At 38.1% G+C, this 269,836-nt stretch overlaps 2 protein-coding genes across 2 annotated transcripts; one reads left to right on the top strand and one right to left on the bottom strand.

Annotated features, from left to right (window-relative positions):
• Positions 1-43,241: 43,241 nt before the first annotated feature.
• Positions 43,242-242,821, top strand: CACNA1D (calcium voltage-gated channel subunit alpha1 D; the record flags this gene model as incomplete). Its single annotated transcript, XM_082004726.1, has 50 exons — positions 43,242-44,047; positions 46,217-46,535; positions 49,080-49,185; positions 116,007-116,146; positions 120,014-120,156; positions 122,757-122,909; positions 123,871-124,067; positions 137,288-137,391; positions 148,012-148,181; positions 151,381-151,458; positions 157,211-157,298; positions 157,988-158,014; positions 163,476-163,636; positions 164,228-164,453; positions 164,597-164,804; positions 166,690-166,810; positions 167,825-167,939; positions 168,641-168,710; positions 169,311-169,380; positions 170,147-170,291; positions 172,091-172,220; positions 175,199-175,258; positions 179,577-179,683; positions 180,786-180,873; positions 181,383-181,490; positions 181,661-181,713; positions 181,971-182,117; positions 182,826-183,027; positions 184,214-184,372; positions 185,711-185,821; positions 188,875-188,904; positions 191,372-191,455; positions 202,234-202,272; positions 202,692-202,820; positions 203,566-203,631; positions 205,434-205,525; positions 206,751-206,910; positions 208,160-208,287; positions 208,403-208,499; positions 210,143-210,245; positions 211,374-211,475; positions 217,094-217,224; positions 230,776-230,892; positions 232,406-232,773; positions 233,072-233,098; positions 234,027-234,176; positions 236,377-236,540; positions 240,328-240,449; positions 241,223-241,543; positions 242,528-242,821. The coding sequence occupies exons 1-50, from the start codon at positions 44,011-44,013 to the stop codon at positions 242,819-242,821; spliced, it is 6,567 nt and encodes a 2,188-aa protein (XP_081860852.1). The 5' UTR covers positions 43,242-44,010.
• Positions 242,822-249,289: 6,468 nt separating this feature from the next.
• Positions 249,290-258,516, bottom strand: CHDH (choline dehydrogenase; the record flags this gene model as incomplete). Its single annotated transcript, XM_082004621.1, has 7 exons — positions 249,290-249,708; positions 250,286-250,388; positions 251,180-251,322; positions 252,416-252,550; positions 253,183-253,312; positions 257,168-257,319; positions 257,763-258,516. The coding sequence occupies 7 exons, from the start codon at positions 258,514-258,516 to the stop codon at positions 249,290-249,292; spliced, it is 1,836 nt and encodes a 611-aa protein (XP_081860747.1).
• Between the last annotated feature and the right edge of the window lie 11,320 nt (positions 258,517-269,836).

Here is a 269,836-nt window from a genome sequence, read left to right as displayed (position 1 = left end):
TGTGTTGAAAACCAGCTTCATGGGGTTCAACCTGACAGACGGCAGCCAGGCCATGGCATGTCCCCCAGTGCTGCTGGGCATTGGCAGAGCGGGGGTAGGCCGCTGCCGTGGCTGTGCCTCCACCAGCTGCAAGGTTTGGCCACGCTCCTCTGCTGGAGCTGGCACAGCTGAGTGACAGCCTCCACACTCTCATGCTGCCAAGTGTCCAAAGACACTGACCATGGCCGTACCCTGCCGAGGAGAGATGTGCTCCCGCCCTGCCACCTCCCCTCTGTTTCAGCTGGCTGTTCACCATCCAGGCGGTTTCTGTCAGACATGTTGTCGCTCAGGTTCAGCTCACACAATGCTGTGAGGAAAGAACTTCAGTCCTTTGTTGAAGACAGGATACTATTAGCCACCCTACCCAGCTCCGTTCCCTGTACTTCAGTCCCCTTGAGCACGTTGTATGAGATTTTCAGTTGATTTCTTCTGAGCTGTCTCTCCACATCTGGACATGTCATGAAGAGAAATAGCTTCTTCGTTTCAATGGAGCAGATTAAGCTAAAGACCTGTGTATTGTTTACACTGTAAGAGGTCATTGTTGTTGTTATTTATTTACTGACATTAGTAATACAAAGGCTTCTGAATTTACTGCAGGGTGGCATATGAAGTGCAATGAGCTGGGTCACAGGCTGGAGGAATTATCTTCCAGTACTTTGGCGGTGATGCTGTTTGTTCACACGTTCGTCATTATCTGATACCTGAATATTTCACAGTCTGCAGTGGGATATGGAACTTTCAATATTTTTAAAGAATTTTAGAATTAAGTACTTTATTTTGCTCAGGTACAGTAAACATATCCACTGTCCTGCGTAGTACAGTTTGCTGGAATAAGAACAAGATAACATGCAGTGCACTGAGCTTTACTCCTGCAATTTGTTTAATCATTAGTGGATTTTAGGAAGAAAAAAGTGTAGAATATTTATTAGGACCAAGTAATGAATAAATTCCAAGAAAAGATCATTGCGATTCGACTATCTTTGTAGCATTTTGGGCAATCTGACAGGAAAAGGTAGGATTGTAAATTTCTAAACAAAACCATGTTTGTGGCAAGCCTCTGGACCTTCTGAGAATCTAAAGAATTTCCTCTAAGCTCTGTATTACCACAGGTCATGTTCTTCTCGATTGCAGGTGGCCATACTTCTGATTTTAATACAGCTTTACAGTATAATCCACTCCCACAATGGCAGACATTTAATGCACAAGCTATAAGGAAGGATCCAGCAATTATATCATTCCATAAAGAGTCTTTCTGACAAGCAGTGGAAATATCAAGTTCCAGTATAATATAATTTTTAAAATTATAAAAGTAAAGCTTTTTGGAGAGAACATTAGTTTACTGTTTTGATGTCAAGCAGTTCTAGTATAAAGACATTTCTTTAAAAAAATGTAATCTGGACACAAAAATCCTGTGTACTTCATCCCAGTAACTCACCCCTGAATCCCAAGTCAGAAACATCAGTTAAAAAAAAAAATTAAAGAAATCATACAGAATGCCTTAGCGCTCCATAAATCTTCCATCGCCTTCTAATGATTCTACCACAGGAAAGCCCAATCGAATTCATAAAATTTGGGGTTTTCACTGGTTCTGTTAATAAAGTACATAAAATGGTTTCCATCAAGGGCAAACAATGACACTTACTATGATGTCAAAAATACTTTGATGTAAAATGTTGAGTTATTATTCAGTAACACTATATTGGGAAAAGATAGTATGAGGAAGATAAAAAGAGACAATCAACATTCTAAGGGCTCAAATGAAACAGAAAGAAAATGACAAAAACTTTTTTAAGAACTGCTTTTAAATTGCATCTTAAATATCTGCACCAAACTGCTCCTCGCTGCAAGATCACTGTAAAGCAAAGGTTTCTTTCAAAGGAAAAAACTTATTGGCAAAGGACAGCCGTCTGCTGTGTGAGATCTTCTCAAGTGGGAAAACTTCTTGGCTTCATGTTGAATTAAAAGTGAAACATGAGGAACATTGATAAAAAAAGAGAAGCAATGGTTTCTGGTTATGGATTGTTTTCCTCCTTCGTCTGCTAATTCCAGTTCTGCATTTTAGTGAATTTATTCTCCCTGCCCTTCTTCACTGTTGTTGCCTTGGAATAAAATATTTTATATCAGAAATGAGTCATATGGCCTGCCATCTGCTTCCTCAACCTTGAAGTACACCAAAGTGTATAGTATACTTAGACTCAAGCTGTGACCTCAGTGTAAACTGAAATGTTAGTTGTATCCATTCAGGCTTGTTCTGTGATTATTGTATATTACAAATCTCTTTGTCCTCCCTTGAAGCTGTGCAGCAGTTACGGCTGAGGAAGTGTTGATCTATCATTCCCTCTTCCCAATTCTTGCACTGAACCAGGCGGAAGTGGGATGCTGTACATAATGCCCTTTTGATGCTTTCTCTCTGTGTGGGACAGATTCCATTTTGTGTTTCAACAAGTGAAGAGAACATTATGTTCTATATTTCAGTTATTCGTCTGAGTTTTTACACGACAGGGTATGGTGATTTATCACCCTAAGTACTATTATCTACTTGATATATCACAGAATCACAGAATCATTAAGGTTGGAAAAGACCTTTAAGATCATCAAGTCCGACCATCAACCCAACACCACTATGCCCACTAATATGTTAATATTAAGGTAGGTGAAATAATAAAGACCCTCTTTTACACTTTCAGTTGCTTGTGACAGCATGGCTGGGTCTCTCCATTGCTGTCTGCTCTGCTGGTTGCAGTCATGTTACACAAACTCTTTTTCTGGCCCCTGTTTTTCACACAGCAGACTACTTATGTATTCCCAAAGCTTATTTGGACTGCCGTCACTCCTTGCAGACTTCACGCAGAAAAAGTCTTCTGCAGTCTGCAGTCCCTTTGTTTTTCCCTTGTTAGCTGAATATTATCAGGGAAGAATATATTGCTGCTGTTCAGATGATAGAGGAATGCAGTAAGCATTCCCAGTCAGTGCATTTTCTGTTATTATTAGAAGTTGAATTAGGGTCCAGTGGAGTCCAGCAAATCTGAGTGACTCATAGAGCTCATATTCTGTCTTTGCTGTTCTCCACTTGAAACAAGTTGCCAGAAGTTTCTGGTTTCATGAGATATTTTGCAAGTGGCATGCTTTTTATTGGTTTGCTTACAGGTGTTTTTCCTTGAATTGTAATAGCAGGCAATTCTTGGGCTATTGATTAGTAATTGCATTCTTATCTATACCTTAAATTTCAGTGATAATAGCTGTAATTCTACAGACTGTTTATTCGGGCTTAGTCCTAGCTAGGGCAAGTTGTCCTGATGATAACTTCCTTAATCAATAATTTAAGGAACTTTTATTTTGCATTTTGATTCTCTGAGCAGGCCTGCAAATGTTTAGCCTGTCTTTTTTATGAGACACACAAATTTTGCTGTTATTTTAAAGTGGTTAAAACAACAATGTGTGTGGGGGTGCTAGAATTTTGCAAGGGTTGCTATTTTCTTTCACAGGAGACGTTACTTGAACAATTTTATGTGCTTATTATTTATTACAGTGTCTACTTCAGTTGTATTCTTTGCTCTACTGTGAATGCATATTTGATCTTTGCTACCAGTGAGGCTGACAGTTCCTGATATTCAGTCTCCTTACTATACCTCACTGTACAAATAGTTCTACCTGTGGTGATTCCCCAAGCTGATAAAGGATAACTGAAAACGGCTACAGTTGGAGATTATGTAAAATCTCTTTGGAAACGAGATTTGTAAAAATCTCACCTTTTGAGGATTAGCACAGAAATGGCCTTGCGTGCTGCTCAACAGCAGTTTATACCATATTTATGTACATTAAAAAAGTTATCTTTCCTGGCAATTATGCTGCTTTTTAGGAGTGCCGAGTGAATCACAAGCCTTTCATAGGTCTTCCAACTTGCAGTGTGCTCTTCCTGCACTAATGCTGCATCCACAGGTACCTTATTGCATATTCATGGTGATAGATATTTATTTTCCACCTTTAGAGGAAAGTTTTCTGAATTGTTATACATTACAGTGCTATATAAGGCAGCAAAGTTTTTCCTTTTCACCTGAGAGTTTTTAAAATTTGTATACTCTGCAGTATCTGTTGGTCACCAAATCAGTTTCTTTTTTCTTCTCCTGGCTACAAAACTAAACTTGTTAAAATACTTGCAATATTGAAATATGAATTTAACTATAAACTACTTAGGTCTCATTTTGTCACGCAATAGATGCAGTCATGATTCTGTAACAGGAATGGATGACTTTTTATTTTTTCTTTCTTTTTTTCTCCTTGTATAACTGGCAAAATGTTCTAGAAAATATGAAGCAGGAAGCATTAAAAGTAACAGTGAATTACTGAAATAATGTAATTTAGCAAAGTACAAGTAAAATGACATAATAAACCCATTTAGCTGTCTGTGTGTTCACAGCCATTTTGGACACGAGTATTACCAGCAGTTATGATCCTTCTTAAGAGATGCTAAAAAAACATCGAACAAAGAAAAGGCATTAAATTACACTTCCAGTTCAATAAAATGAAGAGAATGAAAATACTCAATTCGATTTATACAGTAAAGCTGTTCCCACAACAACCATGCAAGAGGTTGAAATAGGTCACAGGCAGCCCTCCTTACATTGCTCAAGAACATTAGAAGGATTAATCATTTATGGATTATCTCCTAGAAACAATGATCTGGCGCAGACAGGTAATCCAATCTCCTCTATCTTTCTAACCTGGTTTGCCATTTCACAGGGGATTGTGGAAGGGTGGCAATTTTTTCTAGCAAGACGTTGCCTGCCAGCTTGAAACACGTAAATTGCTGGAATTTGCATCAAAATATGACAGCTCTTCTCTGACAAAGGTAGGTAGTGAAATTAGTCAGGTAAAACTAACTTTTTTTAACTAGAGCACAGAGATTTGGCTCAGAAATTTTATCATGTTCACCCTGAGTTATAATCTGTCACTGAACGGAGTAAAGAAAGAAGTTTATAATTGACATAAATCAGAACTAGAGAGAAAACGTTATTCTTGGGACTCTGCATTTTGCATAAATATCCAGTAATGTGTTCTTCCTGACTAAACTTGTCCAAAAATTTAAATACAACTTATTTTTGAATACAAGCCTTTCGGTGATCGCAGCCTCTGTAAGTACGCTAGATGTAGGTATACAGCCTGACTTTTATTGATTTCTATACTTAATGTAATATATAGGGCTTCAAACATGTATCTTTAGCCAATTTTGTCATATTTTATCTGACAGTAGATAACAAGACCTGCTGCTGAATATATTAGAACTGTACTAATTTCATTACTGAAAATGAACACTATTGCAAATCTCCATTGTGGCAAATTAGCAACTGGACAAAATATTGCAGTAGCAAAGGTGCACCATCAGAGATTCTGTATTGCTTATTTCATTTTGCATGTAGTTTCTGTTTTATTGGTATAATAACATTAGGAGAAACAATATGCAATTACTATCCACAAGGCAGAGTAGCCTGTTCTGCTAAGTCTCCTTATACAGCTTATAGACAGCACAGATTAAAAAATGGCAATTAAATTAGCAAGGTTCTGCTCTGTACAGAATTGAGAAGTACATCAGGAAAAATTGTGTATCATAGTAGATACCTTGAGCTTTGAGAAAGCTACCTAAGTAGAACTATGTCAGTTTTTAACTTGGCCAATTTTTAATTACTGAGTTATCTATCTTAAATATAGAGTGTCAGTTTTATGGCATTATTGTGTGCTTATATTTTTGTTTTCTTCTAAGAATCGTGTTGTACCCTTTAAGGTTCCTGAGCCACTTTCGATGCCTCTCTGTGTCTAGCCCTTTAAATATCGAGATATCACATAAATTTTAAAATGTGGGTTTATATGCTTCTTTATCTCTGAAGCCTTACTGCAAAACAGCAAGTCAGAACTCCTTTTTAATATTTCTAGCTGGTCCTCTTGTAAAATATGCACATATTGGAGCAATCACCTTTAAAATAGGTTAGATAAATTTTTTATGACCAAATATGTATTTTTCAGTAGGCTCTTCTTCATGTGGTACAGTACTAATAAAGAAGATGCAACACAATTCTGAGAGTAAATAGCTTCTAGAGCTTTTCAGACACGACTAGGAAGAAATAGAATGTAAAGCAGGCAGGTGATTTTGGCTGCTTTTGATGCTTCTTAGGTTGTCCGGTGTCAGAGGATGGGAACCGGTAGGCCAGCATTCATTTCATAGGTTATTAAACCACGTCAGCTCTCTGTACCTTTGTTTTCCCAGACAGAAAATGAGTACAATGTCTTTGCTCATCATTATAAATTTAATTGAAATACTTTCTTGAAGAGTTTTCTCAGCAGTAGGCGTTATGATGATATTTCGCTCCTCCGGGGAAGGGCTGGTGGATTGCTGCTCTGTCACACGACCTGCTTTGAAGGTGAGGGCGGCAGCTGCGCGGGGTGCTGGCACCCTAATGCTGCGGCCATGGCAAAGGAGCAGGTTCAGGAGCGCCGCTGTGCTCTGGCAGGGTGGGTTACCTCAGCCCCCCCGCTGACACCCGCTCTCATCTGCCGACTGGCAGTTGGGCCGCAAACTGGAAGGCACACACGTGCGGGCAGAGACCTAAGGCACAGCGCCGGTCAGTGCTTAGTGTGAGCGCAGGTATCTCTTGGTCGTTGCTTTGTCGGCTTTCTCGAGGATGCATCATGTCTGAGAGTGTTCAGTGACATAACCACGTGGATTTAATGTGTGTTGTGTGCTGAATTCCGTCCCTAACAGTTGCAGTCAAGACCCGTAACGTGTTTTTGCTTTGAACCGAAACTCTGAGGCAGACCCACCCAGTGGGTAAGGAAGGCAGGCCACGAAACATGGGCAGGAGTCACCATATTGGCAAAAAGGGAAGCTCGATTACGTCGTGACTAAGTAAATAAACTGGATGATATCCTAACCTCTTACTTGGCTTCTTTTCACCAACGAAGTCCTGGCTGATGGAGAATTCCTTTGCTGTAGTCACTCAGAAGAGAGCCATAAGCTGTCTGCTGAAGATCCTCCGGGGAGCCCTGTGGTCAGGCTGTGTGAGGTATGGCACAGGAAGGGCGTTTCAGGGGGAAGGCGTTACGACGCAACGCTGTGGAAACGGGCACCAAACTAGCACGGAGCTTAGCGTAAGGAACTGCGGTAGTTCAGGCAGGCCTTAAGGGCTGTGGTGAAAGTGCAATTGCAGCCTTTAATTTTGGGACCTCACGTCCCTTGGCTCTTGTGTTAGAAAATAAGTGATCTGATAGTAGTGAGTTATTTAAGAACAAAAGCAGCAGCATCTTATTTAATTAGTTTCGAATGGGTTGTGTGCGGTTATGTGCGTAAAGCGAAATGGCAGTCAACTAGCAAAATATTTTCTACAAAATTCTCTGTACAGGTTTACTGAATTTTCATTTTGAAAATGATTGTAACTGTAGAGATTAATCTACAAATTAGATTGCTTACTTTCGCACGTTTTCGAAGGCAAAAGACCTAACTAATGTGTTGTGTGTTGAAACCATCCGCTGCGTTCGTACAGTAATTTTTCCCTGGTGGTACTTCACGATAAAATTACTTTTGCATATGGAATTAGTGTACTGAGGTGATGAATCCAAAGAGCTTCTGTAGGGGTGATACATTTTGTCAGGTAAGGGTTGAAGAGCTGATAAGCATCTCTCCAACAGATTGTAATAATCACAAATAATTATTTAAACACCTCTACGAGTACCAGTTTACATGACAGGCTCTAACAAGTTTTCACAAAACTCTCACGGTCAATACAAGACTATTTCTCATTTTCAAAATTATAACCCCTTCTAAAGTCTATATAAGTTAGGGGGTTTTCCAAACAATGAAATTTAACAGACTTTAAGAGCTGCAGTGTGGACAAGGCATGTATGCAAAAACAGCCGAAGGACCACCTCTCCTCTCGCTTTTTCCATCTGGCGTGATGCCTTCCGGAGTCCAGCCGAGCTCTGCAGCCCTGGAGGTCTAAACCCCGTGCTGGTACAGCGCTAGCTAGGTACCCAGTGCCTAGCTCCTCCTCCACCTGTGAGTGCGCTCCGTGGCTGATGACAGCTTGCGTAGAAATCGGTGATGGGTAGGTCAAACTTGCCATGCTTGCCTTTCCCCTATCCCTGTGTGCATGTGGGCACCTGACGTTGGTCAGACACAGCCCATTTTGAGGAGACCTGACACCTCCAAGACAAAACAGACCTGCCAGCCAAGAGAACTGAGTTCCAGAAGTGATTAACTGTCCTACAGGGCAGAAATGACCAGAGTCCACTCTTTTCCCTAATGGAAAATAATTCAAAACCAGTTACTGAAATACCTCTGTAAAACTTTTTTCCTCTGGGATAAAACTGGCATGCAGTATTTTTGCCCCTTTGGTTTAAGAAAAATGCTGATTAGCTCCATTTTCTAACAGACTTGTCACCTGAATGATTCAGGAGTGGTTATGTCTAGGAGGTAAGCTGAATACGGAGGGAGAGCTGTTGGTGTACCTGCGGTGTGTGGAGGGGGAGTGTGGGACCAGCCAAGGGGTTCGGCAGGCTGATCCTCCTGCTCTCTGCTTTAGCCTTCACTGGCAAGAGCGTCCGCAGCGGTGGAGCAGGGGAGCTCTGGCTGAAGGAAGGTCTTGGTGGGCAAAGGCGGCCGTGTCTTTGCACTGTATTTGTGTGGGAAGGGGACTGTTTGACTTTGGTAATGTCATGGGCATATATTTTTTGTAAGATCCTCCCATTAGAGTTCATTTTGGTTATTTTTCTTGGGTTCTTTTAGGCTCAGTCGTAAATTACAGCTGGAACGGGCAGCTGGCCAAGTAGGCTGTGTGGACTTTTGAGATTTAGCACTTCGGGGCCACCATGCGATTCATGAGCTTCTGTGACACGAGAGCTGGTCAATGCTGTTGGCTTACAAACAGCTGTGGGGAATGCTTAAGTGAAAGGAGCAATAATCTATTATTCTTGCTCCTTTAGAAAATCCCCCGCAATATTACTGTGTAATAGCAGGGGTTTTACATTTTTTAAACTTCAGATATTCCTTTTTTAGGCCCCGATCTACTTCATGGTGCTTGTTTAGCGGTCACACTTCTGCAAAGAGCTCTCCGTGTCTTAGTGGCACCGTGCCCACTGCTGAGGGGTTTGAAGGGTAGTAACTATTTGTTTGTTTTTAAACAATGAGAGGCCTTCTAAGTAAAATCCGCTGCAGGTGAAAGCTGGTAACTGGAAAATTGACCTTACCAGGGGAGCATGGCTGCCAGTATAAAGACACTTTGTCAAACACTTCAAGGAAAAAAAAAAGGTATAATACTGAAGGCAATTGTACAAATGTATTTTGTTTATTACTGTCATGTCAGCAGAACAGACAGACTTATTAAACTTACTGCAATTCCCATTAATTGTTTATAACCTTGACAAAAAATCAGAGTGCAAGGTAAAAATATTTTCTCTGATCTATCTACTTAAGTTGATTTTTCATTTATATCTCTAGTCAGAATTTAATTATTAATGTTTTCAAGCACATATTCTGGTATATGGGCTATTTGCAAACTGTTCACTGGGATTATTATTTAAGCTATCTCTTAATTGTAGTTTTCAATTAACTAAGCAATATTATGGTGGTTCTTGAAAGGCTCCCAAAGCCATCAAACATTCTCCAGAGGATATGCTAATGAGGCATATAATGGGACATCAAGGTGAATTTATTATTTTAATTTATACATGAAAAGATTCATTTTATACTTTTGTTACCCGTGTCTGATTAAAAATAATCTAATACTAGACAATGTTTACTCTTTAAATTTATTAAGAGAGAATATCTTGCTTATTTGTATGTAGCCAAAGGAACAGAGTAGCAGCAGGGCTTCTATTACCTTTGTATACTTCTATATACCTCTGTATACCTCTCTATACTTCTATATATTTCTATTACTTCTATATACTTCTAGCAAAATGGTAATAGACGAAAAAGGCACCTAAGATGTAGATCTGTAGGAAGATCCTCTGTTAGTTCATAGATTTCTGAGGCTTCTACAGTCTCTTTGGGGCCCAGGGTTTTTGTCATGTTTCATCTGGAATTGTCTTTTTTTGTACTTTCACCGAGCTTATGGAAGAGAGGAACTTTGCAAATCTCCGCAACTTATTTTTCTGATGGGAAACTTTGCAAGCAGACGTGTGGCAACTGGGGGCTTCACTCATCTGTGTAATCGGGGGGAGCTGTTACCAGCCTTACTCTGGATCTGAATGACCCAGACTGACCTCGGCGGTGGGCTGGTGAGGACTGCTGGCTGGGCTGACCCTTTCAGCAAGTCCACAGCCATGATGACTATGGTCAGCCCTGTGAATGCTCACTGGTGCTAACATCAGTGCTATTTAAGGGAGCATCTAAATTTGTTCTCTGACTAATGAGTAGCTGAGGTGTACGGCTATTTGAAAATGCTCATTTTGTGACCTTTGGCTTGCAGCCAGGACCTAACCTCTGGCTTGTATCTTGGTTTCTGACTCCGGCTCTTGACCTTTGGTATTTAGCCTGATTGCTGGTCTTTGGGTGCCAGATTGCTTCTTGTCCTAGGCTTGGATTCTGGTTTCAGATATTAGCTCTAACTGCTTATTGCAGCTTGGCACTTAAATCTTATTTGTGCTTTTGAAATTTTCCCCCTAGGTGACTAATTGTACTTCTTACATTTCTTTTTCAGCCTTTATGTAAATGACTCAAAACTCTTGTAATCAGAACAGCCCTATGTGGCTCGGTTCTAAATGCATCCTTTCTCTCATGGATCATTCAGCTGAGGATGCAGAGTTGTTTGCACATTCCTCCAGGAATCCTTGATTCCTACTCAGCCTGGGTAGTCACTTGGTTGCCTTTGTGCTCACAGTTACCTGTTAGGATGGCTGCTGGCCTCTGTGAAGGTGGGTGGGTGCCCATCAGCAGAGCCTCAGCCCCCGTGGCCATGGGAAGTCTGCTTTGCGGCTGGACATTCTGGAAAAAAGGGTGAGTGTGAGCCTGGTAAATCCCAGCATGCTGTTTGCTAGACATCTGTTGCTGAGACATCAACTTGTAAATTGGCTTATTTGAGCAAATGTGGCAGAATGAAAATCTCTCCATAAATTAGAATGAAATCCGTTAATTTCCTCCTAACGCTTGATATGAAACGAGAGCAAAATCGTATTTAAGGAAAATAAAAACAACCCCCAACATTCCTACAGTATTTTCAGTAAAAGCACCACAAAATTCTGTCAGTTTTGAAGGTCAGATGGCAAGCTTCATGTTCACAGTCGTGACTACATGCTCACGTGAGTTTGTTTCCCTGGCTTTTACAGGGACTGTTCGTGTGAATAACTCCTCCCGCAGAGCGAATAAAGGCATTTGCAATCTGGTCCCAGCTGGAAACTTATTTCTGAAGCCGGTTCGCTCCCTTTGTAAAGCACAGATTCTTTATTTTATCTTGGTTTGTATTTAGTTCCAATTATTTGAGATCTTTGGGTTGACTGCTACGCCATTCCAAATCGCTTCCCACTGGAAGAGATGTACATTTCAGAGCTCTTAATTCTTTCTGGACATGTGTTTGGAATAGAGATATTCTTTTTGTCTGGGAGGAGAAGGGTAATTGCTGCCTGCCTGGATATCGGTTAATTAGCAGTGCCCTCACCAGTGGACGCCTGGCTAAATTCACTCCTTTGCCAAGTAATTTATTAAATAACTACAAGACTGTCCGGGCAGCCCCAAGAGTATTTTATAACAAAGCACTAATTATTTGGTATATTTAATGGCAAAAGGGGATGTAAGGAAATACAGGGCATATATTCTCAGTTGCTTATGAACCTGCCTGTCACACCTTTCTCTCGGATCACAGAGCTCAGAGCGTTAGATCCAGTTGTTCCTCAAGTGAGGATGCGGCGTAATTTCGGAGGAGTTACTGACTATCCTTTTCTTCCACGGTTAATGCGGTCTTGGCCTGCTTGGGAAGGCAGCGTAGCGTTTCAAACAGGAATCGCTGTCACAGCCTTAGCAAGGCTGCTTAGATGGGGAGAATCAGCTCCGCCAAGGGCCGATGCTCGCGTGGCGGCTTGGGAAACGTACGGGGGAAACGCGCGATAAACCTTTTGCTCGGCTCCCCCGTCACGTCTTCCGCGGTCTGGCCGTCCATTAACGTGCCGCTGGCTCAGAGGGGGTGCGGGGGTCTGCCCACATCACTTGGCAGCTGTCAAGTGGATAAGACAAGCTTGCTGGGGAATGTACTAAGATGATTACAGGAAGGCGAAGTTAAATCGCATGCGTGTGCTGCACCGAGTGCCACGAGCAAAGGAGGCTTTATTCTGTGGGATGGGGACCAGATGGACTCGGTGGCTGTGCTTTCGGTTTCTGGGGAGAATTCAGTACATGCGGTCTGGAATCAACACCTCGTTTTGTCAGTTCAAGTCACACCAGCACACTCTCCTCCCCGCCGGCCCCTCCCAATAATAATTTTTGCTGCTGCTTTAGAAACAGAGAATCTACTGGTGAGTGCGAGCAGTTACGTGTTGTTTGCCAGCGCTTTATCTCCTGCTGAACACCCCCGGAGTCCAAAAGCCCAAGTTCTTTTCTCCTCTCTCCTGCAGGGTAGAGGCAGCTGTTACTTTGGAAAGAGAGGCTGTGTACCGCAGGCGTTCTTCTCAGCCATTCGAAAAGAGCACAAGCTCTCTGCTGATCTGATGCCTTATCAGATGATTTGCTGCTTGTAGATACCTAATATACCGCTGCATAAACTGTGAAAACGGAAGGTCAGTAGAGGCGATGGTTAGGTCTAACCCTGTTCTTTTAGGACCAATCCTTGCAGCGTATCTAAGGTATGTTAGTATGCCAAAGGTATGCGCAGGCGTTTCCTAGGTATTACTTAACGAGTAATACCAGTGGTCAGTTTTAACGCTGGGATATGCTAACTGGGGAGGAAGCACACTCCAGTTTTTCAGGTACTCCTTTCCAATACATCGTTCCTGCAAAACTGGACACACGCGTGTTAAAACATTATTCTACGCAGTATTGTAGGTCATCTGTTGCAGCCTTTCTGCAGGGAAAACAAGGATTAACTCTATATCTTAGTATCCTTGATAATTTAATGTGCTGGAGAAGATTAATTTGAAGAGAGCCCTTTTTGCAAAGCAGTAAGTAGACAAGCAAATGTAATAAAATTGGGGACCTAGCTTGGTAACTCTAGTTTAAATGTATATGACTGTATTCATGGTATGGTCCTGTAAAAAAATTGGAAAAACCCGTAGTCTATTTGTTAAAATAATTTAAATTTTAGTTTTATCTAAAAATTTTCTGCCACATTTTGAATTTGTGTGAAATCATGAAGCTTTGTTTTTAATGAAATGTGTATGATACAAAGAAAGAAACTATCATTTTAGGTATTCATATATAATAGGCAGAGGCATAAATAATAAGTTTTGATGTCTGTTAGTTCTTCACTGAGTAAACACCTGCCTGTTCTTGAGAGGTGTTTGTGGTAGGGCACTTTTGCTCTTGTTTCAGCCCACAGTCTTAGAATATTAAAGCCGTAAGTAGCACAGAAAAGAAATTTTTGCATAACGGAGGCAACTCACACCAAGGCCAAAATGTGTAAAGAACAAGGCTGAAACATTGCACCGTCCTCTTGTGAGAGATCAGGAGTCGTGGGTGTGGACAACACAGGCCAGGTCATCTTTGGGCTTTGGTGGGCTTGGCCTTGAGTCAGCTCAGAACAATTTTCATATGATTAGCAAAACTGAGCTAGTCTTACAAGTAAAGGAGAAGCAGGGCCTCATGGCCTTCTAAATAATTTTTTTTTTTAATTTAAAGACGTAGTTAGTTTTTAAGGAAGAAGGGGTTAGTAATGATACTTTAAAACAATGATAATTCCTTTTTAAAAAAAACCCTCTCCTTACTGAAATGTTATTAAAGGCTGTTTCAGATGTTTTTGTTTTAGTTAAATGGTTGAGTGGAATTAGGTAAAGAATTAGGCTGAGTCCAGAAAACTTTCAGATGGTGGTGCCAGTTTGCTCTTCATGAAGATTTTAAGGATTGCCATCAGAACGGTTACTGTTGCAGTGCTTGCACATCACTGACAGCTGGAGCTGCTGTCTTTTGTTTTTGCAAAACTAGCTCAAGTTTTATTTCATCTTGGTTTGTTTACGCGGACTTGATGCACACTTTCAAGTGTTTCAGCAGCATGTGTGAAGATCGTTACTTTGAGAGAAGCAATTTCCACGGATTCCTTATATTTGATGTCACATAAGACTTGCATCTTGCATTGTGGACTCTCTAGTTCAGTTTTATTTCTGACATTTTAGAAATCACACATATAACTTGTGAGATAAAGAAGTCATTGAAGCTGTCATTGTCCGTTGCACTCAGGCTTTGACTTTCCTTTGTATTTCCCATTGTTCATTAATAATGACATGCTGACTGATCTCACTCACACTTTATGATGTGCAGACACTCCATATGTATGACAAAGACCTGCCAAAGCCGAGGATGCTTTTCTTTTCTCCAGGGAATTGATTATCTTCAAAGTCCTGCCCCATATCTTTTTTTTTTTTTTTTCTTTTTTTGCAACAAGACCTTTGTGTCAAGGAGAGGGATCAAAGGTGCCTTTAAACTAGCCTGTTTCCTCAGCTGATGCATCAGCCTTAAGATGGTGTTTGTTTAGGATGTGCTGGAGGGTTGGATGTGAGAGGTTTTACAGCTGCACAACCTCCACTCTGATGGCAGAGGTTAAATTGCCTTTAACCTTCTCCAAGTGTATGCTAGCAAAGGATTGTTCTGGCTGCTGGTTTTTCACTGTAATTCCTATCTACTTCATGGATCTTACACTTACACTTAGAATCTAATGGCCTTCGGGAAGTAATGAATATAACTTTCTACTGGGAAAACAATTGCAAAACTATTGTGAAAAATTTCTTTTCTGACTCGTCCATTTGTGGACGAGTATTTGTATTTCACCCTGAATCAGAGGTACTTCCTCTGCTCTGTCACCCTCTATGTAGGAGCGGGTGTGGTGGGTCTATTCCTGGATTCTGCATGAAATTGGCTCCTTTTCCTCTTGCCACAAGTGGGCTCGGACAGGAGCGAAACAGTGGATGAAGCATCCACCATGAGGTCATTTCACTGCTGTTACACATTCCCATCTATCAGGCTTTCCACGGTACAATTTGGATGCATTGCAGGAAAAGCTAATAAGGCCTTTTGACGTGAGAGTTCCCACCTTGCAGAGCTATGGAGGAGTGACCCCCGCGGCCGTGCTGCCCTCGGACCCCTTTCTCTCCTTTGCGCCGTTTTGACACTGCACTGAGGCCAACCAAGTGGAAGTTCCCACGCCACTTCCAGCCTGGGCAGTATTGCAGAGCATACTCGCCCTTGCCCAGGCTTCATGCTTGAAAGTCTTCTATACACCCAGGATCTCATGGGGGTTTGGGTTTGAAGAGTAGTACTGTAAGGGGTACCGAGTAATTTGACACATGTTTCTGACTGGCCGGTAGGTCATTTAAGGCTTTGAAACGAACTATGTAAAAAAAGATGATGTGGGAGCTGTGTTTGGGCTAAAAGCAACTTTTAGGTCTCTCTAGCAGTTCACGAGAATGAGGCTTGTAAAAAACCCAAGTATTTATTCATACCTTTTCAAGAGTGATACTGTAATTCCTTTTTCTGTTAATATAAAATATTGACTTGAGAGAATGCCCAGTGCATTAGCTTTTAAACACCTTTAAACTTCATAGTCCCTGAATTTGGTATAGGCATTACATTAGTAGCAGCTGTTTCTAGTCTCTTTTTTCCCTCCCTCCCTGAATATGGATCACAGACACAGGATGTACGATTTGTAAACTGTGTGCAAGTGCAGACATGTTCCTAAAAGTCAGGGCGGCTTCAGGTAGTTCTTTTTAATTTTACTGCTTCTTTGAATGCTGATAACATAAAAAATTTCCAATAAGCTCTTGAAAAAAGAATTTTTACTGTTGGAAAATACGTAATTCAAAATGTCTTCTAGTGATATGAAAGAACTTGATATCAAGAACATTCAAAACATTTTAAAAATAAAATTGCATACTCCATTTCAACGTTTCCATTTTTCATTTGGATCTTTTTTCACACTCAAACTTTTAGACGTACAGACTATGGTATTTCAATAGTACTGTAAAAATATAAAAATATGTCAACAGGCCCTGGTTGATATTTCCAAATTAAAAGACAGTGGAAAGCACATTTTATTAAACATTTTGGGGTTTCAATATTTTTTACCCACTTAGGATGAAAACAAATTTTGAAATGCCTGGATTTCCCAAAGCATAGACAGCTTACTACTCTAACTAAAAGGGTTTTTGCCACAGAGCTCCCTAGTCTAGGCTCCATATCATTATTACACAAGGCAGTGTCCTTCCTCTTGCAGTCTTGACTATTAAAGCATGAGATCTGTCAGATGAGAAAAAATGTGTAGCACGTAAGGACTGTGTATCAGTAACACATTGTTTAAAATCAAAGGAAATTTAGACCAAAAAAATGATGTTTCCTTTCACCTTCACACTAAATCAAAAAAACATTAATTAACGTTCAGAGACAGCAATAACTTCAGAAAATAATGTCTTTACCAGGATTTTTATCAGTCTTGGTCTCCAAATACACAGCACAGAACTGTTTTTACAGTTCCGAGGGATTATTTAAAGAAAAAAAGAAGTTACATCAAGATTTTTAGTCTCACTGAAGCCCGTGATCATTGGATTAGGTCCTTAGATCCGGTTATGCAAACATTTCTGTAACATTTTTAGACTGTAATGTTTGGACTGTTACTACAGAACGCTGCAGTGCTTTTCATAGCTTGACGTTTTCATACCTACACTTGAAGAGCTTGTAATTTCTTTTCCACCTGATACAACCTCTTCCCGTGTTAACATATACACTGGTATTTAAGAGTATCGCTCTCTCCTTTCTGTACTCGTTGAAATACGTGAGGCAGCTGCCTGCGGTCTGACAAGATGTGAGAAAGTTGCCGAGCCTCAGTGATCCTTAACTTGCACCAGAGCAGAAGTTATCCTCCGCACCTTATCTTGCAGTTATTTCCTGTTTACCTGCGGGTAAGAACAGTTTTTTTAATCCACTGTCTTTGCTCCTCACGCCTAGTGGGTGGATGAATCTGGCCACCCATCTAATGCTGCCTTGAGGGCTTTCAACCTCTTTTCTCTTCTTCGTACTTTTTATAATCTTTATCCTTATATAGCTTTATCCTTGTATAAGCGCAAAGTCTAAGGTCCTTGCACAGGAATGCTTAACCCCACTTAAGAACCTTGCTTCAGGTGTTCCCTGGGGCTTCAGCGACACAGAAAGGCTGTGCTAGACTTTGCAGAGGAGGCCTGGAGGCAGAGGACTAGGAGACACTTGGTTTTGGTTCGGCTCTATCTTCAGATACAAGACGAAGACAATACTCATCATTCTGGGGTCCTGTTAGAAGGAAACGAGGACCTCAGGTTTAAAAAGACCAGACTCTTCTCCTGTTAATTCTTCATGCTGCACTGGCTTTTTACCTAAACTTTCCAAAAATGTATCTCACTACTAACTGCGCGGTATTAAACAGAGGGAGCAGATTGATCTAAAAAGAGTGAATAACAGACGCCTTGTATCAGAACCACTGAAAGATCGCACACTGGCAAAAGCGGAACGTGGTCCCTCAGCCACTGTTCATTCATTCTGCCCTCCTGTGCCATCTGTTACGCCGGCACAGTGACGCGCTAAATCATGGCGTCTCAGAAGCGTCAGCATTTTGCACAAAGGAAGCAGACTGGGAGTGCCAGGAAGATAGTTTTGAATGTGTGACCTTTGTCTTAGGCAAACAGCATGCCCTTCCCTGGCAACACAGGCAAGCAGGGGAGCGGAGTTCCACCTCTCCTCTGTGATAGATGACAGTAAATTTTATATTATAGCACGCATGCATGTCCTGATAAACTTATGACAGAACTGTGGTTCTTAAGCAACAGCATTGTTAATTACTACAGTGGAAAAAATTTCTTTGTCACCAAATTAAACTGATGTTGCATGGACATGTGTTTGTTTCAATATTGCTTTTAATTCCCTGTTTCTTACAACCATCAGAGCTCTCATATGATGAGCACAATACATTTTTTCCATGTTCAGCAGTTGCACTGCTTTAAGAATAAGGCACTAGACTTTCTCAAACACTTGAACATGAACAGCTACCCTTCTTCAAGAGCTGCTGAGAGAATATCACAGTCCAAACCTTCACTAATTTCTGAAGTGAAGGAAGATGCTACTCTAGCAAAGTCAATGGGATTAGGTGACCTATGTAATTGTTATCTTAAGGTCTTTGTTATAACTAATTCTGAACATGGGAACTAAGCACTTTTTTTTTTAACTTACTAGAATTCTTCAAATCCTCATTAAAATCTACTGAGATAATAATAGCAATCATAGGTTTCATAGATAGTACTGTTCGTTTCTAAGTGCTTTTTAAAGATAAGAAGCATCTTCATTGATGCTGAAACCAAGTTAAATGTGCTAAGTCCCACCGCACCTACTGACAAAGATGGGGAGGGAATAAGCCATCCAGTGCACCAGGTCTGTGTAACAGTAACTGCATCGCTGTTCATGCCGTTTTCTATGAAAGTAATCAAACTTGTTAAAAACTTTTAATAACTAATACTATGGTTCTACACACACTTTAACCTAACATTAGCTAACTCTGTTACTGCAAGAAGTGGTCCTAAACCTCTCTGACCTTGTCCATGAGCTGATCCATAGGAACAGAGGTTCTCACAGGTTGGAAGAGAGCTTGGGAGGTCACCCAGGCCAGCCTCCTGCTCAAAGCAGGCATCAGTACCGATATCAGATGAGGTTGCTCAGGGCTTTGTCCAAGATAAAGCCGGCCCACCATCATAGCTTGGTTTTAATCCAACTCAGTTCTTTACTCTGGGTCATTCTGCATCTATATGGGTACCGGTATTTCGGCTGATGAAGGAGCTGAGGTCAAGTGAGATAATTTCTGTCAATGGCAGTACTAATTCATGCTACCCTACAATGTAAAGCTTACTGTTGGAGTATAAGAGATATTTTTATGCTATGCTCAGTCCTGCTTTCTTGTATTTGGACATTTGTTAGAGCAATAGTCTCAATGCTGAAAGGGGGAAGGGAGAAAGGCTACTCTACACTGTTTGAGAGAAATATGTTATGGTAGGGGCACTTTCCACTCCCCAAATCAGTCCAAGCAGACATATTTTCCTACATTCCCTGAGTGAAGTTGAAGTCTGATATCAACTGCCCAGATATAATATTTGTGTGTGGTCTGCCTCTTCTTTCTAGCTTATTTATTTCTGTTGTACTACAGCATAAATTTAACTTAAATTACCATATTAATACTTAGCCTTCTGGATCTTTTAAGCCATTCATAGTAGTTTCATAACAACATATCTCACTGAGTTTTCAGTGCAATTCCCTCTCTATCACACCATCTTAATGAGAGAAGGGATAGTTCTCCTAGCTTAACTTCTTGCATCATGCTTTGTAAGATACTGCTTGTTCTTGACATGTGAAGGTATCTTAGGATGCCATCCTTGAAGCCTTTGCTTTCCTTTTCACTGCGTTCTTATTGTGTCTGTCTGTGCTTTAAGTTTTATGCTCTGCCGAATTTTAGCCTGGAGTGACAGCAGAGAAATGAGCATTATAATGAAAGTGCTGACAAACCCCTAGCTGTAATGACGTGAATGGCGCAGCTATCGTTTGAGTTTGCTGTGTTCTTTAGTTTAAATCTTTAATGCTATTTTCTCTTTTTATCCTGTGTTGAGCAGTGGGATTACTCAAGTGGTTTATGGCTTAGAAGTTGTGCAGTTAAGAGAGTTGTTCAGTGGAGTAGAAGGACTCCTCTCTCGGGGCTATCTTCTTCATTTTAGAGGTGTGGAAAAGTTTAAGGTTTGAGGAAGGAAAAACACTGTTAGCAAGATGTTCGCTACTGCATTGCCATTCCAGCACTGCCATCAACTTTGCCCCCTGTGACCGCTCGCTCTAATGACACCCTATTTTATATACTTCTGACTGAGGTCAGCGACTGAGGTCAGGCGGAAGAAACAGGGCAGTTTGTATTGTTAAGGGGGAAAAAGCGAAGCCTTAAGAGTGATAAAATTTTGCTCACGGTAGAGAAGTATTAGTTGATGATGTAGCCATTAATATTTTAGACTGTAAGTCACTTAAAACAGCATGTCTGCCCTTCTGTGTGTGTGGATGCTGTCCAAAACATTTCTGACATTACCACAGCACAAATAATGCATGGACTAGATATGAATCCATACTGAAGTGCCCACGCCCTGTCTGCATGTACCGAACATGGCAGCAATGGAAGTAATGATCCTGTGGAGTTTCCCATTGGTTTCAGTGGAAGCAGAAAAAAAATTTCAAGAGGCTTTTGGATTAGATCTCTAGCTTTTCTAAAATGGCAGAAGTCCTTTCATCTTGAATATGCCCCGCAGTTTTATACTAGACAAGAATTTGGCGCTGAGAAATGCCTCTGGATGATATCTGCCCGATTCCAGTTGGATGCAATTACTCCGCAGGTGAACGTGCAGCTCTTGCATGTGACCAGGTAATGCTAAAGAAGAAGGGAACTGTAATCGCTTTAGCTCCATCATATAGCCTCCCATGGTGACTGAGATTAACACTGTATTAATTTGAACAAAATAAATACGGTATGCATATATTAAAAAAGAGAAAACAAGATGTGTGTGCAGAGGGATGTTAACATCCTATGGACATCAACTGACATGAGCCTCATGAAGCTCAGTCCCATTTCCCCATAGGGGAAATCAAATCCTCATCTTTGCACATGGAGAAAACTTGGCTGGGCAAGGCTATGAGCAACTGGCTCTCAGTTGGTCCTGCTCTGAGCAGGGGATTGGACCAGGTGACCTTCAGAGGTCCTTTCCAGCCAATATCGTTCTACAAATCTAGTCTATTAAAAGGAAGATTAGTAGTGAAATCATTGTTCTTTGTGTTATGAATCTGACTAAACTGCTGAACCAGTGGGTGCTTAGACCTACCTAGAGGGGCATCAATAGCTCTGGCAGGATCACTGAAGGAAGACCCTTCAGGTGTGTTATACCAGCAACAGATCAGCTCATTGCTGTCAGCAAAGTTAGGGTACCAACTTCCATTTGATCTCCCGTGCTTCCTTGTCATGATGAGATCTGTATTTCTCTGATTATTTATTATGACCTTTGAATCAAAATGCTTATGCCTCAAGTATTCACCTGCTTTGTCTGAAATCATCCCACATTTCCTTTGCTTTACGGTGTGGAAATCATGTTAATTCACAGAGAAAAGATTACTGTGCATCGTACCTGCCTTTGCTCTCATTTTCTTTTCTGCTTTTCACATATGACAGCATTATCTTGCAGGCCTTGCACCCACTTCTCAGGTTCTCTGGGGTATGATTTGGAGTGTTCCTGGAACCGTGTTACCCAGATGTGGCTGCCCCGGGGAACACTGCTGCAAGCTGCTTTCCACATGAGACGGCACCAACTCTTCAGATCATTGTCCCTCTTTAACTCCCCTTGGTCTTTCAAGATGTCACTGCCTAAAGAAGGCACGCAGACACACTGTCTATACAACGGGTGCAACACTTGGTTTCTTGAGCTGACAGCTACCACCAGTTATTCATTAATAGTCTTTCGAGGGACAACGCTAATAAGAGTGAGAACAGCAGCAGTGGGGGTGATATCATGCTCCTCTGAGTCAGGTTTGATTAAGGAAGGTAAAAAATTATCAGAAGAAGCTTCTGAGAATCAGAATTGCAAAATAGGTGATAACAGCCTTCTCCGGATTATGTCTGACTCTTCAGCTAAAAGAGTTTTCTGTATTTCTGGGATCTTCATTGACAATATTCTGCTGGTCATAAAGCATATGAGCACAAGAAAATTTATGGGAAAAGATACAAGGAACCTGCTTGCTTTATTTTGCTTTACCATCATTGTACTCCAGAGCAGATCACAGCAGATGAAGGAAAGTCAGAACTTTTGGAGTTTTATTCTTACCCCAGACCTGTAATTGCAACAAAACATGTTTCATCTCTCATTGCCTCATCTTAACCTCCATGTAAAATGTGGATTTTTGATTTATATTAAAAAGAAGGATTAGAAGATTGATCCGTTCATCTTTGTAAAGTATTTTGAAATATTTAGAAGCCCTGTGAGTCCAACGGTTCGCTGGTTAGGAGACTGCTGTGCTGGGTGACAATGGTAATAAAATCCAGATACGTTTTTTGTGAGTGCTTTTTTGGACCCTTCTTTTGCAGTGTGACATAAAGTGTTAATAAAGAAACCTTGGCAGAAAATGCAGTTACACAACACCTCCAGAACAGATACGTGATGATCTCACTAACTCCTGGGCTGGGAATATAGGTACAGGAGACAGATACACCTATTTTCTTGAGTGTACAACCAAAGTTATGCAATGATTAGTAAGACTTGAGTGTTAAGCATTATTCTGATTTCATTATGGTTGCTCTTGTAGACACAGACATAAGCTGACGTATAAAAAATACTGATTTGTTGAGTTTTTAGTAAACTTGTGAGAGAACTTCCAAAAACACAAGTGTAACTATAAGTTTAATAAATTCTAGACTTTTTGTCCTTCGTACCGCTTTTCCACATAGCTTATGTGAAGTCCAATGAGTCAAGTCAAGACGAAAGCTTTAGAAAACCAGTTACATATATTCTGCCCAAAAAGCCTCACAGTTTTTCATCCCTGAACACGGAGGCAATATTTGACACTAGGACCTGCTGGTATATATGGCAACATGCAAACCCATGTTGGCTGACACTGACACTATACGTGGCTTAGCCAGACAGCCGTAGAAAGAAGTGCCCTGCAAAGACACAGACAGGTATGTGGGTGTGCTGTCAGCCACCTCTGCCCGACAGCTTGTTTTGGCAGCCTCCTTTTCACTGGATGCTAAGAGAAAACTAGAATTTCCTTTTCAGAGGGACTATGGCAGAGACCTGTGGGAGACAACAGTTACTTCAGCTGCCTCCCTATCTTGGGGCTCACTCACCAACTTTGATTAAGTGCTGCTAAAACTTGTCCTAACTAGTGTAGCTTGTTTCCCCTTTCCCCACTGAACCGTATGTATTATGTCACCAGCAAGACTGCGTTCTGTTCTGAGAATTACTTTCCTGCAGATTTCCCTATGGAGAGCTAGCCTCTGTCTTGCGGGGAGAAAATAGTGTGTAGACGTCTGACACATTACATTTTCTTCTATATGTGCTCTTCGTTCATGGACAGCAAGAGGCTAAAAATTGTCAAGGATATTTGTTGCTTGTCACTTTTTTGTGCATGAACATACACATACAGTCTTATGCAGAGACACGGAAACTTTGAATTTTAAAACAGTAAGAAAAGGTTTTATATCCTTGTTTATCCTCCAGGCAGTGTGCTCTCACTTCTCTTTTGATGCTGATGGGAAAGAGGCTTATTAATGGGCTGGTTCAATAGACTTGTTAAAAGATTTTCTTTATAATAAAGGAAAAAAACCCCTCTCTGAAATTCCATCACTGAATGAAATTACATCACTGATTTAGTCTTTATTTTCCAAATGACTAAGCATCTCATTTTTATACAGAATAAAAATTCTTGTCAAAAAAATTGGTCACCGTTCAGATGTTTTCTAACAAGACGTCAGCTGCATCATTAGTATGGTTTTCCCCTCTAAGCTGAGCTTCAGCTTATATGAGAAAGAAGTGATATGCCAAGCTCCGCATTCTTCCTCCCTCTCCGATCTGCATATCGCGCTCCTTTGCTGTGGTACGTTAATTATCTTGTGACCCAGCCATTCACAAATTAGCGCTCTCGTCATCGCTATGGAGAGCACAGAATTACAAACTTCAGTGATCTTGAAGGTCAGCCCACTCCATTTCCTCACGGGTACGAGAATGTTCTGTGATACCGAGAATCCACATATGCCTCCCCGCTCACACAACCCCGTGTGTGAGGACTAGGAGCGAAGGAGAGAAGCAAGAAAGATGTGCTTGTGAAGGAGTGGGGAAAACCAGCGGCACTGAGTTTCCAGATTATCCTGGTGGCATACTGGGACATAGTGGAAGCTGGGACAACCACCACTGAGGTACTTAGGTACTTATTTTCCTCTCCCTGAAGAGTTTGAGACTCTTCTGTCTCCACAGTGAAGACCTGGTAGCCTTCTGTTCAGAAGTATTTCTTCTAAGGAAGAGCCATCCTGTCCTTTTCCCTACAGATTTCAGTGTGGAAGGACAGAAAAAGGTTTCCTGTTGTTCAGAATATTTAATTTCAACAAATATATATTTGATATGTGCAAAACAAGCTACGTATTTGTTCTGTATATCTTGAAATGAAATACATGAATGTTAACCCACATGTTCTAAAGTTAAATACAGTTGTATGGCAAATTTTGTTTTCAGGATTTTTTTCTGGTGCATCAGTCTCATACAAATTCTATTCGCTTTGGTTTTAAACCCAACCTTGCTTACCTTTTTTTTCCTGCACAAAGCCTTGCAACATTGTGAGAGCTGGTGTGTCTACAGACACGCTCCCTTCCCGGACCGAGTAGTCAGATGAAGGTAATTTAGTAATCTGATAGAGGTAAATCTTCACACAACTATTTGTCTTCTGAAATATAAACCCTCTAGTTTTTGTGTTTAGAAGGTCATTAATAAATTATTTGTTGACCTTGTCTGCTCTTACAACTCTCAGAACCACAGTTGTACTACGCACTGTGCGCAGCGTGCAAAAGAGTTTGGAACTCTGTGTTGCGTTCACACAAAGGGTATGTAATTTTTGGCTCAAGTTTAAAGGAATAAACCCACATAATTTTCCTAATGCTGCCGTACTTTAATATAAAAGGCTTAGTGTTTTATGTTTGAGAAAATGCAAAAGCTTAAACTCTCATTATATCTTTTACACCCATTTTGTAGCATACTGATGGAAAGCCTCACAGAACACGACTGTGTTCAGCTTCATGCTCCTGGGCCATAAGAGTGAAAATGTGTTCTGACAATGCCATTCAGGCTATACAACTAGCCGACCTGCAAACATCTGTTGACAAATATCTGTTTTGTTTCCACAGAACTTCGATTTACTGTTCTGTGTTAATGGGTGGACATACAAACATATTCCATAAGTAGCCAACGGAAAAAAGATTATTTTATACATTAATTTCTTGCACCCAATGGACCTTTCAGTGCCATTTTTATAGTGATGGGTTGCGGTCACTCTGCGGCTGAAGTGAGCCAGTTAGTCTCCTAGAAGATACAGTTCTTTGAGTCTAGCATTTTCTTGATTATGAACATCAGCTTTATTCAGGTCAGGCAATAATTTCATCAGCTGAGCTCAAAAAATATCTCGGGGAGCATTTTGAGGCATTCCTCTAAGGCAGTTAAGAAGTTTCATTCTCATGACTGCTGCACAGCTTTGCACATTGTATTTCCACTTCAGACTAATGTGCAGGGTGAGCCTGAAGTCAAATGTCCACTGGGTTTTTAAGCTTAGTTCTTAACCCAGTTTAGAATGAGGATAAATGAAAGTGGTCAATTCTGCAACTGGCTTCACTGGTGTCAGAGCTAATCCTAAGTTTCTGCATGAGCTCCTAGTTGAGATGAAACCTGGTAGGGACTGTACTAAGCGAGAACATTTAGTTTCTTCAATAAAGCCTTCTCTTCATGGGCATGAAGCATGTGAACATTTTCACAGAACCAAATGGAAGAAATAATTTTCTTGTGATAACTAAGCATCAATAACTGAAATGCAAATTGTACCTGCTGTTGTGAATGCAATTTGAGGAATGACTTAACAAAGAGCCAGAATGACTAGACAGGAGTTGAGGGGCAGGAAAAATAGAGAAATAGTTAACTAACATTTATGAAACCATTTCATTGCTAACAAAAGTTCATTCGTCTATGTGCCTTTAGCTGGGAGACATGTTTCTGTTGAGATTTGGCTACACCATAATCTGTGTTATTTTCTTCCTCATTGTCCTTTACACTCAGTAATGTCAAATACACATAAACTGAATGAGAATCTTGTTTATTGTGAGAAAGGATAGAAAAAGAGGAGGGAAAATATAGACCGCATCTATTTTAACAATACTCTAAAATTATTAGATACTCATGATAGATACTAATTAACAGCTGATGGAGAATCTAAACCTTGCAATTTTGAGTTGATTCCCAGATTTAAAGAACTGCAGTGAATGAGAAACCACTGATGATTTACCTAGATTACAGCAATTACAAATTGCTTGGTGGAGCATTCCCGTCTTTGAAAAAAGTGAAAAATTCAGCCACAACAATTCAGAAATTGAAGGGATAATGGACTGACCAGCCCTATTTTGGCATCCACTTCATTAACCCTACTCACACTGATCGACTTGGAGAAAGGAATGTTCATTGTGTGTAAAATTGCCAGAAAGAGACTCTTAAAGAACTAAAGCAATAGTTCAGTAAAATTTTATTCTTTCTGTACATATTTAACCGCTTTCTGTCTAAGCCCATTTCTAAGCTTTTATTACTTCAGTTTTTCAGTACTAAATAACATTTATGAAGAAATGATGGGAAGTTCGATAGTTGCTTCTTTTTCCAGATTTTTAATGGATTTGTGCAGGGAAAAAGCTTTTTCTAAAAGATGCCTTCAGGGAAATGTCTTTTACTTTCTCTGCAAATGTATAAAATGTGAGTTTGGAAATGGGAGTAGGCAGTAGCAGATGACGTACCATTGCTGCTGTTTTGGGAACTGGAAAAAGACGTGATCACAAAGCGACAATTTGGAACTCTGCCTTTTGGAAGTCTAAACACTATATTCTTCTGGCTGTTGTAGTTTCAGGAGTAGAGGGAATTAAAGGCATGGCACAGTTACATATGACGAAGCTGTTTCTTCTAGTCAGTTTTGTACTCAATATGTGCTTGTAATTTTGGTAAAAATTACATCTGAATCTTACTTTAAGAAAAGCATAATATCTATAATACATAGTGTGTGATCTTTTTAAAACCAATTTAACTTAGCTCAGCATAAGGGTGCACAGACGTATTAGTTTGTATCTTCAGCGCTGTGAGAGAAGTGGCCAACTTAAGCACGTGATAGTAGAACCTCCCAGCCCACCGTCACATGATATCTTTCCCTCTCTTTCAATGCATTTTTTAATTGTAAATCCTGCTACCTGTGAATCGCTGGTGCAGGCAGCCTCCAGCAAAGCCATTAGCCACAGCTTTAGCCGCAGGCACCTGCAAAAATCCCGTTCATATCCTGACTTCCAGAGCTGGGAAAAAATTACTTCCGAGGCACCTGCCCCAAATGAATTAGACAATCATCTAGTAGTAAATTTAGAAGAACTTTAAAGAAAATCTTTTAAAAAAAAGGAGACAAAGAGTAAATACAGTGCAATGCAGTATAGATGCTCTATAAATAAATCATGCATGACTAAAGTACAAACTTGCAAACCTACCAATGTCAAATAGGGTTTTGTAGCAGGCTGCCAGCCTGTCAGGAAGGAAAGCTTATCCAACTGAAGAATCGGAGAGAAAGCTCTGAAGAAGGTCTACGCCTTCTAGATGGAAACCTCTCCAACAATGGTAATTCAACATGAGAGAAACACCATCTCACAGCAAAGCTCTTACTATCTTTTCACAAATGTAAAGTTACTTTAACCTAACAGGGCACGCAGAGACATGCATTTTGTCATTCGCAGTCAGGTTGATTTATGCTAACACTGCTAATTCTTTTGCTTCTTGCCTCTCATGCTTTGTAGCTGTTCTACTTTCTGGTAGCTTAGCTGAATGAAACATCGTCTGAGATCTGTGCTTCCTGTAGTTCCTTGCACTGTGTGCTTCAACACACGTTTAAATTACTTTCAATAATTTCTTACGCTGTCTTATATGCTTGTCTTTCTTAATGGGTAACTGTTGTTATACTGAAGTTTCACAGACTGAGACAAATATTTGATTGCTTAGCTGAAATGGAAGGATTAAATGTAAAGGTGAAAAGTTTCATTGCATCTTTCTAGGAGGAGCTCTGGTCAAGAGTTGACTTCCTTGTTTCCCTAGAAATTTTTGAGTACTTTCTGTAAAATCTTATAAAGTCCAGGATTTGTGCTTTCTGGAAGATAAATATGTCTGCTTGTAATGAAACATAAGGTTTCTGTTGAGATAGTGATGCATTAATGTAATGCAAAGGAAGGTCTATCAAACTTCTATTGCATTTCCTATAGTGATCTATAAGAAACCTAATTCTCATTTTCCTCCATGAATTCATGACATTACTGAGTTTATTTATTTTTTGAAACTCAAAACACAATTCATGTTCAGTATAAAGAAGAAATTTCAGTGCCTCATAGAAAAATGCCACAACCCCACCAACCCACTAACAGTCTTTCCTGTTTTCAGTAATAGCTTTTGAATGTGTGGGGATATATGAACCATTAATTTGTGCCTTGGAAAGGTGTTGAAAGAATGATCTTCACTTACCAGTGATTCTGCATGACAGTATATAAAGTATAGAGCTGTAGATTTTAAAACCATAAGAGACCATTGTGACTGTCTATTTTGATCTATGCAATTTTATGAATGAATCATTGTATCCCATCCAACAGCTACAAGAAAGAGAACTGAGCTTTTAGAAAAATATCCAACTTTGATTTGAAGATTTTCAGTGATGCAAAGTCCTTTGCAGGCCCAGGGTATACGCCTTCTTCCTAAGATACATCAGACAGTTTTAATACATTATATGCCACACTGTTGTTATCATCCTGTTTTAGTAAGCAAAAGGACAGGTCAAATACCATAGAGAAGTCTAAATATGATACATTAATGAAGTTGTTTTATCAAAACGTCTCAGTCTCAAAACAAGTGGCAAGGTGGTTTAAGGAGTTATTTTCCATTGCCCTGTGTCGACTTGCATGAATTATATTACCGTCCTTTAATTTTTTGTTACTTAAAAATTCCAGTGCTGGCTTTTCTATTATTTTGCCCAGGATCACTGTCAGGCTGACAAACCTATAATTATCTTGGTCCTTCCGTTTACTGTGTTCGGATTTGGCACAATTTATCTTTTTTTCTGTCAAGCTGAATTTTAGTATTGAATTCTGCTTCCAGGCTAGGAAATTGTCCTCGGAATTTTTAAAAATAACAATTGACACTGTATTGTTCACCTCATGAGACCACCAGCATATGTCACTGAGATATAAGACTGTTTTCTAAATAATTAAGCTTTATATCTTAAAAAACCTAACACCTGTAGGAGTGGAGGACAAGTTAAAATATGATACTTTTGTTTTTAAGAATTAACTTTGCTGGAGTAAGAGTTTGAATACTTGTTCTCTTGAAGTGTTTAATTCAGTGGTCTCTGAGCACTGGACGACTTTGCAGTGCTGGAATTTCTGCAAACAGAAGTGCAAGTTGTAATACTTGCAAGTTGATAGGTTGTAATACTACTTACAAATTTATAATACTTTAGAGGTCAAATGATGACAAGTTAAAACAGAGAAGGACCATCTTGCTATTTATTAAGTAGTTCACAAGAGCAAATTAATCTTCAGAAGTCAAGATCATCATGGGTTGATTATGAATTCAGGATGGTCCTTCAAGAGAGCATTCCTGTTTACCAAAGTAGTGCACTAATTTTTAAACATCAAAGAAGTAAAAGACACTTGAGGGCTTTTCTGGAATGGCCACATTCATTCTTTCTTTATTGCAGACACACAAACAAAATCAAATGTTAGTTTTCAGTAGTGCTTAAAGTAACTACACCATCATGGATAGTGAATAAAGTCTTTACATTACTAAAGGTCTGTAAAAGGAAAAGGAAAAAAAATTGTTTAGGAAACTTCTTAACATTAAAATGCTAGTCTCTTAGATTTCTCTGTAGACTTCCAGAGATTTACTACTTTAATACTTGTATGTCCCATACTAGATAGTAGATGATGATTAAAACTAAGCTCTAATGTTTCTCCTGGCTGCAACTTCATTGACAAAATACTGTGATTTGAAGGCTGTTTTGCCATTAAAAAGTATCACACTATTCAATACAATGTACTTTCCTGAAGATTTGGTGGTTTATCTTTACAAATTTGATTCTATGTATGTCCATTTTATTTCAGTGCCCATTTTAATGGGTTTAAATTATTGTAAGTTACTTCAACAGTATTACAATTTTTTCACAATTTTACTCTATTGTAGAGTAAAAAAGTATTTAACTTTTATTTAACTTTTCCTTCTCCTTCTCCATGAAAGATAACTTAATATTAAGATGTTCCATTTTCGTCTCTTTAGATAATACATTTTTCCATGGTTTATTTTATTTACAACTGGTTTTAGTAGTGTTTCTATTGCAAACCATGGAATCAATGTATATTTCATAGTGTGTAGTATCTATTGTGACAAATCTTATGCTAACAGATTCTTTGATATAAATAAGACAATTAAAATTATGGATCTGAATTCTGCCTGCTTGTACACTGATTTGATTGCATTGTCACCGGCTTGCTACTAACATCAGTGAGTTTTCTTCCATTTAATCTTCATGACATTGCTGGAATAGCTTCTGCAGCAAAAAGTTAAGTCCTAATGCTATTGAAATCAAGAGTCCCTCTTATTTCAGTAAGTCCATGATTTTATCCTAAATGCATAACCGTTTGCACTGGTGAGGCCGCAGCTTGAATCCTGTGTTCAGTTTTGGGCCCCTCACTACAAGAAGGATGTTGAGGTGCTGGAGCGTGCCCAGAGAAGGGCAACGAAGCTGGTGAGGGGGCTGGAGCTCAACTCCTATGAGGAGCGGCTGAGGGAACTGGGGTTGTTCAGTCTGGAGAAGAGGAGGCTGAGGGGAGACCTTATCGCTCTCTACAACTACCTGAAAGTGGGTTGTGGTGAGGTGGGTGTTGGTCTCTTCTCCCAAGTAACTAGTGATAGGACAAGAGGAAATGGTCTCAAGTTGCACCAGGGGAGGTTTAGATTAGATATTAGGAAAAATTTCTTCACTGACAGAGTGGTCAAGCATTGGAACAGGCTGCCCAGGGAGGTGGTGGAGTCACCATCACTGGAAGTGTTCAGAAAATGTGTGGACATGGCGCTTCAGGACATGGCTTAGGGGACATGGTGGTGTTGGGTTAGCAGTTGGACTTGATGATCTTGAAGGTCTTTTCCAACCTTAATGATTCTGTGATTCTGTGATGTTGATAAAATCAATATAAAACAATGAAGGCTACTGTTTTGGGGTGCCCATAAACAATCAGATTGATTGTAATTAAAATTCAGTCTAATACAGACAATTAGTGTTGTGCTTACGTGGGATGCAGGCCTACTGAAACCTTATTCTTCGGTTTCATAAGCATATACATAAAGCTTCGTGCTGGCTGTCATTGCAAGGGTGAATTTTGACCTGATGGAATAGATGTCTTCAAATGGCGTTTTGCCTGCTTGCTCCAGCAAAACACTTGGCTCCAAGTTCTGCGTTGCCTGTGGTTGCTCTGTAAAGCAATTAGCTAACTAGCCTTGTTCTTAACGCTATGCTGACATCAGCAATGATGGTGGTGGCCAAAGAGTTTTGGCATGAATCTCTTTAATGTAATGTCATCAAATAGAGCATCCATAGTAGTTTCAGTACAGCTTGAGACACGGGATAGTGTAGGCTGTTAGGGAAAGGTCAGTAAGTAGGTTAGAAGCACATCCGCAGACGTTTAAATTAAGCAGCATTCAATGACATAAAGGCGAAAAAACCACAAGGTTGTTTGAATGTGCATTTAGAAGGACCGGTATCTACAGAGAAAAAGAAATGCAAGTTGCACAGTTGTGAGTTTATTTAGTGTGCAAAATCTGGGCAGAAGTGTTCTGAATCTTATGAAGAGAATAGCTGGATAAAATGTAGTTTGCAGACTATTTTGGCAGTTCTTAGGCTTCAGACATCAGTTCAATAACCTCTTCACAGCAGAAAATGTGTTAATTAATCAAAGAAATTAAACAGTGTTACCGACTGCTCGGGTGCAGAGAAGCCAAGGCGGCACTAGCTTCTCTCTTTTTCTGTGATTGACTAAATTACTTGATACAAAAGGTTTAATCGAACTAACTTTAAGTTCCAACAAAATGTTATTCTTTAATATTGTCTCATAATAACTTTTGAATCTAAGAGGATCAGTGAGTTCCTTCTAAATCTGAGGCCAGTGACTAGATGCAGGATGGGCCTGCTGACCTTTTATACAGAGACCTGGTAGAATATAAGGTAAATACCCTAGTGTTAAGGTCTTCCAGCTTTGGGGTTATTTTACAGTGCTGAAATAGGGCTCAGGACTGATCGTGAAATACCCGTTCTTTCAGATCTGCCATCAGGTTTTAACTGAATCAATCTTAAGGTTTCCCTGGCATTGTGAATACGGGTGCGGCTGCTCTCCTATGGTTCTGCCTAAGTAGTGAGACACCAGTTTCTGTGGAAAAACAGGGACAGAAACTGGGGGGAAGTTGCAGACTATTGCCTCAGATTGACTTCGCTTCAAAGTAATAGAAAACGAAGTTGCAAACGTACTATGTTCGCAAAGGTTGTCCCATTGTGGATCGCTATGGAACGCTTTCTATTTCTTCCTAATGCTACACATGGTCACTGCGCTCATGCTTGAACGTTGGTAGGATCTCTCTGGCCACTCAGGTTATAATGAGTCATCTTTGCTTTCCTAACTCTTTCCGATTTGGTTTCTGAAGGCTGGAGTAACATTCACTTATTTTTGTGTTCATCTTGAGCTCTTTCTGCAAAATCACTATTAAAGGGTGACTGTTGTTTGAAGTTTTCTTTCAAGTACGTTTTTCACAAATAATCTAGCCTCACAGATTCTCTGTGTTATTGGTTATTCTAGATGGTACGGAGGTTAGTTCTTATTTTATTGCTCTTATAATCTTATTTTTACAGTATCCTCCTCTGGAAGTTGTGTTCTTTCTTCTGGCAGTTCACTTTACTGCATGGATATTGAATGTGCATTTTACATTTCTAGATTTATCTTTTTGTTTTGTAAGTCCTCTCGTGCACAGGTTCTGTTAACAGCTCCGTAGCTAATTCTTTGTTGATTTTCACATCACTTAAATAGTTTGAGATCCTGTATTGTTTTTCTTCTCTTTCTGAGCAATCTTCTCACTTTGTCAATTCTGGCAGCCTTAAACAGTGCTGTTGTTGGGTTTGGGGTTTTTTTACAGTCTTTCAGTTTCAGTTCCTAATTCTCTTAATCCTCTTCAGATTTCATGCTCTTATATATGTCATACACCCTTTATTTTTCTGCAAGAGCTCTTCTGGCATTCTTAGTTATCCACATCAGTCTTATCCTTCTTTTATGCCTAGAATAGCCCATCTTGCTCATGCTCTCACAATCCCTTGACCTTCCTCCCTTGCCCCGACTCCTGTTTTGTTCATTATTCAGCACGGGATGTGGCTGGATTGAAAGAAACACCAGATCTCATGGAAGTCAATGATATTGAAGTGTCTGCCTATTTAGGGGAAACATTGATGTTTAGCTTCAGTGGTTCTGAGTCAGCCTTTGCCCCCAGGCCACTGCTGCATTGCTGGCTCATTTGAACAGCGGAGAAAGTGGTGCTTGGTGATGCAACAGGCACAGCCTGAATAGCCACAGATTTTGCTTGCCAAAAGGTAAATCTGTATGTAAGCAGGATGCTTAGACAGAGGCAGAAAACAAACTTAAATTGCTGCGTTTGTCGGATAATGTGCTGAATTTCTAGGAAGCCAAAAAAAGTCCTCCTGTAGAGTGTATCAGCTAATGCACTATGCACCCATGGCATGTGGTTTTACGGTGGGCACCTGGGCATCAGAGGCAAGATCAAACCTGTTTTCTATACACATACTCCTACCCCAGACCTTCACATTTGAATATAATTTAAGTAGTGTTTCTGATGAAGTGATAACATTGAAATATTATATCTGAAAACAGAATTAGAATTGAAGGATGGAGAAAAAGAATATTTCACATGGATTTACAGTGTAGACTATCTGACAAAAATCCAGCCTACAGAATAAGCATTCCTGTCTATTTTTATATAGCTCGATTCCCCATGTTTTCTAAGTAATTTAACAGCTTATTATTCTAAAAAATAGATTCACAACAACCCTTCCTTGAAGTCCCTATTACATTTACACTCTCCGTTGTTCTGAAGCTGTGCCTCCAGGCATCTCGGCACCATGCCTCACTGCTGTCACGGAGGAACATTTTAATGCCTCTTTATAATAAGCTACTCCCGATCTAGAGTGAGTGTTCCTGTGGGTGTGTAAGTTGTGTGTACCTCAGTACCCACCTGCAGCGCGTTTACAGGTGAGATCTACAGTTCAGGAATACGGGCAGCAGGAAAGTCAGCATTAACTGCCTTTTTTTGCGTCAGACACTAAAAGTAGTGAAAGATCTGCAATCTTTTATTTTCTTGTTGTCAAAACTGCTTGAAATATTTGAGATCTTTTTTCTCCTTTCTACTTTGAAAGAAAACATTCAACTACAATTTGTTCTTCAGTGAGAAGTGCTTGGTGGAGAGATGGCACTGACGGAAGGAGGTACTCTGCAGATGTCTCTACATTCTGGCAATCCAGGACTACATCTAGGGCCGAGTCTAATATGTGACATACATTAATTCACCTTGGAGACTCTTCAAGTATATGCCTGACTTCAAGATGCTAAGAAACTGTATCATTAGCCAGGGATCTCCTTGGCAAAGGTCACAATCATTTGTATTTCCATTGAGAACACCATGTACTGAGGGCTAAAGCAGTTCTGAGGTTCCTCTGAGACATCAAAACTTCAAAAATAGTGATGGTCGAGACAAAGTCTTTGCTAGAATTTTTTAAATAACTGTGTTTGCCTCTTTCAACTTTGTTTAAACCTTGAATTTTTTTATCAAAATTGTGTTGGAATTTGTAAGAGACTGTGTAACATACCAGGTAGAGCTGTAACATGCCCATGTTGTATGACTTTAGAATAGGATTTTGTATGCATAGGGCACTGAAATGCATTTTATATAGCTAGGTACCTATGTTAGCTATATTAGCTCTCAGGGGGCATACTAAACATCCTTTCTCTCTCATCAAGTGTTGTTTTACCCACTGTATAGTGCAAAAAGTAGGTCAAAATGTGCTACAGCTGAGCAGAGCCCTTAAACCTAAATCAACTTAATCTAAATTGAACTTCTAACTGAAATTCACCATTCGGTTTGTTTACAATTTTCTAAACTCAGTACGAGACAAGAGGAATCTGTATCTTTAGAGAATTAAAATACGCCCATAAATAAGCTCAGTTACTGGCCTTTGTACAGAACAAAACAAAAAACCCCCATACACGAGATCGGCTAGAAGCTGAAAATAAATTTTGAGATTGTACTCTATGTTGTTGTCTGTTTGTTTTGTTTTATTTTGTTTTTTAAACTGTGTGTTTATATGGAACAGCAAACACAGATTATGCCTTAGCAATTTTTATGGGTTCGGCATCTGTCCCTTTGCTTTTATTCACATATTTTCATAGCCATAATCTCTAGTTTCTTATTTGATGATGCAAACCTTTCAGATGCAAAAAAGGATAAAAATCTTGGCGAGTCTAGTGAGAGTCATTTTCAGGAATAATCCTTTTATTTGACAGGAAATACAGACCCCAGGCAAAAAAAAAAAAAAAAAAACCCAACATGCGTATTAAATGACTGAAGATATTATTGTCCAGTGCTTTCATAGCTAGGTTTCTGCATAAAGAAATGCTTGGAGAATTGCTCTACAATAGCAAACTGGAAAAGCCCCAAGACATAATCTGCCTGAGCCTAAGTTTTATTTTGCGTGCATAATAGAGCTTTATTGTGTTTGAAATTGCAGAGTATGTTGACAGGTCTGTCAGCTACCTCAAGCAGATACCCATATTGGGATACCCCCCCTTCATCGGGAAATGACACCCTACATTGGGATGCCAGTTCCACGGTCATTGAAAGCAGCTTTACACGTAAGTTCAAAGCTGTAAGTGAACTGCGTCAACAAGCCAACTGTGTGAGGCAGGTGATTACAGAATATTGAGATTTGGCTGCACTCACTGATTTTCGATTAGTTTCAAGGGCATGCAGAAGAAAGCAAAAGTGTGACAGAATTTTTTAGTTGTTTTAGAAATATTAATGTGACGCAAAACTGGAATACTTCCATTAAATTAAACACATCATAGCACATCCTTATTTGACATGTTTGGGCAGTGGTGCCTCTGACGAAAACAAAACAACCCCCAAACCCTCTAAGTAACAAACCGTACCCCACAAACACCTTTTGATAATTGCACCTGCTAGTTGAAAAACAGAGAGAGTTCATTGTGTCCTAAAGCAATTTGGTTATTTGCAGCGGCTCTATTACTTATTGAAAGCTCCTCTGTTGCCGTGTCTACTACTAGCATGATCCCTCAGCGCTTTTCTATAGGGATTTGTTTCCCGAGTCTGTATAAGCTGGTCTTTGCGTTGTCAAGAGCTACACAGTGAAGTCTTATGATATGAAAGAATATTTACTTTGCTTCCTTATTTATGCTTTTGTCTTTTCAAACTCTCTGAATTCCAGTGAGAGCGCAGTTGGCGGAGATTTTAATTAACATGGTTCCGTGTTTTGTTGAATATCACCATAAAGCCAGGAAGAAAAATTGTTGCTGGGGCAGCAGTCTTGATGTCCTACAGCATTTACAGAGACAGGGGAAGGAATTTCTGAACAATATGCAACTCGTAGATGTGTTTATGTATCTATAAAACCAACGACTGAACATATGGACGAGATGTTCATATTAAAGCCAAAGATGGGATCTTTACATGACAGTCTCTGTTCTAACTAGTGAGGCACTTTAAAGGTGATTGCTGTATCATCTGCTGTTGAGAGTATACCACAATTTCTAAGATATTTAATAACTGTAGTCCTTTACTTCTGTGAGTAATGCAGCTTGTTGGATCTACTTGTAAGAATGTCAATTTTTAAAGAAAAAGGGCTTTAAAAGCTGGTTCCAGATCTGAAAACAGAGACTTGCGTTTTACCTCAGTAGCATTTTATACTTTTTTTCCCCATTCTCTAACGCAGTTACTGCGACTCCTCCATTCTATAGGCCTGTGATTTTCTTATTACCTGTGGTTCCTGTTTCAGCGTGCCGTGCCAACACCAACAAAGAGACACGACTATATTCTCTCCAGTAGGTACCAACTAGCACAGATAGAAAGCTTTATTTTTACCGTTGTTGTTAGCTCCTGCTTACTCTAAAACTTGTCCATGCCTACTGCTAGCCCTACTTACTGTGAAACAGGTACAGGCAAATCCTGCATGCCTGTGCTGCAATAGAATTTTGCCTTCCAACAGGACAAGTTTAGAATACATTTCGTGTCATATCCATTGCTGAATACATAAATTAAGTAATCGGATGAAAAGATAAATATAAATATTTACTGTCAGTTTCTTGCTGTAAGTGTAGGCTGTCTCGCACGCTATGCATTGCGCATTCCTGTAAAAGGAAGAAAGGATCATGTGAAACTGTGTCATGATGCAGCCCCAGAATGAAGTAGGACATTTCTTGACCTTGGTGCGCTCACCCGTGCAGCAGCTGTAGTCTTCTTCAGGAGCTACTTTTGACAAGGAATGTCTCTCAAAGTAATTTTAAAAATCTATTTGGGAAAGATTCTGCAGAGAAATTCGCTAAATTCATGTTTCCTATATCTGGCCAGTAAGAAACATTTTTTGAACCCCAGGTAATGTGTTTAGTAACTGGAGCAGAGACAAGTAAACTTGAGAATTTTATGTCGCTCTGTACTCTGCTATATGTTAAAAAACCATGAATTTTTACTTATTCCCTAATCTCCGTAAGTGTCAGTTTCCTAATATTTAATACAGAGCTAATGAGTTCTACTTGTTCTGGCAAAAATACTTCCAGATACCACAGCAGAACAACTTGGTTTAACAGTGCAAAGTAAGTTTACATTCGAAAGGGTACATTTGCGCTTTCATTCGAGAAATCAAAAGGGCTCCGTAGGAAGAGCAAGGACTCATGCCCGAAAGCGTGTTTTCACTTGGGCTGGGTTCCGCTCGGGCGCGGTGCTTGGGCAGCGCCGCGGGTGGCTCCCATGGGGTGCGGTGGGAGAAGCTCCCGGGGCTGGAATTCCCACCCGACGCCGTGGGACCCGGCCGCCCCCTCTCCCGCTGCCGCCCACGGTGCCCGCCGAGGGCTGGTGCTGCCTGGCTGTTGTCTCCTGCAGCCGCCGTGGGAGAGCCCACACACAAACGTGTTTGCTTCTCTCTAAAACCTGTGCGGTTTTTAGTAGTCTTCCAGCCTCCGGTGCGGGGTTTTGAAACTCCGTCACAAGCCACCGGCAGAATATCCTGTGAAGCTGGAGCGTGGCTTGTATTTATAAAAGTTATTTGTTTGCATGAGGCACATGTACTGATTCCGTGAGTCATCCGTCCGTTTTACCGTGACATTTTCAAGCACAATTATGTGTAGTGGAATTTTTTTGGTAGCTGGCTATGTTGCCCATCTGTGAAATCATCATTCTACTGAGCACTAAAAATAGACATGAAACTCTTCAGAGAAAATTTTGAATCTACTTAAATGACAGTTTGAAATGTGTTCCTGCAGTCAACAGTTTAAATATTTTCTATCCTAAATATGGATACTCTAAATTTAAGGTGATGTAGTCCTGCTGTCACCGCTTCAGTTCACCTCGTTAGCACAGTGACATAGCTGGAAATAATTTCTGGCCAGGAACCCAGCCTGGTGCCCACCAGAGCCAATTCTCCTGGGCCTCAGATGACCAGGACCGGCAGAGGCGTGTAAGAGTCCTGGAAGGTGGGGAACGCACAGCGTGGAAGGTATTTGTTAGTAAAAGCGGATCACTGGAGAAAAATGTGAAGACAATCCATGACTGTAGATCAGAGGGGAACAGGGAGAAGATGAAAAAGACGACTAGTGGGAAATGAAGCTTTGAGATGAAGAGCAATGGAATACCCGGTAACTTCTAAGTGGCTGTATTTTCAGTCACGTAATCAAGGCAAGTTAGTGAAAAGATAGGGTAAACACTGAAAATAGCGAAGAACTGTAGCTAGGAGAGGGAACTGCCTGAAGAATATAAACTGTCTTGCTGAGTAATAGCATCCTAATTGAAGCCACAGAAAGCCAAAGAATCTAATTAGTCAGGAAAACACATTTCATTACATTCTTAGTAATTTGTTTTGAAAAAATCCAACTGCATTTTAAATTTAAGAGACTTTCAGTATGTTCAGAGCAGATTACACTGTTTATACTTGCATACAGAGATAATGAAAAACATAGTTTCAGAGACATATACAAGAAAGCATGTAGTTCAAAACCGTGTTTGCAGTTGTCCCTTACTATCTGGGTACCATTGTATAAAGTTCTGCTCAGAGGATGGAAAAAAAAAATTAGGACTTCCGTTGAGTTGGTAAGCATTACTGGAGAGCATCACCCATTTCTTTAATCCACTGGCAATCTGAGACATACCTGAAGCTGCAGCTCAGCCAAACAAATGCAATGAGCACTGTCTGTGGACCCCGCTGCCTTCCCTCCTCTCCCTCCTTCTTCCTCCCTCACTCCCTCTCTCCCTGCCTGTTTCTGTACAAGTTTTCACAATGAGATTTTCTCCACAAAATGTACAGCTACATCTCCAGCTAGACTGAAGTAGTGTTACTCACCTCATTTACATTTAGCTTTCAAAAATCTGTATTTTTGGTGAGCTTATATGCAAATGATTACATGGTAAGACCTCAGTGTGGTAGGTTTCTTGTATCTTGAAGGTTTTTGTCAAACGCTAAATAGGAGAGATGAAAATCAAAATTGTGCTTAGCATTAGGATACTTTGTTTGCTTATGCAAATTAATTAAAAAAATACGCAAAATCATAAAAGATTATTCTTGCAGAGGGCAAATAAAAATTCAGTGTTATATCCTCTTGGAAGTTTTTTTACCTATTAAATCTTGAGCGTGGATAAGGTCAATAACATGGACAATTAAGCCTCCCTCATCATCTTTAGTGGATTAATGTATTTTAAAATCCATTTATGCACAGTTTTATCTATTTTTGAGATCCCAGTTAATGGGTTTTCAGAAGTATGCACTTTTTATAGTTGTCTATATAAACTACATTCATAATAACAAAGTGCTATTTTAAGTTCTTTAGAGAGTCACCATTACTTGTACTGACATCAGAAAGATGTTATTCACTGATCTGACATAAACAATATATGGACATATTTAAATTTAATCATGGTCTTTTTGAGATAAAAATTCGAATGACATCTTCACACTCAAACTGTAGCTCTACCATACCTCAGACGAGAAGAATGAAAATAGAAGTCTTTAGGCAAAAAGACAAAGAGGATGCACCTGAAAATGTATGCAAAATTAAAAGGAAATACTTGACATGGACGAGAATGAATCTTGCAAGTCCTTGTTTGCAACATAGCCATCTTTCATTAAAATATTCCTCCCATGTATGAGGATAGTAAAAGTTTAGTATATATTAGCATACTAATAACTTCAGCTGGACTATTAAAATTAATAATGGATTAACCTGCATGAGTGAGAATCCCCGCCTTGTGAAGGACTAGGCTAGCTCTGTTGCTTCCCATTTTTTATAAAATTACGTGTTTGTTACGTAAGTTGCTCCCACATGCGTTGCAGTTGGATTTGTTCTTTCTTCCCGCAATGAACTGCCGCCCAGTGTTGCTGTGCACCGCCCCACAGGTTCACAGCTGCTGAAGTTGTGGTTAAGCAGGCTTATCCCTCCGCACAGCACTCCTAAATTCTTCATGGGCTTCCGCTCCTGTGATGTCCATAAGAGGCTGCTGCTTTGGCTTCCTCTTGCTTTTAGAGAGAACAAATCCCTGACAAGCAATAAACGTTACTGAGGGGGAAATGATCGTAATCTAGTTGCAAATCTGCAATAAATGTATGATAATATTAAATGTATTTATTCCTCGCTCTACCATTCTTTAACATACAAAGGGAGCACACTGACTACGGTATAGCACGGAGCGTATGACAGATGAGGACATCCATGTTTCTTTTTTCTCTGAATATTGGTTGGTTCCATTCAAAATGTCATCACATTATGGTAGCTGGTACACATTCTAAACCATCCATATAATGCTGACCATTTCCTTCAGGAGTGACTAACTGATATCAAAGTGACATAAAAGTGAAGCAATCTTAGTGAAACAGTTAGACACAAGTTTCTAGAAGAAGAAGGGAAAACAGCTGTTTAGAGAAGAATTGATGGCTTCAGTAATTAGCACTTTTGTGACCAAACAGCATCAATGTTCTTGAATACTTTCTCAAAACTTTCTAAAAGGACTTACATTTCTTTTTCCACTATAATGTTGGTTTTGGAAAGATAGTATAGATAATTTGATCTAGCAATAAAGGGCCAGCTAGCTTTTGAAATATGCAGAACTATATGCTTACAGGTTTGGACCAGATGTGATTTTTTTTTTCTCTCTGTTTCATGGTTTTATTGGGACGCTCACAAAGTTTGGGTTTGGGGAGTATTTGGTAGCTTCCAGTACCTACTGCTACGGTCCGTTATAAGGACGGGGGGTTAGAAAATAGGCATTGCCAAGGCCACAATCCAGCAATTTCATGCAAACCCTTGCAAGGGAAGCAGCCCTTTTCTATGGGATGCTTTTTGCTTCTGTTACATGCAGGCCTTATTGGTTATGGATTTCTCAGTAGTGCCTTGGTGCTTAACTTCATAAGCCTCATTTAAAATAATGATTTAGGCACCTGAGTCTAGATTTGTAAAGATACCGAGTGCCTAAGCAGGTTAGGCACTAACTCCTGCTAAGCACGCGAGGTGCCAGCTTCCAGAGCCCGCAGTGGTTGTTAGGCAACTGGTCTCGATTTAGACACTTTTGAAAATGTACCAAGCATTTTTGACACCTAAATATCTGACTGTTGAGAAAAGAAGTTCCAGTGACTTTCATGGACATTTAAGGCAAGTGCCTAAGTACGTGGTAGACTGGTTTAACCTGGAAAAACATGCGCTGTAATGATAGAAACCTGTGGAGCGGGTGTGGTACCTCCCAGTTCCACCAAGCCGGCGGATGGACTCGCAGCTGCAGCAACGGGATCCCGCAGGTCAGGAGATGATGAAAAATGGAGTGCTGAAACTGAGGTCAAGAAGTGGCATTGGGGCTTTCTCTCTTTGAAAGACTTCTCTTTAAATCATCCCTGCTGTTAATGTGGGTTTTTTTTTTTTTAAATACTTTAACTTAGAAAGGTTAACAGCGAAAGGGATAGGCTCCACTCAGCAGAGAGCTGCTTGTGAAGCTGGAGGCTGGGCATTCTTCACCAGATCCCTGGAGAATATCAGCAGTGTTAAGGTTTTATTGCTCTCCTTCTAATTCCTGTCTGTAGTTGTTATTTATTATTCATTAGATGGAGGTAGTTGTGGGTGAAGGATGGTTAAAAGAGCGGATAGGGACACGAATAAGGAAGTGATAGAGGAAAGGGCTAGTAGAAGTAGTTTCACTGAAGTGTTTTCTTAACAAAATACCACCTTTGTCAAAGGTTCAAAACCATCAGGTTTGATCGTGACTTATTCAAAAAAATACCCTGAAGTACCCTTGAAAATAACATTGGAAAAACGTTCATTGCAGAGAAAACAAAACTTTAATTTTGAAGAATCAATTCTGGTTTTAATTTGTACGTCTGTAGTCCTTACTTTATTTCCCTAGTTACTTTTCGCAGTGGTTGAAACGCTGCCTGGCAGTAACTGAAGGCAGCTGTCCCCGGTTTTCCCCTTCGCAGTGCAGCTCGGGGCCGCTCCCGCCACCGGCCCCGGCCCCCAGGACTTCTGCGGTAGCTTCAAAGCCGGTGAAACGCAAACCTGAACCTCAACCAAAGTTTTCGGGTTCTGCAGCGAAAGGTAACGCCGGAAGCGAAATTTTCCAAAGTCAAATTTGTTCCAATTATTTATTGGGATGAACTTTGAGGATCTCCGGGCGCGCTTGGGGGCGGGGCGGCGCCGTTCCCACAGGTTAGGGCGGTGAGCGCGAGACCGGAGTACCGCGCGCGGCTTTCCCTGGAGGCGGGAGCAGCGCGAGCGCGCTGTGGGGGAACGGTGCCGGCGGGGGCGGACGGGGCCGGTGAGCCTGGAGTTGTCGGTAGCGAGGGACGCGGTCGCGGGCGTGCGCGGAGAAGGAGACGCTAAAGGCGCTGGCGTCCCGGGCGTTACACCGGTACCTGCCGAGCGGGGCAGCGCGACCCGGGCGGCAGGGGGCTGGGGGCGGGAGGGGCGCTGCGCGGACCCGGGCGGCCTGAGTGAGGGGACGGGGCCTCGGCCGGCACCTGGGGACGGTGCGGCTGAGGGGCGGGAACCTGGCGAGGCGGCGTGTGGGGCGGGAGCCCGGCCGGCGGGAGCGGCTGCGCGGTGGCGAAGGGGTTAAGGCGGTGGCGGCGGCTCTATTTGCGGCTGCCGGAGCTCCAGGCGATTAGAGAGCGGCTCCGCGCCCCCGCCCGGCCCGGCCGCCGGAGCGCGGCAGCAGCAGGTGGCGGCGGCGGCAGCAGCGAGGGAGTTAACCCTGTGGCGGCGGTGGCGGCAAGCAGCGGCAGGAGGGGGACTGAGGAGGAGCAGGCAGCAGCAGGAGGAGGGGGATTGAAGGAGCAGGCAGCAGCGGCAGGAGGGGACTGAGGAGCAGGCGGCGGCAGCAGCAGCCGGGTTGCTAGGGATGGAGAGATCCCGTGTCACCCGGATGTGAGTGTCATGTTGGCCCGAACTCTGAGGGATTTGGCAGCGGCGAAGCAGCAGCAGCAGGAGGAGCAGCCCCTCGCGCGTCGCTAGTCACTACCATGGGGGTCGGGTAGCGGGGAGCGCAGGGGGCAGCGCACACCTGGCTCGGGGTGGGGTGGGGGGCGTCTCTGCCCTTTCTTGGGGTGTGTGTTTTTTTTTTTTTTCCTCTCGCACACCGGAGAAAGTGACAATAATGCACCAGCAGCAGCAGCCGGAGCAGCACCCAGAAGGTAAGAGCCGGAGCGCCCACCAAGGGCAGCGGCATGCCCCCGGGGCTGAGGGGGGAGGGGGAGCGGGGGAGTATTTATGAGGGATTTGCGAGTCGGGGATTAGGGAAGGGGTAGGTTTGGGATGGGGAAGGCATGAGCGGCTGGGTTCCAGGAGGGACCGGGAAGGGCAGGGCATGAGGTGAAGGCGGGATAATAAGGTGCTGTCCTCGGCGTGTGACCACCATGGGAGCGGGTTTATGCGTGTATGTCTCGTGCCCCGAGGCCATGAATATCAGCTGTCCGCGCACGGGGCATGGTCTGCCTTTCCCTCTTACTTGTGTCACGGTGGATGGACCTGCCCGGCGGCGCGGCTCCGCCGGGCGGGCGGGCAGCGAGGGGTAAAGCAGGGCGGTGTGCGCGGCCCCTGCCCCGCCGGGGCGCACGGGGGCGAGGCCCAGGGCTCCTCAGCCTTCATCTCCCTCGCCGACAGGCTCCGGCGCTGCCACATCCCCCACTGTTGTTTTTAAATGATTTCTTCCCCCTGAAATGAGCAGCAAGTTTGTGGGTTTTGCCCCTGCCGGGGGGCAAGTGCTCCCTCGGGGAACGCAGGTGCCCGGGCTTTGTTTCCCCTTCCAGGTATTGATTTAAACTGACGATGGGTAGATAGGTGGGTGGGTGGTTTATTTGCGCCGCGCCACGTTTCATGGCATCCCAAAGGGCAGGCGGAAGGCGGGGGAGATGGCTGTGCCATTGCTTTTTTTATTTGGAGAGAGGAAGAAAAAAGGGGGGAGAAGGATGCTTTGGAAAAACGTTGGCGACGAAACCCCCACCTCTGCCCCCCGGGCACCCTGCTGCTGATGGGCCGCCCGCTCGCCGCTGGCCAGCGCTCGCCGCGCCCGTGACGGGTCCTCGCAGCGGGTCGGCCGCCTCCGTGGGCGACGCGCGTGGGCCCCGGAGTGACCCCCCCCCCACCACCCCCGCCGCCATCCCGGGGAGCCATCTTAGCGCTCCCGCGTCCCCTCGCCCCCGGCGCGCGCTGCCGCCCCTCGCGCAGGCAGGGGCGCGAGCGGAGCGGGGCGGCGGGAAGCGGCGGCTGAGGCCGGGCTCGTCCGCATCCACGCATGTTCGCGGCTCTCGCGTCTTTCTCGTTGTTTATTCCTGCCCCCCGTCTGGAAAAGGAGGGCTGTGCTTTCCGTGGCGCTCTGTCTGACGAGCTGCGATCGCTGCGGAGCTGTTTTCCTCTCCTGCCTGGGTATACCCGTTTCACAGCCATCCCGCCTGCCAGCCCTTACTCCCAGCACCAACATTGTGCCGTTCTTCCTTTTTTTTTTAATTTTTTTTTTTTTTTCCACCACCCAGGCATCTTCAAGTTTTGAATTTCACTCAGGAGTCTCTCCTTCCTACAGGTGCATGTAGGACTAGACTCCGCTCTAGTCAGAGAGCTCGCGAGGGAAGATCCTTGCGAGGAGGTGGTGTTTTGCTGCTTTTGCTGTGATCTGGATAAAGAGGACTTTATTAGTGTTTGGAAGATGCAGTTTATTTTGTAAATCCTTGTGAAAAAGCAAAACCAAACCCCATCCCTTTCCAGTGGTTTTTGTAATTTCTAGGGTGAAAGATACCAGTGCTTTGTGGCACGTTTATCAGCAGACAATATCGGGTTTTTCACTTGTGGGAGGCATCCAGGCATTTTTCTTTGAAAGTGCAGATTAAGGCAAGATTTAACTTACTAACAGGACTTCTTGCTCCTCTGTGTTGGCTATTAATTGAACAATGTGTGTGTCTTTTAAACAACAACTTTTTTGACTAAAGGGAAGCGAGAAAATAGTGAATGCTAAGGTTCTGCAGCAAAGCTGATCTTACGGAGTAGCTATGTTTTATTGGGTAAATATGGTGACAGAAAGGCTGTCATCCAGTTAGGAAAAAACACAGTAAGTGGAAGAATCAAAACATGAAGTGTTTGTATAGCAGTTGTCTTGACGCTTGGATTAAAGTTGAAGTTATAATACTGATTCCTGAGCATTTTTTGTTACTGTTCAATTGCATATATACGCATGCAGTTGTGCTTTGTAGTATATGTGATGGAACCATCACACTGCCAGGAGGTCTTAAAATAATCTTTTTGTCAGAAATATTGTGACACATTTTAGCATAAAAAATTGTAACCAAGTACTTTCTTTTTTTGTCCCACAGAGGTGAACTATGCAAGTAGCACCAGGATTCCTCTCCCTGGTGACGGACCAGCTTTTCAGTCAAACAGTTCAGCACCATCCAAGCAGACTGTTCTATCTTGGCAAGCTGCAATTGATGCTGCTAGACAAGCGAAGGCTGCCCAAAATATGAGTACCACCACAGCCCAGCCTGTAGGATCTCTGTCCCAAAGAAAACGTCAGCAATATGCCAAGAGCAAAAAACAGGGTAATACGTCTAATAGTCGGCCACCCCGGGCCCTTTTTTGTTTATCCCTCAACAACCCAATACGAAGAGCCTGCATTAGTCTAGTAGAATGGAAGTATCCTTTGATGCAGTTTAGTTTTTACGATCTGTTCCTTGCGTTTTCTGAATGTATCAAGGGGATTGTTTTACAGCATCTCTTACAGCATCACAGCTAACACATTAATTCACTTGGACGTGTGGGTAACTGTCATTAATGTTGATGGTAGGTAGTTTTGCTTAAATTGCTGTTAAAGATATCCTCTTAATTTGTGTCCTAATGACACAATATAATTTTACTGAAGTATGTAGTTCGAAGTCAGAGAAGAGCTCATAGCTGTTCGGGGGTTTTTTTTGTGGAGGAGATAGGGGAATACTTTCAGAACTCTTTGAAGTTACAAACTTACATTATATTCCAGCAAATTTCTGTATTGCATTTGTTGCCCTTCCAAATGAGGTTGAATGGATCGGAGTGCATCTAGCAGAGTTAATTGAGAGATGACCTAGGCTGTCAAATCTGTATCTTCCCTATTGCAATTTGGTGTATTGCCATTAGGGCAAATGAGTCAGATATAGAAATCTTTTAAAAAAGATTATTTTTTCCAAGTACTAAAAGTAGGGAAGACTTCTAGTTAAGCCAAGGACTCACTCTAATATATTTCAGACGCTTGTATGTACTTAATCTTCTGAACTCTTACAGCATATGTCTACCACCAAACGTACTTGGAAGTATGTACACCTGTAGGTAGGAAATTGGATATACTGGCCTGTAGTCATGATGACTTGTATGCTGGGAAGGATTGCTTTATCTTCAGTTCAGTGGTTGTGATGTGGAAGTATGTGGATTTCTTTGGCAGAACTGATAGCATGTTGATTTGGTATATTATTTAAATCTCAAGAAAAGGTTTGAAATAGAAAATTAGTTTTGTTGAGGTACGAGGAGAAAAATGTTTGCCTATTAGCCATGGCAACATCCCTGTAATGGGAAACAGCTGTTCAACAGTAGATTGCTGAAGTAAAACTCATTTTGTTACTTTAAACAGAACAGCCAACCTGGCGATAGGAACTGTTACTCGTTTATAGGGCTTGTTTTTTTTCAATTATTTGAACATAATTCAATTGCAAATGAAAAGATTCTGCTTTCATTTAAACTGGAAGAAGTCCAACTAATTTCAGTAAATTGGCCTCTCCTTGGCTAAGGTCAGTTAAATGAAATGACTGTGGATGTAGAGTGGAATAACTGAGGGCAGAATTTGTCCCAGTAGCACTACATCATAAACCAAGGTTGTCAATCTTGCGCTGGTATCTTCAGTCTGGAGAAGGCTGCATGTTAAGATGTGTGTTGTAACTTTATTTTGTATGTGATACAGCAGCTGTTGATGTTGATAGGTTTTGTGAACATAAACTCAGCCCTTGAGGTGACAAACTTTTTGTAGGGCAACAAACAAAGTTTAACAGATCTTGAGGGGCACATAGACTTTATAGGAGTTGTTGGTGTGTCGTGTCTGTCTGTCGTCGTGTCCCTCCATCCGTGTTGTGTGTCATGTCTGTGTCGTGTCTGTCCCCCCCCCCCCCCCCAAAATATTTTAAACTGACAAAAAAATGCTTTTGAGTGTATTCAGGATTCTTCCTTCAAGTATATTCAGGACTCTTCTCTCAGTCTGTTATGGGACTCTTATGGACGCATATCAGGAAGTTGTGCATTGAGTTGAGGAAAGGGTGTCAAAAATCATAGCTGAAGTCCAAAATGCTCCCTTTCCAAACTTTCACAAATAGGTTCATCTGGGTACCTTTGTGTTTGCAGTTACAAGAAAATAATGAAATATATTGAGGGGAAAAGGCAAATTAATGATCAACTGAAGGATGAACTTCGTAGGCATGAATTTTAAGAAATACTTTTCTTTCTGGAAGACAAAAGGTGTCTCCAGGCTTCAACTGCTGTCATGCAGATATGGTACAAGAAGCACAGCTGCAGTTCATGCTATTGTCAGTGTGAAAGCCTGTAGCCTCTCAGCATGCATGGCTGCCAAGCCATTCCCCAGTCTGCTCACCTAAACTTTCATCTGTCCTGGCCAAAGCAAAATTGTTCAGGAGTCCAGCTGTCAGAGACATGAAGGAGGGTTCAGAACTTTCCTGTGTCCATTGTACAGCTCTCATAGAGGACAACAGTTGTGGCTTGCTGGGAATCTTTCTCATATCCTAAAATGAACTAGGTGCCAAATTATTTTCCTCCTTTGGACAAACACATTTCTGTTAACGTTAATGAGATTTATGTGAGCATATGAGGACAGAAGAGCTCAATAAGTATTCCTTACCCATCATGATGACCCATGTACTGATTTAAGAGTGTATAATTATATTTATCTCTGGAATTTAATATAAAGTGCTCTGTGGCAGCAAAAGTAATAGTTTTCTCTTTGAAAAAGAGGAGGATGTTGAAAGATCATTGTGATGGAAAATAATATGGTATTGTGATACAACTAAAGGTGATGAAGTGTTTGCTACAATTATCAGTCAAAAGAATGCCTTAAAAGTAAGATTTGTTTTACAAGTGTTGATGCTGAAGGGAGACCTAGACTGAAAAGTACTCATAATTCATGAATTCCTTAACAAGATTTTCCAGACCATTTGACATATTTATACTACTGTCTATTTTTGCCAATTGTGTGGCCTTAGCTGTTTACATCCCATTCCCAGAAGATGACTCTAATTCAACTAATCATAATTTGGTAAGTACTCAAGTTTTTATTTTATGTTTGTTTGCTATACTTCTCAGTTGATGGTCATGATTAGCTGCTAGTATTTGAGACTATATTAAGCATAGATAACTTTACTAAAAAATAGAATTGGTATATAGTGATACTTTAAAATGCATATGGAATTGCTGTATTTTCAGTTTTAATATGCATTCCCTTATGTCATGCATTAAAATAAGATTTTTCAGCAGTGATATTATTTGGAGGGGAATGCACATTAATATTACGCTGCATGTCTACGTAAGTTTGTGTTGTATAACAATTTTAATTTGAATTTGTATCACTTATATTGATTAAATACATTCACTAGCTGTTACTGTGTTTCTGACACTTGTTTCAGTCCTTCTGAAGTTTTATTGCCTTTCCTAGTATATTTGTCTAGTCTGTTTTCAATTTTTAATGGTCTTATTTAGCTGTATATTTTACTAGATATTCTAGTTTTTAATGAGAGGATGGTGGGAAATTTTTCATTAATACATTTTTAAAGTGATAGGAACATCAATGTGAATTTTAAAAGCAGTCACTGCTGGTATAAGTGACCTTTCAGAAAGGGATGATACTGCAGTAAGTAGTGTATAGAGATATATTTCTTCGATTGAAAATAGTGTACTACTGTGCTTGAAAATATATAATGAAAACTAATTTTGTTTTAATTTTCTATTTTAATAAAACTTATAAAGGCTATCACACTCAAGGATAATATTGAATTACATTGCAATAATTTCATTGTTTATACTAAATACCATGTTGAGGTAGTGGGGGTCAGCAGTCCTGAGTATTCAAAATCTGCATGTGACTTCTTTTTGCGGGGGAGGGGAGGTTTGTTTGAGAAATAAAGAATTGGATACCAGTAAGTAGGTAATTTTTGATTATTTTACATGGAAAATTTAGGGTGATACGAGGTCTTCTAGTTATGAACGTGTTTGTGTAATTTGTGGTGTCTTAGCTTGTTTATTTTCCAAAAAATAATTATTCTGTGCATATGACCCATTTTATGTGTGTGGGTTTTTTATATTTTGTTTATCAAGATTAAGCAAATATGGACAATAACAAAAATGCTGGCAAAAGGCAGAATAATTCAGGTCAATGTAAAGAACGATTTATGCAGCTGTGTATCTAGCCAACCGATCTTTCTCTCTTCTTTCCCCCGCCCCAAGAAATTCAGGGCACAAATCTCCATAGCTGTCAATCCACCAGGAGATCTACTAATAACGAATTTCATAAAGCATTACATGAAAAGGGTAGAGCAGTTACTTCTGTCAAGAGGCTAATAATTTTGAAAGAAACGTTTTTAGCATTAGTTCTGTTAGGCTAACGTCTGGTATTTCTGACCTAATTCTACACTGCTCTAGTATTTAGAAAGAAATAGACATTTTTATCCCTGATGTTTTTTCTTCTTTTTATCTGGTGTGGCCATGTTAGTCTAAGCAAAAACACGTTACATTTTTTTTTTTAGTAAGAGATCCTTATCTCTTAAGTAGAAAGGGTCTTGAACACCCCCAATTATATGTATATAAAGTTTACTTGGACATTTCAATTCTCTCACATTCCCATTTACATTTGCATCCTGTTTATACTAATGTTGAGTAATTCCACTAAGTTTGCTCAAAGAACAGAATTTATCCTGACAACATGCTTTCAGGTGCTGGGACAGACTTAAGCCTGGTAAGGGAACACACAGGCACATCCTGTTTACCTGATCTAATAAAATAAAGAGTTCTGGAATGAGCAGCATTGGCTTTTCTTATGACTAAGGTTCTACATAATGAAGTACACTAACCAGTGATTTCATGTATCTTCCTCTGGTATTTCACTGACACTTTTCTTAGTGTAGACCCATTTCCTTTGAACTCTTGGTGTGGTTTCAAGCGTACTGTGAGGGAATATCATGAAGAGCTGCATTAGAAATCTTCAGGCTTGCTTGGGAACCTGCTTGAGCGTGCATTTCCTGATGCTTGAGATGAATGTATAGATATATATTTGAGAGAGGGCTGTCAGTTGTCTTATAGTGGAAGCAGAGATTATTCCGTTGAATGATGTTCAGTCCTTTTGTGATGCTGGTCTAAAAAACAGATCAAATCTCAAAAATAAATATTAAATCTTATGAATAGGCTTGGTAGCATTTTAGCCCCTGCCTGCAGACATATTTGTCTTCCATGAGCCCTACACTGCCAGTTTGATCTTGCTAGGGGACTGTACCCTGCTCTGGCTTTAATTCAAATTCAAAAGCTGAGGAGAATAAGATAATGTCCTCTTTCCTTTCAGCCCAGGTGTTTGGTCCTATCAACCCCACAGCCTCTTCTCCTCACTTTCCTCTCTCTGGACACAGGCACCCGTTGCCACTGTACTGGTACCATTTGGTGCCTTGGTGGGGAGAGACCAGAGTAACATGGTCTGCCTCTAGTGCCTTCAGTTGCTCATTATGTAAACCCCCAAAAGTTCAGCTTTATAAATTTCAGTTTGCATATGGATATTCTATCTGGGGCTTGGTTCTTAGGGAGTAAATCAATGTTGCTTCATGGAGTTGAGTAGATTAATAGATTTCCATCAGCTAGCTGAACTGGCTTATATATTTTTAATTTGTAAACAGAAAAATTAAATATTTATGCATGTAGATTTTTTTTTTCCTAATACAAAATATACATGATTTGTAATCAGCCGTGGAAAGAGGAAGCAATGGTACAAGGGGGCAAAAACCAGTGGAACACTGGTAAGTGGGAACTAGAAATGGAAACTTTTCCAGTTTTGCTTGGGATAGGGAGAAGACTGCATATATGAGAAGTTGAACAGTCCAAGTGTTCTGCAATGGCAGACTCGATCCAAGGGTGGACATGCAGAACAGGTATTCATTCCCCTTTGTGATGGGATGTTAGAAGACAGCTTCTGTATGATGGAATTTCCAAGATTTGTAAGAGAAATCTGAGATACGATTTTGGTCTGTCTTCACCTGTGACTGAGCCAGTGAAACACTGACCAAATGTCAACCACCTAACTGCTGGTTGAGCTGTGAGTGAGCCCTGTTCTCAATTTCTCATGAATGTTTCAATATGTGGTGTCTAATCAACACAGAGTCAGTTATACATTGCAGTAGTAATGGCAAAAGAAATTTTAGCACAAATTAACCAAAAATATAACAGACATTTTAAGAAAAAGGTTTTTGTCTTAAGAGAAATAGTAAATCAAATGTATGCATATTTTATGAGTGTTTTAAAAAACAGATGTATCTTGGGTACCTGTTAGGCTTGCATCTGAGTCAGTTTTTAATCATAAATATCTTAAGATAGATGTCTGTGAGAAGGTTCCACACCCTTGTTTTTGGAACAGTAGACTGTTAAAGAAAATTGACAGTGCAAGAGAAGCGTAAGGATGGGACAATTGTGTGTTTCTGCGTTGGTCACCCATCTTTGCTGAGATGCAAGTTATGATTATTGAAGTGTTTGTGATAGAGCCAGCAGCATACTATGAGATATGAGATACTTATGATAACTTCAGGAAACAAGAAGGGGTTTCTTCATGATATCAGTGACTAAATTAAGCAGATGGTAATCACGGATGTTGTAGGATAGGAATCCTTAATTATTGTTTTTTTATCTGTCTCTTCATCTCCTGAATAGACAAGCTTAGATTTCTGTTTTGTCTTTTTGCTGTTCTCCGAGAGTAGAGGGTGCACTACAGCTGTCTTGCACGGTGGATTCATGGTCATCCTTATTTTATCTCAAGAATAATGTGTTAGTACTGGGTGATACAAAACAATGCATTTCAAACAAAGCAGAAACGCAGAGTTAAATTCAGACCGGACTGTGCTTGACCACTTGCCAGTGTTGCAGTCTTGTGTCCTGTGGGACCGTTTATCTAATCCTTTGTCTGAAATACCTTGATGTGTGTCTCTGGTGTGTGCTGGGAGAGGCAGGAGGAAGGGATCTTCTCTTCTATACTTTGAACAGAGCAGCTTCTCTTGTGTATTTCTGTACTGCATAGATTGCAATACAGACTAATGAACTTTGAAACAGTTATTGAACTTAATCCTGAATTCTACTTGATAATTAGTCCCTAATCAGTTAACATTCTTTCACAAGTGGGCCCAGTTCTTCTGCAAGTAGATGGGTGAAACTATTACTGAAGCAAGTTTTTTTCCTCTTAGAGCACAATGTGGCCAGTGTACTGTAGGATGAAATCCTCATAAGCTCACTACTTCGTTCATGTATTAATGTAGTTTCTTTCATTTGCCTTCAGAAGTTTCAGGTGATCTGAACTTTCCATGCTTGATTCAGCAATTCTTCTGGCAGTGTTTCTTGTCTGAGCTTGATAAGAAGCAGCTTCTGGCAGGATGGGTTTCCTGTATATGTCTATTTTCTGTTTTTGTCTTTTTAATTTTTTTCCCCCCATCTGCGTTATGTTATTTCCCTTCATGTCTTTAATCTTTGTTAACTTCACACTCACTTCTTTCTTTCTTGTTATCTTTTGTCTCTGCCCTCTGGCTTCCCTCTGTGTTTACCCTTCTGTTTGTCCTCTTCCGCAGCATGCTTTGCTCTATCTCACTTTCCCACCTCAATTTTTTTCTTTTATCGCCCTGCTGTCCCATGTTTGGTTCTCCTGTGCTTTGCCTCCTACTGACTTTCCCATTGTTCTGACTAGCATTGGGCTTCTTTACAACATGCAGGCAGACTGGCACAGTAGAAGTCTGGATTTTGGCTGCGATCAAGGCATTTTTGGTTATTCTTTTTCTTTCCTTTTTTTTTTTTTTAAAATAAGTAAATGTGAACAATAAGAAGGCATCCACACTGAGTCTATGAAAACTAGACCCCGGAAGTTTGAGTGATCTGCTTTGGGTGTACTGCATTTTTTGTGACTAGACCCTGAAGGTTTCCACTGGTGAGACTCTTCTACTTGAGATGACAGTGTGTGCATTTTGGGAGACTTACTTGCATAAATTACAGAAAATTGGCAAGTGCAAGATCACCTGAGTAAAGGGCTTGACCCTAATGCATAGAGGGCTGGAACCTAATGGTAATTAAAGACAGTGCCTGTGGTAGCTGGATTCTTCACCCTTGTTTCTGACTACTATTGTCAGTGGGGAACCCTCTCACAAAGAGTGAGGTTCTGGATTAAAAGGTCTCTCCAGCCTGTGCTTACAGAGCAGGTTAGGTGATGGTCCTGAACACCTCTTCTTTCTCCCAGAAAGTTGGGATTGGAAGAGCCATAGCAGGCGGACACTGCTGCAGAAAGGTGTAATGGTTGTGTCCTATCTTCCAGGCAGATTTCCTCTGTAAGGAGATTTAGGTGGATCTTTCAGTGCCTCCAGCCAGTGTTGTCCCTGAACTGTTAGTTGTGCCTTCAATCTAGGGCACAGCAGGAGCCTAGTACTCTGACAAGAACTGGTTGAACTCTTGACTTGGAGGTGTCAGGCTTCCTATCCTTATCTCATTAGCAACCCCATGACTCATTAAGTTCTAAGGCCACATGGCTAATTAATCCATCCATTGAAAAGTTTTTTTTCTTACCTTGCACCCAGTTATCCTTTATACGTAGCTTGTCTGAAAATATTGTAGAATGTTATTAAGTCTAACCACATTTAGAATTATTTTTAATAAAGATTTTTGTTTAATTGCTAAATGTTCTGTGATGTATTTTAGGAATATTTCTGTATGTATCTACTGTCTTTGCTGTGTTTACTTGTTCAGTGGTCTTTTGAGGCCTGGGTGTCTCTCTCCAGGCTTAGAACATCTTCCAATCTAAATAACTTTTCGTTACTGTGTTTCTGATCTCTTTTTACTTTTGGATTCTTAGCTAATGCTCTCTCCTAATGTCTCTGCTAGCTGGTATAAAATCACTCAAGTAAACTTTTCAGGAAAGATGCAAGATAGTTTGGAATCTACTGAAAATACTTCATTTTGCATATGGGAAAACATGATGGAGACATTACAATGTTTTGTGTGTATTTAGCCAAGCTAACTACCACTAACTACTGGTACTAAAGGCACTAGATTAATTCTTTGTAAGGGAAGATGTCATTAGATTTAATTTGAAAAAAGGATTAAAAAATACTGGATCTGTTTGTAACTGATATATCAAAGGAATGTTTATGTTACATACTGATTCAAGTCAGTGAAATGTATTTATAGCTCTGTGTATGAATAGTCACGAGGGCCTGAGAGAAAGTCAGTAGCTTAATTTTGAAAAAACCCAAATATTAGGAGCTGTCCTTTTTCTTTTCATGTAGACTTAAAAATGAAGAGGCTTGAATTCCCTCCTCATCAGTTTTTGTGTCTATATGCATATGTAAATGCTCTAAGGGATAGTTTTGATAATTTTTTTCTGCTATTTTTAATGTGCATTGATTACCCTGGCATCTGTTTTCTCATTCAAAAAAACCATGAAGTAACTATTTAAATACTGGGACAGCCTGACTTATCTTTCTGAAAATTAATAGAAAGCTGTTAGGTTATTAGGTGAGACAGTATGCATCAGTAAGTAACTTTTGCACAACTGCAAGAATTCCTTAATAGATGACATTCCTGCAAGGGAATGACTAAAAAATATTATAGTGCTGTACTCAGCCCTATCTTCATATTTCAATTCTTTTATGTTACTGTCAGCCCAAAACTTCCAGTAGTATGTGGTAGCTAATCATCATGGATTGCTTTGACTTTTATCAGTGCAGATCATGTATTTATAAAACTTTTTTCCTTTGTGTTGTAATGCATACCTCTGCAAAATAGATGAAAATTGAGTTGGTAGTATTTATACCCACTTTGTCCTGCAGCCAGTTCCTAGGCCTATTCGAAGTCTGCTTTGCACTATACCAGTAGCGTGGAATAGCTCTTGAATTTCTTTTGGTAAATGTAACTGCATATGTCAAGTCCATCTCTAGTGGTGAATGAAACGGGAATTTTTATTTCACGCTCTGGCTTAGGAAAAGGGACATTCCTGAAAGAAAATGACAGAGATGACTGGCAACTTCCAACTGGTAGAAGGATCACTTGGGTTTGTAGGGGTTTGGAAATAACATAGACTAGTCCTTGTTCTTCTCTCTTTTGTTTTGTGTGCCCCAATGCGACTTAGGATTTAGCTACTTAAGCACAGATGAAAATGGGTGTTTGGAGTACAAGAGTATGAGAGAAAGGTCTGCAACTTAGTTTTACAGGTTTCAGTTAGTGACACTGCCAAAATAATTTCCCTTTTTTTAATGTAGGAGATATCTTCTCGGTTATCCAAACCAGAAGGCCTTACAAAAGATGTACTTAATCATTCCCATTTGAAAGGAGATGTTTTTTTCCATGTTCAAAGTTGCAAGCTTGTTCCTGTGGGGAATTCCTACTGAGGGCTTGTCTCCTTAAAAAGATTTGCTGGTAGTGCTTTACTGGCAAGCTGCCTAGGGAGATACAGCGTACACCAGAAAGAGTTCTTTTTCTATTATAGCCTAAAGTCAGTCTCCAAAGCAGAATAGTGCTGCACTGGTAAAGGCTTTTTCTCCCTGGCTTAATCGTCCTGTGAGAGCAATGATTTCCTGCCCTTCTTCTCCCTTAGTCCGTGCTTGGTAAAGGTATGACTGCAAGACTTTATAGACTGGTCACAATCAAAGTAAATCTGCGTACTTCCAAATACACAGAATAATCTTATTAGTTACTACATCAGTGGAATGGTCAGTGGGAAAGTAGTTAGATTTGACATTAAAATTGTTGTAATTCAAATCCAAAGTGAGCATTTAAGATGAGTGGGGGAAGCTTGTACTTTCCATACAAACTATTGTGGAATAGTGTTAAAGTTGATTTTTAAATGCTCTGAAAAAACCCCATGAACAAACCTAGGTTATAAAACCAGTTTACTGACTGTCTGTAAACCATGTGAATTACTAATTTCCTCCAATATTGAGTATGTACTTTTAACAAAATACTAATCTACAGTTTTATTCCTTGACACTAGCTGCTATGCTTAAAGGAAACCCTGAAAATTGTTTCTGAAGTTTTTACTCAAAAAAATGACCACATAAAATTGAGAATCCTTACATGTTGCCATGTATCAGTGCCATACCAAAAGTAGATTACCATAAATACTGCTTGGATTTACTTTATAAAACCTGTCTTAAAACTCTACGTTATGCAGAATACTGGTGTTCGCTTTCTTTTAAAAACATACTTCATATAAGAAGCATATTATGCATTGAGAACTGTGGGGTGGTTTTTTATATTGTCTGTGTGTGTGTGAGTGCTGTGTCTTGGAATACCACAGAGTTGGGATCCATCGCTCTTGAAAGTGCTGCCCAAGGCTTACTTAATTTGAACAGAAATGGAGAAGTCCTGGGTGCTTTTGAAAAATCGGTCCCTGGGTGCTTCACAAGACACATTTTAGTTGATCTTAACAGTTATATGAATTTTCTAATCTGATGATCTTTAATGACAAACTGTTTTCAGTAATGGTTAATTGAATGTGTGATTTGGTTTATCATTCATTTTGCAAGAATTCAGATTTGTTTATCCTGCTGTCATGCACCAAAACCTTTCTTTTGCTGGGCCATCTGGAAGGACAGGGCCTTGAAGAAAGGTTAAATGATTATATAATGATCATGGGAGAATGTTAATTAGGATGGATTTGCTTTTCAATGCTAGGGGTTTTTTTTGTTACTGTATAATCATCTGCAATAAAATTTTCATTTAATGAATTGCAAATACAATATTATCCCTCCCCCTTCAGAGGAGATTGAGAGCATGCCCTTAGTTTCTGCTTGTATAAAATTCACTTGGTAGCACCGATGAGCAGCCTACTGTTGTTCATGTTTTTTCATAGTAATTTTTATGAATAAAAGTGCTTTTAGAGTTCTCTTGAAGAATGCCTTGACTAAACAGAGTGTGATTCTTCTCAGAAACCTAGGTGCTTGACTTCAGCATTTGAAAACAAATGTTAGATAAAGACTTGAGATTTATGCTCAAACTTTAACTATGAAAATAATATTTTTCAATGAAATCAACACAGTTGACCAGGATACGTCATTTGCCTATTCAGTGTTAGTAGGGAGTATTGTTCTGGAATAACACTGTAGTGACTGATAGTAATAAAACTTTTAAATGATGAGGAGATTGATTTTCATGGATTTATTTATATAGTTATGAACCAAGATTTTTTTCCCCTTTTTTATTATTAAAAGGTATTATGTGAGTACATTTTCAGTTTTGTTGCATAGCTGAAAGTTTGGGCAGTGTCTAACTCCTCTGTTGCCATTACGTGATGTTTTTTGGTGGTCACTATTCATGTGGGTAGAGTGTTGCTTACAAGTTTGAAAGCTTGTAGAATTACTCCTTTTGATAATGTCATCATTAAGGATCTGAATCTTGCTACTTGTTACTGTGGTAAATCACAGAATATAAACTGTGATCAGTGTTGATCAGTATAGCAGAAAGGATGATGCTAGACAAAACTTGTAGAAGATCAGAATTTAATCTTCAAATTTATTTTTATTGCATGTTTTCTAAGAAACTAATATTTGATGTATCCTAATTGAGGAAAGTGGTTCAGATCAAAGGTTCATGTGGCCAATCGTTTTAGTTGTCGTCTTCTCATGTAATACAGAACAGGTGGTACGTTGAATTTTATCACACTTGACAGCTTAAATATGTCATACTGAACTACCAGGTTGTATTTCAGTAAAGTCCAGCAGCACAAAGCAGCCTACAGAGCCAGTTACATTTGTGTGGCACAAAGGTTGGAAAGCTCCTTGCAATGTAAGAACATAAACATAAGAAATGTTCATTAATAAGGTTCAGTAGTTTAATAATTATACTATTCTGGGTTGGCTGACAGTGGCTGCAGCAGTGCAGCAGCCTCCAGCAAGATCATATCTTATGCCACTCAGCTAATCGAAAAAATGCAGTCCTTCCAAGGTACTGAGTAGCAAACACCCCAAAGCTGTGTTATGTTTATCAGACATTTTGTTAGTGCGGTTTTCATTCTGATGGATTTATTATGATGACATTACTTTTTTTTTTTCAAATGCTCATCCAGAATCCCTTGAAACATATACCAATGATGTGTGGCATAAGTCAGTTACTCATAATGAAATTATATTTAAGTAATTATATGCTTATCCTCTTCCCCAAAACACTTACTAGTTCCGAGTTCAGGTAGCATTCATTGTTCAATAATTTATTTCTTGCTGTAGCAAGAAAGAAAACAACCTACCAAATTATTTTAATCAATGTGTTAAGTTCTGTATAAGGTCTCAAAATCTCTTGAAATTACTGACTTCAGACAAACTAAATTAAACAGAATTCTTTTTAAAAAAAAAAAAAAAAGGAACCATGTTTTAACCCAACTGTACCTAAGAGTATCACAGTATTAAATGATTCTTACTACAGTTTGTGCTTGGACTGCTAGAGCAAAGATGAATACTTCAGGTACAAAGTCTCTGTGACTGTCCCGCATTCGCAGTGCGAGGCAGCTAGCTCTGTCTCCTGTTGAAGTGCCAGCTGCCATAATTCGCGAGGCATAGCATAGAACAGAGTTTCTCTATATTCTAGTACCAAACTGAATGATACTTAAAAAGTTTTACATTTTGTCTTAATGCAGCTATCACATTTAATGGAAATTCCCTAAAACACGGTTTCAGCAGAGGCCATGTTATTTTACTGGCTAATGATTCAGTTTTATGTTTGCATTGCCATGAGTGTGTTGATGTAAGCCCATCTTAAGACCAGACATGCCTGCCATCTGTATTCTTAATACAATAAGAAGACCTTACCCTGAACTGTGAAACTTGCTGGAGGCTTTGCAAGCTTAACACCCATAGTTAATGCAGGCTGAGCATAGGTAGACTGAGCATGCACAGACCCAGTCTGTCAGCACAGATTAGATTTGTGACTTTTTAAAGGACTTTCTTCTGTAGTAAAAGGCTGTCAGCTGCTTCTCACATCTGTTTTCCCTAAGCACTGCATTTATCAGTGTGGATGAAAAATACATGGGCCACAGGTTGTGATGTAGCTAAGGTTGTTCTTCTAGGAGCTCCCTGTTAAAAAGTGAGGAAAAAAGGCCGAAAAAAAGAGAAGCTTTTGCAGTCACATGGTATACATATCTCTGAGCTCTGTAACTTCTGAGAACATCTGATTTCAATGGCAGAAACAAAGATTTCAAAGTTATTTTTATGTGTTTTTTGAGAACAGGAAGGGAGAAACTTTGTGTTCCCTCTCCCCCAAAGGCAGGCTGCAGCAGGAGCCTACATGCCATACCAAAGCTCATCAACAATGCCAGGCTGTAGGGAGATGAGGCTTTATTAATTTTCATGTTTACAGAACTGCTTATGTCCTCTAAGAGGAACCTCAATTATGCAGGTTAAGGAAATAAAATGGTTTGTTGCCATAGAGGAAAGGGTAAGAGAAGGTAGGTAAGATGCTAGCCATGAACTTCAGAAATGACCACTGAATTTTTTAGTTGTCTCCTAACTTCTTGTGTGTTCTTGGACAGGCTATTTATCTTATTAGTGTTTCAGTTTCCCACTTATAAAATAGCTTTCTGCTCTAGAAGGATATCAAAAAGAAAAGTAAGTTTGAGGCTGTGAAATGTTGAGATATGGTGATAGGGTTCACATGAACAGACATGAACAGTAGAATGAGATTTAGGGAGTTCTCTTAAATCAGTTTCTTATTTTGTCTTTATTTGGAAATGGTTTGGCTGACTTTCTGGTGAATCTTGTTGTCAGAGGCTATATTTTAAGTTTGAGAACGTAGAGTGTTTTGGCAGAAAATTTTGGTGAAGAAAAAGAGATTGGTACTGGCAATATAGGAACAGAAGGAACAGCCACTGTTCCCATAGCGATACAGCAAAAGCTGTTTACCTAAATGTCACTGCAGTAGGAAAGGAAATTTGGGGGAGTTAATGTTAGATGTCTCAGAAGACACAGTAAGCTTGCAGACAGTGCTTCATGTGTATCTGAAAATGCTCATGTTAAGCTTCTATTTGTTATATTAGTAACACAAGCACCCCTCAATGTTGGTTTGGTGGGAGGTTCAGTGACTTCTTGAACAGGTGATCTGTGAATGACACCAGGGCATTCAGCAGAAATTGCACATAGCAAAAGAAAGCATGGTATTTCGAGTGTTCACAAATATGCTCATGTGAACTGTCTGGCTGGTGGGGATGGTACCGCCAAAGGTGCGTTTTAGCATGACCAGGCAACACGTGCTTTGTTCTGTTCTAGTGAAAACAGGCTGAGGATTTACAGATGGTTTTGAGGCCTTGATATCACAGAATCACTAGGTTGGAAAGGACCTTTAAGATCATCAAGTCCAACCATTAATCCAGAACCACCATGTCCCCTAAACCATGTCCTGAAGCGCCACATCCACACGTTTTTTGAACACTTCCAGGGATGGCGACTCCACCACCTCCCTGGGCAGCCTGTTCCAATGCCTGACCACCCTCTCAGTGAAGAAATTTTTCCTAATATCCAATCTAAACCTCCCCTGGCGCAACTTGAGGCCATTTCCTCTTGTCCTATCACTAGTTACTTGGGAGAAGAGGCCAACACCCTCGTCGCCACAACCCCCTTTCAGGTAGTTGTAGAGAGCGATAAGGTCTCCCCTCAGCCTCCTCTTCTCCAGACTAAACAACCCCAGTTCCCTCAGCCGCTCCTCATAAGACATGTGCTCCAGACCCCTCACCAGCTTCGTTGCCCTTCTCTGGACACGCTCCAGCACCTCAACATCCTTCTTGTAGTGAGGGGCCCAAAACTGAACACAGTATTCAAGGTGCGGCCTCACCAGTGCCGAGTACAGGGGCACGATCACTTCCCTACTCCTGCTGGCCACACTATTCCTGATACGGGCCAGGACGCTGTTGGCCTTCTTGGCCACCTGGGCACACTGCCGGCTCATATTCAGCCGGCTGTCAACCAGCACCCCCAGGTCCCTTTCCGCCGGGCTGCTCTCCAGCCACTCCTCCCCAAGCCTGTAGCGTTGCATGGGGTTGTTGTGGCCAAAGTGCAGGACCCTGCACTTGGCCTTATTAAACCTCATACAGTTGGCCTCTGCCCATCGATCCAGCCTGTGCAGATCCCTCTGCAGAGCCCTCCTACCCTCCAGCAGATCCACACTCCCACTCAGCTTGGTGTCATCTGCAAACTTACTGAGGGAGCACTCAATTCCCTCATCCAGATCATCTATAAAGATATTGAACAAGACTGGTCCCAGAACCGAGCCCTGGGGAACACCACTCGTGACCGGCCGCCAGCCGGATTTAACGCCGTTCACCACAACTCTCTGGGCTCGGCCATCCAGCCAGTTCCTCACCCAGCGAAGAGTAAACCCGTCTAAGCCTCGAGCCGCCAGTTTCTCCAGGAGAATGCTGTGGGAGACGCTGTCAAAGGCTTTACTAAAGTCCAGGTAGACAACGTCCACTGCCTTTCCCTCATCCACTAGGTGGGTCACCTGGTCATAGAAGGAGATCAGGTTGGTCAAGCAGGACCTGCCTTTCATGAACCCATGCTGGCTGGGCATGTTCTGCAGATGCCCTGTGAGCACTCTCAAAACCAACCGCTCCATAATCTTCCCTGGAACAGAGGTCAGGCTGACAGGCCTGTAGTTCCCAGGATCCTCCTTCTGGCCTTTCTTGTAGACGGGTGTCACATTGGCAAGCCTCCAGTCTTCTGGGACCTCCCCTGTTAACCAGGACTGCTGATAAACGATGGAGAGTGGCTTGGCAAGCTCCTCTGCCAGCTCTCTCAGTACTCTCGGGTGGATCCCATCAGGCCCCATAGACTTGTGGGTGTCCAGGTGGCTTAGCATGTCCTTGACTGCTTCCTCCTGGATTATGAGGAGTACATTGTGCTCTCCATCCCCGTCTTCCAGCTCAGGGGGCTGAATATCCTGTGGATACCTGGAGTGGCTATTAAAGACTGAGGCGAAGAAGGCATTAAGTACCTCAGCCTTGTCCTCGTCCTTGGAGACAATGTTCCCCGCCATATCCAGTAGGGGATGGAGATTCTCCTTGCCTCTCTTTTTGTTGTTAATATATTTGTAAAAACATTTTTTATTATCCTTTACAACTGGGGCCAGACTGAGCTCTAGCTGGGCTTTTGCCTTTCTAATTTTGTCCCTGCTTGACCTAACGAGATCCTTGTACTCTTCATGAGTTGCCTTCCCCTTCTTCCAGAGGTGATAAACTCTTCTCTTTTCCCTGAGTCCCAGCAAAATCTCCCTGTTCAGCCAGGCCGGTCGCCTTCCCTGTCAGCTCTTCTTACGGCACATGGGGACCGCGTGCTCCTGCGCCTTTAAGGTTTCCTTCTTGGAAGGCTGTCCAGCCTTCCTGGACCCCTTTGTCCTTCAGGACTGTCTCCCAAGGGACTCTCTCAACCAGTGACCTGAACAGGCCAAAGTCTGCCCTCCGGAAGTCCATGATAGCAGTTTTGCTGAGTCCTCTCCTTACTTCACTCACAACTGAGAATTCTATCATGTCATGGTCGCTAAGCCCAAGACGGCCTCCGACCACCACATCTCCCACCAGTCCTTCCCTGTTCGTAAACAGCAGGTCCAGCAAGGCACCTCCCCTGGTGGGCTCACTCACCAGCTGCATCAGGAAGTTATCCTCCACACACTCCAGGAACCTCCTAGACTGTTTCCCCTCTGCCGTGTTATACTTCCAGCAGATGTCCGGTAGGTTGAAGTCCCCCACAAGAACAAGGGCCAGCGAATGCGAGACCTCCGCCAGTCGCTTATAGAATGTCTCATCCGTCTCTTCATCCTGGTTGGGTGGCCTGTAACAGACTCCCAGCAGGATGTCTGCCTCATTGGCCTTCCCCCTCATCCTTACCCACAAGCACTCTACTTGGTCTTCACAATCTTCGATTTCTATGCAATCAAAACACTCCCTAACATACAGAGCCATATGAGCCATATATGAGTGGGTGTTCAGTGAATGGAGGGTTTCCAGTGAAGGGCTAAGTAACATGGATTGTAAGCATGTTAGAATTGTCTTTCTTGCATTTAAACAAGTATAGAGGTAACAAAATACAAACGTGTTAACAGATAACCTTCAGGCAAATGGAGCACAATGATTAAGAAAATTAGATTTCTGGGCTGAGGTTACTGGAAGTATTTAAAGATGTGGATTAGAGCTCTGTGCTTAAGGGCTCCTTTAAAATAGTTGCTTTCTAATGGCTAGAGAAGTGATAAATTGTCAAGGATGCATCAATATCCTTCATACAACATTTATCAATCTAAAAGTATTTTTAAAGAATATGGCTACACATGTAAGAAAAGTAGATGTGTTATTTTGTAGCTAGGTTACTTTGTAAAAATGTACTTTGAAATGCCTGTTTTGCCTATTAAAGAGGGTATCTTTACGTTGAGGTGGTGATGTTGAAAAAGGCTTGACCCATGTGTCAGCCTCAAGTTGCAAGACCAATGCATTCTTTCTGGATAGCAAGATTCTGTGTTCAGAAATGTTACACTACATATTCCATCACTTAGTATAAAAGGATAGAATCACAGAATGGTTTGGGTTGGAAGGGACCTTAAAGTTATCTGGTTCCAACCCTGCCATGAGTGGGGATAACTTCTGCTAGATTAGGGTGCTCAAAGCCTTGTCCAACCTGGCCTTGAACACTTACAGAGAGGGGGCATAAACAATGATGTTATTTTCTTTGATGTCTGACTTAGAAGTATTTTATGGTTTTAGAGGTATTTCAGAATTTGCTTTTACAGAAGTACAAATCTTTTCACATTCTTACTCAAAAGTTTAATCTCTAATAAAGAACAAATTTTACATGTAGATATTTCAATATTTGGATTTGAGATCTTTGGAGTGCAGAATTTATTTATTTTTGTAAGGTGGATGTTTACACTCTTAGTTTTGTTTATAAATCAGTGAAGAGAAGAAACAAGCCTATATGCCCAAGTGCATGCCAGAAGATACAAATCATGTGAAGAGGATTTAGTTTCTAAGAAGAGATCACCAAACTTTTCTACCAAATGTGTAAACCACATTTTTGCTGAATGTGGAAGAAAAAGTTTAAACCCACAAAAATCTTCTTTAAATCTCCTTCAAACTATTAAAAATGCAAGTGAGTGTGGCCATTTTATACCAGAAACCTTTATTTTCTTATGACACTCTTGTTTCCAGTATGGCATTTTAAAGGGTTTGTGTTTGAGATATATAGCCTGTCCTATTATTAGACAATAATCTCAAAATAAGCTCCTGGCAAATGTGAAGGACAAATTAAGGTGCTAGAGGTCCAGGTGCTTGGACTGTTTTCCACTCAGTTGTTTACTCATTTCCTTTTTCCACTTTTTCTCATTCATTCATGAGAAGAAACCCATCAGTGGAGGCTCCAAGCTGATGCTTCCACCATAATAATGTACTTTTAATCTTGGCAAGTAGTGGAAGTCATGTGTTCTTCCGTGAACTAAATCTTGAAGGATATGAACTGATAAGTAACCTAATCAAGTATCAATGAACTAACTAACAGGATTTGGGCGTCTCTTCATAGTCATTGTTTGCACACTCATGGTTTGCATAATTTAGAGTATGGTGCTGATGCCTGCTCTTCACTAAACTATTAGGGAGGTTACTGACAACAGAGATACTTCAGTTTCCTGGGCAAGGGGCAGACATGTGGGCTCACATTTGGCTGGAGGAGGCATTTCCTCAACTGACAAGCAGCATTCAGTGTGCCAGACACTCCAACGTAGGGTCAACACTCGGCATGTAAGGTGACTGTGAAACATCAGCTGTTCCTGCATTGCACTATTTGTAACCCCTTCTGTGTATGTGAAGACAAGACAGGGAAATCCTAGGGTGTAAGAGCACAAGTTTTCCTGTCCTTACTCCTCTAAAGCCTTGGAAGAGTAATCATGAGCAAAAAGTCCATGAGTTTAAAGTCCATGGGTTTACTCTACACGGGGGCATTTCAGGACGCACCCTACAAAGCTGTGATTATGTATTTTAGCAAAGACTTGCAAAATTGCAAACGCTTCCTCACTTTTACTTGCTACTACTCCACTCATGAATAGTGCATGTTAAAGCCCTACTGGAATGAAAGAAATCCTTGAACTTGAATCTTTGAATTTAAATGTTACTATATTAATTTTAGTTTGTGGTGGAATATTTGTTTCTCTAAAAATGAAAAAAGAGTAACTATAGGCGTTTATCTTGACTTGGAAAGGGAAGTTAAAAGGGCTTATTCTGTTTTGAGATGTAATTATCTTTTGAAGAAGTCAAAGGTTCTGGACTTTTGTGTGTGTTGCAGATGAAGCTTCATTGCTTGAAAGTTTGAGTCCTGCATTTTGACAATCTAACAGCTTAGTAGTAATGGTGGTAGATGCTTCAGTGTGTCCAAAGAAGGGCAACGAAGCTGGTGAGGGGTCTGGAGAGCAAGTCTGATGAGGAACAGCTGAGGGAACTGGGGTTGTTCAGTTTGGAGAAGAGGAGGCTGAGGGGAGACCTTATCGCTCTCTACAACTACCTGTCGTGCTTTAGCCCCAGCCGGCAACTAAGCACCACGTAGCCACTCGCTCACTCCGCCATGGTGGGACAGGGGAGAGAATCGGAAGAGTAAAAGTGAGGAAGCTCATGGTTTGAGATAAAGACAGTTTAATAAGTAAAAGCCGCACACGCAAGCAAAGCAAAACAAGGAATTCATTCACCACTCCCCATGGGCAGGCAGGTGTTCAGCCATCTCCAGGGAAGCAGGGCTCCGTCATGCGTAATGGTTTCTTGGGAAGACAGACGCCATCACTCTGAACGTCCTTCCACCCCTTCCTCCTTCTTCGTCTCAGCTTTATATACTGAGCGTGACGTTATATGGTATGGAATATCTCTTTGGTCAGCTGTCCTGGCTGTGTCCCCTCCCAAATTCCCGTGTACCCCCAGCCTTCTTGCTAGCAGGCCAGTACGAGAAGCTGGACTGTCCTTGACTACTTAGCAGCAACTCAAAACATCAGCACATTATCAACATTTTCTCATCCCAAATCCAAAACATAGCCTTACACTAGCTTCTGTGAGGAAAATTGACTCTACCCTGGCTGAAACCAGGACACTACCTGAGCGGGGGTTGTGGTGAGGTGGGTGTTGGTCTCTTCTCCCAACTGACTAGTGATAGTATGAGAGGAAATGGCCTCAAGTTGTGCCAGGGGAGGTTTAGATTGGATATTAGGAAAAATTTCTTCACGGAGAGAGTGGTCAAGCATTGGAACAGGCTGCCCAGGGAGGTGGTGGAGTCACCATCTCTGGAAGTGTTCAAAAAACGTGTGGATGTGGCGCTTCAGGACATGGTTTAGGGGGCATGGTGGTGTTGGGTTAGCAGTTGAACTTAATGATCTTGAAGGTCCTTTCCAACCTTAGTGATTCTGTGTTTCACTAGAAATGGGTTTTATAGATTTGGTTGGTAGGTAAAAAAGAAATTTCATGAAGTATAATAAAATATTAAAGAATATTGTCATTCTATCTAAAAAACTGAGACTGAAATTTTTATTTTAAAATTATTTTTTATCCTTAAACTAAATATGAATCCGTCCTTTTGTGTCTCTCTGTGTATTAACTTGATTTAAATGATCGGGTGCTACCCTTAGACAACCTCAGTTGCAGAGTGAATGACCTTATGCCCCTTTTTGATGGCTGCTCATGTTTTAAATGAATGCATTTTACTTGCAGTTAAGATGTGTTAAACATGAACACTTAAAGTATAATGACTTAAGAAATGAGTGATAAACTGCTGTGGTCTTACCATCACATGAAAATACCTGACTCTCACGGAGCAGGCACGTTTTTGGCTTTCCGGTTGTAATTATTTAAATGTTAGAGCTCTTATAACTCTGAGTAGGATATACAGTCTGAAGGGATTGTACTCTTTTTTTTTTTTTAAGCTAAGCCCAGAGTGTGGATATTGTACATAGAACTTGCCTTGCTAAATAACTAGCTTCATAATTCAACTACTGTACTTGGTTTAAAATCAGAAGAAGCTTATCTAAGTTCAAGTTTGTTTTGTCATTTGTAGTGTTAAATCTATTATGGATACTTTACTGCATCTCGTTAACCCTTTCCTAAGGCTAAATACCAAAGGCTGTGCTCCCCAGAAGAAGACTAAGTATTCATTCACCTTGAAAACCTATAGATAAGTACATGTTACAGCAAAATTGTAAAAAAAAAAAAAAATTGAAGGGGAAAAATAAAATTTGATTAATTTTTGATAAATGTCATGGCTTCATGATGGAATTCACTCTGTCAGTAACTGTTAAGTTGACAAAAAATTTATGAGAATTGATTCCCTAATTTGTAAGTTAGTCATGTGTTACATGTATATTCGCTCTACCAAAATAGTTGGGTTCTGGCGCATTTTATTCTACAGCTTTTCCTAATAACAGTTTTTCTTCCCGTGCTAATAGATTTTTATAAATGGTGAGATTTCAATGATGAAAATAATAACACTTCAAAATATGTTAAAATTGGTGAATGGTTTCCCTCAACTTCAGTAATAGTTGGATGCTGCTATATTTTTTCCACTAAAGTGTTGATTACTTGATAATTTGATGCTATATCTATTCAGACATGCTGTGCATGAGTTAAGAAAAATATGACGTATTTTGCCTTGTAGTTGCTAGCTGTGGTTTTTGTGTAAGTGGTAACAAGCTGTAAAGATGTGTGCTCTATGGTTTGCAGTGATCTCCATTGCTGGGAATAACTAAGAAAAAAAAAATCAGACATGCTTAGAAATTCTTTGTTTGGAGGGCTAAATCTGTCTGTATTCTGCTGTCCTAATTGTGCATAGTTATTGGAGACCTTTTCAGCTTGGACAGACACAGATTTTCCAAAGGGCAGAATCAAGCACTCAGTTTTGTTTTTATTTTACAATACTGTATATATCTATCAGCCTAAAAGAGAACACTGTGTTTGTTTTGAGCTATAGGTTTATAGTCTGTGTACATTGTTTTTATGTAAATTTGACAAGTATTTGTGCCTCTAAGAAGGACTGGAGGTTATTTTTATTGATAATTTAAGCATCGTAATTAATTGGACGTTAAATGTCAAGATTTTTCTTTCAGTTTGGATGTACCCCAAAATTAACTTGGTCATGCTACAAGCAACTCTGTGTGTTAGCAAGATTTTTCCTTACTGTAGGAACAGCAAATTATAACAACTGTACTCGGTTACAGCATCAAGTCCCCAATCCTAGCTCTAACACTGACCGTTAGGTGTGTGTAGGGGATGAAATAAATGTGCAGTACTGGATCCTTATCTCGGAACTTTCTGAGGCGGGGGTAAGGTCTTTGTGTTTAATCGTTTTAGATGAGACAGTACACATCACAGTTAATAATTCAGTAGTTGCATGCAATACTTCCTTGAACCATTTTGAACATTTTCTGGTCATTGCACTTTCTTATTAATTGTTCTCAATTTTTTTCTAAAGATGTTTCAGCTGAGACAAATTTTTTTAACATGTTCCCCATAAAAAAACCCCTTCTGTTATGGAGCAATCTCCTGCTCACCTGCCTTTTTTTTGTTAATCTTTCCATTGCTCCTTTAACAAGCTATCTTATTCTTTTATGTCACTGTAGTCGATATTTTTGCTTGTTCTGCACCTGTAAGGAAGGTAAAATTTAAGAATGCAGTGATGGTTGCTGCAGGAGTATTCTTCAGAAATAATATTTTGAACGAGGACTGTTCATGACATGATGACATTTGGATTCCTTGGAAAGATGATCTGAGATGCAGTCACGTATAGTGTGTCATAATTCAATATTGTATCAGATCGATACTGACCCAGTGTTTACTCAGTAGTGATCTGGGTTACTAGAATATTCTCGTTTTGTTTTTCCTGCCTTTGAAGGCTTTCTGGTCTCATTTAGCATGCAATAGATACTGTTTATTCAGTAACAGATACTATTTATGGAGGAATAAACATATTTTCTGTTAAAATAAAGCAGATGTCTTTAAACTGTACTTAGTAGTATCTTGTCTGTTGTTATTAATCTAATGCTTATTTTGGCAAGCCTGAAGTTTGAAATGCAAAAGTAGTCGAAGTACTTCCTTTGTCAGCTGTCAAATAGAATCCAACAGCAAAGTTGATAGCGGTACTGGTCTGATTTCCCTCCTCAGCCACTCCCACAATTTAAGAGTTACTTTTTGCATACTGCAGCTACCCCCCAACATCTGATTTTTGTGTGTTTCTGAGATTCTAAATTGTAGCAGTATTTCTTCTGTAATGGAAGGGACAGTGAGAAAAGTGCATTTTGAGGAAGTAGCAGCCGTGTTCATAATATAGGTGCTGCTCTATACCACCAGCATATGCATGTGGAACTTGCTACATCATTTAGGGCTGTGTCAGCTATGCCTTTCAGCAGATTTCATACTGTCACAAGTTCCTCATTTTAATTGTATCATTTCACTGTAGCACTTCTGAGTAATTTTATTGGTAGAAGGTAAAGCCAGTAGGTCCTGGACAAATTATAGTAATGACTTTAGCTAAATCAGATTATGTCCAGATACTTAAGGATAGTTTCTGTGTATTATTAGTAATGATATTGCATTACATATACCTACATATAATGATGGTTCAGAATGCTGCTCCCGAGTATACCGTGCTTGCAGTATTTCTCATAGGGATGTTGCATTGTAATTTAGGGGAAAGGATAAGTCCTAATACTGCATAAAAGTAAGAAACAAAGATAAGCCGGGTAAACGATCTTAGAAAAATCCCTTTCCTTTATTTTATAGGAATGTTAAAGAAAAATTCCTGGCATTTCTAAATTCCTTGCTTGCCAGGAACATCTCTGGTTGCTTGCAGATAAAATAAATGGATCCTGGTTTATGTTCACTCGTTTGTAATTTAATGTACAATGTAGAAAGTCCTCAGTGTGTTAAGATCTTCCGAACTACTGTTTTGGAAATCTTCCACTTTTATTCAGGAAATTGTTATTGCTGAAGCTGATACTGTTTCACTAGAGCATCTGTGTGTGCGCGTGTGCATGCGCGTGAATACTGCAAGTTTCTGGGAATATACATATGATAGCACATCAGTCCAGAATGATTCCTCTGTATGAGAAAACAGAGCAGTTGATATGTGGAAATTTTTTTAACACAACTAGACCAGTTGAAATGGTCAGTCATTGTCCTACTTTCTTTTCGGGCTGGTAGAATAATCAGAATTTCTTTCCCCCTCATTTCTTTCCCTTGCCGTGATTGTTGAATGTAACTCAAACTTTAATTGGGAGATTGTTCTACTTCCTTGAAAAGAGCTCTCTCTTTAGCAAGTACTGCTGAACTGAAGTATGTGGTAGTCAGTACAGTAATGATGAAACTGTTACAGAAATTCCTTTTTCTATTAAGGTGCTTTTGGATCACTGATAATAGCTTCTAGGAGTTCTTAAAGAAGACTTTGTCTCTAAGTGGTACAGACTACTAAGCAAGGAGCCATCTGACAAGCAATTACATTGCTTTGTCTAAGGTCAGTTAGACTCTGAGGAATCCTGCAGATTATCAGTCATCTCAGGTGAGCTTTGTGCCTTTGTAAATTTACATCTTTTTATGGGTGTTAGACAGGATCTGAGTTAACTGCCTCTGTTCGGCGTACCCATGTGACATGGATACAGGACTTTCAGTTAATATTGGCATGCCACAGTTTAAAAGAAAGTTTCCACGCAGGATGCCTACAAATTTCAGCTGCCCTTGCTGCATACCCTGTTGGGGGTGTAGCTAGGAAAGCCTCCAAGCTGACCTGCCTATAGGGCACACGGGGGCAGCTGGTCGCAGTCTCCGCACCCTTCTGCACTGGCCACAGGCAGGCACTTGGGGTGGGATGAGCAAGTGGGAGCCTGGCAGCCTGTTCTTCTCCATCAGCGCTGCCTTCTGTCCTCGTGATGTTGTGGTAAGGCAAAGCTGGGCTCAGGTGCTAAATGGGCACTAAGGGAACTTCAGCCACTGTCTTGCTACGCTTGTGCTGGCAGTCTACAATGATGTAATTCCTGAGAACAATACAAATTTTGCAAAATAACCAACATGACTTATGCAGCCGGAAGTACTATTAATGATAGTATCTCATCTTGACCAGAAACTATGAAGTTACTAGGAAATGGGGAAATATGTTCTGGAGTGCATACATCATTTTCCAGTTTTTATAAACTAGTGTCTTTCATAGTACTTTTACATTTGTACTCTTGTGTTTTTGTGTTTTCTGTCATCCTCCAAAATGCGGGCTAGTGCATCTTTTGAGGTTGTTACTGTAATTCTTATGTAGTACAGCTTGCCATTTTTTTTTTAAAGTAGAAAGTTATTCTGTGCTGAAGGCTGATGTCTTGTAGTTATGAGAAGAGCCTTTTATTTTAGCTCATCAGTCAGCTGTAACTTTCATTTTTATCTTCAGATGTAGACAACAACTGGGAGAGGAATGCTCTGGGTTGCTTTCGTTGCTGATAAATACTTCAAAAATCATTAAAGAGCAGGCTTTTTCATGCTGAGGAAAAATCCTGCTTTGTTGTCTATCCTTACATGAAAATGTAGAAGATTTTGCGTGTCTCGTTAGCATTACCGTTATCTGTTACAAATCTGCTGACTAACTCTAGAAGAATAAGCCTGCAGTTTTTTAGCATTATTCTCAGCTATCATAATGTCATCCCTCATGAGCATCCCTTGCAAACAGCATCTTACACGGTGAACTTGCAGCTCAAACTCTGTGCCTTAATCCAGTTTTGTTTGGGAGGTGGAGAGGGGAAGAAATAGCAAAGTTGTTAGTAGACACTTTGCATGGAATTAGTATCAAGGTCATATGCAGTAAGAAATGCAGTGGATATAAAATTCAGTTACTTGAAATTATAGTCTAGAAGCTTTTTGCTTTGGACCAGAACACTTAAAATACTAGTTTGTGTCAAAACTGTGGCCCACACGAAGATTTTCTGGATAGCTTGTAAAGAAACATCGTTTCTATAGCCAGATGTCTATTTTGCAGTGGCAAAACCTACTAAATGCCCGGTTATACGAAGTCAAGATGCTTATGTGTAATCTGTGATTCTCTCTTTGTGTCTTCTTCTGAAAGGAGATTCCCAATACCACATTTAATCAAGACTAGTATTACAGAGTTCGCTTGCTTTATCAGTTGCTTTACGGAACAATTTTAGGCAAAAATGTACTGTGATATATTGAAATCATAATTTATTTTTCATATTTTAAACAGTGACAGCATAGAGAAGGATAAGGCAATAGTATATTTCATTTAACACACGGTTTAGGAGTTAACAAAGAGGAGCTCATGACTGGAAGTTCATAAAGCAAGTGCTTTTGTATTTTAGTCTTTATTTTAAAATTAATTATATGTTTGAGGATTAAAAAGGTCACTAGTAAATGCTTGTCTGAAAAATTCATTTACGTCTTAGCAGTATAATCTTCAATTTCCAAGCTGATTTCGGATATCTAGCTGTGATAAGAACGTGGTGTGGCACCTTTTAACAGTTGAAGTGTCAATGATCTGCAAGTTTTTCACTGGTTTTCAGTACCTGAGCCTGCAATTATGGTGGAAGAGAGGACAGAAGGCTAGTGGAATGTGGATACTTCGACTCGCAGCAGAGACAATACACAGGAATGATGTTGTATCATTTTATCTGTCTTGTAGTCAGAACGTTGCCAGAACTGAGGTGTGGTTGCTTTCTAATTATACTGTTGAATTTACTTTTGGAGTTTTTTTGGGATTTCAAGATTATGTAATTCTTTGATTTCAAGTGTCAAGCTGTACCGTGTAACGTGAATTTATATGCATGTGAGTTGTGGTCCTCAGTGCCTGTTCTACTTAGAAATGTGTATCATTTTTTAAAATGGTGAAGTCTCACACCATATTTGCTTTATAGTTATTCTATTTATAAATTCTCTTTTACTACCAGTAAACTGGCATATATAAGGGAGTTACAGGCTTCATTTCGTGAGGGGAGGAACCCCCCAAACCTTGCAAGGATAGAAACCATACAGAGATGTATTATAGACAACTGAGCATGGTGAACTTCCTTTATTGTAGCACTGATTTTTTTTTTTTTTTTTTTTTTCATTCTTTAAACATAAGCCTTTGACCTGAAATCAAATTAATGTTAAACTCATTTTAGAGTTTCTTGGAAAATGCAGACTTTATTCATAGTATCTGTTCTGATTTTTCAAAGAGCACACCACATGTCTTGTGGTGGAACTGAAGTAGTCTTCTGAGAACTTTTTTTTGTGTTATTTTGTCACTTTTATGGCTTCTTTTTTCAGAGTAGGTTATTCATTATGAAACTTCAAGAAAAAAAGAATTAAATTTTGAGAACTGTAAGAACGAACAGCTAAAATGGCAAAAAAAAAATCATGAAGGTAGATAGGAACTTTGAAAAGTCACTTGTTCAGCATGGTTGTTTCTCAGTGAAACAGTTAATTTTTTTTCCTCTTAAGCATCAGCTTCCCATTTATTTTCCTTAATGTCTTGGATAAGCAGTGAAGTTTAGGAGACTGAACTTGTCAGTTTATTTCCTGTCATTTGTTGTGAGACTTGAGCAATATACTTGAATTCATTAGGCAAAATCTTAGAAAATTGTTCCCTGTTGCCTGAATATATGATCTGTGCTAGCTTTCCAGTCTGTTCAATAGGAGAATCTATTGCCTGTTCAACAAGAGGCCTGGTTATGAAAGGACAAGCATTTAGCTTGTCCTATTGATTTCAAGGAGTGTATTTATTTCAGTAACTGTCAACAGAATAATTTAAGGGATCCTAATCTGTCTCAAGATGTTAAACAATTAAAAGTTAGTAACTTGAACATGTAAATTATGTACTTTTCTGTATTGCTTATTTAACACTGGACTCCATTTAAAAGGCATTAAATGAACAAATACTTGAGTTTATCCCTGATGTTGTTCTTTTATCTAATTCCTTGTTTATAACTCTTTGGTTTGTCTTCTCATCTCCCTGTTTTTCTTACCCTCTTCCTTTCTATTTCCACTTCTATTTTTCTTTTGTGTTTTTTGAACTGAAATTGCCATGTCTTACCTGGTGGGTACCGGACTGGCTTTTGGGCAAGCAAACTCTATTGGCTTGTCCATGAACTCTGAAAATGTTTTTCATCCCAAGTAGTGTGACTGCTTGAGCTGTGTAGAGCCTATGTAAGGAAAAATATGCCTTCTACCACTATGCATGTAGAAGACATTTAGTATTTCCCTGTTTTACATTATGCTGAAGGAAAATTCTTGATACAGCTCACCAGTATTTCCAAACTGTCTGACACTTGGTGGATTATCTGATACTTGCTTTTCTTTCTTGTTAGTATTACTTATACTAATTACGGTATTCCTCTCTTAGAACTTGAAACTAGTAATGATTGCTTGACTGAATTTGTCAGGTCTCTTCCTAATAGGAGAGAGATGTAAGAATGGGAGCCCATCTGAGCCCATTTTTATGGCTTTGGAGAGAGGCTAACACTTCTGATGGAGTTTGGAGGCTGGGAATAAGAAGGACCAGTAGCAGAATTCTGAGTGCCTTCATCTACCCATACAGCCAGGGAATCTAACATACAGAGGCTCGAGGACATGTATTGTAGTTAAAAATGCTCCACATTAGGTCTACTTGCAGAACAGAGCTCAGAACCTATAAATAGATGATAAAGAAATTAAGGGTGATAGTAGAGGCAAGGCTAACACAGTTATTTGGGAGTGAATTCAAAGCAAACTGGATGTATTAGTTTGGACCTAGTTTTCATACTAAAACTAGATTTGTGCCAGGATATTTGGTGAGAATTATCTATGTTTAATATTCTTGCTTGAAAGTACACTATTTAATCAACTTGGATATTTTGTTCAGATACTGGGCAGTGTCACAGTTTATGACGCTGTTGAAATGACAACGTGTTTAGAATGAGTAGTGTTGAAAGCCTTAAAGGCCTTAATATTGATGGCATTTAAGTATTAGCCAGGAAAAAGGCATGTAGTGGGAAGTAACTATGTTCGTACGTAAACTTTGTTACTTCGATATGACATAAGGTTGTTTCCTTAAAAGTTAAAAACTGAGTTGACTCAAGTTTTTTTTTAGTCATGTAAACTAGGAATTTATTTCTAAGGTGTACACATACAAAAATACTTTCCACTTGTCTAAACTAAATCTTTGGAGTTATTTGCATTATAAACCATTGTAATTCAATTTAAAATGTCTATATGTGCTAGTATGGGAGTGGGATTATCCATAGTATAAATATGGCATTTGAGTTATGAGGTCATAAGACTTAAATACTTCATTTGTTGATGTGAAGTTAGTTGCTTGAATGACAAGGAGGGCAGTAACCCTGCAGCAGAATAAATGGATGTTCTGTATCGTTAAAGCTTCTGTACATGGATGATTCACGAATGCAGTCTGAAGAGTTTCATAGTTGTAGTGTTTTTCTGCATGTATAACCATTGGTATCTAAAAGCTGAAACAGGGTATCTTATCTAATGGGATATAGTGCTTTTGAATATTAGAATTTTGTATCTTGGCCTCCTTTTATTTTATCAGTACCTGATGAACAATTGTTACCATCAAAATATTCTTTGAAATCTGGTTTACCTAAGCAGAAATGATGGGTTTAACAGGACTTTCTTGGTTTAGTAAGAATTACATAGATGAATGAAGTTTTGTAGTCTTGGATGCTAGCTTTATTTTCTTTTCTTGCTAGAATCTGATGGAATGAAGGGCTTAGGTACTCTTCAGAAAAAGCAAATTAAAAAATTATTTTCAGAGGAGTAGGTTTCTTTACATTTGTGTGAAGCTACTGTTCAAGCTGGAAGGAGGCTAAAAGTTGGCTTATGGTGTGTGTTAAGACTGTACAGATCTGATTTTTACATGCTGATTTTTCTAGTTTAACATATTAATTGAAAGGTAAGTGATGAAAAAAGTACAAAATCTTTGCAGAGAAATCTAGCTTTTTAGATAGTGTGTTATAAAATGAAGTAATGAGAAACCAGAGAAGTGGAAAAAGATTTTGCTTAGTAGTATAGACTAGTATAGACAATTCCTGGCTTCCAGTTTTGATTTCATTTTTTGATATGGTGAATGACCATATCTTGATTTAGTTATTTTTGAGGGGCCGACAAAGAAGGAGGGAAAGAGAGATAGAAACAAAAAACCCCTATTAAATTCTAGAAAATTATAAGCATTTACAAAACATTCAGAATTGTCAAAAGGTCAGGACAAAGACCGAAGGATGGACTTGCATCATGAATATTATAAATATGATTATATAAAGCGTTTATGATTGCATATTCAGAAGACTTGTCTTATGAAAAGCCTTACTTTTTTTTCTTAAATCCAAAAACGTTTAGAATTTAACACGACCTTTAGCCTTAAAGGTAGAATACATTGGCAAAGGTGGGATAAATGTATTTTGTATAAACTCTTGTGGACAGGTTTTAGAAACCTGTTAAACACTATGCTAAGACTGATGTTCAAATTTGAAGTCGAGTTCAGTTATACCTATAAAAGCTGTTATGACTAGTTTTAAAAATATATTGGAATGTATTAAAATCCAGATTGATCATTAGCTCCTGTCTCTTCCTCTCTGCCAGAGGAAACCATTATCTCATATCTACCAGCCAAACTGTTGCTGTGGTCGTTCCCTACCCTAACGTTTCAAACAAGCCCCACTTCTTTTGAAACTAGGCAGTGATAAGCAGCTAGAAATAGACTGAGTGGGGTTTTCCTTCCTGTTCTACAGCTGAATCCAGAAGACACTTGCCTATAGTTTCAATTCCAAGTTTGGCATACAATCTTTAGTTGATGAGGTTTCCCCTCTGTGAGGGATTCTGCAACCAGAATATCCCTCCTTTTATTGGAAGGGCAGGAGGTGACAGAGGTTGAGAGCTTTCTGTTATTACATAGCAGCAAGGATTGGGCCAAAGCAGACAGAAATGCTTGGGCAAGGGGGCTTGCATGAAATTGCCTATGATGGATTACAGTCCATGGTCTTTTCTTGCAATCAGTTTACAGTGGCATTTGAATGCTGTGAGGCTTCCTTTGTTTGTGGAGGGATGCGATTTTCAGCATCACTGAAGAAAAAACTGAAATTCTGGGAATGGAAACCTGGGGGTTTTGGTTTTGCCCTCTGTGTGGAACGTTTCTGTTTTGTGGATAAATGATACTTACATTAGCACGTGGCTAAGATGTTAATTGTACTACTTCAGGTAATATAGAATGAATGTCTTTTTTTTTTTTTTTATGCTTCAGTGCATATGCAGCGTAGAAGCTTTAAGACATACATGAGCATGCAACATTTGGTAATGAGACATTATTATCAATTTGTTAAGCACACAGATGGTACCTTTAATGCTATACAAGGCATGAAGAGACATGTTGCCAAGTTCTTCTTTTAGTTACACTGATGTTGACTATAATTCTGCAGTTCTAGAATTATATCTCATTTTAGTTCTGGCTTGGGGTGGGGAGGGGTAGGGAACAAACCTAGTCTCTGAAAAAAAAAATTAGTGCTTTTCTTCGGGTACCAGTGTGAACAGATGATTTAATTATTGCATTTAATTTATCTGGTAGTGAGAAATTATCTTGTGATGCATACATGCAATGAAGTGAGCTCAAGTCTACTCTTGGGGGTTTAATTATTTTTCTTGGTTTCTGCATTACTAAATATGTACAGTTTTCAGTTAGGAGCAGGTTTTTTATTTTCATATTTTGTAAGATAAGGTGACAAATGCCTGTAACAGTCTACATACTTGTATGTGAAAAGTGTGGATATAATTTAAAGCATGTTGTGTCAAGCTGCCGTTATGTTAAGGAACAGTGTGCTTTGCCAGTAATACAGCATCTGCTCTCTGTTGACACTGTCAGAGGTTGAGATCAGTAATGGTATTATGGTCTACTGTATACTTAGCAAAAAGCAGGTTAAAGCTTTTCTGTTTCTAATGTGTTGTGAGTTGTGTTTGCTTCCACCACCATTACTGATGTGTCTGATTATTAAAAAAACAGTACTGTTTGTAGCTTCCTTACATGTATTTGCATGTTGATTTTACTATGCTCTCAGAGACGTGAGAAGCTGCTAGTATTCCGATCCAATTACAGGATATAAAAGATGTTGTCAGGCATGCTTCTGGTGAATCATTTCTTCTTTGATCATCAGGATAATATTCTCATCTATGTAGCGTATCTTCTGAAACTTGGGTCTTGGAAATAGATGTCTGTGGTCAGAAAGATTCTATCACACCAAAGCTGACAGTATTGGGTATTGCTGAGGAGTGATTATGGGGGCTTGGATGGCATCAGAGAGAGCTACTAAGGATAACTGGTAGGAAACTGAGGTGTAATTAGGTGATCAGAACGTAGCGCCTTGTGTCACCACAGGCAGCAGAGAAAGGGTATATGATCGGCGGTTGCTGTTACTGTATAGTTTTAGTGATGTTCTGCTGATGCAGCAAAGCTGTGGCCATAGCAAATCATACAGCAAAAATGTTCTTTCCTGGGCACATTTTGCTGATGCTTCTGGAGGAAAAGACACCTAAAAGGTGTTTCTGTACCAGTGAAAGCATTGTTAGCATATTCATTTCTGGTACAGTATTACTATGCAGCTTTTATGAAAAGTGTAAGAAACTGAATTCCTCCCCCTACCCTCCATGTACAATTGTCATTAGAGTCTATTTTGGCCTAACAAATTTATATGGTTCAACAGCAAACCAGAAGAGCTTCTTCATTGTCCTGGGATATTTCATTAAATAGGTTTAGGAAAAAATAGGACACGATCTTTGTTTTTAATTAAAATGCTAATTCATAATTACAGGAGACACGTGACCTTAAATTTCTGTACAATAATTTGTTTCTTGTCAGATCTTACTTCTAAATGGTAGCATTAACTTTTCTTCTAAGAGTGGTTTTCATGATCAAAAGTAGCTCCAGTACGGCACAGTACTCACTGGTCAGTAATACATCTTAGGTACAGAGTTTGTTTTTAAACTTAATGTGAATGCCCCTCATTAGGAAGTAATGCACAGCCCCTCTGAAAACACTACTAAAATTACATATTTGCAGTCCTGCAAGCTGATCTGGGCACACCAACCTCTACTCTTGTATGGAGGGCTATTAATTTTGCTGGTGTGTTACAGCAGTGCCAGGAGAATGGAGGAATCTGTTCATACAATGTGGTTTTAGTCTTGCTTCGACGCAAGGTGCTCAAAGTTGCAATGTGTTACCGGGGAACTTTTAAATATGTTGTATAATTGGATCTTATTGATTACTCTTCCTGTCCCTCTGTGCTAGGTAAATATTTTATTACATTTGAAACACAGGTACTGACGTAGAGCGGCAGTCGGGCTTTAGGCACCTGCCTTTGTGTTTATACTCCTGAAGCCTTTGCTGGCGGGCAATGCAGGGGCAGCTCTCTCCTGTAACTGCAGAGTTAAAGCCTGTATGGCATTGCGCGTGTGACCCAGAGGCTGTTTGGTTTCTTCTTATTATTCTAGGGTCTGCTTGGGGATCGTTTTTATATGTTTGCTCATACTTTTACATCTTGCTCGTTGGTGGTCTGCAAATTATGTCATAACTTAGTATATATGGTGTGTTTTACACAGGTTATGTACTTTGTTCTCTCTGTTACCCCCAGATTGGTTTGCCTCACTCTTGCGTGTGCATTTCTCAAAAACACCACTGGCGATTTTGTTTGTAGCCACAGCCTATGCTCATACTCTCATCCCGTGGCCATACACCTCTACGCTGCAGGTTGTCTTTCTGCTTTTCAAAGCCTCTGCTATCATGCCAGGCCTGTATTCCTCCACACTGATCATGAACGCTTCATTCTCAACAAAATAACTACTTGTTACTGCTGTCCATACACAGCTGCGGTTATGCTATAGGAAAATAAGCAAAAGCAAACCAAATCAGGCATAGTTACCTGGCTGTTAGAAAGAACTGCTGTTACACCTAAAACAAGTGAAGAGAAAGCTTCAGGTGCTGGAGACAAGTTTGGACCAAGTGCCTGATGAGCCTTGGTCCTGAGACCCAGCACACTGGGTACAGAGCCTGTGCCCTGTCATTGGCGATGCTGTATTTACAGGGCTACAGTTTGTCTCTGCAATGTGACAGAGAAGAGGTCAAAGTAATCCTGAAAAGTTATGTGAGAATGGATTGCAATCAAAAGAGTAATTAATCTTTCAATTTTTTGGTTGCAAACCTGTACAGCTTCTGAGCTATCCCTCTAAAGAGGTGGTTATGAGGAAGCTGTGCAAATTATATTTTGGCAGCAGGTGTGTTCCCAAAACTGTCATTTATCAGAAGCAGTTTGGGACTGGTGAGGGGCATAGATGCTCTGAGGAGCACATACTTCTAGAAATTACTGGGTCTAGAAACGTGTAACACTAACATTTACGTTACAAAAACTCTCTCTTGACTTAGTTATACATTAGAAATACAATGCATGCATGTGAACTGCAAAGAAAAGTTTAGAACTAATCCAGTAAGATCGTAACTGTTGCTCCAAGGTGTGCCGTGGGACATTGCAAACTATGATGCTGAACATTTTTCTGGGGTCAGTACCTTTGGAGTCAGTTAACTACAGGGGGGGAAAAAGGACTGTCTGGTGCTTTATACTGACACACTGATGCTATGGAGTGTCTATATATAGGAACGTCTGCATATGAAAGTTAAATAGGCAATGACACTCGGCAAGTGTAGCTTGCACAAGATAATGCCCTCACTCGTTCTCTTCCTGTGTTCCCTCAGGTTTGCAGGCATCTCGTTATGGCCTAATACGTGCTATCAGAGCTATCTCTGAGGGAGGTCTTTTCAACCACTGGAAGTGGTAGAACTAATTTATTTAAATATTAACTGGGAACAAACTGCTAATACAGTGAAGCCTTATATGTCCACCCTACCTGTTCTCACTTTCAATATAGATTTTAGAGTAGGAAGGAAATACTTGCATAGTTGATGGCTAAGGTGGTACAGGTGTCTGTCATGGTAGTTTTAAAGCAATAACCTTGAATTTTTCCCTCAGAACAATCCTGAGATTAATATAACTGGATGTGAACCATTTGGACATGGTTTAGTGGACATGGTGGTGTTGCATTGATGGTTGAACTTGATGATCTTAAAGGCCTTTTCCAACCTTAATGATTCTGTGATAACACTCAGTTTAGTCTTGGATGATCTCATATTCCTAACTTGAATATAGAATTAATTTCAAAGCAGCAATGTTATTCTTCAGCAACTCTGTAGCTTCCCAGTGTTGCTGTGATAGTTTTCTAAATCAAAACTGGGAACAGTCATAATTGTTTAATCTGATGATAATAAACTAAACAGATTTCCTGTTCATTTTTAAAAAGGAACTAAAATGCACATAAAATGACAGGAAAAGAAATTTCAGTGTCTGCTCACACAGGATTAATTTTTGGATGCTCTCTGAGAAAAGTTGGAGTACAAGAAATTAAGGTGAGAAATAAACTACAGTTCTTATGTGCAGTTATATTTTATTTATCAGATTCTGTTGTTTTTCTGTCTTTTCTTAATGTGCTCAAAAGCTTGGATGTACACATGGAGCAGAAGAACTAAAACCAAAAGGAAGTAACAGTATGGTTCTCTCATCTGTTGACTGCCCTTGTGATTATTTGCTGGATCAAATAGTGTGTTTGTGTCCTTACTGAATGTGTTGTACACAGTGCAGCCCTTACACTGTATGTATAAAGGTTCTCACTTAAAAAAGGAATGAAGTTACAGGATTTTTTTCTTCAAGGAAGTAGCATATCTAGCCCTGTTGCTTATCCAGCTACTCCTTGATTAGAAGTGGTTCTTCTCTGAACTCAGTTTTGTTTTAGTCTTACAGAGAGTGAGAGGAATATATCAGCTCTGGAAGAGAATGCTTCCTAAGTTCATTCTCAGTTAGTGTCTTTTCTCTGGCAAGAATAATGGCAAAACTGATCACTAATAAAAGCCCTTCTTACTGCACCAAATTAACTGAACAAGAGCACAGAAATGGAGAAACTCTGAAAGTATGCAAGAAGAAAGTAGAGGACATATATGTATGTATGCGTACATAGATATATATGTTTCTGCGGGCGCATGACTGCGGACTAATGAATAAGACTTGGAATAACTAATGCTGGGAAAATTGCATGGCTTGAATAAAATTATAAGGTATAATGTTCATACACAAGGTTAGTTCTCTAAAGAATGCAACTTCACACATTTTTGTGTCTTTTACAATCTTACCAGAGGTGTAATTTGCCTCCATAGAATATTTGCTGTGATAAAAGATGATATTGGAATAACTGGCGGGAAAAAATAGGGAGAAGTTTTAAGACTGGTAGAAAGCTAGTAAGTACACTCATTGACTGTGCTTCATACCGCTTAAGAATTGTGTAAGAGACAGCATATATTTTTAAAATTATAACTAAATAGATGAATGTTTCATATTTTTAAAGAATGCAATTAATCAGCAACATCCTCTTTAGGTGTCTTTTAAATACCTATTTAATTTTTTAATGAAAACCAAACCAAGTCAGTCTTCTGTTCAACTGGATTGAAGGTACAGATCAATAATTAATACTGTGATTATCCCCGAATAAATATGCTAGGCCTAGTTATGCCTGTAGGTCTAGTTTAACTTTTAATGTATTCCAAAATTACTTAGAAATTACTGGAGACCTATATTTGGAAGTCTGCTATTGGAATTTCTGTATCGGAAGAAGGAATGAATCTCTTAGGACGTGAGCAAATGACCGCAAGTTGTGCCAGGGGAAGTTTTGACTGGATATTAGTAAAAATGTCTTTGTTGAGGGAGTGGTCAAACATTGGAACAGGCTGCCCAGGGAGGTGGTGGAGTCACCATCACTGGAAGTGTTCAAAAAATGTGTGGATGTGATGCTTCGGGACATGGTTTAGTGGGCATGGTGGTGTTGGGTTGATGGTTGGACTTGATGATCTTAAAGCTCTTTTCCAACCTTTATGATTCTGTCATCTTTAATAATGTGTTCAAGTTACATGACCTGTACAATTTTTGCTGACTATATACGAAGATAGTCATGTTTAAGTGGTCATTGTTTATGTATACAGGCTGTATCTTCTCAGGAGATGGGAAGTAGTGGTTTTGAGTACTAGATACAGAGTCTATCTATAAAGTTCTGTATGTTACAAAAATCATATTCTTAAGAGTAAGACTGATCAGGATGGAAGGAATATCACACCAGGCTGGCACGGAGATTCACTGGCAGAACACTTCTCCCCTCCCCCCCCGCCCCCCCCAATGGTAATTTCTTCTCTTTTAATGTCTTGGTCAGGTTAACTTTCTAAGGAGGTAAATTGCACCTTGCATAAGATCACAAAACCACACAAAACTGGAGTTCCCTTCTTTAAGACACTAGGCTTGTACATGAACATGTTACAATTTTATATTTTTCCAAATCTCATGAGTGTTTTTTCTTATGCATAGCTATGAATTGAAAAAACCCAAACAACTCACCATTGCAACTTGAAAAACAATCTATTTTTTTTTTGATCTTGGCTAGGTCTATCTGCTCACCTAATGCTACTCTTTGAATTCTAATATAGAGGTCCAAAGCATGAAGAATTATGGCTTCCTTTTCTTTTAACTTCTCACTGTGATGAAAAAAATGAGTAGTAAGGAAATGGTTGCATTTCTACACAGCACATAAGCATTTCTATGGGAAATTTGAGCAGTTCAAAGACAGCAGCTGTTGCAGCACTTTAGATTGCTCTCAACAGAATGTACTATTTTTACTGGTATTTTTTGTGGGTGCTTTTACAAGCCAGTTACCAGGAGCTCAATTATATAACCCTGGTTTAATCACAGACTAGTGTAAATTTGAAAGAATATTTTATATAGAACGCCAAACTAATCAGGCTGGTTGGCAAAGGGTTTTGCAGGAAAACCTTCACAGTTAGTCAGTAAAAATACATAGTAGCACAGCTGACCACCTAAGACCTTTCTGGGAAAGGTGCTGGCAGTGCAGATCACAAAAATGTGTGAAATTGTCATCCCTTCTGTTGTAACTTTTAATTATGTAATACTTTGGATTGGATTCTGTTAAGATGTACTGGAAGAATATAAAGCATGAGCCTGTTGGCTGTATTTATGTTTGAAATTACGAACTTTTGAATTCTGTTCCAAGCACATAGTTAGGGGAGAAAACATTATTATATCTTAAACAGAAAGAATAATTCCATATAGGACCTTACAGGGTTTAAGGCCTTATTACCTAAGTTTCTGATAAGGAAAGTGCCATACAATACCAACTATTAATAATAGTTAATATGAGAGAAAGGGCATGATAGGTTGCTATCCTACAAGAAAGATTATTAATAACATGCATGTTTTTTGTTATGGGACAGAATATTTTTCTGCTTTCTATATGCACTTGAAAAGCCATGTTTTCAGCTTAGTGTTTCTATACGTTTTAAGATGGATAGCTAAGAAACTGCAGGAATGTCATCTAGGACTTTTTTTTTTAAAAAAGTCTCTTAGAGATTTATGATTAAAATTGTTTTATCTACTGGTATGGTAAATCAAAGATAGTTGAAATACGTTCTGGTCTGAATTACTTTGCATTTCTCCTTCAGCAGTTGCTCTGTAGAAGTTTTCGTTGTGGAGGAGTAAAAGACAAGTGAATGCCAAAGTCACATGCCTTGGGAATTGTTAGCTTTTCTGCAATCTTGTAATCAGAGCTCCGCATAAAGAAAACTTCCTTTGTGAAAGTACTAACGAAGCAAGCAGGCCGTATTAATTCTGTCATGGGAGTTGCTTTAGGTGCAATTCCTAAATGTTGCTTTGTTACAGATGACTCTGCTCTTGAAGTGACATTACATTCAGTAGTATGCTTAAGAATGCTAAACCATCTTTGCCAAAAATAGGTAGCATTTTGTTTTCTAGCAGCAGTCAGCTGTGAGACTCCCTTCTAGGAACAGAAATACTTTTATCATGTAAAATCCCATCGTTAATTTTTTGTTCAGCTCGAACTAGGAGAAATATCTGAATTGATCTGCTTACTATCCCTTAGTTTTTCAAAGTTACTTTTATGCCTCCACTTGTATAAAATGTTTGGATTGTCAAATGAGTAGAACATCTGCACAAATTATTAAACTTCTTGAAGTAAAGAATTCTCTGGAAAGGCTAAATACATGGATTGTGTTTAGCTGCGAGACAGACATATGTTAATAGAGTCCTTGCTAATTTAGTAAGAATATCCATATGCAATTGCAAATTTATTTTTATTTGCTCTTTATTGATTCAGAATACTTTGTTAAGTTAAGGATACCTAGGTTTATTTACTGTTACTGTATTTAAATTCGGAGGAGAAATGTTCAGCGAAAGACAACACCCATCTAATATTCTCTCAAGCATTGTGTTAACTAAATTGACTGAGATTTTTGCAAGGAAAAACCTTAATTTTTAATTTTAGTGCTTAAGCACTTAACTGCTCAACACTTATTTTGTAGGCAGCAGTATAGGTATCTTTGCAATAGTTGAACCAACAAAATTCTGTGCCTGGATTGGCGATTTTTAGTACCATATCTCTGGCTTTTTTCCTTGCGTAAAAACAGCTAAAGCAAGAGTATGACTATTCTTGCTAGAGCAGAAATTTAAATATTAACTATGTTATCTGCGGTATCTGTCAGGTTGAGCTGGTAGAGGAACATTGTCCTAGGTTTTATCATGATTTATTTTATGACCTGTACCATAAATTACATACATTTAGAATAACAAATATTCATAATTAGGCTCACTAGAACTGCTTTTATGTAATAAAATAGCTTCTATAGGAATTTACTGAAGTATCAGAATAAGTATTGAAATGTAAATGAGTACAAAAATACAGTCTGAGTACACATTGGCATGAGAATGAAGTTCAGCTAGTTTTATTCTAAATACTCAGTTCTAGTGGTGCAGAGCTTTGTTGTAATAAATCGTAGTTTCTTTGAAGCTAATGAGCACACAGCTCACAACCTTAGTCAATGACTTGCAAGTTGTACAACCTTCTATTTTTCTCCTATTTATTCTGAATCTTCATTTAAATTGAGGTTGCTGAAAAATTTTTCTGACATTTTTCTTTTATTCTTTATTTTGTTTGGTGTATTATGAATATCAGAAAATGTCCAAGAACATATTTATATATCTGTTAAGCCCCATGTAAATGTCCCATGTGCCTCTGTTTTCTTCCAAATATGGAAACGTTGATTCATCTGAAGAAGCAGATTTTTAAAAATTTGATTATGTATATTGAGGAATGCACAATTTGAATCCCTCTTGGCAATTTGGGGGAGACTTTCTTATCTTTTCCCCCTCAGCATGACAGTTGGGATAGAGGAACTTGTTGAAAGCATGCTGATCTGTTGGACACTCAGTTACGGATTAAGTTGTACAGACTCATTAATAAGCGTTAATGCAGAATTCTCAAATTATGGTTTTCTCTAGGAATGTGTTTCTTAAGGTATCAGTGATATGTTCATTAAATACAGTGAGCAGTGTTCCTGCAAAGAACGAATTTTTTCTGAAGGTGGTAGCTGATTTAAGTGTATGAAATCGAGGCACTCCAGATTCCACATATACTTCTGAAAATTCACTTGGAAATAGAGATGTTATTTATTAAAGATCAGATTTGTTGCACTGAGTGTAAAAAGAAAAAAAAAAAAAGACAAAACACATTTGCCTTCCAGGCTTGTGCAGGAGTAAAAGGTAGAGTCACTTGTTTAATATTATTCTGTATCTGCCCTCATGGTTCCCAGAAACTACTATTTGGTCTTATGATTTAGGTTAATCTGTCAGTTAAAAAAAAGTTTATGCTTTAAAGGAGGTGTCCAGTTTCAGTGGCTCTTTGCCTTGAATAGGCAGGTTCTAAGACCTCTTTAGGGGGCACACGGTATTAACTGGACAGTTTTTTGATTTGAAATAATTCTGCTGGCATGTTTATTAACTATCCTTACCTACAAAATACCATCCTCACTGTCCTATGGACTTGTGTAAGCCAAGGTCAAAAACAATTTCTACCCTAAACTGGCCTTTGCTTAGTCTGCTTACCAAATGGAGCAGTGCCTACTTCTGCCAGTTTTTTCAGTTCATAATATAAAGCAAATGACTGGTGATGAGTAGGTTCTTCAGCAAAATTTCATTAAGTTCATGTCCTACACACATTCTAACTTACTTCTGAAAGTGAGAACCAGTATTTTAAACCTTGTTACCATGTGTAACCCATTGTAAGTAGAGAAATTATTTATGCACACAATGGGACCTTTTAAAACTTAGGGTATGATTTAGCTGTTCTTGCATTAAATAGTACTTACTGAAGGTATAATTCTATTTGTTTTGATTATTAGATGGTTATTGTAACACTTGATCAGAGTGACTCCACTTTTAATTAGCCTCCAAGGACATGATGTTGTGACTCATCATCATGCTGAACTATTTTTAGTAAATACTTATATTCTTACACAGTACTGAAAGGAAATGTACCCCAGTATGTTGACAGAGGAAAGAGTAAGTTCCTGCTCTGGAGGTGTTCTAAGGTGTAGATTAAGTAGCAGGTTTTTTTCCCACAACTTGACTGTATGAAATTGGGATTTTCTAGACCACCTTACTACTGAACATGAACAAGGGTGTAAGAGTTGGACATAAGAAATGAAGTTCAAACAAATTCCAAATCACAGTCTGATTTCAGGTACATACTCATTTTGTGTACTTAATATGGCCACTTCCAGTGTCCTTGAGGACATGTTGGTAGTTTTGAGGGATACTTCATGTGCAGAGGTATGAAAGCAGACTTGTTCAACTTCCTATGTAAGACCACATTAGAGGGTGAAAAATGTAGTGATACAGAGATGGAACTACTTTCTTGGATATGCAAAGTTTTGGGTGTTTTTGAATATTGATATCATTCAATGAATACTGGCTTAACAGGTACATTGTTTTACTTCCGCTCAGTTGGTAGGAGTGTATTTCTCTGCATTGCCATTATCCTGAAAGCTCAGGCTGTTGGATGCTTTTTCTCAATTTGGTGTTGCACTACCTTGTGCTGATGTTCTTCAGGACGTTGAAGCTTTTACTTTATCTTAGTCTGTCATCATGCTGTAAATTAAAGATCATATCATAACAGGTAATGAAAGAATATTCAGCATTTACCTACATCCCATTTTGTACAGTTTATGAGCTTTTCTCCTGTGTAAGATTTTGATCTCAGTATTCCCAAATAAGGTAGTAATATTTCAAAATCGGAAGAATGTCATGCTGTAAAACATACTCACAGAAATAGTAAAGTTGTCAGCAGAAGCTTCTAAAATACATCCTTGTTAAATATTTTAGGATTCCATCATGTTCTCAGTCATTTCCTTAGAAGGGACTGTGATCACAGTGGAGAATGTGTTACTTTTCTTCGAGCAACACGTCTGTAGTCAACAAGAAATAGTTTGAGGCGGCTGACCTTCTAAAATCCTGCCAGAATTCTAGTTAGGAAGTTATTCAATGTCAGTAAGGAGGGAATTAAGGATCCTGATGCATGAGAATAGAGGCCTGTAGGAGCAGAAGGTGATTTACATGTACTGTGTGTTTCCTGGAGGGGCTCTGTTAGCCTGCTGTTTTTAAAGCAACAAGCTTTAAAAAAAAAAAAGACACAAATAATTTTTGAGGACAGGTAATTTTCATATTTTTCTGCAGAGTTCACTGTTGGCAAAGCCTCCAGAGACACAGATCTTTTTTCAGGAAGATGTTCTGATAACGTATGTGAGCAGATCTTTCTGGTTATTTGTACTTGGGCATTCAGATAGTAGGAAGAAGCAACATTAGAAAATTAATATTTTAATGCTGTGGAGATATGAGTGAAACTCATTCTGATAAATTTTGAATTTTGTATTTGTGTGTTTGGGTCCTTGATAGGTAGTCACCTGTTTTACCGAAAATAACTGCATTAAAAGAATTTTTCAAAAAAATTATATAGCTAGAAGAACTTCAGGACATGGTTTAGGGGACATGGTGGTTCTGGATTAATGGTTGGACTTGATGATCTTAAAGGTCCTTTCCAACCTAGTGATTCTGTGATTCTGTGAACTTAATTAAACTCTAGTAAAGACGAATAGAACTTAATATACTAACCAAAGCATCTCTGGTGGTTTAAATAATATGAACTATTATGAACAACATAAGCTATACTTTCTTCAGGCCATTTGACATAAATATTGATGCATTAGTATAAGCAGTTGAAACTAATTTAGCTTTGCATTTTAAACTCCCCTTTGCAGTCTCCTTCACATGAATATAATGACTTTTTAAATACAGTTTTTGCTAGGTTTAAAAAAAAATTCAGTAATGTGTAATGAAGCTGCAAGTAACTTCTCAGTGCACTAGAAACATACGATTATTTCATCAAGCAGTCGAAGAAACTTGTTACAGCAAAACATTCTAGTGAGAAACTTGTTTGGAGTGAGATCATGCAGCATGTGCCACTTGTTTTTTTTGTTGTTACTGCAACTTTGCTTCATATTTGCTACAGTCAGTAAAGAACTCTGTTTTGGTCAAGTAGAACTTTTGCCTAGCTCTACCCTGTGAGCTCAGAGAGTTGAAGAAGGTTACCTCCATAAGCTACAGGTATACCTGTAGGAGCAAAGAGAACCTGAAGGAGTTCTTGGGGGGGGACGGGGAAAGACGATTTGAAGAAAATAATCATTTGGTCAAAATATTATTTTATCGAACTTTTGCTTTCCAACGGGGCTGTAAAAATCTTTCCCATCATATTCTCTTAAACATACAGTTAAAAGGCTTTCTAAAAAGTAGTCCTCACTCTCCTCCATTGAAAACAGATTTTTATTTACAGCTATTGATAATTCACTTCCCCTTCAGTTGCTGAAACAAGCTGGGTTAATTTCTGGAGTCCCAGAGAAAATCGTAATCTATGAAAGCAATTTACATGTCTTTTTCTTCCGTTAAGTAGTCCTGCATTTCATTGCTGTGCAATTGGTGCTAATCCAATTTGTTCCCATTATGCATTAGATCGGGTGACTTTGCCCAGTGCACATGACTGTCTGTGAAGTTATGGTAGACTTGCTCAGTTTTTCTGAACTTAGTTTTGTGTAGGCTGGACTTAGTTGTGACTACTCTTAGCTGTGTTGGTTCTTTTAAATTTTGTTTTGCTAATCAGATTTTTTTCTTGCTAGTCTAGCTAGAGATACTTGTGTACTTTTTAATCTTAATTGCATCAACCCTCATTTTAACATGCAACTCTGCTGATCTGGTATTGTAATTCATTCCATGTTTTGTAGACAGGTTATTGTGTATTTCTATTAATTTTCAGAGTAATCTGATTTCTAATACCTAAGGACATTTTATCGAGATATGTCAATGCCTAAGTATAAGAGGGCTGAAAGACTTCTGGATAGGCAATGAAACACTTGGACTGTATTACATTTTTCTCCATCCAAATCCTAAACCTCTCAGATATAGTGATCCTAAATATCTTAACGCTGGAAGCTGAAGCTATACAAACTCTGAGATGTAAGGTGAAAATTTTGAACAAGTGGTATAAATAATGCTACAATGGTTTGACAGTGGTTATAGTAGATGCCCCACATGCATCTGACCAGTCTAAAAATCCAGATGGGATGCTCTTTGGCATGCTGCGCAAAGATACCAAAAGCAAATTTATGTTTTTGGAATTGTACACAAGGTTTTTTTAGGGACCTGTCAGAGCTTTTGACGTGACTCTCTAGTGAATGACACGAGGCTTGAGTATTCACTCATACTTAAACACAGTTTCTTGTGTTGTGGTTTTCTTCTGACAAGTTTACTTAGGGTCTCAGCCAAGAAAGGGCGGAGGAGGTCAGAGGTATGTTTTGAGGGCAAAATAAAGTTAGTAAACTTAATAAAGGACACTTCTTTATTCATAGATTAATTTCTTTCCTCTAGGTTGATTGAAGGGCACTGCTTTTTGGCCTGAAGGGAGAGAGAAGCTTTTATTCATTGAGCTGAATCACCCTCTTGTTTTTGTAGCTATAAAGTCAAGTCTGATTAAAAACCATTTCCCTGGGTTGCTGTGGCAGTCATTGTCTCAGTCTGGCCAGAGGCAAAAGCTGTCTAGGCTTTTGTCATATGGGAGATCAGATAATGATGATTTCTGCTTGGTTTTGCAGCTCTATTGCTGTTATTGGTAACTTCTGTGGTTCCATCTTCAAATACTTGGAAGATGAAATCTGGTGTCGAGCTAACCTTGCTTTCTTCTCTTCTCCTTGTGCTGAAGTTCCTTAAAGGATCCAGTCCTTGATACTTCAACAATTCCCCTGCTAGATGATATGGCTTCAGTTATGGTTTCCTGTGTCACTTTATTTTTCATATAGACTCTTTATCTTCTGAAAACTGCTTTTTTTTCCCTCCCAAAGATAGAACATCTAAGATTTTAGCTTGATGAACAGTTTTCAGTTTCACTGCTTGCTTGAGTATGCCTTCATCTTCCAGTGCATGTTTCTGCTGCTTCGATTGTGCCAGTGTAACTCTGTGTACAGCTGTGTTGAGACAGCTCAATGAACAAGTTAGTGTTAAATTGGCCCCTCCCCACAATTTTTAATAAACTTTATTTAATTAACTGGATTAATGTATGCCCAGTAGTTCTCATGTAGTTGAAATGGTGTTGCTTTTGCGAGGAAAAAGTGACAAGGTAGAAAGAAGGGTGGAACATGTCTGGTTTAATCCAGTACCGCTGCTGGAAAAAAGGGCTTGTCAGTGTCCTTACCTGCATTTCTCATCCTGTAGCAGGCTGGACCTAAAGCCATAGGCATTTCATTATATGTAGGACTAAAGTAAAATGAGGAACTGTGGAAAACCTAGCCTTTAAGTCAAAGCCCAGTAAAATACAGTTTGGTTTAGAGGCTGAAAGTACTAAACCAGAAATGCCATATGCACGTGGTGTAGCATTCTGAACTCCTGTAAATTCATGTAGCTGTTTCAAGTTTGGTAAATATTTTTTCAGTAGATAAACTTTTCATTGACACTTCATGCAGTGCAGGTATTGTCTCTTTGGCCTACTAGGTCTTTTTCTGGCTTAGGGTTCATCTGACCTACTATAGCTGGCAAAAACTTCTGTAAGCTCCATATTACATGCTGTGAATAATTGAAAGAGATAGGTGATCATAGGCCGTGTCTGATATGAATCAAGATTTTTACTACAGGATGAACTGACATGGATATACTGTGAATTTACAGCCTCAGCCTCCAGACTTGTCTCAGTTTTGAATTACTGGAGCAGAATTTTAAGGGAAGAACATATTTTGACAAACCAACAGGACTTGTGGGCTCAGACCTTCCAGATGTGGATTTCTGAAGTTTCAATGAATACATGTGAAATGATTCCAAAACTATTCCCCAACACTATAGTAAAAATATTTTTTTTGAGACATTTTAAAGAATATTTCGGAATCGTCTTTCCTCCTCTGTCTTTAATGAGTTGTCATTTGGAATGGATTTTGGTGTTGGCAGTTTCATTAGAAATACATTACCATGGTTGCTTCTGTCACTGGAAGAAGTACAAATGTTATGTGCAGTTGTCCAGTGACTGGAAGTATTGTAACAACTATACAAGTTAGCTGCAGTATATACAGTATTTAGGCACTTGTAATGCTTTACTGGAAGGTAGTTGTGAAAATGATGAGGGAAGAAGATAACAGTTTAACAGTTATTTTTTTTTTGTTGTTTTTGGTACTGTGTGATTTTAGAATGAATGTAAGGACATCTATTCCACAGAGTTAAGGACGTAGTCTCAGTATGTGTTACAGTTCAGGGGTGGAAAGTCTTAAACCACATTTTTAAGTGTTGGCATGGTGTCATGATTATTTTTAATGCACTTCTGGTAAATTGAGGTAAGGTAGTATACAAACATACTAGCACAGTAAAATATTTGTCATCTGTAGGTGTGTGATGCCATATTAATAAATACACTCTTGCAAGTTGTATTGGGTTTGCGTGGCAAGGTTTTGGTAGCGGTGGGGGTTGCAGGCAGGAAAATTAACTCCATCTCAGCCAGATCCAATACACAAATCAATTTTAAGTGCTAAAATAATTGAATTTTGTTCATAACTAATGAATAGAATAACTGCTAGTGTACAACTTTCATGTGAGGCTTGTACAGCATTCATCATATTGGTATCTAACCATCTGCATTCTTATTGCTTGAAGCAAACTGAACTTCTTTATCTACAAAAAGATACTATCCAGAGAGCCAGAGAGTAGTCATGAAAGTTGTCAGATGCTTCATTGTGAGCCTCAAGTACTGTAGTTACTGTTATCTACTTATCACTTGCCCAGCCAGACCAAATTCTTGAAGACAGATATTAGAATGGATTCTGAAGAACTTGATGTAAACTTTATTAAATTGATATACTGACATTTTTCAAGTAGGAACGATGTAAGGATTCCAAGGCTACTGCCATGTAAACTGTAACTCATGGCAGGCTTCCCTCAGCATAGCAAAAGGATTCAGCTCTTTCTTTGAGTTCTTCTGTTTTCACACTTTTTAGAAGAACAGAAAATAGAAAAACAGTGATTATGATGTACTAAGTGATTTCCTTCTGTAAGCGTATGTATGATCCTTCATTTGCATTAGAGGTCATATTTATAATTGAGTTTATCTGTACTGAATACTGATTTTAAGTTGTGACAAACTGAATCTTTTGACAGCTAAATACAGTCTCTAAATTTTAGTGTATATTATAATGTTTAAATTTTAGTAATACCTACTAACTAGAAAATAACTTCATCCACAGTTCAGTCAAGGGTGAAGTTAGAGGATGTTAGCTTTTTCACTGTTTCTGACAAACAGATTGTCTAGCTATTTGTTATGTGGACACACACGGTAAGATTTGCTGTGAGCATACTAGTTGATTATACTGTAGGCTACTGAAAAACATTCAAAGACTCCAATTTCAACCACTATGCACGTAAATTGAGTTTAAACAGATGGTTGAAAGGTGAAAGGATTTATACCCTTTTATAACCTACTTTTCAGCTATGTTTTAAAGTTTGTCCTCTGCTAAGTCTTCTCTTACATGAACTTTCTGTATGTGTGTTCATCCTAAAATGACCACACACAGGGTGCTCAGACTTTTTGCCCTAATCTTATTTTCCTGCTGCAAAACAAAGCTTCATGCAAATCTTTATGAAAAGAGTGTCAGTGACGTAGTTTAATATTAACAGCATATGGAAGCTGCCATCTCACACAAGGAGGGAAAAAAGGCTTATATTTTTGCTTATAAAGAGCAAAGATATTCAATATAGTATGAAGCCAAAATTAAGGAATTACAATTTTATTTTTTAAAGAAATATTCATCTGTGTTATATTGGTGTGGCAAGGAGAAATTCTCTAGGTAAGAATTGGGGCAGGGATAGCTTAGATGTAAATGCAGAGTTTTTCTTTATTTATATTTTCAGTCTCTTACCTCTGCTTGCTTCCTCCGGCTCTATATGTAACAGTATAGCAAGTGTATGGAAAAGCTTCTGATGGATGTATATTTTAATTTTCTCCCTTGCAGTCTGCAATAAATGGCCAGCATAAAAATGTCAGGAAATGTGACCAGGTCGTATTGAATTAATTTCTTGATTCTTGAAGGGTGGGAGAATCCTTTTCTACTGTCCTTTATATACATTTGTGAATAAGCCCAAATAGAGGAGATTGGTTTGAAATCTTCTCACTTTTTCTGCACTTCTCGGAACATGCTACTGCAAGGAGTCACTACCAGTTAAAACATCTAAAAAGTGTTAACACTTTCCATTCTCCACTGTACCAACAGTTTGTGTATTACTTATATACAGACTGTATTACAATATACAGACTATAATCTGTGTAAATATACAGACTAGAGTCTGTATATTACAGACTATGTATTTATCTAAGCTATGATTAAAATAGTAAAGAAGATGAAATGCCTGTAGAATCTGTACATAGCAGTCTTTCAGCTGTCACAACTCCAGCAGAGTGGTGTTGGGCTGGATTCCTGGTCTCAATTTGCAGTGGCTGGTTTCATTACTGCCATATATGCTAGTGGTAGATGGAGAGTGTGGATTTCTGGATACGATTCTCAGATGCTAGAATAGAGACCCTAGACAGCCAGAATGCCGTAATTTATCAGAGTACTTTATTTTCCAACCAATACCAGTTTTTATGGTGCTATCAAACTGCTATGTCTAGTTGGTATACACTGCAGTCAGAGGTGTAGTTACAGAATACATAGGGTAGATTTAAACCTAGCTTGGGCATGAAGATCAGTGCAGCTGTAATGTCAGTGACTTCACTCTACAGACTGCAGGTTACTAACCTGTGCTGATGTCTTGCTGCCACAACTTTAACGCTATTAGTACTCGGCTAGATTCAGTTGATGGTAGTCTACCTATTTGTGCTATTGTCACTTCTCTGTTAGTACTATAGATAAAACATATATATTAATAAGATAAACACATTTCCATGCATCTGTCCTTGATGCAATCAAGTTTACAGTATATATGTGCATTAAATATTTTTGATTTGGTTAAACTAATTGAACAAATATGATAAAAGCTTAGCAGTAGTTAGAAGTAAAGTATCTGTTGTGATAGACAATCTAATGACACACAAGGTGAACGCAAAGTATTTTTGTCTAGCTTAGAGCAAACAAACTCAGTCATGTGTGAGGGGCAGGAGAATGCAATAAATATAAGGAAATATGGTGTATTTTTTCTTTTTGCAAACATGTTTTGCACTGAATTTTTGTGGAATTTGCTGAAACTTGGATGTAAAGGGAAAATAGGGAGGTAAAGAAGCTTTATAATGGTTTGTCTTCTGTCTTCAGCTGCAAAGCTGAAGAATGGATGGTGTCTGCAGACATAATTCTTCAGGAATTGAAATATGCCCTGTAATTTAATCTTATTTGATAACACATCTGTGTTGCCCTTTCTTGTGTAATGAACCAAAACCTAACTGAAGCATAAAACGTCGTTAGTACTCCAGTATTCTTGATGGTTAGATGGGATAATAGTTGCAATAATCTATAGTCTAACTTTCACATTGTCTTCTTTCAGCTCATCGAAGCAGTATCAGAATGGTGCTGTCTGTAGTATTTTTGTTACCTTTTGGAAAAGCAAGTTAATGTAGGGTAGACTAAAAAGAAGGAAAGGGTAGACTTAGTCAAGATATAGATGAAGAACAAATGACAGCATTTTAAATGATCTGTGTCAGTATACACTATAGAAAGTATAAAGTTAAAGAAAGGGTAAACTTATTCAAGATATAGATGAAGAACAAATGACAGCATGTTAAATGATCTGTGTCAGTATACACTATAGAAAACATGAAAATAAACAGCTGCATAGCATGGTCCCCGATAATCATTCTGGAAGACTGCAAATAAAGGTTAAAAAAAAAAAAAAAAATCATTCTTCCTCTTAATATGAGCTTTTTTTTTTTTTTTTACAGAAATGTGGGATTTTTCAATAATCTCAAGGGCTGATTGCCTGGCTAACTTCTCTCTGCTCTTCTCACTGCTTACTGCTGTCGCAATCTAAATGACAAGTATATAGCCTGAAGACCTAATCTAACTGTATTTTATAATAGTAGTAAAAAGGCTTTGCATTTGCCCAACATCTTTCATCCAAAACCCCCCATTATTACAACAAAGTATCACTGGACACCTTCCAGATTCTGAATTGAGCAAAGTCCTGCTCTTTTTGACTTAAAAGAAAATGCTGTTTAACTCTAGACATGAAAAATACACGACAGCGCAGGCATCATCAAGGCTTATGTAACACGGGAAAAGACAACTTTACTCAAACCAGAATAATACTTTTATCTTCTAAGACAGTTCACATACGTTTTAAGGATCCCCACAGAAAGGACTTCTCAGGTGTAAAATGTTATGGAGCTCTGTATGTTTATATAGCAAGGATAAAGGATTAAGGTGCCCTACTAAAATGGGGTGCTTCAAAAACTACTGTAAGAAATTTTGGTCAAATGTGATTGGAAAAAATAGCATTGATTCTTTGGTGAAGTTAGAGTGGTAACAATTTTGACCCTAAAGTAAGGACTTGAAGGTAGGGAGTTTACAGAGATTCACTGAAACAGACTTACAAGAAATTCATATTTCTAAATTACATAACAGATATATGTGCATGCTTTGTCACACTGTGGAAATCGCTTTCTGACGGAGGGTAAATTAATCATCCTCTTTTGGATCAATTCAAATAAATAGGTGCAGAGGAAGGATAATAGGATGACTGTGTAAAGGAAACTTACGGAATAAGAGGGAACTGTAACAGCATGACATTTTTCAGCTAGGAAAATTGAAGAATGAGAGAATCTCATTGGGGGAGCATGAGGGGGAGAGAAAAGCAGCTTAAGCTGAAGGATAGTGTTGGCACAAGAACAATTGGGTACCAACTAGCTGTGAGCAAAGTTACACTAGAGATCAGAAGAGCTTTCTAAACACCAGAGGGTTGAGATATGGGAACAGGCTTCCAGCAGGAGTGAACCTGACGTTAATTTCTGCAGGATTGGGCCCCCCAACTTCACATATTACCTGATGCTGTCAAGTCTGCTGGAAAAGAGTGCAGCAAAGAATCAAAAAATAAAATAGGAAAAAGATGCAAATCTGAATTTACTGACATTTGTCCTGGCCTGTATCAGAAATAGTGTGGCCAGCAGGAGTAGGGAAGTGATCGTGCCCCTGTACTCGGCACTGGTGAGGCCGCAGCTTGAATCCTGTGTTCAGTTTTGGGCACCTCGCTACAAGAAGGATGCTGAGGTGCTGGAGCGTGTCCAGAGAAGGGCAACGAAGCTGGTGAGGGGTCTGGAGCACAAGTCTTATGAGGAGCGGCTGAGGGAACTGGGGTTGTTTAGTCTGGAGAAGAGGAGGCTGAGGGGAGACCTTATCGCTCTCTACAACTACCTGAAAGGGGGTTGTGGCGACGAGGGCGCTGGTCTCTTCTCCCAAGTAAGTAGTGATAGGATAAGAGGAAATGGCCTCAAGTTGCACCAGGGGAGGTTTAGATTGGATATTAGGAAAAATTTCTTCACTGAGAGGGTGGTCAGGCATTGGAACAGGCTGCCCAGGGAGGTGGTGGAATCGCCATCTCTGGAAGCGTTCAAAAAAACGTGTGGATGTGGCGCTTCAGGACATGGTTTAGGGGACATGGTGGCGCTGGATTAATGGTTGGACTTGATGATCTTGAAGGTCCTTTCCAACCTTAGTGATTCTGTGACATAGTAATAAAATATCTCTTGATCTGCCCCCAAACCTAATATAGTGCTAGACTGTATTTTTTGTGAAATTGTTGTACAAGAATAAGCTTTAGAATATCTGCAAAAATGTAAAATACCCAGAGTTTTTTCAGAACAGTTAATTGGTGCTGTTCCTCACCAAAAACTTGGAAAATAGTGATTGATGGGTTATTAAAGTACGTTGAGAGTCCTAAGCAAGTAACTCACCTGCTTCAAATAGCTACAGTCTCTTAGGATTCAATAGTAGTGCATGTTTTATTATCTGTTTGTACTTTCCAGATTATAGAGCAAGAAGGATCGTATTTGTAAAGCAAAAATGACTTTCTTAGTTAGAAAGGCCTGCATGTATTTCATTATACATACTTTCTGTAATGATGAGTGATTAATGGCCATGATGATTTATTGGAATATAGTTCCACTGTGATTTTTTATCTCCTTTCCTAAGCGATAATATGTTGGAAATATATAGATTAATGATAACCTGTGAAATTAGGAATAAATGAAGTACTTGGGCAGAAGTGCCAAAATGTCTCATACAGAGAAAGAAACTGATGGAATTATAATGCAGATAAGACTCAAGATGGAGAACTATTTTAAATGTAAGTCATGTTTTTGTTCTTGTTGATCGTATACTTGATACAACAAGAACCATCAAGAGTATTGTAGACACTGGCACAGGACAAATATTATGTAATAGTGTGGAAATACTAAAATGTGAAGTCCATACCTTTTTCAAAGCAAAACCCAGGTTTATTTCTGAAAAGTAATGAGTGATGTTGTTAAAAATGCAACAATAGTTAAGATTAATCATAAATAAGAGGAATAAGTGTAATATGGCCTCTTTATTTCAGTGAAATCGTGCATTTTTTGATTTTGATGTTTCTTTTCTGTGGAAGAGTAGGACTAGGTCTTCTAGCACTCTTGCTGCAGGGATCATAAGGATGTTTTATGTAGCTCTACACCAAATACTACTGTAGGAAATTACACAATTGCTGGATACCTCACCAAAACTAAATGATAATGTCAGACAACAGCAGTCCAGTTGGTTGTTACGTAGTATGTTGCATTCTTAGTTACTGCTTTTGATTATGGTTTATATGTATTTAAGGCCTGGTTCTGCTTCCAGAATAGGCAGATTTTAGGTCATAATTTTTAGTAATATGTGGGATTTTTGGAGATCAGTGTAATTGTAATTATTGTTACATACTTTTCTGTGAAATGACTTTATTATAATGTACAAAGCAGAATTTGCTGGTATTTTTGCCTATTTCTCTTAAAAAAACCAAAAACAAACCCACAAACCCAAAACAAACAACAAATCCTTCAAACAGAAAGAAGTTCAGATCCTTAAAAAGAATGTGATCTAAGTCATGTAATATGGCTGAATTTCCCTGAAGGAGGAGGAAGGTGTCAGTTACGATTAATGTGAACAACACTTATGTCCCTCGAGATGTGACCTCTCATTACAGTAAATGTGACAGCATGAATTACTTTCAATTACAGTGACTACATTCAACTGCATTAGTTCTGACACACCTCACTAGGAGACTGCTGCTTTGATATCTTTAACCAAAGGAAAAATAGGCAAAACTTCTGAGTGCGAATGTGTACATCACTTGAGCAAAACCACTGGATTCTGACTATGACATAATATTGCCTCAGGTTTTACACACTCTGTTACATCATTTGTTATTTCCACTGGCACTTTCAGGTTTATGCCTTGGGCACTGGACAATATGGAAACCACCTTTTAAATATGCCATGTATAATAAATGTAAATACTGATTTTTTTTTTTTTTAAAAAAGAAAAAGATGAATTATCTGTTTTTTTGGTCAGAGAGTAACCTGCACCTTTACTTGGAACTATAAGCATGGTTTACTAGCTATCGGCATGTCCCATTTGCTATGGCATCACTCCCTTTAATGTTTATCAAGACTATCTGTTTATTCTTACAAATTAAATATATTGCAACACAGGATACTTATCACTTGAAAGAAGCAGTTGTTATAATGTCACTACTTTTTCCCTCAAGGTTCAATTATCATGCTTCAGTTTCCACCTCTAAGCTTTCATAGAAAATAAAAGATGCCCAGGGCAGAAGTCAACCTTTCACTTTTGCTACAGAGGAGATGCCATCTATTTCACGCTGTGCTAAGTATTCCATCGAAACATGGGTAAAACAATGCCTTTGGCAAATCATAAGTTAGAAATAGCACTAAGCAAAAGAAAAAGCTTTAATTAAAGCATTTGGTTTCTCTTGAGGACTTTGCAGAGTATTGGGCATTTTTTCTGCAAAGATAAGATCCTCTTTTCAAATTCAAAGGATTGGTGTTCTGGAATCACACTAGAAAACTTGCAATGCAAAATTACCAGTTAGTGAAAGAGAACAAAAAACGGTGGTTGCTTATTCCAAAGTGATTCTGAATTAAGGCTGTGTAGGGTAAATTCCTTTTGGTCTTCATCCCCTGTCAAGGGCTAATTTTCAAACCTCAGCTTTTCTAATGTTTTCACTGGCCATTTGACATTGTAGTAGCAGATTGTGAAAATACTTGTAGATGTTTCAATAGCTGTATTAAAAACCAACAGGCAGTATAAACTTATGTACATATGTCAGCAACTTCCAGGCCATTAAGTTACAAAGATTTTTATTTTGGTTGTTATACTTATTAAAAATTAAAATAGAATAATAAAATTTTTAGAGCTTTCTTCAAATCACTGAAACAGTGAGAGCCTAATAGCATTTTCTATTCAGCTACTCTGGCTGTGGAACGTCCTCACTTAGGCAATCAGATTCCCTAGAAGTGATGAAGATTCTTTTATTTGTTTCTGCAACAGAGAAGATATAGGGGCTAATCTGAGTATCTTCATTGCTGTAAGTAGTAAGTTTGATAACAGAGAGATAACATAAATGGTTTAGAACAGGCCAAATCAAAAAAGGAGTTTGTGGCCCAATCCTTATATCCTGCCTGCATGAACAATGTAGGATGAGTTAATAGGTAACACCTTAGGCTGGGAACAATGAGTTTTCTCCTGTTTCTGGAGGTGATGTGTGCTGTTAATTCAGTAACTTTCCTTATGTATGATTAACAAATGATGGTGTTTCATGCCATCAAACCAAAGAGGAGCTTCACAACAAACTCCACTGGATTTCTTTTCTGCTGTTCATGCATTTAAGTCCTCAGTTAAATGTACTAATGGTACCTGATCAATTTAGTTGCAGTACATAGAATTTGACTCTTTGTCTTTACATGCCACCTGACAACTCTTCCCCTCTCCTCAACAAAATGGGAAAATCTGGATGGACTATCCATGTGGGCCAGGTAGGCTGAGGGTTGTTAGTAGAATCGTCAAGTTTTGTTGTATATAAATATAAAAGCACAGGAATGTCTAATATGAATTCCTGAGCACATTTACATAGAATTCACATGAGATTAAATTAGCTTAGCTTTTGGGGAATTCCTAATGATTGCTGTTTCATTTTTTACAAGTATTGAAGTACATGAAAGCTGGAAAAAATATAGGGCTGACAACACGTGAACATCTTTGGCAAATGCGTGCTTTGGAAATTCTGTGCATATAAGTGAAGGACAAAAAACTTTTTTTTTGGTTTTGGATCTTGGTCTCTCAGTGGTTTGTATCTGATTAAAGTAATAGTTTTTTCTTGCCTTCTTGGAAGTAGTAGAGACTCCCAATTTTCTAGGGGAAATTAGGCTTTTTCTAGGAAAAAGCCTAATTTTTCCAAAAAAAAGTAACAACTCTTATGCCATGTAATTACTTTCAAGAACAAAATTTCTAAATATGCTTTAGGGGCTATCTCACTGAATAGGTGGGAGAAAGTCAGAGGGACTGTGACGTTTTACATCAGATGGAGAGGAGTTTTATAGGCAGAGTAAAAGCAGGTGTTGGTATATGCAAACTATCTCATAGTGATAATGGAAGTGAACTTGAAACAGACAGAGCACTTGTGAATATATTGTTGTGAACAGCAAGTTCTCTGGAAATAAAAAGTGATATCCCAGATAGCCTTTTTTCTTTATTCCCCTTAGATGCAGTTCAGATGGGAATAATAAGAATAATAAAATAATCTTCCTGATAAATAGTGTGTTCTGTGTGAAGTGGAAAATGAGATAAGAAATTCAAAACCTAAATACATCTCCTGGGTTTCCAAATGGTATAGGAATAAAAGGAAGAAATTTATTTTGTGTTGTAACTTTGAAATTATAAGGATGCATTGACAAATGTTAGGTATTTTTCGGTACTGCTTACTGCCATTAATATTATGGCTGGCGATGTGATTTTAAAAAAAAAAACCCATGCTTAGTTGTTTGCAGAATCTGGAGCTGTAATTGTAGCAGCCACTGGAGGGGCACTAACTAATATTAGTAACATTCTGCAAGAGAGAAGGAAAACTGATTCATCCATAGAGAAGAAAGAAATTTGTTTTCAGGGCAGGCAGACTCATATTTTCCTTTCTATCAGAAGTTGAAAATTTTTGTCAGTAAGGTTTGCTCTGTAGATCACAGGACATGAACAAAAAATATTTTTTTCAACTTTATTCAGTTATTTCAGTTTTGTTTTTACTGTGGCAAGTTTTTCTGGTACTTTAGCAAGGACTATCAGTAGCATTGCATGTGTTCTTTCAAAAGTAGTACATTTATTGTTACTTTTATTGAACACTTTTCTATCATGGCTAGAATGAAGAAAAGAGTAAGGCTTAGTGATGGTGCTGCTATTGGGACCAAGCTAAATGTTTTCATTTTTGAATGAATTTCCAGAAGAGTGGACCAGTATGGTACCTGTGCACAGCTGAAATCAAAACAGGTATATCTTTGATCTTTGTTGACTGGGTACAAATTAGTGGTTTAACTGTGCTATTTTCTGAATTTTTCTTGGAGTTTCTTTTATATTTATAGGGAGTCATTCTACCTCTTAATATTTCTTCTCCTTGTGCTCTGTTTGCAATGTGCATCCAGGCTACTATCCTTTTACTTTAGGGTGCAAAGGGCTTCCATCAAACACTATCATGGCGGAAGAGTACATTTCTACTTGCAACTATATTTTCTCTACAGATCTGTATTTTCTTGGTTATTGAATAGCCAGGGCAATGTGACCCTCCGATGTGTAACAAAAATGTTCTTATGTTCATTGAGCCTGCTATTCAAGTTGAAAGAATTAGAGATCTACCCTTTCATAGTTAATCCAAATGCTTACTAGGCACACAAAATGGGAATCTCCCTGCATTTTAGTGCTGCAGGGAGATCTCTGCAGCCAATTTAGATTTTGCATATCTGGAATTGACTACAAAACTATTTATTAACAAAGCCTTTTAACAGGGGAAAAGCTTTGATTTTTGATGATTGCAGAATAAAATTTTTATTTAATAGACACGTCAGCCATTTGGTTGAGAAACAATCACGGGGGAAGAAAAGTGCTAGGAAGAAGTTCAGAAAACTGAGACAATCAAAGATAAAGGTGTGCTTTAACATTTTCATGGATGTTGCAGACCATTCTCCTGTCAGTTCAGATAAATTTTTTTTCTTTTTCTTTACATAGTTGTTCTGAACAGTGTCTACAAGGAATATTCTATCTTGCCCTCTCTTATAGTTGAAAACTTATTTCATTAACATCATTGCTGTTGACATTTTTATAGTTTATGACTTCTAACGCTCTGGCAGGTTGTCTGCTCATAAGTAATGCAGTCTTCCTCTACGTATTTTAGTGTTATCTTTTTATAGTGCAGCACTGCATTATTACCTACTAACAAATATAAAGTAAATTAATGTATATGTAAGTAGTTAAGAAATTCTTTCTAGAAGAAAAAAATTCCAGAGAGTTAATAAAGCACATACTATTTCATTATCAGATAGGCATTAGATCTTTCACAGGAACAAGTTATTTAGCAATCATACCTTCTCCTCAGTATAGAAATGTCATATCCACATCCTCTATTGCATTCAGTACCTTCTGTATGATATTGTAGTGATGATCTGATGTTAGGAAATATTAAACAACAAATTAGAACTAAATACATATTTCTCTGATCAAATTTCGTAACATTGTTATCCAAATATAAGGGATTCACATCCTCTAGTACTTTAATAAGTCCTTGTTGATTTTTTTTTTTTTGGTAATACTTTAATTCTGTAGTCTGTCCTGCTACAGAAGACGCAATCCTGGTCATGGAAGTTGACTGCTCTATAGAAGCAGAGGATTAGAAGAAAGTGTTCTTTTCTTGATCTTGTTGGCTTGCAGGAGGCAATAGTACACACCAGGTGTAGGACATAGCTCCCTGGTTGATGGCTGGTCTAAGGGTCTGCCATTCAAAACTTCAGGAGGATGGTTAGAAAAATTCCAATGAAGTAATAGACCTAACCCTTTATATTTTGAGACTTTAAAGTCAAACTAGGATATATGGTAGGTACAGGTCTTTCTTGCGTGTTTGAGTTTTTGAAAGCTTTATTCATGGGGATTTCTTTAACCTTTTCTGCTGTATTAAAGAAACCAATCAAAACCAAACCAACCAACCAAAAACCACAACAAACAACAACAACAAAACACAACAAACCAAATACCTCCACCCCCCCCCCCCGCCCCAAATTATTTAGCCTTTCTATCCTGCTAAAGGTATTTAGAAAGACAGACTGTCCCATTGGGTAGGTTTTTAACAAATCATTCTGTACTTTTTAAACTGACAAAGGCAAAGAGCCGCTGTAGTCATATATCTGACAGATTAATGAGTAAAGTACTGTAATGAAACTATTCTATCTGTTTTACCCAGTTCTTTCGTAATCACCGTGGAAATTAGATTTGCAATCAAATGGATAAATCTAGGGCAAAAACCACCTACGCAGTGAATATGTCATTCTTCTGTTTCCCATCTGACACTATCAGTGCATAACGTAACTACAAAACCAATCTGTTCTCTGTATTTATTTTATTTTTTTTTTTAAGAATGCCAAGGACTTTCTGTAACACAGCACTGGAACATTGTAGAGCTGTCAATGAATAGTTAACCCACAAAAATATTAGCTTTTTGGTCTTTTCACTTCCTTTTCATTTGGGATGTCATATTCCTTCAGAGCGACTTGAAGAAAGCTTGCACGAAGTATTTCCTGGAAAATAATCTGGCTGTTGGGATTGACTTTCGCTTTGGCAAGCTCACCTACATAAAAGCTGAGCACAAGGTGACTGGCATATGAGAGCCACTCTTTCCTACATTACACAACTGTATTAGTTAAAGAATGAAATAAACAGGTACTATGAAACAATCAGAAAATGGACATAGGAGAAAGTGGATAGGCTTAAATCCACGCTACTGCAGTATCACCTGAATAGGCTGACAACATTTTATCACAGTTTTTTAAGAAATGTATGTACAGTATCACTATATATTTTTTTAAGTACGGTTAGCGAGAAGTTGCATATGTGCTCACAGAAAACAGGGGGAAAGTCACATGGGAATATTTTTAGAGCAGAATTTTTTTTTTCTTTTATGTTTAATATTGAAATGCTGAAATGCATTATAGTTTGCTTTGATGTAATTGGTGAGATTTTGGTCTGGAATTTTTCTGTTTTAAGTAAAAAGAATTTATTTTGGCTTTCGGATATTTTTTTTTACCCACCTTGCCCTTATTTTTTTAGTTACTCTTTGAATGTTCTGGGAAGTCTATATTTAAAAAACACCTGTTGAATGTGAAAAGTGGGCTTGTTACTAGTAACATTTTAAAGTTTTCCAAGTTCCAAGCTATATTAAAAAAAATCAGGAGAGGATTTGCTGCTATCAGTGGTCCTCTCTGTTTTCTACTTGTGGGTTTCTGCATGGTTAGAATTTATAGGGATTAGAAAATTCTCTTGGCTTATAAATTCTCAGAGAATTTGAAGATGTTCACTAAAGTATCTGCCACGTAGTAACATTCTTAACCCCCGATCTCTAGCCAAAACCTGCTTTCTTAAAAATAAATAAATAAAACTGCTAGCAAGTAACAGCATATAACTAACATTACTTTAATGCTGTTCTATGACTGCAAGTTTAATTCATTACTTGACACTGACTAGTCAACTATGTAAGGTAAAACTTTGTGGCAATGTTGCAGTATACATAAATACTGTCTCTTCTACTTCCCTTATTTTGCTGACCTTATTTTCCTGAATATCATCAATTAAAGAGTGGCACCCAAGTAATTTGGATTCCATTCCAGTTATATTCTTTATTGCTTACTTGGACTGCTTTCTGTTGTGCAATTCAGATTCTTTGGCATACTGTGCTCAGTCTTCAATAGGAGTTGTGTGGATTTAGGACTGAAACATCTGTCACTTACCTATTAGCTTTCTACAGCTTGCCTTTCACACCTTGCAAGTGTAGTGTCAATGCCAAGAGATCAGTTCGTTGTCCCTTTGTTGATGATTTTTTAGTAGATGGTAAATTTAGGGGGGGTCTGTTACAGTTTTAGTCATTTATGAGCGACTTTCCAAAATCATGCCACTTACTTTGTTCTTTCAGAACAATATGGAACAGAAGGATTGTCTGTGTCTCTCTGAGGGTATGTAAGGGAGTGTGAATAGTGTATTTAATAACGTACATACAGAATGGATATGTCTGTTGTTTCCACCTAGCTGTTTTCAGCAAAGCTCTGTATTACCCATCAGAGAGTTCTGCCTACATATAGCACAGGAAAAAACTAGACAAAGAACTTGGATTTTCCTATTGAATGTTATGAATGGAAAAGATGTATTTAGCATATGTACTAAATAGAGCTTTTACATGAACAAAACCAGCATGGATCTACACAGATGCCTGTAATCGCTGTGAAAAATTGTCACTTGGATGCAACATTTTCCTGTCTGTACAAACACTTGTTTACACAACTCAGGTGTCTAACCATGTCTCCATTATTGTGTTATTTACAAGGTAAAGTGGAAAATACATGATTAAAAACATGAGAAGCAATCACACTCAAAGATGAAATGCAGGTCTACAGTGCATTTAGAGGAAGTGGTTACAGGAAATAATGAAAAAAAGTAATCAAGGTGTTTAACATGATCTGCTTATTCATCTATCTTTAGCTGTCAGATGAAAGTATAGGCATTACTGCTACCTAAAACTCTCTTTGAAGGTTGAGATACTATTTCAGTAAGGTAAGTTATTCAAATGCTACTTCAGACTACATCGATCAAAAAGGGACCTAAAGAAACTTAATTACACTTAATTACACTTCAGTGTATAGCTTGCACATTGATTTTGTTCATTTGCCGTGCTCAGTATTTGAGATGTCCTCTTGCACATTCTTTTCTTGCAAGCATAAATGCCTGCTTGAGATCTAGAGGGTAGAACTGTTGTTAATTGGGGCTTGTACCAAGTGATTGTGAATTCACAGTTCAAGTGAGATGAAAAGATTGCGTCCTCTTTGGAAACAGTGAAAATTCTGAGTGAGATTTGTTGCTTGGCAGCGGTACTAGGAATGTGAAATCCCTTCAGTTTTGTATAAATCTGGTTTAAGAATGTTTCTGGTGTGTAGCACCTGCTTATTTCTACTGCTAAATATGGACTTTGCCTTTGGTATTAACTTTTCATTATCAGCCTTGCTATCAGATGTATCAGTGCTAACTGCCAAAATATCTGGATCTGAGTAGTATGATGGTGTCCTATAAAGAACTTTAGAAGATTGGAGATATTTCTGGGCCTAATGCCAAATTCCTGTGTTTTACATGTGAGCCAGTGTATTCATTTCGGTTTTATTATTCCAGACTTTCACATCTAAAACTAAATTTCTTAGACTTTCTGTAGTAGTTACTTTTGTAATTCAAGAATGTGCTTGGACTCTCACTGCTGGATAGTATCATAAGGGTTAGGAAACGTATTCTCAAAGTTTCCCAAAACAGGCTTCTGAATGCATAAAGACAAAAGTTAATATATGAAAATGGCTTAGTTGCATCAGTACTTTTTCCACTAATCCCTTCCGAATTTCTGAATTTTGGAAAGAACTACTCAGATCTTTGTCCACACCTTTGTAAAGCATTGTCCTTTATCATAGTGGGGTGCCTTTTTGATAGAGTTGTTTAGCAGTTACTGTTTAAGGAGGAATGCTACTACTCAACTAGAAACAGAGAGATAATTTAGTCACCGAAAGTGGAATCCATATGAGCAGTTAAATGATTCTTTAAAATACAATGTCTACACGAGCTGTCGTCTTTTCTACACTGGAATCCTAGTCCTCAGGAGTTGTGAGGTCTGTCCAACTCTTCATACTCCAAGATGTGGGGATGAAGGTGTCCTGGGAGCAATTTAGGGTCAGGGCACATTGGTCAACAAAAATGGTCTTGTGTACATGGAATGTCATGTGGACTTGAAGTATGGAAACAATGTATGTTGGTCCATGTCTGTATTAAAGAGGTAAAATTGTGGATATGTAATTATGTTTTCTAAACTTGCTGCAGAGCTCCTCTTTCAAAAAGCAAAGCTGCACTTACAAGAACAGTAATGCAGACATCTGACATAGTTGAGAGCAGTAGTTGTATTCCCTCAGGTACATCAGGACTGACAGAAAGATGCAACATCATTTAATCGGATTGATCAGAACACAAATCCTTAAAACATTGTTTTTCAAACTCTTCCTCTCTTGTTTGCTGTTATGTATCTAAAGACATAGTTAACCCAATAGTTATCGCTGAATTCTTGAGTAAGAAATAAGTGTAATTCTTCCAATAAAGCGTGACTAATTTCCATGTCTAATCTGGGAAGTAAATTATTTAATCAGCTTTAAAAGCAGAAACAAAGTAAAGCTCTAGTGCTGTTTTCTTTTTGCCAGGTATATGGATTTCATCTTTGTTTCATTTTCTATATTGGGAAACTGCTATAACATTTTCCACATGTGGGAATAAACAGGTTTACTTTTTTTTTAGTATTACTGTGGTGCAGCTCAGAAATGATTTTTTGAGGGTAACACGGGTGTATGAAGAGAAAAAATTATTATATTTGGAAATTCAAAACTCAGTTACTTTTCTGTTTTATAAATGCTGTGTTTTCCCAGTGGTAGAAGTTGAAAGGCTGAATCTGAAAGAATGATTGTTTGTCAAAATGATAAATGGTTTTGTATGTTTTCAAGGTATCAGTCACACATCTTATTTACTAGCACATGATTGATTATTAGTCCTCATATCAAGAATATAAAAGTATCTGGTTTTGTGTATGTCTAAACTGCAGAAAGTTGTTGAGTTCAGTTATTTTGCTTAAATTGAGTCACTTCATCTGCTAAGCACTTTTTACTCTGATACATAAATGTTACTCAGGGTGCAATAAATGTTTTTCCACAGTTAAGAAATAATTCTGATCTCTGATGTCCACGAAGTAGAAATTAATATGAGAAGACTTAATTATATAGCATAACAGATTAAGGTTTTGCAAATTAATGACTTCTTATTTTGAAACAATTATCTTGTGAGACATCTTAAGTTAAATGCAGAGTTTTGGTGCATCACATTACAACATGTAACAGTAGCTTTGCATATTTCTTTCAGATTTTGAAAATGTGAAGATAATAAATGATGACTAATGTATACCATCTGGCTAGGGTGGAAAAAAAAAAGGATTTTTTCCCGAGCAACAGGGTTTCTGCTAAACTGATTTACTTAAAATAAGAAAGCAAATGTGTGTTTTTGCTCAGAAAATGAAGTTCTAATGACTTCACTGACACTCGGTGGATAAGGGTAGCCCTTGTTTTGTACTCCATGATCAATTTCAAAGTGGAGCTCACTGGTTTCTATTGGAAAGGCAGTTGTATCTTATCAGTCCTGTTGTTGCATCATATATTCAGAAAAAGATTGTTGAGGCTTGCAGATTTTGAGCAACATTAACAAAAGTGTTAGACAGCCTTGCAGGAATCAGCCCCAAAGAGAAGATGACCTAGCTCTGTGTGGATTCAAATCAGTGAACAAATGACTATTTATCTGTACAGACATAGGATTAGACCCATACAGAATATATCTGTACAGACATATTTTTGTGCTTCTTATCTCCTTTAGATTCACAGCTGTCATGTTTCCTTTCTGCTACTGCTGTGATGTAATATAGAACTAAACGCAATAATAGATATTAGAAATTACTTACAATTTCGAACTTAATCTGTGCAATTTCTTAGAACCAAAAATTGTCTTATCAGTTTCTTCTAATACGATTATGTTTTTTAGGCAGTCAGTCTTACGTATTTCCGTATTTTTTGTTTGGTTGTCTTATTTCTTAGTGTTCCTACTTAGATTTTTAATGTAATAAAGTATTCACTTAAAGATCTCAACTAATTTGAACAAAACAAGATGTGCAAATATAGTTTTTTCCACTACAGAGAAAAGCAAGCAGATAAATGTGTGCATCAAACTGTTAGAACTGCAGTCTTCAGTCTGTATTTTTAAATTATCTCTTACTGCTTTAGATTTATTTTTACATAGCAACCCTACCTCTGCAACTCTTCCAGTAATACTGAAAATGGTATGATAGATTAAACTTTATTTACTCTTGAGTAATGGTTGCTTAAGCTCTGGGCATGGTAGGTGATTTGTGGCCTACAGATGTATCTTGGTTGCAGAGGCAAAAAATTGATGCCCATAGTGACTGGGAAGAAGTTACAGAAGTGTGAGAAGGGACTGCCAGTACCTTCCTGAGGGTGAGCAGGTTGTTAACTTTGCAGTTTGTGTCAGAACATCTGTTGGCTGCCTACTTATTAAAAAAACCCAAAAACCCAACCAACCAACCAAACAAAAAAACCCCACCACAAACCAGTCTCCAAAGCAAGCACAGCCTGTACTTTGACTATTGTTAGCTACTGGGCCAAATAATTCATCTGGCCTCTGTGGAAGACACAAATTGTGATTAGAAACAAAACAAAACAAAAAAAGGTGAGTGTGAGAGAGCATGAAAGAAAAGAAAGGAAGGAAAGGAGGAAGGGAAGAAAAATGAAACACTGGAAAATAATAAGCCTCTGGTTGTAGCTGTGTAGAAACATCTGAGTTCCTTTTCTCAAGGTTTTCAAGAAATTCTGGCTCTTGGATTGCCCAGTGGCTATTGTTACAAAGCATCCTTCCCTTGTGCCATTGCCTCTGTTAATAGCATCATCCCTGATTCTGTCTTGTATCCATTATGAATATGTTTCTAGGGGCAAATGCTGGAGCCAGGCATATGCACTCTTTACAACCGGGAACAAGGGTTGAAGTAAACACTTCTGTTCTTCCACAGAAAGGAAGGAAAACTTTCTCAGTATTCGATGTTATGTAGAATGCAGGGACTTTTACATGTTGAAAGTGTAATGCATGTAGATAGTTCTACATGCCCTGAATCTATCTGTACTTTTCCCTGTGATAATGTAAGAATTATCAGAATCATATCAGAATAATAGAAATTACAGAACTTAACTGGGAGAGACCTCTGGAGGTTACCTCGTCCCTCAGCTCCTACCAGGACTGTCACCAGCACTAGATGAGGCCAGCTGTACCTTTGCCTAGCAGCATCTTTAAGACTTCCTGTCTTGAAGCTATGTATACCTGCCCTGCTCTGCACTACCCTTCTGATAAAGACGTTTTTCTTAATGTCCTGTGAACCTCCAAACCTGCAGCTCATGGCTGTTTCCTCTTATTTTACCATGTGCTGCTACTTAGTGTTTGGCTTCAGTGTCTTTCTAATCCCCATTCAAGCAGTTGTATACTGTTAGACCTTTGCTTAGCCTCCTCTTTGACGGAGAGATCTTTCCTTCATTGGAGTCTGCACTTTCTCTTAGTTCAAACAGGGTGTTGAGACCTGAAACTGTAGTAGTGCTGCAGCCTCACAGCACTGAGTAGACATGGATAATAATTTCCTTCTATCTGCTCACCATGCAGCCCAATATGGAATTTGTCTGATTTACAATGAGCGCATATTTAACTTGGTGCCCACTGTGATTTCCATGTCCTTTCTCAGCCCGTATCAGTGTGGGATTATTTAACCCAAGGTGCAGAACTTTACTTTTTTTTTCTTGCTGATATTCATGTAGCTTCTGTTCGTTTAGCTGTCAAGGTTTCTTGTGGTCCATCTGCTAAGTGACACACATTGACCTTAAGCCCACCATTGGCTTTAAAAAATGGGCTTGTCTTACATCCCATATTGATCAAGTAGAATGTTTGCAGTACTCTTTAGGAAATAAGAAACAGTCCAGCCTCCATAAAATGGAAATAAAATGAACAGGACCAAGACCAATATTATTTTAAAAGATAAATGCTAAGTGATAGGGTAGAACTGTTAGATTTGAATTATCGTATTAAAATGAACTGCAAGGATATGTGACCATTAAGCAAGTTACACTGGGTCTAGGACTGGTGCCTAGCCCAAATAGCAGAAGAGCATTAGAACATTCTTTGAAGGGGAGCAATGAAGGGTGAAGATGCTTTCTAGGATGGAATCTGGTAGGTTTTAGGTGGTATTAGATTACACATTCACCTGTAATAACAGGTCCCTGGACATAAAGACCCAAGAGGTCATCTCAGCCCGGAAGGTCACATCCAGTCCCATGTCCTATGTTCCCTTTATGTAAAGAAGCTGTTGAAATTTTGCATATATGAAACTTCCTCTCTTTTGTCTCACCTTTTCTTTAGTACTATGATTTTGATACATGTTTTGCCCATAGCAAATGCCAACCATAACATTTTCATCTTCCGTATGTTGTCTTACATTATTTATTTTTCTATATCCAGGCTGCAGACTTAGTTATATGCAGGGAGACAGAAATAGCTATTACTGTGAAATGTGTACATGGTAGGACTTGCTTGAATTTAAGCGTTTTTGCAGTATGTTTCTCAAGAATGTTGATAATTCATATTATTGTAACCTCTGTGGTGCTGTCTAGCCAAAGAAATCTGATGGTGCTTCGTGCACAAACCATTCACACTTTTTCTGTGAGACCACTTCACCCTTGTTATCCAGTAACTCTTTCAGTTTAAATGGTGATAAATGAAGTGGAAGGGACAATTTTGAAATAAATATTAGGCAAAAAATCTGGAGAAGGGAGTGACGAGAAGGAGGATGTCAATCAGTTTCACTGGGCTGGAAGATCTCATGCAAAATATAATACAGCTGAGAAGAAGCTGCCTTGGGTGAAGCTTTACAGTGTTTGTGAAGTGTACTCAAAGCAGAGGAAAAAGGCAGGAGTATAGGACTGAGCTGAACAGAGAGTGAGATCAGGAAACCTTGCTTTGCACTAAGAAAAAGCGTTACATCTCAAAGGGATCCCATGGTGCTGCTTGTTGGAGATGAAGACCTGGACAGGAGTATGTAGTTTATTGATAAGCCTCTACATATCAGTGTCAGATATTAAGTGGGTATATCACATCCTATAGATAACCAACCCTAAATTGGTCTTTTGGTGGGGAAAAGAAATCTAGCCTTCCAGATTGAAGACCTGGCACATGAGAATATGAAGATGTTTGTTTAAATTGCCAGCAGTAAATGTTGGTTTTTATTTGGTTGTATGTGAAAGTGCCAAGCTGTGTAACAAATAGCAAATACACGGTTTCGTGTGTAATGTCTGTGCTCTATTTGAGTATATGAGAGTAGAAGATATAGTCCATACAGTTAACGCTGTGCGTGAAAAGTGAGCTACATCAAGTGTTCCTGAACAAGTTTTAAAAAAATGAATCATTCTTTTTCTTGTACTCTTGGCTCTAGTATTTGCATAGCAACAGATAACTAAAGTATTATACAAAGTGATGAAATTATGATTTCTGAAGGTAAAAAGAACAAATGTGTTAACTGATCTGTTTTGATAGCAGTGACTTCTACAATTTATCCACATCAAATATGTTATTACTATAGAAAGAAGACACAAAAAATACATTACCCAGTTAGCTAGGAAAAGAGTTTCAATGTATAATCCTGTTTAAAGTAAGAATTTTGGTTAAATAAAGAAACTAATAATGTTTAAAGAAACAGCATTGAAACAAATCTGAAGTTGGAGCTTCAATGATACAAGGTGGTGATATATTAACTTAAAATTTCTTCAAGCGTCTTAGGGTGATTTAAAGAAATTCTGGTGATGTGTAAGGAAGAATGAGTCAATGTAAACTTCCATGTCAAGATGAAAAAGTTCTGAGATGGTGTAAAATTAAAGAATGAAGACCCTCTTAAATAGCTTATAACTTTTTGAATCTCCGTAGTGTGGGATAACACTACCTCAAACTCCCTTATTAGGCAGAACAAGGCTGATGTAATGAATAGTGAAATAAGTATACCACTGCATACCTTTTAAGGATATTTCCAGTGCCCAGTTCTACAGCATTTTCTGGTTTTAATGAATGCAAAGAATCCTGTTGACCCGGATAGGACTATTTGCTTAAGCAAAGGTACAGTATACTTCCATGTTTGCAGAAACAGAGCCCTTTTCTCTCACAGAATGTGAAAACAGGAAAATCTTGTGCAATTATGTAATTATAACCTTGTCAGTACAGCTATCACTAAGTGCTACGCTATTAAAACCTGTAAAATAAAGTGCTGTGAAGTAATATATTTCTGTAGTCCTGATCAATACAACTTACCCGCTTACTGCAAATTCTACCTAGTAAAACAGCTGTTAAATTACATTGTCTTTCATTTTACTTCTTTTGTTTTTTACAGGAAAAAGTAGAATATGCCTTCCTGATAATTTTTACAGTTGAAACATTTTTGAAGATTATAGCATATGGATTATTATTACACCCCAATGCATATGTTAGAAATGGATGGAATTTATTGGATTTTGTAATAGTAGTAGTAGGGTAAGTAACTTAACCTTCATTATACAAAGATTTTAATATCTTCTTTGCAGTGAGGTAGGTGAGTAGTGATCTATTCTTGATTTCTATTCCTTTGGAACAAAAGAATGAACTGATGAGTGAAAAATTCAAAACAAAGTCTTGAAACTTTTCAGTACTGTCTGTGGCTGCAGAATGTGTTGCACAATCAGCTTAATAGTAAAAGTTCCTAGGGAAGTCTGAGTTCTGCCAAAAATTTTCCTTGGTTGTTGTCTTGCAGAATCTTTTCCATCTGATTTTTTCCAAGGTGAACTCCTGATGTCTTTCCATGTGATAAGGGTTGGTCTGTTTAGGTCCTTACACTGTTATGCCATTTATTCATTTATCCCTATACTGTGGTTATGTGGAGTTCATCTGTTCTACAAAGACCTCTGGGAGAACCAACATGTTCTGAAGTGGAGGAGAGTGGTCAGGAGACAGGGTTAACTGAGTGATTCCTTGAGCTTCTCAGAATCTGAGGAAAATTGGACACTTAAGTACTTTCCTTTGGGCTGCTGCACATCAGGGTGCATATGTATATGATTTTGGCTTGCCTGGGAGAAAATGTATGTTAAAAATGCCTTTTTTTTTTAAATTTTTTTATTAACACCCTGTGTGCCTTGCTGTACCAGGAAACCCAGGAGAGTTTGTTTTGCTCCTCAGAGGAGGGACTGCTTGGGCCTTATGCAGGTTACAGAAAAGTGGAATGTTCTCCAATTATGCACCTGTTTATGATAAATAACGCACCCGGCTTTTTTGTCAGCAACTTCGTGTCAATGGTTGTGCTAGTACCTTAGAAGATCCTACCTTCCAGCTGTCTAGGGAATTAATCTTGAGGCATATATTCCCCAATTCCCTAAATATGGAAGAGATTGTATTGGAAAAAAAAAAAAAAATTTCCAGTACTGCAGGTTTTGTTTACTGAAAACATTTATTGATATAACACGTCGAGAGCGTTACCAACATATAACTCTGTATGTTGTGGCTGGCTTGCAAAGATGACCATGGCATGCAATGTGCAATTCTAATTTAATTTTTAAGTTGATACTATATCAAGGGTTGCCTGTAATTGAAAAGGCCCAGAAGTTGCAGTGTGTGCTACTCTTAACTCATGTCATTATATTAAGGGAAAAGAAAAAGATGCAAAGGAAAGGAATTTCTGCTAAAGCATTATTAAATTTGTGCAAGTATTACGAATGTATGAATACCCAGTTTATAACTATTTGATTCTGAGGTAGTAAATTTTACTGAGAAGTTTGTATTTGGACCAGTTGCTTGGCATTCAGGAGTTTTGGTCCAGGACTAGAATTTGTATATAAATAGATCCTTCATCAGGTCAGGTCATTCTCAACAGATTGGCCTCTGTGCCTGAAGGGGAAGCTTGGTGGGCAGACGTGGAGACTATCACACATAAGACCTCTATTCTCCTGCCAGGCAGTCACTTGAATAGACCTCTTCCCTCTTGTCAAGTGACAATGGAGTTATAGTAACCCTGGAGCAGTCTAATTAACATGACCTCTATCTTTGGCTGCGTCCTAAATACATGATAACTAAAAAATTTTCCATTAACTCATAAAACACTCATTATTGGAGGCTAAATCTAGTTAGGTCAAATGTCACACTGAATTCAAGAAAAATACGAAGAAAAAAGGACTACATCTTATCACATACATAAAAATATCATACTGAGATTTAAATCCTATCTCAAAACCAAAAGATTTGGAATATGAACTATTGTGTAGGTTGTCATCAGTCTACCTGGAAGACAAGATGGACCCTTCATAAGGGTCAGGCGCTGACAAAACTGTGAGCAATATTTTATTTCTTGCACTCTGTGAGCAGTATTTTTGCTTCTTCTTTTAAAAAGAATACAATCCACATAAGCAAGTATGAGTCCATTTATTTAATTAATACTTAAATCAATTTGTCACTATATTTTTTCATATATAACCCAGGGTGGATATGGAATCACTTCTGGATCTGATTTTGACTAGCTTCATTGTGAAATTTCATTAGGGATTTTAATAGCTTTGAAAGAGCTGCCATGATGTCCTGTATTGAATGTATTAGATGAAATTTGTTTCATGTGCTTTCCGAGCAGAAACTGTAGCAGTCCAAATGCATAAATCTTAATTATACCACAATAAATCTCTACTAGCAAAAGGGAAGCACATATAGAGACTTTTTTCCGCAACGTCAAATTTGGCATTTAAACTTTGGTAAACTCTACAGGAAAAAAAGTTGATTTTAAAAGTAGTAAAGGAGATCAATGGTTTTATACTTAAATACCTTTATAGGATGGCTTTATAGGATAGAGATAAAATGACAGGGCTGTAGACATAGCTGTGAATGTGATGTTTTCTCCTGTCTTTGTCACTTCTGGCTGAAATCGGTCAGAGTATGAATTACTTTGAGCAGTCTACTACTTGCCCACACGCTATGCCACGTAACTTCCATTGATTTCTGTGAGAGAATAAGGTCCTGGTAGAGAAAGCTTTCATAGCACCTTCCTATACCTGTAGCCTTTTAATTTTCTGAATAATGTATGGACTGACAGGCTGAAAACAGCTGTTCTTAATTTGGGACTTGATTCAGAAATCTGTTTAATCATGTCTGCTTTTAGAGCATGAATAGTCACTCTGAAATCATTGAGATGGCTCACTTTCTTAGAATTATCCTTCTATTAAATTATAGGGCTGGATCAGGACCTGAAATATTAAAAGTCTGAATTTCTATAGTTATAGAGTAAGTAGGCTGCTGGTGTTTATTCTAAGATCTGTAGTCTTGGTGGCTGGGTTTCACTCTGGAGGGGGATGAAGCAGAATAGGATGGGTATTGACTGATACAGGTCAATTGCTTACTGGGGGAAGAGAAAGTCTTCAGTGTCCTAGTTTGGGCAACCTATTAAATATTACATGATTTCCAGCAACTATCCAGCGTGACAGAGTTGTGAACCAGAGTTTTAAAAACTTTTCTTAACAAAACCAAAGACCTGCACATTTCAGCAGTCCTTAACAAGTGTGAAACATTTTTCAGGATTACAAAACTCTATTGACTTGGTCATCTCCTTGGTAAGGAGAAGTCCAGTTTTGCAACTACTGAATTACAGACTCTGTGCAAAGGATAATATGATTGCATGGTCTAGCCACAGTCTAGAAAACCATACATCTGCAACGCAGGTCCAAACTAAAATAAATAAAAACTTCAACCACTTCTATCGCTTCGAATTTCTGCTAGAAGTGGGAAAGAAAAATAAAACTTTTGTCTTCCAAACTGTTCTAATGAATGACTAGCTCATTTCTTCAGTGAAGAAATACTTTATAATAAATGAGTCATCTGGGAATATTTTTATTCTCAAAGATATTATATGTAAGAAACAAATCTTTTTGGTGTTATTAAATGTTGGACTCCATTTTTAATATATACTGTTTCTGCTGACTGTATTTAGAATATTGAACTGCAGTGTCACTTAGAGTTCATATATTCCACCAAAATTAAAACAGATGGTTTCTTGTCATTATCTATTTTACGTTCTAAAGAGAAGATTAATTTTCCAAACCTTATAACTAAAACAGTTGAACAAAGAAGTGGCAAAGTATTTAATTTATATAAAAATAGTAGATTGTGTATACAAGCAGAACGATAATTTATTGCATACTGTGTGATCGTTGCTCTCTGGAGTGATTAGAAACTCTTGCACTCTGTAACTCTTCAGGTTGTGATTTAATGTGTAAATATACCTCTTGTTTTGACAGCTGAACAGCTTTTCAGAATTGTCTGTAGTTCAAGTAATTTCCTTTGATTGCATGGTAAATGGATGGTGATGACCCTACCCTTCATCTCATTTTCTAGATTATTTAGTGTAATATTGGAACAATTAACCAAAGAAACAGAAGGTGGCAGCCACTCAGGTGGCAAACCTGGTGGCTTTGATGTCAAAGCCCTAAGAGCCTTTCGTGTACTGCGACCTCTCCGGCTTGTATCAGGAGTGCCCAGTAAGCTCTCTTCTATTTAATTCCGTTGGAATGAATACTGTAACTAATCTATTATTTTACTTTCTTGTTCCAGACACTAACAGAAATGAGGTAATATAAAGTTGATTTTTTTGTTATTTGGTTATATATATAAAATGAGTTTTGAGATGAATGATACCCTATTTCAAGTTGGACAAAGGATTGTGAATTCATTCAGTGTGTGATCTTCTTACACAGTTCAGTAAGCAGGCAGGGGAATACACTTCCTTTTTGGAAACCTTATATAAAGTAAATTACATGTTAAAATGCAAATACACCAGAAAAAAAAAATCAGATTTTTTAAATTCCAAAACCCTGCAGATCTGAAAGTGTAGGTGGTCCTAAAATAGTTTATATGTTGGTAAGTGTATGCCAAAGCACATTACACATTTCATATTTCCTGCCCCCTCCACTGCACATGAATGCCTTCTGTTTATCTCAGTAGAACTAACAGATAAATTAGGAAACTTAAAGTAGCACAATATTATTTAAAGAAAGCAATTGAATTTTATGATAATATTTCCTGTTTTCTTTTAATACATTATTAATTACTGAAGCTCTTTAGGCTGAATAAGAGGTTAATGGCTTACAATTCAGCTCTTTCCAAGGCATTCAAAAGAAAAATCCTAATGCTGTGTTTATTATATCATAGTCTGTTACATGGAAATGATCGTGATGGTATATATTTAGCAAAAGAACTTTAGTGAAGAAAGAAGCAGTCTTATGAAATGTCAGAAAGGAAATCTATTAAAGTAAAAATGAGCCATACTTTGTTCTCATTGGCACTGTAGCAGCTTCATTAGTTTGGGATTTACTTGTTTTGGTAAGACCAAAATATGGATAAATATTTAATCAAGGAGAAAAGAAAAAAATGAAGTATTTCTGAAAGTGATATGAGGGGTAAATGATGAAAAAGTAAGCTTGTTTAGAGCAAAAATGTGTTTTCCCAGGTGTGGTGGGTTGACCCTGGTTGGATGGCAGGTGCCCACCAAAGCTGCTCTGTCACTCCCCTCCTCAGCTGCACAGGGGAGAGAAAATGGAACAAAAGGGTCGTGGGTTGAGATAAGGACAGGGAGAAATCACTCACCAGTTACTGTCATGGGCAAACCAGACTCAACTTTGGTGATAAATTAAACTAATTTCCCCATCAAATCAGAGTAGGATAATGAGAAATAAAACCAAAGCTTAAAACAAACATGTCCACCTCACCCCTGCCTTTGTCCCAGGCTCAACTTCACTCCTGATTTCTCTCCCTTCTCCCCCCGAGCACTGCAGCGGTATGGGGAATGGGGGTCGTGGTCCTCACGAGCCGTTTCTGTTGCCCCTTCCTCCTCAGGGGGAGGACTCCTCACGCTCTGACCCTGCTCCAGCGTGAGGTCCCTCCCACGGGAGACAGTCCTCCATGGACTTCTCCAGTGTGAATCCTTCCTATGGGCTGCAGTTCTTCACAAGCTGCTCCAGCCTGGGTCCCCCCACAGGTGCCGTCCTTCAGGAACAGGCTGCTCCAGCCCGGGTCCCCCCATGGGTGCCGTCCTTCAGGAACAGGCTGCTCCAGCCCAGGTCCCCCATGGGGTCCCAGGTCCTGCCAGCAAACCTGCTCCAGCCGGGGCTCCTCTCTCTCCCCACGGGGCCACAGGCCCTGCCAGGAGCCAGCCCCAGCGCGGGCTGCCCACGGGGTCACGGCCTCCTTCGGGCATCCCCCTGCTCCGGCGTGGGGCCCTCCCCGGGTGTGGGTGCAGATCTGCTCCCCTGTGGAGCTCCATGGCCGCAGGGGCACAGCAGGCCTCACCGTGGGCTTCCCTGGGGGCTGCCGGGGACCCTCTGCTCCTGCGCCTGGAGCCCCTCCTGCCCCTCCTGCTCTGGGCCGGGGCTGCAGGGCTGTTTCTCACACATTCCCACTCCTCTCTCCAGCTGCAATTGCAGTTGTGCAGCTCCCCCCCCCCCGCCCTTAACTATGTTCTCCCAGAGGTGCTGCCACTGTCACTGATGGGCTCGGCCTTGTCGAGCAGCGGGTCCGTCTTCAAGCCATCTGGCACCGGCTCTGTCGGGCATAGGGGAAGCTTCTAGCACCTTCTCACAGAAGCCACCCCTGTAGCACTACCCTCTACCAAAGCCTTGCTGTGCAAACCCAATAGCCCAGGTAACTGTATTCTCTCTCTCCAGACCAAAAATGCAGTTCTTCAATTGGCTGAGCGTACATTTTCTCGGGTCTTGCCACAAAGTCGTGCTTGTAGCACAGAACTTTTTAAAGGTTGTATAAAATGGCCTACAGCCACACTGACTACATGCCCTTTCTTTCTAAAAAAACAGAAATTCTTGTGACACGTTTCAAGCATTGAATTCTATGGCACAATCTTTATTAACAGAGAAAATAATTAGACTTTGTGTCAAAGTCTTAGATTCTTATGAAGTATTTCCTGTTGCAGGAACATTTTGTGGCTCTAAGCAATAGAAATTTAAAAAAAATTGATTCACTCTGCATGCCTGTATCATTAATTTCAAATAATGTGTAATTATAGAAAATTTGGTAAGGCAAGACATAGAAGTCTGGTTCATATCTTGTATCCTCTTTTTTCTTTTAGGTTTACAAGTTGTCCTGAACTCAATTATAAAAGCCATGGTCCCCCTCCTCCATATTGCCCTTTTGGTATTGTTTGTAATCATAATCTATGCTATTATAGGATTGGAACTTTTTATTGGAAAAATGCACAAATCTTGTTTTCTTATTGATTCAGGTAAGTCATGAAACTGTTGACTAAAACAAGGGGTAAATTCTGTTTTCTTTCGGGTCTGTGGGTTTTCATTTTGAAACAGAACAGGGGCCAAAAGCACTAAAACTGTTTCAGCCCATTTTCACTGTGGTTCGTAATTTTAGGAAGAGTGCATTAAACTTCAACAACAACAACGCAAACTAGTTAGAGACTAGAACATGCTCTGAATAGGTTTTCATTTCTGAAATGGGTAACTGAAACGTCAGTAGTGAAAATAGTAAGAGTGACTATCCACAAGGGACAGCTCAATGTTTTTTTCTCATCTCTGGTTACTGAAGAGCTAGCTAGTCTTATGCCAAGGAGGGTGTACTTTCCTGAGTTCACAATCCGGAAGCATCTCTCCTTCAGGATTGTGGCAGTGTGGTAAGAAGTACAGTTCTGATATGAGTAATGAAATGAAACAGTGTTCCTCTGTCCAGGTGAAATGATGACATGGAAATGTTTGTTATGGGAGACTTTTGAAGGGGTGAAACATCATGAGGGAGTATCTGATGGCTAAGGGTACATTTCTGTTTGTTAAGTAGTGAAGTAGACTATAGGAAGGAATTAGCCCAAACCTGCTTCCTTGGTGGTCCATATGTTACTATGAAGTGGCATGATGTGAAGAAACAGCAATGAAGGGGAAAGAAAATTAGCATGGGGAGATTCTAAAAAGACATGTTGTATTATTACATGCTTCTTTCCACTGCTTAATCACTCAAGCTTTTTTGTACATTCAGTTTTGATTAGCCTATTTTAAGGCTGTAAGGCGCAGATGTGAGAGACACTAAGAGCTCCCGAAGTCCCACAGGTTGCCTTTCCCAGCATTTCTCGGGTTGATATGTGGATTGACCTTTGAACAGGGTTCATATTTCTTCGTGTAAAGAGTTAACTCACAAAAATTTGAGAACTGAAAGTTCTGATTTTTTTTTTGGTCAATTTTCAGATATACTAGTTGAAGAAGATCCAGCACCTTGTGCGTTCTCAGGGAATGGACGTCAGTGTGTCATGAATGGCACTGAATGTAAGGGTGGATGGGTTGGACCAAATGGAGGCATAACCAACTTCGATAATTTTGCATTTGCGATGTTGACTGTGTTCCAGTGTATAACCATGGAAGGATGGACTGATGTATTATACTGGGTAAGTTCATAAATTACTGAGCTTTGTTTACTTTTAAACAAGCTTCAACATTAAAGTGAGAAATCAGCGGTGTTTTACAACACCGTCAGAGGGAAGTCTCAGTGAGTTTTGCAGGAGATGAGCTCAACTGGATACTTTTTCCCCCTTACAGCATCTTATTGGACTCGTCAGGATAAAAAGACATTTTTAGAAACAAATTTATTCATTGCTTATTAGAGGGTTTTTTTGCCTATTCCATTTGTATATATGTAATGTTAAATTTATGTCCTTTGGACTAGCATTTTTTCGTGCAAGCCTACAGTTTTTAAGTCTGTCTTTTCTGATTAAGCTTAAGAGCTCTCTTTTTGCAGTATTTCTGTAAAACATTTCACAATATTAACAGAAATTAGAACAAGGCAAGCTCTCAGCTGTCACTGCTTGCCTTGGGGACTGCAAGCCATTTGTTAACCATTCAGAAACAACAAATGACAAGAGCTGTGAGCCTGGCATTGTCTGTAGAAGCAGCAAAAGGTACTCAGAAGCCTATCTGTGTAAGTCCCCACCTTTAAATGCTACTCTAGCATTGTGGAACCTCCACAATCTTACAACATAGACAGCCGGGCGCAGACTGGGAAACTGAAGATACAGTTAGTCCTGATTTTAAAAATGAGAATAGAGGAAAAAGAACACACAGATTTTTTTAAAGGACTAGGGTCACATAAATATACAGGTAGACGTTTCTTTGCCTAACCCCATTCTAAATCTAAGAACATCACATTCTTTTGTGAATCTTTAAGCACTTAAAAATCTGATGTAAGTGATTTGTCCAAGGTCATTCAAGAAGAATGTGACAGAACCTACCTACCCTAGATGCTGAAAATCAATGAGAATATTGTGTACTACTTGGTACTCGGCAGTAAGTCTTTGCAGCAATTAGGACCTTATAACAAATACAATTCTAATAATTCAAATACTGGGAAATACTTATGGGAGAAGAAAACTGATTACTAGTAAGGATCACTATTAGTAAGCTGTTAAAAATGGATGAGCTATCTCAAGACATATCGTACTGGAACTGTACTCTAGGTTATGTTGCTCACAGCAGCTCATGTTTCGAACTTCTTTAAGTTTTTCTGGCCAAGTGGGACTATTTACTAATAGCACATTTGTTGTGGAGTATTGGATGCAATTAATGATGTAGTATTACCTAGTGAATGAACACTTAATTTTCTGTGGTCATTTGTTGCAAATCAAGGTGAAATATGCTGTTGCTAAAAAATAGAATACTAGAGTAGTCTTAGATAAAATCTGTGACACTAGAATATAGAATATGGAGATGTTTTTAAGATAATGTTACTGTTAAAGATAATTAAGATGGTAAACTGGCATTCTTTTAGGACTGAAAGACAAAAAAAAAAGTTTGGCAAAATATGAATCTCTGCTTCCACTTCCTGTTATCAGAGATACAAAATTGCCTATAAACATGCAAAACTTCAATACTAGAGAGTCTAACAGTAATGCATAGCTACATATAGGCTGAAGTATTGTTTCTCATAGTATAGGTTTATCAACTCTTTGGGTTTTGCTCTCCAACTCTTCCTAATTTTCTCAAGGAGACTGTGTGAATGTAGAATTAGTATGTGCTTTATATGATTTGCGTTCATGATCATGACACTTTGGTTCATTCCTCCTGAAAGAAAAGGGAAGTTTTGCCATGATTCTATAGAAAAAATTACATGCTTAATATCTCTCAAGGCAAAAGTATGCCCACATTTCAGTACCTGAGAATTCCTCCGTCACCATTGTTTTTCGAAAAAAATGAATGTAAAAGCTTTGGGGAGTTACTGTATTTAGAATATGATTGTTACAAAACAGAGAGAAATAACTTAAACTGAGTGGCTCAGTATTAAATATTTTTCCCCTAAGAATTAAAGAGTTAATTATCTGATGCATCTTAAGGAATCTTTGTGGAATCTCCATTGACAGCACAAAAAAATAAAACCATTAAAATAGGATGCTAAATATTGTCATGATCAGATAAAATGCAATAGGCGTAAGAAAATGAAAAATTAAAAAAAGTCAAAACTGCACACATGAGTTATTTTACTTCTCTATGAGTTCCCAATGTGGAAGATATATGCAGGTACACAGATGTCAGTTTTCATTTTATTACAAATGATACTGGGATTATTAGACAGAGCAGCAAATATTTATTGACCTAGTGAAATATAATCAAAGTCAGATATTCAAGTGGCTTTGGAATCTGTCTTAACTGATGTTTATATAATTAAATTAGAGATCTGGATTCTTTCTATCTGTAGACCAACAAATTGCCCATCGTCTAGCTGAAATTATTTGCTGAGGACAAGAGAAATGGCTGTTTATATGTTTTAATTCTACCCCTCGATTAAGGTAGATTTAGCTATTGCTAGCTAAATTTGGAAAAGATTTTGTTTTAATTGCAAATTGTGCAAACATGAGCGGTACACCAGATTGTAATAAAAATGTCCAAAGAATCTAAGGAAACCATTTTAGCAAGAAGTGCATGGATTTTGTGGGTTGCTTTTTACTTAGAAATCTGTTGATGATACAAAAACTGAATGAGTTTTGTATAAAACATAAATAAAACCAAACCCCCAAATATTAGAATCTGCACAAAATTCTGATTTTCATTTGGTCACTGGGTGAACAGTAAAATTAACTATGTAGGTTTATCTCTCTAGCAGGTGTAATCTGAGTAGGTAAAATATGTGCAATATTTTACATCATGTTATGTGGCATTTTGTTAGCAAGAATGACAGCTTAAAATGACAGCTTCCAGTAACACTCACTAGCACAGCTCATTATCACCTGGTTAATAACAGTAACCTTGGCTTAAAAATTCTCCAAGCATCAATAATGATTTTTCTCTTATGCATATCTGTTATAGATTGAGGACTTGATCCTGCTACTGCTAGGCACCCTTCAGACCCTGGTGGCTCATGTGGACATCCTGCTGCTCACCAGATTCCCATATGTCCTATTATTTTTTAGTGTCTTCATCTGGCTACTTTTCTCTCTAACTTACGTGTAACTCACTGGATAGTGTGTATTACATGTTTCATCCACAAAAAACGTGACTCCTTAGTGCTAAATGCTAGACTTAACCATAGAGGTTAAGGGCTAGTGTCCTTGTTTTCACCAGCCAGTGCAGCATCTGTGTTCCCAAATTGTGTAATATACAGCTGTGCAGCCACAGACATATCCTCTCCGTTTATCAGGACTGTGTTTATTCCTGGTCACAGCCCGTTCTGTTTGCTCTGTAGCCCTAGCTGAGGGCTTATGCTCTTAGTTTTGGATCGCAATGCAGTCCTTGTTATTGGCAAAGTGGCAGCCTTTGTGTGCCCAAGTTTTTAATGCTCTGGCTCACATTCGAAAGCTGAAAGCATAGTATTCTTTGCCTCATTTTTAGCTTATGCTAGCAAGCACTCTCAAGTTACAAAATCTGAGTTTGCATTTGCATATCTGGCTCTAGATTTTTTCCATGTCTTTCAAACATCTAGATTTATAGTCTATTAATGGCAAACACGTATTTTGTAAATTGCTTTTTATTTTTAGCTCTTTCACTTGATACCTGGGAACACACATAATGAGCAACGGTACTTGCCAGTAAAACCCCCAATGTTCACAAGTACCAAAATTATTACTTTTAATTCTTGTTTTCATCACAGTGAAGTTATCTTGAGTTACTACACTTGAATAATCTACACTGACACTACTGTAACTTGAATGAGAGGTGGGCAGGGCCATCTCTCTGGGAAACAAAACTGCTGTGTGATGGGTTGCCAGAATAGTTGATTCAATGACGGAGCAACTGTATTAGTGGCTACTGAATTTTCCTTACTCAATTTTATGGACAGACATTGCATTGCTAGCACGAATATTAACAGCGCCTCAGTTCTCTGACGCCTAGCTAGTACTATTCAGATTCATCTTGGCGATTTTTGAGATTGAGACACGTGAGCTGGTATTGCTGAATGATGGTACATTGATGTCTTATATCATTTTGCCTATTAATACACCTACTGATATGTTAACAAGATACTGTCTCAAGGATTCATGTTTAAAATGCATAATTCATTCCTCAAAAAGTCTAAAAAATCTAAAATATATCTAGAACTTGCATAAAGTTTAAGGAAAGGCACGTCAGGTTTTTTAATATACCCTTTACTAATATGTCAACTTCTTAAAACTCTGTCCTTTACTACTCTTTAATAGTAACGTGTTATCATCAGAGAAACACTTAATTCATAATTCCTCTGCTTCTATAACAAAAAGCGTGCGCTTAGAAATCTGTTTCTTGCTTTAGAAATTGATATGCCCCAGTATACTCATTGAAGAACTCATTAGAACACTTGAAGAAAATCAGTCATTTCTGTAACACAGTCTGTTTAGGCTGCACTGCACTTTTGTGTATGTGAGTATGCAAGTGTCTACACAGGCACTGCATTAATATTATTGGAAGTAACATCAAGATAGAAAAAACTGTATCAATATTTCTTTGAGTGTATTTCCAGAACCAAGTACGAGAGCTGTGGCTTCCTCACTAGCTTTCCAGTAGTACAAGACAGCTTGCTTTACTGTGCATAAACGAAAAGGTAGAAAATCATTATATGTTTTTTTTTCCTAACTGGATGAGAATTTGAAAGAATGATTATAACTCCCACAAAACCTATGCTTGGAAAAGAAAAATAATAATAATACAAAGAAGTCTACCGATTTTTTTTTCAGAACGTCAATCAAATGATCAGGAACTCAGACAATCTTCTAATCATGTAACTTTTTAGAATGCTCCTAGCTCAAGAATCTTAAAGGACACCCTACTCAGACATGTTTTAAGGGGGTATAATGTACTTGAAACCAGCTGATGTGCAGCCAAAAATTCTTCCTAAACACAAGCAAATATTTTGCAAATATATCTCACAAGAAAACCCCTTGGCTCAGGCACAAAATTTATTATTAGTTCATAAACAAAAAGTTACAAAGTACAGTTGAAGTATTATCAAAACTGTCATCAGAGTGCTGAGCAGGAATGTCTGAAAAATCTTTCAAAAAATGTGACCAACAGTCAGATAGGCAATAATACTGTGGAACTTTGAATTGAATGATTTAATAAACCAATGGGAAACTACTCTGCCTGACTTAAGCCATATTAGTCATGTTACAGCTGCAGAAACGGAAGGCATGTTATAGCATCCGAACAGTACGTGTCAGCAATGAATTTCAGCTTACAGTCAGAGAAGTCAAAGGATCCTTGACAGGTTTTTTCCTTTTGTAAATCAGCTGCAAATATTCAGCAAACATTCTTAAAATTGTGAGGGAATATGCTAGAAAAATCTTCAAACACACTTATTTCTGCCTTTGTTATGTATGAAGGATAGCCTAATGCTATTCTCTTAGCATCACTCAACACCACTCACAGGTCATCTAAGGAAGTCTCTTTACTGAAAGAAGGCAGCTCATCCCCAAAGGCATTGATGTGCTGTATGCACACTGCACCCAGGCTTTGATGACTACATAGCCAGAAATTTATATCCAGCTGGAGAAAGAGTGATAGAAATTTTGGATGACATTATTAAGATACTGCATAAAGCCAGGAACTGCAGGCAGGATTTTTTGAATTTGTGTGTTAATTACTTGAATCCAATTTCATGTTAAAATCTAGCTTAACCCCATCATCTCTCAGGTAATGATTTGGACTAATTACTTTTTTATATCCTCTAGATACAAAAAGGTCTGAATCAACCTATTTTAGACTGCAAAGAGAGAAGACTTAAATTGCCAATAAATTAGAAACCTCAGAAAGACAGAATGATCAAATTCAGACATGCAAGCAGAGCTACCAAGCCAAGGAATATACATATTAAAAGTTTGAATTAGCTTTGAATGGGATGATCATATAATACATTTTTTTTCAAATGAGCATCTTAACACAAAGAACCCACCTGAGGAGGATTTTAAACTCACGGGGAAATATCTTTCCCGTGAACTGAACTTAACTTACTTTGACAAGATATCTAGTATCTTAGTCTTAACCGACTGCTGACCTGTATTGCAGTCAAAACACGGAACTAATTTCTTGTCATAGATCATTGCAAACACTCAAAAGAACATACTATTTCTTCCCAGAAAGTTTAAATAAAATTGATAGAAACTGGATTAGATGTAGGCTAGACTTTAGATAGTGCTAACGCCACTAGTTCTTCCCAAAACTTTGCCACAAACTATCCTTTTAAAACCATCCTAGTTCCCAGACTGTCTGAGGATAACAGTTCAGTAGATACATTCAGATCTACCTTGACTATTGGCGTTTTGTTCGTTATTTCTACATAAACTAAGGTAACAATTTTACATCATCAATCCAAATAGTATGTGCTATTATGCTTGCATTTTTTTTGGATCCAGCATATGGGAAATACTAAATACATCCAATTAATATATAATATTGTATGGAACATATATAGGTGGCATAGCAGCTACATACTAAATACCTTTTTTCTTTTTGTATAGCCAAAGTGCATACTATTATTTTAATACATTGTAGCTAAATATTTAAAAACAAACACACTGTTCATCACAGTAATTAATTTCAATAGTTTTTTTGAGCCCTTAGATTTACTAAACCAAATTAGTACATAGGTTTTATAAATTTATATGAAATTAGTTTGGGCAATATAGATAAATAGGTAGGAGTACTAACAGACTGTTAATCCTAAATTAACATGCTGCAACCAATGAAGGAATCAAACAATTCCATGTTGTTATACCTGGAATATAGTGTTTGTTAAACCTGGTAGAGTCCTCCTACAGTCCAATAGAAAAACCTTCTCTGGGTTACCGCTTTGTAGAGGCAGTACTCTTCATTTTGTTATGCTGGTGTCCATCTGCAGGTTCAACCTGCGAGAGCTGAAAATTTTAAGTAATCAGCTTTGAAGAATGAATGCTTTATGTGACTACATAAATAATACATTTCATTTGCTAACAGTGGATAAAAAGAACACAAGGTGGAAATTGAGGTCTGTTCAGATAGATCACATCAAATTAATAAAACTGAAGCAGTGTCTTACAAGTTGAGGTTTAACTTGAGACGGTCACTTATATGTGTCCTATGTGCAACTTTCTAGCACGGTTTATGTACAGAAGGTGGCAGAAATTCAGAGATGATAAAATAATTACAAGGTTCTCTCGGTACTGTAACAATTTTTAACTTCTTCAAGGTGTAATATTTCTCTTAGCCTACCTTAATGCCCAAGCCATGAAATTCTCATTTTCCAGTTGTTGCTGAGCTGAAATGCTTAACAAAGCTGTGGTCTCTTGAGTTCACATCCCACCAGTGTATCTGTCAGCTTGTTTCTGTGTCAGCTGTACAACAAAGTTGAGTCCGGCCAACCAGGAGAATGTCAGGGACATCTGTACTTTTAACTCCAGAACCCAGAGAAGATGGAAGATAAAATTACATGCTTTTACAAACCAGCCTGGAGGCTGCTATGCTTTCAAGCGCAGGCTGTTTTAAGTCAGCTTTAAGTTAATTCCACTTCAGCTTAGAATATCCCAGGACACAACCTTTGAAGCTAGAAGGCTTTGAATTGCTGTCTGGTATGCTCCAAAATGAGTAGCATAAATAGCCTGTGATTGGAGGTCATGTGAACCTACGTTGTATGCTTCAAAAAATGCAGGATTGTCCCCGTTTCACAAAATACTGCATATCAAGGGTTTTTACACCCGTCAAGAGATTGAGTTTGTCAGTCCTGATAATTTTTAAGATGATTAGGTAGATTATAGGTAACAATAAATAAACACACTAGTTATGTGTCTATTGGAATGTTATAAAAGGAGGAAGGTAAAATTGAAAACTAAGGAAACTAAGAAACTTAAGAAATTAAGTGAGTTTGAAACAAAAATATTTGAGAACAGGTTCATACATCAGTGTATTCTATCTGCAATAGTACAAATGCAGAATTAGTGTTGCTACTGCATTGCTTTATTATTCCCAGTTAGAGCTCATATTAATTGATATGTGCAAAGAGCTTGCAACAATTTTCAGTAAACCAATACCAGAAACGCGAGAACTTGATCTGCATTCAATTGCATATGGGGCTTTTACTCACAATTATCACAGATAGGGATAAATGAGACATTTTAATGATTTCTAACTGATGTTTTAGATTGGAGTGTGCCATCTGCTGCTGTGTAATACTAATGGTTATATCTGCTGTAAATTTAGGTTTCCTCCCTGTTTCACTTCAGAATCTTGGTCTCTGATCATCTAAACTGCATTGTAACACTAGTTGACACCAGCTACAGCACAGCTAACAAGATAGTTCACATTAAATGCCAGATGAGGCAGTTTCAGACTGTACCAAGTTTGTCCTATCAGCTCAAGCTAATTCTTCAAGACTTTACCGACATATAGTCACAAACACGTACATGTTAGAGCCAAATATAAAACAAACAGTAATTATTCTCCACCAATTTAGCTTGCATAGAGTAGCTTGTCTCTGTATCTGGTAGCATCAACAAAAGGGACCTTGTGCAAGAATTTTTGAACTATTAGTTACTGTGCCACTTACGAAAGGGATAGGAAGAGCTTCAGACTTCAGTTCAAAATTATTTTCAAAGCTGTTTAAACATGCAAATCTAACTTAACATCTGTATGAAAGGAGTGAAAATGACTGTGTAGCCAAAACTGGAGAATAAGCGTTTTTTAAACACTTAGCTGAGCAGTATGTATCTACTGTTACGGTGAAACAGAGTTAAGCGATATAAAAAATACTTTGTCCTTTGTATCATCCATCATCTCATCTGTCCTCTGGTTGATGTGATGGACAAACTAATTAGAACTGAAATCCAAACAGTAAGACTGAATCTGGAAAAAGGCACAAAGAAGGGGAAGAAGGGTACTACTTGGGGATGCCTTTGCAATAGGTGTTATGGATGCTAAAAGCTTAATGGGCTCAAAAAGAGATGGGACAAGTCCATTGAGAGCCATAAAATATGACACCTCCTTGGGTATAGTACATCCCTGAGCCACAGAGGGTGGGAGTCTTGTAACACTTCTTGCTGAGGATTTGAGATATCTCCTAGATGTCGTGCTGTTTCCTGCTAACAGGAACCAATATGTTTAGCATAATTGAGGGGCTTCTATTGTTTATGTTTCTTGTTTGCAACTTCCAATGCATCTGGATTTTGTGTCTTCATAACTCTTTATTCTGAACTTTGGGTGAGAAGTCAGTATTAATCCTTTCAACTGAAAATACATTGTTTTTGAGGATGGAGATTTTCCTGTGCTCGTATATTAACCAAGTTCTGCCTAAATTTTTAATCAGAAGGCAAATTGACTCCTTTAGTCTTTCTTTAATTGAAAGTTATGGAAAATGCCACTTGACATGCATGAAATAAGCAGCAAAGTTTTCCGAAAGGAAAGGACTTCTTTTTATACTTTCATCTCTGGTATTAATGCAATCAGAAATATTACTTCATGAATAGAAATTACAATGCATTGCTTGAATAGAGTTTAATTATCTCTAGAAATAAATGGTAAAATTCTTGAGTAGATGCAGTTTCAGGCTGTTGCTTTCAGGAATTCAGTCTTAGATTAGTGCTAAGGTGTTCTACTAGATTAAGGATGTCAGAGTTAGGAATGCTTTTGAAATAGTTCAGCATCTGCCCAAACCAAAACATTTCTTCTAGCACTGGTTAGCTGCAGTTTCCAATTTTTACATCACAGAGCATTAGTCCCAGATTGATCAGCCTAAAACATTGGGCTTCAATTCAAACTGCGTAAATGAGAAGGAATTTTTTTCTTAGCGTACGCACTACAAAGTGAATGAAAGAAATGAAAATCACAGTTGCCTATGCTAATAGAGCCTTTATGACAGAGCATGGAAATTTCAGCTTTGCTTCTGGGTTGCTAAGTTAGCACAATGCCTGGCTTCTTTCATATGTTCTCTTTGTGAGCAAAAAGAGTGTATCAAGTTGGCTTGCAGTAATTCCCAGAGCTCTCTTTTTTTCAAAGTAAAATTGCAAATATTAATCTTTCAGGTTTTTCAAAGAGATTCATAGCAGTAAAATGTTGGCATCAACACCAGATGAATTTATGCCTTTGCTCTGAACACTGGTGACTTGCAAACAACTTGTTTGCTAATGCTGTAGTTCAGTTAGATGCAAAATGCATTCATATGTATTTGAAATTTAATCAAAATGTTCGCTCTTATCAGCTATTCATATTCATATCAGCTGTACCATATGAATCATTTCTATGAAGCAAACTCAATTCCAAAGTAATAAAATAATTATGAATATGCATTTTTTTAAAAAAATTGAGTAAATTTTATTCCTAAACCTTAAGGCCAGATGCCTACAATTGAAAGAAGATGCAAAGGGTAACATACACTGGGGCAAAGCAGAAATTTAGTCTGGGCAATGGGCAATTCATCACTGGAAATGTTCAAAAAACATGTAGACATGGCATTTCGGGACATGGTTTAGCGGGCATGGTGGTTTTGGGTTGATGGTTGGACTTGATGATCTTAAAGGTCTTTTCCAACCTTAATAATTCTGTGATTCTGTGAATTGGGGTATTTTACTAAATATCTGAGTGTCTTCATTGTTAAGACTTCTCAAATGTAGGGGAGTTGCTCTAAGGGAACGGGCATAGATGATAAAAAAAAAAAAATAATCAACCAACCAATAAAAACCGCGCAAAAACCCACAACAAATCTCCTTAGCATAGGCACCAGACATGCAAAGTATTGCCAGAAGTATTGCACAGGAGATGAAGTATAAGTAGGTCAGTATAATGGCAGCTTTATGAAAGACTTTATTTTCTGTATGAATAGGCTGTTGCAGAATTTGACGGTGGAAACTTGGTATCTATTAGAATTGAAGGTAATGATCCCAGCCTTTCTGCATGGCTACAACCCTTCTCCATTTTAATTTCTCCAAATACAGTTTATTGAAATTAAAATGTTAAAATACAAATCAAATACGTATTTTGCAGTTTTCTTTTTTCCCTCTAGCAAGTCTAAGTAATTTTAAGTTAGCTTTCAGTGCTACCATTCAATTACTAAAGCATTTTAAAAGATGATACACAGAGTTTGTTTTAAAGGATGCATGAAGATGTGTAAAATAATCTTCTTTGGCTACTTAGGAAGTTTGTTTGCTTTAGTATGAAGTGGCATTATGACAGATCACCATTGAAGAAAAGTGCCTATGGGCCTTAACCTGCAAAGACTTAATGCGTGTCCTTCTGTCTAACCATCCATAGGGCCACCTTGCAGAAACTGAGATTATGATACCTTTTTAAAAGATAGAGGAAAAAATGAGTAGTACAGTTTGTAGAACATCTGTTCTTATATTTAATATGTCTATTCCAACAGACATGTTGAGGACAGGAGTCAAACTTGATTAGCAATAGAGTTCAAAGCCTAATCACAAATTTCAGATACAACAAACACAACAGCATTCACAGAAGAGGAAAAGGTTTGCCCAAAGATTGTTCTACAATACCACATCCAGTCTCCAATGCTCGTGCAATTTTTGTCTGCTGAATTTTCATGGCTATAAAACATCTTAAAAAGAATCTTATGCAAATCTGTCAGTATAAAAAAGCCAGAATAATTCCTTTCCTACAAGAGACATTTGCAAGAAGTTCCAAGTCAGAATTATTTTTATAATTTATCAAAATGTCTTTTTCCACCTGAATGCTACACACACAAACAATTTTCCTGTGTTTTAAAACATCTGTTTTTCTGAATAGGCCTTTTTAGATTTCCATGGGTATGTTTCTTCAGTCCATCTTCTGATAGGTATAACGAGCTTGCTAAGAATAGACAGTGGAAACAGTCTTTATGGAAAAGCTCTTGTGAGTCTATAAACAGTTATTTAAAGTTCAGTTACTTCAACCTCAATTAAAAAAAAAAAAAAAGTCAGTAACAACTTTTTAAACTTCCTTTAACCTTGACCTTGATATAATTTTTGTTCAGAAGTGTTTCTGGAATATTTCTGTGCTTCCACTATGTTTCTGAAATTTTATTTCAGTTATTCATTTTCCTAAAATTGTGTTCATGTTTTTATACAAACTCATTCTCATTTCTTTTTGAATTAACTTAAAATATCTGACTGCATCCAACTGTTGTATTTCAGGAAAAAATATTGACATTCCATGCTACAGAAAAAATAATATTGCTTGTGCTGTTGAGATACGTATTACTGTTTCTTTTCTCAAAGGATCATTCTTGTAGCTAGGATTCATGTGAACTAAAAATCCTAATATTTTAATATGCTTTGGAAGCATAATTTTAATTAGTGAGATTTGAAATTTAGTTCATGTTCTAGGTGTTAAAGAACAGAACTGTTACAGTGCTCCATTTATGTTTGATACTATTTTTGATCTGAATGTTAGGGTCACTCACTATTTTGTTTTAGTGTATGTGTTAGAAATGCAAAGTGAATGTGGCCAGTGCCTTTATTCTGGTATTGTTGTTCTTTGAGTACTGAAGGAATCTGTAGAATGCTATCTCACCTGAATGATTAAACTCTCTTTTTCTCTGATTCTTCATTGCAATTTCTATAGTGATCTACTCTATAAGATCATCTTATTTCTTGCAGATGAATGATGCTATGGGATTTGAATTGCCATGGGTGTATTTTGTCAGTCTCGTCATCTTTGGGTCATTTTTCGTACTAAATCTTGTTCTTGGTGTATTGAGCGGGTAAGCATACACCTTTTTCATCATGAAGGCAGAGTCCTGAATTCAGTTGCCATGAACACACAGGTTATCTTATACAGGTGAGACTTCAGTTGTGATGACATCTTTTAATAAACCTCTATTTTTCCTCCTCTAATTAGAACAGAAACAGTTTTCTGTAGCTATCATATAAATAACATACAAATACAGAAATCAGAGTTTAGAAGTACCAGTATATATTCTTCATGTCCATAGTTGTGGCAAAATTATAAAAAGGAGTAACAATTCCCCTGCACTTATTTAAATGTTATTTTAATTAATCTTCTAAGGCATCACATCTATACCATAATTGGGTAAGTAAAGAAATTAAACATTGATTTTTTTTTTTTTTTTTGAAGACCTGAATAAGCCATAAACTTTCAGTGTTGAAACCTACGTGATCTGGCAGCTGCAAAAAGGACTCTGCTGTTTAATGAATGACTGAATCATAACTTATTTCCTTACATTTTACAGGTAAATGATGCAATAGGATGTGAATGGCCATGGATCTATTTTGTTAGTCTTATCATCCTTGGCTCATTTTTCGTACTTAACCTGGTTCTTGGTGTACTTAGTGGGTAAGCAGTTGAGTTAAGATTGTGTATGCTACTGCTACTTGTAAGATGGCTTCTGCATTTACTCAAGCTTCTCAGCAATGGCTTTTTTGCATGCACGTGAGATTCTTATGTCATCCTACCAGTCTTTGCTCTTTTGACTGAACTGTGTGATTCTAGTGCCTGTATCTGTCTAACATCACGTTCACCATGCTTGCCGAAAATATTCATTAGATGAGGCACTAATCTCCTTATTCTATACTATTCCAGCAGGGAGAAACATTATTTTGCACACAGACATGGGTGGTGCACCTGTACAAATATTCTCCCCTATGGTTACAGACAGGTTATTGGCTTTGTTTTACTCAGGACCTTTTCTGAAAGCCCAACTTTTGCTTTTCTTCAAGCATCCATAAAGTAACTGAAATGTTGTTTCTGTTTAGCAGTCACATTGCAAAACATTTTTAATGGGTACTTCAAGATCCAACTTACAGAAAGAGTGTGACTAGGTTAACTTGGCACAAAGTGTTTAGTGCTTCCTGTATTGTAGAGCTGTGTACTGCTGCGACCACCTGCGCCAGCAAGCTGGTATATTTATCAGTAATGAAGTATCAATCTAATAGACTTGTCAGCGGGAGCTTGTCACAGCTTTTTGCTGGTTTGTGTACTCCAGGCTCCGGCCAAGAACTGAAGTAGTGTCAGTTGTAGCTGTATAATGTGGTTTAAGACTTTATGTAGTTTATGGCAACAGTTTGCAAGGCTTTCTTCTTACAAAGCTGCCTCACTGAGGTTGCAGCTCCACTTCCTTTGCCATTTCCTGGTTTCTAGCACGCTTGAGCTTGGGAAACTCCAGTTTATGGTAAAGATATTTTCTGATAAACAAATAAAAGATCCTGCTAGCATTTGAATACTAAAAGAAAATTATTATCATTGTATGTATTAGCGTGTAATTATACAACAAACAATACTGTTCTGGCAATCTTAGGCAAGCTGCGCCGTCTTCGTTAGCCAACAGAGAAATTTCTCTTGCGTAGAAGGCAGCCTGACGCCGTAGCTGATGGTGACATCAGACTGCTGGTGGTGTGCGCAGCCCTATTCGTGGCTTTGCAACATTCGATTTGAAAGTGATTATAATGCATTATTATATTCCTGGAAATGGGGCAATCAAACAAAATTTCCAGTTGCTGATAACTATATTACAAGAGCGTTTTTATCTGATGAGTGGTTTTACGATGTGTTTTTTTAAAATCATAAGGCATTTATCTGGGATAGATTACTGTTGCGCACAGGAAACTAGGCAAAGCATAGTTTCACCTTACTGTCAGAATCACTTTACAAAGCAGGTATTTGAAAGCAAAGTGATGGTGTTAAAAACGCATTGCTGATTTTTAGATTTAGTTCCATCCTTCCCAGACCTGCCCTGTAAAGTCTGATTTATACAGTCATATTGGCTTTGTTTTATTCAGGGACAAATGTGTAAATTGTTGCAAACCTAAGGGCCTTGCTTTCATCTCACAGCCACACTGGATGAACAAAATAACGAAGAGAAGGACAGATAGATGAGGGTAGTTGCCGTGTAGTTTATTTTTTCTTTTGATACTGTTACCTAATGTCGCTGCATGACTAGACTTCCCACTGAATTGGAGGATTGGGTTTTCACAGCTCCTTTCCCTGGCCCTTAAGAAGGTCATAAACAGCAATTAGTTTTCTTCCTGTTGTGTGAAGGTGTCCTGTGGTAACAGTTAACTAAATATTCCCTTTTTCCCTTGCATGACTCAAGTTGTTACTGGTTTGAGATTTTTATATTTTTAAAAATCAGTTGTGGGGAAAGTAATGCCAGAATTGGTGTTTTGTGGCACATGTTCATTGGGAGAGACCCTCACAGCAAAGCTTTACATTTGATTTAATACATTTAAAATGCTTTGAGGTTTGCAACATGGTGATACATGTGATATGTGTTGGAATATGGAGTTGTTCTTTAGCTGCTGTTACAATACAGGGGAAGAGGTGTCCCCTTGTCCTTGGGTTCTATTCTGCAGATGAGAAAGGACCACTGATTTCTAGGTATTGCTTGATCCATAGAGCTCTAATGCTCTTCAGAACCCTTGCTAGCTTGCCTTTGGTTTTCAGTGAACAGAAATGGCAGTGTCAAGTCTGACGTAAACTCTTCTTAAATTCATAAATTCATTCGATCCTAAACTTATTTTCTGCCATAGTGTCACCTAACTGCAATGTCACTTGAGTGCTGAGGGTGCTTGAAGAATTGTTTGAATTCATGTTTACCCTAAATACATGAAATTTCCTAACACCCCAGTTTTTTTGTTTCCTGTGCTGAAGAAAATTATAGTAGTGAACTGAGATGTGATATTTATATTTCACAAATGATTGACGCTGAGAGCAGAAGGAGAAAGGGAAAGAATATTTCTAGAAGATACCTATCATACCAGACTAATGTTTGGTACATAGCTGAAGAAAATGTCCTGGCATACATATTTGAAACTCTGACAAGGGCCAGTGTGGAGTAATGTTAGACTGGTTTATTTTGATCTCTAAATGCTATTTGTATAAAAATGATAAATATTTTTCAGATATTTTCTCTTTAGACCTACCTGTCTAAATTTTATGGGTAAAAATGATGTACTAGTAAAATCCTATGGATGTGCTTGTATTCCATAGTAGAAAGCTAATACTTTTCTTTCTGAGCCAGCCATTGAATATGCAACACATGCATTCTTAGTTAACAGTTACTAGCTTTTATGTTTCATGCTCTTCAAACCACAGCATGAAACTTAGTTTATGATAAATCTACAAAGAAAGTTAAATTTTACTAAACCAATCAAACTTGAAGAATGCAAAAATTATGCCAAGTTACTTGAAAAGCATGGCTTTGCATACAGATTTTGAAAGTGGAATCTGAATGCCTAATGCACCTTTTCCGTATGGAAGTGTTGCTTCCTGTACTATCAAGTTATGCTGTGTACATTTAAATCTGTCTGCTGTTTTGATCTGTTTGCAGTTTTAAAATATTCATTCATCCTCTTTGCACTCCTTTGTTACTCTGTGACCATCTGCCCCTTTGTATTTCTGTAATGCCTCTTGTGCACTGCATGTTTAATGTATTTAGATACTGTACAAATGGATGAGAATGATGATTTGGGAGATCTCTTGTTTTACATCTAGGCGTTTCTAAAGGTGAGTATTTCCTGGTGATCCATGTCAGTTTGCCTGCTAAAGGTGACATTATTAAAAATAGAGTTCATACTTTCAGTAGCAGATGTATAAATGGATAGAAATAATGTGTGTGTGTAATCTGCATGTGGTAAATGCCATGGGATTATTCAGATATCTTTTCATTTTCATTATCTTGGGCTGGTCTGCATTTTGCTTATTCACAGTACAAATTTAAAGCTGTGTGTGTCTCCAAATAATTGTTTTAGCTTCTAAAAATGCAGGGTGATTACGATATGGTCACACTCTGTTTTGCTTGCTATTTCTTTTGAGCCAGTAGCAGGGGGTGGGTTCAGTCTGTAGGAGACACCAGAGCACCTTTTTTTCCTTTCTAAAAATTCCTCTGGTTATGATGCAAGGATTAGGCAGTGCATCTTTGGGGCAACTTCACACTTGATGGAATGGCACAGAAATTGCTGCTGAGGAGCTGCCCAGCAATTCTAGCTCTCTGAAGGGTGGTGGACTGCTTCAAGAGCCTGCTTTTACATGTAGCTTTGGTTACACACAGTGTGTGTAACAGCATAAACTGGACCTGTGTTCCCTGAAGTAGTGAAATGCTAGGCACAGAAATGGGAGCTGTCCTTCCAAGTATTCCAGGATAAAAGGCCAGAGTATATCATGACTATTGGTGCAAGAGACAGTGAGCTGAAATTAGAAAGTTAAGTTAGAAATTATAACTTTAAGATTATTAGAAAGTTAACAAATAAAGCTTAAACCTTTAAAAAGTAAGGGAGTTGAGTCTCATCCACCTTGAAAGTACCTTTAAAAGTGTGTTGAAAGCTAAAATAAATATGCCAGTAATTCAGCATACATTAAACGATTTTACTATGAACAGAAAAACGAAAAAATTATAAAACTTATTTATCAGGAGGCATGGCTTTTAATGATGCACGATAATCTAATTGTCAGGATAGCCCTTACCATTAGGGGATGATTTCTACTGACGGCATTTTCTGCTCAAGGCATTAGTATTTCTTTGAGTAGCCATGGGAACAAATAAGGCCTTTCAAACACACTTTAATAAATCTCTGCAAGTTGAATTTATTCCCTTGCTAAAGGACACCAAACCATAAGCATAAGACATGTCCTTACATACATCCTCCTACATGCAAGTCTTGCAGGTTACTAAGAGAATGTTAATTTTTTCCATTTCTTTCCCACAGTATTATTTGCAATGTATGTACATAATGATTCTAAAAGCTAAGGATACGTACTCATCCATGCTAATCTCACGGCAATATCTGTCAATGTCATATAAAATATGTTGGCACAGATAAGCTTATTCACCTAAGAACTGTTGTCTACAGTATATATGGAAAAAATTGTACAAAAAGACATTTGAATAATGATGTACCAAATAGGAAACGACAGTGAACTGTCATCCACAGCCTTTCAGCAAAAGGGAAATGAACTAGTTTTGACAGTGTTCCTTTTCACAGCAGAGGGAAGGCTAAGTAAAAAAAAAAAAAGTTATGGATAAAAATTTAACTCCCTCACATAGATAAACAGAATATACATTGAAAAAGGAGAGGGACTTCAGCTCTAGATCTCAGCAAATTATGAGCCAGAGCAGGTTCTTTTGCTTGCTGTGTGGCTGGTAAAAGTAAAACTCAAACACAGATACAAAACAAGGAAATATTAGCCTTGACTGATCAATTGAATATACTAACAATAAATAATCAGCAAATACTTTGAGCTGTATACAGCGGCAGCTGCTTCAGACAGAGACCACTAAAGTCAATGGGAGTATTTCAGTAGTCTTGAATAAGAGCTTGAAGGGAATTATTTTATTTTGGTCCTATTTGAACTTAGCACACAGAGGCTTCTTAGGGATTAGTCCTATGAGATGCTTGCTGACGAGCTCCTGGCAGGTAACAAACCACATCAGTTTCAGACTGTCGTGACAGTGCACATCACGACGGTGGGGTGTATATACTCTGGGATAGGGTCCTACTCTCAGTACTGCCAGTTCTTCCTCTAGGAAATCCAGTGTGTCCTGAGCCTAACAGGCCTCTACTCAAGACAGAATAAACACATCTTAATATGCAGATACAATCAGTCTGAAACATCAGATCTCAGTTTTGTTGCTCTATCAAATTGTTCCCTGTCTTGCTGTTCCCACAGATGATCCCATTTCATTCTTGTGCGCTCTGGCACACTAATGCTATACAGGCCCTCTGCTACACAGAGGTGGTGCAGGGGCCATTGAATATACATTTTGTTAATTGCTAATGAACTATATAGAAATAACTATGGGTAGGTAATACCAGTTTGCATTTCCACATCAAGAACCCAATGCTTCTTGTTCAATGACAGTCCTTGCTAGAATTTTTTTTTGTGCTGCAGAAATAATTCTAGAGTGTTCAACCTATGAGTTTTTTATTACTCCTAAAAGAAAGGATAACAATGATGTATACAAATCTCCAGTAATTAAAGATGTGTTGTTACTTAACCTTTTTTATGTCTGTATACATCTGTTGCATATTACACCCAGCTGTGCACTGTTGTCCATGCTTATCTGTACAATTTAAGCAGTTTGAGTTCTCTAATTTGATTCTGCTGATTTGTTGGTTGGTATGGTTACCACAGTGTGAAACATCTTCTGTGAGTCTGGTGGCCAACACTGTACTCCTGTGTGTACATTTTTGTTATTATGTGACTGTTCCCTGTAAATAAATGAGAGTCTTAGGAAGTCTGGGCGACAGTTCTACATATAGCATTAGCATTAACACTTTCCACAAACCAGACCCTGTGTGCAGCAAGTTGATGAATTCTCTCACTGCGCCTGCAGTGACACAGAAGTGCAGTAATACGGCCAGTGAAGAATCAGCGTCCTGGTTTATGCTTAGACATTGAAGGCAACTGTTTATTTCCTATCATTGATGCCTAGTGATGCACAGGAGATACAGCAACACTCAGGTTGCTGCACGAGGCCCCTTCTGAAAAGTGTCTAGCCTTTAGCATGGAAGAAGGTTCAGCTGATAGGAGGCCAGTATAGGTGTCTCCTTAGAGAATATCCATGAATTACAGAGACAAGGGAGAATACAGCAGATACTCACATTTAAGCACATTGTCATTTTAGGATTTTTGGTTAATATGACCCTGCCTCAAATTAAGGTATGAGAACCGGTAATTGAGTCCCAGTGGGTGCTTCCTGCTGCCACCTCCACCCTTTTGCATCAAGCCATTCCCAGCTGATGCATACCAGCAGGAGTTGTTTCACTCTGCTGAAGAATGAAAAACCTGGCATAAAAATGATTGCCCCAGGCTATTGAAGCATGAACTCAAAACCTGCATTTTATATGCTTCTGCCTCAACAACTGTTGGTGATGATGGTGGTGTGCCTAAACAGAGAACTGAGGTCATCTTTCTGCAAGGAGACAAGGAATTTTTGGGCAATAGAAATAAAACTTGTGTTTCATATAGTTGAAACTTAGTTGTCACTAAAAATAAGCTAGATGATGTAGGTGAGTCTCCATATAATGCTTTATTTTGCAAGTAATGTCTCCTGCTGCAAGTGCAATTGACTGAGTTATTTACACTATGGCTGCAATTTGAAGCTTTTCTCAGTTTACAGGATATTGCCATATGCTGCAATTTTAAGTCATATTTATAACTAGATCAAAGTTAGGCTGGCTAGGGCTAGGTTGTCTGGTTGATTTGTATTGGCAGTGAAATAAACTGATTTGCCTCCATCTACGTAGCAATAGACTCTTTTGGAGAAAAGATATTTTTGAAATCATTATACAAGTTGGTGTTATACAAGTTATGCAGGTCTGCTTTGTAAGATTCTTCAGAAGTAGAGATTTGCAGAAAGCTCCTTCTAGTCCTGCTAGCCTCAAGTCTTAATTCTGAATTATATTATTTAAAATATGAGGCAGTAGTGAGTTTGCCTTTTTCGAGTTGTTGAAATTAGGACATAAACATGTTTATTCAGTTCTCTGCTTTATGAAAACTACTTAAATCTATTTTATTTTAAATTGAAATGTTACAGGTAGGAGGCCTGATTTTCATTTTACATATGCTGGTGTCAAATCAGAGTAGCTCCTCAGGATTTTTCAGTTTGCAACTTGGGTGGCAACTGATTTAAATCACCATTTAGTGGAGAGACCCTTATGAATGCTAGCATAGTCATAACAGCCCTTTGAAAACAATTTTTGTCCGCTTAGCCAGTGGAAAAACCCCCTGTCCAATATACACTTTCAAATTCCCAGATCCAGGTCATTTTATCACACCAGAATGAAACACATATTTTGAAGTTAGCTCTTAGCACAGGCATTTACGAAACCAAATATTTACAGAGCTTAAGTCCACTTACCACAATTAATGTGCCACTTCCTAAGCCTGTCAATTTCATAGGCTTCTGGACTGAGCGCTGGGTTGAGGACAGTCAGGGAGGCCAGTTCAGGCTGTTAGTCTAACCAGTCAGTACCTGGGCTGCCTCCGCAGCCAAAAGCTTTTTCTTTCTGCCCGGGACCTGGCCTACGCTCTCCATAGCCATGAAATGCTGCACAAGCAGCTGCCCTATTTCTTCCACGAGATCAGCCAATGTCTATGTATCTTTGTCTAAATATTCAAATGTCTTGTTGCTAAATGATATTTGTCAGAAGCTTTAGAGCCAACGTCTCTCCCTCATCTCACTGCCATCATCTTTTTCAGATAACTTCTTGTTTCTTGGAAGAAAATGCTTTTGTTCTGCCAACAGGAAACTCATTACATTCCAATTCCATTTAATTCCAATTTCTTACTCATAGTATTTCAGTAAAAGGAATACATACATATGTGTATCTGAGGGATGCCACTCCATTGTGACTGCGATAGAGAAAAAAACACCCCATAGAGGCAGATTCCTTCCTCCCCTAAAGAAAATGCAGTCTTCTCAGGTGTTACGCTTCCTTACAAACAGCCAGGTTTTAAAAATAAAACTTTTAAATATAATGGAAATTAAGCACCATTGTATCTCCCCCTACTAATAATTTGCAGCAGCATTTAGCGAGACCATGTCTGACTTTTGTGCTATGTTAAAGGGAAAGGTCATAGTTAGCTGTGTATGTAAAAACCCCCTGTGTTTAATTCTGTGTGTGCAGCCATTTTAATGTAAAGTCAAAGTTAGAAGGTGGTTCAGTTATGGGTGAAGTGCTGTTGAAAGGATCAGCCTTGCCACCTGTTTAATTTTTAAATTATTTCTTTCACTTGACTGCATATAATAACAGAATCTTTCATTTTACTTTACCCACACAGATCACATATCCTTCACCCTAATCAAAAACACTCAAAGGACTTAACTGAACAAAACAGGAATACTTAGTAAAAGCTAGCAAGGCTTGTTACTGCTGATTTCATACTATGGCATGATAGCTCTTTTTTTTCCCAAAGAGACTGCCTATGGAATGAGAGTCATGAGCATGTTGCCTCAATCAGATGTAAAGGTCGGTCTCTTTGATACTCTGTCTGAGAGAAGGTTAAACTCAGCATTTCAGAAACCAGTTTCTTGCAGGCTTGTGACATCTTCTGTCAAAAAAATGAAATAATTTTGTTTTGTTTTTAAAAAAGCAATTATCCCTCAGAGACATCTTTTGAGTTCTCTCTCTTTCATGAGCATTTTTCTGAAGAGATGGCCTTTTGAAGGACCTTGTCCTTGGATGCTAGGTGAAGGGTAGCAAATGCAAAGCAAGCAGTGGCATTCTTCAGCTTCGCTACAGTGCCATCAGATGGAACAGGATAATCTCCACATTCCAAACCAAGTTCTTCTTGAATTAAGTCCTGAACCTTAAAAAGTGTAGTGCGTGCCTCTTAACTTTTGGAACAGAAAGCTTTTTAGCTTCTGCAATATAAATAAAAAAAAAAATGGTTGCATGTAGAGAGCTACTAAACTCTTAAATTTACTAATGTCAAAGCAGAAATTTAGTGTTTAGAAGATGTGTTTAAAGACTGCAAATAAAACAATAGAACTAAAAAAAACCCTGGAGAGATTATTTCTTTGCAAATCCAAATAAGTAATGTCTGTCACTAAACTGAAATACTATATTGAAAAATTATGAGACCATCTACTATTCTGCTATATTTTGTTGGCAGGGCAACATCATATTGATAATTGTGTTCACCTTGTGAAAATATTTTGCAAGTCTTACACTAATTTACTAATATTTTGCCACTTGAAAAAGGCTATTTTTTGAGTGCTTTAATAAATTTCCCCTTGAGAATGTTTTAATTAGGGAATATTTTCAACTGAAAGTTCACAATAAATAAAGGTGTTGCAAATTAATAGTAAATGAAATTACTGTAGCCATTTTTAGGTTTAAATTCAGCCCTATTGTAAAATCAAGAGGTTAGTCAGAAAAAGCTTAATTTTAGATCTTGAGTCAGTACATAGTTACAGTATAGTTCAAGAGATGCTTGCCTACCCCTAATCATACATAGTAGTACTCACATAAATTGGAACACGTTTGATCCTTCTAGTGATGGGAGTTACACTTTCGGAGCTGTGTATCACGCCAAATGTTGTAATGATGTTGGCATATGAAATGTCGTGGTGCAGGAATTTACTTGATAATTGTCTTGAGTCATATATCATTAAGGGAATCATAGATTCATGGGGTACTTCAGGTTGGAAGAGACCTCAGTAGGCCATTTTATCCAACCTCCTTCTCAAAGAACATGACAGTTATTTTAATTCTCATTCCGTGATAATTTAGGGATTGGCCCAAATCGCAAAGCTAAACTATACAGACAGTCAAATACATTGTCTTGAGACTGGGACAATGAGACAGAGGATTCAATTTACATAAAAGGGTGCCCTTCTGATCTGTGAGAACAGGATTCCTAGGCTCTCTTACAGAGAGCAAAAGGGAAAAAAAAAAATCTGAATCTCAAACAACACAGGTGTCTTTGTGTGATGTAGCTGAGAGACAGCTTATTAGTGGAATTCTGTGAACCATGCACTGAAATAAGTATGTTTGGACATGGCCAATAAACCATGGATGGAAGAGGAAGAATTTTAGAACTGGCTGCCAGAATTTCCCTTTCACTGAAACTAATATCTCTCTGAAATTACTTTATTACTGCAAGTCAATTTATCTTTGTAGCTATTAGATAAAACTGATTTTAAAATCCGTATAGAAGAGCGTATAACTAAATGGGGACACAGACACACTCTTCTGATATGGGAAGAGTCAAGAATACTGCTTAACTTTTAATTAAATCTTAAAAGCTCTGAAAGTTTTGATGTAATATGATAGGGATTTGCCATGACTTCTTTGGACCACTGTCCTATTTTCAAAGAAACAGAAGTCTTCCATGTAGTTTATTCAGTTCGTTTTCTATGTTAGTATGTTATTCTGCAATGTCAAGACGTAGGTCAAAACACCTGGCAGTTTGATAAACAGTTTTTTTTTCTGCTTTATCTGAATTTGGTAGAGAATTTTCCAAGGAAAGAGAAAAAGCCAAGGCCCGAGGGGACTTTCAGAAACTACGTGAAAAACAGCAGCTTGAAGAAGATCTGAAGGGATATTTAGACTGGATTACACAGGCAGAAGACATTGACCCTGAGAATGATGAAGAGGTTGATGAAGAAGGCAAGCGGAACAGTATGTGTTCTTTACTCTGTACTACTTCTGTGTGGGATGGTTTGACTGCTTTTAAGGGTGTTACACTGGGGTGAATGCAGCCTCTCTGATGTCACTTTCTGATTTCCACTTTCCAAAAGAGTTCGTTAGAGCAATCATGTCTGTTAATACATTGATACTTAGATAATTCAGATAGTTTTTCAGATAGATCCTGTAAAATAGATAGGAAGATAATTCAGCATAATTGCAAAAATCCTACCAAAAAATTCTGTTCTCAGCTGTCCATGTACAAATCATTCTCTGCACTCAATCACTACTGAGACTTAAAAACTTTGCTTTATTTGTGTTCTGTAAAATGTTGGTATATACAAGCTACGTGCCACTAAGTGTCATCATAAATCCTTAGTCAAGAAGAATGTGTTTGCCTGGAGATGTATGCAATAGGAATAATAATAATGTAACAAGCTTAAAAAATATGGCCAAAACTCCAGTCAAGAAATAACCTTGTGCTAATAGTGAAGATTTTTTTGAGTTTTGAAGTAGGGAAATGACATTCTGGATCTTTCTTACTGATATTCAAGAAAACTATATAAAATCTTTTTTACTAGATGTATTAACTGAGTGAGAAATAAATGAAATCTTGTGGTATTTTTGTTTGATGCTGAGAAATATAATTACCAACTACTTACAATGTATTTATTCGACAGTAGTGTATAATGTGTTATGGGAAAAGTAATTTATGCTACAGTGGCCCTCTAGTGCTTCTGACCTGAGTCCTAACCTAAAGGAACAAGTTAGTTTCATGGTATTGCAACAACTGTAAAAGTTATAATCGATTTCTTGATGTCTGAAATCTCAAGTAACAACAATATTTTAATGTCATAATTTAGTAGAGGTTATTTTAGCCTCTTAATTGCTACTATGTAAACATGGCTAAAATTTTCATCAGAACTTTTAGTGCTGTACATAAATGAGAACAGGGATTCAGGATGTGGTTTATGATATAATACTAAATGTAAGTCCAAATTTAAATATATATACTAACACTATAATAGCACCTCATTATTCATGTGATACTCCAGAAAGTCATGATACTTATTCATTGAGATACCATTCAGTATGTATAAGAAAATGCATCTACAAGTGGTTTGTCAAAGGCAACTCAGAATATTATTTTCTGTGTTGAAATAATACATTCTTACCGTTCTTTTTCTTCTAGTGCTGCAAATTTATTGTGAACTGTTTGTTTAAACCATAGTACTTTTCAGAAGCAGTAAAATAGTGAAATTACATGGTTTGATATTGAGGTATCAGCTTTTGAACTTACCTCTGTATTGCACGTAGATAAGTTTTGTTTTTTTTTTTTAAAGTCTATATTTTTTGTGTTTCAGAATTTTATTAGTCCTTTAGTTTGCACTAAAAGTAGGATATGAATCTGTGTTTCTGACTGGAAGGAAGCAAGATGATTTTGTGAGAGGCTGGAAAGCAACTTGTGGGTTGATGTTGATGCCAGCATCCCCCAGAAAGGAATAACTTATGTCTGTATGAAAATCTGTAGCGCAGAGTTTTTATCTAGAGCAGAGCAAAAAAGCCAAAGAATTCACTATACTTGGTTATTGCTACTAATGTTGTTTGGAAGGAATACATAAACTGTGGGTTTGAATATCAGTATGAAATCCTAAGATTGAGAAGTAAAAGACTGCATGTTTTATGGAGTAAATACACTTTGTACAAGATCGTCATGTAGATGATGCCAAATTTGGACAGAGCGTTGGAGAACAATGCCGTCAGCTATGGCGCTGATGGACTTGGTTTGCAAATCTGCAGGTGAAACCCCAGAAGCTTTTTGCATCCTGTTCAAATTGGATGTTTGTTAATAGGCTGCGAAAGAACCAGTTGCTCCAGCATTTCTTAAACAGCTTCTAGGTCATATAGGTCTTTCATAAATCAAAAATCTTGTTTGCCTAGTTGTTGATTTTGAGAGCACTTCTGGCTGTAAACTGTTAAATTAGACATGATTTTAGGGTAAGTTAAGAGTTGGAGGAGACTTCCAGAGTAAAAATAGAAGGAGAAAAGTCATTAAAAGAACTTTAAAACAAATACCGAAAATTTAGTTTCAGGCATATGTATTTTGAATGGAAATTTCCAGTGAATAGGCAATCTCCTAGAACTCCTCTGGGTTTGTGTACATGTGCTTAAATGAGTGGCTTGGAATTTAATATTTAATGTCAGTTGCAACTGGGTGTAAAGGAGGAAGGGTTCCTGAATTGCTCCACCTCCTGGCGTTCAAGACATGCTCTGCAGCATATCCCATTGCATGGGGCGGTAGGATGAGGGACAGCACAAGCTATCTATCCAGTTATTCCATAGGAAGCTTTTGGGCTAGGTACGATAGAGGGCATAGGTACAATAATGAGCTACCTGTTTGGAAGTCAGGTGAAATTTAGCTACCAGTAAGCTTAGGAAATAAATTTAGTCCAAACATACTGGTGATGTGTTTCTAGAACTGTCTTTGAAGCATAGGGTAGGGCTGGGTCCCAAGACAGGCAGAATAATCATTTGCAGGCTTCCAGGCAGCTATGTGTCTACTTTGAATCCCTCAACCTCTGGATGGTCAAGATTACTGCTGGTTTGTGGTCATGGAAGATCACTGTAATGCTCTTCAACAATGTGAAAGAGCTCTGGGTTTAGGATACAGAAGATCTCTCTATGGCAGGAAAGGTACAGATTTCAAAGGCAGTTAAATTAGTGATTAATAGCTTCTTACATAATCCCTTAGAAATGCAGGTTAAGTTCCTGCAACCCCAAAATTTTGAACCAGAGAAGTCATTTGTGTATGAACCCACTGTATTTGTACATCTCTCTTGCTGATAGCAGGCACGTATTCAGTGCTGTTGAATAATGGAATACCTTTTAACTACTAGAATTGTAAATACGCCTTTAGTAAAAGTCCTAAGTTGTTATGAACCAGTAACTAGTTACCCTGAAGTCAATGAAGAACTTCCGTTGACTTCAAAGCATTTTGAAGTGAATTTAGTCCAGAATGCAAAAATCGGTGAGAGGTGAGGGATTTAGCTCTGATGAGTTATGCTGCCGGTAATTTCAATTTGTTTTGCCTAACGTTGCTTGTTTTGTGCATATGGACACATTCTTTTTTTTTGCGTTGTAACTGCCGCCACCTACTGCTTAAATGCTGGGATTACATGTGCTTAACACGAAGGGGTTACGTTGGCTGACTTAATGGAAGAAAAGAAGAAAAGCAGACTTAGTTGCTTTGGCCGTTCTTCCAATAAACATGGTAAAACATGTTCTGATTTGCAGTTGAACTTTCTTTTGTGCCAGCACTGCGTTTGACGTGCTAGCTTGTGAAAGCTCTCGTACCTCTTGCATGCTTTTTCTGTAACAAAGCTATAGCATGTAGGCACTCGTGCATGCAGTTCTGCTGTTTCCAGTTGCACGTCTGAAAGAGACTGGTGCTGCAGTGCTCTGCCTTCGTAAAGCATAGTCTTAAATCTATTTGGATTTCCAGTGAAGTGTCTTTGTGACTGTTCTTGCTGAAGCATAGGGGTTTTTTTTCCAAAAGTCAGGTAAACCAGATAAAAAAAAGTATTTTAGTATTTTAAATTCAGATGTGGAGAAATTAACCACAGTATTTTACAGGCTTTTTATTAAATCATGGTGTAAGCTTAGAACAGTATCATGGGGATATTTACTATTTATTTATAATACTTTTAATGTGGAATCTAAAAAAACATAACAAACTTCTACTGTAAATCTTCTTGTTATTGATGGTTTTGTTTCTGTAATTTGTGTAAAACACAATTCAATTTCTTTCCCACCCACAACAGAGATGAGTATGATAGTTATTTTCAAATCTATACTCTTTTAATAGTGGCAAATGTATTGATTTGACATAATCACAGTTGTAATTATTAGGAGATCTAGTTTTAATCCTACCTACAACAAAGTTACTGGATCGACTGAATTCCTTGCTGTCCTAAGAATCACTCTTGTGACTCAGACTGAGGCTGACAAAAACTCATCGAGTTACTTTAGAGAATGCAGAATATTAAGTCAGAAATTGCTAGGACTCCATGGACTCATTTTCTACAAATACTGAGTCTGCTTGAAATTAATTGTGTAACTGTTACATATATTGTCTAATAGCTCACACAGCTTTTCCATAAAAATTGCTAAAAGGCAGTGGTAGCAATTTTGCTTTGGATATGTGTTTCAATGTAGCCTTTAAATTAGTGGGTTCGGGTCCTGATGTCAGTCATGAAGCAACATGGAACTGGCTGAAAACTTGCTGTCGTCCACCAGCCGCACATGCTTTCTCACCACTATTACCTGACCTTTCTAATCAAAAGCATTCTCAAGCATATGTGCACTGACTTAGTTTGACTTGTGTCTGGCAGGGCAGGTGTATCTCTTATGAGTAGGATACTTTCAAAGTACAAATCGGTGGCCTAAGTCTATTTCTTTCTGTATTTGTGAGACTGTTATGCTGATCTGAGTAGCTCAAACTTGGACCATGACTGAATTAGAAACCCCACCCTAAATATTTTTCTTTGTATTACCCCTACCTCTATTTCTATTAAAAGCACCACATCTGTAGGGCCTACAACTTTCCCAAGATTCATAGTGTCATCCTTCAGGCTAGAAGTGGTTGGTTCAGTGATGCTTCTGTAATGAAGACTGATTATTTTGCAATCCTGCTGCTGCTATGCAATCATTCAACCTTATATTGAGTTTCCATGGGCTGCCTATAAAATGAGAGCACCTATAAGAATGATTGTTGATAGTATCAACATTAAATCTGCACTATGAAAACAGATACCTCGCTACAGTATCATGTAGAAGAACATCTTCCAGGCAGCTCCTTCTTAAGCTGAATTTACCCTGAGGATCTTCACAGTCAGAATAGATAGTACCACTTCTTTCTGATGTGTTTTCTGGGCATACAGCAGACTTTGGAAAATTTGAGATGAATTTGCAATGATAATGTTGCCTCTTTGGGGATTTTTTTGTTTTGTTCTGTTTTCCTGTTTGAGTACCTCAAAGATTTGGTACAAAGGATTCAGAAAATCCATGTACTGATTTGAGAAATAATTAGGAGAATTTTGGAGCTCATAGAATTGGTTGGATGTTACTAGCAGACAGAAGATGACCATTTTGCAAGGGTGATCTAAAATTTTGCTAGTGTAGTACCTTTTTAAATAATTGTAAGATTCTCTCCAGTAACTGTTACTGATTCTCTGACTAGCTGTGCAGATCGCTCCACTTCTGCAGCTATTTTCCTTCAGCATATGTAACCAAAAAGATACTCAAGGTGCATCAGTGTGGAAATGAGGTCACAGCCTATGGATCAAAAATGCATATCTGAGGTTGAACCAGATTAAAATATTAATTATATATTTTCTAGAGTAAAACATTTCCAACAATAATACTTGCCATCACAGTTCAATAATTCAGGGTGTAATTTAGGCTGCTTCTGGATTCTACAGTGACGCTGAAATGTCATAGTGCAGGATTATGGAATTTATTTCTTCCAACTCCAGCTGTCTAGGACATGTCAATGCTGATGGGCACTGACTTGCTCTTAGCTCTGTGTTAGTTATGTTATGTCCTGGAGTGGAGTTTGAAATCCCTGCTTCAAAATCTGAAAACTGTTTAGAGTAAATAGTGAGCATTATAACATGAGAAAAACAATCTATCTTCTTATCCGCAGAAATAAAATGTAGTAGTTGATATATTTGACCTCTTTTCTATATACTCAGGAAAGTATTAAGCTGCATGCTAGATGGGTTGTTTATATTGCCTAATGCAAGCATTCTTTCATTTCAAACCAGTTACCATAATTGAAGAGAGCTGATACTATCTGGAAATCTAGATAATCTTTCCAAGAACAATGCCAGTAAAATAAGGGCAAAAGGTGAATAAAGAATAGAGAAAATTTGGTACCTTCCTTTGAGAATACTGGTACTCCGGTATTCAAAACTGGCCTTACTGAGACCGGTCTTTCAAAAGTTCATTGTGTGCCGTACTTCGCCCAGTGAACACTGCCCTTTAGCTGTGGTCGTGAAATTAAGTCTTGCAAGACTTGCCAGGTTGCTTGCATTAGCGAGGGTGGATGTGGTCATTCAGTGCCGTTGCCGTTTTCTTCTGGCTAAAGATGTAATGACTTGCTAGCATTGCTGGAGATAGACTTCCACATGGTGCCTTTCTCAGTGCTTCTGTCAAGTTTTTCTTTTGCCATATAAATCACAGTATAATGACAGCTGAGTCTCTAATGTAAACTGAACTGTCTATGGTTCTTTTTTCCTCTTTGGTTTTTGTAGCACAGCACCTGCCAGTCACTAACAGAGCTAGAGCAATAGCCCTGTCTGAAATAGAGAGGAACATTCTGGCTGTATTTAATAATTGGCAGAACTGACATTGGCTTCAACAGGGGCAATTATTTTTTTTTCCTTTGGTACTTTGTTTTTCTTCATGCAGTCATTTTCAAAAAAGGGCTGGTATTTCTTACTGTGGGTTAACACATCAAGTCTGGGTAGACTTGAATTAAAATTATATTGCTTTGCACTTACTCTTTTAAAGATTCTTTGGCATGTATTAAAACAAATAGCATTTGTTGACACTGAGTGATACTTTATGAGGAACTGGATTCTAGGTACTGCTTTTAGAGGAGGGAAGGGTTGACAAGTTTGAAACACAAGCGTGAGACACACATTATACATGTAATGCTTGCAAAAGTGGGCCTCGCTCTGTTTTCATGGCAGTTCTTATAACAGTGTGTGAAACAAGACTTCTGCACTCATATTTTGTAGTTGTCCATCATGAGCGCTAAAATGTTTTTCATTAGGTGACTATAATGTTGTGTTGCCTAACACCGTGCGAGTCACCCAGCACAAGACAACCATTGCAGTTCTTTACCAGACAGGGAAACTCCTTGCAATTATTGCAAAAGACCCTGACATTTTAAAATAAAAATTATTAGTTCTGAAGATCTGAGACTGTCTGAAATAGTTTTGTCAATTTTTTTTTTTCCTTAAACCCTTTGAAATTCTAATATTTGAATTTGGATATCATCAAAGATAGTTTGCTTTACTTTTGAATGAAATTCCTTTTGAACTCTGTGACTGTAAACTGTGATGTTCACACGAGACTATCAATATTCATAGCATGATATTAGAATTGGGGCACTTGCAGGTGCTAACCAGGGATTTTTCATATATAAAGCTATTACAGTAATATTTTAAAAGAATCATCAAAACAGAAGAACCTTGTGAAAGAAGGTTTTGCTGTGCTTACTGCCTGAAGTGCCTTGTTTATTCAAACACCTGCATGGACATTTTTGATCTTTCTTTTGTCATGCCAATTCTGTGTTTAACATTTCATGTAGTGGTGACTGACATTTACGGGGACAGACTCTCAGCTGTTGCAAATGGTAGCTGAGCATCTAGCCTGCATAGACCTGTCAGTCTCCCAGCTTGGATAGAGCTGGGGGTCATGGAGACCAAACTACGATTTACCAATTCCGTGTACCTCTATGTCAGTGTTGAGGCAGTACAGAGGCTGCACAGAGAAACTAACAGTTCTCATTTTGTACCTGATCTGTAGACAAATCAGAAAATTGAGGGCCTGATTCTCAAGTCTCACTTGTATAAAGATGTGTGTAATTAAGACTGCTTTAAGCCTCCTTTAAGCTACCAAAATAGTGAGACTTCCCTAACAGAAATAGGTATTGTAGCCCTTCTGCCTTCAGTACTCTCAAGTCCACAGGCATTGGCTTAAACCCTCCCCAACAAAACAAACCAAACAAACAAAACCAAACAAGCAAACCATCAAAACAGCATAAGGTACTCCCCAGAATACCTTTAAGATACTCTGTTTTTCTTTTGTAAATTGCTGTTCTACAGTAACTTCAATGCATCTTCTGCTTCTCTTATTTTTTCCTACTTTTGTGGTATTTCTGCTGTATAAACCAGCAACATTAATTTTACACTTTTCTTGTTCCGGAGGTTTTCCTTTCCTTTTTTGGGAAAGGAAGCAGCAACACCATGCGGTCTCAGGAGATGAGGGATTACCACATATAATATGAGAAATCGTGCCTCTTGGCAGTACAGCCATGGCAAAAAAAAAAAAAAAAAAGTTTTTTCCCTTTCTGGCTTGCTTTGCAGACATGGAACTAGTGTTCTCCCCTAGCAAATACTGAGAACTTTGGCTGTTCATCGTTTCATAACACCTTTTGACATATGTTGTCCTCTCTCTATATTTCAGTTGATTTGAAGATAAATGGTGATGATCCATCTGCAAATGAGTTTTGTCTAAAAACCCATTAGCTACAATTACTAACAATTCAGTAATGATGTAAAATATGTACAGTAATTCACTGTGTAACAAACATAATGATCCCCTTCTTATTGGTAGTAATTCTCATTATCCTTTGTAGTACCCATTCTGCCATCCCCAGTGCTCCTTCCTGTCTTTTCATATAGTATTTGCAGGCACACTTAATTACCAGATCTTGCCTTGGTAATTCATGACAGAAGTAAAAGAACAAAGTGGTCAGTATGTTCAGAGCGTGATAGTTCCTATTTTCAGAAGAACTTTGTTGACATTTCTTGGAATTAGCGAGCATGTTAACGAGACTTAAACTGATAAACACCTCCAAAGCGTTAGCGGAATACTTTTTAAAATGAAAGGTCACAAAATCTAGTTCAGGTTTCTTTGTTTCCTTTCTAGGGGTAGCATGCCCGTTGTTACAAAACTCCTCTACATTGTACGCTGTAGTGCATTTTCAACACTTATGATGAATTGTTAAAAAGAAGAAAAAAAGCTACAATACACTCTGGAATTCTGTGTGCTTTCCTTTGCTATAAGAGGAGGACTGATGAGTGTCTAACTTCATCAGCCATTCCTCAGATCTTCCAAGCTCTCATTAGACCTGCAAAAAACAGAGGCATTCTTGCAATACAACAGGCGATCACATTCTGAGTAATGCCTTGCTTGGCTGTCAGTCTAAAGCAATTTCTGTCTCCTCACAGCAAGCATGCCCACCAGTGAAACTGAATCGGTGAACACGGAGAATGTGAGCGGAGAAGGAGAGAACTCGGCATGCTGTGGGAGTTTATGGTGAGTACATAGACTGTTTTCAAGTACCCACCCTCATCTCAAAATTTAAACCAACCTATCTTTCCCTGTTGTTTATTTAGCCAGAACTGCTTTCAGATAGTCAAGCTTTTTTTGACACTTCGGGTTTTTTTTGCCTTACAGTAGTTTAATATTAGACCAATTATTACAGCGTTAAAGCACTCCTAAAATGCTCAAGTTAAGAAGATATAAAACAATTCAACTAAACTTCCAGTGTAGTCATGTTTTGCTGAAAGTTTTTATAAAATAAATTTTTGTCTGAAATAATAACAGAAGTGCCCTATGACATGTAAAAAGAATAATTTTCTGTTAAATTGTACATGATCTAGAGAACATGTATTTTTTTAGGCAACAACTGAACGTAGAGGAGTATTTTTATATCCCATGGTTTTGCTACTTATTTGTTCAGATTTTCATGACTTCCAAGTAGCTTCAACATGAGCAGTTTATTTACTTAGTTTTAAATGAAATTTTCTTTCTTTCACTTAGGAAATTTGTAAAGTTTTAGGAATGGTATTTCAAAAAATAAATAACAGACAACAGAATTTCAGCATTCATGATGCATTTTGCTAAAAGCTTGTTTTTATTTATATTAATTTGCAAAATTCTAAAGAGAATGAATTTGTGTTATTTTTCCACATTCTTAAAAATGTGTTTTCCTTTTCTTCTAGTCAAACCATTTCAAAATCCAAGTTCAGGTCAGTATTTTCCTCTCTTGGTCACCTTTTTTTCTTGTGACTGTTTACACGTCATGATGATCTCATATAATTATTCTTTACTTACTGTACTTTAAATTTTACTGTGTCAAAATTCTTCCTAACAGTTACTGGTGAATACGAAAGTAAAGTATCCATGAACAGTCTTGGAAATCAAACTCCCTGACTTGCTTTGCTGATATTTGTGGCTTTCTTTTCACTTACTAGAAGCATTTGGGAATATAAGCTTCTATTTTCAAGTATGATTGCAGACGGGAAGTGTTATAAGGAAAATTAATAGTCCCTGATATTGTAGACACTGGATGTGCCAGTACAAACCCAATAAATTTATTTTGGTTTTATTTTCCAGTTTTATAGGAAATATATTTAGTAATTAGAGAGGATAATTGCAAACATGGAAGAGATAACCTCTTTCTGTTTACAAAGGTTAGGTTTCTCCATGAAGGAACGAAAAAAAAAAGCTGTGTAATTTAAGGTAAGTAATCAAGTGGTAGACTTAGTGAATCACGAAGGGCAAAGACATTCCTGCAGTTGCAGACAACCCACAAAATAAATATTTTTCACAGAAATTTTTCAGTGAGAAAAGGGACAATCGAGAAGGTTTGGCAACATCTGGCATCAGCAGTTTTGGCAACATCTGGAATCATTCCAATTTTTTAACCCTAGTAAAACTGATTTTGGTGTTGGATGTATAGCAAGTAATTCGTTGGTAACAGCAGTGTACTCTCCTTGCAGCAATTAAGAGAAATAGCATACCCAGGTTTATTCTACTAGCCTTAGTGGCTCTAATGACCTACTAGTGCTGACCAGTTGCAAGCAGTTGGAATGAACTTGTGTTCCTTCTGAATAGTTGTGTTTTTTGAAAAAATGCTCCCAGGCAACAGTTAACTGGTGCTTTTCTACACTGAGAGTTTTTTCATGTGACGCTGTGGTTAAGCTTTATTTTGTCATCCCTTTCAGCCAGTGAACTAGTGACAGCATATATATATGCCTCACTGCTGAAAACTGTGGCCAGTGGACATCTGGCCATTTAGCAGGGTAGCGAATAAACAACTAACCTTTTGGAGGTGTCACCATTAGTTATTAAAGCTGTATCATTTCTTGTATGCCTTCTGCTGCAGGAACAGGCCTTAGCTATACCAACTGAATGGACCAATTATGTCCATGTGGACCTTTGAGCTTAACCCTTCACGAGAATTATGAGAGATGACACTGCTTTTATCTCAATAAAGAGAAGCAATTCTGTGTGCTAATGGTCTGTAATTTCTTTTGCTATTGCTTCCAGTTACCATAACAATAGAACAAATGGAACAATTTGTTTAGTATTTCATTAGTTGAGAATCCCAAACAAGCATGATTATTTTGAATGATGAGATCGTCTCCAATCAACCTTATAGCATATTATTTATTGCTATGAAATGTACTCGTGCTGTTTTTTAAAGGAGAAACTCTCATATGAAGTGGTCGCATGAAACTTCAAATACCGGGCAGTGCAATAGACTGCTGTACTACATTCTCCACATTTGGTCTATTTGCACAGTGGGGACTCATAGGAGAATTACAGAGTAAGCACAGTAATGCCTATCTTCTGAACAACGCCCATTATTCATATCTTAACGAAAAAGAGAACTCTAGAAGCTCTGTTAAATGAAAGCTGCTACATCATCTTTGAGAGAGGAGAATTTCTGCTCAAATCTGATGTTTTTAATAGTCCAAGCAGTGAGTAAGAATCAGTCAGTGCTATCCATTTCTATAATCATTGTTCATAATCAACACATCAATTTGAAAGAAAATTTACTTGCAAGCCAGAACGTCAGCAAAGGTTCTCCAGCTGTCTAGATTCTACCACTGTCCTAAATGTTTTGTTGCATGAGCTCTTTGACCAGAATCTGTTCTTGTGGCATTAAAAAACAGAAGTCACGCAGAAGTTCATTCATATGTGTATTGCTGCATCTATTGACAGAAGTTGTGGCAGTTGGCAGTGAGATGTTGGTGTCTTACATATGGATGTTGGTTCACATTTGGAAGTGCTGCAGGGGTCTGCAGCTGCTTGGGGTCTTCAACCATGCTTAAACTTTTTAAGCTGAATTTGATAATGGGAATTCCTCCTTCAACTTTCACGTCTTTACTTGTAGCATTGGAGAAAGATCTATGCCTTTTAACTTAATGAATCCATGTGAGGAGTAGTTTTGAGGCAACAGAGCTCAAAATTATAGTTGTGCCACTGTCTTCTGAACAGATGTGGCTTGCACAATGTCCCAGATCCCTAAAGACAGCTCACAGCATCAGTTATCAGAGAGAAAACGCACTGTGAAGAGCTGCTGGCTTTGCAATGCCACTAAGAACATCTTAGAGTGTGTCAGCTCTTCTATCTCTATAGAGATCTGCAGACTGATGGTTCTCATCCCGTTGCTTCTGGATACCTAAACATCTCATATTTGCAAAATCCATTTTTCTGATGTAAGAATGTAATTTTGGTGTTTTTCATTGGAGTCACTAGTTTCTAAAAAGTTTTGTTTACCTAAAATACAGAAACTCTCAGTTCTGCAGTGAAGTCCTAGATTATGTGTTCAGCTCTCGGGGATGTCCTAGCACATTCTAAGCCAAATGCTAAACCTTAGTCTAATTCTCACTCTTCTGGCCTGATCCTCACTCCAACTTTGGGAAAGTTATTCTACAATGGCAGTACACTGTGTTTCAGAGCAAAGTAAATCAGGACATAGCTTATCAAGGATATCGGTTTGACTGTACACGTCTTTGCCTTTGGATCAAAATAGAAAATGCTTTTTATTGCAAGCTAGCCTGCCTGCTGTACCACAAGTGAGGATAGAAGTTAATCTTTGGAAATATGTTTCTACAGAGCTGGATGGGTACTTGGTCAAGAGAATTATGTCCTAGCAGAATACAGCAATTATCTACCAGTTCATTAAGTGAATGTGTGTATCAACCACACATTATACTAGGAAATATATGGATAAATATAATCTCTGCTGCATATTGGTAATCTGCCAGGTAGAATGTTTTGATACTAGAACAATGTTTTTTCTCCTCACATTGGAGCGACAGAGCTATGGTTAGAGAAAGATGGGGATCTGCTAGTTGAAGAGATTTGTGCACGTTGTCCTCTGTGAAGATCTCTCTTTAACAATTAGCTTCCTCGTTTGTCAGTATGATTATATGATCACATTAACCTTCCAGTCATGCTAAAAGCTGAGTCTATGCCCTGAATCCTGTAACTACAAAAATGAGGAATGGAAAAATAATCTCAAAGGCTTCTATTTTTTCATAAGAAGGGAGTGCTCTGGTGCAATTCTTCTGCCCCATATTTTATAAATTAGAGTAATGAAGTCTAGGGTCTCTCCACAGATGTTAGCACGCGCAATTACAGAAAAATTGGTCTTGAGCGTTAATATTTACTTCTCTGTGAGCTTACTGGTGAAAATGAGGCATGCCAGTTTCGCAGATACAAGGATTATGCATGTGGTTCTAAACAGAAAGTCCAGTTTTGACAAATACCATGTTATAACGAAAAGCTGCTGATACAAAATAATCTGAAAATGAATGTTCCTACCTTTGCATAGGTCTAGTAGCAATACACAAACACGCATGAATAGCAAATAAACAAAATAAACTTCATAGATTCTGCATGACTGTCTGACACTGAGTTCAATCAGACTCAGTACAAGGCTGGATTTCCCATGTGTGGATTCAAATTTAAGACTGGGGCCTAAAGGACCACCTGTTTAGCAGGGGCCCAGCAAGATAAGAATGTTCTTGAATACTGTGTTGTTTTAGGTCAGAACAGGATATTTTTCCTTTATATAGGTAGAATACTGCAAAGGCTTGAAACATCTTAGTAGTGATGTCTGAAACCGGTATTAATTTCCATTACCACGAGTACAAATGTAAGGTGCGTAAGGAAGACCCGGTTAATGCTTGAATGCAATGCCAAGCTCAGTTATTTTTATGGTGGTGGTATTGCACATTGGTTCTATCTTCTGAGGCAGATTTAAGGCATTTCTGATTTTTATATATACTAAATATAGTGCCTGCTAATTCAGACACGAAACATATTAAGAAATTCACCTACTCATTTGTAACAATTTTCAAAAGCCATAGTTCTGTGTGTGTGGTACTGCCAAAGGGGCTGCAGTGCGCTTCCCCGTCTGAGCCACCCGTTCTTCCACTCTTTCTGTGATGCAGCAATACAATGAATTGGATCAGACAACCGACCAGCTAAAATCAACCCAGAAAAAAAGGAATTGGTCTCTACCAGTCAATTCTCAGGTCTGGCTCACTTCATTAGGGCTAGTTTTAGCAAAAGGGAAAGGAGAGAGCAGAACAAGGCGAGCAGACCACCCCTTTCCATCATGACAGATTTATCCTATAGACTGCCTTGATAGTAAAGCTATAGAGGAAAAAGCTAATTCATGCACACTCTTCTCTGAGAGTTCTTTGCTATTTTAAGGCTAGGTCAAGCTTCCATCAGAGTCTGTGCCTGCTCTGTCCCTTGAGTTTTCAATGAAGCAGTTGTCAGTTCCTAAAATTTATTATCTGAGTCCATGGCTGTAGTTCTGGGTGTGTGAATTTTTTGTATGCCTCCCTTTTAGGTAATACCAAATGCTTCCTAATCCTTCTCTTCCTATGACCCAGCAATATATTTTCTTCCTGTTTCACAAATGTAAATGCAACCCAGGGTAAAAAATTGGTTTACTGAAGTTCCCAGAAGTGAAGCAGAGAAATTAAATCTAGCCTTATGAGTCCAAAGCTTGTGACTCGTGAGTCCAGCTCGCATCTAGATGAGGCCTGTTTACTTGTCCTTGATTGTCACACTTACTAATTTCACAAACATTCGCCTACTGACACAATTTCAGGGCGCATCAGTAGAAATCTCTAGGAGTCGCTGACTGAGATTTCTAACATCATAAGGTAGATTTCTAAAAGTTGACCTCAATGTTCCTGCCTTGTTTAATCCTGCCAGAATTGTGCTTGTGGTTTAGCTCAAAGCCTACATTTTCAGACTAAATGTAATTTGAATTCTAAGTTGCTTCACTGGTGTTTCTTTACTGCTGTTAAGTGTATAGGGCCTGGGAAGATATATCTATCTTGTTATCTGTGAAATGTTAAATGCAGCTTAATCTAATTATGTAACAGGCAATTAGAGTCTCCAAAAGTTGTGGTTTACATTTAAAAAATCTATAATAAAATCTAAAAAAGGAATAACAAATTAGCACTCCCTAATCTGCAACTGGTAATAATCTACACAACTAAGAATACTTAGTTGCGTAAATATTTATTTTTTACTTATTATGTGCACATATTTATGAAAATACACCTGCTCACACATCCATACTTGCACTATGCTTTCTACCCAGAAGAAACCTTCGTTAAGTCAGATGTCTTTTCTGTATAATAATAAATTTGTTTTTATTTGAACTTTCAGTCGACGCTGGCGTCGCTGGAATCGATTTAATCGAAGAAAATGTAGAGCTGCAGTAAAATCTGTCACATTTTATTGGCTTGTTATTGTCTTGGTCTTTCTGAACACATTAACTATCTCATCGGAGCATTATAATCAACCTGACTGGCTGACCCAGATCCAAGGTACAATCAAAAATTATTTGTCCTGTTCTTGACTATGGATACTTGCATTCTGTCAGTGCCTACTTTTGTACTTTGCCGTTTTGTTGTTGTTTGCTGTCCTGAAGGATATTCAGGCAGCCAAAGGGAGATACAAGAAATGACTGAACGTATTTGGTTTCCACAATTGCAACACAGCTTAATGGCATACCACCAAAAAACGGACAATAATAAATTTGATATACCTGTACTTTTATTGTTAAATCGTACTTGAAAGAAGAGGAAGGAAATGGTAACTGGCACAGCAGAACATGCTGTGGGCTGTGTTGCTCAAGTTACAGTGTGGACTCAAGCTGTGAGTTGAGCAGACATGGACTGCACGATGGATTGGAAAGGTGACAGTTTATAGGTGGCAGAAAGCTTTATGTCCTTGTGTAACTTCTGCCACTTAGGCATCAAATACAGTCCAACATAAAAAAAAAACAGTACTTCCTTCTTAAGCAAAAGGCTACGAACTAATATAGAAAGTATAGTACTAATATGTTAAAATAAAAATGGTATCTGTAAGACAATTCAAGAATGTCTTTATTTTTTTTTTTTAATATTTTGTTCCAGATATCGCAAATAAAGTTCTTCTGGCTTTATTCACCTGTGAAATGTTAGTAAAGATGTACAGCTTGGGCCTACAGGCTTACTTTGTTTCTCTTTTTAACCGCTTTGATTGCTTCGTTGTTTGTGGTGGCATTGTTGAAACCATTTTGGTGGAGTTGGAAATTATGTCACCCCTTGGAATTTCAGTGTTTCGCTGTGTTCGTCTCCTGCGTATTTTTAAAGTAACAAGGTAAGATTAACTAATACTGCTAACTTTAGGGATAGCTGAAGGGTGATCAGCAATTCTTTTGTAATACTTCATCATGCACTGCTCTTTTACTGGTTTTTTTGGGTTTTTTTGGTGTGTGTTAACACACGCATTTTAATTTATAGGCACTGGGCATCCCTGAGCAACTTGGTAGCATCCTTGTTAAACTCAATGAAGTCCATTGCTTCACTGTTGCTTCTGCTTTTCCTCTTCATCATAATCTTCTCGTTGCTTGGAATGCAGCTGTTTGGAGGCAAATTTAATTTTGATGAAACTCAAACAAAACGGAGCACCTTCGATAATTTTCCACAAGCTCTTTTAACTGTATTCCAGGTAACTTTCTTTCATCCCGTATGAAACATTTTACCTTTGATGATCAGCAGAACTGTTTAAGTGATCATGTTGCCTGAAAATAAAATCACAAGTACTATTTATTCAGTTTGCTTTAAGTAGCATTCTGCTCATTGAATTCAGTACTATAGTAACTCTGCACCATTTGTACCATTTGTTCCATGTCTTATTTGATCTATCTATGCAACATAGCTGTCATAATATGTCACAAAATTAAATCTCCTTTGTCCATCAAATACACGACTAGAAAAAGAGGTGGAATGTTATTTTTATTTTAATAAAATTGTTCTCTTTAACTTCATTAGCTATATAAAATGTCAGCTATTCCCAAGCAGGAAAAAATGAGAAGCATTCTAAGAGCGCATATTTGCCTATGGGTCATATCAGTTACTGAAATATAAAAATAAGTATGAATTTCTTTAAAGAGACACTGTCAGGTTTATTAAAATTTTAAAGCAACTTGTCTGTTAATTGTGAAACGATAGGGCCATACTTACAATTTACTTTTCACTATTCTCCTTTTTAAAATTTTTTCCTATTTGGATACTGGAATTAGCCTAATTGATTTCATCTTTCTAGCCTTTTTCACATTCAGCTTTGCACATTACCCCAGTGTTTGGTTTCAAGACATTGTAGGTGAGTGCTTAAAGCTGACCCTGCAACACTCAACTTTGTGTCAGCTTCCTGTCTCTTTGGTAGAAGTTTAACCTGGTGGCTGCCCAGAGCAAGCAAACAAATCTTTCATTGTAATTTTAACATAAGGTAATCTTAATGAGAAATTTCCTTAAGAGGAAAAGTGTCCACATTTGACCTGACATTGCCCCTTTAAAAAATTAAGGCTGTACTTTCAAACGCAGCTGAGTTCGATTTTATTCAGCTTTTAGGCTGCCTTGTTTCCAAAGGAATGAGGCTTCCTCAGTTTCAGAGTATGGTCAGGAGCAACCAACCTGTTGGGTGCTCAAGAACTATGAAAATCAGCTTGATAAGTTTAGCTCTCCAAAAATGAATTTCGGAAGTTGGCATGCATGAACTGTTTAACTATTTAGAAGGAGAATCAGTATTACATATTTTCTCAGGATAGAATTGATAATTTATAAGTTACTTAGAAGTATATAAAGTGCCCCTATAATCTGCATTGTAACGCTCAGAATTTTTGTTGTAGTACAGGAAAAGTGGAGTTGCCTCATTGTAAACTATCCTTTTAATGAATCAACAGATTTCTGTAAAATTCTTTTAGACTTCTGTGAAATTACGTGAAACAATAGCTAATAAGAAAGTCATGTAATTCTCCCACAGCATTGAACTCCGTTCAGTTTAAAATAGCTACCATTTCAAAAGCTATAGCAGTAGTATAGATGTGTGGTACGTGTATTATATAATTTATGATAAGGTGGCTAGTCCCCGTTAAAACTGAAATTGGGTAGACCTATTTGCAGGACTAACAAATGGCATACACTAGAAAAGATTTGTGCCACTACTTAAAAAAAGAGAGAACCTTAAAACATGTACTCACTTGGTTTTCAAGTGTGATGAACATTTGCGGGCGTTACTACATATGTGGCATTACTGAAAGTCAGGGATCCTACTTTTGCATGCCAATGAAGTTATAGGCTTCTATTTTTATTATTTTTGCCTTTTGCCAAGTTCAGTGTAAATGCTTAGCATAGAATAAAAGCTAGTAGAATTAAATCCAAGCTTTCAGGAGATGGTTATTTAAATGGAAATTTTAAAGCAATGCGTGAAAAGATAATGGTGTTGCTTTACGTATACAGAAGGTCAGCCTTATTGTGTGCTGTGGTTAGAGGAAATGTGTTTCTCTATTGCTCTTTTTTGATGTTGAGTTACTAATAATATATCTGCTTCTTAGATTTTGACAGGTGAAGACTGGAATGCTGTTATGTATGATGGCATAATGGCATATGGTGGCCCATCATCATCAGGCATGATAGTCTGTATATATTTCATTATCCTCTTCATCTGTGGTAACTGTATCCTTTGCAGTCACTGGAAGCATCTCCAAGTGGGGTTGTGTGCCAGGGACATATGCAAAATCTCTCTGGGAGGGAGTAAATTGCAATGTGCTTTCTGCATGTGCAAAGTCATTTAAATAGACTTTTCTTTGTACACCCATTCCCTGATGAACGACTCTGCAGTGATCTCCGAGTCCATCTCCAGCCCCCACAATGGCAGAAAAGAGAGAATTTTTTTTTCTTCCTTGGGTGGCAAAACAGCCTTATTTACCTGCTTGTCTTTATTTGATGTCTCTTCCTCTGAAAATGCATGGATGTAATCTGATCTCTGTGGCAATAATTTCCCGTTCATACTTTTGACGCTTGATATAGCCCTGTAAATTCTGACAGATGCTGACAGTGGAGCTGGTGCAGGGTCCAGATGACAGAAGTCTGCACGGAGAAATGTTGGGTCAGTTAGGATTAAGTAAGCTGAAGCATTCCCCTTCCCTGTCTTCAAGAAATACTTCCTTGGCTCCATGTAGCAACAGAAACTAGTGCTATTCTCAGAAGTTCTTAAAAGATCAGGAGGTGTTAAAAGGGCAAAAACATTCTATTTTTTGTACTATATGGTACTTGTGTCAGTATTTGTACTTATCTGCTATGGACTGAAGTACGGAATTTGATATAGATAGTTGCAGACACAAAAATTAATTTTTCAAAATGCCTGAACAGTCTTAACTTTTAATAGACAAAGTTTCATATTTGAAACTTGCTCAGGCTAGCATAAAGTTGAATTTCATTTATTTAAAAAATATGTCAAGTATTCTGCTCTTTTAAAATCAGTGACCTTAATGGATCTCTGCTCATTTTTACACTCCATGTTAATCTAGTCTATGAAATGAGTTATTTGCACTGCACTCCAGCATCACAGATCTCTATGCTGTAGGTTGGGAACATGTGTTTTATATCTCTCACATTGTCAGTGTTTATGCTGATAATAAACCAAACAAGTATAGTAAAGCATAATGTCCTTAAAATGATTTGAAATAGATATCTTGCTAAATGTCTTCTTGGCCATTGCTGTGGATAACTTGGCAGATGCTGAAAGTCTAAATACAGCTCAGAAAGAAGAAGCTGAAGAAAAGGAAAGGAAAAAAAATGCAAGGTAACATAGCATGGGTGTGCTGAATAAACAGGAAAGGGGAGGAGGAGGGTACTGAATTCTTTCATGAGGATTTTCTGTATATAAATGTCTTTACCATCTTCAAAACTAATTTGACTCAGGAAAAAAAAATGAAAGCGTTTACCTAGACATTAAAATAAGACTCAATTAGTATGATTTTAGATAAATGTGGGTAGTAATTGGGAAAATGGGGTGAATTAAGGACATAATGATAAGCCAACTGATATTTAAACATTGCAGTGGTAGGATTTATTGCTCAATTAGAACAAGAATGTATCTGCTGTTGCCAGTGCACAACTCCCTGTGGAATCAGTTCTCTAAGCCTTATATAGACAAGAAGAAAACCTTCCTTTCAAATCAGTGCAGGCCTATTGAAGTCAATGCAAGTTGTTTGTAGGAGTCCAAGGGCACAGTTTATCCCTCTAGAAAGGAGTAATGATCATGCATTGAATTTTTTACAGATGAGCTTATGGAATTATATTCAAAATGATAATCTTTTACGTGGATCATTGTATTCAAATGCAATAGATTTTATTGCTCTGACACCTGCAACTGTGCAAATAATTATAAATACTATATGGTTTTAGGTATGCTCTCTTAGCTTTTCTTAGAATGGGTATAGTTCACTAAATCTACTGTCTTTACATGACGTGCTTTGTAATTGTTGTTGTATTGTTTTGTAGAAAAGAGAGTCTGGAAAATAAAAAAAGTGAGAAGTCAGAAGGTGACCAAAAGAAGCCCAAGGATAGTAAGGTGTTTATTCTAAAAATTATGTTTTTTATAAGAAGCAGTTTTACTAATTTTGCTAGGGAGTACTTTTCAAGACTACTGTTCATTTTACAATTTCTTTTATGAACCCATCATCGCTACATTTTTTTCCTGGCAAAGGAAACTTAATTCTGGTGCTTTGCATCCTCACAGAATCCCTTAATCCAGAAAATCCCTTTGGTTTCAGGATATCCTGAGAAAGGAAGCTCTTAGAGCGTGAAATAGTTAATGTTAGGAAAATTTAATGTTATTTTAGGATCCCTGTAGGTATTTTGACTGATAAATCCAATGGAAGAGATTAGTGAATGATAAATGCTTAGCAGAATGTTCAAACATTCTTGGTAATTTTTACCAAAGCCTGTTGGTTATATTATCATTCACAGCCAGAAGAAGATGGATACTATAGAAAAATCATCTTTTAAAAATATGCATTAATCTGTCGGCTCTCTGTTTCAGAAAACTCAGGCTGAGCATAGGATCATTTCCCTGACTTCAGATGCTTACTTGGTTTACTTTCTGTTGAACTTTATGCTCCAAGGTGCATTTAAATTTATTTTTCTTCTTGTGCATCTTTTATTGCTGTAGGTGACAATTGCTGAGTATGGAGAAGGAGAGGATGAGGATAAAGATCCCTATCCACCCTGTGACGTACCAGGTATGTGAATACTAGCCAGAAGACAACACATTTAAGTTTGTTTGCTAAAATATTCTAAACTTGCTCTTGCCAAATACAGAATCAATTCCTTTGAAGTCGATGAAGTTGTGCTCTGTTATCAATGGATAAATGGGTCTGTAAGCTGCTAAGTTTATCTTTTCCTGCAGCTTCCTAGACAGTATGAACCACATATCAGAGTTCATACGGTGACCCTGAAGACTGCTGTGGTAATACTATCCGGATGTGAGAGCAAGTTCTAAACTTCTCTGAAACATTTTGCAAAAAAGGGCATTTGAGGGCTGATGGTGTTTGATTACTTTTATCTTAGCTTCTTCAAGTCCAGTGAACATCCTTATCTAAAAAATCAGTTCTGTCTGATTGTCTGGATGCCTACTACAGAAATCTGCCTTATCTTTTGAGCACTCAGTGCTCAACCAGTGCAGTCAGGAGTTGAGCTTAATTGGGGCTCCAGAGCCCATGTGTAGGGGGTGTGAGTGGAGACCCCAGAGGCGGCTGGTCAGGGCCAGTAAACACTATTAGGGCACTCAGGGCACTTATGCACACACCCATATATGCACATAAAGATGTATATAAATGACAGCTATACGAATGTTCATATATTGCTTCATAGATTTTTAAAGCCATGCTATGAATACATATTTCTTACAAGCTGTATATATTTTAATACAAGCCATGCTTTTACATTGTTATGAACAAAACCTCAGTGTTTTTTTATTTTATAGTAAAAAAAGTGTTTAATTTAAAGTAGGTGAAGATGAAGAAGATGAGGAGGATGAACCAGAAGTACCAGCAGGCCCACGTCCCCGTAGAATATCAGAACTAAACATGAAGGAGAAGATAACACCGATCCCTGAAGGGAGTGCCTTCTTCATTTTCAGCAGCACCAATCCGTAAATATAATTTTGAAAAATACTGTTTTAGTCTATCAAGGATTACCAGTGAAGGAACAGGCGTCCTTTCAGTGAGGTTAGGAATAGAACTCCAGTATCTTCAACAGGAGAGAGATTGGCTTCTCTCCCAAAATTTTCTGAATGACTTGGTAAATTAAAAGAATTTGATAAATATATTAATTTGCTTCCCACTGTTGAAGATAATAGCATTTTGTACATGTAGTCTGTCTTAAGAGTACCCTTTGATGTTTATTAGCTATTTAGTATGTTAATCACTGGATATAAAAGGTCTGATGTGAGATCTGAGCATCACCTATATGAGATAGGATTCTTAGTATCCCTAGGAACCTTCGTGGAGCAATATAGGTGAGGATGGAGAAGACAAAATAAAGAGAGAAAGAGGAAAGAAGGAGAAAGGATATATATATTCCTCTTGAGGTAACATTATTTTCTCAGATTCAAGCAAACACTGGCGATAAAGACAAATGATTTAAAAAATCAAGAACAATAATGGTTAGATTTTGGTGGGAACTGGAATCTTTCACCACTCAGTCTAACGCCAGAGCATTTGGAGTTCTACACTGATGAAGATAGCAAGCCTCAGTAGTCAGTAAAAGTCATTACTGATTGTTGGATGGAAGTGAACAAGTGAACTAAATTCAGTTCCTACAGACTGATCATAGCTGTTACATTTCTGTATGTAGCAATTTCAAGAGTAGTCTTAGAAGGGAGCTTAAGAGTTTTTTCACCCAGGAGAATGCTGTCTTCTCAGTGGTAGAGGTCATCACAATTAAGTTTAGAAGATGGTGTGATGACCAAGATAAAAAGTTTTGGGCTTGTATCTTTGTCATTGCACAGGTTGTCAAAATCTCTTCAGAATTTTCAAACAAACTGGAAAGAATGCTGTTTAAACTGGTAATTTTAAGAACACATATGCTGATTGCAAAAATGTTAGATTTGTTGAACATGTCAAATTGCTTTTGGCTTTAATTAATGCTACATATTTTCAGACCAAAACAGCCATCTTAATTAACTAAGATACACTGTGCTCAATTCATCTACTTAGTAACAGGAGAACAAATTTCCCCAAGAACCTTCTGATTCTTCAGCAGATTTTAGACATCTTCAGTGTTAGTTGGCAGAACCTGATCCTGCCTTTTTGCCAGTTTAATCCTGGGGCTACTCTACCAAGGTGCTCAGTAGCATTTGTAATAACCTTGGGCTCTGTGACGCTAAGCATATATACAGTTCCACTTCATGTTATGTGGCTGAAACTTAGCAGCTCTGTAATCTTCAATGCCCATGTGTCATGTAGTTCTATAAGAAAATCCTCACAGGAGATTCTGATATAGGTTGAATCTCTAGCACAATGAGATCTGCAGCCTAAGCCACATCTCACCATATTTTTGACAGCTTTAATAAGAATCAAATCAAACGAGGGATCTGAAATTATTTATTATCTAGCGTTGGTCCTTTTGACACTGGCCTCTGTATGCGCACAGTGGTACAGACACCGGAACATGTAGTGGTATTCATAACCCATTGAAAACCCAACAGGAGCTGGGAAATCCTCTCTCAGATTCCTTTGATAAGTGCATCCTCACTACAGGTGGATAGGACTTTGAATTTATTTACCTTTTTAGAAATCAGAGCAATAACTTAAGCATTTTTACTGCTTTTAGCTGCTGATGGTTGCTCTGTTCTGTCGTTCTTGGCAGAGTAATAGAAAACATGTTGTATATTAGACATCTGCTGAATTCTGTTTGCACACGTGGTATGTTTTTGTATCTCTTCCTCAGAATTCGAGTGGGATGCCACAGACTTATCAATCACCACATCTTTACCAATCTCATCCTTGTCTTCATCATGCTGAGCAGTGTTTCCCTAGCAGCAGAAGATCCAATTCGCAGCCACTCTTTTCGAAATAATGTAAGCCCTTCATTTTTATGTCTAGAAATAAGTATATCCTCCCAGGATAGCAATCCTTTGGGACTAGTGCCTGTTTTTTTCAAGTTAAGAAACTTTCCTTTTCCTTTTTCAAGTCATACTTTTTTTTTTCCCCTTTAAAAAAACATAGATCTTTAAAGACAAGTAACTTTATTGATGGAACATCACAGGTGTCAGAACCATTTATTGTGTACGTAATGTTTTTCCTGTTTGGCCTATTACTATATCAGAATAAAATATGCTCAAGATGAGCATAATCTTTATCATTTTCATACTTTTTCATACTTTTCAGATGGTGTTCCTGACATGCATTTCATGAATCACTCTTAGTGTTTCTCAGTGTTTGATGCTGATTTAAAAATACCAGTTAAAATTATCACTGTTTATAACATGTTGGGAATCGACTCTGACCTGTCCTCTCTTCTCCTTCACTGACTATTATATGGTCTTGGGGAAACTCAGAGTATCGCTCTGTTAGTGAGTGTGTGCACTCGTAAGGATATTACCTCTTCTTTTAAAGAAGCTGGTGTGGCCACACTAATGAGTTTGAGTACCACCACATCGGACCCAAAGATCCTTGGATTCCTGATTGGCCAAATCAGAAACTAAACAAGTTTCACCTGTTCCTAAACTCATATGTAAGATGAGGATCAGAGCATGCCCAACTCTTGCCTTAATTCAGAGTCAAATGCCATTTCAGCCTACATACAAACCCCCAAATTTGGAAGTGTTTCTGCATCCTTTTTTAGATAGATTTGTAGAAACAAAATATTTGTAAGAATATTAATTTCAGAAATGTCTCTATTATTTAGTAAAAGTGCGGTTAATGTGGTAAGTAAATATCTGTGTTCAACTAAAACAAATTCCCGAATCCCCCATTTTAAATTCTTACCATAGTAGAAGACTTGGCTGTTGCTCAAATGCACAATTATTAGACAGAGAAATAAATCCACTCTTGTAATAACTAATGTTTGTCTTGCACTTGTTGCACTTGTGTTGGTGGTGAAGCAAGCCTGTCATGTTACTGTGACTTGTTCATGCTTTAGATTAGGTATGAAATAGCTGAGGTGATGCAACTGGTAATAATCTGTGGGGACTTTTGGGATGCTTTGACAGAACTTCCAGGCCTCTCCTGTCTTGGATATAAATTGATCTGTAGAGATTGCCATGGAGTTAGAGAAACTCTTCTACCTCTTAGAGGAAAGATGGGCCTACTAGGGCAGTAGAGGTTGTATCCCTCTAGTTCGTGCTAGTGTAGATGCAGCCTCTGGAAGTCCTCTTTTGGCTGTTGATCTTCTCTGAATATTTTTTAGTAACATAAACCAAAAAGGTGAAAACTTTCTTCAAAGATAAAAAGAGGTCAAAGCACAAAGAACCTCGTCATGTACTATTCGGTAGACCTGTGTGCTTTTTATATCTATAAGACTGGACAAGTGCAATCTTATAAATAAATCACACTAATGGATAAGAAAAGGAGAGCCGGTGGGCAATACTGAAACCGTTATTGCAGAAAACTGGCTTGAAGGTCTGATAATTGTTTTTGTAGGTAGAGGAGTACTAGGAAAATATAAATGGAGAGTGGTGATAACTGAAAGGATTATTCCTGTTTGGGACACAGGCAGGTAAAATGTGTGAGTGATTTCAAGAAGGCATTGCCCTCGTTGTAAGTATTCACAAATGTGCCAGACCTGGATATTTTTCTTGTTACTACCTTGAATAATCATGTTCCTTCAGCCAGCCAGCTTGGTAAGGGAATGAAAGTTTACAAACTGGAATGCCTTTAAATTATTTTCTTTTAACTCTAGGAATGAATTCCTTACTGATTAATCTTTGTTGAATGGCTTTAATATGTGCCTATTTTTTCAGCCACAGCAAGGGACAGAAGGATGTGATCTTCAACTGAACATGGGGAAAAAATTATTTCCTTTTTATGATCTAATAGGAATACTTTCTTTGTGTGTTGTCTCCATTTTATTTCTCCTTCCCATTATATTAGTTGCTGAACCACAGGAAACACGTTTCTGTGCACAACTGTTTGCTAATTGGATTTCTGGATCCTTGAAACTAAACTAGTAGACTACTGCAGTGTGTGTCGATCGCTAAATTATGTGCTAGCGATATGGCCACCTTGGAAGGGTGAAATCTTGGTTGTACTGAAATACATGGCAGTGTTCCTGTCGACAGCAGTGAGGCTAGTGTCACATCCACAATCTTCTTAAAAGTTTACATATCGCTGTGCAACTGTTGTGGGTTCTTTTAAATTTCCTACAAATAAATCACTGTTGCATCTTCCAAGTTCAAGAAAAGAGAGTTGTAGTGCTGATTTTAAGTAATTTAGTTATTTCTTAATTTGCTTTGTGACACTCTAGCCCAGTCTGTACAGGAACAGTATAATGTAGCAGAAGGTAGAATGATGTGCAATCTAGAAGCATCCATTGAAGTTTTACTTTTTGATACGATGCTTCGGTTAAAAAAAAAAAAAGGCTTATTATTAGTAAGTATTTATTCTTTGTGTAAGATTATGTGTATCTGCTAAAGGCTGAAGAAAGTACCTGTGAGAACTGATAGAGGAAAGTCTGAAATACTTGCCTACTGGGTCCTGTTAACTCTTCAGTGGTGAAATCTAATATCAGATGCCACTGTGCTGAGATACATTTTTAAGTAAAAAAAAATGGTTGCACAATAGCTGGAACTTTAAACTACATTGTCTAAATTCCCCATGTACTTAGACTAATTCAGGTGGTGTTGTGCATGTGGTCTAAATTGTAAAAATTTATTAATAGATGGATTTCTTACTGTGCCACATATTATACCTTGCAGATACTTGGTTACTTTGACTATGCTTTCACAGCCATCTTTACTGTTGAAATCCTGTTAAAGGTAATGCATTGTTAATTGATCCTTCTTAGCTCAAAAGCAGCTTTAGCAATAATGTTTGTAACTTTGTGTTTACCTTCCAGATCCTAGGGTATGCAGATTATGTCTTCACTAGTATGTTTACATTTGAGATCATTTTGAAGGTAACAGGTTTTTAAAGGAAGTTTGTTTAAAAGGATTTTCCTTGTGTGTCACCTGCCAAGAAAAGGCACTTGAAGTGTTCTTCGCCTTTTCTCTAAGCGATCAAAGCTAAACTTTTTTTAAACCAGAGGATTTTTTAATTTGACAGTTCCTCATAGTTTTGATTGGTTATTTTTTACCACTGGGTGCATGAAGCAGCTGATATTTTATCATTACATCAATTTAATAATTCATTTTTTACCCTTTTTAAACTTACAGTTGTCAGAAAAGGGAAAAATAATTCACTGCGCATGAGCTTTTCCTTCTCCTTGCTCTGGCATTTCCAAAAGATATAATCAATCTTTTAAGGAGGGAGCATGTAATTTCTCATTTCCTTTGCTGAACTATATTCACAGAGCTAAAATAGTAGATAACTATTTTCTTGCAATAGGACTTGCAAGATATCTTGCATTTATCTATCTATATACTAAGATACTTTGCATTCATCTTGGGCATACATTTAAATACACAGAAAGGCATAAATATGCTTGCTTAAATGTATTACCCATGCATGAGTCAAAAATTGGCATTTTAATGTATAGTTTGTGTACTGATTATTAAGAATATCCATTGGGGTTACTCAGATTTTAGATGGATGAAGTTTACTCTGCCAAAGAAGCCATATAACTGAGGATTAGGTTCACACATAAGAAAATAAAAATTTTTCGTTGGAATTTGCAAAATATTTGTTCAGAAATTTACACGTGATTCCTATAAGTTTCATGCTGTGCATATTCACCATGAGTTTTTGGTTAAGTAACCCTGATCCATACACTTACAGATTTCTGCTACACTATAAATCTGTACATAAACTTTGCATTTCCAGTTGAGGATTAAGCTTAACAAAATCTCTTCTCCCAGCTTTTGCTCATATTGCTGTGCATACTTTTTACAGTGCAATTTGATTAATACTAATTGATGCAATATTTGGGCTGTTTACAAGATAAGCTGTACTGTAAGTAATAGACTATTTTTATGCTTGCAGATACTCTCCCAGACTTATATTTATTCCCTTATTTCTCATTTTCACCAGTGAGGAGCTTGCTATAGAACTGATTACTCTTATAACATTTGTGGCATTCTAAAATAAATGTGCAGTTTTTTCACTGCTAGAAAAAGGCCAAACTAAGAGAAAGAACCCAAGTCACTGAAAAGAACTGTAGCATTAGATCAAACTAGTTCCCAGCTGTGAATTTGACAAGCCATACAAAATATGTTACTACCATTTCTGTGGCAGAAGAGAGTCGGTGAACTTCCACACATTCTGAAGAGCAGGTTGTGTAGTCCCTGCAGCTCCAGTTGTGTTTCTGTAGAAAGAGGAAATATAAAACATGGCATAAAGAGGCATAACTGGATGTGTTAAGAAAAGCAAAATTCCTATTAATACAAAAGATTCCAACACTGAGTGACTCAATAGTTACTCAAGGGAAGTAGGAAGCACTGGATCTTGGGCTGTTGAAATCTGTCATTGTAAAATATTACGAAGAAACAAGAGGGCCCATCATAGCCAAAAATGTTGATGCTCCTGACTCTGCTTTCCCCAGGAAGCTCTGCCCTGCAGTGCAGTCACAGGTATTTATAAAAGAAAATAAATTGTACCATAAAAAAATGTAATGGACTACCAGAACACGACACACGTACGTATACAGTGCCTGCTTTACTAACATATCTCAGACACTGGCTTTGCTTGCTTACGGCTGGAGTCCTCCATGTCTTCCATGCTGGGTTTTGCGCTGTGCTTTCCACAGTGTCTGTTGTTCAGAAGCTGCGTGTTTTCTGCAAGGAGTAAATTCAAGACTAGACCTGCAGTAACAATAGCTTTCCTTAATTTCTAGGCAAAAAGTATATGAAACTGAAATTAAGATAATCAGAGGCAATATTATCAGCTGCAGCAAAGAAACTTGTAAATGTCAAAAAAACCAAGCATTAAAACAGAATAACTCTCAGCATGTGGAGAGTCTCCCTGCGTTCTATTTTATTGACTGCTCTGCAGACATGAGGATTTCTACATTATACGGTGTTGAGTATATGAATGAGGATTTGAATGACAGAAGAGCTGCAACATCAGTTGAAAGCATTTAAGAATTCTCTTATGTAACCCCTACAAAGGCATTCAAATCCAGCTTACCATCCTGTTTGCAGTGCTTGGGAAATGTGAAAACATGAGAGCAAAGTTCAGGTTAGGGCCTTGTGCTTTTAACCTTAGTCCAGCTGTGCTAATTCCACAACATTTAAACCAGTCCCCACTGGTATGGAATTGCAGGCAGGAGGCAAAGGGCGGCACGGGTAGCGCCCCGGGCGCTCAGCTCCGTGAGTGTCCTTGTCCAGCAGCATCTGCTCGCTGAGGGCTGTGTGACGGTGCTTGCCACCTCCAATTTTGGTCTTGATCTGTGCAAAAGAGAGAATGATTTGCTATAGAGAGTGTTAGGCAAATGATTCTGCTGGGATTTGTAGTGATTGAAGTATGAGTCTCCATATAAAGACGGGGAGATGTACTTCACCTGTATTTTTAGGTCAATATATCCTTACTTTTGTCTTTACATGCAACTTTGTGTGGTTCTGACTGATAATGTATTACAGTGTAAATGGGTATTTGTAGATAGATGTAGGTTTGATATTCAAGGTTATTTTAGTGTTCAACTTGCACTGATTTTAATGAGTTTAGCCATACTCTGTAGAGCTGTAAGCGAAAAGAGCTAGGACTTTATTGGAAATTTTTTAATACAGTTATATTACCTCTCTCATGTCATGGCATAGGTTAAAGCTTTAGGATTTTTGTGCTTCTAGTTTTGAGGAACATTTAGTATTTTGATCACGACAAAAGAAAATTTAACAGGAGGAGAATAAGAAGAGAAGGGCTTCCAAGAAAAATGCATCTTTTGTAATTTGCATCCCTTTGCAGATATATAGCTTTCCCTGACGCCGATGGTTTTTCTTGCAAAAGGCCTGCAAGTTTGCGCGCACGAGTAGTGACACAGTAGACCGTGAGATGCCCATTAACAGTTGGTAGCTCTGTTCTACATTGTGGAACAGTCTTGAAAGATATAACAGTCTGCTGCAAGAGGAAGGGAAATAAAATCTTTTCTATTCCTCAAGATGGAGTGAACAGAACAGAAAGTAATGGATTTAAAATGCACAGTCAATATCAGACGTTTTCTGGCTGGCACTGAGTTTTCTTAGCTGTGTAAAACAATGAGTAGCTGAGAGTACTTTAAGAGGACCATAAGGCTGAAGAAACTAGAATCCATGTGCCTGAACTGACTAGTAGGTATTTTTCAAAGGTATCTTTATTTTAATTTCAAGTGTAGTTTCAATCTTAATCCATAACTATGGAAAAACCCATGCAAAATTCTACTCAAGTGCCAATTCTGTGCTTCTAATAGCTTAACTGGATTCCTCTGTGCATTTTTTTAACTGGTACTTACTCTCAATTATGGTAGGAGTCTAATTCGTAGATTTAGGAGCCAAATTCAGCTTTGTGATACCTGAGAACATCTGCCTAGAGTGTGTTGGCAGCCATAATTAATAGAGTCTCTGTCACTGGCTCCTAATGAAACCTTGCAAATGATGCATGCAGGTTCCTTCACAAGATACCCTTTGTGTGCTGTATTCATCTTAATCTAAGCACAGAAATCAAAAAATTAAGAGAAAGTCCAACAGGGAGGGCAATGTTTGATATTCCCCACAAACCAGCAAAACTTGGGGATCCTTTTCCATACACAATACAAAACAATCTATGAGTTGTTCCAGGTTATTCCAACATACCCACTTATGATCTTACCATGTCTCCTGAAAGCCAAAGGCAAATAGCAGTGTAACGCTGCATTATGACAGCCTTGTGCTGGTTCTGTACCAGATTTGCCTGTCAGCTTTTTCCAATACATGCTCAACTCCTTCAATTCTCAGTATGAATGATTAGGAGTCAGAATCTGGACCTTACAGTTTAGTAAGCATGGAAATTTTACGGTTCTTGTAGTAATTTTTCTAACAAAGGCCAAATCAATTCAATGTAGTCAGCTCAGCCTAATCAGTTCCTACACAAAGTGTAACATTTGTTGACATCAGAAACAATTAGCACATTTGCTAGTGTTGCTTGAGCAGAAGTAGTATTATTATTTTGATGAAATATTTAATGTACGTAGTGGGATTGTTTTATTTGCTTTTAGAAAGTGAGATAACATTGTATGCATTCACACTCTAGGCAAGTGTCTTGTAAACAGCCTAAATGTAGATTTGAATAAATTGAAATATAAACTAAACCTGTAACAATTCTATTTTTAGATGACAGCTTTTGGAGCATTCCTTCATAAAGGGTCCTTCTGCAGGAATTATTTTAATTTGCTGGATTTGCTGGTTGTGGGTGTATCTCTGGTATCATTTGGTATTCAGTAAGTACTATACTTATAATGTGAACGGTTTATTTTTGCTCTGGGGTTTTATACTGAAATCGTTTTTTCAGCTCCTTTTGTTCCCCCACTGTGTGTGGGTGTGCGGTATCAGTATTCAGGGTTTGAAGCGGCAAGAGCTAGTGCTTTACACGGAGAGTGTTGTAACTCATTACTAACAGGGGCTGGAAACTACTACTTCCCACTATTACCGAGAGAACATGGAGGAGCACCCTGACACTGTATTGTATAGCAAGTAATTCCTGCAGCTTCAGGAGGTTTATATACCCTCTTTTGTGCTATTGCCACATCTACAATCTAGTTCTACAAGCTTGCCCTTCCAGCATTGACCGACTGGCATATGTAAGTTGACAGTATTTGAAGGGGAGAGGAGCTGTACCTTAATCAGGGCTGTAAGAGGTTTTCTTTTTGCTTTGTTTGGATCAGGCTAAACATAATAAAAGAGTCCAAAGGTGGGCATTGATTCACTAAGCAGTTCTGCCTCATTTAAAATCATCCGTGAATCCCCTGGTGACTTAGAAAAGAGCAAGGGCTGGGTGTCAGTCAACTGCTTCCCACTATGTATTCTGCTTGTACTAGAATACCTATTACACAAGCTTTCAGTTTCACAGTATGTTCTTTGAAAGGCTGGCTGCTACGATTTCCTCAAAATGCAGTCCTAGCTACTTAAGAGAATGTGAGTCATTTGAGATCTTTTCATCTCCAGCTGGTTGGAAATAAAGGTATTCATTGATTTACAGGACTTACACAGTGTCTTCAAAAGAGCTTGTCAACACTGAAAAATACTTTGGGGACTATTTTGCTACTGACCAAACTTAACTGCATTACAGTGTCAGACAAGCTTCTGAGCTGTTAATTCCCAAGTTGCTGCAGAAATCAAAGTAATTCTTATGGTATTTATGAGATTGATACTATTTTCTAATATTAGAAAGGATCAGTAAAGAAATACTTTAAAAAACCTCGTGTATATATCTTGAGACTTTTTTGAAATTTCATGTATAATGAAGTTGCAAGAACATTATTATTCTTAGTAATAAAATCAGTTACGTTAAAAGTAACAGAATATCTTTTTTTCCCCCCCTAGATCAAGTGCTATCTCAGTTGTGAAGATCCTCAGAGTTTTAAGAGTCTTGAGGCCTCTAAGGGCAATAAACAGAGCAAAAGGACTTAAGGTGTTTATTTTTATTTTTTAAGTTCTATTTCTGGTGGCCTGGTTCTTCAGTCCTGCCTCAGGTTAAAAATTCTTGTGCAAGAAAAATTGCCTAGAGGAGTTCACAGGGCAGGCAAGGACAAAAATTAATTCATGATTCCTAAACATATTAGGCCAGGTTCTGCCCACAGTTCCAGCAGTTTATATGTGAATGAACACCAATGCCATGGAGAGCAGATTTTGACCATAATACTTGCTGTGAACCAACATGCCAGAACAACATTTTAATTGTTTTTTCTCCATAATGCTTATGTAATTTTTTGTCAGTTATGTTGATGGGTCTGTGTCACCAGACTTAGGGACAAATTTTAGAAAACAAGTTTAACTATGGTAGTAGGTATAATACTGACAACACAAAAATAGTAGTTTCAAAAAACAATCTGAATGTGATAAAACAGACTTTTACAGTCCATATTCTGTGATACTAAGTAACAAGTTGTATTAAATTATACCTTTTTTCTTTCTTTCCAGCATGTTGTTCAATGTGTCTTTGTGGCTATTAGAACTATTGGTAATATCATGATTGTTACAACTCTGCTGCAGTTCATGTTTGCCTGTATTGGAGTGCAGCTGTTCAAGGTAAGTAGGCAAGTTCAAAATTGACACTGCTTCAAGAAAAGCAAAGCTGAGTTGAATGCTTGGTGGCTTGCTGCTGGAACTGGGTTGGTGCCATTCTGAACCAATCATAGTATAAATGTCTTCCTTTTGCATATTCTGCATTTTGTCATTGCTTTTTGTTTCATATGTAGGGAAAATTCTACAGGTGCACCGATGAGGCAAAACAGAATCCCGAGGAATGTCGGTGAGAACATCTTTGATCTAAGAATGACACATTATATTTTGAATAGTTTAAACTGGTAGATATGGGCAGGCATGCGTTAGGCCATTTAGGTTTGTGTAAATTGGAATTATCATGTTAAATCCACCAGAAAACACAGGTTAGCAAGGAAATAAAACAAGCTTAGGGAGGGAGTAAACTAAACTGTTTTGAATAGAGAATTGAGTAACTCTGAGGTTAATTTAGTATTTCGCTAATGACAGTTTGTTTCTTTCCCACAGAGGGATATACATCGTTTATAAAGATGGAGATGTTGATAATCCAATGGTCAAAGAGAGGGTCTGGCAAAATAGTGATTTCAACTTTGATAATGTTCTGTCTGCTATGATGGCCCTTTTTACAGTATCCACTTTTGAAGGCTGGCCAGCGTGAGTGAATTCTCCATGTTTTCACAGCGTTGTTAAGATGGCTACATTTTCCAGGACAGTTCTTCATTATTTACCAGGCGCTTTTGGGCAACAAAGCAGTCTTAAGTGGTGTTATAAAAACTTGCTAATAGAGGAATGAAAAAAACCTGCTGTCCTTCTGAATCTGTGCACTTTTCCTGTCTTCCTTCATTCACCTCTATCTATAAAGGGCAAACTTTTTTATATTGTTTGATTCCTAATCTTTCATCTGCTTTTGCTGTAATGAGCTATTCTTTATCTCTAATGGAAGTAATCCTTTTAGATGGTTATCCATTGATGTCCTTTAACGCTAATAAGAAAATTTTAGGCCTTTGAGTAAAATTTTTATTACAAAATCAAACAATAGTACACTGCATAGTGGGGCACAGGAAAAGCAAACTACCACTCACTGTTTCCCTAAATGGGAAAAGTCTTAGAGGATAGCTTTATGTGTGGAGGAAAAAAATTAAAAATACAACCATCTTGTTATTACCTTGATTCTTTCAGCAAAAACCATAACTTTGTGTGGTGTGATTCTTCTGATTTCAGTATGCTTGTAGACACTGTCAGTACCTAGAAAAAGAGAACAGTAAACAGCAGACCATTTCTGAAATCTGTCCTCTGAGTCTGCATATTTTACTCCTTTGTCTTTTTAATGCTAATAAAAATAAAATTTTGTTTGTTTTTCAGGCTGCTATACAAAGCTATTGATTCAAATGGCGAGAATGTAGGACCTGTATACAACTATAGAGTGGAGATCTCAATTTTTTTCATCATCTATATCATCATTATTGCTTTCTTTATGATGAACATATTTGTTGGTTTTGTGATTGTTACATTCCAAGAACAGGGAGAACAAGAGTATAAGAACTGTGAGCTGGACAAAAATCAGGTTAAAATCAATAATGAGCTCTTAACTTTTGGAAGTATTTTCATTTATGCATGAAGACCTTCGTTTCTGCTTTGGGTCAGAAGAGGGCACCAAACATGTACTGTAGTAAAAAAAATTGAATTAGTACATACTATCAACTGGTATTCAGGTCATTGTATGTTCCTCTTTCTGTAAGCCCAACGTATCACTTTTTTATTGTCAAAGGTGTTATATTAAGCTTCTTAGCTTCTTCGTGTGTCACTTGTTGGTGTCACATTAAGAAGAATACGGCAGTTGCCAGCTTATCCATAGACATAGATAGGTTTTACAAAAAGAACAGGAAAATAGATTTTGTGTTCTGAATAGTCTGAAAGTGTTCTACTCTTCCCTGCCCCCCCATTTATTTAGAAATTCACATGGAATATTCCGATTCAAATTAAAAAATCTGTCCCCTTTTACTGTTTAATCCTTCGACTGAGAAACTCATCAGTTACCAGTTCTGATTTTTCAGGTACTCTTGTCTGACTGTAACACACCTCATTTAAACAAAGATTAAGCATGAAACTGTAGGCAGCATTCATGCTGCATTTTGTGCCCTGTCAGTCAGCTTTTATAAGCATTATTCAAAGGACAAGTGGAAGGCCCAGCCTACATGAAGATTTCAGGCACTCGTAGAGTAGGAGATGAATTCATGATGTTCCTATGTATGTGACATGATTTTGCTGGGCAATTTAACTGAGTTATTAGGAATAACTCTTCCTCAGTATTTATTTTGCTGACTCTAGGGGATTTATGCTATGCAGTTACATTGGTGGTTGAAAACTTAGTAAAGACAAAGCATGACTTATAGATGAATTGATAGTCATGCTATTAACAGTCATGTTATATACTCTACATACACATACATACGGTGTGCTGTATACTGCTGCACTGTGTAAAGGTGAAACGCTTCAGAATTTCCATGAGCATTATCTGATTCTTTTTATGTGGCTGAGTAGTGCATATGACTAGGTACAGTTGTAAATAACCAAGTGGGGATTGGTAAACTACTGTATTATTAACAGTTAATAATAAAACCCACTATAGCAAGTAGCTAGACTGCCTGTTTTTAAGACTTATATTTAACAATTTGCACTTATCAATTGTACTATCAGTTGATTAACTGTTGGGTAGAGTCTGACAATTTGTGATGTATTTCCTTTTACAGCGTCAGTGTGTAGAATATGCCTTGAAGGCACGTCCTCTTCGTAGATATATTCCAAAAAATCCTTACCAGTACAAATTCTGGTATGTGGTGAATTCTACTGGATTTGAATACATCATGTTTGTCCTCATCATGCTGAACACACTTTGCTTGGCTATGCAGGTAGGAAATCCAGAATCTCTTCTGAAGTTTTTGTCATGAATTGCAGAGAAGGAATGGGTGATACAATGCCTTTCATTTATGGCAACCTGTAGTTTTTTTATGAAGTGAAATTTAAAAAAAACCACCTCTGATCATAGTACTCTTCTGTGACATGTTCCAATCTGTTCATCAGTTCTCTGAAGTAAAATTGTTTAAAACGGCTTGATGTTAATACAGGTCTTCCTAACCTAAGCAAGCTCTTTGAGCTTTATTTTGTACCTGCAGTGTAATTTAATTTATATTATATCTGTGTGTTCCCAAGATAATCCATGTGCAAGAAAATCTGAAGAGAACATAGAAGTCTAATTTTGTTAGGAAACTTTGTCTCAATCCCTTAGATTCTTTTATCTAAGATATTCTTTTATCTAGTATATTTTTTTAAGAATTACTTCACCTCTGTGTAGTTTCTGTACTTGTTCTGTGTTCACTTTGTATATCTGCTACTCCATATTTGGTTGGATTGGACTGGATGATATTTAAAGGTCCCTTCCAACCCAAACCATTTGGTGATGCTTCTATCCTCTGTGTTTATATCTTCTTCAGAAGTTTAAAAATTGATACAAGGAGCAACTCCAGTTTTGTGTCATAATGCAAACCTCACACAAATATTTTTTCATGTATTAACTGTATGTCTATATATACCTGTGTGCATTTTTGCATGTGTGGTTTTTTGTGTATATTTATTTTTATTAATCTAATTTTTCTACATTATGTATGCAGTTCTTCACCAGCTACTTTTCTTATCTACTTTTCCAAGTTGTCTCTTTTTTTTCCCTAGTACTTCAGATTTGATAAGAAAAAGAATGGTTCAAATTCAGTTTACAAAACCATTCTGCCTTTTTCAGTAAACTTGCATGCACTGTATCCTCTTAAAAATATCGCTCCTACAAAATACATGTTATTCTGTGGCTAACATACTGCAAGCTTTCTAAGCTGTTGTGACACAAGTTTCTGTAATTTTAAAACCTAGCATATAAAACTTGGGAAAATGCTGTTGTCCAGTGCTCCTTTTTTGAGGGAACAGTTTTCTTCTCAAGACCATCTCTCTGGGGATTCCCTTAGGATGTAGAGGAATGATAGTTTTGTTCCACTTAGTGACTAAACAGAACAGATTTAAACAACTCCATTCTTAACCAGAGATACTCAGCTAGTCTTGTATGTATATAGGTGTGCATCATAAATACTACTAGAAAGTATTTCCCTCTGCTGCATTTGTCCCCGTTTTCTCTTAGGCTGCCTTACTTTCACTTAATATTTTAAAGCCTTTACTTCTAAAAGTATTGTGTTTTTCATTCACAGCACTATGGACAGTCTAAGCTCTTTAATGATGCAATGGACATTATGAATATGGTTTTCACAGGAGTGTTCACTGTTGAAATGGTTTTGAAACTGATTGCTTTCAAACCCAAGGTAAGTTTTAGATATGATTTCATTAGGTCATCACCACAGGAGTTAAATATAACGTAAGTTTCACACTAGCTATGTTTATTCAAAGAACAAAAAGAACCTACATTTCCCACATTTATCAATGCAATAATAATAGAAGTGTTAATCTGATAACATGTATATATGTAACTCCAGAAAATTAAATGCAGATGTCATAAAAAATATTACAAGGTGGTTGATGAGATCTGGAATATTTTGAGGTAATGTTCCTTTGTAAATGGCATAAATCATTTCCTGTTACAAGTATTACCACTTCTCCTATTCATGGTGCAACATTCATAACTTTACACTATGTTTATCTCCAATAAACACCTGTATGTTACGCTGTATTTCCTATTCTAAAATACAAAAGCATTTCTTTACTTTATAAAATATAGCCAAGTGGTACAAACATACACATACAGGATTTGCATATTCAATAGCCTTTTTAGATTTCTATCTTTTCAGTTACATATACAGACTATTTGGTAGAGGCCCTCACAGTGAGCAGTTGATTCCTTGCCTTAAAGGGACACTGTCAAAATGAATAATGCAGATACATTTTCAAAAGTAGATTTGCAAGAGAAACTGGTAACTATAACTACTAACTGAAAAAAAAGATGAAAATCAGACTGTGACAGTTAATGCAGTCTTCTTGTTCGGTTCTCATACCCCATTTCTGACAGTGCAAAAGTTAATAATGAAAAATTAACTAAATTTTGTTTTCAGTACAATGAGATCAATATTTATTCTGGGTTTATACTATGTAAGTAAGTAAAGTGTGGTCACACTCGTTATATATGGAATTTGGAAAAAGCCAGTCATGCCATTTGAAGTTTACTGATCTTAGCATCCAAGGCTGGAATTCCTCATTTTCCTTTGCCCTTCTCTTAAAGCAGTCGGGATATCTGCATCTGTAACTGCCTATGAACAGTGCCCTTTCTCTGTGTTTAGTAGCGAACGGGGTGGCTGTAGGCTGTGTGGGCAATCTTACTCTTGCTTTAAACGGGCTAGCTCTGATACTTGGAGCAACACAGTCATGGCTGCCCAGAGCTCAGCATGGAGTTAATTTATAACAAACCGGGTTTTCAGAACTACTTATTCAGCTTGCGTTTAGTCACGAGCTCGGCTGTGGAGCCTGAGCTCCTTGATTTAAAGCTAGCTTGTATTTGCCTGCAGAAGTAAATGAATTATACATCACTTGAGGTCTGGTGTCGAGATGTGAAGTGTGGAGTTCTGGGTGAATGCTTACCCACTCTCCTGTAGTCTCGCTCTGCACTGCCCAGTCTATTGTACATTTCTAATGAATTTATTTGTATTTTTGTGTCGCCTCTCTTACTTAAATGCTAAGGATTTCACATTAAAAATGACACAATACGAGGCCCCAGAGGAGATAGCTCAGCTACGTGGACCACAGTGTCATGAGTATGCTCATTGTGTTTCCTGATTTGTATTTCCTGTTCTATATCCTTGTTTCACACTGAAGCTTCAGAAGACTTTGCTGCATTTTATCATCTGCTTTTTGAAAGAAGATTGTGAATCCTTGTATGGTTCTCCATGCACTTGTGACTGTAGTCAGAAATAGCAGCTAATGCAAAACATAGCGGTCTGATCACGAGTATATAAATCACAGTGCTGCATTTGTATTACGGGCTTCCTACTCGTTATCAAATGCAATGTCTTAATAACGGTCCCTAAGACTTTGTACAATTTGAGTTTTAACTCTGTTGCAATGTGCTTTCTACCTCACGGGATGCTTTTACTATGAGAGATCCCTGGATCTGAATGCCGAGAGTTTGAAGGGCAGACACTGTCAGTGAGAGGTCCTCGCTTCCTGAACTTCGTTCCCTCATAGATGCAGAACACCTTAAAATTGTTAATTAGCAGGACAAGGTTAAAAGGCCATGATATTAGTCAGACTTTGGGCAGAGATTTATTAACAGGAAAGGAAAGGGATTAAATATCTTTAAGGTTGTCCCTGTTACTCTTTGGAGATGGTAACTTTATACATTGTCAGATACTCTAACAAAAGCCCTATTGGCAGCCTATATCGTTCATTAATAATTGCAGAGCAGCTAGCAGTCTTAAGCAGAATGTGAATGTCTTTTAGTAATCTAAATTTTAAAGTAGATACATGCTTAAAACAGCAATGAATTGCTTTAACTATTTAATAATAGTAGGAACAATCTGAAACCCAACTTACTGTTTTGCTTTAGGGTCTGTGAGGAACGACTGATTCATTTCCTCTGTGTTTGTGTCACTGGTGGGTTTCTTAGTCTAGTCTGGCAGAATGGACAGTTTTGTTTATTAATTCTGTGCATTAAAAAATTATTTCAAAGGTGCTCAAATCATCAAATAAAAACTCCATTACTCACTCTGTAAAAATAAGAATAGATAAAAACATGTTAGGTTTTGTCTCATCTGCTTGACAGTGTCCCCTTAATACGTTGACAAAAATCCTGTGAAAACTGTGATCTTTTTGTTTTGCTGGTCATGCAAACTTAAGGCTACTATAAATTATGGATACTTTTACTATGATACTGTGTTGTTTAAAACCAGACTGCCTTCTAGCTCTGAAATACATTAAATTTGGATTAGTGGTAGATATTAAAGGTGGTGCCGAGTGCCTGGCACACGTCTTGACTGGGAGATTGGAACACACAGTACTTTGCAGAATGAGGCCCTAAACTTTCCAACAGAGTACTAAAAGGACTAAAATATTTATGTGGTAGATGTACAGAAACATATTTTGGTGTTAATTCTCTATGTCTACATATTCCCCAGGATTTGTGTTTTTATCCTTCAGCATTTCTCAACGAACAAATTTTTCGTAATGTATGTTAAAAAAGCAGGCATTTTCTCTTCACATTGTTCTTCACATTTGCTAAAATCTGATACTTAGCATGGTTTAGTACAGTACAAAACAACATAGAGCTATGAAATCTAAAATAATACATCAACACATACCGTATGTGTAGCTTCATGATAGCTAGCTGTTACTTAAACTTGTAATGATTTTACATGTCGTTTTACATCAGATTTTTGTAAGAAAAAAGGAAAGATGGCTAGTAAGTGAATTGATCTTGGGTCATTGCAGTGGTGAAAACAACTTATTTGCATGATGTTTATTTGCTGTGACTTGTCCATTCCTCCCTTTTCCAAAACCATCTTTATTTTCTCTTAGTTTTTTTGTTTATTTGTATGCTTTTGCTTTACATATTACTTTGAACAATATTTGTCTATACTGATGGAAAAGGTTTCGTAAAGTAAATAAATGTGTAAAGTATTTTAGCTGTATTGAATCAAAATGTGAATTTGTTCTTTCAGTGCCTGATACTGTAGCATGTCTAGTAAAGTCACTTTTACTCTAGCTGCAATTCACCTTTATTTGGAGGACCTTTTTTGGTTCCCACTGTTGCAGAGGAAGATGGATAGCACACCTCAGGATTGTGCTGATTATCTGTTTGCTGTTTGCCAACAATAGTCTCTTATTTTATGTGTGTATATTGCTACCTTAAAATCAGGAGTGATACTTCTTCCAAATAAGATAAATAAGGACTATGAATGAGCAGGAAGAATGTTACGAGAGTAGCTCCCCTTCTTTACTTGGCAGCTGCTAATCTCTTTAGGATTATAAATTTCAGTATCGTTGAGGTGGTTCAGTGTGATGTGGGAACTTTGGGAATGGCTTGTTCTTGTGAAGTGGGATGAGTAAGGCAGGAGAGATAGGGAATCGGGCAGGAGCTCTCAGAAATGGATGCGTTTGTTCAGGAGGCCAAATCCATGAACATTGATTTTTGCCCTAAGACTGGAAACGATGATTAATCCCAAAGAACCAAAGCACGTGGCACAAAGGGCTGTAGTGATGATCATACTCTGATCTATTTTCCTCTTACAGCCCCTTCCTTAAATGAGGGAATGATTAGAGTAATTTGTGTTTTAAGAGCTAAAAGAGGCTAGCATTAGAAACATAATGAGGCTTTCCTGACTCTGCTCGGTGCCTACTCGCCTAAAATATGCTGTAGTGCTGTCGTCTTCTGTAGCAGCTCTCTTGTCTCCAAGAGCAAATTTCCACATGAAATTAGCTTCTTTTCAAATAATAATGCACTTGAGTGTAACCTTTAAACTGTGAAGTTACTAGAAATTCTAAGAGTTTAAAATCTTGAGAAAAATATTGCCCAATTCTAAAAATTTTGTAGCTGATTTTCTTGTCTGTGCTAACAATGCATGTAACAAACTACTCGGGTAAATCATTATCTTATAGTAAACAGTGTAATAATAAGTTTAACTAGATATGAGGTTAGATTAGCACACCTGTAATTTCAAACTTTTTGCTAAATTTATTTTTTAGAGCTTCAGTAGTGGCTGACAAGTTAGTATTTTTAAATTAATCACCAGGAAAGTAGAATGTATGTGTACAAAATGTACATTTCAGCCATTGCCAAGTAATGCACAGTCATGGTTGGCTGATAAATTAATATATCTGAATGAGAAAAAGAGCAAGTTCAGTAATTTTTGCAGTTCTTGATTTCTGTAATAACTGGGCAAAATCCACATACTGCAGAAAACGTACGTATCTTGTCTCCATAGAGTTGCCTTCAACAGAGTAATACATCTTGATTTGGTCCCAGTGACAAACTGATCCTGGAATCTACCTCACGGTTTCTTCTGAAATACCTTTTTGCTCAAACATGCAGTTTGGTTGCCAATAGACAGACAATTTTATGATATCACTTTACGATCATTTGGAGCAGTTTGCCAGTAGCATACACACAGGGAATATATTTAAAGCCATAAAATGTCAGCAGGGTGACAAAGCAATTTATGAAAATGAATTTTCAGACGTTGGACTGGATGCATTAAAATCATTAAGAAATTGCTCCAGTTGCTCTGGTTCCTAGCACTGACCTCACTGGTTATGGAATCAGGCCCTGACTGCAAATATAGTGTGGGTTCCTATATTAAACGTAGTTTATGAATAGAGGATCAAGTCAGTTCTCTAATTATGCATAGTTAATAACTGTGCATGATTAACCAGTGATGAGCTTTGACCCTTTCAGTTTTTTTACCAGTCACTTAGATAGGATTATCATAAAGTCATTAATATTAAGGAGGCTTCAGTTGGCTTGGTCTTGTAGAAATATTATTAAAGCGATTTTGTCATGCCTGTTAGGGTATGTACGTTAGAATTTTTCAGCCTTGCTAGAAGTCCAAAACCAGTTTTGGATGATGGCTTGCTTGCCAACGTTGTGCTTATACGATGGTGTATTATGCATGTATACTGCGTGTGTGTGTGTGTGCGCGCGTGTGTGTGTGTCTGTACCTGTGTATATATAAAGTATATATATACACACACATGCACATACATGTTGCTTTTCCTTCAGTAGGCAATATTGTTTGTTTTGTTTTGTTTTCTCATTAGACCACAGGTTTTGTTTAACTAATTTCTGTTTATGCAAAACTAAACAGAAGTATGCAAATATTTGACATTTCATGTGTAATCACAAACGTTTGCACCCTGCCTGCTCTGTTCAGGGCTATTTTAGTGATGCCTGGAATACGTTTGACTCCCTCATCGTTATTGGCAGCATAGTAGACGTCGTTCTCAGTGAAGCTGATGTGAGTATACCCCAGCTTACTTTCCCCAGTCCCTACTTCTCTTTCTCTGTCTCCCCACTATTTCCATCATCTGGACAAGTCACAGATTTTGATCTGATGTTTCTAAAGTTTGAGTACAGACCAGTCATAGGTCAATTATGTTGATATGGGAAATAAATAGCTTTTTTTTCTACCGATTTTTTTAGCTATGAAAGGGAAAGATTAGATTGTATAGTGGTACATCAGAGAAGCCTAGAGTGTTTCTGTGTTATAACACTGTCCTTTTCTTCTCTTTTTCTGTTTGTGTTTTTCTCTTGCTCTCTTTCTGCTGAATGCTTGTCCTAACAGCACTATTTCACTGATGCATGGAACACTTTTGATGCCTTAATTGTTGTTGGTAGCGTCGTTGATATTGCTATAACAGAAGTTAATGTAAGTAGCAACTGTTCATGCACTAAAAAGTAATTGCTGTCATCAAGAAATGCAGAAAATGTAAACTTTATCCCCCAAAATCCTTTTTTAGAAAAGTATATTTTATCCTGGAATCAAAGACCAAAACATTGATATACATGTTTGTACAAGCTGTTGTTATAAATCTGCGTAACTGTATAGCTGCACATGCACACAGCATAGTGAGACAAGAATTATATTTTTCTACATATGTACAGAAAATATTCAAAACCTTTTATGTATGAAAAAGGAATTAAGTCTCTGTCACTATTTTACTTGAAGCCCAGTGATTTTTGTGAGTAGCTTGACCAAGATAATTCAAGATCTGTAAATTCAGTGGCTCACTTTAACAAATAATGATTTTTTTTTTTTTTTTCTGTGTGAGGTTTCATTTTCAGAGCCATATTAGAATTCATGTCTCATGAGGTAGCAGAAGAAGGATGCATAGAGAAAGTAAGGCTTCCCATGCTGTGGAAAATAGAACGTTTATTTTTTCCTATTCCTTCTGCTTTTCCCGTCCTTCAGTAAATGTTTTGAAATTTGAATTACTCTTAAAGTACTTGGAAAACTCCATCTTTTCACCAAATTTTTGACTGATGGCCATTACACATATAGGTGTTTGAACAACAGAAAGATCCCTTTCCAAAGGAAAAATAGGGAAATGCTGATTTTTTTTTGCCTGTTTTCTGTCTGACTTGCTGGTTTTGACAAGGAAAGCTGTATCACAAAAATGATAAATGAAGGATAACAAACTACAAACCAGTTCTGTAGTAGATATGCAAGTGCTTCCCGTACTTAGATGTTTCCTTGTTTAATTAGTCAAAATAAAATTTGAGAGGGAAGTGCCTCTTCCCTCTAATGCTTCTTGAGACCTCAGAAAGGGAACTGAAGAAGGTGAGACTTGGATCCAACTCGGCCACTGACGATGCTTAGGGAACACACAGACTCAGTAGGTGAGGTTGGCGTGTTCCACCTGCTGAAGATCCTGCCTGTTTATCGGTCTGAGAACTAAGTTACCCAGACATACCTGTGATACAGGAGATGCCCAACATTCACGTATTTTCCCTGTGTCAAAGAGCAGATTAGTCAGAGAAAGCTGTAGATATGAATAGTTCCTTGATATTCTTCAAAGATATTTGGCGTGTATGTTTTTCTACAGCAGTCACAGTTTATGAGCTGGCTGATAACATTCCTTTTTCTTAAATTTGCTTTAGTAAGCTACTTGCTAGACATCTTTTTTTGCCCCAGTGTATTTTATTGCTTACCCAGATGGTTTCTTTTCAGTAGGGATATTTAATATGCATCATCTTTCAAAATACTTCTAAATTTGAATAAATACTCTTCAGTGGTGAGTATTTAAGTTGCAATATCTCTATCATATTTGGGGAAGCAAATCCATCCTGTGCCTATTGTTACCACTTAATTGAAACAGTTTTTCAGAGAAAACGCATTTTAAAATTTATTTTCCAAAGTGGTTCATGTCAGGAACCCAGTTCTTAGGATTGCATTCCTCCAGTCAATAGCAGAAACAATACCCTTTACTGTGAATACCAGGATAATAAAGTTGCCCAGGAACATGGAATAGAAATTGTATTTGTGAAAGCATGATCTGTTCCAGGCATTCCAGGATGAGGAGAAAAAAAAAAATAAAATGCATAATTCTCGAGTAAGATCTGTCTAGAAGACAGGTTTTGGCTTTCAGTGTTCAGATCAGCAGACCACCTGCTAGGAGCTTGGATTTGTCAGGCTGGTCTCTGTTGAGGCCATGGTTTGATGAGGATTTCTTTTGGCATCTCTGTGAGCTTAAGCAGCCTTCACCCACAGCCCTTCTTACCCCCATGGCTATGTGAGCTGGACTTCCACAAGAGTTTGGGGACTTTCACAGTTGGCTGGATGAGGTTCTGAGCACAAAATATTGGCAGAAGTGTGGGCCATGATAGGGCAGAAATGAGTGGATAAGGCTGCTGCCAAAGGGAATACTTGTGCTGTGCCCGTACAGGTCTCCCTTCAGAGCATATTAGCACTGGCACAGACAATGTGAATTAGTGGCTGTTGGGAAACAGTGATGTACGTAGTTTTTCATCATTGGTTCTAGTCTATTTGGTAAGCATAGTGATACCTATTATAAATGCATTTCAACCAAATACAGAAAATAAGTGTATTCTTCTGTCTTTTTTTTTTTAAGATGGTAGAATGCCTTCAAGCACACACAGAGTCTATTAGTCCCCATTAAAGACTTCAAATTTCTTTATAAAGCTGCAAATTCTCCACTGCCATCAGAAAAAGGAAATACAATCAAAATAATTCTAAGGCTGATTGACCTTAAAATTCCTTCCTGATTTTATGTTAAACGACGAGAATCTCGCAATTGACTGCATCACTGGAAAGAACAGTGGAGGAGTGATGTGATAATGTGGGAGCAGAAAGACCTTAGTCTGACCCGAAAATTTCAGACCTATTTTGCTCAGTTCTCAGTGGGCGATGGATCTTCATCTGTGAAGGAACCTGAGCTGACAGAGAGGGTCGGTCAGCCCAGAATTGCACTGTTCCACTGAGACATTTCTTGACAGTGTTTTAAAAGCTGCCTGTAATCTGTTTTTGTTAGTTTTGTTTTGGTTTGCTTTCCAGAAAAGTTTGGATTTAGACTTTCAGCTCAAGTATTTACCTGTTATCATTCTATTCCATTCACAGTAGTACTGGTGTAGATGAGCATAATATCTGAGGAGCATAAAAAGACTGCTCGTTTAGAATAGCTTTCCCTAATAACTGCAAAATGTACCTGATTGTGAAGAGATTGAAAATAGCTCAAATGTACTTCTGTCCCCGTATTTATCCCTGAATTTAACACAGGGTGGACAGTGTTAATTTGACAGCATTACTTGTAACTGATCACTCCTGAGCTTTCAGCTGCCATTTTAGTAATTCACACAGTTGTCTTGAAAATACTCTGGAGATCAAGTAGTGATCTTCAGCAAAAGTACGCACCACAGTCAAGAACTAGCACTGTCATTGCTTAGTTTTTCATGCTACACTCACTAGAGAAAACAAGGCTCATCTTTCATGTCTTCTAGTGCTGCACAGCAGACTATTTGTGTACTAAGTTTTGTCTGTTTTGGGTCTTTTCCACTTTTTTGTGCTTTGTTTGTGCAAGTCATGAATGTATTGCAGTTTCAGTATATTTCTGAGCTTGATTTCCCATTTTCAACATGCAGCAGTGAATACTGCAAATTGTTCAAGGAAATTTCATAGGCTTTTATGACTTCTACTGTTTTGATTCTATCAAATTATTCCTACTTTACTAGTTTTGTGTATAATCCAAATTCAGTATTTTAGAATCTTTTTCTTAATATTTCCTTCGGCATTCTGTATTGTGCCATTCCACCCATGTTTTTTATCTAACAATGACAGTGATCCTGGGAAATCTACAGCTCTGCAAAGATGCTAACAAGGGTTTGTTTTCAGTGGGATTTCAGGCGCAATTAAAATGACAACCTTTGAAAATTCCCATAAAAACTGCTTAAACTGAGGAAGCTCGGCCTTGCTTGAGGGGTGATCTGAAACTGTGAATTTCTAGCACTACTGTAAAATCAGATCCTGTTGCAGTTGGAACTGCACAAGTACAGCCGTCCTCATTGATCAATGTCAAAGACGACTTGAAAGAATGTGAATACCTAAAATAGAGAGACTCAAGATGAATTAAACATTCTTATAGGTTTGCATATATAATTGCCTCATGCTGTGGAAACAACTCAACATCGTTCCGATAGCCAAGAATTTCTTCTACTGTATACCATATTTGTATCTGACCCAGTTTTTTCAAGAGAGTGGGTTGGACTTTCTAGTTACATATCACCTTGATTTCACTATTAAATTCTGGAAATTAAATGTCATCTCTTGGTTTTGTTGTTCCCTTTCTTATTTTTTTAATGTTTTAGAATAATGTATATATATGTTCCCCTGAGGCTGATTCTTCTGATCCAGTAACCTCCCATTCACAAACAATCCAGGAAATTACCATGTTTTGAATATTTTTGGTGCCCATGGAAATCTGTGTTTAATGTGTTCGGTAATTATGAATTATGAATGCTCAGCATTCTCAAGGACTGGATCAGTGACCAACTCCAGCAATGAACCACCTCAAAGCAACATATATTTTGGCAATACACTATTTTCTATGATTGTTTTTTAATTTACTCTGTCGTTTAATATCCCTTCCTTTAACCAGTTCTTCTTTCATGAACCTAATGGGTTTTCATGTTCATTTTATTTTTAGAAATTTTTAGAGGCAAGTATATATAAGTAAATATATATATGGCATAGCAATACAAAAATTTAAAAGCACTACTAAAAACTGTATAATTCCTTTTGGGTTTTCTAACCTTTTTTTCAAGAAGTTTCACATAACACACAAGATCTTGTGTGGTCGTATAAATGGTTCTTATTCAATTACAAAAGCAGAGCAGTGATTGAGGCTCAAGCTGTGGTCAGTCCATTCTGGGAGATGGACGTATACAACTTAAGACAATGAGAGATAAATAAATTGGAAATAAATTCTGAATAAGTCAATAAATTCTTAACTGGAAATAACAGATATGTTTCAGTCTGGCCTGACTGTATTGAGATTATCTGCAGTTCACATTTGTCAGCTCAGAAACCATTTGGATGACCGGCACTGGATGACTTAGAGGCATGATCACTTTGTTACAGTAGTAGTTACAAAGGTTTTAATTCACATTTTTATTTAAGTTACTTTTACCATTCATGTACTGCCAAAATGTCGAGAAAATAAGAGAGTTCACTTTCCTCTTTTTTTGTGCAAATGTTTAATGCATTCCCTATGGGACTAATTAAATGCTCGAAGTAAAGTAAAATGCAAGTTCTTTGCTGAAATAAGGCTTAAAGGAACAGCATTGATATCTTCCTCCCAAGCCCCTCAGGAAAACCTGTTTGTCTTGAATCACCACTGTAAACATGTGAGGCTTATTCAATACTTACACTACCATGGCAACTAACAGCGGTTAGTAGCAATGTCATACGTCAAGAAAGTCTCTCACAGAACCAGAGTTGGGTATTCTGCCACTTGGCAAGAAGGAGCACCGTTATTACCCTTCCCGCGCTACGCGGTGCAGGACGCTGACTTGCGAACAGCCGGATGCTCTTTTCGTTTTCTAGACTGTTAGTGGAGTCTGTGCGGAGAGGCTGGTGCTTTTTTTGTATAGCTGCCCACCGACCTAGTAACTGGTGGGACAGCTGATGCTGCTTGTGTGGGCGAGTGGATTAAAACCCTCATATCTACCTCCTGTAAGAGATTTTGCATTCCGATTTTGAACAAAGGCACTGCAACTCAGTTTGAATCCCACTTTATGTATCAGTAGCATATGTTAGAACTTACGTTTTGTTGCTAGTAATTGATATTTTTGAATACTGTTAATACATTTTGAAGACTTTTGCAATTATATCTCTTTAAGCTTAAGGTTAGGTCAGAAAAAACACATTCTCAAATGGCTTTGCTTTTGTTCGCATGAAGTCTTATTTGAATATGAAACCTATACTGTGTTGTAATATTTAATTTGGAAATAGAAGTAAATTTCTGAGCTGCTTTCATGAAGGTGTTAATACTAATAAGTTAGTTATTCTGTTGCACAACTGAATAGTTATTAGTTATCATAATAATACCCTATGCCATCAACATGTTAGTTATGAACTTAGAGTTTTAAATACATCTTTTACAAGGGAAAAGATACTTTTCCTATCTACTCTGGGCTTCTTCACATTGATTGAAAATTTTAACTAAATGATGTATATGGGTATTGGGTTCCTGTTGAACAGGGACTATAGAGAGCACTGATGAGCCTTCAAAGAAAACGACTTGCTAGCATATTTGAATCCCCGAAGTTGTTCTCCGAACAAATCGTGTATGTATGTAGATCCATGCATACAGACACAGATACACTACACATTTCTAAAGATATTTTGGCAACCTGAATGCTTTCCTGTATATGTTATTGTCATCATATGTATTTATCATTAAGATGATTCCTTCTAGATTTGTAAGATGATTCCATCATCATTATGTGTTAATTTGTTTTGGCATACTCATACCCTTTGGCACGATCTGTAAAAAGGAAGCATTTGACCAACACCATATACTAATATCCACTGTTTTTCACCATGTTTATTTTTTCTTAAACATGGAGCTACAGTTTGTTTCCAATGCATGATGCAATCTGTTTCACACTGTTCACAGTTTTGACATTGACGCTTTTTCCAGTTAGGATGTTTATTCCAAACTTCTGTTGCAATGTGACGAGTGTAATGAGGAGTTCCCGTTTAGGAAATGTGCTAACTTTTTCATAAGCAGCAATAAATACTTGACCAAAATTGGTGGCAGGTTGCAGACATTTTAATCAGTGAGTTAGAAATCTAGGTTGATCATTGGTTAATCTTTTTTGAGGGTTGGAATTGTTTGGGGAAGAAAGCTGCTGTGTTGAACTTCGATTAAGCAAAAAGAAAAATCATATGTTACTGCCTATTTGAAGTATTTAAGAATTGGCTTAAGATTACATAGTTATGAGGTGCCTTGCTGAACTAGGCTCTCAGTGTAGCTGGCGCACGGCTGACAGAAAAGGTAGAATAATTAAGCCAATCTCTGTCCTCATTTACCTCATTGCAGTGCACCCATTAGCCCAGCAGTGAAAGCACAAGGTGTTCATTTATTCTAGCTGTGCCCATTGCCAGACTTGAACAGTGATCCCAGAAACCACTTCTGTCGCCTTAGGAATCACAGTCCCACAGGGGACGAAAAAAAATCATGGTAATGACCAGCCAGTCCCGAAGAGCCTGGGGCACGAGTAGTATAGGAATGATCGGTGGAAGATGAGCGGAAAGAGGAGGTTGCAGGTAGATTGCCTGACCACAGGAAATATCTTTATTTGCATTCTTGTCAGCAGCCATCATCCAAAGAGACACCCTCTGCTCAACCTGCCCCCCTCAGTCTCAAGTCTTTTCTAATACTTCCCCTACGTATAGATAATGTGCCACCTACCTATGTGTGTACATGTCAAGTAACGTTACTGAAGTTGCAAATAAGATTATGTGTTTGGGTAGTATATGTTTTTTCCTTATCTGTAGGAGGCAGGCGTCCTCTGTTTCTGTCTGGTATTGTTACTGAAGATTGTGTTATCTTAATCTTAGTGTCCTGGATCTTGGTGTTACTTCATGCTGGACGGACACCCATAAATGTTAACTAACTTTGTCTCTTAGATGAGCGTTTCCTATGAATAATGTTTTCTTTGTGGTATATCGCTATATTAGCTTCATTGTAATTAGTATTAATAATGTAAACCAAGCTGCTCTGTTGTCAGAGGGAAATGCCAGAGAGGGTGAAAAATTAGATACACTCACTTTAAAATGGCAGTACCCAAAACGCTTGGCCCAATGGTGGGCAGAAGTTGAATGTTTTCAGCTCCAGTAGAAAAAAAAAATCCTCTGGCATCGGGAGTCTGTTTTCATTGTTTGTTTCTAGCATCTATCTCCACCTTGGTATTTTTGTACAATTTACTTTTTGTGAACAGGGTGTTTCGATTTTTCATTCCTGGCCTGCTCTTTCCAGTGTCCATAGTTTATAATCTCTTGCCTATGACGTGCTGACACTTCCCAGCAGCAGCAGGTCAGCAGTCAGAAACAGGACTGCTTGTCCGAAGAAGCTGTGAAAGAGCGATTTATGAGAGGAGCGTGCGTTAACACAGTCCTGTGCGTACCCAAATGTGCGTACACAAATACATTCAGTGCCCTTCAGACAAAAAAAAAAAAAAAGCTGGGGGGTTTTGCACTCATCGTTCCTGAGCACTGGCCGTAGAACTGTTCACATAATTTTGGTAGTCTGATCTCGATGCATTTTTCAAAAGTGACAATTAAGTAATTATTAGCAGAGTTATAGGTAGAGAAGTTTTTTTACTGACTTTTCCTTTAGTGAGGGTTTTTTCCTTTTTTTTTTTCTATTTTGGAAAGCAATTAAATAAAACTGTGTAGGACTAAACTATCCTTTTTCTGTTCTTACCTATCCCATCACATATTGCTATCCTAATACTGTTCCTTATTGGGAATTGTTATTTGGGGCCCAATCCTTCTCCTATAAAAGCTAGCAGGAAAAATTCTCAAATGCAAAACCCAGCATTTTACTACTTTTTTTTTTTTTTTTTAGTGTCAATTTGTGATGATACTGTAATTTAATCTGTTCTTATCTGCGATTCATTTAGTTTTTGATGATTCAAAATATTGAATGCTAATTAAGTTATTTGCTTACTGATTAAGACAGTATCAAGCTCAGCATTGAGTCAGTCACAGAGATTAATACAAAATTTCAGGCTTCATCTGCAGAAGGTATAATGAAACAGGTTTTTTTAAGTTTCAGATAAAAAGGAATTTTTCTCTGTACCAAAAAGTCAATAGACTTGTGGGTCTGTATACACTAGTGCAGGTTTGTGATTGATGTAGGTAGACAGCTTTGCAAGATTGTTTCCATATTTTGTGATATTTTGGCTTTTATGATATTTGTGATTATGAATTGCTCCTTAATCTATATTTTGATGGTTTTATTTCAAATTGTTGAACTATGCAGGGAATTTCTAATGCAGCAATTGTCTTTCATTACCTACATATTTTTTGTGTATTTTATATAAGTGCTTACAAAGCTTAGATGTTACAGCTGATTTTTACAATTACTCTGCTTACTGAAGTCTAATGAGAAAATCTGTGTTTTGGTTAATATTAATGCATCATTTAGTAATAATCCCTTAAACAGTTTTAAAACGCTTTACTTCAGAAAATACTGATATCCTGACAGGGTAGTGATGCATACATACGTAGATTGCGCATAGTTGAACAAACCGTTATTTTTACCTCATTTTCTCCTTGTGACACCTTTATGTTATATATGTTTTGCAAAAAAGTAATAGACAAAACAACTAGTATTTCGATAAATACTGCTAATGATGTGACTTGAACAAAGTGGGTATATTCTTGGGTTTTTACAATAGTATGTTTGTATAATATACTGCCAATATTTTCAGCAGAATCAGCTCCTCTCTTTTCCCGTCCTTCTTCCCAAGTTTTATCCTGGGTAACAGCAATACTTGGTGTTACTCAGTGAAGCATGGCATCGAGAGCGTCTGATGCATCCACAATATGTTGGAAGCAGCACTGAGGAGGCATCATGGTTATTGCCGCTATATGTGACAGTAATTGTTGAAAGGTGCCCCTTTACAAGGAGGATATTTTAGGCAAGCGAGTAAGACCTGTCACTTGGACCTAACATCCAGAATCCTATTCGTTCTAGTGCTATGAAGTTTTTTAAAAAGGCTTGTATTCACTTTTGGAAGAAGCTGCTGTGACTCTGTCAGTGCACAAGCAAGCGTAGGCGGTTGGCCCTTTAAACTTTGCTAGATGCTTTGCTACGTGTCTGGCAGTTTAGGATATCGAGACTGTTTCTCTAAAGACAGACAGAGGCTTTATAAAGGGAGAAGTGAGTTTCTTCATCGGACATAGATTTTTGGCTCTGTGGACAAGAAGTTGGTGGTGTGCCTCTCTCCTCCCTGTAGCTCCTGAGAGTTGTATAGATCTGTTCCAAAAGGGTCAGTCAAATCCTGAAGCCCTTTCTCCATGCCTGATCCTGTTACGTCAGCTCAAGTGTAGGAGTACTTTGCAGATGGTGAGAGAGTACAAGTATTGCTGCCTTATTTGCACCTCTACGGGAGGGGTAGCGTTCCTGTCCTCCTAAAAATGTCTGACACGGGCAGAGTGAAAATCTGTCCTTTTTAAGCAGTGCAACACCCAGTGTTCATCATCCAGTGAGTTAACTCAAGTGAATTACGTTCCTTTAAGAGCTCCTGATGTGATTACTTGAACATGTTTAGATTCCAGCGATGCAGTAATTAGTCTTCAAAAAGAACACAGCAGAAAAGGGACCTTGAAAGGCTAGTTTGACCCCAAATCTTTGTTCTTGAGTTTTGCTTAGGCTTACTGCTACAACTTCATACAACCTCTGGAAGTCAGTGGCTGATTTCGTTTGGCTTACATAGGAGCAGATACATTTTGTATTTACTTTCCATTGAGTCTTTTAAACATGTTTTATATGAGGAGATTTTACTGTGAGTCAACCAACTTGAAATGCTAAAGGGAAGGTTTTAATAAGGATATTACTGTTTTATTCAGGGAGTATGTTGAGTTGAAAGATGATAATTTACATTTAGAAATGAAAAATGTCCTTTCTTCTATTTATGGTTAAGCTGATTTTTTAAATCTTAATCTTTTATTTGATTTTAATATTTAATGTTCTTAATTTCTTAAAGCCAAAGCCAACTGAAACAGTCACAACTGATGAGTCTGGGGTAAGATTAGTAAACTGGCCCCAGTGGTTTTACCTCTACTTGAGTTTATTCTTTTTACCATGTCTTATTTTCCACCAATTTTTTCTGTATTTTTCATAACTGTCTTACTACGAAGGTGTTATGCAGTGGTTTGCATTCATTGTCAATGTACTATTGAAGTCTACCACAAACAAACCCAATATGATCCTTATTAACAAACCAGAAAACTTGGGAATGCATGCGATGTGTGAAGCATTTCTACAGATCCTGTGTTTTTAGCATGTAATTTTTCCTTTCATATCATGCTTATCAAGGTGAAAAGGCCCTCAAGATGTATTTTCAAGTCTTACCTCTTCCACCTTTGCATTTGATGTTGTTTTTCTGGAAGTGTTGCATGTTTGAATTTGTATTTGGTTTGACTTCTCCATGATGCTCTTCAGAACTCTGAAGACAGTGCTAGAATCTCCATCACTTTTTTCCGTCTCTTCCGGGTGATGAGGCTGGTGAAGCTGCTTAGCAGAGGAGAAGGAATCAGAACTTTACTGTGGACATTTATTAAGTCATTTCAGGTTAGCAAAATTTATTTAAATTTTCTTTATAATTACAACCATTTATACACCAAATGTTATGAAGCAATACCCTGTAGAGTGGAAAAACCATTTATTTTTAAATTCGTGCTGTCAGTAATGACATATTTAAATATAGTTGCACACTAATGCCAAAATAAACTTCACCAGTCACTTCAGTGCATCCAAGAGTCATTCTTTGTTGTTTAATATTAGTTGTTATCATGAGATTTCTATGGTACTTCATAAAAATAATTTGGTATATCTAAAAGCAATAGGATAGGTTTGACACACGCAGGTCACATACTTCCACATATTTTATTAGATGACAACAAAAGAGGAGTTTAATCTGTTTTTTTATATAAAACTGATTTCAGAAGCGTAACAAATAGATATTTGAATCCTTGCTCCTGAAAACTCTGATGAATGTGAAGTTAATGGAACTCTATAACTGTATAGAAAAAAGTATCTTTTGTGTCGTCAGAATCAGTAATGAAAATAAAATTAGAAACTGCTAAACATGATTCTTCCCCTAGATTGCTGGCAGAAATAATTTAAAATATAATGAAGCTTGTGTTCATTGTATGAGGCAGAATATTAAGAGTGACAGGTAATAAAATTTTAAGTACTTGCATAGGAAGAAAAACCTTGGAAACGCCTGTGTCCTACAGGGAAATTATTTTTGTAAATGGAAATTGGAATTATGGTGTGAAATTATTAAAAGACAATGCACCTGTCCTGTTTCTAGGCTCTGCCTTACGTTGCCCTTCTGATAGCCATGCTGTTCTTCATCTATGCTGTCATTGGAATGCAGGTAATTATAGAATTTTTTTTAGCATTAAACAGAGGTGCAGTGTTGGCTCCTCTGTTTGCTAAGGTGCTTATTGAAACATTTCTTTTAGAGCGGTGCTATATATAAGGCAGAGCTTTCAGAGTAACGCAAAAATCTTTTTTTGGCTATGGTTTTGGTAGTCAGAAAATCCAAAAAGATGCAAGAGAAGAGCTTGGTGTGTGTGAGCTTATAGTATCTTGGTTTGCTGAAAGGAGCCACTACTCTTCCATGTACTGTGAAATTTATTCCTATGCATAAATGTATGAAAGAATGTATGGCTTTTTTTTTTACTATAGACTTGTTTTGGGAATCAGGCTTTAAAACTCTGGCGCTTTTTTTTTTTTTAAAGTCTTTCTCATATGAAAAGAATAGAACTTTAGGAAGAGAAGTTCTCTTCCTCCTCTATGGGAAAAGAATCTAGCATCTAGCTAAAGATTTAGGCACAGCTGAACCTGTGGTTAATCAAGAGTAGGATATATGTACGACATGTACAAACACAGAAAGGATATTTTGGTAGCTTAAAATGTAAAAATGTGCTGTTGGAATGAAGGTGCCACTTCTTACAGCAGCAGCAGTGCTGCCAGGGCAGAACAGGTTCTCCAGTCTTCATAACTGGAGATAGATGGAAGGCAGAAACCTGTCAGGAAAGTGTTCCTAAAATTCATAGTACTGGGCTGTTCCTGGTGGGAGCATGGGGTAGCCATCTGAGAGGGGACTGTACAGACTGCAGGAAAGCAGCAATGAGGGCACTGAGCACGGAGCTGTGATGGGGACTGCTTTGAGTTGCGTGGTTGTCTCTGTGGCACACGTGAGATCTAGTGCTTGCCTAAGGAGGTGCCTGAGGAGCATGGCTGGGTGACCATCAACACTTTGGCAGAAGTTCCTGTTAAGGTAAATTTGGGCTGCAGTTCTCTTCTGTTGTTTTTTGGTTTGTTCCTTGGCGCCCATCGTAAGGCCTTAGGATAGCTCTGCATTCCGTAAAACTTTACAGATGTCATCTTTGTTCTCAAAGTTATAAGGGTCTTCAAATCAACACAAAGGGGGATCCTAATTAAATGAGATGAGTAGAAATATGCTGTGGAGAGTGGTTTTGCTTCCAGATTCTTTCTCTTCATCATTTATCCAAAAGCAACTTAATGTCCTTACAGTCCAGGAACATGTATACAGAGCATAATGATGTTACTCTCTCCGAATTAAGTAACAGCATTCACTGTATTGTAAGCCAATATAAATGCATTATATTGGGGAAAAAGAATGGTCTTGTGGCCAAGGAATTACAATTTAATTTTGAGCAACAGAACTCATTTCCATCTCTGGCTGAGACAGGATGCTCAGACTCTCTGTGGTTTGGCTTTCATCTTTGCATCTCTTTTTCTTTATTTAGATTTGAGGTTTTCAGGACAGCAATTATTTCTTACTACAAGATGTACAATATTTAGCGCAGCAGGGCTTTAATACCAATAAAGGATTCTAGATGAGAGTCCTTTATTCGTATTAAACTATATTTTCTCATCTGAAATACAGGAATAGGTATTAGTATTATAATGGTTTATTGATGCCAAATTAAATGACTGAAAATTATCTTGCACATGTGGTAAATTTACTGCATTTACATCATTATCAGGAAAAATCTAAAGAGACTAAAGGAAGTTTAGTTGTGAAAGTGTTTTTCATTCATACTGAAGCAAGTTTAGACTGCAAGGCCTACAGTTTCTGGCAGTACAGGTCACTAGTCAAAATGAAAGTTTTATTGCAGTCAAAGTCAAAATCCTGTTTTATTGTAGGTATTTGGAAAAGTGGCTATGAGGGACAACAATCAAATAAACAGAAACAACAATTTTCAGACTTTCCCTCAAGCCGTGCTTCTTCTCTTCAGGTGAGTAAACCATAACTCTTAACACATCCCATTCACTGATGTATGAAAGATGTCTGTAGCTCTTGCACCGTGGATTTGTTCAAAATGTGTTTGCAAGTGAGAAGCAATTTAGCGTAACAAGCACATACTCTCCATGGCTGTATGCTGAGTGTCCCTTGGCACAGCAGGGTTCTAATGAGGTGATACAGACCTAAAGTCATTACAGCTACTGTGAAGCATCTCATTTGTGGGGTAGTTGTCTTTCAGGTAGAGCCCAAACATAGTCAGCCCTGATACCACTGTGTAGGTCTTGGGAAAGGTGAAGAAGACTGTGCCCTTTAATCTTTATAAGCACAGCTAGCGTGACAGCTTGAAAAAATGAAAGGTTCAGGCAAAGATAAAGAAATATACTGTTCTTTACATTTGCTGAAGAGACGGCAGGAAGTAGAGGGTGTAACTTGCAGAAGGGAAATATCAGATAATAAGCAGCAGGCAAAACTTTCTGATGGCAAAGGTAGCTTGATGTAGGGGGATTATGGAATCTCCAGCACTAGAGAGATAAAGAAGAGGATAAACATTTGCCAGGAGTGCTTCAAAGTGTCCTGGGGCAAGGAGAGGGAATGACATGGAACGGGGATGCCTTGGAAGGTGACAGCCATGAGAGGTCTCTTGCCTGTGATTCTGAAACTCCACTTGGCTCCTGTGCATTGTTACTACTCTGGTTGGCAAAACTGGCAGGTCACCCCTTATCTGAGACCAAGGACCATGTTTCTTAAATATTTGAAATCATGGGTCTGTACACAGGCATTACCCAACTATGCAAAAAATGCAATGGCAGAAGTTAGAGGTAAGCATTTCCTCAACCATGCTGAGGAAAAGGCAATTCATCTTTCACAATTTTTATGCCAGACTTCCATACATAACACCACTTTTGTACACAGCAGCTCCACTGCAATAAATATTTAACTTGTAAATCACAGGTTTGGCGTTCAAATTTTTACATACAAGCCTTTATGCTGCATTAGTCTACCTTACAAAATGTGTCTGCAATGTCAGTTCTATGCTTGTAATTTCTGAAACGTGCTCTGTGTTTTTTTAATTAGTTCCTGCTCTGAAAAGTTCACAATCTGTCTTCAAGTTTGTGCTTGTACAGCTCCAAGCATTTTGTCAGACCTTAACAAATTAATACATCTTTAATCCATTTTGATCAAATATTGCCTAATTTATCTTTGTTGACCTTATAAAGGTGTGCAACTGGAGAAGCCTGGCAGGAAATCATGCTGGCATGTTTGCCTGGAAAACGCTGTGATCCAGAATCCGATTATAATCCAGGGGAAGAATACACATGTGGAAGCAATTTTGCCATCATTTATTTTATCAGTTTTTACATGCTTTGTGCATTTTTGGTGAGTCTAGCTTGTGCTTATTAACAGAAATGAGCTTTGGCATTTTGACTTTCTTCTGAACTAAGAGTGTAGTGTGTTCAGCGAACGATTGAAAATCCTGTATCTAGAATATTTTTGCAAGGTTGTATTTTTCTTAACACAGTCCTAAATCCTGTATCTTATACTGATTTTTATGATGAGGGCAGTGAAACCCTGGCACAGGTTGCCCAGAGATGTGGTAGATGCCCATATATATGTATATTCAAGGTCAGGTTGGACAGGGCTCTGAGCAACCTGCTGTAGTTGCAGATGTCCCTGCTCATGGCAGGGGGATTGGACTAGATGGTCTGTCAATGTCCCTTCCAGCCCAAACTATTCTATGATTCTGAATTCTCACGTGCAAGATGCTCTTCTCACTACATGTATGCAGGAGTGATTTGCACATTTGAAAGCTAAGTTAACAGTCTTGTCATCAGCTATTATTTAATGCATTTCTCAATAGTATCATTAAATATTCATTAGTTATGAAGCTGCAATTCCATTGACTTAGTAGTAATGCTGTTTGTATTATTTAAACTTAGCAGAATTTGGATTCCTGTCTCTACAAGTGTGCTCTAACTATGGCACGTGAGATGTGAACACAAACCTTTCTTCCTAATCCGTAGCATAATGGATTATTTGCTCTAAAATAATTCCTGAAAAATGTTTTTCCTCATTGCAGGTGTCTGGTCTAAGATGGTCGGTTTGTTTTGTACTCAGTACTGCTCTCCTTGCAAAAGGAGAGTGGTCAAACAGAATTCTGTGAACTGGTGTAAACATACACATTCTGCTGTTCCGTATCATCTTCTGTGTTAACAAAACATATGCAGAAGTCTTATTGTTATGACATTAATCCTATTAATACAAAAGCTGTTTCCGAAGATTTACACTGTGTCAAATACATGTATTGGATCCATTCTTTAATTTGATGTAGTGGGATCTGGAAAATTAAGGAAGAGAAACAAAACCATGTTACAGCCTATGTCAGAAGCTGAGCACTCTAAGATAGAATCACACTCTTGTCGTGTCATTACTTGATAGAGTTCCAGTTAGTCAGTTAAATGACTAGCAAGTATTTTCTGTGATATTTGATTATATTTACCAAAAATCATTGTTTATGAGACCAATTTATTTGTTTGAATTCTTAACCTGCTACCTTATAATTTTATTTATTGATTTTTTTTAAAATTTCAAAATAATTAAGGCAGATTGTTCTTAATTACTTTTTTAGATTATAAACTTATTTGTGGCTGTCATTATGGATAATTTTGATTATTTGACACGTGACTGGTCTATTCTGGGTCCCCATCATTTGGATGAGTTCAAAAGGATATGGTCAGAATATGACCCTGAAGCAAAGTAAGTTAGATCATTTTCTCTGATAAGGTTTATGTGGTAAAAGCCATAAAAGCAAAGTATAGTATATTCTTTGGGAATGGATGTATGTTTGGTAACTGGTGTGTGCTGGTTCTAGGGGAAGGATAAAGCATCTTGATGTGGTTACATTACTGAGACGCATACAGCCACCACTCGGTTTTGGCAAACTATGCCCTCACCGCGTGGCCTGCAAGGTAGGTTTTACCCTATTTTCTTTTTAGGTTTCTCTCACAGTCCATTCATTCATTCAGTTCTGTCCCATATGTCATGTATGCACAGTAATCCTGTCCGTTCACAAGGTCTCCTTCACTCTCAAGTTTTACTGTTTTTTTGCAGGCTTAACCTAAACCAGCAAAATCAGTGTCATTTCTTTCAGTGCACTCAGTTGAGTTACCAATTTACCAATGTAAAATTCTTCACAGAGCATCAAAATGAAAGGGGTTGGTCTGTAAGTCTGTCATTGGTCTATTATCGTGACGTACATGAACTACCTCATCCCAGCATTTCTGGTGACCCAGTGTCACATATAAGATTACTTCAACCCACTGACATTTCTGATTTCTCTTCAGTCCCAGGGAGAAGAGGGTGGTAGTTTACTTTACTTGACAATTAATTGTTGATACGGTACTTGTGTAGCTTCTCATAAATGTGACTGCAAATGAAACACAGAAATGAGATTGAAGGGTGGGGACTGCAAGGTGATAACCCAAGCTGAAGTGAATAATGGTGTGCAATACAATATGTAGTAGTGAGTGAGGAGATGGAGAAGTAAAGGGAATATAAAGTGATGTAGAATTTGTCAGGCACAATGTGTAATGTAGATGAGGATTAGTTGCATTTTAATATAAAAGTTGAAAAGCAATGCAATGGACATGAATAATTATTATGTTATTTGAGGACTTCAGAACTATGGATATTGTGGGTTTAGCAATTTCAGTAGGAATAAGAAAAAAATCTTTTAATTAAAGGATCATTACAACAGCGCTCTCATTTGGATTTCTTTTATATCTGTTTTATAAATAGGTAAGTTGATGTAGAAAACACTGCGTTCAAATGGAGTGCCACAAGGCATACTTAAAGCAAACCTATATCTGTATGTTAAGATAAATTCTCCAACTGAGTAATGCTTTTAAACTAGAATAGAAGAAAATCCAAGTCAGACATCAGGAGAAGATTTTGACAGACTAAATAGCGTTGTTCTGACAGGCAGGGTCACAACGATACTGCTCTGAAAGATGAACACTCTAATGCAGAGATGGACTAATCCAGAGAGGAGAGCCCCTTTCACACTAATTCAGTGTGGACAGTGTAAGAGACGCACGGCATCACTGAAGAGTTACCTGAGAAATGACTCCGTTTATACAAGACAGACTTGGTGCTGTGGTTCTTCATGGAGCATGAGGCTGGAGGAACCAGTGGGAAACCTGGAACATGACTGCAGCTGGGGTGCATGCCCTCAAATAACTGCATTTGTCCTTAATATTGCATAGTGCGACTTACAGTCATAGCCAAGGACTGGGCTGCAGTGTTTGCAAATTAACTCAATAGCTGATGAAAACTACTGGACAGTTTTAGCTTTTGTATAAGCATGTGATTAGTATCAGAAAGAAGAAATATTGGGTGGTTATTACATGTAGCTGGGATGGAAGACCCAACTTTTTTTGAAGACTTCTGTAATTTTTATCCCTCTCGGTGGATATTACTCATTGAATACATCAGCTTTTCAGAAATTAACATTACAGGTGGTGGTGGTTTTGGTTTTTCTTCCCCCCTCCCCCCTACTCCCCCACCTCCAACAAAGCCACATCAAAATTTGTTTTCCTTTTCTCATTTACAGAGGTTAGTGGCCATGAATATGCCACTAAACAGTGATGGAACCGTCATGTTCAATGCCACTTTGTTTGCTTTGGTTAGGACTGCTCTAAAGATAAAAACAGAAGGTAAGGTTCTTAGCTGTAAAGCCTTTACTGCACTTGTTAGAAGGTACAATGAGGAAAAGTTATGATTTACTTTATTTTCGTGGATGTGAATAAGACTGTTCATTCAACCAAAAGGCTTACTAATGCAGACCTCACTGGATTTGGTTTGCTTTTGGATCATGGATTGTATTCACCGTTGCTAGGAATTATTTGCTAGAAAATGAAAGGAAAGGGATAGTGAGGCCAGAGCCTAAGAAATCTCAGAAATTATTGTATGCTTTTATCTGGTCAGATAAAAGCATGTAGCAGTGGCATCACAGGATTTCTAGTGCAAGGAGTGAATGAGTTCCTCTTTCTCTCCAACTGAGAGGCTCCTTCCTCACTACTCTACTTGGTGCCTTGGATCCCACATTGGTGCAGCTGCAGCTTTTGCACATGTGAAAGCAACATCCCCACTTTGGTCAAGGCCTGTTCTGACGGGGTTGAATGGATTTCTGTCATTTGCATCAGAGAGGGGAAAGTTTTTAAAAAACTGTAGTATGTTACAAAGTATTTTGCTTTCTACTTTCATGTGGCTTTTTTCATTTTTTTATCATCTTTTTCTATTCTGTTCCACGTCTTCTGCCCTTCTCGGCAGAAGTTGAGTTCCACTGCCAATAACAAACTGGTTAGATTAAGCCCCCTCAGGCATTGCTGTGGCTTAGGTGAGTGCTGCAAGAGATGAAAAACTGCTCAGTAGTCAGCTGCGTGAACTTCCAAGCCTGTACAACTGAGCAATTACTGTAATTAAACAAAGGCTTAGCTGTGGATCAAGAAAGAAGTGGCTTGCAAAGAGCAACTCACCACTTTCTGCACAATTTAGGCGGAAGTTATTAATCAGTGACAGAGTAGAACCAAGATCTGTAAATTACTGTTGACCTCTGCTGTACTCCAGAGAGTGATTTGAAAGCCCCAGGAGCTCGCTGTCTTACACCCTTTCTTCTCTTTAGTTGTTGTAGTGTTGTTACAGCTACTTCTTGTAGCTCAGACTTACTGCAAGGCATCCTGATACCTGTCTTTGTAAACAGCTAATTAATATCCAGAGGATCATTCACTGCAGCTGGTTGAAACATAATTGCCATCTTCCATTTTCCTATTTCATTGCCACAGGTAATCTAGAACAAGCAAATGAAGAACTTAGAGCAGTTATAAAGAAAATATGGAAGAAAACGAGCATGAAATTACTTGACCAAGTTGTCCCTCCAGCTGGCGGTCAGTCTGATAAACTTTGCAATATGCTATTCTCTGTGCATTTTGGTCTTTCTAGATTGTTAGGAACCAAAGAAATAAAATTACTAAATTTTGCAATTATAATGTCACTAAAGGACAACAAACAATAATAACAAAATAAATATAGGGAAAATTATATCCTCTTACACTAGATAATGCATATAGGACTGTTAAGTACCACTTCTTTAGATCAAAGAGAAACCTGAAAGGAAAACGTTATCCTCATTTTCTTGCTTGGAAAAACATACCTTATTAGATCTAAATCTAGTCTTGATTTCAAGTCATTCAGCAAAATAAACTAAACTTAGTTTGATTTCAATGCATTGAGCAAAATAACATGTTTTGTACTAATTAAGCTTGACAATGTACACTACGTTATATCCTTGCATATGTTGAATACTTCTGGAAGAAAACTAAAAAATAATAACTGCCAGCTTAAAAATATTTTTTTTGCTAAATTAATAAAGCAAGAGGCTAAATTATCTCAGTTACACTAGTTTAAACCCGAGCAGTTCCATAGTCAACAGATAATGGAAATGGTTCAGGTTTATGCCAGTATGACTGAGATATGAATATGGCCAATGTAGAGAGTTATCTAAATTCTGAAAACACCAATATGTTTGCAAGAACTACAAGGCACATATATTAGTTGCTCCTACGTGCTGTAAAATTACATCAGATATCTCTCTTTTTAAATATATATATTCTAATATATATATTTAGCCTTTTTCAAGATCTACATTTTTATTAATATGCTGCAGTGTAGGTTTAGGTGACTGTTGTACTTGCTTTTTCAAGTTTTAAAGGTGCAGGATCTGTTGCACTGTCACCCACACCCAGGATATGTTTATCTAGACATCCAAGACCTCGATCCATTGTAATCATCTGGTATTTCTTGTAGTTTATTGTACTTTTATAGTGTTACAGCAGCTTTCAAGACTGATCAGACTCAGGTTTGGAAGCAGACTCAAGATCCCCGGCCCGCTGGTGGTGGAGGCTGGTCCCTTTCCGAAGGTGATACTCTCAGTCTCTGGGGGAGGAAGAGCATGCTGGCTGCACTGCCCTTCAGCATGACCCGAGAAGCAGCATTAGCTTTGTGGCCGGAGGGAGCCACTTGCTAGTGGTGTGGTGGCTGCCAGGTGATAGTGGGGATGAAGGCAAAAATCTAGCAAATTTGACTACCCGAAGGGGAACTGATACTGCACATTTAAAACAACTTTTGTGTTCTACTCTGTTGTTTTTAGCCTTACACCTAAGTGCTTGCATGGCATAGATGAATTGCTTTGTTATTGTTGTAACTATGTGCTTGAGCTTTTTCTGCAGCCTCTGTTCCTTTCAACTATGAGTCTTTCCGAATATTCTGAAGCAATTCTGTTTTAGGGTGGTGGCATGGAATTAGTGTTGCCTCTTGCTGACTTTATTCCCCTACATTTTTTTATTGAAATAGAGATGCATGCTTCAGAATAGCAAGCTGTGCCTGCCTAAATCGAGCTGACAAAGAATCTGTAAAGATTACATTCCTAGAACTAATCTTACATAGTAACTCCCTGTTAACTTCAGCTTCATTTCATTGCTGAATATAAGCTGTACATTTATTTTCAGCTGTACTAAAATTAATTGCTAATATTTATTCTGCAAATGTAGCTCTTCAGTGTAGCTAGAAGGCTGAAAACCTGGATCACTGCTCAATTGATAGGAAACAATATGGCTTCTACAACCCTGGATAAATAAGAACATGTTGGGAAGTCATTAAGATTTACAATTTTTTTTTTATTTCAGCTTGGTTGGTTTCTCTGGGACCTTGTTATGACTTACCTGAAAATTGAAAGTATTGTAGCCCACCTAGAAAAAAGAGGTATACAGCTATTTTACGTTCATACGCCATAGGAGTGTAAAATAGCTCAGTATACAGTAGAAATTAGTTTCTATTGATGCTTAATATTCAATAGAAAATTATATATGACAATAACACCAGTGACAGCTGATAATCTGCTAAGAGGCAGAAAATTCTCTTCAATATAAATCAACAAAGCATCCAAATTCAGTATATTAAAATGACTTGCACCCAAAAGTATTGAGCAGTCTAGTTTACTATATTTTTCTCCAGTATTACTTTTGCTGGTATTACTGAATGCTACATCCTTCACGTGCTTGTGACCATGCCTCCAGAACACAACAGAACAATTATTTGCAGAGCAGAATGATAATAATCAGCATAGCATTTTTTCCTGAATTATAAATAGATGCACTAGAAATGGACAGTTAATTAATTATTGGTGCTGGTTAAATAACTCATTAGTATAACTTAATTATACTGTTAAGTTATCAACACATTTTTGGTACAGAAAAATGAAACTGCTTTGCAAAAACATAGAATGTTAGTCGAATGCCTGAATGTGTGAATGAGTTAACGTTCTTAGGAGGCTAGAGTAATAGAAATACATAAAACTCACTGAAGATTCACCGGTATTCTCTAAACTCCCCAGTCTCCACCTGCAAGCCCATTTAATCCTGCCTAATATTTTCTGCTCTCTTCCAAAGACTTCCTAGTAAAATGATTCCTTTCCTATTGTAACTATAGACTTGTCTATTCTGTGGTCAGTTATGCTTAGCTGCCTCCCTCTGCCCGTCCATATCTGGCTATATGTGTGTTACTCAACAAAGTCAAGGATGGCTCCCCTTGGCCAGGCTTCAGTTCTTGTGTGCGTGTGTCTGCAGTGCAACTGACTGTGCCTGCAAAGTACACGTGCATCTTGCTTGTACACACAGACTTTGGCGTGCAAGTGGCAGCAAACTGGTAATGCCGTCATCTAATCTGCTTATAAAAAGTTGGTGCACGTCCAAAGCGATTAATAAGGGCCCTTCATTTCTGCATCCTGAGGCTTCGCAGGTACAGTCAGTAGTCGTGCAATGTCATAGCCTGACTTGAGACATGCTGTAAGTGCCACCCATAGTAGTATGTGTTATATCAAGTCTGTCACTTCTATGTGCTTGTTCTTTCTAGGAGCCATTTGCTATATCACTTCCTTAAAAGTTTCTGTTCAAATACTTGAAACAAAATAGTCTGAAGGATGGGGAAAGGCTGTTCTGGGGAGTTTGACCAAGGCTTGTAAGTCAGTGGATTCAGCTTAACTAAGTCAGGCAAGTTTAGATTAGATGCTTTATAAGAGATCTCTTCCTAATACAGAACACCATTAGGCTCCTGAGGAGCTGCCAAGGGAGATTACAGAGGAACATCAAAGCAAATGTTTCCAAGAAGATTAGAAATTAGATTTGGGGAGTCAATTAAAAAGCTTCTTACTGCTGAGGCTGAATCTGTAGACTGGTGAGCTTTTCTTGTGAGCTGTGGAGTTCCTGCTGTTTCCTGGTGGGAACTGGAGGGACTCAGACCTTTGAAGAGATGTCAGTGTTTGGCACAGCATGCTCTTTAACGTGCCGAGACGTTTCCTGCAACAGACTGGTTTCCCAACCAAGATATTTTAAAGCAATTATTATAATTATTTGTGCATTGATGCATCTAAAGACAAATAAAATGCTGGGAGAATACATCCCTGGAGCATTTTTACTGAAGTTAAAGCCTCTCCTTCTTTCTCACATGTGTACAGTCCATTTCAGACATTATAATGAGAGGAGCTTATTTTGAATGGCAGAGGATTCATTTTGAGACAAACTTCCACAGGGATAAAAATGAGTTTAAACAGTTCTGCACATGAATTTGATTTCCCCATCCTTTTGATGTGAAAGCAAGTAATGAAAAGAAGGAAGTTAATTAAATTTAAATTAGCAAAAGCTGTTATATTACAGGTTACAGATACTATTAGAAATACTATCATTAGTGAGATACATTGGGACATACTATAATTGAGACAATGAAGTCGACAAGGAGACTGTTTTAATCAAATGTTAATGTTTGACATTACAGTATATGACAACTGATTAGAGAATTTGCTCGACAATTAGAGAAAAAGCTTGCTTAACAGAATATATTCACATGTAAAAAAACCCACAAAAAACCTCCAAAAAACTAAAACGAAAAACCAAACTCAAGTCTATCCTAAAGCTCCATTAAGAGGCTTAAGATATGGAGAAAACAAATGACATAAAACTAAAAAAATCCCTATTTTCTAACAAAGGTGTGTTGAAATGTGTCTGGGTACGTTAGATTTCCATGTTTAGTCAAGTCACAACTGTACAGAGTAACTCAGATCCTGAGATGTGTTAAGCACCTTTCTGTCCCAGGAAGGGCAACTGGGATGGCGGGAACTTACTGTCCATCAGCATGTGGGCCCTAACAGTGGAGAGAATTTTTCACACCTAAAACACACCAGCCCTCCCATATGTATGGCAGTAGCCAACTAGCCACCGTGTTGCAAATGGCTATCTCAAGATACTGGAAAAAAGTGAGAGATGAGGCAACACAGCAGATAACTCTAGGGGAAAAGTGTGTGAAAACAAAAGCAATGTTTTTGAATAGGAAACTATTCCTAGTTTTCCGGCAAGCGTTACTCATCAAGAGATCAGACTTGCACAGCTGAATGATTCAATGGGACTCATAAAATAGGCACATACATTCTTAACATGCTTTGAACCGGGCAATTTCAATATCCTCATAAGGTACCTGCCTTTCAACTTTGGAAAGGTTGCAATTTGGATTTTGTTCACAACAGTGACTCTGTAAAAACGCCAGGTTTTACCGCACTTGCTGTTTGTGTATCTTTTAAATTGTACTAAATTAACTGATGGAAGTTATTTTCATTTCTGTCAGCATTGCAGGGTTGATACAATACAATAATGTGGGAAAGCACTATGTTGTTTTATATTTACGATTATCATCATCACCTATTCTAGAAGGTGGCTAAGGACAAAATCTTCACTTAAAGAAGAGCCTCATAGAAAATATGTGAAATTGTAAACTCTGTGGATTTCCTCAGAGTCTAGAATCTGTCTCACTGGGTGACAATAAGATAGCAGAAGATACAACCCAACGTGAGCATCTGAGACACAAATAAAATTCAAACTGGAAGATGCTCAGGTATTACACTGAGGGCATGACATCAATAAAAAAACTGTAGCAAAGCAGGTTGTAAACATGTCAAAGTCCTTATGCAATTAGAACAATGCTTTATTGATACACTAAGTAAGCAAATGTGGTTCAGCAATGGAAAAAACAAGAGATGCTGTAAGCGGGACCTTTTTCTTTTTATAGAGTCACTCTTATGAACATGAGTACATGTTAGTCATAGTAGCCTTTATTTTAATCTGTTTATTCCAGCTAAATAAAGCCAGTCTTTCAGCTTCTATTCATATACAAACTTGTTTACGGTTTTGTTAGAAACTTACATGAACTTACTTAGAAGTACATGAGACTTGGTAAAGTATTGTATCCTCCTTCTTTATTAAGGATGAGTTCATTTAACTGACTGAGTCTGAACTGCTTGCTAAAACATTGCTTTTAAGCTAGTTACAGGTTCCACTGTTGTAAGCTAACAGCATAGTACCTGTTGCACCCATCGCATTTTTCCCCCCAAATCAGATATGAGTGTACAGGCTATTGAAAAATGTGCTGACTCGGGAGAGATCTGTCTGGTCTGTTCATTTAGATGATGAGGTAACCGTGGGGAAGTTCTATGCCACCTTCCTGATACAGGACTACTTTAGGAAATTCAAGAAACGCAAAGAACAAGGACTGGTGGGGAAATATCCTGCGAAGAATACCACGATTGCTCTGCAGGTGATTTTGGTTTTACATTTTTAACTAACCATTTTGTGAGCTTACTTGAAATAGCAGGTAGATGAATATTGATGATTGTGCAGTGCTGCAAGGATTGTATTTAGCTGGGACACTTTTGACCCTTATTCGTCAGAAAAGTAAAATGTAATCCTGCTATTCTGTCTATAACAAGGTAAGTGGAAAACGTTATTCTCTGTGGATTACTCAAACAGTAGCAACAGTTACAAAATTCCGTAGCAAATCCTAGTTGATACATCATAGCCTAAAGTTGTGATGTAAAATCAGATAAATGAAGTTCTGAGCTATCATTTCTGTTCTTTGTTTTGCTTTAACTGTTTAATTTCTTGTGTTCCTACAACACTATAAGCCAGTTCTTGGAAAACTTCCTAATATGCATTACCTCATAGCAAAGAGGTTTTTATATGGTATTGTTTTTTCTTCTTAATCCTCATTGTTCCACTTATGATTACTGGTGAAATACCTTCACATCAGTATTTTTTAACGTTTGCAAATTTTGAATTTCACATTCATCAATTTCTTTTATAGGAAGTAGTATTAGCCTACTACATTAATGTCATATACTTCTGTCTCCCTCTTAAAACAAGCTATCACATGGAAACCAGGACAATAGATTTGGCCATCTGTCTCTCAAGAGGCCTGCAGCAAGCAGTTCCTAGGGTATATGTGGTCTAAAGAGTATATTCTGAAAACTGTCCAGTGATACCTTTTGTATTATGAACTTTGAAACAGGCAAATGGAAGGCTGTCCTCAAATAATTCCAGACATCGTACACTGCACCATTTTTATTGGATTTGGACTTTCTGAATTTCTGTTAATGCTGAGCAGATTCTTACAAACTACAAAGATACGTAGTGTTTCTGATGGCTTTTTACTCTGATGCCAAACTTAGGAATAAGTTGTGAAAATCGCTTTCTAAAAGGGGAGGAATGTGTTAAACTGATTCAGATACTGTTGCCTTTGTTAAAAATCCTGTTGGTTTGTACTTCGATCTAGCAGAATGACCTTTGCTGTCTTAAGTGGGTAATTTGCTTCATTCCTGTTTCCTAAGAATGTCTCTGCTGGTAGCTCCGACACGTTCTGTTCCAAGTCATCGTCAGCATGAGATGCAACAGGCAGAGAAAGATTCATCCTGATTCTTGCTATTGAAGTGTGAGCACATGGCTTGCCGCGGCAGTATGAAATATATTTGCATCTCATGAGAGAAGAGTACATTATGGGGAATGGAAGAGATAAAAAGAAAAACAGTTGAGAGGGAAGTGAAAGGCACTGGATTTTTAGGAAGGACTTCGCAAACTTCTTCATTTCAGAAGCATTTGAGCATATGGAGCTCAAAGTTAGTTTTAAGCCACAATATTACGATGTTCCACTTGTTTTGGAAGTTGCACACATAATAATACAGAAACAAACACCGACTTTCCAAATGTAAGTGTGCTCTGTTGCTTATTATCAGGTCACGCTTCCTGTTCAATAACAAAGACGGAGGGCAAGATGAAACTGTCTTTAGACAAATATTTTTCAGTTCAGAACAGCTAAAAAAATGATCATGAATCTCTGCTGGGAATCTACAAAGGCTTATGGGATTTGAGGCATGGCACTTATTTTTTTGCTAATGAAAGCAATGCTCCTGTGGAGCCAGGCTGGTAGATGGGAAGGTTATTTCTTTTTTTCTCTCCATTTTCCTCTCTCCTACTTTCGTCTAACAAATCAGTAGTAACTCAACTTCATTTACCAAATAAAAGAGGAAATGCTGTTTCAAAGAAACCTGAAAGCTGTGGCTGGGAAAAAGCCCAGTCTTACTGGTTTTCAATCCAGAATATAAAGGAATAATAAAATTCAATATTGGGGGTTACAGCAAGTCAAACTCAAAGTCAGAATGCCGTGTTTGTTAGAATAATTAATTATGTGAGGATACAGGTTTAAAATAGACCTGCATATCCTTCTGAAAGAGATGTTCTACTTCAAAGGAATTGATTCCTTCTGATCCATGCCCCCGAGAACAGTCCTGTGGGGTTGTATATTGGGGAAGTTAGTATAAATGATCACAGAGGATCCTTTTGGCCTTGTAATGTATAAAAATCTGATGTCTCTCCATTTTCATCCTCTTCATTCCAGAGACTTGCTTTGTCTAAAGCTTAAATGCTTATAAAACCTCTACATTTTCAAAAACTATGTTCTTAGCAACTGTTTTTGGCAGCCTAATTTATGGGTATACCATCAAACTTGTTTTTCAACTACAGAAATTTTGTTGAATGATCTGTGGAAGGCTTGTAACTATGAAGATGTTACTTCAGTTCTTGGAGAGCTAATAGTAGCTTTTTTTCAATTTATTCTCTCAAATACTATAAGTAAGCTAAAGTTTGCAGATCTCTGTGGTAAACAATACACTAAGAAAAGCAGAAACATGCAATATCATGCTGTCCCTCATGCAGTTTCTTAGGGAAATTGTGAGGACTGTTATGCCAATATACACACACTTCCATTGCAAACGCTGAAGGAACATCATATAGCAATCGCAGTGGACTTATATCTTTATTACCCAGTTCATTCAGATGAATTTACTGTTTATATATCTTCACAGAAACTAATCATACAAACTGCACTTACAGTGTTTCACCACCTGACTTTGCTTACTGAGGTATGGGTGGAACAGATTGTGAACAAATAAAAATACTAAATTAGTCAGCGTTCTCTCCTCTCTGCAGGGGAAAAATACCCTCAGCTACACCCGAGTTCCTGTCACTGAAATCTGCCAGTAAATATGGGACCTTTATTTTTTATTCTTGGCTGTATTTACTTTATCTTTTCATTGTTTTGAAAACTTCCTTTTTGAAATTAGAGATGTCCTGTAACCGGGGCAGGGACGTGACTTTAGCCAAGCTTTTCTTTTAGTTTCTCCTCTAAACTAGTTAAGATTTCACAGTGTCTAGTAGTCGTGATAATACCACTGCAAACAGCTTCTGCTTTCTGGACTGCGAGAAGAGATGAGAGCAGCAGAAGCTGGGCTAAGTCTGTCTTTAGTTTTTTCAAACTGTCTCGATCAGAACCTTCCTACACTAGGAACTGTATTCTTAAAGCTTTTAATAAGATGAGGAAAATACTGTTATCGGACGCCAATAAGAAAAGGCTTTCCAGCCATCCCATTCTTCCATTTGTAAAGAACAAGACCAACTGTATTTTCGTTTTCTTGTCAACATCTCGCCCTCTTGCAGACCAGTTGTCATGTTGCAGACTCCTTGAGCAAACCAGCAGATAAAAAGCAATGTCACCTGTGCCAGTTTGGGTCAAAAGCTATATGAGCAATAAATGCTCTTGTACTTTTGCCAACATCTGTAACTTTCTCTTGGGAGAGTTGCAATTACCTGCAGAACTAGATAATTAGTTAAGAACATGCTTCCTAAGGATCTCATAAACCCTGCAATTGCTGCCTTATCTACCCTGGCCTTCCTTATCTCCTTTCTCCTGCAACGAAGGGAGAAAGCAACGTGCTATCAAGCTTTACAATCCATTCCTAACCGTTGAATGAAGCAAGAGGTGAGTTACAGTTTTCTAATCCTGCTGATTCCTATAGTTGGCCATGTCACACTTTTCCTGGCTTCAGGGGGTAAACAGCCACTTTGAGAGAGAAGGTATATGCTCCTGTGACAAAACCCATTCTGTGTTTTAGTTCTCAGGACAACTGTTGAGGCAAGAAATGACTGGATGTTGCCATTTTCCTTGTTTTATGAGAATGTAATGGACTTTTTTAAACATAGATCATTCCTCTTTGCCTTCCTTTATTCCTCATGTTCTCAGTGGTATTTTGTTGGGGTTTTTGTTTGTTTTTGTTTTTGGGGGTTTTTTTTTTGTTTTTTATGATAGTTTAGTTTAGTAATTTTGAAGATATTGAAGGGAAAACCGTGTAACTGTCAAATGGCCTAAGGCCCTGCTTCTCCTAAGAGAGTTATACCTATTTTTTTTTAAATTAGTCCTTAGTATAATATAACTATTAGTTATATTCTAGGATATTAAGTTGCTATATTTTAGGATATTAAGTTGAATGCCTTGCTTTTAGCTAAACTGTTTAAAATATTTACTTCTCATGCTGCTGTTTCTGAGGGAATGACCCAGGCAGAAAAATGATGTGCAATAATTTAAGAACTTTGACATACAAGGTAAAAAGTTTTTTAGAACTGCAAGGCAAAATTTTCACAAAATTGCAACTAGAATTCAAGGTCATAAGAAGTAATGCTTTGAGCAAGAGCAGCACTTAAAAAAAAATCTAGCATAAAAGTTAAGAAGTCTTCTACACCATCTTTAGTTAGTTGAAGAGAATTCCAGAACATAGGACAAAATTCTGTGAGCTCAGGAAAGTCCAGTGTGGTTTTCTGGTGGCCTGCATTACTCATGTTAAGAAGTCCTGTTTCAACAAGTGTGGGAATAAATCTTCCCTTTGAAGCCACATTATTCAGCTAAAGATTCAATCAGTGGACCCAGGAAGGCAGACTGCCTAAAAAGTGTGTGTAAAAATACTGTTCTTAGAAGATCTTATCTTTAGAGAGACAGAAGAAGGATTTAATTTCAAGGTTAAGCAAAAACATATGCTTTTTTTTGTTAGATCAAGAATTTTTGGCAGTTAGATTTAATAACTAAAATAATGGAAACTTAATTTTACCCTTCTCCCAAATGTCTTTTCTATTGTTTGCTTTTCTGTAGAGAAAAGCATCTATGCCTGCAGTTATATTGGCATTGAAATATTTTTCCAGCACTTTACAGCCAAATTACTGCAGCAAAATTTACTTTATCAAGCTTCTCACCCCACTTGAACGAGTTAGTATATATTTGTCAATAAAGTGCGCCTAAGCGTCAGGAAACTTTAGTCATCCTTTGACTTTTGAAGAACGCAAGGAATGTACTTTTTTCTTTTACAGAATATTTTGTTATGTATAGTCACATAGTTATTGAAAAGCAGTTTTGAGTTAGGGGAGGTTCAGTGGCTTAAGGAAATAATTAACAGGGTTCTTGGGCTTTTTGAATTAACTGTTTTACTTAACCGTGCTTTCTTACATACACACCTCTTGCACCTTACTTCTAGTTAAGGTTACAATGCTAACACTCAAATTTCATTTCAGACAATGTTGGAAAAATTAGAACTAGTGAACAAAGTTTTTTATTGTTTTAGGTTCTTCCTTTATTATATTGTTCTATAAACAACCCAAATATAATCGTAACTTGCAGCATGCCTCAGCTACCTAGCCCTGATGGTATTTACGTATCTGACATCAGTGATAACAATGTGCACAAACAGGGAATCCCATTAAGGGCAGTCCTCTTGGCTGCTGCTTTGCTGACGTCAAAAGATGCAAAATATCAAGAAAAAAGAATGTGAAAGCAAGGTGTGGTTCCCCCCCCCTCAAGGTTCTGAGAGGTTTATGGGTGATGGGGAGTCACCCTGCCTTTCTGCCAAAGCAAACAGAGGAGTTCTTTAAAGGAGTTGCATTTGATGCTGCTTTCACTTTGAAATGAGCTGCACTTTTCATGCAGGGACTGCTGCCCCTGTCCTTTTGAAACTGTTAGGTAAGAAGATGTTATAGTTCATCTTGATCAGTGACAAGGATTTAACAAAACTGAATACATTTGAAATTGGTATTGAATTCTCTAATAGGAAAACTAACAGAGCTTTAAAAACACCTGCTTGTAAAGATTATTTTTTTCTTCCCCTTCCATTTCTCTTCAGCCTACTTGAATGTCTGTCTCTTCAAGGTAGTGATACTTGGTCCTTAATTTGATAACGTATTTCTTAGAAATGCCTCTTTCACTATGCAGGTGGTTCTTTTGCAGTGTAATGGTAGTGTAACAAGCTAAAGTAGAGAAAGAAAAGGAAAACTGATAGTGGTGGGTGGGCCGACACTCACTCCTGTAAGAGATCTTCAACTGTGTCCAGCCCTTGATCAGACTCTTGCAGGCGCTGTAGCGTGAGGAGTGGCTGTGTCTGCCTCTCAGGGGACAGTGCAGAAGCTGTAAAATCAGCAGCTTCTGAATTAACACCAGAGTAAGTACAGAATACTTCTTTGTCATTAAGACTTTCGGCATTTTAACACATGAAACTGTGAAAACCTCATCCTTTGCCTGAATTTTATCTGGTTGCGTGAGACCAAAACTTGCCTATTGTGTCAACAGAATGTCACTGGCAGCCCCTCGCTATTTTGAGGCCAGAACCTAGACCCACCTGGAATGAAAAAACCAGCTGCTTCTGATACTGGGTTTGAGAAATGTTGAGAGGGGAGAAGAAACGATAAAAGTTTGGGTTGAGTCAGCAGATTAGAATGGAGCTCCCTGAAAAACTAGATTTGCTTTGTGAATGCCAGAGCATGCCGCAGGCAGGAATCCCCCTCCTTACGCCACAATAATTGCATTCAGGGTGATTTTTATTCTGTATAGCTCAAGTTTTCCTCAAGGATGCAGCGTTTGCTGTTAGCTTAACGCAGGCTGCTGCTTGGGTACATGTAGTCAGGGAAGAGGAAGCGCTCCAGAAAGCAGAGTGGGACTCTGGAGATTATCTGCTCAGGCTGTTGAGTGACGTCTTTTTGCCATCAAGTTTCAAATTACTCCTCACTCAGAAAAGGACACTTGAAATTACAACCAACAGCAGTTTGTCAAAACTTGCATATTGTCAGCGAAAACATCTTCAGAAATGAAATAACAATATCCCTTGGAACGACAACAGTCTGTCTTCTGCAGCAGGGGTTTTCACTCCTTATGAAGGGAAGGAATGCAAGTGGTTCTGCAATGGTAGGTGACCAGTTCATGTCAGCTATCTACTATTTTTGTGGTGTTACATATGCCTATGCTAGGACATGAGACAAAAATTCCTGTGGGCTCACAGTGCCTTTCTTAGGCAGTAAGAACAAATACATTTTCAGGGTAAAATCAGAACAAAATTATATTTGTAGCAGTAGTTTAGGAGATGTCTTTTTGTAGTGATGGAAATTTGTATTGAGCCAAACAATAGTCACGTTGCTAGTAAAATAAATGTTAAGTGAAGCATGAACAAGTTTAATTACTTTCATCTAGTACTTTGAATGAATTAATTTTACACTATTTTTCCTAGGGAAAATACTGTAAACTATGTAACATTTGCATCTATATTTCACATTTATTTACATGTAGCCCCCTTTGGTAATACATACAAATAAAATATAAAGGATATTTCCCTTTATATCACAAGTACACAAAAGCACTGATTGATTGAGCTGAACTTGATTTTGGGAACATGTTTCAGATTAATTATGTTTGTTTTCTCTCTGCAAATTGTGTAAGTGATATCAACCCTGCTGTAAACAGTAAAAGAGAAAAAAACCCTTTAGCAGGCATTGGCTGAGGGGTTAATATGTTGCTTAAGTTCAATTTAATTGTGCTCCCATGTTCATGTTGTGTTCACAGAAGGGCTTAGCTTGAAGGGAGTCTGGGTTTGACGGAAAGCACAGAGCTTTGTGTAGTTGTAGAGCAGCGCACTCAGCTTCAGCGTTAGAAGATGGGTTCTAGGAAGATGCATAACATTGGGGAATCGAGACTTGACTACTATGTCTCTTATGTTCACTGCTATAGCGTAGGTCTATTCAGCTATTTTTCTGCATGCTTATTGTCTTATTTTAGTAGTTCTTGCACTGTATTCTGTTCATACTAACCTCAGTTTATGCTAGAATGCCTGTAGCTTTGGGTTTTTTTTTTTTCTTTTTGGTTTTCTTTGCTGTAAAATAAGCGGGTAGTAAAAACATATTAATTATCTACAAATGTGATGGTTTATATGAACATTTTCAGAGTCATAGGCTTTCAGTATTCTGAAGCTCTGAAGACTTAAATATTTAGAATTCATGTTTATCCTCTATTTCAGATCTAGTAAGTGTATATAGCAATATCTTTAAATATCCATCATGATTCTAAAATCTGTGAAGCAAAGTTTACAAATGTCTCTTCCATTTCCTGGTATCATTATAAGATGCCTCAAAAAGGGAGCATTGTGTATCTTACATGATCAGAAATGGTGTAGGTGATAGTGATTCCTATTACTTAAATAAGGGTATTGTGCTTGTACTTCATAAATTAAGCTTAAACTGCATCTATATGTAGGTTGCACCATACCTCAAAATGGATGTGGGCTGAGTTTAGACATAGGGAAAATTATCTTTCTGTAGTTCAAGTATTTAAAAGCATTTAAATGTTTTTCTAAAAGTCACGGCTCTGGAGTCTTGCATTCTACACAGTTTCTTAATATAAAACATATATCTAAAATGGTGTTACTATTTTATGCATACTATAGATGTGTAAAGTTGATTTAAAATCTATTTGGTATTTGTTGAAAGCCATCTTTCTAAAATGTTTAACTGTTTAATGTTTTAATGTTTAACTTTTAAATGTTTTGATGTTTTGGCATTAGGTGCTTTTCAAGCATCTTTAAGCTTATCTCTCTCTAAATGAATTCAGAAATACAGTTATTGGTCATGACCGTTTTTCTCACTGAGGGACTCCTGCAGTTCCATTATTTCAGCGTTTGAAAGCACATGTGTGCCTTCTCAATGCTGTATCAGAGACGGGGCATCATTAATTATCTCAAGATGCTATTTAGGGCACAGCACTGGTGTATTACTGCCTTGTGCCATCTTGAAAACATTGCAGGTGCTATTATGCTTCATAAAGCACAGCTGCACAGAATTATCATGTTAATTTGAAGTGCATTTCCAGGAAAGCCTATTTAAAGATGTGCTTGGGATTATTATGCAATTATGTTGTTCAGCGCACTGCATGTAACTGGTTTGATAACTAACCATGGGACTGACGTCTCATCTTTCTCATGCCTACAAGGGAAAGACGAAGCAAGGAGGGCATCAAAAATTACATTTTGGAGAGAAATCGTCTGAATAAGACATAACTTCTTTTAGCAAACTTCTAGTGAAACCTCTGGAATAGAATTAGGGGCAATTGAACACAGTAATCTCTTCCTCTATTTCAAAGAAACAACAACAAAATAGAAAAACACGAGTAGAAACAACAGATGTCCTCTTGCACAACAGCATGAATAATTCAATGATGCAGTTTTGATCAATGTTATCCCTATAGAACCGGTGCCTAAACACGCCTCTTGCATGTTTTATCTGTTCCATTACAGGCCATTTCATCTCCCAATGGCTGATGAAAACAAAATTTGCTAAAAGGGATAGTGTAAATGCACATAAAGATCAACACCCATCTGAGGGAAAAAAAAAATAGTAGTATTTTTTCCAGTTACAGATACACTGGGCAAAAACACTGGTGTATCGCAAATAGTAATACTCTGTTGGAAAGTTAGAGAAGAACAGAACTGAACAATTTTGTGTTCTTCAATATTCTGGGATTACTAAACAGATTTTGTTAGATATGTGAACCATCAGAGTGATTTAAACAGCCTTGTGAACCACACAGGTTTCCTGTCTGGTGAGCTGACGTGGATATTGCATGTATGATGGCAGAACTGGCCCCCGGCTTCTTGAAATGATGTGAATGGTATTTTGGTCCTCAAAAAAGAGTAAATAAATAAATAAATATTACACAGAATCATTACGGTTGGAAAAGACCTTTAAGATCATCAAGTCCAACCATCAACCCAACACCACCATGCCCACTAAACCATGTCCTGAAGTGCCACATCCACACGTTTTTTGAACACTTCCAGTGATGGTGACTCCACCACCTCCCTGGGCAGCCTGTTCCAATGCTTGACCACTCTCCCTGTAAAGAAATTTATCCTAATATCTAATCTAAACCTCCCTTGGCAGTCACATTTACACTTCTTTAGGGAAAAACTTGAAAGGTAGTTTTTACTGCTGAAATGGCATAACATAATGTTGAAGCTTCCTTTAAGGAAAGGCGAGAATTCTCTTTGTACATGAGAAGATCTTCAGGAATTAAGAATCTGTCATAAATAAGGATTTAAAGGAGACTAGAGACAGTGTGACACTTCCAGCAGTTTTTACCAAGGAAATGAAATGTTAGGAAAGTTCTTATATCCGTGTTTAGTGTCTACTGGTTGTTCTGTTTGGGGAAAGTAAAGAAGGTTGAGCAGTCATTTCCTTTCCTCTGCAGCTCTGATAAGCCATGCACAAAGACTGTGAGGAAGTAAATTTGTGTAACATTCAAATTTCCCTTTTTTTTTTCTTTTTTTAAATCATTATAGCATGAAGCTTCAGGAATGTGACTAGTCTTGAATTGTTATCTGTAATAATAATAAAAGGTTTTATAAAGTTCCACTTAGGGAATTAATTGCCTCCTAAGAACTTAAGCAGTCGTAGTGAAAAAGAAACAAGCACGCCTCTGGCAAAGGTAGACAAATCACTACCCAGGGTCTCTTTTTGAAAACCCCGTCTACTCAGTCTTTTTTCTGAGAAGACATTATCTCGAATTTAAATGTAGCAGTTTTTAGAACCTCACAAATGGAGGACAACATATACTCCCATTGCCCTTGCTGCATTATAATGTCTCTGGGGTTCTTGCTGGGTAGGCCAAAATGGGCAACGTTATACAGGGACGTGTGTGTCAGAAGGACCCTTCTTCCCTCTAAGCTAATGGAGAGATGTGGGCAATGGTTGGTTTGATTTTTGTATTTATTCTTTTATTTAAGAGATCTTTGATTTGGTTCTGAAGTGCTTGAAGGTAAAGTCAAATGTTTTATCAGTCCATGCTCTACGATCTTCACAGAAGACATTGAATGGGGTTCAGAGGAGGGATTTCCTACAGACATATAAGTACCAATTCCTGTGTTTTTACACCAGCCCCACTTCAGTGGTAGCTGACTGATCTAATGAAGGATTGTCTTATCAGTAAAAGCTCAGCATGAGAATTTGTCTCACTATGCGGTGCTCTCCTGTCATAAAAATTGTTCTTGGATTACTTAGAATGCTTTTAGATTGCACCAGGTAAAATGAGGCAGTACATTGGAGTAGTAATTTTGATGATAGCATTCAAAAGATTGTTGTAACAACAACAGTTAGTTAGTTCTGTTAGAGCAAATAAACTGAGAAATATTTTAATTCTGCAAGCAGATGTTACTTGTAGAACGTGTGGTTTCAGTACTGGCTGTGAGTGAATAAAGCTGGTTGTTTTAGTTTAACTAACATACGCTTTTACATATGGTGATCCAGGTTTTAGTCTTCTGCTGTTGACTGTGTCATTGCAAGAGGTCTGTTAGATGATACTGAGTATTACTGGAGAGAGATGAGATGATAAAAGCTGCCTGCTTTCTCTTGAGTAAAGGAGGAATAATTCAACAAGAAGTAAACCAGAAGGCAGATGGAAATGTAATCAAAATTAAATTACTATTGAACATGTTGCTGCCAAACACATGGCTTTTTTCAGCTTTTAGGTATATATTTGTGGGACTTTGTCACAATTTGGCAGACAGGAATATGAGCTAGTAGTTTTTGCCAGTGTTAAAATTTATAATACCGCTGTCAGTGTTGTGTTCACAGAAGGGCTTAGCTTGAAGGAAGTCTGGGTTTGACGGAAAGCACGGAGCTTTTGTGTAGTTGTAGAGCAGCGCACTCAGCTTCAGCGTTAGAAGATGGGTTCTAGGAAGATGCATAACATTGGGGAATCGAGACTTGACTACTATGTCTCTTATGTTCATTGCTATAGCGTAGGTCTGTTCAGCTATTTTTCTGCATGCTTATTGTCTTATTTTAGTAGTTCTTGCACTGTATTCTGTTCATATTAACCTCAGTTTATGTTAGAGTGCCTGTAGCTTTGGGGTTTTATGTTCTTTTTGTTTTTCTTTGCTATTAAAGAAACAGCGAGCATGAAATGCAAGTGACTACTCTTGCTAATGACTGAATAACCAAAATATAATAGTAATCCTCTGCTAAATAAATACAGCCTTTGCCTCTGCTAAATAAATGGAAGCTTTTGATCTTCTGCTTGAAAATCTGTACCTTAAAGTGTTAATTTTACTTTCCTTTAGCACTTTACAAAATGATGACATTAGCAACCTTGCTAAGGTCTTGATTATGCAATTAGCATAAGAAGTGGGAGAAAGCACAAGGTATTAACGAAAGATATGCGGTATATTAACTCACTAGTAAATGATTTTTAGAGCCTTGTTCAATTATAGCATAACTTTTGAAGTTCATCCCTGAGGAAGAAAATGCAATTGCCAAATACACGTAGCTAATAAGATTAGTCAAGCGCTGTTTTCAGGAAGTCAAATACTGGTATGAATGAAACCTGAAGAGCAGCCTATGGTAAATCTTCACTATTAGATACAAGAGCTCTTTAGTTCATCCTTTTCCAGGTTCTGGTTGCCTACACTGCACACATGCCTTTTTGCTCCCCAGCAAACCAGCTATTTCTGTTTTGAGCTGAAAGCGGGCTGTGATGCTGTGGTGTACTCCATGGAATGTGTGTGGTGGGCAGCGTGAATGGACCAAGCCACGTTCGGTGCCCTCCAAGGTCCTTCAGCTTCTCCGGAGCTCTGAAACATACAAAATCCTCTACACGTCTTCCTGCCACCCCAGGGCAAGTAACACGCAATGTCACCGTCATGCTGTAGAAGTACAGCTCGGATGGGCTGAGACAGCCCTCATCTGCATCAAAAAAATGCAGAAAAGTAATAAATCAGGCTTCTAGATTGTAATCAAGAATTGAGGCAAGTGCTGTGCATCATTTTTAGTAGTGTAAGTGTAGCATTAGTAAAGGGCTAAACAAATAAATCTGATTTCTTCTGAACCTGAGGAGATTAAAAAAAGAGTTGGGAAGAACAAGATTGTGTTTTTTGCTTCGGACTGTGACAGCCAGAGTTAAAACAGGAAAAATAGCTCTTTTTTTCAAGTAAGGCAGGCCTATACAAAAGCCCTGAATTCGTGGCCCTGAGTATGATGTCTGTGCTGTAATGTGCAGGTCTGTCCTTGGCAGTTTCAGCATTATCCCTTTTCCTAAAGGTTGCTTGTGGTAGCAGTCTTGAGAGGAATATGAGCCAATACACGATGAGGTCCATGCTACTGTAGCTAGATGGTTTTCTGTCCTAAACTAAAGCTTTAAATCAAATATCTACCTATCACAGTGCAGTGCAGATGAGCTGGAATTATTTCACTGCTTTCTTTTCCATCTGAGCTCTGCTAGAACTGCTGTTGCGCAAAGGTCTCCTTGTGTTTCCTTTGTGGACACAGGCTGCAAACGTGTTTTTAACATTAAATATACATCTCATTGAAATGCATTTTATTATAGTTCTTGCTGATTACTTATACTTTACTATAAGATGAATTTTATTTCCATAGGGTTCTATAAACATCAGTGGTCTTTTAGTCAGGATCGACACTGTTACAATAGACATCATCACCTCAACAGGGTTGTACTGGCATATAAACCTTTCATTAATAACAGGAAAGAGACGTATAGTAGGATGCATCTTCTATGGATGTCAGGATACAAAACTTGTTAACTGTCCTTTAAAATAAATTTAAAAACCTGTCATTAAAGAACAAAAAGAATTTGCATTCCTAATGTATTATGATATTGTCATTGATTTAGGCAGGACTAAGGACACTTCACGATATTGGCCCCGAAATACGGCGAGCTATATCCTGTGACTTGCAAGATGATGAACCAGAGGAAAACAATCCAGAGGAGGAGGAAGATGTTTATAAAGTAATGTCAGAACACAGCTACGTGAATTGTTTTATCATATAATATGAGATTAAAGAATGAACTTATCCCTGAATATGGAATAATAACTATAATAATAATAAACCCCTCAAACTAGAATATAAATATTTTATAAATAAGTATATTTTATATATATCTCTATAAAAATGGTACTCCCAGGACACTTGCATCTCATCATAAATTTAGGAAGTAGTTCCTGCAGGGTGATTCTCCTGCTTCTAATTCTTTCTCATTAATGGTATTTTTTTCTTAAGCGAATCCTAAGAAAAGGTGTGAACCTTGCCATCTCAAATTTTGATAGTGGCAAGGTTTAAATTGGAAGTGCCTTAACTTCTGCAGTGGTAGATAGGAAGAAGAGAATGAATTTCTGTGCAGCCAGACCACAACAGACAGAGCGCTGTGTATTGTAAAATGAATACCTGGAATTACACAGAAGTCAACTAAACACAAATGCCATTTCCAAAGTCCTGTGAGGGATATCAGTAAGAATCAATCAGGAAGAAAGGTTAGTTTTCCTCTTTTACACTACATTCAGTCTAATGGTGAACACAGAGTTGGTACTGTAATCAGGAATAATGTGCAAACCATTTGTGAGCCAGCAAGAAAACTTAAGTTTTCACAAACATTTCAGAAGAAGCAGATGTAAAAGCATGCTTCCGCAGTAATTGCGTTAGAAGCCCCATAGCTTGCTATTGTTCTTTGCAAAAAAAGAGGATGGGGCACTGGAGACAGTGCTGCAGCAACCATCAATAGATGCATTTCTCTGCCAACCATCATTACCTCCTGTCTTCCCTAGATTGAGCTTCAAGACAGACTGCTGTCATCCAAGACCCACACCTGGCTAGACAGGGAGGCTACATAATCTGGGTCAGATGTAAAAGAGAGCTGCATGTCATAGTCGTAACTTAGCACTTCATTCTCTCACCATCCATTACACTCTCAGGGCTGGTAAAGAGTTACTACTCTTGTACCTCTGCAAGAAGAAAGAATGGAAGCACTGAAGCTTAATGTTACCTACTTGAGACATGCTTGCAAGCTGTTGCATGGCACTCCATCCTGTCTGAGTGACGCCTGTTGCAAACCGATGCTCTGGGAGAATAGGAGAGAATTCCACCAAAGTGTTCTCAGAAATCATGCAGACACGTCCTTTCTCTGAGGAAGTTGGTGCATGTTCGTGTATGGGAATGTAGTTTTCTCCTGCATAATGAAATGTGGAGAAAGCTGGATGTCACATTTAGTTGTATGGAAAAAGAATAATGATCACAGCATAATGTTGGTTTGACTCTGAAATACAAATATTGTCATTATCACAATCACATCTCTATCACTTCAGGAGATCCCATCTGAAGCATCATAAAATTAGAAAGAAGAATCACAGATTATTTGAATTGCTACTTTTGTATGCATGTAGGAGAGAAAAGTAAGTTATCACTGTCAAAAATATGTTCTGTTAAGGTATCTGATGTAATTTTTTCTTTCTTTTTCCCTACAACAGAGGAACGGTGCCCTCTTTGGCAACCACATAAACCATATTAGCAGTGACAGACGAGATTCATTTCAACAGATCAACACCACACATCGTCCCTTACATGTTCAGCGGCCTTCAATTCCATCTGCAAGTGATACTGAGAAAAATATATATCCTCAGGCAGGAAACTCTGTATACCACAATCATCATAATCACAACTCAGTAGGAAAGCAAGTTTCAAACTCAACAAATGCCAATCTCAATAATGCCAACGTGTCCAAAGTTGTTCATGGAAAACACACAAAATTTGGAAATCACGAGCATAGATCTGAAAATGGTTACCATTCTTATTCCAGAACAGATCATGAGAAGCGTAGAAGGCCAAGCAGCAGGAGGTAAACTTACAAATATTTATTTGCTTTTAAACAAATTTATGTATTATAAATGCACTATGAGAAAACATATGCTACATGAAGCTAATCTGTATATTTGGCTTCATTTCTGTTGCCTACTGATGTATGAAACATATATCTGACTTATGGGAAATTTATGTAACTTTAGTACCGATTGAAAGAAGTAGCCTTTAAAGTTAAATTATTAGTTATACCACAGAGTTATAATCACCAATAAATTTCTCAAAACTACCTGATTTTGAAATATCTTTCTTCTTATTTTCATGGCTTACCTGGATAGAACCCGCTACTATGAAACATACGTTAGGTGAGTTGGTATTGTTCTGACATAATTGAAGAGGACAAAGTAGGGTTTTTTCCCTTTTCTTGTCTACTTTCTTTTCTTGTCTTTTTTTTTTTCCCTACAGTACAATTTTCAAAATTAAATGTATGACAATGCATATGCTGAATAACTTAAGTGACAATTTCTAAGTAAAATTTTCCACTGCCTGTGCTTAAAGGACAAACTTCCAGATAGTTCAAAATTATTCGAGCCCTTTTAGAAGTCTAGACAGGTTTGTGCAGTTTTCAACAGACAAAAGATCACACCTGGTGGTAGCCCTTGTTTAAAATTAACTTGCAAAGCCTGGGAAAAACACTGGGTTTAGCTTTGATAAATACTAATGTGTGCAGTTCCATTTGTAGGGGACTGGACAAAATCTTTCCTGGTCATATGTCTGAATATTCCTTAAAACAACTTTTAAAAATAGGATCTGTTGTTTTATTTGAAGTGCGCCGCTAAATGTGCATTCAGTGCTAGTTTTTAATGTCTAGATTTGCACATCTGTTTCAGATTTTTCTTGGAATACATCAGTGAGTGCTCCTTAATATTTTAGCCATTTGACATACTTCAGACATTTGAGAGAAGCTGTGTTTCTTCAAAGTACTCTGAGTTTGTATTTTGTAAAGATGTCTTAAATGTATTTGACTCCACTGAGCCCCCGTATTAATTATTTTCCTATTTGTACCATAAGGAAATAAAGGGAGGTCATCTTTAAGAAACAGACGAAAAAGTCATGTTCTGAACTGCAGTTCTATGCAATTTAATATAACACCACATTCTGACAAGAGAGTTGTTAATGCTTGTAGGTTTTTTTTTTTTCTTCCTTGGAAGCATATTAAAACTGTGTATAAAATATACAACATATAATTTATATAATAAAATATTAAAATATATAAGTATTTGCTACTTACAGATCTGACTCTGGTGATGGGCGTCGACCTACTATTTGCCGCGAAGAACGTGAAGTTCAAGACTATTGCAATGATGATCGATACTTGGGAGAGCAGGAGTATTTTAGTGGAGAAGAATATTATGAGGAAGACAGTATGTTGTCAGGAAGCAGGTGAGGATATTTGTTAAACTGGAAAAAATATTTCAATAAACTTGGTACATATCTGTAAAGGCTTCACTAAGCACACTTATACTGGAAATTCTCTGATGATGTTAATACTCCACAACTGTTGACAAGTGAAATGGTCAATAGGAATCATGTTATGTACCAAAGATCTTTTGTATTTGGCATCATGTGCAGACTCCAGAAAAACTTCTATACCAAATTCAAAGAAAAGCACAAAGTTCCTTTGAACTGAGTATAAACTAGATAGTGCATAACCAAAGTAATTTCATTTATAAATAAAATTCCATGTACAATGGAACATGGGTCAAGCTCAGGTAAAGGAACTTTTAGAAATATTTTCTTCTTTTAATTTAACTTAAAAAGAAAGGTGAAACGGGTAAACTATGGACTGAGATCATAAGATAGTACTAGCTGGACCAATAAAGAATTGGATGACTTCCTTTTGAAAATTTTCATTATCCCTCTTTATTAATAATTCTCTTGGCACCTTTTTTTTGTCTCGTTAGTACAAACACTTAACACCGTCATAGTTGTCCTGGCCTTTGTATGTTTGGAATAGATGTTTTTTAAGGTGTGTGGAAATGCCATCAATTGAATTTTAGTCAACAAGTAGCGTTTCTTACAAATTTTTATTACTTTGAGGCTCCTTGCTGTATCTGCAGTGTTCTAGCTTTGTAACCTGGTGTGTCTCAGTTTTCTAACTCATTTCTGTTTTCCCCAGCCAAAACTTGGAATGGTATCCTAGTTAATTGTAGTATTTCTGTCCAGTAGGATTTTCCCAAGGCCCACTAGTGTTTTTTAACAACTCTTGCCTGATGCTGTGTATTAAACGCCTGTGATTTTTCCATTCAATATGTTAATTTCGGATTTAATAAGAAAAGGCCTTGATTTAATTTTGGTAAATTTAAGATTTTTCTCTGCAACTTTATTTCACACAGTTTCCTCAGAAATGGACTGGGCTTGGTTTTTCTAACTTTAGAACAGTGGCCCCCAAGTTAGTTTAGCTTTAAGCATTACCAAATTAGTTTGATTTGAGCACTGTGCTGTTGGCTTCAATCAATGATGGCTTCAGCAAGAGGGCAAGTCTAACTTTACATTGGGACCACTCCTGGACATAAATAATAGGTTTCCAGTTGTTCAAGCCATGTTTGGGTGCTGCTTTGGGAGGAAGTCCTGATATTCCTGATTTAGTCTTTAAAATGTGAGATCGTTCTGGTGTTTTCTGAGTATCAAACTGTCATAAACAGAACCTATATTTGGTAATACTGAAAGGCTTCCTATTTAAAAAAAATTAAATGCACCTTTTTCCCCAATAGCTTGTGATTTTCTTTTTTTTTTTAAATTTCGTAATATTCACCTTCTCATTATGACATAGGACATACGCATTTTGCAAGATCTTGAGTAGATCTTCCTTACAGTAGCTATGTTTCCCTTTTGCTGAATAAATTCAATAACTTCTCAAAAATATCCTCTACTTCTGTCAATAATTTTTTATTTTGAAGTCCTGCCCAAAAGTAGAAGATTTTACTGCAATTTTGTTTTAGATCCGTAAGTGCATATGCACAAGTGCCAGACATGCTTAATTCTCCTCCATCTCCTCCTCCTATATTGTCTTTCTTTGCCATCTGAATTCTGGCAAGATCGGCTCCCTAATCTGCATCTTGTTGGTTTGCATAAAAGCTAAGATTTGCATGAAAGCTAAATTTTACAGGTTTTCTCAGGTCACTATTTTTTTTACATGCTAATTACAGTCAGATAACACCCGTACAAGATTCCATTTTCAACAACAGAAGTATCCTGAATGTAAAAGGCTTAATTCCATTCTCTGAGTTTGTGCTGCTCTTCTCTGTGGCAGGAGTAAATCAGAGTATTTTTATTTTTTTAAGCAATGTATAACTGAGGTCCTACGTTTTAGCCTGTACTGCTAAGAATAACTTCACTGAAAATATTATTTGATAAAAATTTAATCTGAGAGCTTACTACATAACTATACTAGTACAGAAGTGTATGCTCGCTATCTCAAAATCAGTTTACATACAGAAACTGGATTTTAAAATTCAGTTGTGTAATTATACAATGTAAACTTTGGTCATTTTGCTGGAGAAAGAGTGGCTTTGGAAATCTTCTGGAAGAAATCTAATAAATCAATTTAGAGAAATAACATTTCTCTTCATTTTAAACACAGGCATATGTATGATTACCACTGTAGATATCACTGCCATGACTCAGATTTTGAGAGACCAAAAGGTTACCATCACCCACATGTGTTTTTTGAGGAAGATGATTCACAGATCTGTTATGATACAAAAAGATCTCCTAGGAGACGGCTGCTACCTCCAACACCAACACGTAAGTACATGAAGAACAATTTGTTTGCAAATCCAGAATTATTTAAATGCATTCAGACATGCTTCAGTTTAAAAAGGCTTCTTTTTAACTTGGATTTCAAAGATGATGTTTCTCGATTACTGTTGCTATCACATTATTGTGTATGGCAGAAATATCTATCCATCCCGAGAGATTGCTTGGAGAATCTATGGATCCTAGCTTACAAGTCAGTCTTTCTAATATCTCGTCTCACTCATACAACAATATAAAATAACCAATTTAATTGCCCGTTTTAAGTTTTATGTTGATTTGATTAACGAAGAGCAAGCAAGGTAGAATGCAGCAGTAGCTTGCTTTGAAACTTGGATAGGATGGTGCAATCCGTGTGCCCTTCATTCACACCCACTGCCGAGCAGTGTTGCCGTGGGTCAGTGCTGTCGTCTCTCTAGTGACTCACCGGCTGGCGCTTCGCGTCTGTTAACAGAGATGCTGCTTAATGACATTCTAATTGGTTCCATTTACATCTTTACCTCGTACTGTTCTAGTAAACACTAGGGCTGAAGTAGGATAATTTTCAGGGGAAAGAAAACCAAGAGTGAGCTCAATGGTGCTTTGTTTTTGTGTTTTTTTCCTTAACTTGGAAGTGCCTTTAGCTTTTTAACATGAGCTTCTCAAATCCCTGGGAAAAATAAAAGCGTCACTCTGGGCTAAGCATCTTGTTTCAGATTCACATTGGTACTTTGTTCTGTTATCGCAGGAACAATGCTTAATATTCTGTGTTTCTTCTGTGGGAGAAAATGTTTCAATTTATAGATTGAATTAGTGTTGTCAACTGATTTTTTTATTTTTACTGCTTTCTTTAATTTTCATTTGTTCTCCTCCTTAGATCTTTCCCTTGTTTTCCCCTTATCTCAAGTACCATATTGCTTTACCTGCATTTCTAAAAGCTTTCATGTTTCTTACGTTGTAATTTTGTTTCTGTATTTTCCAAGCCATACTGCAGAGATCAGCAGTGCTAATCCTCTGGTGAAGCTAGGCACAGACTCAAAGCTCTTGGATTTTGGTCTTTGACCTCTGACACTTCACAGAGAGGAAGCACTTGAGGTTGTGCAGTGTCAAATAAACATGTTTCTAAGGCTATAGTAGACTGGATTGGTGTACAAGAAACAACACTCGGCTCCATGCAACCCCATAGTGTCCCTCAGAGTACCATGGTGTGGTCAGCACAGCCAGGTCTGTTACATATGTCTTTGGATGATGCCATCTAACCAGTGCCATCCAGACAAGACGATACAGGATCATTTCTAAAAGAGTCTCCACGTTTCAGCTTTCTAGCAAAACCAGAGTTGTCTTTCATTCTGATGATGCTAGCAGCTAGACTCTCTTTATCTGTGGAAGTACGTAAGGACCCTGTGGGTAGGAAAATGAGTTTCAGTCCTTTCCTGTCTCAGGCACCTTAAGAAAAATGGAGTTATAGATTTAAAAAATAAAAGTGTTTCAGATAGAGGTGTTGTGGGATCATTACACAATGTCTGAAGTACAGTCTCAGACTGTTTAAAGCTCCAGAAAGCTGTGGTAAAGGGCAGCAGCAAAATATATTATTATATAGTAAAGGAAACATTCTTCAGCTATACTGTGAGTGCTGAATCCTCACTTTTGGCACACAGGTCCTTATGACAAGATTAGTAACACTCTCTGCTCTTTGGCTCTCTGATTTTAAGGGGCACAGATGGAGAAAAGCAGAAAGAATGAGTCTTGTACTATAGAGGGTAAATAACTCGAATGATAACAAAGTGTACAGAAAGCTGCTAGCTCTCCTGTACGTCATTCTACAAGTTTTTCTAATATCAGAGAAATTGTAAGCCAAAGCAATAGATGGATGCTTTGTATATCCGTTCCATACATTGCAGGAGAACAACCTTCTTATAAAAATCCTGTGGGTTCTTCCCATGGAAGTGTTGTGAGGGGAGGGCTGAAGGCTTCCTGTGACTGCAGCCTTTGGCCTTCATTTAACTTTTCTGATAAAGTTTTGATGACAGTACTAAGCAGACATTTCTGTAGAGGAAGCTTACACTCTATCTCACATACAAGAGACTAGATAAGTGTGCTAGATAAGAAGGTGTTTGATATCCTAGGATAAGAGGACCTAGTTCTGAGCTAAGTTGCGTGAGGGCAATGTAGGAAGTCCTTTGACTTGTATCAGTACAATGTCACAAGAGCACAGTCAGGCCTTCTGTCATAAACATATATTTAATGTTTAGGAACATAGTTGAGAAATTTCAGAGGCTTGGCATCTCAGCAGATTTTAAAAGAAGCTCAAACCTATTGTTTGTAACTAGTGTATGGGCTGTTAGGCCTGGGGAGAAAGATTTTTCATGTTCTCATGTAAAGAAAGGAGAAAAGAAAAAAAAAACAAACCTGCAACATTGCACTAAGCAGTTTCTGCTAGCATCTGGATTCCATCCAAGTTAATGTAACATACAGTGCCTTGGCTGAGTACTATAGTTAGTAAACCGAGCTCTGTGTCAAGCTTTCTAGAGGTTTTTATATCACTCATCACCACAGTATTTCAGCAACTTCCAGAAGTGCATTGGGAAATGACTAAATGTTCTTTCAGACGCTTTCTTGGGGAGAAGCATGTGCAAAGAAGGGTCTTGTTTTGGATGAGGGGACTTTTTGGTGTGCTTTTTGTTCATTTTGGTATTGCGACTTTTAGCATTTGTCAGGGTCAGGAGCTAAGGCTTACATTCCTGTATTTGGATTTACCGTAGAGACAATGAAAAGAGAGACAAATTTTGCATTAAGTGGACGGGCTCACCTCCTGGAAGTGCCTGTTTTAGTCCAATGGCTCTTTAAGGAACCTTGATTGTTAGTATCCAGCATTAAGTGTCTCGTGATTACTCTAAGTCTATGGCACTTAACTCTTCAATTCTGTTCACAAAATTCTTGGTGTTAGAAAAAAAGATACCAAGAATAGTTTCAATAAGTTTCAAGAGAGCACAGTTTTGTATCATTGCTTTGTACAGTCAGGCTCTTTACAGTTTTCCACTATGACGCTCACAGCTGTGAGGACGTATCTGGATTCCAGCTGCCGTTCGGCATCCAGATTTTCTTCACACTGAAGCTAACACAGAGGAGTGATACCCATGCGCTGCTTCCCATCATCCCACAGGCTTTCACCAAGACCAGATGAAACATTTCCACATCAGCCAAACATCTTGATCCGGTTTAGATTTCTACTTTCTCCTTTCTAGCATTTACATATAATAACAGCATGCATAACAGCAGAGACCATGGCGTATAGCTGTCATAAGTAACAGAATAAACATCAGAAATTGATGTGAGTCAACTTTGACTTGGATATGGGTTTTCATATTGCTCATTGCTCCCAAGGAACTGGGGATTTGGTATTTCCTTTGGGAAGTCTGATTCACTAGAATGAAGAGTTTAAAACCATGGGGAAGAAAGAAGAAACTCTTCTTTGTAACTATTCACAGCAGTTTACAGCAAAACTCTGAAGTGTCGGAACGAGTCTACTGCATCACACAAGCTTGCTTTGTGAAACATAGTGGCTTCAAATTCTGCCACGTTAGGCTGCCCGTGTGGTTTCTACCTCAGACTGCCTTTGCTCATATGATGGATCTATCCTTTATCTTGTAACAAGCTGCTTGCTTCTGTTAGCACAGCTTATTTCTTACTGGGGGATATGTTTTTATTTGTGTGATAGTTGACCCACACTGGAATTCTGGAAACAATAATATCTGAGGAAAAGTATTTATTTTCCTAACGAATTATGGTTTCCCTGTAGCAAATAGACGATCTTCCTTTAACTTCGAATGCCTCCGCCGACAAAGCAGTCAAGATGACATACCGCTCTCTCCTAATTTCCACCATCGCACTGCTTTACCGCTTCACTTAATGCAACAGCAGGTAAACACAAAATCTTACTTAACTAGTAATGAATTACATCTTTTTAGCTTCTGTTTGTACCTCTGACTTTAACGGTTGTTTGAAACAGTACTAGTGCAGTTTGCCTGTGCATGGCTTCTAGGCCAAGTATAGGCTTGTAGTTGCTAGACACGAGGTTTCTCAAACATCAAACTTCTACAAAACATTGGAAATGAGCAGTTTGCCCCTATGACTCTTTAAGTGTCCACAAAGAGTCGGAATGCCCTAAGGAATTTTGACCAGGACTGCATAATACAGTAGCCATCTGTTAATCTTTGTCTATGCGGTTACTCAGATCCATTTGTGAGAGCTTGCGAGTACAACGTACACATCTTCTGACGCTCAGTGCCTCACTCTGACGTGGCCCTGAGAAGATGACAATGCCCATTGCCTAGAGACACCATACAGAGTGCTTGGAAAATGCTGACAGCTTCCCATCCTGTCCCTCCTGGACAGAAGGAATGTTTCTACAATTTGCTCTCTTTGTTTAATATATTGTATAAGCAATTAGTTTTCTTTATTAATGCTAATACCAAGATGTTGTGATCTGAGCAATAATAGAAAAAATACCATTTCATCCTGTCACTTTACCAGCTTCAGTCCTGTTCCTCCTTTACATGGCTATTAAACACCAGGGAATGTTAACTTTGTATAGCTGCTGCCTGAACAAGTGGTTTGACCTAACTGCTGAAATGAGGAATGAGTATGACAGAGCATTTGAAATCACTAACTTGTAAAATTCTTTCCCTTGCCAGGTCATGGCTGTTGCAGGTCTGGATTCCAGCAAAGCTCATAAACATTCACCAAGTCGTTCAACACGTTCCTGGGCTACCCCACCTGCAACCCCTCCCAACAGGGACCGTACTCCGTATTACACACCTCTAATCCAGGTTGATAGGGCTGAATCTACAGAACATATGAATGGTAGCCTGCCTTCCTTACATAGGAGCTCTTGGTACACAGATGACCCTGATATTTCCTACCGAACATTTACACCAGCCAATTTAACTGTACCTAATGACTTTAGGCATAAACATAGTGACAAACAGAGGAGTGCAGACAGTTTGGTAGAAGCGGTAAGTATCACAGAAACCTCTGAAGTAGCCAAGAGTGTCTGTCTCTTCAGTTTTTGTGTTAACTTTAAAAAGCACATAATTCAGTCCACGTTCTTTCTCTGAAAATATGGTATTTTCAGTTTCAAAGCCCAAAACTATTTCTAGGTGAAGACAGGGGAACTTACTCATGTAGTAAAGGATTTCTGTTGAATCCAAATCTTAACATTAGTGTGTCAGAGAACTGGAGAGATTTCAAAGACATTTGAAATTAAGTTTTCTAGATGAGGATCAGTTATGAAGTGTCCTTCCACAATGGCTGATAGGGAAGAGATGATACATATGCCTGTTCTCTCTGCTGTTTCAATAGAAATACATCACTATTTTTGCAATAGTCTGAATAATTCAAAGAGCTCTATGAATCAGTGTACTAAATGCAGAGAGGTGAATAACAACTACAAGGATTGATTTGTAGGTGTACTAAAGAATGTTAAGAATTCCCTTTTATATTAAAAAAGATTTGAAGATAAAGAGGATATAGAATTTCTGAATCATAGTTACTGTTCTTGGTTCCATCTATCACTTCCTTTTCATTGCTATGAGCTAAACAATACACTTTGTTAAACTTTATTTGCAAACGGGACTTAAGCATCTTTCTTCCAGATACCCTAAAGTACTGAGAACATATCTAGAATTCTGTGTTTTCAGGCAATTGTTCTAATTGCACCATTTGCGATATAATAACTGTTGTCTTTAGTATGTCAGCCTGATGATTAATGTTCATCAAAGACCACTCCCAAATTTCTACAGCGAAAAGTCAGATGTGTTGCATTACCAGTTACGTTATCACATAACTGATACAGTGTGGTTTGAAGCCATTTGATTGTTTACACATGCAGTTTTGCTGTGGGTTTCTGGTATTTTCCACAAATGAGACGTGTTGTTATGACCTGTCTGTTCTCCTGTAATTCCGCTGTATATCTCCTTCTCTTCCCCTCCATCTGCCAGGTACTTATATCTGAAGGCCTAGGAAGGTATGCAAAGGACCCTAAATTTGTTTCAGCTACAAAACACGAGATTGCTGATGCATGTGACATGACCATTGACGAGATGGAAAGTGCAGCAAGTAATCTTCTCAATGGGAATATTAGCAATGGGACCAATGGGGATATGTTTCCCATTTTAAGCAGGCAAGATTATGAACTTCAAGATTTTGGTCCTGGCTACAGTGATGAAGAACCAGAAACGGGACGATATGAAGAAGACTTAGCTGATGAAATGATATGCATTACAAGCTTATAGTATTTAGCAAGGAAAGTGATTCTAATAACAGAAAAAGTGCCTCATAGTTTGGAGATGGTAGGCACTAGCTGGAGTGAATAACCAATCAAGTTTTGTACAAGTGATGTCACACCTCAAGGAAGCCATAACTAATAAATTGATTATCTCCAGGTTGCCGAAATGTGATCAGAGCTGCAGTACGTCAAGTCTTCTCCCATAGAATCTTCAGTTCCTCTGTAGGAATACGGTTATTTTGAAACCAAGCAGATTGTGACAATCAGTATTTTGAGGGCTAGAGTGGGATTCTGAGGTGTAATATCTTGCCTGTCTTTCAGTCTTGTGCTGCTGTCCTTCATAGTAGAGCAGGATTTTGTCTGTGAAAATGTCTGTGAAAGTCCGGCACAAAATTGTGTGGGAAACAGCAACATGAGATGAGTGATGACAACCAATAATGTCATTACCTCAGTACTCAATAGCATATCAGCTACTCGTTGCATATCCATTCTAACATCGTTTTCAAACTTGTCTCCTGATTTCTTTTCTTAATGCTCTTCTAAAATACAGTTTGTCATGCTCTACCTTTTAGAGATCGTTGGAAAAAGAAGTTGTATAAAGAATAATCTGTCATATGTAACACCAGTTTACATAGGAAAATATCATTCAGATGGTCTGTTTTATGACTATCACGTTAAGGGCAAAATATACTGGAATAATTGCATTCTTACTAATGCACTTGCAACCAGGTTATAGCAGAATTAGATAAGATAGTTTGCTAAAAATTATATAGTAGAAATTATTGTAAATTAATTGTAATATACAATGATTTGTATTTGTAAAGAGATGTTCTATATTTTGTAATTATTGTACCGTAATTGAACTGCAGCAATATTTATGGACCCCAATTATTGTAACTCTGCACAGAATTCTAGATAGAAGTATTTTTACTTGGAATATATAGATCTATAGCATAGATATTTAAATAGAGCCACCTCTCAGTGTAAATCTCTTTTTGGGATAAAGTGTCAAGTTTGAACTTGGCAACAGAACAGCTTTTTTTTTTTTAACTAACTGAGTCAAAGGACTCTCTTTGCATAAGGGATGCACAGTTGACTATTTACAGTCTTATACTTTGAAAGGTAGAAGATTTCAAGTTATTTTAACTTTTTTGATTGAAAAATAAGCTCTAATTTTATTTTGTATTAATTCCATGCTAAAAATAAATATTAAAATTACATAAAAATTGGCAAGTTCATGTCAGGGTATATTACTGGTCATGAGATAATTAGTTTTGACAATGTATATTACCTACATACCCTATTTTGATAGGAAGCATCCTGGGCAGAAAATATTTCACAGGTAAATGAAAATGCTTTACTTCAGTACTACTTACTCTGCTTGGAAAGAAAAGAAATATGATAAAATGATGCTTCACAGAACCAAAAACCTTGATATAAGAAGTATACTATTTTATTGCCACTACTTTTCTGTTGTTCTATGTGTACTATTTCAAAGATTTATTTTTATGCAATCAAGAGAGGGCTTAGACATTGTTCACAATGCAGTAAAACCCTGAAATTACTTTGAGGCTAATACAACCTTGGAGGAAAATCAAAAAACACTGAAAGCTACTGTCTATTTTGTTAGCACTGGATAACAATGACTTGTTCTAACAAGTTATCTTATCAGGTTTTACCTGTAGTTCACATGCTAGATAGCAATCCAGTTCACATTTTTACAAATGTGATGTTTAAAACATGTCAATAAACATTTTGTACATAATGACAGTTTCCTATGAATAGCTTACAGACTTCCTCTGAAATCATTCTTACTTCAAATGCCAGGATAAGAACTTAAAGGTTTGTAAATTATTTCTTGACCTACATCATTTTGTATTAAAAAAAATGCAAAATGTTCTTCAAAATAAAACTGTGTAATAATTTTATTATACTTGGGACTCCTTTTACTAATTGCTTTTCACCAAGAAGCTCCAAAAGTTAAATTCTGTTTGCACTGTTTGAAGAATGGAAGGAATGTGTGGAATGTAGCCACCAGTCCACTATCATAGTGTGCAAGTCTTTTATGAATGATTGCTGTTAACCAGAAAGAAATAAAGCGATTAAAGTACTCGTATGAAAACAGGTATTATTACTCCCCTACTATCTAGAGGATTATTACCTCCCTAGATACAGATCTATGGAAACAATTAGGAAAATTTGACTAAAATCCCCTAAAAACGTCAAAACAAATCTTCCATGCTGTCTACCGGGAAACACTTGGGTACGTTACCCAGCAATAGTCGCTTTGTTATGCTCTCCCAGCTTAACAGAAACAAGCTTTAGAAGACCAAAGTGGAGCTTTCTGGATCTGGTATCATTGCGAAATAACAAAGGGTAGTTTTCAAAGTTCCACCTACTGTGGTATCCCCACTTCTGAAAACTGCCTTTAAGGCAGCTGAAGTTGAACATTAGAGGGAAGAAAAAAAAAAAAGGAGGAGGAAAAAATCCCAGACCAGGTTACTTCACCATATGGATTTTTGATAGCACATCAAATCAGGCAGATTGAGCAGAGTGACAATATTTAAATTAATCAATTTGACCAAGGAGACAGAAAACAACATTCTGACTTCACTGTATTTTCTTGCTAGTATCGTTAGTCCTTAGCTTTCAGTAGTCTGAAGAGAGACTTTTTAGGGCAGATAATGCTATTTTATGAGAAAATAGTCCTTACAAAAATAACTAATGAAGGAAATTTAGTTACAAACCACGTTCTGAATAGTTAATAGTTTAAGGGAGAACATAAATGTATATGGATACACAGAATACCTGTTCAATTTTATTACAGAAGTATATGGAAAAAGTAATCAATATATGCATACTTACATGGTAATTGGCACTCTTAAAATACTGTATGTCATAGTAATTACTAAATACAGAAAAACTAGAAGTTACCACAACAACTAAAGCATATTTCATGAGTTTCCAGGTTTATTTGTACATGGATATAATGACAGAAAACATTAGTAAATAATTAAACAGTGCTAATTCTTTTACAGTGAAGTTAAGTTCACTGCAAAGGTGAATATATAAAATATTCATATTTCAACAGTGTCTTTTTTTTAAGCTTAGATAACAGAAGAATAGACTAAAAATTGTAATACTATAATAAGATATGCTTGTGTTCTCTTTACAGTAACTCTTCATGCTTTTATTATTCCTCAGAATTTCTTTGTTTATTTTACAGGAAATGCATGTTCGAAGCCCACTTTTTAGTTTTCCAGTGTTAATATAGCTGCCTCATTTGGTTGCAGACTAATTGAAATCAGACACTAGGAAAGGATTTTAAGCTGTAGAAGCATCAAAAGTTCTGGTGTACAAAACTTTGAGTGGCCTTACATAAATTCAATAAAATGCAGTAGTATTTTACAAATACTACTATTTTCTGCTGCTTTAAAAGCACTTCTTATACTAAAGCAATTTGAAATATGTGTAAAGGAACATTTTTGGTCACTCTTCTTTCTTGATCTCATTGTTCCCAGCCAGAGACCTCCAGCTGTGTCTGAAGCACCTATAGCAAGCTATTGCCATGGAAATGCTGGCGTTCTCACTTGCAGTACTGTTGCTGGTTCAAGCCATGCTGGGAGGTCTAGTGACTTCCAAATTATTACATCAAACAGCTATTACAGTTAACTGTTTCTGAATACATAATATATTCAAATGTATTAACCTGCACATTTATAGACAAATTTATATCTGTGTAGCACTGGGAATAATACTCCATTATACAGAGTATTATTTTGCTAAATAAGTAGAACTCTGGAATTACCAGCCTGTGCTCTGCAGTCTAATGAAGTGTAAAAGATGGTTAGTTTTAGCTAGCAGACTGACAGTGCTCCATAGAGCGTGTTAAGAGTATCTTGTACCTGTTCTAAGTATCCCTTAGCAGACTTGAAATCTGCTAGAAGAAAGAACTATTTTAACAGGAATTTATTTTAACTATTTTAACAGCAACCAGATACAGTGTAGGAGAAACGAATGTTAGCTTGATGCTACCTGAAGATTTCCCCAGGGCAACAAAGCTTTCAAATACCTGAGACATTTCTTCAGCACTGCATCAAAGAATATCATGAAGGAGCCTCCACATTCTATAGCAGTGAGGCCTAAATTAATGAAGCAACTGTGGTTCACAGCAATAAAAATATTGAAGTGTTTGGAAGGGGAGGAACTTGCAAGGTGGCTATGTATGTTTAGAACTGCAAGAAAAGATGATGATGTTTCAGAAGAAATGCCCAATTATCCGATTGCACAGTGCAGCAATGTGTACCTGAACATGAGACACACGCACTTTGGCATGTGTATCTAACCTTGCTCTTTCCTCATCTTTTAGAGCTTGACATAATGGCAGAGGATGGCTCTGTGCGTGTTTAGTAGTAAGTTATGTAAGACTGGCTAGCTAATCCTCTGTGGTTGCATAATAACAATTCCCATCTTGCATGTCTGGAGTGGAAACCCATGTTGTAAATCTGCAAATGTGGGAACTTCAATATTATGTCTTTCCAAATTGCTTCCCCTCTCAACTGCACAGGACTGTGATAAGTCTCTGATATGTATTACTCTGAGTATCCTAATACATTGTATTCTAAATGACACTAAGATACCTACTAAACTGAAAATCTCAGAAGCACAGGTGCTGAATAAATATTTGCCATAAAAAGGTACACCATACACAGTTCATGCGTTCTGCAAATGCATAGTTGCATCAGATGAAATGTCTTTTTAACACATCTAAGCAATCACCTATGACTTAAAATATTCTTGCACTTCCCCTCATTCCAAAAGAATGCATCATATACATAGAAAGGGTTTACCTGTGTCCTTTGGGAGCACAGTTCACTGCTATCATCTTCCATCTTCAGTGTTTTTGTTTGTCTTTATGCAGATACTCTAACGAATTAAGTCCTTTCCCTCAGTTAGCAGCAGGGCTTCCAACCACTACCTCACAGCAAGTAGCACCAGGTACAAGTATCTGCCTTAAACATCTGCAGTTGTCCCTCTAGCCAACATCTGAGTCAGCAAGTTTTTTTACAATATGCTCCAATTATGTAAAATTCCATTTTTTCTGAAAAAAAAAGTTTATTCTGTTTACCACAAGTCCTGAGCAAGCTTAGGCTACAGAAACTTTTACTTTAGAATTTGACAGCTGCTTAGTCAGAAGTTGTTTTGGAATACTTAATAAAGCCAAACAATTCAATGGATTCAATTTCATTCTGTGAGTTCAGTTTCTTTAGGGTTGTTTTTTTAAAAAAAATCAGTACCTAAAAGTTAGCTTGACACTGAAAACCGCCATGAGGGATCATGTATCTTGCTTTACACATCTGAAGATAGTAAAACAAAGATTTAAGTCCTAATTAAAATATAGCATTGGTTCACTGAATAAGTTACTTGCCTTCTAATTTTAAAAGATCTCTTCCTGTATCATAAGTGTCTGATTTTATGCAGTTAACTTTGAGTAACCTTTCATTTTAAATCTACCTTGGCTGTAATTTTTTTAATAAAATTTGAGTGATAGTAAGGCACCATTCAGAATATTTGCTGAGAAATATCTTCTGCAAATACGCATCTTTGAGCAAAGACCAGTAACTTTAAGGATGTTAAGACCTCTTACTGTGCTAAACAAGTGCTACAACTAAATCAGCTTAAATTGTGAACTAAATTCTACTAAGCTCCTTGTGAAAAAAGCTAGGAGAAATTCCAGTTTTCCAGTATATTTTTATAAATATCAGCTCCTGTTCTGCATTTTTTAGAAAAATAAGTTTCTGATAAATACGATGTATGTCATCTTTCTGAATACTATATAGTTAAAGACTTCTAAGTATGGTGAAGTCTAACTTTTAGTGAGGATCTGTAAACTATGTATTCCTCTCATAAAAAAACACATTTGACAAATTCCAAACACATGCAGGTTCCTCTCTCTCCTATGAATTCTGGTACATACTACTTCAGCCTGTGAACATGAAATTGTATAAATGCTTACACTTACTTAACCATTCTTTGCAGGATGTGGGGATTACTGACTAGCTGTTATCCTGGGCAACACTCTCACAGCAGTTAGAATCCTTCCTTTAAATAAGAAGGCATACCATCATAATGATTTTCAAAATCACACACATTAATCTCTTCCATTCCTCATGCAATTGCACAGTATTTCTGGCTTATGGGCACAACTGTCTTGTCATTTAGAAATAGCTTCTCTTCAACAAAAAACCTGAATTGTACCACAAAAGGTCATACTTAACTAAAATAAGCAGCTTATGCCAACTGATTTAAAAAAAAATAGGTAGTCTAATATAAAAGAATGGCTCAAATTAATAGTTATTTTAATAGGATATATTATTTTGCATGGAATCAATTTTGTTGGCATGTTCAGTATGAGATACCAATATGCTGATGAAAGCCCGAGTAGCAAAAGACATGAAAGGATAAGAACATTTGTTTATCTCTGGGTTTCCAAGGTCTTGGGCTTATATACAGGAACGTTTTTCTCCTGAAGCGATGGGAGGCCCTTAATTATATCTGCAGCTTTCTCTGCTATCATAATAGTTGGGGCATTCAAATTTCCACTGACAACACTGGGCATTATTGAGGCATCTACTACTCTCAAGTTTTCAATGCCAATTACTTTTGTTTGGGGATCAACTACAGCAGTGCTATCTGAAAGCTGACCCATTTTACAGGTGCAGGAAGGATGATAAGCACTATCAGCCTTCTGCCTTATGAAAGCATCTATTTCTTTGTCAGACTGAACGTGGTCTCCTGGTTGAATTTCAGGCCCACGAAATTTGTCAAAAGCTTTCTGAGCAAAGATCTCTCTGGTCAACTTGACACACTGGCGGAATTCCCAAATATCTCTTTCTGTATGGAGAGAAAATAAGAAAATTGTAAGTACATCCTTAATTTAATAATACATACGGAATGCATAACAGAAAAAAATAGCATCAAAGGAAAAATGCTGGAGGGAACGTCTCTCACTTATTGCTGAAATAATAAAGTAGGGTATTTTTCGAAGTCACAGATATTTACATTCCCTGTGAACAAAACTGTCACTTATATTGCACAATCTCAAAAGGGAATAGGTAAGCTATGAAGAATTGCTCTTTATTTCACTATACCCACTGTCTAGCCAAGGACACTAGTCTCAGCACAAAGAAGCAAACAATCCATTCTTTCACAAGCAGAGAGCTGAAATGCAGGGAAACAGCATGATGGAACAAACGGTAAGAACCCTGACTGAATCCTCAACAGGGAATTCTTTTTGGTTTGTACAGTGCTTTGTACAATGGCCTCTTTTGATACTAACTGACTTTTACAAATGAGAAATAAATAACAATGCACCAACCAACACTTCTGAACTGGTGTTGAGTAGATATGAAAATCTGCTACTGAAACAGGCAGGAAATAAGCTGATATCAGAGAAAGGGGCTGCATTTACCTGTTGACATGTAGTTAGGCTCAATGATAGGATGGTCATTTGGGTCTGTACTCTTCAGCTTTAGCCAGCCCACACTCGTGCTCCTCATAGGTCCCACATGGACCTGTAACACCCACACTATACTTGTGACACAATCCCACCAGACGTATTTCCAAATTCAGTATGATTTTTTTTTTTGGCAATTTGGACAGTCTTTACAAATTAAGCAAATGTAAACATTAAAGGGAAACAATGGAAAATGCCATTGAACATTTTTACATTTTATATAAATTTGTTGTAAATACGATATTCCATAAGGGGAAGGGAATATACCTGTCATCAACTCACAGCTTATCTTTTAATTTAAAATACAACCTCTCCAATTTAGCTGTAGCAGAGCATTCTAATACAATCAGCAATCAAACCTAATTACTATCATCACTGAAGAGATTAGCAAGAAGAAGCGTATATTCAGTGACAGCTCCCCAGCATTAGCACAGACTTTTGGATCAAGATCATAGTTTAAAATGGGGCTTGGATTTGTGACAATGAATAAATGAGTGGCCTCTTACATTCTCATTTAAGCCTCTGTCTAAACTGCAACACCTTGTTTTAGTTTTGTACAATGGTATCCTAATCAACAGTACTATGGCACTTCAGTAGTGCAAATACTAAAACAGCAGTTCAATACTTGCCTACTTTCCCAGAGATAAAACATAACATAATTTTGGTAGCAATATCAAATAACAAGCTTATGTTTTTTCCTCAGTGTTGGAAGGTAAGCCAGCTCTTTTGTATTACACTGAACAAAATATTGTTCAGTATATAGCCAAATTATCAATGTTTATTATAAAGTGTAAGCCTTCTTGCTAATTGCTACAGAACATTACTGGAATATTTTCTCCAACAGCTCACCTGGTAAGCTTCCATTGTGGAAGCAACCCGACCATGATCAATCACCTGAGAAGGGAGAAAGTGAAACTGAATGTCGGGGTGAGGAACCCCTGGTTCACTTCGGATAAAACCACCGGATTCTAAGTGGGCAGTGGCTCCCTCACCTACAGAATGTAAATGAGAGAGAAAATGCCATTAAAAGACCACAGAAAGGCAAGAAATCCACTTCTTTCTTAACCCTTGGTTTCTTTACTATGAATTCAAATATACAGTGGAAATAGCAAGGAACACAAATCTGTTATGAACAGCTTGTAATTTAAGCAATATGCATCACTTTCATCTGCTTTTGAATCTCTAGATAAACGTAAGCATGTGTAACTTTGGAAATCCCACTTATTCGAGAGTAGGATGTCACAGTTATCTCAGTGTAACTGGCAGGCCTAGGGGCTAACTCCAGAGTTAGATTTGGTCCCAGGATCCGAACAGGTATGGAGGGAGCTGACTGCAGGCACTGCACACTCCATGACATGCAGTATCGTTACCCCATCAGTCACATGTAACAGGCAGAGCTGTTGCCAGTACCTACCCTGAAGGGGAAAGATGAAGAGCCTGCAATCCCCCTCATATTATGCTATTTTCACATCCGTTTAAAACCATGAGTCAGCCCTCAATATTTACTTGCATGGCAAAAAGCCACACGTACCCAGCATAAGTTATTTCAAGGATTACTTTTACTCTTTTTAATGTACAACTTACAGCTGGGTTACTGTAAAATGTAAAATGTGTAATTTTAATAAAAGCCACTTCTGATTTACATGCAAGTCTAGAGGGTTCTGATCAGAGCAGCAAACTAATTATTTTGGGGCAATTATAAAGAAAATTTAATTCAGCTCAACAATATGTTTTTATTGACAGGGTATATATTTCAAATAATTTTTTCTTCATTTTTTTACAATAGCTTTTCTCAGTAGCACCAAGATTTTTAAATGTAGATTCTTCCTTAAAATGAGAGGGAGATAAAAATGTTTAAAAAGTGTATAAAAACCTCCCTTCTTACCTAAGATATAATAACTGTTTTAAAAGATTCCGATTTAGAAAAAAGAAAAAGTTCAAAGCCCATTTGCAAGCTCCAGTTATTTCCCAGGACATGAAAAATAATTACATATGAAGGCTCCCAGACTTCAAAGTTCATGGATAAAAGGCTGTAATAATTCTAAAGCAATCAATGGTAGAATGATTGCATACTTTGTTTCATACCTGTAAACTTCCAAAGCCATTCTAGACCAATCCTCATCATGTTAATTGGCTTTTGTGCATTATATAGAGTAATGGGTTTGGTGCACTTTTGCTGGACGTACACTTCTAAATGATCTTGAAGGTTCTGGCCTACGCCTGGGAGGTAAGTAGAAAGGGGGAAAAAAAGTTATGTCATGCTGCACAGAGCAGTTATACAAAATATTTGCAATTTGCAGAAAACAGCATAAATGGGAACTAAACTAACCTCTTACAAGGGCAGTGATGACTAAGACCGAGACCATGAGTCATACCAGCCTTTTGCTCATGTCAGAATAAGGTTTTACATAAACATAGCATAACTAGAATGAAAATAGAAAGTTAAATGGCAGACATATCACTTGTTCTAAAATTGCCAGATATGACTTCTAAATACAGTACTAGCTTTTCTAGTTTAAAGGAGAAGTTCATGTTATTCCTTCTATCTTTGAATATATATGACAGTTGTGGATCAAAACTCATTCAAAATTCTAAATAAGTATGCTGCTTTACTTTAAAAGTACACAGTGGCATTTTTCAGAAAGGCATTTTTCACTATGAAATGTAGCGAAGAAAGTGTAGTTGATTGCTCAATTCTAAAATCCGTGCATGCTTCCACTGATTTGTAACACTTAGTTTCAGGCCACACAATGTGACATAAAGACAACTGAATTTCACGGATTCATTTCATTTAATGGTCTTCAGATTGCATCCACAGAAAGATGTAAAGTTAACAGAAATAGTAAAATTACCAGGAAGATGGCAAACAACAGGGATCCCAAGTTTTTTTAGCTCATCTGCATTGCCAATGCCAGACAACATAAGCAGCTGTGGAGAATTTATGGCACCTCCGCTTAAAATAACTTCTTTACTGGCAAAAGCCTAAAAGGAAATGAGCACAAAAGTCCTAACATTATTAAGCCTGATCTGAATGCCAGCAACGTGTCAAGAGCTTCTGTTCAGATATGCTATTCTGATCAGATTAGACACCTTTCCCTCACATTTTTCTCTTTCTAAATGTATCCCTGTCTTCCAGAAGTTTCTGCAGAGAGAAATGAGCTTCCACTTTGAGAATTTCTTTATTTATTCCCATGTTTACAATCTGTTCAAACTGTATGGCACAGAAATATTCAGCTCAGACAGTACTATGGCGGCCAAGAAACTCCTGTGCCACTTTGCCAGGAAAAAAGTACCTATGACACTCAGATCAGTCAGCTAAGCATCTCTTCCATTTACAGTAACAGTTTGTAAATTAAACTCCTAAGGAAGATTTTGAATTCTGAGACATGCTAGGTCATAAATTCTCAAGAACTTATTTTCTTAATTCAGCAACGACTAATGTTTTGTTCCTTAGCTCATTGTAGTCCTTGGAAGACACTCAGCCACTAAAGCACTACTGAGAAAACTGTGACTGCAGGCATATATATATAATTGTTTTGCTGACAGACTTTTCATCAAACAGTTTGAGTCTGAGCCTTGAGCTGGTCATGATATAGGCTGCTAAACTATTCCTCCGCCTTTGGCTCGGTTTTCTGTACTGGATAGGTCTTTCTCTAGAACCTCCTCTGCAAGTATTTTTGGCACATCTTGCTTCCAAGGATTTCTGCCCCAAAATATTCTCATTTAGCAATATCAAAATCCTTCGCTGTCCCATCCATTTCTGGGGGGTACCTCTTCCCTGTTGCCACATCCCTTAAATTTAGGATCAGAACTAGCCCCCTTAGTGCTTTTCACTGTTAAAAGGCAAAACTGTGTGGAGTAAGAAAATATCGATACCCTCCTCCTTCTCCCTTCACTCTTTGAAAAAGGAAGATGTGGGTGAACCCAACCTTGTTCAAACTATCCCTTTCTATTCCAACAAGATGGGTCATGGACACACAGACATCGGATGCACTCCATCCTCCCTAGTTGCACCTATGTTGGCTGTTGAAATACAAGATATCCTTCGTATACACATTGAGTTACGTAGCTGATTACAAACTGAATAGTAAGTCTTGCACATTAGAAAAAAAAGATTCAAGATTCACCTGTCCTTATGAAAGAACAATTGCACCACAAAAAAGAAACAAAAAGTAAGCAACAATTTATATGTAATGCAAATTCTAATGCTACCTAAGTTAGTCCATTGTTTTAAAGCAATACACATTGCAAAAGTAATACCGTAACATTTATCTGTGAATTCAAATATATCATGTGCCACAGTGAGGAAAAATAGATGAGGCATACAGTTATGTCCCTGAACTTCCTCTCATTAGCAAGCAAAACCCACAACGATTTAAGGAAATATACCTGGTATTGCTCATCTGAATTCTCCACTATTGTAGAATGTAAGGCGCTATCATGAGTAGTTGCTTGTTTTTATTTTAGATGAGGCATTTAGCTTCTAAGGCAACATTAAAAAGTGCTATTTTTTCCTGTAGTATGGTGAAGGGTTAACAGATTAGCACAGAGTGCATATTAACTTGTAGTAATCCTATAATTTGAATGATACCTCAGATATGCAGAATGATGGTGAATAAGACTGTTGCTAGTAATAAGATCAAAACATAGTAAGAATATAAATTTTGATAAATTGCTTCCACACTATTTATCTGAAACTGCCAACGGATAGCCAGTGCTGATATTTTTTGTTCGGTATTGTTTTGCACTGGGCAATCGTTAGTATGGCAAGACTAATACACAGCATATCTGTGACTGCTGAATCAATACCTCAATCTGTATTTTACATGTTATACAAATATAACTTATTTATATTTCCTATGGTACACACAGAACTAATGACAGTTGTTCCAGGTAGTGTTCAAATGACGATTGTTCAGTCTACGCCCACTGCAAAGTCAGCACTGTAGTTATTCCTAGACCATATACAGTCTTTCACTGTGCTTAGAGCTAGCATACAAAAAGGAAAAACTGACTTAGAAACATTTTTGTGTGGGTTATTTAGTTTATAATATATTCAGACGCTTCAGGACATGGTTTAGGGGACATGGTGGCGCTGGATTAATGGTTGGACTTGATGATCTTGAAGGTCCTTTCTAACCTTAGTGATTCTGTCATTCTGTGAAAAACATTTTGCCCCTATAAATACACTTTTCTGATTGATTGTGATCTCAGAAACTCCAGGAATGTTCAGTCTCCCTTCCCTACTTTTATCAGAGGGCTTACTGGAGTCCTGGGAGCTCTCTGGGATCCCAACACCTACTGAAATAACAACTAAGTCTTTCCACTGGCTTGAATAGGTTTTGAATCATGCTTGAATCACATTTTGATGATCTTTTAACTTTACTGATGACTGGCGTAAAAGAGATCCTACCTAAAATAAGACTGTAAAAACAAAAACACTTTAATGTAATCAAGTGCCTCATCTTGTGTTTATAGTGTAACAAAATTATTAGCTCTTCCATCCAGACAGGTATAATATTTTCCAGAAAGTAAAAGCAGGCAAGTCCTGCAATTTTAATGCTGAGGGGGAAAAAACTACGTGTAGTTCATACATGTATTAATATGTATGAAAATTCATTGTAATTAAAGAATTTTGCAACTAAAGTGGTCCAGCATTCAGAAAGTCTTTGATCATACGTAATTAGCTATACAAAGCTTTTTCAACAAAATTAATCTTGATAATGGCACAAGAATAGCAAGTAGACAAAGATAATGGCACAAGAACAGACATTTAATAGCTCATGCAATCAATTAAATTTTCTGCAACTTTCTTTTTACATTGTTAATGATAATAATTTTACCAATCCACTTAGGAAACAATAGATTTGTTCTGTGCATTAGAAAATGAAAGAACAGTTTATTTATATTGCATTTTAACTTCTAGCAGGTTCTCACAGAACACGTGACTGTTGAGCTCACTTTACTGAACTCAAACCATCAAAATTTGTACTCTCCTCTCTTTAGGATATTACTATTACACTTTTTAATTTCTTGTAATTGTTTGTGACTAAATATCTTAAGTTATTAACATACAAATCCCTTTTAGGCAATCTCCTAGTTACATACTCCATATCAGCTGTAATATTAAAGAGTTAAGGGAAATGAAAATGTTTTAGGTCTTATAGAAGTCAATGGATTGAAAGCTGTGTAAAATGAACTGTTTATCCACAGAGTTAAGTTGTAATGGCAGTTCAAGCTTCCTTCCACATGATCACATGTTCAGTGGAAGTTGGACTGAGACTGAAAAATATTCATTCCACAAACAACCATGAGGCACATTTCATTGTTATGTTTTATCATTACTATCCCAAAACTCAATACATAATGGCAATGTAGTAGTGAATGACTCATTATCTACCCCTTGAGCCATTCAGATTTCAGTATCTAGCTTTTACAGATTTTCCTATGCCAGAACAGCATTTTCAGAATTGTTTTTCAGAAACATCAGCATTTCAGCTCACCAGTCAATACACTGAGACACTGCATGATTGCACCATAGATTCCAGCCAGAAACTTCACACAACACTCTTGCGTAACACCTAGTTATGGCTTGTCCCCTCAGTACTGAGAGACAGAAATATAAAGGAGATGTTAATCCCTAAATCAATACAGCTGAAATATCACCTACTGCAAAATAACTGACAAGGAATCATATACTGGAAGAGACAACACAGCATCTGAAAAGCAGATATTTTGCATAGTAAAGTGCCACTTTTAATAAAAGTTTGTTTTTAAAAAAAAATTTTCATTTTGCTTTGACTTACATCTTTCATACTGGGAAAAAAAATCTCTTACCTTTTTCCTTTGCCCATTTTTCACATACTCAACACCAATGGATTTTGTTCCTTGAAACAAGATTTTTGTTACAAGTGTCTTCTCTGCAACTGACAAATTTGGGCGCGATATGGCTGGGTGAAGGTAAGCACTAGCTGTGCTCCATCTTTGACCTACAATGTATATTTACATTAAATATCAAAATAGTCATGCTCAGTATTCTTCAAGATTTAGGCCAATAACAATCAGGATGTTTACAGAGGGAAAACCTTCATATATAGAGTTCAAGGCAAATGTGGTTTGATATAATAACTGAAGATTTTATTTTAACATAATAAATTTCACAATGACATTCTGAAAACCTATGCACCTTCCCAAATTTAACTATGAATCAAGACTTGCATGCCAATGCAATTTTAAATTAAATACACCCTAGACTGATAGCAAGATGCTGTGAAATGAAGAAGGTGTAAATACAGAGTGCCATAGCTGTTCAATTATCTAAACAACCAAACAGCATTCAGTGCAGATTATATGGTAATATTCTAAAATGCTTTCAGAAGTACCACTGGTGGGTCAGGAATACCAATTACTTAAGCATCCTTTCATGATTTACCTTGGTGTACAGTCATGTCCATCCAGCCAAATCCTTCTTGCTGATAGCCATTCATATCATCTGTGAAGGGATACCCAGCTTCCTGGGTTGCCTCCAGGAATGCAAGATGAAGAGGATGGTTTGTTTTCCCTCTTGACACATACAGGGGTCCATTTCCACCTCTGTACTGATCTGGCCCCAGTTCATGTGTCTGTGCCTTCTTAAAATAGGGCAAGCAATGTTCATAGTCCCATCCTATAGCCCCTTCCCTGCTCCATCGATTATAATCTTCTGCATGCCCACGAATGTATACCATAGCATTGAGAGAAGAGGAGCCACCCCACACTCTTCCACGGGGCCAGTACATAATTCGGTTATCCATATGCTTTTGTGATGTTGTGTGGTAATACCAGTTATATTTCTCATCACAGAGGTTGTAAGTTAATGCAGCAGGCATATGAATCTTCCACATCAGTCTTTTACTACCTAGAAGGGTATCTTTAGGGCCTGCTTCCAAAAGCAGTACAGTACTGAGAGGGTCTTCAGTCAACCTGTTGGCTAATACACACCCTGCTGATCCAGCTCCAACAATGACATAATTATAAGAGTTTGCCTTTTCAGAGCTAAGTTGAGACAATGTACGTGAAATTTTGAATTGTTTTTCATTGATGCCCAATTTGTTCTTGAATATGTGTGTTTTAAACAGAGTTCCTGTTACTTTGTGCATCTGATTGACAGAATTGCAACATTTAACTCCTTTCATTAAGTATGACATCTTTACTGATTGTATAACTCTTGAGAATTTCTAACAAAAATCCGGTGTATTACCCTAGAAAGACAAACAAACAAAAATCCTAATTAAGACATAAGCGTTAATAAAATGTATGACCTCTAAAACGTCAGTGATTTTCAGGTAAAACTGGTGTTCTTTACTCATTCTCACTATCCAAGAGGTTAACAATGCCAATAAAACAATAAACATTTACTCTGAAACGTGCTGTCTTATGTTAAGGCAGTCTACGCAGCAGTCAAGTGGCATATGTAATTTTGTATTATATGCAGTCTGATTTTGATTTGCTTCTGGTTCCTGAGATAGCTACATGAAGCAGATTTTCAAACCAACAATTTCATTAAATTCTCTGTAAGTCTGTGGCAGTCAGTGATATTGTATAGCAAGTGACAACAATGGAAGTGATGAGTATGCCCACAGTAGCTTCTGCGAGACCAGATCTAGGACGACATCTCTACAAAACACGTGTAACAGCACAACTCATTTTCAGCTATACCTAAGGTGAAAAACTGCTGGGTTTTGAGGTATGTCTCCTAATACAGGTAAAGGCAGAATCTGTTCATCTGTGGCGCTCTACCTTATTACTAAAACCAGATCCTGCAGGAGTGTTCTGAGGACAGTTACAACTTAGTACCACGAGATGCTTAGGCTGAGTAGGAATGGCAATTTTTTTACCTTCAGAAAAGGCTGTGAGCCTTGCAAGCAACACAGGTTTAGCTGCGTGTTGCAGAGGTTCAGGTACAGGGACTAAATGCAACAGCCCGTTTAAGTGTCATAGGTACCAATGCTGCTGGCTAGTCTGAACTGTGTTTCCCTTGCTCTCTCCTTGAAACCATTTCCCTTGGTATAAACAATTAGTGAAAATGGATATCTTTGGGCTGTTAAAAGTATTTATCCTTGGCCCATGGCTTCTAAGCGGTTGCCTTGGATTCTAGAGACAGTAACCTATCTAGAGGCTGTTACACTGTAATGCACTGTCCATCTAGAAGAGATAAGCAATCTTTCTCTTGGAAATACATTGAATACTTACTATGTTTGTGAAATCTAATTTTTCAGAAATGAAGTTGTTAACATTGATTTTCATGCATTCAAGTTTCATAGTTATCCAATATTTTTTAATATAAGCCTTGTATTTCTGTAAAATGACTGTGTTTTTTCACTAGAAGAAAACACACCTTAATGAATCACTGAAATAATCAGCTTTTTCTTACTAAATGGTGGAACAGAACTGTACTAATTTTCTCAGGTGAAACTCTGCAATGTACAGCTTGTGAGAGTACGTGAGCTCTTAAGGCCCAACTCTGTAACAAAATTAGGTGCAGGCTCCTGATAAATGTTAAAAGTCTTCCACATACAACTGTATTTATTTACAATTTGATGTACAATCTCATATGCAAAAGTATTTTTTTTTCCCCCTTGGGAAACAGATGGGAGTAAGCATACATCTCTTACTCTTCTCTTGGATAACTTCTAACAGGCTGTACAAACCTCAAACTTCTGGAAAATGAACAACCAACCATGGCAAACAGTTTGCTGGGTTAAAAAAAGGGATGCAGAGGATAGATCTGAGCCCAGAGTTCACACAGCTGATTCTCACTTGGCTAATTCAAAATTGATCCCAGCTGAAGGTAGGGGTTGTCTTTTACAGGTGGAGAATATTAAAGGAGTCTTTCTTGGAAAGAAGGTTTGGCAACTTTCTGTGATACAGCAGAGGAGGATACAAAGGTACAGATGTTTTTACTTGGTTTTGGTTTTGGTTTTGTTTGTGATGAAGAGGGCTACAATTCTGACACACTTATGTTTAACCTGCAGAACTGATGGGTCATGAGCCTTTATTGTTTCAGGAACAGCTGATGGGGTTGGCAGAATATGGGCCTGGGCCCTGATAAGCTGGCAAAGATACTTTGTCCCTATAATGTGAGTTGCTGCTTTTTTCCTGCTGGTGGCTCACCATGATGAGATGAAGTGATCAACCTTGCCCTCAAGGAAGTAAATACTTGGATTTTGTTCCTACAGATGGTAAACACTTATGTAGATAGGTAGGGCTCACAGACTCTGGAACAAGTACTGACCCGCTTATTTTAGCGTGGGATCTACAATGCCATCAAATACTGTGCTTCCTAACCAGAATGCTGGCAGTTAAGCCTACAGCCTACCTACTTGTCTGTAAAGAGGGTAGATTCTGCAGAATCCCTGGAATCCTATTCAGTCAGGAACTGACTTGCTCTGGTAGTGCTGGAGCCTGTAGTTCTAAAGTTTGCAACAGCATAAGCAGTGTCTACTGAGCTCCTGAAGATACTATCTCAAGGGACACTCCAAAGGCTGGACTAAGTGTTTTGTCTTGTCTTATGCCAGAACCCTAACATTGAAGTCTAGACCCTTTTAAAAGCTGATTTATTATGAGCTTCTCACATGTGCAAGCTTGGAAACTTGTAGAACAATTCAACATTGTATTGAAGGGGTTGGTATCAAGGACTGAGACCATGAAGTTCTGCAGTTAGAACATGATGATACTTCTCTCTAAAATAATCTATGTAGTTATATGAGCATACATGGATTTATCACAGTTAAGTTCTTCTACAGAAGATAGTCCTGTGAAATTTTGCTGGAGGCTCTTTTTGAACAAGAGAACATCAGTCAAAAAGTAATCAAATACATCTCCATCCTCAACTTTCCCTTAGTTTAATCTGGCTTTTTTGCCAGGGACAATTTACAATCTGTGCAGTGCTCCTAAGAACTGTATTTCAGGAAGAATGTGATTTTCCCAGTAACTGGAAAAAATCAAGCTATTATCGTAATAGGTAGAGTCATCTGAGGCTCCGAGATGCGCTGGGGAAGCTGACTCAAATTACTCAGTAGGGAACTATAGTTTTATGGCTATCTCTATTAAATATTGTAGTGGCTACGTCACAATAAAATATGTAGAAATAGGGAGGTTTACACAACATGGTTCTACTGGAATGCTGTGTACTTACCACCATCAAAAAGTTGTCTCTTGGGCCTTACTGGATATTACTGCTTGTCTTTATCAGGATTCTCACATATCACGACCTCTTTATGAATATGTAGTAAGATGTTCCTCAGGCATCAGTGAACACACCTGCAGAAATGCATATAGCAGCAACATAAAATATGTAGTGCACTACAGCTTCAAAATTTGGAGCTCATTTTAAAGTAGTATGTATTTACAGGTATCACTATTGAGCAGGGCCTATAGACAGTGGTCTTATAAGAGTGAGGAGAGCAGGAGCATCTCAGTAGGAAAATTCTGTTTCTACAATTTTATAATATGTCTAATCATACACCAGGTAGCTAGAAATGGGCAGTGGAGTTCTGTAGTTAGGTGTTTGGGGCTCTTTGCATTACTGTAACACATTTCTGAATGCAGTATCAGGCTTGCATGAGAAATAAACCCTGATGGAATCCATGGGTACCTACCATTGCAACTTTACAGATGTTGATCACAGAATCACTAGGTTGGAAAGGACCTTTAAGATCATCAAGTCCAACCATTAATCCAGAACCACCATGTCCCCTAAACCATGTCCTGAAGCGCCACATCCACACGTTTTTTGAACACTTCCAGGGATGGCGACTCCACCACCTCCCTGGGCAGCCTGTTCCAATGCCTGACCACCCTCTCAGTGAAGAAATGGTGGGGTCATGTGGGAAAACAGACTTTTTGAAGGGACAGTGAAGCTGTGAAAGGTGAAGAATGTGTTATTTCACTACTTTTTTTTTTTTTTTTTTAAAGGAATGGGAGACAGAGAAAAAGATATGTAAGAGGCTGCATAGGGCATTTAAGGACTAAATTGGCTTGCCTTCTCTGTAAGAAAGCTAAGCAAAAGTGCTAGGGTTCAGCCCAAGGACCTTACTCTGAGACTTCTAGAATTTAATGGGCTCAGTCCACAACAAAGAGAGGAAGGTAGGTATCCTGCATGCGTGGAGGAGGATATATTGAAAAATGGACAGTAATTAAATGGTTCTGTAGGTGGGTGAGGTGTCTAGTCTAAAAAAGTTACAGGGCACTGGGCATCATTACTTGAGAGCTGTCCCGTTCTTTGATAAAACTGGAAGGAAAAGTGGTTGCAAATATGTACCAAGACAGTTAGGGTACCCACTGTGTGGGCTAGAAGGCTGAATTACCAGCCAAGAAAGCTAAATCCAGTGTTCATTTTAAGGAACTGAAGTAGTATTTTGAAATGACATGTTTGTCAGATTTAGTTAGACATTATTTCATGTTTTTCTTTGCCTTTTGTTGTTTTACATCACATGGACAGGACTGGCAGAGTAACATTTGAGAGAATTTTTATCTTTCAAAGAGTGAGTTGGGAGTAAAGTCGGCCAACTGTGTCCTGGTCACAGTATTCAAGTGACTTTGAGAATCAGCATGTAGATGATTGGCCAATTTCTGTGCTTTTAAGTTCTGAAGTGCAGAGGTCAAAAATCAAGCCATTCTGATTTAAATCCAACTTGCGTAGTTTGATTGAAACTAGTGTTTTAATCCATTCAATGCACAATGCTTTTTGTCATATTGATCCATAGCCACTCCCATCTACTCGGGGTCCTTCTGCATGAGCACTGTCCTACCCCGGTTCCTATAAAACAAACCTGAAGAAAAGGAGATGGCCACTGTGGCTGAAACTTTACTCCCTATCCTATCTTGCCAGGGCTAAAACAGTAATAGCCTCTCTGGCTGATGTAAAATACGGACATCTCTGGGAGACAGTCAACAGCATGGACAATACATGGTGCAGCAGAGCAATGGGACCTTTGCTGGACACTCACCCTTCATGGCACTACACTGCCAAATTCTGTCAGGCCTATCTGTGTAAAACGCAGGAGGATCAGCTCCTCGGGTAAAAGCAGCTCTTCCTGTCCTCCCCCCCGCTCCCCTGCAGACTGTACACACTTTAAATTCATCTGCTGGGGGAGTGTTTTGGACTAACCTTCCCTTCAGTTCTGCTAGTAGAAAAGTTCATTCACTTACAGAAACCTTGTGGCAAATTTCATTTCCACGGCTGAAACTGTTCAAGCTACTTACCTCGCCATTTCCTCCTTTATGAACAAACGTATCTGCCGGGTTAGGGTGTCAAAGTGCTGTAAGCTCCTGCAGGTCTGAGGGCTGCCCGCGACCCTGCTCTGGGGGCGCCTACGGCGGCTCTTGCTCCTCACAATGGCCGTGGGCCGGGGCCGGCTCCCGCCCAGCCGCCCTGAGAAGGCGGGCGACCCCGGGCCTGCCCCGGTGTCCTCCGCAGGAAAGGGCACCCACGGGCCGCGTCTTCTTCCCGGCCGGCGAGGCCTATGCCTCCCTCGGAGCCGCCTGGGGAGGGGGCTGCCACCGGCAGTGGAGCCGAGAGGGCCGCGCTGTCGAGCGCCGGCAGCCACCCCTCGCTCCTGTCCTGCCCGTGGCCTCACTCCCGCCCCTTCCACCTCACAGCTCCCAGGACCCCTCCTTCAGAGCCTCCCCGGCCCGCCGGCTGCGGCCCCACTCCCTCGCACGCCCTGCGCGGGTAGCCCCGGCGGCACTCCCCCTCGCAGCTCCCCAGCGCGGAGGGCGGGGGTGGTCCCTGTGAGGCGCCGGGGCTGCCGGCGGGAGTGCGCGGAGCGGCTGCGGGGCCGGGGCTCGCGCGCTCAGGAGTGGCCGCGGCAAGGGTAGAGGTCCGTGAGGGAGGCAGGGCAGCGGAGCGGGTGGAACTTCCCACAGGAATGCACCGTTTGGCCGCCGTGGAAGATCTCGGTCAAAGCGACTCCGTGCTGTTTCGAAACTGGCTAGAGCGGCAACGGGCCGAAGTCCGCCGCCTCACCCGCCCCGCTGCTCCGCACGCCAGCCAAAGCGGGGCCGCGAGCTGCCCGTCCCTTCCCAGGAGCGCTTTAACTTTTTCACCCAGCCCTCAAGTGGCGTAAACAAAAGGCATTATTTTTCTTCCCTAAAGCAAACGTAGTCGACGGTGTTGCCACTGCGGCTACGCAACCGTTTTCCAACGGAAACGCTGGGAGCTGTAACGCGGCGGGAATCTGCAGGCCGTGAGGCGGCGCGCGCCTTGGGCCCGCGGGGGCGCGCTCCGCCCGCCCCCGCTGCTCGTCGCTGGGCGGTGTTTGTCGTGTCGGCCTGTGGGCGCAGTGCCCGAGGGCCGCGGGTGTAAGTTTGAGCTGGAATTTGCATTTCAAGTCTTTAATTGCGATCCTTACCCGTGTGAGGCTTGAAACACGTTGGTTTGAAAGTGAGCAAATGAGGTGTCCCACCGGGTCAGCCTGTGTTAGCTAACTCATCACCTCGGCAATGACGACTAGTCGTTTTTAGTAGTCGTCAGCGTAAGTGTGTGTTCAACACTAATTCTCAACAGCACCCCACTGGGTAGCCAGAAGTACTAAAAATACCACAGGGTATTTTTAACTTTGTAACTGTCATAGAACTTACTTTCCTATTGGCTTTAAGTATCTTCAGTACATCCTACTGCAGCGCATGTTCAGAATAGGCCAAACGGCATTAAAAGGTGGCGGTGGGGAGGAGATCCCATAAAATTCCTTGGGAAATGGCCAAGGATCAGTATTGCATGAAGCGTCAGGGCTGCTGGAGGATGAACCCAAGAGTCTTGTTTTCCCATTCAGAATGCTCATGGTAGAATCATGGTGATATAATGAAGACTAATCAAGATAACTGTGAGAACTTACACTTTCTCCAGACATCTTGTAATGACAATAGTCTCTACTACACTATCTTGATATTGCTTGTAGATGCTGATTATTTTCCCAAGTCCTTCCTTATAGTTCTGTTTGGAATATATTGGAGGATTAATAATTTTCTGAGATAATTGCTTGTTAATGTTTTTGCTCTTAGTTAGATAAGCAGAAAATAATGGAGTCCCTGGGTGGTTGGTTATTCATACTTAGGCACCAAACTGTGAACTTCTGAATAATGAATAATTATTCATTAATGGAAAAGAGTAATTGTCCCCTGTGGAACTATGAGTAAATGTGTAGTTGATGTAAGTGGTCTTTAATCTTCGTAGTGATTAAGAATGCTTGAAACCAAGCTGATAGGTGTTTGCAGTGATTAAATAACTTTGTACACCTTCAATGCTTTTATTCAGTAAGAAAATAAAAAGTCTATAGAAAATATGCATTCAACGTGTACAAGAATATACAAAAAATATATATGTATGAATGAATGTATATATATTTAAGAACTATTCTATTTCTTTTCAGTGAATTAGTGGGGTTTTGATCTTGGATTGTATAGCACCGGCTGCAGTGGAATCCTAGTGCTGCTAGAGCTCTTAAGAACTCTGATGACATTAATAAGAATCAATAAGTATTTTTTGTTGATTCCTTCAATTTCAATGAGTTCTGCCCATAAAATGTCTGATGTAAGACCTAGCAGTGCAGGCTGAATTGCTTGTGTGCAACACTGATCCTCACATGGAACAGACTCCCAAGCACCAGTCTCTAGAGTTGACAATTAGCATCTTACAGCAACTGGTGTTTTGTTTTTCTGTCAGAGAGAAGTGGGAGAGCAGGATGGATTCTGCTGCATGCATTACTACAGTTGATTCATGCTATATCAAAACTCTTGGAAAGACAATAAACCAACCCATGAATTAGCACAAAGGTTAGTGAAACTTTAGTATCAGTATTGTTTGTGTCACAGTATGTTTAAGTTATGTTTTTGAGAAAGCAGAGCCCTTACGTTTGCATGGATGACTATAATTTGTTTACCCAGTACTGCTTGGGTAGATCAATTATGGGAATATCAAAGGTACTAACTTGTATTGACTATAATGTGTTCACAGAAATGAACAATCGGCTCTGGACTCATGTGATGGGTAGAAGATTTATTTTCTAAAGGGTCTTTTCAGCTTAATTTTTAAGATCTTCATCAAAGTTTGAAATACTTGTGAAAGAGGAGATGTATTAAACAACTTTGTCTTTTCATAGAATTTCTTCCCTACAGATTTATTTTCTTTTTGGGCAGTCAGTGGTGCATACTTTCTATTAACCTGTTTTTTAGAGGTTGATGACAAGATGTTCTACGTGAAATTTTAAATATTTTACTAGGAAAAAATGCATAGAAACATTTATGCTTGAGGATATAGTTCAAAGCCAAAAGAAAAAAATGAATTATTGCATAAAGGGCATAACTTTCATTTATGTTTTGCCACAGAAGTAACAGGTTAATTATTAGAGACACTGTAAATACAGTCACAACAGGAGAAAGTGAATTAATGAGTACATATTTCTCAGGAACAAAACAATGTAGAAAAACAGAAAAGAACCAAAACCACTAAAGACTAATGGATGGGTCCACATGCTAAAATTCTGTGGTCCTAATTCTTGAAAATAGATTAGCATAAATCGGGATTATCTTCAGTGTCAGAAACTTAAACAAAAGTAGGGCATTATCTTTTCTAAGCTACAGGCTACAAAAGCTCTGACTGAAGTAGACAGGAATCAAATTAAAAGTGAGTTTGCTGTATTATCTATATAAATGCACTAGGCTTAGCCACTATTCAGGATTTTCTATAATTTAACCTGCTCCAGTTTTGCTACATTTTCTTTCTTGCATCTAATACTAACAACTTGTACTAATTTCTGCTCTTGTTTCTACAAGAAAGTGTCTTCATCTATGAATAACTTGAGAGCACTATAAAAGAAAATAGAATTGATTTTTAAATATTACTGTTCTGTTTACCAGAGCACCAAATGTCACGAGCATCTGTTACTAAATGTGCAAAGCAGCAGTTAAATCTGAGTCCTTAATGAAGCCTTAAAATCGAGGCTGATGCTTCGCACTTGCTGTGTTTTTAAGGTTAGCTAGCGGAAGTTCAATTTGAGTGGAATGTTTTCTAGAGATTAATTCAGAATCTGTCACCATAGGCAAAAAAAAAAAATCATAAGCCACTTTTGAAAGATGATAATCATATTTATTCTTCCCTTCTCACATTAAGTAAATGGTAATTAAAAATTCTGCCACTTTTTTCTAGCTGGTCTTTTAATTTAAACTTTTTTTATTGTATGCAAGGGAAGAGTTCAGTCTGGAAAGCCAAACTTCAGTTCCTGAAGTTGTGCCTGTTGATGTTTGGCTGTTCAAATGAAGATGCAAATTCCTCAATTCACTCCTTGTAGAAGTGAACTACAAGATTTCATATGAATCTTTTAAAACCCCACACATCTTAATTTTTCCACTTTAATCCCATGTTTCCTGTACAAGGCTATAAAATCTAACTGGAGAGAAAACAGTGAATATTCTAGAAGTGCAATGCATGCTTTTTGCATGTGACATTTTTCTGTGTCTTTTAAATAAATGTTTGTGAACTACAGAGGTTTTCACAGTTATGGGTATTTTTGCAGCACCTTGATGACAGCAAGAAAAAAAATCTGTGGTGAACTTCTGTGTAGTGTAGCACAATAGTCATATTTAAGTATTAAAAATCAGTTGTCATGTTGAAAAACCTTTAAAAGTTTAAATTATTTTAATTTCATTATACAGTCCACCAACCATGTAATTAAAAGTGTCCAGCAATTATGGTAAGGGCAATTAGAAATAGTTATCACAATCCCCTGGTCAAAGAGCCATTCCCTCATGAAAGAATTGTCTGCCTAGGACTCTAGGAGTTTCCCCCCAGCTCTTCTATGTTTCTACTTCCTGATGCCCAATGACTTGTCCTTTGTTGATAAGTTGGCTTAAAAAAGTTTTATGAAGGAGTAATTTCAGCAGTTAAGCAGGGGCAGACTGAGTGAACCCAGGCAGAGTTTTGTGCTAGTTTTGAATGTGAAAAAACAGAGGAGTTTCCCATTTCATTGCAAGGGCTCCTCCTGCAGGTGTCCAGTATTTCATGGGTTTGTTGTCAATTTTTACAAATCAGTGATGCTGCCTTATCCTTGGCTACTCAGAGGATCAGCCCTTCTATCCTTGGCTTGGGAAGAAAGCATCTCATCTTTTCTACCACTTTGTCCCATCACTATCATCTGAATCTTTTTAGTTGTTTTCTGTTGCTTTTCTCCAGTACTGTCATCCCCCATCTCCTGTCATGCAGTCTCCTGCTGCACACTGATTTATTTTATTTTTTTTAACAGAGTGTCCATTATTTCTTTCAGTGTCCATTTTCTAGAACTGCCATGTTTGGATGTCCCAAATCAGCATGCGGGCACGGCTCCCATCTTGTTGAGTCAATCCTACCTGTAAGTATACAACAAGAAAGCACCCATCTTTCTTTAGCCATGCTGACAGCAGAGGAAAAATATAAGGCATTCGGTAATAAATTTCCATGAGACATGCTCAAAAAATACCCTTGTGTAACCAGAATAAGTATAATCATGAGGGCTAAAAATAAATATTGGACATATGTGTGTACATGCAATGTCTATATGTGGTTGATGTATTGTGTTGTTGACCTGATCATACAAAATTTAAGCTTCTGTGCTTAATTATTTGAATCTTGGCATGGTGACCATATACAGTATGGACCTATTTGTTACTGATCTTTCATAGGTATCCAAATACTCAATGGCATAAATCAGGATACAGGGGAAAACTTGAGCTTTAGGATTTGTTTCTACGTACATTTGAGGTCTTTGATCTTGAGCAAGTCTCCTTTCGAGAACGTTGCTCAGTGTCTCTCCCTCAATTCTTCATTTGTACTTGGGGCTTAAATATTAATGAATATGTTCCCTAAGCTGTTCTTAGTAAACTCCTCAAATACTGTGGCAGTGACCATGTAAACTTCAAAATAAATAGCATCCTTTTATTTCTAAGCCAGTTAATCCCGTTTTTTCTCTATTGTTCTCACAAAATGGATAATAATAGCTTTCACAAAGTACAGTTAATAGTTGTTTTTGTCATCTATTAAACCTTAAAAGTGGCTGTAGTATCTAAAAATTTCTTTAAAGCACTTTAAAAGCCTTTATGATGAAAAGTACATATAGACATAAAATATAATAGTGTTTTTATCTTAATTTTGTAATGTAATCTCCTTTTAAAGAGACACTCAAAATTACATGTTAGTGCGCTTCATTAAATGCATTATGACTAACTTTTGCTCTTAGGAGTAAGTTTGCATCCTTGAATTTGTGTTTCAATTGAGAACAGAAGTTGATGTTTCACATTTTCACTAAATAGTTGTAGGTATAGCTGCATGTAAAAACAAATGTCATTGGCAGTCACCATGCAAATCAAGATATGCATTATAATAGAGATGGGTGATTTTTGTAAGCAATACCAGCTGCTGCCCTGCTAACTTTAGTCCTGTTAGAGAGTGGGACTTATATGCAGAAAGGTATGTTTAGAAAGTGTTAGTAAACTTAC

The sequence above is a fragment of the Phaethon aethereus genome, assembly GCF_964289735.1.
Source record: "Phaethon aethereus genome assembly, chromosome: 11".
Lineage (NCBI taxonomy): Eukaryota > Metazoa > Chordata > Aves > Phaethontiformes > Phaethontidae > Phaethon > Phaethon aethereus.
The sequence above is the reverse complement of the archived record's forward strand: the minus strand, read 5'-3'. Positions and strand labels throughout refer to the sequence as shown.